General features: G+C 37.4%; 2 protein-coding genes and 2 long non-coding RNA genes across 8 annotated transcripts; 3 read left to right on the plus strand and 1 right to left on the minus strand.

Moving 5' to 3' along the window:
• Positions 1-7,539: 7,539 nt before the first annotated feature.
• Positions 7,540-145,523, minus strand: TBC1D22A (TBC1 domain family member 22A). 3 transcript variants are annotated; one of them, XM_053977549.1, is made up of 13 exons: positions 145,006-145,523; positions 142,612-142,668; positions 140,557-140,897; positions 139,638-139,817; positions 125,917-125,987; positions 121,658-121,786; positions 120,458-120,520; positions 114,794-114,908; positions 95,680-95,786; positions 85,908-85,983; positions 72,554-72,681; positions 38,038-38,133; positions 7,540-10,768 (listed from the first exon to the last, which is right to left on the minus strand). In XM_053977549.1, the coding sequence occupies exons 1-13, from the start codon at positions 145,065-145,067 to the stop codon at positions 10,640-10,642; spliced, it is 1,554 nt and encodes a 517-aa protein (XP_053833524.1). In that variant the 5' UTR covers positions 145,068-145,523; the 3' UTR covers positions 7,540-10,639. The 3 variants fall into 3 exon arrangements, with proteins under 3 accessions (XP_053833524.1, XP_053833522.1, XP_053833525.1); XM_053977547.1 differs by having other exon boundaries at positions 95,680-95,789; XM_053977550.1 differs by lacking the exon at positions 7,540-10,768 and adding an exon at positions 32,608-32,688 and having other exon boundaries at positions 95,680-95,789.
• Positions 145,524-161,828: 16,305 nt separating this feature from the next.
• LOC128807574 (uncharacterized) lies at positions 161,829-166,429 on the plus strand. The gene is made up of 3 exons (XR_008437201.1): positions 161,829-162,013; positions 162,429-162,576; positions 166,168-166,429. It is a non-coding gene; the product is annotated as an uncharacterized LOC128807574 (long non-coding RNA).
• Positions 166,430-168,355: 1,926 nt separating this feature from the next.
• Positions 168,356-171,729, plus strand: LOC128807575 (uncharacterized). Its single transcript, XR_008437202.1, has 3 exons — positions 168,356-168,599; positions 170,046-170,105; positions 171,433-171,729. It is a non-coding gene; the product is annotated as an uncharacterized LOC128807575 (long non-coding RNA).
• Positions 171,730-172,684: 955 nt separating this feature from the next.
• Positions 172,685-216,525, plus strand: CERK (ceramide kinase). 3 transcript variants are annotated; one of them, XM_053978254.1, is made up of 13 exons: positions 172,685-173,136; positions 181,925-182,038; positions 183,197-183,319; positions 185,289-185,414; positions 185,927-185,990; positions 190,039-190,184; positions 198,927-199,001; positions 200,471-200,623; positions 201,426-201,531; positions 204,216-204,286; positions 209,981-210,186; positions 212,668-212,876; positions 213,804-216,525. In XM_053978254.1, the coding sequence occupies exons 1-13, from the start codon at positions 172,998-173,000 to the stop codon at positions 213,901-213,903; spliced, it is 1,632 nt and encodes a 543-aa protein (XP_053834229.1). In that variant the 5' UTR covers positions 172,685-172,997; the 3' UTR covers positions 213,904-216,525. The 3 variants fall into 3 exon arrangements, with proteins under 3 accessions (XP_053834229.1, XP_053834230.1, XP_053834231.1); XM_053978255.1 differs by lacking the exon at positions 172,685-173,136 and adding an exon at positions 174,328-174,388; XM_053978256.1 differs by lacking the exon at positions 172,685-173,136 and adding an exon at positions 175,123-175,198.
• The last annotated feature ends 71,833 nt before the right edge of the window (positions 216,526-288,358 follow it).

Genomic DNA, 288,358 nt, shown 5'->3' on the forward strand with positions numbered 1-288,358 from the left:
TGTATTTTTCAAGAGTCCACGTTTCTTCCTAAAGTATGAGAGAATATTAATAAATTGTAAGGTATCCACATTACAAAACTGTAACACCCAAATACCCAAGATAGGAAAAGGTGCTGAAGATAATTCTATTTCAAGTAGCAGAAGAGCTAAGTCAGATATTCATTGCCACAGCACATGTTGCAGTTGACATAGCCATGATACACAGAGAATCACCATACAACTCCAGAAAGCATTTATCCATGCAGAGTAACACTACACCACGTCAGAAGACTGCAAGCATAGTCCCTTCTTGTTCTTTAGCCCAGCCTTTTATACCCCTGATGTTCATGCACTGCACCTGTGTGCCCTCTGGTCCCTTTGGTGATTGGTCAGTGCACCTGGGCACTTCATGGCTCACTGCTCTCAATGCTGCTCACCTGCTTCTCACAGCTGTACCCACTGGGGGTGAGGCTCAGCTGCAGCCCCACTCCCAATTACCACAAACTGTGTGCCTACAATTCTTTATAGTTTCCTTCAGCAATGGGATGAAGTAGGAAAGGGAGGTATTCTTATTGCCCATTTTCATGTAGCTGACTAATCCATCTCAGTTCTTAGCACATGTCCTCAGTGACTGGGAGCAAGATAGAGGCTGGAGGCTGTCTCCATATCTTTGTCTCTTCATGGTCCCTGGAAGCAACTTAAAGAGATCCTCTGAGCAACACAGGCAGTAGACTGGCTGTTTAATGGCGGCAGTGTGAATAATACCTGTTGGGTGACAACATAGCTGCTTCAAAAATATACTTTGCCTTCCTTCTTTTTTTATCCTGCTATCCAAGACAATCAAATGGTCAGTATCTTTATTTGGTTAGAGATGTATTGGACTGTTTTCCTTTCAACAGATTATCCAGTCAGATTAAATCTTGTCTATTCTTTTTTCCTTTTTTCTTCTACAGAAAGGAGTGGTATTTCTGTCTTTGGATAATTTTCAGGCTATTTCTCTTCATCTGATATTGTAGTTAGGGAAATTCCAGATGTATTTTTCTTCTATTGATCTATTTTGCCTAGTCACCATAAATTTCAGTGTTCTTCCTCTGCTGCATTTGTTCCATCGGTTGTCTTAACTTGCAGTTTCTTTAATAGCCCTTGTTCACATATGAGATTTCCATACCTTTGAGCTACTTCATTTCTCTAGAGAGAAAATTAATTTGCACTTTAAACATAAGTAACACAGTCCTCATTCAGGCTGCTCTTACACTGTGGGCTGCCTCAGATCTAACAGGTTTGTTGTTGGTTTTTTGCCTGAATTTGTTTCTTTCCTTTAATAAAAAATAATGTTGTAAGTGGAACCTGGTTTCAGGTCCTGAAATGACATTTTCTTTCACTCAGGGCAACCAAGAAAAGAAACCTACCAATTATCTCTGATGTTTAAATCACTTCCTTTTCAATAAACCAGAAGCTGATGCTGTATCATTTTCTCATTCTGTAGCTCCTGTTAGTGTGCCTTAAAAGCTGGTGGGAGAAAAAAAAAAAAAAAAAAAAAAAAAAAAAAAAAAAAAAAAAAAGCTTATAAAGATGATTATAAAAATGTAGAGATTGATGTTTGTGCCATTACTAAATTCTCAAATATATTTGATGCATACAATATAAAATTACCACATAATATGAAAGATTAGGAAAATTTTTTTACAGTTCTAACACCTATGGCCCAAAACTGGATTTGAGAAAAATTTCAAGAGTACACACAAATGTTTCGAAGAGTTGTTTTTTGAACTGAGTTTAAAACCTAGCTAGTAGTATTTACTAGTCTCCAAGAGGTTGTCCAAAATACATGCTGGCCCTCAGGGTCCCAAAACTATACTATATTGGTTTGAAACCAATTTCTATTTGTTGGGGCTGTACCAATCCATAGATATAATTTACAGGTAGCTTGCATGAGTTCCATGATATGTGACCAATTATGGCAACTATGTCCTTTAGTCACCATTTTCCTCTAATTATTTCTGCTATCTCCGAAGTTAGAGGAAAGTTGATTTGTCCTGCCAGTTAGAAAGAAGTCTAAAAAAATCTACATCAAGAGCCCAGAGCAATTCAAGGAACTGAAGCAATAATTCAGAATGAAAAGAGGCATCTTCACAATGTTCCTGCTCAATAGAACTTCATGTATTTTTCCCTAGCTCTACTTGATAATTTGAAATTAAGAGAGTACCTGTGCTGTCTTACAGAAGCTTTCAACATCAATAGTTTACAAGAGCATCATATAAAATAAAATCAGTGCATGCAAGTAACAAGATAAAAGATGTATGCTACTAATTTAGTTGAGGAACAACAATTTAAAGTGGACTGGTTGGGCTCTGATACAGAGATGGGTTTCTAAACTAAGGAGAGGACTACATGGAAACTTAGCATTTCTGAAGCCCTCTGTATCAAAATTTGCCTTTTCTCCAGATGTGGTAAAAAAACCTGACCCCATTCATAAAGATGAATTCAAGGTCTAAAAGAGCTCTGAGAACTAGTTTAACCTCTAATATGCAGACACTGTGTGTCACTTATCACATGCAGATACTTCTCAGATAGCTGTTGGATTCATTCTAAACTTCAGCAATAGCCTCCAATTTTTCCATTGCTAATACTGCTGCTTGATATCATTGCACTTCAACAATGGTCTCACAACACTGAAGTTACTTTGTTTATCCCATGGATTGATAATATACTACAGGTGAGTTACTAATTTGGGGAGGTTGTTTATTTGTTTTACTAAAGAACGCGTTCAGTCAGGACACAATCAGACCATTTTGTTGCTAACATACTGTGTTCCCAAGAAACATGCAGGTATATGAAGTGAATGTATTTTGCACTAATTTGTGGATTGGAAATCTGGTCAGCTAAGCAGGGCCTCCTCTGGACATTTGTCAAGTCCTCGGTCCCTGTCAGATATCACCGTCCCAGCCAACACTCCCTGTAGTGCTCTCCACATTCCATTCTGTGAGGTAGGATCTTTATCTTCCTTACTGTCTGGAAAATAGATGATACAGTTTGGATGCTACTTAAATAGGAAGAGTAAACCCAACCATTACTATTACTTTTGGTTAGACTGAATGGGAATTTGTGTCCTATACATTTTAGTTAGCAGCCTATAACATTTATTTACATAACAGGCGGTAGGAGGAAGATCACAGTGCAAAGATTCCATTTTAAAATGAAGTAATTTGTCAACATTTGTTTTTCCACTCATTTCAATTTGCATGCAAGGATACTAAGTTTTATCTCTGGTTGTGCTAAGGGCTATAGTTTATTCACAGCAGGAGAGAGCAAATATAAACAGCAAGCTAATGGGCTGAGCCACCATCTAGCAGGAACTGAAGCTTACCTTCAGTTGATGTCACAGAACAGTAGCTGCAGCAAACAAGTTGATGTGAGCTGCAGATTATAACTTATTTGGGCCATGAGAATGAATATAAGATTTGAAATTCAAGTGTGCATTTTAAGAATGTATCTGAGACAGCTTGTGATTCTTTCTAATTTATGTACAGGAATGCTGTTTCAAACTGCAACTGTAGCAGCCACTTCAAAATACCAAACTGGCAATGTTGACACCTATCTATAGATGTCCACTATTTGTCCTCTGAGCTCCTTTAGAGCCAGTGGAGAGACAGAAAACTTTTTGGGTGTCACTCAGAATCACAGAATCATAGAATGGTTTGGGATGGAAGGGACCTTCAAGATCATCTAGTTCCAAGCCCTCTGCCATGGGCAGGGACACCTTCCACTAGACCAGGTTTCTCAATGCCCCATTCAACCTGGCCGTGTGCACTTCCAAGGAGGAGACCTCCAGAGCTTCTCTGACCAAACTGAGGTTCCAGTGCCTCACCAGCTTTACAGTAAAGCATTTCTTCCATAAATCTAACCTAAATTTCCCCTATTTCAGTTTGAACCCATTACTCTTTGTCCTGTCTTACAGTTCCTGATGAAAAGATACCTTCAGATACTGGAAGGTTGCTATGAGGTCTCCACACAACCTTCTCCATGCTGAACAGCCCCAGCTCTCTTAGTCTGTCTTCATAGTGGAGGTGCTCTAGTACCCTTATAAATTTCATGTTCCTCCTCTGGATTTGCTCCAAAAGTTCCATGTTCTTCATCTGTTGGGGGCACCAGGCTCTGGCACTTGGCACAGTGCAGGGGTGTACTCAGAGGCAGGGGCGATGGCACCTTGAAGGGCCTGAGATCAGCTCAGCTGGCTGGAGCCTGGTGCAAACACCAAGGTTGTGGATGCAGTCCTGAGTAAGTCATTCATGTTAAGAGCAAGACTTCAAGATCCTTGTGGGTCCCTTCCAAGTCAGAATATTCTGTGGTTTGGAAATAAAGACCTGATTCTCTCTCCTGGCTATGAAAGCAGCGTGACAAAGGCTCAGATGTAGACGTCTCTCCATTTCTGACATACTGTAAGACTGGGGAGATAGTAACTTGCATGAATAAACAAACTTGCTACTTATCCAACACTAAATCTTTTGTCCATTGACATACCCCTGTCAAGACAAGTATTTTGTGACTACATTTCATGGGAAATGCTTGTTGGATTTGGGAATCCTTTGCTGGCTACAAGCATCAATTTAACTTAAATTGCAATGAAAATTGAATAATATTATATATGCATATTATATATAAAATATATTCTTTTCAGAGCATTTCCATAATGAATACAAGTTTTCAAAACTGAACAGGTGTCCTTGGATGAGGAAAGATGGACTTTTTCATATTATTCTTTCATAGATAACAGAGACAATATTATCCAGTATGATTTGAATTATTTGGATTAACTATTACAACCCAGAGGATGACTGCACACGCAACAACAGGCTGGCCCTTACCACCAAAACATTCACATAAAGTTTCTTTAATGAGAATGTGATGGCTGCTTCACCTGAATCTGAAGAAGTCTGATGCCCTGTATTTGATGACAGTGATGGAGAGAAAAGTACTCCTCTTTAAAATTTATAGAGAATTTTTCACTGATGCAATAATAGTAAAATATCAGGGGAAAAATATAACAGTGAAAATTGTCTTTACTGATATGCCAACTTTATTCATTTCTGCATGCAAAAGATGAATTATTTATTTGCATGAGGCAGTTCATTCTATACAGTTGCAGCAAATACTTGTTGATGTCTTAGGAAAAGTTTTTACTTGACCACATAAGTATAGGACTAAATTTCTTTCTCTAGATATATAGTTTATTGTTAGCTACAGTCTGAAAGTGCTTGTACAAACATAGCTTTGAGCTGGAGCTAGAGACTTCTTTTTTTGACCACAAGAGATGAAAAATTACCAAGTCTCTTTGCTGTTTGAATGAAATTTTATAAGTGAGAAAGCCATCTAAGTATTGATAAGCCTGGGTATCTCATTGCCTCCTGTGTGCTGTTATGACAGATATGTATTTTGTATTTCTGCTGCTGCTAAAAGAGTGAACAGAATTGATCAAATGGGCTGGTAGCAGGAACTGTTCACTGGAAATCTCATATCTTTCTGGAGGAAGATGGAAATATACGAAAATACATAAGCTGAATTTCAAAAAAGATCTATGTGAGAGATTGCATCCTGAATTTAAGGATGAAGTTGTCTAAATACCCCAAGAGGTACATTTTCTCCTTTCTGGAAATCAGAAATTATTGGGAATAAAACTCCTCTATTGTCTGTTTGGTATTGTTGCATTTGGGTTTTTTTTTTCTTCTACTGCTGTAAATTTCAGAATGCTCTTCTTCCCATGAGGAGGATCTCTGAGAAGGCACAAGTAAATGATGGTTGGATGAGGAATTTCTGTAGTAAAGAGGATTGGATCCCCAAATCCAGACCTCACAGAAATGAGATCTCAGTTCTGAAGGATACATAACAGGAAAATCAGAGACGTATGTATACTAGATCTTGATTGATTTGATAACAAAGACTGAGCACCTCTGTCCATACTGGTTGCGATTTCAAGCTTTAATTTTCTCTGATGTGGAAGCTTGATTGCAAGAACAAACATGGAAGTCCAGTTCAAACAACCATGTACTGTGCCCATTAATTCTCCTTTGGAGAAGCTTTGGAAGTTTGTAGGAAATTCTTGTGGCCAGAAAAAGCCCAATTTTCAGAGCACCTGTCTCTCAGAGACTTTCTCTAGCATCACATCTCTCAGCCTCTCATTTCTGACACATGCATTGACTGTCCTGTGGGCTCCACACAGAAGACTTTAAACTGTTAAAAGAGTCTCTGATATAGTGCCACAGCAATTTAATTATTTTCTCCCGTGCTGCCTCAGCTACATTAAGCTTAAGGAATTAGATGGGATGCGAGATTTTAGCTTTAACTTATAAAAATGCAAATGATCTGGAATTAAATTGCTCAGGAACTTGACTCTCCGTCATACAGCGATAAGAAGCGCTTGAGCTGCAGTTCCTTCCCACGGCACAGAATTCTGCCTGTGTGATCGCCGGACTGGGAGCCTTTCCACCTCACCTCCTCTTCCTAGCTCCAAAGAATTTAATGTGCTACAAAGTACTTATCTTCCACTCCACTCTGTTTTCAAGGAAGAACTGACCTGAAGTATAGATCAGATTTTCAGAAAGTCCTTTCTGTTGTACTTCACATTTATATCCTCCATCTGCCCAGACAGTTTTCTAGGACTCCTTTTGCACAACAAAAATCAACAAATACCAGCACATACCTTGTGACCCTTTGGGCTTTACTCCACCTTTTTGATTTCTTCTGCTTTTGAAAAAACTATTTGAAAGATCTCACATTGCTATTTTATGCAGAATCTTTAGAGGATTATAGCAGATAAAGAAACACAAGTTTTACTGAAGGTGAGAAACCAGCATGATTACAATTCATTGTCATTCAAGCACATAACAGACAGACTGCCTCTGCATCCCTGTCTCTTTTCCCCTGAATGTGGTGTGGAGTTTTAAGAGAGAAGTTACTGTCTTTGCCTTCCTTGCATATTTTCTCACCAGATACACTGGATTATTGGAAGTGTTCCAGTAGCTTTCTTGACATAAGGGACTTGAGCTACATATACATATACATATACATATATGACATCTCTCCCTGATATTTAATCTGCTTAAATCATCTTAGTTTCCAGATTTTATTGACCCTATCACCTGTTTACTGTTTCCTCACTATGAGCTGGTTTCCCCTTCTCCTTTACCCCTAGAGCCATACAGAATTCTGTGCTTCTTCTGTGTGCCTTGCTCTGATTTGCTTCACCTTCTCTTCAATTTAATTCTGCGTGGCGGCAAATCTATCTTCATCTACTTTTTCTAGAAAATGCTCCATACGCTGTATGCACATGGTCTATGCACAGACACACCCTTGGAAGCTGCTTGTATTACCAGCTTGCAAAACCTACAAGATACCTGGGCAGAGAGTGGAAGAAATGTAACTGAGAACTGAGGTTCTGTTAACCCATCTCCTCTTATGATAAAGGCTTTTGAGGCTGTAAAACAGAAACACACCGAATCCATGCTTTGGCATAGGGTGCAATGTGTTTGAAGAAAACAATAAACACGAGCTTTCCACTCTATATAGCACTTCATAAATACATGTTTATTTCCTCATCTTTCACCAGTTTTACAGTTTTAACCAGTGCCTCAGTGGTAATGTTTGTCAGAAGCATACAATGGAACTTCAGATAGTTCTATTCTGTAGTTAGGAATTTAAAAAAAAAAATTAACAGGCCTTTCCATACGGAACTGCACCAAATAATAATGAAACTATATTTTTATAACATATTACAGAGTTACCTAAGATTTCAACTTACATTTCTATCTTACTCCATGTACTGTATTTACACAGTTAACTAATTTATTATTTACATTTTTCAAATTCTGTAGTCATAAATCTTTTTATATTGTACATTCTAGTTTAAAGTTTTATTACAGAAATTATTTAACACACATTTCAGACACTGCAATTTAAATATTTCACATGAGTTCTAGGAAATGACTGCCTGGTTTCACTAGTGATGTGTCAAGATGCCTCCTTCATAAGAAAATACATATTACAAAGAAATTTTATAATATTCAGAATCTTGAAATCTGAAAAAACTAAGTACATGGGATGTAATAATGATAATGCTATTTCCTTTTCTATGCAATACTTTTTTTGGAATGACATTTTACCTGAGATGTAAAATTGTTAAATGTGTGGGGTTTTGATAAAAATTTGAAATTTTACATAAATGTTGGCCTTCTATTTACTGAGAACTACTTCTATCTGCATAGATATATAAATGTTATTTATATATCTATATTTTCCAAAAAAGTCTATATCTACATAAATAAACATTGGTATTACATTAGGAAACTTTCCACTATCCTTAAAAAGCAATGTGCTCAAGTACAATATTCAACTTCTGACACAGACACAATAGTAAATGTGACCTCTAATGCAAATACTTCCTTCCAAGGGAAGTAAGAGGTACCTGTTGAATTTGGAAGACATGACAGACAACTTATGTGGACCCAATGAAGGAAATTTTATATATCCAGACCCAAAAATGTTATGCAAGAGCATCTGACACAGCAGACAACTTTGGATCAATTTTCCATGTTACATGTAACTACCTAAATAAACTCTTAATAGAAAAAAGTTAATTATAGAAAACCCTTATACCACGTAATGCTGTGTTGACTTCTCTCATTACAATAATATGCATTTCTATTAATAAATGATTGCAAATACCAAGGTTAAAGCAAATGGTCATAAATTTCATGTTTCTTTTATTCTGTTATTGGTAGACACTGTTAGGCACAATATGACATTCTTTGTAAACATAAATTTTGATACATTAGACCACGAACTGAAGTTACAGAAAGCAGTACACAAACGTGTAAGAAGCACAGATCCACTACACATTCCAGGCACAGATGCAGCCATCTGGGAGGCCTGACCCTGTATCCATCACAACTGAAACACCCAGCTGACACCAGTGGAAAAGAAATGCATCCTAGTTGCCAAACTAAGTTTCTGAAATAATTCTCATTTTAGCTTCTACCAAAGATTTCATATACTTTTAAAATATAGATGGTCTCATAATCACATGGTGGTAAAATGTATTTTACTTTGTTTACCCTGAAACACCTAATTATTACAAAGTCTGTGTGAAGAACTAAGGCCCCTAAAGCAAGTAATGTAACTAATACATTTAGAAAGCTCTCTTCAAAATATGTATCTACATATTTTTAAGAAGTTGTAAATAATCTTTCAATAACAATTCATAAGAAAAAATCTCTTGAAGGTTTTTTATTTCCCAAACTTAAAAGTGCACTACACTTTCTGTGCAATGCTGTGCAACTCAAGAACCAAACTGAGGAATAGTAAGTCTGAACTTTTAAGTGTATTGCTAATTGCAACTCCCATCCTTCATGACCCGCACGTGTATGGTAGGCACAAATTAATATGAGTTATTTACATCCAACAGAGCAAAATTAGAATTCTTATCAGAAAATATTTATTTAAAAAAACCAGTGCACTTTAATTATGTAAGTTTTAAGAAATTATTCAGTATGCCATGGTTATATGAAGAAACATTAATTTTAGTCTATAAACTCATGGAGGATTTTTGTTCTGCTAATGACCCACAAGCAATCTGAGTATACAGTTACTGTTATTGTTATTGGGAGCTAGCTCTCTTTCTCTGAATAATCAGGAAAAGGGTATTAAATTATTTAACAAAAAAGCTTTGGAAAGATATATTAATTTTCCTTTTCTAATCGCTAGAAATGGAGAATAAGGCAACAACTGAGATAAAAATATATCTTGCTTAGTAAACCAAGCTTCTTAATACATTTCTTAAAAGTGAAATTTCATGCTGAAAAATTGCAAGGCCTTAAAAGAGAAACTTTAATTACTTTGACAAGACTATGCCTTCTGTTTAATTCACAATTTTAAAGCACTCCAGACTATATTGAGAGGGATTTACTTCAGTGTAATAGATGAGTCTTCAGCTTTAAGTAACTCCTTTTTATGGCTAAAAAGCTTCTATAGCATCCTTCAAGACTGAATAATGTTTAGAAAAATGCCACCAATTTCCATTACAACCTTCTATATTCTTATATTATGGAAGTAATCTAACCTAATTCCATGGAAAAACAACAAATGGTGTGCTAATATCAGTGTCTTTTGAGTTATAACCAGACCTCAAAACACAGGCATTGCTGTCTCCTATAGTCTGTATGATCAAGGAAAAGTTATTTTTTGCCACTCAAAGTAGATAGATTTCACTGACCAAAAGTGGCTGATAAAGTCATGGCAGGTGACACTGAAGTAATGACAAAATCATTCCATAAGTAGTTTTAAGCCTAAAGCACATAGAAAAACTGCTCAACATAAATAAGAGAGACAACAATTCTATTTAGAGAAGGGGAGAAAAGAAGAAAATTATAAGACTTCTGAACTCATTTTTCATGCTGAGCAAAAAAATTCACTTTTAAGTTCACTCGCTGCTCGATATCCTGCTTTGTCCACTTCTTTGGTATTCTGTTCTCATTCTGCAAATTCTAACAGAATTTTAATGATCATCTTACTTCAAATGAAAGAGCAATGAGCTGAAAGCATAACCAGAACAACAGATGCCATAATACTGCAGAACACGTTACTTCTAATGATTCCTGTCTCTTTATATTCACTTCTTGTAATGATTGGGGGCGTCCGCAAATGCAAACTTCAGTCTGTAGGCCTCTGCTAGGAGTACACTGATGTCTTCATTTCCCCAGTGTACTGTGGGCAAATTCTGTAAAAATATCAGTAACTCCTAATTGAAAAGAAAGAACAAAAAAAAGTAGTAAATATATTTTTTTCAAATAGCAATGTAATAACTATGTATTACTTATACAATGATCATTTAAAAGCAACCACTCACGTAGCACCTCAGTCTCCCAAACAAACCTGAGATCCAATTAGGTTTAGTGATTTTTACATAGATACTTGCTATTCAAACTTTCAGTTCAGAAACCTGCTATTAATTGTAGCTGAAATATGGTTATTTGATAGGTAATTTTTTTTGAGAAAAATAATCTGTGTTGTTGCCTATCCAAATTATTTTTATGCTTCAGGGCATTAACTTATACAATTGGATACATACATTTTCAAAATTATGGATGATTGCTAAGTCTGGGATTCTCTCACACCAATGCAAAGATAAGTTACTTCTCTACTTATACGTGAAGAATCATGAAATAAATTATTATTTCAGTCAGTAGCAGCCAACTCCCACATCGATTCTTAGCCCAGGTTTCCCACTCCCTTTGATCCCAAAATATTTTCCTGTGGGTCAGCTTCTCCTCTCTCTCATATTAGGTTTAGGCAAAATTCACTTCTAAGAAGCCTAAGCCCAGAAACAGAGGTACCAAGAAGCTCATTGGGACAGTGCCTCTATGTTCAGTTCTGATGAACATGCATCAAAGTCAGCCATGATCTTCAGCAGCACAAAGCCTCAAATCCTCATCTGTAGGCTGAAACCTGCCAGCTCTGAGGGGACTCTTTGGAAGATCAGGAACTACTCTTTGGAACTACCACAAATTGTCTCCTGGCTTCATGCAAATGACATTTTTTTATAAGGCTCCTAATTTTACTAAACTCAGGAAGTTAGCCTGCTCTTTAAAAAAAAAAAAAAAAAAAAAAAAAAAAAAAAATGGTGGTCTATAAGGTCAGAAACCCTCAAATGTGATGCAAAAGCCACCCTAGGCCAAATTTTGAAGTTCATGTTTGAAAATTTCCATAGAGCAGATCACCTGTCTGTTTTGTTTTGATAAACTGTGGCAAAACAGCAAAAGATAAGTTTTGGATGAGTCACAACAAAATGAATGTGGATTTTTATGATGGGAGGTATAAGGCAAACTCAGGAATAAGTGAAGTTGTTAAGCCTGCTCGTATCTTCTAGGTGCTCTATTTTTGCAGAAAAAATGCAGACAATTTGTGCACGACTGTATACATGCATATGTATTTGCGAGGATGTGTATAAGTATAGTTTTGTGTAGTACGTCTGTTCAGGTTTATTCTAAAGATCAGAAATAAGTGAATGGAATGCAATTAAAACCACAGCCATTATCTTGTTATAAATTAGCATCCTGCAGTATCATGTATAAGTACCCAGAGAAATTCTTCTTCTTCATTAGAGTCTTATTTTCCTTGTTCCCCCTTCTCCCTCCTCTGCACCTTCTTTCATATAAGATGGCTGTAGAAGCCCTTAGCAAGGATTCCGTGATTTTAGGAAACAGCCAGGAGCAAAAATTAACATTAAATTATTTCTTTGTGTTTTTGAGAAAATTATTTTGATTTCATCTATTTCACGGTCTTGCTGTACTGGTTCTTGTAATATGAAAAGAGAAAGGATAGAAGTTGAGCAGTACTGTATATTTAATTATGAATAATAAGTAGTAATATAACAGAGATAGCATGAGAATGTCTCTATTACACTTGAGAGAACACATTTTTAATAAAGTATTGTACAATTGTCAAAATTCCAGTCTTTAAAAAAAATTGCTATGTACTTATTTGACAGTTATGTTGATAACTATAATTAATAAATTAGCAGTAGAGTGTAGGAGGGTTGTGTGGAGGGATCAGAAATGCCAACCTCCATGAAAGTTCTTTTCTCCTTTTACAGAAGTAACTTTCAAGCAGCCCTAAGACATAGCAATTAATTCAGTGAGCTTTGTGAAATTACCTCTTTTATTCTTTGTAGTCTCAAGACTGTTCTGGGTCAGACTTCTGGTGCAAATGATTCATATTGCTGGAGCAGTGTTTTGGTTTTCTTTTGGGCTTTGGTTTTCTTTGGCCTTTGGAACACCCAAAGACTACAGCTTCGACATCCATCTATATGGCATTTAACATATAGCTCAAATCTGAAATAGGACTATTAGTGATGAACTAGTTTAATACTTCTACCATTAATTTCAAATTTGATAATGATTTTCATGAATTAAATATATAAATAAATGGCAGAGTAATGCATTTACTGTCTCCAAGTCTACTTCTGTTTGAGTGGGCATTTTGCCACTGTTACCAAGGGAGAATACCAAAATCTAAGACTGATACTGACTGGTTAATATGTGTTATAAATCCATGTAAAGTAACTGGCCAAAGACATACTACTTGTATGACTGTCTAAAGATAAGGCTTATCTTCTTGTGATCTATTACAGAGCTTCAACACTTGCTCAGATAGAAATAAAGCTTACATCTTTTGAAAAATAAAGTTGGCAAAAACCTCACTAAATAAAATGTTATTTTCTTTAAATAAGATTTTTTTTTTTAACTGCTAACGAAAATCATACTGCCTTTATTGCTCCATATGGAGCATTCTTTGGAAATAAAGAAACTACTATAAAGAAATAATCAAAAACTCCCAAAGAAAGTCTTTGAATTTGAAGAATTGTACAAACACACTACTTAATATTAAAAAGACCACATGACAAGTTTGTCTAAAACTGTTCAATTCAGCATTTTACAGTTAAAAAAAAAGACCAAGAATTACTACAAATGACTCAAGCTTACTAATTTATTTTTAATTAACATTATTTTTTTGACAACAGATAAACAGGAACTACTAAGCAGCATGTATATATAAGGCATGCATATATATAAGGCATGCACTAACTTCTTAGATTCATTTTCCTATCCACAACAGTATTAAAATATGAGGCACTCTGAAATATGATGAATCATAATGTGAATTAATATTTACCATTAAAAACTTGTAGGTGATAAACTGCCTGGTCCATTTCAGAAGAAAACTGAGTCTAAAAATCAATTTTTGTAAAATATTCCTGGAACAGTTTTGTTTTCTGCTTAATTTAAATGGTATTGTGATGACACCTGGCTGAAGAATCAGGGCAGCCAGTGGATCATCATCATCAGAGCTGGGGTTTCTAAAATCCCAGTCCAATATTTGTTTATATTTTGGTTGTATCAACAACAAATATGCTCAAAATTATGTCCTTTGAATCTGGCAAATAGAGTCCCCTGGTTTCCTGGACTCCTACTAAGAGGAACAGCCATATTAATCCCTTGAACTGGGGCCCATCTGCATGGCCCAGCCTGCCAGCTCAGCTTCAGCTCTATTTGTGGTGTCTGCCCTCTCACGCCACACCACGGAAAGGCATCTCCATCCTCCCTCCCTCCTTGCCAGCCAGGCAGAGAAGGATGAAGATACCACTTGTATTTGCTCCTTCCCCTCATCAAGCACAAAAAGTGAAGAGATTTTACTCACACTGTTAGTCCCATAGTTAGGGGGCTGCAGCTGATGCCACCCAGGACAGTGTGACTAAACTGGCATTTGTTAGCGGAGAGTAGAGAAGGCTAAGGCAGGATCTAAGAGCAGCTCTACACAGAGGGGGTTGGAAAGAAGAAAAGAGGTGCCAAGAGGCAATAGTAACAAGCTGAAGCTAACTTGTCACGGGAAGCTAACTTGTCATAAGAAAACAATCCTTTGCAACGAGGGCGCTTGAGCAGCTTGCCAGGGAAACTGTAAATCTCTCCACTGGGATTTTCACAGCTCGCCTGGCACACCCCTGAACAGGCTGCTCAAGCTCCAATGCTAGCCTGGCTTGCAGCAGCAACTTACACTATAGACCTCCCTTCCACAGTGAAATTTTCCAGTGTTTATTTTTTAAAGGACCTGGGCTTAAATAGAAAAGAAATCCAAAAGTGCAACAACAAAAAAAAAAGTTAAACATCCCTTTGGATCATCTCAAGAAACAATAAAGGTATGTTTCCTGACAAGTATGTATTTTTCATCTGTAATTAAAGGGTTTAGGGGCCTGGTGTAGCAGAGTTTCTGGGTCAGACTATGAATAAATTACAAATCTATAAATCAAACTGACTTTTAAGTATGGCAAAATATCTGAATCTAAACTATATACTAGCCTTTGTAAGAGATTTCTGGTTTACGCTGACATATTTAACCCACAATTCTGAAATAATTCTTCAGTACATTTGAAATTCAACATTTTTGTTACCAAACAAAAACCTTATATTTTATAGAATTTCACTCATCATACTTCCACAACTTTAACTACATTTGGATTTACATGATACTTTATGTGTGTTTTTAAAATATGCTGAAACGCTTTATATATAGCATCCTCAACTATGCTGATATATATAACGTATTTTAAACACTTAGAAGCAGCTATATAGTGTGCAATTTTAAAGTAAATGTACTTTCAAAATCTAATCTTTCTCAGATAATTAACATGTATTCTAGAACTATTCTCTTCACCTTGTAGTCGAGACAAGACAGTGGTAAATATACTGGAAGTGCTGTGGTATAAAAGCACCTCTAGATGTATGAAGAGTAAAAGTATGAGGTTTATGTTTTACACACCACAACAGTAAGAGTAATACTGAAGGTTAAGCAATGGCTGTTGTCAGACACAAAATTATTCTTGAGGGGAAAAAATGTTATCCCAGAAGATCCAATACACATATCTACAATAAACTACCAGATTACCAGATAGACAGCTCAAAAAGGTGATTTCCAAAGCCTTTATTCTGCAGTTTCCTCTAAAATCAAAAAGGTCAAGGTCTGCTCCTTGTAGACTAAATCAAAACTGAATATTAATAAGACTTCACAAAATATATTTATACTAATTATTACAAAGTTATCAGACTCTTTCTCCTCATTGAGATTTTAACTCAGTGAAACCTCAGCATATTAAAACAATCTTTAAAAATCCCAAACCCAGAGCAAAGAAAGCAAATTTTATCGTGTTTTGGAATCTGGTTCATTACCAAACCTCTTTACAGTATGACATCTGCCATAATCCTGTTAGAAATACAATTTTTAGGGTAAGATTGGCCAGTAATACTGGTTATTTGGCAGTGACTATCTGTAGTTGTTATGCTATTTACTATCACCCCTACTCTAACTTCATATGTGGATCTTGAAGGAAGGAACATCAAAACCAGTTACAGAAAACATGTTGATAGTTTATAAAACATAAAAATGTTATTCTAATGAGTAGAACACTAAGGTGCTAATCAAAGCAGTATATTTAATTTGAAAATACAGAGGTTTTGTCTGTGTGAATTATTGACAAAGCTCAATTGCAAGGGTTTTTTTTGTTTTTTTTTTTAAGAGAAGAAACTTAACAGGACATAAAAACCAGGAATAGTGTTTCCATTTTAGATAATATGAAATGGCAGCAACTAAAGTTAAAATCAAACGTGAACATACTGAGGACATTAACAGAGTTAGCTTTTAGTGTCAAAAGTGAGAACTGATCTATTAATTTAACAAATAAAGGCACTCCTAAAATGCAGTACTTTTCTATGAGAGCTGTTAATCCTTCCTGCTGTTAACTGCAATGGAATTAGAGTCTGAGTACTCCTGGTCCACCACAGCTCTATTTTATACTGATAAGCAGAACCTACAATCTTACTACACTTTATGATCATAAACTTTACAATATTATACCTTAGGACTGTATAGAAGTAACTTAAAGGTAAATTAAATATATATATAATCTCCAATGATTTGATAAGAAAATGCTAACAACTATAATTTTAATAAGAGCTGTATGTATTACACATTATGAACACATATAAAACACTGCAAAATTTATGCTGGCAATTTGATTAAATGGCCCCTTTATTTGTACTTCCCAAAGTTGTACTTGAAATCCCAGAACACAGCACCTACTTTGAAAGAACTACTAAATTCTACTAAAAATTTATTTAGAGTAATTATTGAGACAATATAAGGAGGAAACCAATTATTGCCAGGAAAAAAAAAAAAAAAAGGCTCATTTATCTTTTTAGGTAATAGAAAAAAAAAATAAAGCTTATGCATGCATTAAAAGAAATCTAAATTTTTTTATGGTTTTATGGGAAATTGCATAATGTTGGACTACAGATAAAGCTGGACGATGATTCTTACATTTGTTTGCAACCAGATGTAATTACTATACAGGCAAAAAAATCCTTAACATAGGGATTATTTAATTCCTGTTTCCTTTACAACATTCTTTCTCACTTGATTGCATCTGGGTTTGTCAAGCATGAAAGGAAAGGATGGCTAGTGCCAAGTGGGCATCCCCTCTGTGGCCTCGGTCCCCCTTCCCTGCACTGTGGAGCAGACAGACAGATGTGCCAGAGCTGCAGTGCCTCACACCCTGTAAGAGCTGCAGTACCCAGGCTGGAACGGTGCTGTGCCATGTTAACCTCTAATCCTCTTCCCAGATATTTAGGATAAAGGATACCTGCTGCTTTGGGACTCAGCCAAGCTCACAACAGATCCTCCCCTGCCAGCCTGCTATCAAAGCAGTAACTGCAGTGCCTAGTGACATGAAAGCACAGGTCCAGCACACACTGCAGAGCCTGGATGACCTTGTTCAGCTGCCTCAGTGCCACCTTCCCCTTCTCTCTGCCCCTTGCTGTTGATATGATAGTGCACCAAATGAATACGGCTCTAGCTCTGAGACAAGTTCTCTTTTCTTTCTTGAGTACTGTTTCTTGCAATATGCTCAGCAATATTCCCTATGCTGCTGCCACTTCTTCCTTCTCCAGATGTCCTAACCTGCTACACAGAGTTGCAAATAATGAGCTCTATTTCTGGAGTGCTGTGCCACTTATTAATTACCTGTGTCTTGGAGTTAGAGAAAACATTTCTTTCCTGTTAGGCCCAGCTGGAATTGAGAATACTAAGATTTCAAAATCTAATATTAAAGAGATAGTAGGAATAAGTCACCTACTGCAGCTTAAGAAATATTTGATGCAGATATGTGTTAAATAAAAGGCATAAGTGGACCTGGATCCTTCAGTGGTACAGCTGAGTGCCTGTGCTGCTTCCTGAGCATGGAAAGCACACGGCAGCAATGGCACAGAACAGTCCCTTTTGGATCCTGGATGCAAAAATGCCTTCCTGGTTCCTGTAACTTCAAAGACTATGGATGAACCAAAACTTTGATAAGCACAAGATGGGGCAAGACTAGTTTATCTTTGCTACGTGGTGGAGCACTGAAGTCTGCACTCAACACAATCTGAGAGATTTAAGACATATAATCTTGGCCAGTCATAAACCAGTGTCATTCAAAAACTTCCACCTGGAATGTGAAAGTTTAGAGGAAAGAAACAAGAATCAAAAAACCCGACTCTAATATTTGCTGAAATACTGTAACATTGAACTTCCTAAATTCAATGCTAAATTTGATCTTTTGTTGTACATTCCTTTATTGTCCATTACTTACATTATGCTCCTAGAATTCCTTGAAATTAACATTAATTCTTTCAGTCATACATCTTAGTTTTGACCTTTTTCTCACACACCATGACATCTCAATCAACAGACCACAGCACAGAGAGCTCAAAACAGTAGAATCTAACCACAGAGAAAAAGTTATATTCAGAATTCCAACTAGACTTGTTGCATCCTAAAATGAATATTTTTTTAAAAATCTAAATATTTTAAAGGTTAATTTCTTCTGCTACCAGCTTACATTCAGAACCTCAAGGACAGCACTTCTCAACAAGGATATATTTGTTTTATCCCTTGATTCAAGTACGGTATAAATATATATACATAAATATATATATATTCTTTGATTCAAATATACATTTTAATTCTTCATTTCAACTGATCAATCTGCCATTAATCTTATGAAAACATAAAGAAGTATGCTATTCTTATAATTAATTTCATATTCCTAATAATAATTTCACAGAAATATACCTTAACATCCTGAAAATGAAAGCTTATGGAAATTTGATGTTTTTTTCATTTCCCTTTTGTATTTTTCTTTTCATGACTACTGAAGAAGATTCCAGTACTCAGCATATTAAACTAGCAATTAAAGTCTTGTTTCATCTGGTATGGATCTCTTACACAAGTCATTAGCAACCTTAATCACCAATCATAAAATATGTGGTTCTAAAGGACTATGTCAGAGAAGCTGTGCTTAGCTTCAGCTCACTTAGCTGAAGAGATTTACATCTTCATTTCCAAGAGTATTGGTTAAAAAGTACATTAAAGGACCACATCTCAGCTGGTATTATAGGTAGTCTTACTACCTTGGTCCCAAATAAAAACCAAACCCACAAGTAATCTCCATCCCTAAAACAAGAAACAAATTTGCATGCTAGATCTTTTTCTCAGCTGAACTTACTATCCACACATTACTATCTCAAGTCTATAAGACAAGTTTAAGGAGGTAGAATCAAGCAAGCATTGCCACAGAACCTAAAGGATTTAAGGTCCCTTTCATCCCCAAACCTTCTTTGATTCTATGATACTCGAACACAGATTTAAATTCAAACCTAAATTGAACAGTCAAACAAAAACATTGCTAGTTTCTTTCTCACATTTAAACTAGAGAAAACAGAACTTCCATTTTACATATCTCATATGGAAATTGAGTATCTCGAAGCTTCACACTTGTATCCAGGAAATAGAGCTGACAGTTCCAATTGCTAGAGCTCAGAACAGAACAGTCCTGAACCACTCTGATTTATACTTTTTGCCATATTGTTCTATGAAATATTGCCATATTGATGTTATTTGGAGATATGTTTACTTCTTATATACCAAAATACAAATAATAACAAATAAATAATAAAAAGCCCAAGTATGTCATTTACCACTAGTTCCATCCAAATCACAACAAATGAAGGAGAACAGATGCAAATACCCAGAATATAAAAAGTCATGAGATCAGTAGTCATTCCATAAAAAGAAAATCCAAACAAAATCCATCCAAACACAGAATGTACTGTACCAATTAAGGCTGCAGCAGTTATGGCAGAATTTAATTTCTGAAATTACTTACCAATAAGTTACTACACTCTATCTATTTTTTTCTGTAGTCAAGCAAGATCAAAATATTTCTATAGCAGATTCCAAGAGAAAATTTACAATTCCACCTTTCCATGAAGTCCATATGCTAACCACTCTTCTTGGTTTGGCTTTCCTGACCATAATTTGGCGATGCATTTTAAGTGGGACAATTCTACAGCTGTGGCCACTTTCTACAAATTTACACATATTACATTTCCTTATCTACAATGACTCAGATTTTAACACTGTAGTATGTATAGCTAAAAACTCAGCCAAAAAAAAGGAAAGATAATCATAAAATACCAACTGAATATAATGAAGCACAGGAGAAAAGTGTATAAAAATTGTATGTATTTCTAACCTAAAGTAATTATTATGTTTTGATAAAATGCTGTAAATTATTCTGAAAAAAATCGCATCTTGTTTTAGAGAAAATATATATTAAGGATGGCTGATGAAAAATTACTTGTTTTCTATAACTTAAATAGTATTGACTGAGATATCTAACTTCTACATCCAATAAATATGTCACAGTGCAGAGCCTACTTAAACTAGTGTATTTTTAGACGTAAAACAAGTAGTTCTAAACACAGTTCAAATGGAATATTGTCAGTATCCTATGGGATATAGGACTGAAAGGCCAGTTCCATTACATCACTCAATCACCACCAAATGAAGCCACATTTTGGTGTTTTGTTCTGAATAACAATCATTCCCCACTTGCCATGTCAAAGCCCATAAAGTATTTGTGCACCTCTAAGAGACTTAAGGACAGCAGTACAGATAACCAATGATTTGGCAGTGGAAGAGACCTTCATGAAGATATCACTGTTAAAGGAAACAACCTGCCCCATCTGATAACTGAAAATTTCCTAGTTAACTTGAGAAGCCTCACAAAAAATCAATAAGATGTAATCCGAAAATCCCTTCATCTCTGAGGAAAATGCCACTGTTCAAATTAAGAAATCAATTAAGCTTCCTTGGCGAGCATAGCACACAGGCACAAGAACACAAGACAGGATCACCCAAGCTGCACAGGTTTTCCCAACGTACAAAAACAACATCCCCTCAAATTTCTATACATTCCTTGATGCCTTAAGAAAAAAGATATATAATATAGAATGCTTCAGTCAGAAATTCCAAAAGTGCATCCACAGATGACAGACTGAAGCATCAATTCAAATTAACACAATGTAATCCAATTGTAAACTATAACCTAAAGAATTAAAATATCCTAAACTGATAAATACTTCATAAGAAACATAATTAATAACTGAGACTGAATATGAGCAGTATTTTGCTGTATTTCTCCCAGGTGTTGGGTTCTTACACCCACTTGGTTTTATAAAAATTCCAATTACATTAAGAAGAAGGTTGTGGCCTTCAGACTTTCAAAGAAAAGCCTCCAAAAATCTATCTGAAATGGTTATCCAAAGAATCAAAACCACACATAAATCAAATAGGTTTTAACAACGACACTATACCTAAATTCTATTTCTTTGGATAACTGGACTTGTGGCAACATTATTTCTTTTACAAAACCATACCTTGTGAATAAAATGTCATTTTGTTGAAATAAATAAACATGACCAAAAAGTGTTTCAGGGTCTGGCAAAAAACATACTAACAGTTCCAACGGAAAAACATTTCAGTGATGCATTGTGTAGCATAAAAAGTTTGATGGGCTGGTCACCGACAGTAATGCATCTCTCATCTGCTTCTCCTTCTTTAGCAGGCAGATGAGAGGAGGAATTCCTGTATTTATCACAATAATCTCCTAAAAAGGACACTATAGAACAGCTTGGAAGATGTGACCTTTTCTCACAGAAGAGAATAAAGACGTCAACTACATGAAATATAACTTTCAGAGGTATATTTCTGCTGGCAATTTCGGGTTGCTTTAATAGGCTTGCCTGCAAGCTGGCACTGCTACAGCAGTTCTGTGCTTTTCTCAGGGGTGGCAATATTTAAGAAAGCTGTTGGTAGAGAACAACAGCTATTAAGGATTTCAGATGCCCCTTTTTAACCTGCTGACCTATGGGGATCAGCACCTGAAACTAAGCAAGATGTGTGAGACTTGCGAAGAAAAAAAATTAACACAAAGCTTTAGTGAATCAGCTCCCAAGGACTGGATGGAACCATTACTATTCATTCAGCTAACAGCAAGCAAATCCTACTCTGAAGAAAACAAATTAAGATGGGATAAATGAGGGCTTTTTGTATATTTGAAAAGGGATGTCTAACGCAAAAAACACTACAGAGAGCAAACAAGTTGTGCAAAGATTTTACTCTTTAAGGCAGCTGAAAGATCTAACCAGGAGGCTATGATAGTAATAGTAAATCTGCTATAATGACATTTCTGAAAAAAATCTAATTCTGATTTGTTTACAAGGATGACAAAAAAAAAATAGGCTTTTCAGTTCTGGTTATTTTTACTGTCTTGCAGTTGCAAAGAGACAATTTTGTTGTAAGACAGCAAAATCTACACGCACTAGCATTTAGGAAACCATAGGAGAGAACAGAAAATTGAAAGAAAGAAAATTAATCCTCCTCCATCTTCTTGTCTCAAAGAAAGGCATATGTCACTTCATCCTATTACTAAGCTCATACTCCAAAAGCTTCTGGTTTCTCTTTGTTCTCTTATCAGTAGTTTTGATTGAGTTTGGTTGTCAAGTGTCAGGCTCCTGTGATTTTAGTCTTCTCCAGGGTTACACACTGATAAGGCCAATAATTGACATTGTTATGCAGCAGGTTCTGCTGAACAAATAAACATGGAAAGAAAACAGTTTTCTTTGTAGAGAGATGTCTCCAGTGACAGCTGTGAATTACTAACTAAATGGAAGTCCTGCCAGTGCATTTAGTTTAGCAGGTCACTTAAACTGCTCAGGATAAACAGGAGTTCTTCCTTTGTTCAAGAAAAATCCTTTTTATATTGAAATTGAGAAAATGCAGAGATCCCTTTGTGGTATTTACTGAAAGTAAATTTTAAAAAAAAATTGGTGAGAGAAATATGGGATACAGGAATCAGAAAGTGGTTTTTCTAGAAACTTACAGTGTAGTAAAATCAGATTTTCATTGTGTGGAAGATTTGATTTAAAACTTGGACAGTAACAGCAACACAGTGAAGTAGAAGCCATAAAGCAAGACTTACTGGAAATCCCTTCAGATTATACACACCTAGCATCACATCTTTCCTTTCCTATAGCAGGAATCAGACCAAACACAACTCTTGCCAACATGTGCAGATGAAGGGGACCCCTGTTCTGGATCCCAGCCTCCAAACCACACTGCTCAATCCCTAAGGAGTTTAGTCCCAGCATCCTTAGAGGCGTAGAGGTCTGAACAGAAAATATATATATATTCCTTCTTATTTCATGTAGCCTTCCAGGACAAGGAAGGACACAACTTAGAAGCAGAACAAAATCAACTTGCTTCTAGAGTTCAATAATGTTATTGGATACAGTGACAAAAATTAAAAACAATAAGGAAAAAAAACAGTGATTACTTAACAATTATTGAACCTTTTTTAATCCAAAATAGTGCTTTTCCTCTGCAACTAGGCTTTACAGAGAATCACAATTTTAGACATATTTACCACTGCAATGTGGTTCTAACACTGTGTGCTCTCAGTTGGTAAAGATAACTAAAAATTACTAGAGTCCAAAATGTTTAGAAGGTATTTGTTTGTAGACAAAAACATTATACATGTTTTAGAAATGGTGACTGACAATTCAAAATTATACTCTAAGGCCAGTTCATTAGCTAACTGTTTCAACAACCGTGAGATCTTCAGATGCTTTTTGTACCTACACATGCTAGCAACCATGTATGTCAGTGGGAGTATTACTTGACAGGTACACAACATAAATTTGGGGCTGGTTCCTAGAGTCATAGATGATACTGCCACAGAAGACCATTGTTTATCCTGGTGTGGATAATAGGAATTAAACCTAAACATATGGTTAGTGGTTTTTTTTAAATTTCAGGAAAAACATCAATTTGAAATCTTTAAGAGCTACAGAAATTCATTACTAGTTAATGTCTTGGGGTTTTTTCCATATCAGATTTCTCATATATGAATCAATTCACCTATTGATTTTCTTTCTGACAAATTAAGTATGTCAAATACTTCAGTCATGCTCTCTGAGCAGTCTCTCTGTCTTTGACCTAAGACATCAGAACTGGATGTATTATTGACAAAGAAAGAAACCACCAAAAGGCAAAACAAGCTCTTAGGTTCATTAATTCAAGGATCCAAACACTCCCATGTGCTACAGCATCATTCTGGGCGTTCATTAGGAGAGATGTAGGCATCACCCACCCTTTTGAAGCCACACATCACAGGGTACAGTTTCACACTCCAGAGGTATGACCTATTCTTACAAACTTTATTTGCAATTTTTTTCATTTGACTGTATCAAACTACAGCTCGCCTGAAGAGTTTAACTGAACAAGTGATTCAAGATTTGCTTATGTAACTGCTCTTTTCTCCTCACTTTGTCAGACTGGTAAACCTGTGTCATCTGCAGATTTCTATTATCAGTTATTTTATTAATGGAAATGCTGAATAGCCTCATACTGACTCCCACTAAAGAAGCCTCCTCTTGTAGATGGTTAACAAAAAAAAGTATTTAGGATGCTGTATTATATTTTTGTTGATACCGTTAAATGCTATTTAAGTGTACAGAATAAAGTAGACCATGTGAAATTATTATATTGCAAATTTGCATTCACCAATGTAGATTCACTTTTCAGAATTAAAGAAAAGTGAAGAAATGAAGCTGTTAAGAATGACATGGGGGAAAAAACATTTCATTTGTTCTTCTTAGCTGATAGTAAGAAAACTAGCTAAATAAATACTAATAAATAATAATTATTAGAGAGATAATAAATAAAGATGATAGAATTTAATACTTGTAATCAAAACTATGTCTTTATTATCTTCCTGATCATAGTATTTTCTTCCCACTGTGCCTTCTGAGATAGATAAAAATTGCCACATATACAGGAAGCACTTACATGTTACAAGATTTCCATTAAAATCCATAAAGGTAAATGAATATATATCTCTTTTTGCAGACAATATTAATAACTCATTACTATTGTTAGCTGGACACACTGTGGTCACTGGAAAACCAATCTCATCACAGTATTATCCTCTGATATTTTGGAGTTTCCCTATTTGCAGTCTTCCTGAAAATTACGAAAAGCTTTGGATAGCCTACTGGGAAAGTGAACAAGCCCATCAACTGGAAGAGTTCTGATACCTGTGTAGATATATTAACAAAAACTGATTGAGTATTCAAAATCTATATGGAGGCAAAAATAAATTTCCAAAACTACCCAAATAGATAAGAATATCTAAACCAATTGTAATTTCTTTCTGAAAAGTAAACATAAATAAAGGTAATAAAATGGCAAATTGTTTCATTGCAGTTCCACATTCATGACCTAGAGTCATGAGCTTATTGGTGAGTGATCATGTTGCCACAAGGGAAATGATAACACACTCAGCAAGCCTGAAATAGGACTGAAGTATGAAATAGCATCCTTGCAGCCCCAGCAAAGCACAAAGTCAGACTGCTTATGGTGACTGGAACCATTCCAAGCCTAAAGCTACCTCATTTATTTTCCAACACTGTGTTGAGATAGCAAAATTGCAGTACAGATTTGGAAAGTCCCAACAGTCCACTGCTGATTCATGCAGTTAAATCATGCTGTTACTACATTGTATTTATGCTGTTATCACACTACTTTATGATGGGAGACTTCATTATGGTCAGAGCCAGAGCAAATGAAGAACTGCACATTAAGAGGAAACATCAGTTGCTTGTGTGCATTAAAATACATAGTCTGAATATTAGGTGAAATTAATTCCAGTGATTAAGAACCATTCCCAGTTACAGATATAGTCACACAGAACCTTACTTCAATGATTATACAAACATACAGCCATGTTTTGCCAAATGAAAGATTTAGCTGTTTAATTACATGACAACAGCTTATTTACATTGAGACTTTAACATGAGTTTTTATTTTTCTTTGATCCAAAGAGTCTTTCTTTAGCTGTGTGTTCTTTGTATCTTCAGGAATAATGTGGTTTGGATTTTCCAGGGTTTCTTTTAGTGCATCTTCATCAATTCTATTTTGCAACTATAACAAATAACTTGAACAAAATTCCTGGGAACCCAAACAGCAAGAAAACCCCCTGGCTTACTGACAAGATTTTATCTGAAAAATCAGATTTGGAAAGCACTATAGAAATACCGCAATGTGGGTATTCTCAGCTCAGTCAGAGAGAAAGAGAAAGGTTTTCTAACCAGGCGACAGCCTGGGAAACAGTTGGGAAAGAATGTAAATAATTCTCTAATCTAGCTTGTTATTCACATTGTTTATAGATATGTTCTGCTGCTGTGCGTCATTCACTGCCCACCAATGGTGTGACATGTTTTCACTCTAAGACCAATGAAATTAGTCTTCTCAATGTTCTCTATATATACAGTGGTACATTTGAAATAAATCAGAGCTCATTTTCTTAGCCTTCTGATCTGGAGTTCTCTGTTCCCATCTTGCTCAACAGCATCACTGCAACCTCCAATCAAAAATTCACCTTTTAATTTCTAATTTCTTTGATCAAATCTTTAAATAAGTTCAATCATTCCATTGGATTATAATTTTGGGTACTGAGTTTCTTTTGCTGAATACCTGAACTTTGTTTGCTATGAAATAAACTGGAATATTTTTTCAATTTTATGATATTAATTTAATTACTTAAAATATTTTTAGATATTTTCATCTTTCTGTAAGTAAAATCTGTATTTATTCTGTTTCTAATTCTCTCCCCAACAAGATTGTAGAAATGGGCATTATATAAAATAAATGGTAAACCATCTTCCAATTTTTATGCTTCCAGCATTGATCAGTTTGTTGTGGTCAACTTTCTCAATTCTGTTGATCTTTACCACAGCAATTTTGGTTGAATTAACTTCAGTATAATTTGTTGACACACTTGACAGTCTGGCATTGCTTTTCTACAGCAAGTATCCACTATTATGTAAATATTTTTATCCTAAGGCTCAAATTGTTAAGACAGGCAACTTTACTGAAGTTAAAATATGATAATTCCACAATTACGATGAACCCAGTGTTTCATCTGAGAAAGAATAAGCAATTATGATGAAACCATTCAAGATACAGCATGACTGTAATATAGCAAAAATGAAATCTGGACTGACAAGAACATCCAGTGGAATTTAGAAGAATCAAAAATCCCCTCAGGTGCCCAGAAGTGTACTATTCTGTCAGGTGAAAATTCAAACATCACGGAAAGTTACACATTATGTGCTGTTCCAATGCACAAATCATAGTTGTAATGTATATAAATGAACCCATAAAAAAGTACAGTTGGTTTTTTACCAGATAGCATAGACAGCCTCTTCTGGTTTGGATGGGCTTGTGGGGGCTTCTTTCTTCATTTGCTTGTTTTTTTTTAACATAAAGGGACATCCAATACCTTTGAGGTTTTGCCAGACTGAAAATTTCTGGCAATAATTTTATTTTCTATTCGTAGAAGGCCTTCTCTGGTCTTGGTACTTAAAATTGGCTAACAACAGCATGTCCAGAATAAAACAGCACTTTTTTAAAACATCAGAATATGGATGCAAAAACCTCAGCTCAGCTTTTCCATAAGATTTTCTGTCAGGATTTTATGTAGTATTAACAATGATATGTGTAAGTCTTAACCATAAAACAGAAAGACTAAAACCTTTGCATCTTGGTAAAATGCTCTGCAAATTATATTTGAATTGCTCTGCATATTTGCAAAACACTTTTTGTTTTGAAGCCTATTTACTGAACTTATATTCTATTGATTCTCAATGTGCCCAAGTGAATATGCTTTGAAAAGAGGTATGATTGTATTTATGTAGCAGCAGCGTGCCTCTGGATCCCTGAGAGCCTACTCAAAATACTCAAAATGCTATGCCCTTTTTTTTGCTCTGTGATTGATTTAACTCTTCAACAGCAGCATTTAGTAAAAATGGTGAATTCAATTTGTAAAATAACTCAACTGAAGCCAAAATCAAATTATTATTCTGGTTCACTTAAAGCCATCCAAAGACCTAGAGGGTTATCAAGAAACTCCTTTATGGATAAGAGAACAAAAATCAATCTGTATTCTTGCATCCTTTTCAAAGGGTTATTAGCTCAGCAATATTCACCACCCGTTCATTCTGTGTGAATACTTGTAACCATATTCTTTTTCCTTGAATAAGCAAAATAGAATCCTGTTTTAATTATGACATGTACAGTGCAATTTTTTGATGTAATCACAACTACTTAACCTAAAAGTTATTCGAAAATTGTGCCAAAGCCATAAATATTTAGAAAAAGTTATTTATATAAACTTACTGAAAAAAGGCCACATCTGTGGGAGACTGTCAAGAGTCCTCTGTCCCTAAACAGGTATTTTCCTTCTTCATATATAATTGTCTTTTAAAGAGTTGGAGGAGAAAAAAGTTTCCTACCAACTTAATTTTAACCTACAGATTTATGGATTCTAGGATAATATTACATTTTCATAAATCTGAATTCACTGTGCTCTTTGCACATTAGAAGCATTAATGATAAGTGTCCTTCTGAACAGTATAGATTTGCTACAGCTTTTCAACCTCTATCTTCTGCAGCTGAATATAACAAAACTGTGGTTCCCCTGTATCACAGAAAAAAAAATGTATTTGGGCAGTTTGTGTAAGACTACGTTACAGGTTAATTTAAAAAAAAAACCCAACCAACAATAAAATATACAATCCACATTATAAACAGCATTGCAAAATCATTTTCGCATCTTGCAGTGTCCAAGTACTGTTCAAGTACTTGCACAGTAAAATCCACAGTAGAAAATCCAAACTGCAGTATTCCTGAAGATACAAAGAATACACACAGCTAAAGAAGGACTCTTTGGATCAAAGGAAAATAAAAACTCATGTTAAAGTCTCAATGTAAATAAGCTGTTTTCATATAATTAACAGCTAAATCTTTCAATTGGAAAGACATGGCTGTATAGTTCTATAATCATTGAAATAGGGTTCTGCATGACTATATCTGAAACTTGTAATGGTTCTTAATCACTATAATTAATTTCACCTGATATTTATTTTCTTCATGTATTTTAATGCAGGCAAGCAAGTGTGAAACTCCAAGTACTGCTCTTCAGCTCAGGAAAAAATTGTTATCCATCATGAAATATCTTATGTATGAATGCTTTATGACCCCATCAGAGTATTTGAATCCAAACACTGGTTTCTGTAACACTGTTCATAAAGAAACCTCCTTTAAAATAGCAATGATTATGCTACCTTCTGTCCAGACCAGTCTCATTCACTCTAAAAGCTGCATTTGCTATTCATTTTTGTTGCTACATCTGGGCCTATTTATTAGGTGGCAGTTAATTCTGAGGGGACAACCTTCAAGAAAAACAATTGCATAAGGGACATAAAGCCATATTAACATTTTCCTACAATTAAAAACAGCATTAACAAAAACAATAACGAAAAAAGCACTTAATCTAGCACAAAATTCACTAAGCATTTCCATTAAAAAAATGATAATTAATTCCTGAGGAAAACAAGAAAAGCTGACCAATTACATTATAAGGTTAATGGGATTAATCTAATCACATTCAAAATATGCAATTTTCAGGGAGTAAAATAAAATAAAGATTTTGGTAAACTGCAGAACTTTGAAGACACTATGTAGTCAGCTTCACAAGATTAAAGAGCTGAGATCCTAGAGCTTTTATGACACCCAGAGTTCGAGACAGAAATTATTACTATGCCATTGTTACTGCAATGATCTCTGAAGTTCTCCATCCAGGAAAATCTCCAAGTCCTCTATTTATTTTAATCCTTTACATTTCCTTCTTCAAGAAACTCTGATTCTGAAAGACTGGCAGATAGTCAAGGATCAAGTGATATGTTGGTAATATTCTTTTTTAGGTTGCTCTGGTAATTAGTTGCTATGCAAAATGGGTAGTAATGTAAAGGTTTAAACCCAATCAATAAAATACAATAAATCAATTATTGGCAAGAATAACTAAAAAGTAAAATAAAATTTAATTCCAGAGCTCACTCAGTGTCAGTAAAAGATAAGATCCCTTACTAAACAAAGAGTTCAAGCTATTTTCCTATTATAAGGATATAATTATAAGGATATTTCCTATTATAAGGGAAATGCAAGGATGTATTTCCCACAAGAAAAGCCCAAGTTGCATTCAAATCTGTAACACTAAATTCTTTAAATTCAAATAATAAGAATAGGGGTGCACACAAAGGCAAGGGATCAGGTGTCTCTGAAGAGTCAGGTAATTTTGTCTGAAGAAGGAATGCCTGCTAAAGAAACAGATACATTTTCCATGAAAATATGCAGAATGTAAAGGGATCTTCCAAGCAATATGAATTGTATAAACACTACACCTACAGTTTTTCTCCACAAAACAGCAAGTTTTAGAGGAATTACATTCAATATGTCTTTCCCTCTATCAAGCAGTCTCTACTGGATTTGCTCCTGGATGCTTCCTAGCTTCCATCCCTCTTCTTTACTGGCAACATCTCTGGTAAAAACCAGTACAGGAAACAACATTTGGGCTTGCAAAGAGACATTCACATCCTCAAGCAAATCTTCACAGAGTATTTAATATTCAGACCATTAAATGCAGGATTTAAGAGATGAATTCTAATTTCTGTCAATTTTCCACCATATTCCTTCATAAATAATATAGTGACATAAATATTTGCACAGGATAGGGTGAGATCAGAATTCATACATGTCTTTCCACTGACTACAACTGTAATTTAAAAGTGACTTTATTTCTAATCTAGACCTGAGTTACAGGATTCACTTTCTTTCACGAAACCTTAATCCAAAGTACATAATGTAACACATTTTCAATCTAACTGGTCTCTGAAACATGAATCATATCTTCATATAATATTTGTACTGAACTATGCAGCTCGTTATCATCTTTGTTACTTAAAAGATTAATATTTGAAAAATAAGGATGACATTAGCTAATATCACACATAATTGATTTAGAAAATAGAAATAATGGCTCACTTTGTCATGTAGTTCTTAAGGGTTTTGTTGAAGAACACAGAAACACTAGAGTAAGAATTCTGTCATACTAATATATGGTATAATGAGCTGAGCTATCAAATACACTACAGCTGTTGTTAAAGATTTTGCTCTGTATGAAAGAAAGGTTAGAAGTTAATGAATTGCAGTATGTCACACATGAAATCCATCAGAAATCTGCACTTTCAGTGCTTACGTTTGAACTTTTTAATTTGATGCATCATCTAAAATTGCAACACATCTCGACTTTCAGAAAAGCAAACTATTCAAATAACAACTTAATTTGAAACTAACTGTAGAAAAAAAACTGATGAAATGCAATTTTTCAAATGACATGAACATTTACATGGAAGAAAATACAGACTATTCCGGACTATAAATTACTTTATCCCTTTTGGTATCTTTTTAAAAATAGTAAGCAAATGTGGAAGTATTACAAACTGACACTTGTGGGTAATGAGTCAAAATATATCTCCAAACTGTTCTAGTAAGAGGCATAAGTTCTTAAGACCTTGGCTCTTCAAGCATCTACTTGCAAGAAAAAGTAGCTGGCCATCACTTCAAAACCATTCTCTGTGCTCTTCTTACATCTTACACATTTCCTCTAGAAAGAGCCACTGCAGCTTTTACAGTGAAGTACCTAATTCCCTTTTAGATGCTCTCAACTGGTGTGCTAGGGAAGAAGGTACTTGTTACTATCTCCCAGTACCTTGATTTTCAGATTTGTTAAACTCCTGAGAAATAAGTGACTTTGTAAAAGCCATGTGCCTTGGAATTACACTTAAAACACATGAGGATAAAAATGAAGTTACTAAATCTCAATACTCTGTAGAAAGATTACAGTTAGAAATATTTATAAAGTATTAAGATCTTTAAAAAAAATTTAAAATATTATTCTACTTATATCAATATCCAAAGCTGAAGATCCTTGTCCTGTTTCTTATAAGCAAGGTTTCAGTTTTCCACATTTCATGCTGCATCCCAAATAAAATTTCTACCAATACAGTATGCTGGCCCTGTGGAACTAGTCTCCTTCAGCAGGGATTTTGAAAATTTCCTCATTCTTCCTCAAGTGCTTTGGAAAGCAGGGCTTAGTCTCACTGACTACTGTGATTTATCTGATAATATTAGACTAGATCATATCACAGAATAACTTCTGAGTTTCAGTAGCAAATACATATATTTAAGCTACTTGTAATTCAAAATCATTGTACTATAGCTAGTAATTTTACTATGTGCCACTGTTCCAAATATCTTGAGAAGGAAGGGGGACTTCTGGGAAAGAGCTAGATGGAAGGAGGGCAACAGAAATGGGCAGATTTCAAATTCAGACATTACAAAATTTACCTGTAGTACTGGTGGTATATTAAATATTATTTTTAACATGCCAGGCATGACTAATATATTATTCCTATAGGCTCTTGGCTTGCAAACTCAAGCAAAACAAAGAAAAATAGGTGAATTTAGGAGTGAAAATGCACACATTCCTAGCTATCTAAGATATAAATCAAAAGTGGGGTTTGTTTGTTTGTTTGTTTTAAAAACTATTTTCATTCTCCACTTTGCACATTTGAAGCCAAACTTTGGGGGAGAACAATGTATAACTTAGGCCTACAGTATAATCAAAAGAAAATGGAAAACCATACAGCAAGTGAGGGTAGCATTACAAGTTTTATTTCCTTTTTCATGCTTATTAAGCCATTTTTAGTGTACCATATAAATTGGTCAGAATCTTCCAGCAGCTCTCCAGACAGAGGGCAAGTTCTCCTCCTAGTACGAGACAAGTACCAGTATTAAAAGAAGGATGACCTACAGTCTATCTGTTACATTTCAGTTCAATATTAAAATTTTGCAATAGTAATTTCTGTGGGACAAAATCTGTACTTCTAAGACTGAATGTTAAAACATATTTGCACCGTTCTGTTTAATTTACAATACACTCCCACATGGAGACCAAGTCAAGATATTCATGACAATCAAAATATGCAGAAGCTTTTGACAAAGTTGAACAGGGTTGATAACAGAGCACTTAAACTATTACCACTCACATCATTCTCTGTTCATTAAGCTCTGCATGCAAAAATGAAGTCAGCAATGTTATTATTACAAATTGGCTCTTCTGAACATAAATGATTCAAGAGTGTTGAATCCCAGCTGTCTGCTACCAGTACCCAGAGATTAAGAAGTGATCTCACATTAGGTTGCCAGCTATGACTTCAGAAGTCTAAAACAGCAGAGCTTCCAGTTTCTTGAAACACATTACAATGTACTGAACATCTTCCAAAAGTGCTCTCAGCAGGGAATAAAATCACAGCAGTGTTAGTAGTCAGGCTCTTTACAGTTAGAAAGATTTCCATGTTCACAGTTTTTAATTCGTTACAAGTTTTGGAACATCCACAGGAAAGACCCCCTTAGCTTCCATACACAGAAGAATGAGGGCATAAAATCATCTAATCATAGAGCTTAGAGAGAAGGAGGGCAAACATTCCTCTGTTAAAAAAACTAATCCTTTCAGAAATACAATTTTTTTCTTTAAATGAAAAAAAAAAAAATTCTTTTACTGCAGGAGCAATGGAAACTAATTTTTTAGCACAGTACATACCAAGAAGCTAAATTAAACTAGATTTATTAGTTACACCTCATATGATATGAAGTAAGCACTCCTATATTTTCAGGCAGAAAAAGTGACTTTTAAAAATTTAAATCATAAACTATGTAAAGATCACAAAAGACTAATGAAATCTCTATTACTGTGGTTGAGTGTAAAAAGATAGTATGAAATTACATTTCTGATATCTGACATGTTTCTACAGTAAATCATTTCTAGGAAAGATATTAATATAAAACTTTTTAAACTAAAGCCCATTACTTATATAGGTAGCAGACATGAATTTGTCTTCTAAGCATCTTGTTATTCAGCATTTATCTAAATTCTAATACAACATACAATTGTGCATGCATTCATTTTGGTAAACAAGTCAATAAGACTTACTTCCTATATATAAAATAATAATTAAATAATAATTATTTAAAATATTATCTAAATAAGAATAAAGCACAGTCACTAATCCTGAAGATTTTATGGTGCAAGTGTAAAGTAAAAGAGACAATAAATTCAAAGAAAAGTAAAAAGAAGCAACACAAAACTCATCAATGTGTGTCTAAGTGCTACTAACAGACTCAAGCCAACCTGTGAAATCTATTCTGGGCACAGCAAAAAACCAGAACTTAGAATGACTTAGAGCAAAGTAGCTGAATATCTGCATCAGATGCTGCATTTAAGTAAGGTGGCAAAGTGGGAGATAGCACTGCTGCTTTCTTGGAGTGCAGGTGGGTGATGAAGCTGTCATCACAGGCTGATAGACTGCAGTCAGCATCTCACTGCTGAATCTCAGATGCCATGTAAGGTGTCAGTATTAGTCCATTAAAGGCCTCAAAAGAGAAAGTGTCTAAGTTTTCCTTGGTGCTCTAAAAAAGAGATGGGAGATGCAGAGCAAGAAAGCAAGAAGAAATGATGGACTGAAAAATTATCTTTACAGCTTCTCTGCAGTCTGGGTGAATATAATTGGAGCAAAAATGCATTTGTCAATGACAAAGAAAAGGACAATGCAGTAATAAAGATGTGAGTTGGTGACAGCATGGGCAAAAATGTCTTTTAGACAGACAGAAAGTCTGTATCTTAAAATCATGAATAAGAAAAGATCTGCAAAACAGATTCCTTACCACAACATACTGAATATATTTTTGTAGCTATGTCAACAAAACGATAACTTCCTTAAAGCAGAAATGTCAGAAACCAAGAATTACCTGTTTGAGTCTATAAAATATCACACTGGTTACAAGGGAAAAATCTAAGGCAGGATTAAAATTTCTGCCATTTGCTGCCTAGCCCTGCTCCCCCACATGTGAAGTATAAACTGCTAATCTGACCTGAATAGAGTAACAGAGCTATCCAAACTCCTCTCTGTACCTGGGTTTGTGCGGCACCCTATCTAGAGGACTCTCTAGAAGTGAGAACCAAGAGAGAATAATAAGCTGTAATACAAACTAAAAAAACCCTCACTCTTTTCCATAATATTAATCTTTGTATTATACATGGGCATGAAATATTTAAAATATCTCCCTGAAAAAATGTCAGTTTAATTTCACTGCTATCAAAAAGTGACTCTGGGGAATTTGAAAATTGCTGAATGTAATAATTTTTGACCTCTTTACATAGCATTGTATCACACAGCTCATTGCATTAAACAGCAAATTTGAAAATGGGTTTATAGCTTACTAGAAAGATTACTGAATCTAGAACAAAATATTATCAGATTTAAACTCCTAGGAAAATAAAACCATCTGATATTGTGTACTTAACCAAATAAATGGCAGTGAGAGCAATATCTTGCTCAAATGATTCAAAAGAGGACAACTATCATCATGATTTGATTCTCATCTTACAAAAAAAAAATCATCTTACAAAAAATTATTTCATTATGTTATTTGAAACATGAAAAATATGGCAGAGTATCCACACAGTTTTATATGCGCATCTTCCAAGTCTATATACACCTGATGAGGTGTATATATATGTACATATAATATATACACAAGAACATTTGAACATTTGGAGGCCTGAGTTGAAACCTTTATTTCTTCCACCCTTCCCTTATCAAAACTTACTTCTCTTTATTTCTTAATATTTAATTCTACAGATGTAAACCAAATGTCAAGCAATTTTCAGGTTGTATCACTCTATAGTATGAGTCCAGCCTAACTTCTTTCATTTCAAAATTTATTTCCCTGCTACATGACAATACACAAAACAAGTCCCCAAAACTAAAGTCACACACGTTGTGTGTCTGCAATAAGGAAATATTGAGGGATGAACATTTGGTATCCAAGTCAATTAATCTGTTCATATCAGGAAGAATAAAAATCATACTTTTACTAATTGCTTGGTTTCAGACATACTTTAAAGAATGAAAACAAGTATCTTAAGAGCAAAGACTATTTTCTATCTTCATCCTGTCTGTAATATTACTGATAATATACTTCATCAAATAATAAGAATAAAAGTATTGCAAAACCAATTCCTTTAAAACGGGACTTTCATTCAAAATCTGTTCAGTGTCTCTTCTGGCACAGTGCCACATCTGATGTTCTTGGGAAATTATTCCAGCTTAAAATTCCTGTGAGGTCTGTATTTCTACTGAAAGAGGTCAAACAGACATGTAAAAGAAGAGCAGGAGTTTTCATAGCTAGTAGAAAAGAACCAGGCCCTCTGACTGACAGTTAGGAGAGACTTCCCTTATTCCTGTCATATGCAGAAAAACAGATTCAGCAGACGCTATGTGCAAGAGAAATGACTGAATGCATGTGATTCTTGATACAGTTTATGGAACAAAAAACTTCTGTACAAATTGTACTATGGCTGTGACTTCTCAATAATGTGAATTCAATGCAATCAGAGTACTCCAAACAGCATATACTGAACTCCCCAATTTTCCAATGTAGTTTAAGTGCTTATTACTTTGAAGACTAGGCACTGATCTACAGCTATTATTAACAAAGCAGAAGAATAATGGATATTATTCTTGCCTGTGGGACAGAAGTATCATTTAGAGAATTGATAATACTTTAGTTCAGCCATTTTAAAAGGTCATGTTACACAATAAAGAAGGCCAAGGCTTTTAGTGATAACATATGACGGTGATAAAACTAGCATGGATCTACAGATCCTCAAAATTACCAATTGCGTTTCTATGTTGTAAGCAATCCAAAGCAGCGTGATAAATGCATTCCAGTGTGTTCCTGATTTCTGTACTTTATATTCTAGTTCACATGGCCTATAAAGAAATTAAACCATACATAAATACCTTAATTATTAAATAAGTAAACAAATCTGAATGTGTGTAAGGAGAACAAAACCAGCCTTCATAGTACTATAGCATGGTATTATTTACTTGAAGCATAGTTGTAATAGATTTGGTAGAGAGAGGAAAATGACCCTCTTTGGTGTGGGAAATTAACATGAAAAATTTAATGGGGAGGATTAACAGTGAACAATTGTAATCGAGAGGTATGGATACCAACATTAGAGATGATTTTGACAAAGTACCATAAATTGAGAAAATCTGACAGTGTTAGCAGGTAGTAGAAATTAAAGCTGTTATGTTGTGCCCTTAGGGATTTATTCATTTCAAAGACAGGCAACGACAGCTCTGAATAAATCCTTTCATGAAGATAAAACAGATTGAAGTGATACACAAATTTGCACAATGGTTCATTTGTAGAGGGCCACAGAGTTCAGTCAGCTGGAGAGAAAATAAGCTGGTAATGGGCCATTTCCCTGGGTAAAGCAATGGTGGGTGCTTTCCAGCACAAGCTATTCATATTCAGCCTTCAAAGGAGATTTTAAAGCCTTTTAGGCATTCAGTGTGTATCATAGGGTAAAATTCAATATAAATATTTCCATGAAAGTGAACTGTCACCAGTTTACAAAAATAATTGGACTTCTATGGATGTATGTAAATGATCTGCCTATCTACCATATTCTTACAAACAACTTCCTGACATGCTTTCAACATATCTTCTCAATGTATCTTCTTACAAACAACTTCCTGATATGCTTTTTGCCGGAAAAAGGTAAAGTTTTGAAACACATGGGCCTGAAGTCCTTTTACTTCCTAATGCAAAACAGGCTCCTTATTTTAAAAGACTGTTTGCCCAGCTGTTTTGAAAGAATTAACATGACCTTGCTAGACAATGCTGTATTATACAGATGAGAAATTACAAATAAATTCTTCAGCGATGCATTTAAGATTAAAAAAATTTACCTTTTCAGTAATCTCTGCAAAATATCAAGGTAACAGCATCCCCAGAAATTATCTTCTCAAAGTCTGCCTCGGTTAAAACAGCTTTTTTTTTCCCCAGAGTAGACAAAGAAAACACATCTCCTACTGCTTATAGTCCATCACTTCAGGTCTAACAGTTTTTGGAGCAACTCTAACTAACAGTAAGATATCATCAGTCTTGCTGTCCTATTTTGTCTTAAAATCATCCCCAAGTAATATTAGGAAGGTAAATCTAAGAAATGCCATCCTGTGCTTGAAAAGTATCTTCTTCACTTACTTGAAAATCTTTCTCCTCCAGGATCTCTTTCCTCCACCTGACAAGGAAGGCAGCACAGACGTACAAGTGGAAGTGAGAAAAACCCTCTGGTTCAGACTAGAAAAAATAAAAAGAGATCATCCTTTCAATACACAAATAATAATACTTTTGATCACCATATACCCCAAGTGTATTTTTATGACATTTACTTCTAACTACAAATGTCAGCCACATCTGTCTCTCTTTGTACAAACATGCTTGCATTCAATCTATGCCAAACCTATTCATTGCTATTATCTGTAACAGGGACAGAGGTGAGGTAGCTTCCACTTCTCATATATAAATTCATCCTTTACTGATGTGTTTTCCATTTCTGGTGTTATCCATTAGCTCATATCTGGTATAAAATACTGTACTGTCCAGCTCAACACTGTGGTGTGAATATATGTTTCATCTCCATTATTAAGTCAACTCTTCTACTAGCAGTAGCTTTTGAAGTATAAATTTTGATATAGGAAATTATTAAGCATTGTAAAGATAAAAATAACTTGTATTATATTGAACTGAATTAGATGCTTTCACTATAGGAAGAAAACTTACTCATAAGATGAAACATTTACAGGTTAGTTTTGTATTCAGATCTGCAGCTTTCTGTTCTGGTTCAAGTCAGCAGATTCCATCCCTTTATAAAACTCCCCTAGAAATTAGTATTTTATAATTTCACATAAGAGTTGAGAAAATTTTGTGATGAGGTCTTTAAAAGACATCACTAAGTTTCTCATATTCTCAGATTTTATTTTCTATACCACTAAGAACTGAAAAAATAGTTATGATATTAAATAATCAATGTTATGACTGTGAACTAATGCTATGTAAAATTTCATTAAAATAAAATTTAAAAATAATAATTATAAAATTAAACTACATCATCTGGCAAATTGAGGTATATTTAAATGCTGATATCTATATAATTTACAAGATCTAATTATAGTACTTTAAAAATATAGCAAGTTTTTTCATATTCTTTGCTGGTCATTTCAAAACTGAAGTTTACTTTTTAGAAAAATATAGTGTTCTGCTCAAGCATAGTGAACTGAAACAATTTCTTACATAAGTATAACATAAAATACCTATTTTATTCCTATTTAACCTAGAACAACATGGTATTTAAAATTTGTGCAATAAATTATCTTCCCAGCTACAACAAGTGACAAAGGAAAAATATTCTCCTACTACTACTTTTCCTTCTCCTCAATCCTTGACTGATAAAAGAGCAGTGTGTGCTACAAGAGGTTTGTAAAACACCTTGTTAAGAGCTACAGAAACTACAGACCATCTGGTCCACCAAATAAGTATGGTTCCAGAAAAGAGACAATACCAATTATTTGGAGGGAAGCTTTTAAGTTTAAAAGTGTACTTGGAACTGAAAATAAGAATAAGCTAATTTTGGAAATACTTTTAAGGAATTGTAGAAAAATTATCTGGACGTGTATAAAAACTTGTACTTTGTCTTGTGATTTTTCTTGTGGGTTTTTTTCACCAATAAAAGTTTCTTCAAAATGAAGCTCTTTTAAATGAAACAAAATAGGTTTAAAAATGCAATTCATTAAAGAAAAAATGCATATCCCCTTCAGATTTAAAAATTCATCATGCTTCGGAGATAAGTCTAGGTACAAAGTATTTTCAATGGATAGTTTTAGACAGTTTTAGAAATTGAGTAAAACAGCTAATGCATAATTGCCTTTTCTAACACCTGATACCTATTATACTTTTCCATTTGCAGCTTTTGAGGTTACAAACAGTTTGATCTCTAAATGTACAGAAATGCAGACTACCAGCTAAAAGCTATTTAAAATCAAGTATAAACAATGACCTTGATTTAAATATTTCAGAAAAAAATCTCAAGGCAGATGTACAACCTTCCAGAAGACTTATTCTGAACATATTACAGATGACTCTGAGCAAATTATCTAAGACCCATCTGTCATTATCAATAAAAATCGTTTAGATTGTTAACATCACAAATATCTCATTGCCCTGCAAATGCTGGATCTTCTCTGCAGCTGAAATGAAAGGCATACTTTGAACTGCACTCCCCAAACTTCTTGAATTAGACAACCATCAAAAGAATACAAATTTTGTTGTATGACTAGACTAATTAGTGTCTTGTCAATGATTAGTCTAAGCAGCCTTCCACCCTGGATACTTCAACATTTAGGGAGTGTAATACCTCATGCTATTATATTTGTATTTTTATACAAGTTTTATTGTATATTTGTATTTATAGAGGTATAACAAGATTATTGTTTAAGTACTCAGAATAATTAAAGCTATGAAATTTTGTCAGGGTTAGGTATTAAACCATATTTCACACTCAAGTAATACCTCATACATAAGGACTTCCAAACACTCAATAATTACACATGAATAAAGCAACCTTAAGCAACTCCATTTCTACCACATTACAAAGAGCAGATAGTTTAGGTGAAAAGAGATTTAAATAATTTTTGCCAAAATATCCAAGCAATCTACATTAGAAAAAGAGAAAGAAGCCAACACAGGAGTGCAAGATATAGCAGTACCTCCCCAGAATACTCCAAGTTTCAAAAATTTCATGTTCAGAGATGTCCTAAGAGAAGCTGCAGAATATGTCCATTTAATAGGAGTTAATGGATTTGTCTTAACTTCCTAAATCTTTTTGCAACTGTAAGCTTTTTGGTAAATCACCAAGTCCTGGAACAAAGAAAACCAAAACACAATTGCATGCCATATAGTATGTCTGGTTTAAACCTGCTAGTTTCATTCAAAGTAGTTCAGATATTTGCAGTGAAAGAGTATGAATCACTTCCTGTTCACTTTCTGCAATCCATTCGTATTTCCTTCTCTTTTGCAGACTATTCCACTGTTTCTCATGTACCAGTTCCACCCCCATTGCTCACCCTTCTTAATCATCCTTTCCTGTAGTTTCCTCATTTTGAAATAGGGCTTGAACTATGTATAACATGTAAGTTGCAGAAAGAATATAACTCTCACAGTGCTCATAATGATATTTTGTTCTCCCTACCTTTCCAGTTATTCCAAATCTTTGTGGGTTTTTTGTTTTGGTTTTTTTGTTTGGTTTTTTTTTTGTTTGGTTTTTTTTTGTTTGTTTGGTTTTTTTTCATTATTATTTTTCTATTCTTGACTGCTATTGAGCTTGTATTTTCCTCTTGTGCTTGACTGTAGGAAGCTACCTTGAGGCCCACAGTTATACCAGTAAAGCTAGGATTGGTCCAAACACACAATATCACTTTACTGCACTTTATTTAGTCCACACCAAATTTAACCTGTTATTTATGCCAGGCTAACATGTTTAACAGAAACATGAAGTCCTGTGACTCTTTGCTGTCCACCTCTTACCTTTACTACCCTTAGTAACATGGTATTGTCAGCAAACTTTGCTGCCTCATTTGCTCTTCTATCCCTTTTTTATCTCTTCAGCCGAAAGAGCTTAAGCCTCATGACAAATCGCAAAAGAATTACAGGTTATTTCCTTTAATTTTGAAGCTTGCCTGCTTGTTCTTAACATTTGTTTTCTATCTTTCAGGCAGTTATTGATATTAATACAAAGGCATTCCCTTGAATTCCATAGCTGTGTTTCTTCTTTAATAACCTCAAGTGAAGAATCCTCTTCAATGTTTTCAATATTCTACGTTAACATGGCACATGTGTTCACTGGCTCTAAAGATGAGAGTCTGATGTGTGAGGTGTGATTTTCCCCTACAAAAATCATGTCAACACTTTCTCAAAATGACATAATTAGTCATGATGAAAGAGTATTACAATCAAGTTTAGAGAACACTGATATAAGTCACCTTAATCTTGGCATTCTAAAAGATACTGGAATACTTTGCAGACTGCCACCATTTTTATTGCACACAGCAGCCCACCAGCTCATGTGGGATCATAACTTGCTCTGCGTGCCAGTTTTCCAGTTAGTTGTAAAATGAAATTTCAATTATTCCAAAAGTGCTAGAAATTTTATTCATTATACATATTATTTTTTTACAGTTATATGCAAAAAATATCTACTAACAATACTTCTGCTGCTTTTGCACATTCTGGATTGTCTTGTGTCATTGTTTTTGCTTCATTATGTCTATTCCCAAGAGGATGATCCTAAAAGTGACCAAGAGCACTTGTCTAAGCTGAATCTATTCTCACCATAAATGCAGCAACAAAGTTGGATCTTTTATGCTTTAAAAAAAAAAAAAAGAAACAAACAAAACATAACATATAGGTAAGGCCTACAAGCAGCTGTTTCTAATGTGAACATCCATCAATTACTATGAAAATTTTTGGGCAGGTTTGATCTTTGCATAAAAGAAAATCTGATTCAAACACACTTCATAGCATTTCAAAATCTTAAATGGAAAGTAACATTACCAGGTCTTAACATCAAACCAGAAATATCTGTCACAGCCAAAAAACTATGCAAATGTCTCAACCCTTAGAGTTCATTAAATCCCTTATAGAAGAGGTATTTTTAAAAAAATGTTACAAGAACTGTGTTTGCATTCCCCATTTTTGCTAGGCATGTTCAAAAAATTACTTATCATAAAATCTTCCATTAGATTTGGCAAATTTATGCTGAAAACGAGGGGAAGATCAGTTTTCACAACAATTTAGTCACTGGCCTCTCTGATCTAGTCACCAACAACATGGCAACAATTCCTAAAATATGACTTGTGATATAAACCTCTGCTGTGAAATCCTGGCCACAAAGAACACAGACCACTGCTGGAATTTTTTTGGATCAATACCTTGCCCTGTTGGAATGCTTGATATGGCATGCAAAATTCATGTTAAGACTATGAATCAATGCCAAATATAAATGCATGCTAGTGATAATTACTATTTGCCCAATTTATGCACTCTTGAACTAATAATTTAGTTTTATTAAGCATCTTTCATATAAATTTCCACATGACCTTGTATTTTCAGAATGGAGTTTAAATTACTGCCCTCTTCACTTGCTAACATGCTCAATTCAAATAGATTAGAAAAATAACTAACAAAGTGTGTATTTGACTTTTTTCTCCTAGCTTTTCCAGAATAAACTGTGGTGGAAAGCAAAAATCAATGTTTCTCATTTGGTTCTTTTAAAGAATTCACCATGAAGTTTTTAAAGAGTTCGGTCATGACTAGGATGTCAAGTGGATTCTCACTCAATGAAATGCTTTCACATCCAACACTGAACTGTCATCTTTTACAGCTATTTTTCCTCCTCTTGTGTGGTGGTTTATTACCTTTGCACACAGGAGTGTTGCTAGATCTTAGCAAAGGAATTGAGCTTCTTATGCAGCTCCCTTAAAGCCTTTTCTTGCTGAATTGCATATTGACAAAAGAAAGTGGAGGAAAGAAGTTTTCTTGAAAAATGCCTTGGATACAAATGCAAGATGCTGAACTCTACACAAGGGGAACACTTTGCAATACTTATTGCTAACATTATTTTGAAAAGAACCTAGAGAGACACAGAAGCATTAAGGATAGTGAGACTATCAGAAAACATAATTTGTTTTCCCTAATTTCCCATGTTAATAAGCCTCTTGTTATCTGTAGTGAAGAGTGACCATGAGCTGTTCTTTGTACTTGCTGGAAAAACTATTACTAATCTTCTACTTTGAATTTCTACAATTTGAAAAGCCAAACAACCTCCATTTTACCTAGCAGTTATAATTACATAGAACAGAGCAAAACAGAGATGTGGCAATGTGAGCATGAATTCTGCCAGTGACAGATCAACCACTGTTAGATAACAATAGTGAGGGCTGTATATAAAACCCCAATGTAATATACATATTTTACATTTTGTTTCTCTAGTAGGAACAAAAAATTACTTTCTGTAAGTAATTTGTTTGTCAATGAGAACAGAAGAACCAGCAGCAAGAACTAATGAAACTCCTCCAGGATGGTTTCAGTGCAGTAACAAGTAGGAGCCACATAGCATTATAAGCCCACATTAATAACAATAGATAATTTACACTGTTTATGTTTTAGAGAGCAGTTGATTACTTACAGCTATATTTTCTTTGTTCACCATATTTGATGTATTAAAAAACAAACTATTTAGGTTAGAGCCATTAATATGGTTCCTAATTATCTTACCAAACCATGACATAGTGTAATGACTCAAAGTAGCGAATCTCTGTGTTATTAACACCGAACACCACTACATCATTTACTTTCTCTAACAGCATGAAATACAAGCATACAATTAATTCTGTTTCTTATGTATATAAAGGTGAAGCATATGCTTCCCTACACACCTTAGTCCTGAGTCTTTTCCTCAGAAAAGGCTTAGGCAGACAGATCACATAAGCTCTAAGAGTGTATGAGAAGACAAGACTACCAACAGTCTTTCCAAAAACTTCTACATGCTTGAAAAATCTAACTCTCTAGCTATTTCCCAGAAAATTCACTTTGCATTTTTAATTTGCTGAGATTGCCCCACCTGAATTTAAAATCCCTCTTGCAGGTATGAAATTATGGAAGTACTGAGTTGTTATGGAAAGTCTGAGGAGCAATAAGATAAGGATAAACCCAAAAGTGACTAACTAGCTGCCTCCCCAGCACAGGTGAAGTTGCAGAAAAAAACTTTCTAAAACCTGCAGGCTATTTCTTTTTTAATAGCATGGCAGTTATGACTAAAAACATCCAGACAAAATATTTTCAAAGGCATGTACATTTGGGACACCAAAATTTAGATTTCATCTTTGTTTCACCATTCAATGATAAAAAGAATATATACAAAAACTTCTTATATTTTAACCTAGGCTGAAAGCTGGGCTTCAATTATTTAGACATGACTGTCTGGCTGGAAATAAATTTGTTTTGAAGTTTCCTTCTAATTAAAACCCCATTCATTCTCTCTGAAATCACTAATTTAATTTGTACTTAAACATCCAAATTCTGTCTCAAGTCAAGACTTGATACCAATTAGCTGGCCAAAAATGCGTTGGGAAAAAAAAGCAAAGCTGTGTCACACTAAAATCAACACTGCTTTTAGTCACAGAATTCCATTTAAAAGTATGATTTAATTTAAAAAGTACAAGCTAAATCCAGATCGTTAGTAAATATGATCAGCTGCAACTGATTTAATTCTGAAGTACTTTGCTGCAAGGCAAAATATCTTTACATAAATGCCAACCTGCTTTAAGCAAACTACTGATGTGATATAGGAACAAGCACAACTGCACAAACACAATCAAAAAAGAATATGGCAACTTTTCCACCTGTGAGAACTTCAGCAGATCACATGAACCAAAACCTTCCACACTTCCAACCTGCTTTTAAAAGGCAAATGAGCACAAATAAACAGTGTGACTAATATTTACTAAACTAATTCCCTATTTCACCTTTTGAATTTCAGAATTATTTACCTCATGTATAATTTTAATTATTTTTACAGTTCATTCCCAGAGAACCACGATACTGGGAAATTAATTAATGGGCACAATAGAAGAACTGTCAGCATTGTTTAAATATAATTTCTGCAGTAGCTTCATTTACATGTATCCCTTTATTCTAAACAGAGATACTTCTGAATTTTTGGTATGAAATTGTTAGTTCATTAAAAAGAGCACAATGATATCCTTTTCTGCAGATATTCATGGGTTATCAAATCTACTGAAATATATGCTTGAGACAATCATTAGAGCTTTTAGTCCATGGATTTCAAAGACACTGAAATAGCTGTATAATAGCTGTATCATTGTTTAATTAATTTGCTTTAGCTTTATCATATTATTAGCTTTCATAAAAGTTATCCAATTAATATTTCAAGGCGCTAGTCTACCATTTCACAACTGAAAAAAGTAGTGAGAATACCTCTACACATACATATCACATATTTATATTGAATGACTAAAGCAAAATCCAAGTAACAGTATTAAAAAATAATGGTTGCTTATTCCAACTTCTCATCAAATAACAAGAAAGTGCTTACTGACACACTGCCAACAAGTAATTCAAAGAAATCCTCTCCTGAAGTATGTTTTAGGCTACATATGTAATTTCCAGATAACGAGGTTCTCATGTGCCTTTCTGGACAAAGTTGGTGGTTAGATTAGAATGAACTCCTAAATTAAATACTACAGGTCATTTGAGAAAAGCATATAAAACAATCCAACAAAGATATTGCTGAATTCTTGTTCAGTAAATAAAAACTCTATAATCCCCAAATTCCTACTTCTGTAAATTGAGGGATGATTACATCAATGTAATGTAAAAGTTTTGTGAAGATTTCTGATTAGATTGACATTTATACCAGAACCTTGTCTGTTCTTAGAATAACCTATTTTCTTCTTAATAATAACAACAAATAAATTTTCAAGCAAACTATTTCCAAAGCTTTTGCCTTCTATCAAGGAACACACCATAAGAGCTGAGAATGAACACATGTGACATGAAATATGTCACATGTTCAGTGTTTTGTAATAGGTGGTCTTGTTTTAACTAAGATGATAAGTAGAAATACCAAAAATATATTTAGTAATAAGCATGAGATATTACCTTCCTTCCCTGTTTTCCAAGCTAACAAGTTTAGGCATGTCATAACACAGCATCAAGAACGTCATCCAAACTTTTAACACAACCATTACCAAGATACTCAAGACACATCACTGGCTGCTTCCCCTTCTCCCATCATTAAACCACATTCTACAAAACAAGGAACAAGCAACAAAATCCTTAATTTCTGATCACCATTATTCCTATTAGAGGCTAGGAAATAGCTGGGACTGGTATTTTCCTTCATTTGCTGTCCTGCAAAAATCTTATTCATGAAAACACTTTCATTGCACAGCAACACTGTCTGAATCAGTCTCTACTTAGTGATGGCAATTTGCCTGAATGTTCAATCTTGCTTTGTGATGATGATTTAATTATACCAAGCTTTCTGTGACCATATGACTGCTTACAACATTCCTTGGTCTGCATGCTTCACATTTCATTCAGCTTCCATTAAAACAAACTAATAATGTCATTGAAACTAAAGTAGGCAGTTGCAGAATGCAGCAACATCTTGTCTGATTAAAGAAAAGCACAACATCTGAAAACATTACTCAACAGCTCTTCAGCTACATCCAGCACAGAGGCTCTATAGTCATGATGGTGCTAAACTGCAGGTTTATAAAAGGGCTTATGTGAAAAGCAGCTGAAAAGCCAACACCATTACTCATTCCAAGTATCTGAAAATTGCTAGTCACTCAATATCACAGCTGGAAATGTTAATAATGCATGAATTTTAATTAAATTCATTAAATACTTGATAGCTATAAACCAGGAGTTTGATCTTGTTGGGATGAATAAGACTAGCTGCTTCTTTTGTTAATACAAAAGACTCACCAAGCTAATCCAAAAACTACTCTTCAGACCACTTCTATTCCCACCCGCCAACTCCTTAGCACACAAAGAATTAATAGTGATGATCAGGTGCAGCTTTGCTGAACTCTGATGAGAATGAGAGACCACATCTACTAAATAGGACTGCCTTTATTAGATTGAGCAAAAATATTTCCTGAGAATAACACTACAGTTCTGAGGATGCTAAATGACTCCATAGATGCCACACCCTGCTCAGAACTTAAGTATCTTTCAGGATACTGAACCAAGGTAAGATCTTTGATTTAAATCTTCTTCTTTGATTTAAATCTTCTTCTGCTGACAATCAACTGCAGATCAAGATAAAGTCTGCTTTAATAATAAGTCTTCACACGAGACCACTGATTGAAGACAGCAGCATAAAGCAGAAGACTCATTGGGAATGTCAAGACCTGCAGAGTTGTTGTAATCTGTTTTATCAAGGTTCTCTGGAGGTTATCTCTGATGCTACTATTCTTATCTCTGAAAAACAAAATTTTTACATTGACCCTAAAGAGCCCTGAGCAATTACGAGATTATTACAACAGCAACACTTTTATACTTTTCTCCATCTCAGGTGTATCAGACACTAACCATCAATGCTTTCCTAGCAGCCACTTCCTTAGAAAAGCTCCTACAAGAATATCCAGTAGCAGTGTAAATGAAGAAAAAAGCGGCAAAAAGTGAGGCATATTTCAAGGTATTATCCCCTACATGCAACTTTATTAATTCTAATATTACCAATAATGCATTGGGGTTTTTTTCTAGAAAACCTTACTCCATCACAAATACAACACAAGGGCTTAAAATGCTCTTGCTCTTCAACAGCTTTTCCAATACTGAAAGCCTGGCATAACCTGCACAGCTTCATGTTTTTCCTGTTTGACATGACAACACCAGACTGTGAAGTTTAAGTTACTCAAATCTCTTACTGTTGTCAATAAACATGACTTGCTGTTTTCTTTCCATCAGCTTTTGTGAGCAACACTCCACTAATCCATGCTGACATTGAAAGGACTGAGTCTTCAGTACCAGGAGCTTGAGACTCTTCCAACAGAAGACAAAGCAAACAAGAGTGCCCTAAGCACTACCCCTACCCTTAAGCAGCTCAAAATAGGAGGACAGCTTTGATCCAAAGAAAAGCTTTCTGGCTGTTTTTTTTGACCAAACACAGAATCTTCAGCTGAAATTCACAGTATAACATTTAGTATAGTAGTTCTGCAAATTCCTTTCAATCAAAAAATATTGACCAAATACATTTAAAAGGACAATACTAGTCCCACTGAAACAGCCTGGACACTGCATTAGATTCCCAAGCATCTCTCCAAATTTTCAGAAGCATTTTACTTATTTATTTTATTTAACACTTTAAAAGAGTACATAGTGAGGTTATAAATGGCACTTTCTGGATTTATTTTCTACTATCATAAAAGAAAAAAATTACATACCATTTTCTGTAAATCTCTCTTATTAAGTTGTAACAGGCAACAAAAAAAAAACAATCATAAAAAAATTAGGCTGCCAGGCTTCAAGATAAATTTTATCAACAAAATGAATGTGATAAAAACAAACAAATATGCTCCACAGTAACAACTCGGCCTCTAGAAAATTAAAACAGAAACTAAACAAAATATTATCTACCCAAGGTGTGAACTAAAATATTTACTTATTAAAGGATGTAGCATCAAAATGTAATTGTTAACTGTATCTCTCCTTCAGCTTTATAATATTTTTTTAATTATTCAAACTGATTTTTCTCACTTGATTTTGCTTATAGCAATGAAGGCTGAAGACTTTGAACTTTTAGACTTTAAAATCTGACCAACATATCCCAAAATGCTGGAAAGAAGGACATAAAGCTGTATGTTCAAGCATAAATTTAAGTTAATGTCACTGTTTTCATATCTCACAAATAATGTAAACTGCAAATATAACTCAGTACATAGCTACAAGATTCTTAACATCACTTACTCTGCTACTTTGTGTATATAGTGATTTCTTGATTCCAAAGCACCTTAAATCAATATCACGATAGCAAAGGATATAAAAAAATAAGTAAAAAATAAACTATATTTAATGCAATTAGATACCTTACCAAAAAAAAAAAAAAAAAAAAAAAAAGGAAAAAAGGCACAGATTTTATGATAATCAATACCAATCATCCAATACCAATACCATTTTGGAAAACTTTTCTGTACAACTTGTTTTTCAGGATAGCATTAAAAACTTACTGGTATAAAATCTCTGCCATTACAGAATGGCTCTATGGAAAGATGAAGCTCACCACACACTGACAACATCTGTAGCTCATTCCAGCCAAAACAAAAGCAGCACAGTGTGCATAGCTGGAAGAAACATGTTTGAAACAAGCAATGTGCAAAATGAGCTGCAAAACAAAGCTATCAGCTCATACAAAGTTATACTGAGAATTTATACACTGAAGAGACTCCCAGAGCCATGCACCTGGGCACAGTGACAGAAACAGAGGTGGCAAACTACTAACTCATTCCAGAAGTTTTACAATTCTTAGGACTAGTGATGAGCTACTGAAGATGGATCCTGGCCATCTTTCAAGAATCTGCATTTGCCTCATAACTTTCAGACAGCAAGGATTGTATCAAGAACATTCCAAGGGCTGTTTATTTTCCATGTTATCCACTAAAGCTTGGCTAGCCTTTGAAGGCTGTGAAAATTCACTGCATCCCTGGGCACTTAAACAATAAACCAAATTAATAATCACTTCTCAAAAACAACAAGGTGCTGCTACTATGGAAACAGCTGGGGAGCAAAGGTTGTCAGCACTGCTCAGTGGGAACCTACAGGGAACCAAACAGAGCTCTGTTTCCATATTGGGTATTGAACCAGAGAGAAAGAGAATTTAAAACAAAAAGAAAAATAAGGAAAAAATAAGTCATAGCCCAGATAGAATAAAAACCATAAAGAGTGCATGTGTAATGAAATGAGACTCAATACGAAAGAGGAAGAGAATCTACAAGTCAGAAAAACAAAAATCTCTTTACCATACACCTAATTTACATAGCATATTAATCATCATAATAAGATGATCACAATAAATCATCATAAATCATCATAATAAGATCATATTAATAATCAGACTTAAAACTTGAAAAAAAATACACTGCAATCATACAAACATTTAGTCTGGACTTAAATACTTAACTGCAAAAGTCATACAGTATCATGACACAAACATTTCAAATTATATCTTCTAGAAATGTGAACAAAATTAGTATTTTTAATTATGAAAATGCTTTACTAAAAAGCAGGTGTTTGTTTGTTCCAAGACAAACCAAAAGCACATAACCACCAGAAAATATTTTTTCTGAAATATTAAAATGAAGACAAAACATACTTAAGAGGCAACTTTTCTCTGTCTGCAACCTAAGCTTTAAAAAAGTATCACTGATGGAAGTTGTTTATACTTCTCAGAAAAGACAGATTGATTTGTTCTCCCATTAAGACACTGATTTTCCACAGTCTTGATAAATTACTATTAACAAGGAAAGAATCCCATTAGAAAGAAGAAAACCTGTTTATTAACAAACAGGAAGATCATCACTTTTTAATGGCTCAATCATGAAAATGCTACTATTAGTTTTGTGGACCTTTTTGAGCACAATGTACAAGACTTTTTTTCAGCAACAAGAGAATTTATTAAAGGATAATCAGAAGATACAGTCTTTGCTGAGCTGATTCGTATTTAACAATTTATATAAAATTTTCACAAAGTCTGTTCTTTTACAGAAAGGAAACAGTAGGCAATGTTATCTGGAAATTTTCATCCACAACTTTTTGCAAGAAAGAAAGAAAAACTGACTGTATTTAAATGAAAAAGCAAGAAAGCATAGGTATTTCAACTGTTATCTCTATTGCCCTGTCTACTAGACCATGTTTCCTCTCCAAAATATTAATTTCTACCTAGAATGCAAAAAACCTGCTGTATAGCTATTTGTACCCATTTAGCTTATTCAAGGTATTATTACTATTTCCTAAGTCACTACATAAAACTTGCATTTTCAATACTATTTATTGTGTTTCATAAAAGTTCCATTTGAAACAAATTCAGAGCAAATAGAAGTTGGAGGCATAATTTCCATTTATTACTTTTCACAATATCTTCTTCATTCAGACCTATCAATATAATCTAAGGAATTTCTGCTATTGTTCTCAAAGACAGATAAAGGACAAAAAATAATCACAGCATGCAATTGTTCTAATCTACCAAAAGCAATGGAATATGTATTAAAGGTTATGTGATCCAATGTACAGCAATCCTGTGGATATTTATGATTATGCAATTGAAGAGTATTATAAAAGATTATTATTTGCTTTCAGTTTGTGGGGGTTGTATTCCTTTTCAAAAACAGACACAGGAGGTCAGAATGATGTTTCCAGAGGAAAAGTGAGATGCCTTAGGAGCTTCCCTTCAGATGAATTGAAAATTCCAGGGGTGACACTGAACACCAGGTGAAAAATTACAGCAAAGAACACCAACCAGAGCCATAAAGACTGATGAGAGGATCAGGTGGTAAACAGAGTCGGATGAAAAGAATCCTGTAGAGGCCTCTGAGGAGTTCTGTAGGATTCAGAAAGTCATTTCTGAATGACACACCCACTGTGGTTTGGTCTGGAGTGCAAACATTGTTTTGAAACACATTCTCACATACAGTCATGGACTGAACCACAGCTAAGGCCAACCTCAGGTTTTATAGAGCATCCAGGGTCTTGTCAGAGCTAGTACATGTAGTTATGAACTATTCTCTTGCACATGAAAGTCTTCTTGCAAAGTTTTATTTATCTCCTATTCCTTCATTACTTAAAAGCATAACAGAAAAAATAAGTCAGACTGGGAATTTCATGTAATGTTTTCCTGTACACCCCCTCTCTGCAGGGAAAAACAATCAGACAAACTATCTTAGTTTCAAAAACATTCAGCCAAACTAGACCACAGAAGAGCCTTTGATTTTATCTCAGTCATCTGTTTTGTTTATAAGCAAAGACTGTTCCATGTACTGCAATAAATTCAAAGCTTTCAATCTGTATCCTGTCATAAGAAAAACGAGAATGTTGTAGTGTGAAAGATGGGAAAAACTATGCATTTCCATTAATATCTGAAGTGGCCAAACACCTTTTGACTCCAGACTAAAGCAGAATATCAAATTTCCTGTATTCTGATATTCAAAAATAGAGAACTAATACAGCCACAACTCAAATTACCACTTAAAATTAATTTCTCAGAACTTGGCAAACATTTATGACATAATTCTTAGTACTCTTAAGTCAAATGGACAGCCCCATCTTCCCTCTAGGAAAGGAAAGTATAGATAATTCAGAATTATTACCACATGCTCTCTTTCATTATTCAATCTCTTTAAGAAAGCATGGACATGCACAATTGCTAGTCCAACCTCCAGCAGTAATGGTATTCATCAGTAATCTTCTTGTGAGCCTTTACAATGGCTCTACTACTTGACTTCAATCAGCTGTAAAGCTCTTTTATTCTGTTATCACATCAGTGTGAGGGAATGAATGCCAAGGATTGAATGCCCTCCTAAAGGAGCACAGTCATGCTGCTAGAATAGCAATGAGCTTCATCTGACACTGCTCAACACCTTCTTTCACACTCCCTCACTCTCACAGAGAAACACAGGCATGACAAAAATAAATGTCTGCTGAGTGGGAATGCTAAGAAACAAATCTACAGAATAATATACTAAATAGAGCATATCACAGTTTAATAGAAAGAGTTGGAAGCTGATAAAAAGGATGCAATTAATAGACAACTGGCAGCAGTTGTGTTCCATTTGTCAGAGGAAAAGGATGAGTGGAATAATTATGCTACTAGCGAGAGAGACTCAGAATTTTCTACACAGAATGTCTCATCTATTAATATTCAGTTCTTAAGCATATTTTATTTTTGCTGATGTAAGGACCTAAGCACAAACTTGTTCTTAATCATTTGATTAAAGTGATGAAAACTAGAGGTCAGATCAAAAAATGTACAATTGTTGATATTCTAAAGTAGAATCTTTTGGTAGCTCAGGCTGTCTCCTCCCTGCCCTGTTTGGAGTTGTGTACATGGCTTTAGCCAAAAGAAGCAGATAAGCCTGATGTGAAATCTCTGCAAATATGCCTCCAGAATCTAGACTGCCATATTGACAAAGCTATCAGACAACTCAGGAAAGCAACTGAATTGCCATTTATAACTTAATATTGCTCTATGGACAAAATCAGAGGTTTTATTTTTATTTTTGTAATTTGAAATACATCATCAAAACTCCACCATGAAAGCAAGCTATGCTTTATCAGGAAAAATAAAAAGTGCAGTAAAAAAAAAAAAAAAAGTGCATTTTTCTAGCTCATGTACATTAGTGATATTCAGTAATAAATACATTATAAAGTGCTTTCCAAAAAATTATATCTCAATAGTTAGTTATGATAAATTCCACATTCTAACCAACTATAAAGCAGTGTCTTTCCTCAAGAAAGCTTATTTCTACTAAATATTTTTAAAATATTTAAATCAAAACTTAATTTTCACAACGATATGGAAAAATCTACATAGTCTTGTAGATAAGGTAGAATGGCTGAAAGGAGGAAAAGCATCCGAAAGCTGGCAAAGAAAATGAATCAACTAAGCTAAGAAAACATAATTCTTTTTGTAGGACATTCTCTTCTAAATCAAAACTAAGTGGCAAGTCCATTAATTCTCTAAAACTTACACTTCATAATCACAAACCCAATGGGTTTATGCTCGTACTTCCTGACAGTCATTAAGATATTCTTTCTCCCTTCTTTTAAAATGTTTATATCAAAAATAAATAATCTTCCTTGCATGAGAGCTTATTTAAATTCCTGTGCTGCTCCGTAAAGGATGAAGGATGGTGCTGTAGACTGTGAAATGCCTTTGTGTTTGACCAGAAGCAGATTATTTCAATAGTGCACTATGCTCTACAGTCCATTTTAGAGTGAACAGGAAAACAGGGAAATCTCTCTGCTGTGAAGTATGCCAGCATCAACTCCAGCTTGGAGAAACAGAGAATTACTTTTGTGCCTCTTCTCAGGAATAAGGCATTGATGTGGCAAGTGAATGAGGCTTCTGAACACTGTTTTCAGAACATCAACTGACATCTCAGCACACCAGAGATGCAATAAAACTTAATGAGTGACTCAACTGATCAACATTTTCTTGAGAAACTACACTGCGTCAGTGACACAAGCAGCAACTATTCCAGTAGGAATGTGTTAAATAGTTTCCTGCACCTCTCAATCATGCTTGTAAAAAGATCAAAACTCAGGATGAAGCTCTACAAAACACCTTCTCCAGTGAAAGTATATAGCTAAAATTGTATCTGCAATGGTGCTAGACCTTAGCATAGAGTATTTTGGTGACACCCTTTCCTAGTAATGTAAGGAAGAGAAGACATCAACAGAAATCAGTAAAGGATTGATATTTTTCTTTTTTATTTAGTGTAGGTGAGCAACAAAAATTTATCATAATGTGGTCAGGCAGTTGGACTAGATGATCATTGTAGGTCCCTTTCAAATGAACTATTCTATTCAGTTATACTAATTACATCATAACAAACAACTGTTTGTTATTATTAGCACATGCAGTCAGTAAACCGACACATCTCAGAAATGGGCCAGAAATGACTGCTTCTAACATGGTCAGCCAGCCATTTCCTGCCTCCTCTCACAAAAGCATGATACAGAACTGCCCAGCTCTGCTGTGCCCTAAACTTAGTCATGTCTAATAAACAATAAATTAGAAAAGGATCCTCCTCATAGCCATGGGCAGAAGGAAAGAACTTGATGGCAGCTGAGATAGCCCAAGTTCAAACCCCTCTCTGACAGGAGAACAAGAAAGCACTCACAACTCACACCAGTTTCAGTAAATAGCATTATTCAAAAGAACGAGGCTGCACCAAAGGTAGATTGCAGGAAGATACATGCTTGATGAGTTAAGGACGGTTCTCAGGGTTGTTAACACACTGTTTTTACACAACATTAATGAACTCATGAGCATCAGTTCCAGGATTATGTGTGAGATTAAGCTTGTTTTAGCACAAGTATGCATGATTCCACATGTGTTCACCTCCACACTTCCAAGAAATCCTTCTAAATATGAAGAGTTTTCTGATTCAGGATTTATTTGCACTTCTAAAAGCAATGAAGCAGAATAAGTGCAAGAAGAAAACAAAACCAATTGTTTTGGTGAGTAAAAACATTTAATGAAGATTTAACTCTACAAAGTCTACTTCTCTCCTGATACTAGCAGAATTTTTGGAAATGACACTAGGGAAAAATATTTATAGCAACAAGCTGATTAATCTGAATAAAAGCTAAGGGGATAAAATGCACAGAGTAACTTAAATCATAAATTCAACTGCATCTAAAAGAAAACAGATAGTCATTACATTTTAATACCAAAATGAGTAATTGTTAAATTCCCCATTAAAAAGTACTTTACAAAACTTATTTACGACAATAAAAGTACCTGCAACATTACTCTGACTTTGCATAATTTTCTGTTAATTACTTAGACTTAGCAATATGATGGAAAACCTAATAATGTTTAGTACTTACATAAAGGGACAACCTGGAAGAAAACCAAATTCCAAATGGTTTTAAATTACCCAAAAGAAGAAAGAAATTTTTATCTTCCCTTCATTTTCTAAACACTTATTCGAGGGATCAAAGCATGTTAACACAATTGCTTTATTTAGAAATATTTAAAAAAAAGACGACTCATCTCTCCTACACTTTGTTCTCCCCACTTCCTCCCTGTTACTCTGCTGAAAGAATAACATTAGGTTTTGTTAATGCTGTTAAACAATATAAATGTCTTATCTGTAGTGGAAAACTATCATTATTAAAATTAAAGAAATATTTATTTCCAAATATATGCACTTCTGGCATTTAAACACATATAAAATCAAAATGCTTCTGCTATGAATAATGTGGAACTAAATAAGATATAAATTATTAAAAAGGGGATTACTGGAAACAGTGGAGGTCAAAATGGATGTTTGCTTGAGACCAGGAAAAGGAAGCAGTAAAGACAGCACACAAACAAAAAGCAGGTCTTAACTCTTTGAGCAATATTAACACCTAAAGGAAAACCACTTTGCAGTGTGAGTAATTTTATTAACAAGAAAAAGGTCTATCTATAATAATCCCATTACTTTGATGAATAATTATTTAAAGGTTTTCTTAATTAGAAGCAAAGATATAATTTTCCTATAATGCAAATCATATTCTATGTCAAATATTTGCATCCATTTTTTTTTCTTCACACTTTCCTCTGCTTATTTATTTTTCAGCAAACTGAAAAGCAACCTGCTGACCTGCAGTGAATGAAGAAGCCAGCTCTCCTCACAGCTCTCTTCATATATTTGAAGACCAAAAAAGGAAGTTAAATTTTCCTACTGTGTTATATTGCCAAGTGCTCAACTAAAATATACATGGAAGGAAGAGCAGGAAATATATTTGAAAAGTAAAAGAGGACACATTTAAGAATATTGCTTTAAAAAAAAAACAAATTTACATAGAAAACACAGATTTCAATATCTTGCAAAGCAAAATGTTGCATTTTTCTATTTAAATATTTAAATTAGTAGAAAAATTCAATATCAATATTGCAAGCTAAAAAATACCATGGACAAAGAAATGCTGCCTAATTTTGCACGTCAACTTTGCATTCCTTAGACCCTAGAGATAACATAAAACATTCCAACCATGATGTGGTTATAAAAAAATACAGTGCCTTGTGGAAGAAGAAAGAGTCTTGAATCACACGGAGTTTGTAAAAAAATTGTAAAAAAAATAGCATCTTCTTCAACCTTTCTAATGTAAAGATCTTTTTCTATGTGGAATATATGCACAGAGTTTCATATATCAACAAACAGTTTCAGAATATATCAACAGTTTCAGAGTCCAGTATGGCTACTCTAAAAGAATCTAGGTTGAGTGTCTTGTTTTTGAGTAAGGGAAAATCTAAGTAAGTGCAAACTTTAGATAACTTCTTCCCATCCACCAGCATCATAGCACAGAGGTATCTTGATCCAGATATTGGAATCTGCTTCAATTCCTAATGATAGATTTTTCTCTCACAAGTTTTCTCAGTCCCTTTTTGAATCCACATAACATTCAGGACCACAGAGTGTTGTGGTAAAGAGTTCAACAATTGAAATGCTGTGTAAAGAACTATCTTAGGCTTGGACCTGACACCAATTTTTAAATGTGACTAACCTTTCACCTATGTAACATGTACTTTGTACACCTATGTTACATTCTCCCCTCAACCATTTTTACCCACCCCAGCTAAGGAATCTTGAGCATGCCACTCTTCACTTTGATTTATTCTTGACTTCCCCCAACCTGTTCCATAGAAACACTGTAGATTTATATAATGGCAAAATTAGAGGCTCTTTTGTTCTTCGTGCTATCATTTTCCTAAAAGTATTCTGACCTCCAGTTCTTGTTCCTAGGTGGCAACACACAGTTCATGGTTAAAGATTATGTACCAGAATATAAATTCCTTTTTCAACCCAAATCTTTTCATGTCACTTTACATTTACATGAATGGTAATTTTAAGTGCCACTGTATTTTTATCACTCCATCTCAGTCTGCTTTTCTTGGTTTGTAAGCTCAGTTCTATGCTAATTCTGAATGAGTTTTTACCAACTGCAGGCTTTCCTATTCTGTTACTCACTTTTCTTTCCTGATCACTTGTGATGATACTGCACAACACATGTACAACTAGCACACATAGAAAAAGTACAGACATCTGTAGCATTTTCTGTTCATCAACTTAAAAATGTATTTTCATCTAAAAACTTTCAACTTGTTATGCTACCAGATACTACACTTTTGTTCAGATATGAAATAAAGGAGTATCTGTTTTGTTTCAACTTCATCTACTGAGCATTTCAAAGTAATTGAAAGTGACCTTTTTTAAATTTCTAATCAACAAAGTTCCTTCATAGTGAGAGAATAGTGATACACCAAAATACTTTTCCCTTAGTACTTCCCAGAGGCTCACACTGATAACTACTCAGCAACTTTATTATGGCAAAACTGATAACAAGAAAAGGTTCACCAAAGATACTTTAACTGCAAACTATGCTGAAATGTATTTAGTGGATATTTTTATCTGCTCCCCAACTGCTTCAGTAGTATTTCTGTGCACCTTTTCTCCGATTTGACATTTTAATAATAAATCAACACAGCAATTAATATTTCCTCTGTGTTCAGCCTCTGAAATAATGTGATAGAACAGAAAGTAATAACAGAGTTAAAATAACTAAATACATCTAAAGTATACGAGGATAAAATGACATGTAGACATGTCTTTTTAAACAGTAGGAAAAAAAATCACATCAAATTTAGAAATAAACCTCTTATAATGAATCCCTGTTATAAAATATGACTTAAAGTGCAGGTTGAAAGATTATCACACAGGAAGATAATGTGAGCTTTGTATGAATCACTACTAATCAGCTATCCTCAAAAAAGGAAAGTATCTGATTGAAATGCTATATTAAATAGTACAGAAAATATGTACCTTAGTTCTTTTTAAAGTATCGGCTGTAAGTTTACAAACTATATTTTAATGACTGTTGATGAGCATGATATAGGTTTTCCTGTTCATTACTCATAGTTGCATACCAGCTTGCCAGTTAAATCTTTTTAAATATTCTCATTTCTAAATGCTTTGAGTATGATCAGTGCTTGCTTTCTGCTAGGAAAAAGGCATAAAACACAAGTTCAAATGCTTACTGGGTTTATGAAGAAGAATACTGTAAGAAGGATTGCTTTGACGGTTTGATTAGATTAACACAATCCATCAGCTTGCACAACATACGTTCCTCTTCAAAATGCAGGTATCGCAACTTCCTTAGTGGATGCTAATTCATTTAAATTGAAAAGCACTGGTATCACATCTTTCCAATGCAAATTTCCATGGAAAATAAATTGAAATACACTGAATGGCATCTGATAATGGCATTTATAAACAGTCTTCTCACAAAAGAATAAGTTAAAAAAATGAAGCAGAAATATCTGTATGTTTTCTCATGAAGATGCAACTATATTTTAAAAATTTACATGGAATTTGTAACTATTTTACATACATGGAAAACTACATGACAAGTTCTGGAATTGTTGAGCTATACAGGTAAAAAAATACTACAACAGAAACTGAGAAATTTGCAAGATAGTATGGGTTTATGAAAAACAGGTCCTGCTTGACTAACCAGAGCTTTTTCTATGACAAGGTGACCTGCTGTGCTAGGTTCTGATTTATGGTTGCAAAAATAAATTATTAATTTTATCATGTAATCATGATACAGCAATGTCACCAAATCTAAATATATGACTAAAATGTGCACAGCTTTTCCATTTTTTTTCAGCAGATGTTGAAGATGCACAGAGTAACATTAGATACTGACTAAGAACCATTTAATAGACTGCACTGATTTCCATATAATAACAAAATGCACTACTGGCCTTGACATAATGTCTAATTAACCCAGGATTATGTAAGATGGATTGAATCGGGTTATCTGAAAGCTTACATCAGCATTCACATTAGCAAGTAACTGAAGGCAACAGGAAATGACAGGAAGATGAGAGCAGCCTGAGCTATCTCAGGATATTGCCTATAAACATCTACAAGTACGAACCCCATAATGAGCAGCATGGCTACTGGCACCACACTGTTCAACAACCTAGAAGTTTTCATTTCCATGGCTGTAAAAAATATATCTTTAAGACAACAACTTAGTGATACTGGAGAGAGAAAACATTTTTAATTTCCAAAAAACAAGGAAAATACAAAAGCTGCAATTGAAGGACCTGGAAACAAAGATAGAAAGGTTGGTGAATTGCCAGTGCTGCTTAAAACAGCGGAGAAATAAAAGCTAGCCTGTGTGAAATTAAAGCATTGTGAACCCCTGCAAATTAAAGCATTGTGAACCACTGCAAATGGAATGAACAGAAATCACAGTAATCAACTAAATACAACTGTGCTTTATTATTCTGATAAAGTGGGCTGAAGTATCCTTAGTGTAATAATATTCAACATTTCAAAATAATAGTAGCTGAATTCAGTATATAACCTACTATAAACATTAGAGAAAAGGGTATTGTTCAACTTCACAAATTACTAGAGGCACTTAAAAAAAAAAAGAGTATCGCTTTTTAAATTCATTTCATAAGTTACTTTCAAATGAAGTTTCCAAATCCATTTTTTGCAACTTCTGTCAGCAAACATGAATGAGAAACTTGTGCCATTTGCAAAACACAATTCAAATTCTATGTGATTGCATGAAATCAGTATTTCTCAAACATCAGGGTCAATACAAACTGAGAAAGCCATATAAAATACACTGTTCCTTCTCACAATTAACTTCTTTATTAAATAAAAATCAAGTTCTATTTTTCCATCCCTACTGTGGAAAAATACAGTTCCAGAATTTAACCCACATATCTCCAGCTTGAATCAAAACTTATCTTCCTTTAATTACCACCAGTCACAACTTTCAAAAAGTACAACAGCAGATGTGGAGTCACCATCTCTGAATGATGTTTCCCACAACAGCTATTTTCACTTTATAAACTCTTTCATTGTTTAAAAAGTCATGACAGTACTGCAACAAAGCAATGATGCTCAAGTTGTGATTCAGATATTACACTTAGTCTTGAGTGTTTTAAAGACACTGAATTTTATCTTCATTGAAAGATATCATTACCCTAAGGAACATTATTGAAGACAACTGAATTACATGAAATGAATCTTCCCCACCGACTCCCGTGTACAAGTTTGTTTATGGTTTACTGCACACAGTGAAAATGGATTAGGGTGTAGCCAAAAAGGTTGAACAGAGAAAAGAATGTTCATTCACTGAGATATGTTTTCAACAAGTAAATAGACTAGGCAAAATTTAAAAGATGGAAGCATCAAATTAACTCACTAATTTGAAATATGCAGTAATTATTAGTAAAACCTGATTTGTATAGTTAATCAGAATAACCAGTATATTAATTACATATTTCACCATGTGTACTTTCACAGTATATACTCTGTTCAGAGATCTGAATACTCAGAACAATTTTATTTCTGTATTAGTGCCCAACTGAAGATTTCCATGCTGAAGTTTTTTTGTTGTGTAGAAATGTATCTTAACAGCTAAAGATGGCAAAGATTTAGTGAAATAATGCTTACTAAAGACAGCCCAGAGGACTGCTAAAATCAGACTTAACTTGAAAACCACTTTGTCTACATTGTCCACTTTTGATGCCATGTTAGGTATCACTTTAGAACTTCTTCATATTCACCTACACACTGCAGCATTAGTAGCATTATTTCAGTTTCATACTACAAAAAAAAAATAATTCCAACTAAGCACAGAGCAGCCAAAATTTATCAGATTTATATACACTTTGAAATAGTTGGAGTTTTTTGATCAGTAGTTTCTGACCTACTGCTGAGAGAACAGAAACTAAATTGGGATAACCATATGAATACTTACAGAGAAAAATGTCAAGAAAATGAAGGAACTGAATGATGGAACATCTGAGTAATAACAGAAGAAGAAAATTACATATTCTATCTGATTTAAAGGTATTCATATTATTTGTATTAGATGGAAATTGAAAAAAAAAAGAATAGGAATTGGGCTTTTTGAAATTCTGTCAGGGGAAAGTACAGCACAGATTGTCTGGAAAATGTAAGAGAAAAATATGTTGAACAAAAAAAAATCATATGCAGAATCTACTAGAAAAAGTTATGAAATAAGAGAAGCAAGAGCTCTATTGAGAAAAAGAGGAATTCTTGGTATCAGTAACTGTCGTCAGCTATCTCAGGAGAACTGTCATTCAGACATTCTGAAACCTGTATCTTAACTAAGGAAGACAGGTCAGGAAAATAAAGTAGATATGCAAATCATCGGCATAAGCTGACAGTGAAGTTGTAAGAAAGCCTCAGATCACCCATGAGTAGGATGGAGGAGGAAGAGTGAAAAAGAACCAAGAACCCCTGTGAGACTGGAAGAAAGGGCAGAACAGCTCTCAAAATAGACAGCCAAGGACAATGCAAGTGGCAGAGCAAAGCACAAGACTGTCACGTATCAGGAATACAAGAAAGGACAGCATATTAAAGAAGATCACTACTAGGAGCTAAAGGAGAGACAAAAGAAGATAAGTTTTTATTATTTCATGTAGTTCCAATGAGGTTGTGCATACCAGAAACAAACAGTAATTATGCCAATTACATAAGCCCTTCACAAGGATCCATGCTGCTATATAGAAGCTATTTTTACTGAATTTTACTGGATTTGTCAAATATTAGTTCCTCCTTTCTCACCCACTCCCCCAAAGTTATGTTTGAAGTTAGGTATTATGTCTTACACAATGGCAAAGAGTTAAAATTATCTTTAACATTTAATAGATTTTCTGTGCAGGCTGCAGTAGCTAAGGATGTCTTAATAAATTTGAAACAAGTAACCAGAGAACTGCACAACATGTTAGGACCTTTGAACATTTGTTCAGGTTTTAGCAACAACAAGACATCAGAACAAAAAAGGGAAAAGTCAAATGGCAGTCACGGTTTAGTTGTTAGCGCTCACTTCTATAAACAATAATAACTGACACAACTAACTGGAACTTCAGAAAAGATAACTAAGGAGATTTAAAATACTAAGCTTGAAATTGTAGTCTAGTCTTAAATGTAATGTAGTCTTAAAACACATCAGTGAAGCTCAGTGAGGAAGGGCTCTATGGCAGGAAGGAGCATAACATTAAAGAACATATGGATGCAAGAAAGGCAATCTGCCTTTTTGTCTTCTTGTGTAGCAACACAACTCTTTTCCAGACTTTTATCTTTGAGAACAATATTAATTTTAATAAAGCCTTCTTCTAGAAACACTGGCTATTTCAAAGGAGCCAAGGAGCAAAACAAACTGTTTTCTAGACTGTATCTAACATTCTACAAGTATTCTATCCGCATTCATCAAGATCCTGATCAATAAAGCACTTGAGAGTACATGCTTAAATAAAAAAAATTCATGAGGTGTTCTGTTGAAGTCAATAGGATTATTCACATTCTTCAAGCTAAACTAAGCTAAGCATAAGAAAAAGTACTTTCTCTCTGCACTCACAATTAACTTTCATTTAGCCACAGAAAAATTAATATCTATTTCAAAAGTACTGGAAACTGCCTAAAGAACTTGAACCTAGAAAAACCTACCGACTTCTCTATGCGTATCACTGAGTTTTGATTTGCTGGTTTTTGCATGTCTAAATACCTTCCTCAGGGAAAAACATGGGTTCTCATCCTTTTCCTTCTTTTACTTTCCACACTGAATCTTCCCTGATGTCAATGAATGCCTCCAAAGAAAAACGGACAAAAATTAGCAATGCACAAACATATTTCCAATTCACACTTATATTAAAACAGTTGATCTAGTGGTCAAGAATTTCACATCTTAAGTCCTTTTCAATATTATGAAAAGAATTTCAAGTCACTTTTTGCAAAAATGCAGAGAGCTTCCATTTTGAGATGAAGAGTTTTAAATTTGAGTGCCTACCAGCATGCTGTGTACTTATGCCACAAAGTTAATGAAGATGGAGTCAATATGTCCAATGGAGCCTAAAAAGGCATTCAGCTGATGAGCCACTCTAAACCATAGATCTCATAAATCACTCTAAATCTCTCTCTAGGCTCCTGAATTTATTTACTGGGTGAAGCTGTTCACAGCAAGCCCACTAGTAGGAACTGGCCCCCAGACCAGGAACTTTGGAGTTCTGGATCTGACAGACCTCTAAACATGGAAATTCCCATGTATTGGCAAGTAATAGGCAAACCCATTCAAAGGCATGCATTTATGCCAGTTAACAACTTCAACTATCCTGGGGAATCATACAGAGAGGCTGCCACTGTCAGTTTTATATCTGCCCGTGCCAGTGTAGGTGAAACTGGCGATCACAGTTGGGAAGCTGAATGTGCATACTGCTATGTGATAGAATGTGATTCAGCAGAAAATCAGGACCCACTTAGTCTGCTTTCACCGAGAATTTGGAAACCCTCTCCACAAGAAACCACAAAATAAATAGGAAAAACTAACAAACTAGACTTGGATGATCAACAAAAGATACATACACACCATTATAATTCTACAAATACCATCTGGCTTTTTTCTATTATAGGAGAAAACCTGTGAGCTGTATTCATATATAAAACACTGTCATATATGAATGAGAGTGTTCTAAATTTACACTGAAAAGCTGAATTATTGTTTAAGAAATTTATTTTTTCTCCTCTGTGCACATAATCCTTAGGCATGTTAAAGACTGTACATAAAGTTGCACATATATATATACGGTTAAAGCAATGTGGTTCTTTTTTTAACTAACACTCTTACATGCTTTACTTTGAGTTTTCCATTATTTCAGATTGCACTTAAGACAAACAAGAAGAGGTTAGTGACTTCAGTAGTGCTGTACCACTGAAATATAATTGACTTCCACAATAAATTCCTAATGAGCACAACTCTTGCCAGTGGAAGGTTGCCATGGCAACAAAATTATTCCAGAAGGTAACTACGCATTTGGTAGAAGGTGATGACACTCAGTTGTCTGACAAAGATTTGAAAACTATAAAAACTTTTAAACAGCTCGAGTTCAACAGAAATTTGATGTACCAGGACTCTCTTGACACAAGAAAATACTGATTTGCTGAATACAAAGGGATTGAGAAACTTCCAAATGAATGCAGAGTCAAAAGAAGGACATCAGGTTAAAACAGGTACATGTTTGGATTGCCAGCCTTGCAATAAAAAGTTCTTCTCTCACCTGTTCATGTCTTCCTGTGGTTCCAAATAACTAAATACGATTTAAACCATACTTTTAAGTTTACTTTTAGAGAGAACAATGTGAAAAGGTTTTCCTGAATTATAATGGAAGTTGGCAAGATCAAGGCTGAGCTCAGTAGACAGTAGGATGGTGAATTCCAGCTCTGAGGTAGGGAGCTAAAAACATTCCCAAGGGAAAACAACAGGTGGCAAGATCAAAAGTAGAGGCATGACCTGAGTACAGCCTCCTGAAGACACTGATGCTTTTTAACCCAGGAGTTGTATTCTCTTATAGTCTACAGCATGTAGTGACAAGAAGAGTCACTACCAAGACACAGAGTATTTTTTACCTTTATTTCCTAAGAAAATTAAACTTTCATGTTTGCATTTTACATCTGGCAGGAAAGGTTATATCCCACTATGTCTGTCTCCCCTACTCCAGAACATTTAACCCACTAGCCAGTTTAAATTGACAAATGCCTAGAAATTTGAAAGACATGATACTACCCACATATAAGTAATTGGATATTAAATATTCATATGTCCAGACACTTCCTACGAGGTAACTAAGTCAGATTCTAAAATAAAGTTATTGTCAAATGAGAGAGAAAGTGTTCATAAATTAAAAGGACAACAATAACAGAATAGGATCTATGTTGTTCAATAAAATACTAAGTGGTCTTGAAAAATATTAGTTTGGTAGAGATGCAAAATTATTCCAAATAGCTTTTACTGGTAAAAAATAAAGTTGGCTTCAAAAAGTTTCAGAAAGCTGTTCTGCCACTGAATAATAAAATGACAAATGAAATGCAGTCTGGATATACACACAGAGGTAAAAACACTGCAAAGCATAAACATCTGATGTCATCCATGACATGAACCACTAAGACAGTCAAGTTGGACTAACCACGAACAATTACCTGATGTACTCACCTTTGAGAGGAGAAATGGATTCTCAGCACTTCTGGAAAATTGTACCAATATTATTTCTTAAAACTTAAGATTAGACGCCTACTTTTAAACAAAATCCCCTTAATCAAAACTTAGTAATGAGCTACATAAATGATACCAAGAAATAAACGGGAAACAAATACGTCTGTTACCATATTGGTCAATAAAGCATTAGGTCCATTACGAGATAGTGCTCATTCTTATATTCATGTAAGTCAAAGAAATAAAAAATACACTTCAGCCTTCCTTGAAGAAGAGAAGATATAAATGGTGGTCAAAAGATTTACATTTTCCAGAAAAAAATAGCGCTTATTTTGGGCAAAGAAAGTATCAGTCCCCTCAATTAAGAAAAAATAATAAAATTTCAAGCAGGAAAAAAATGTATTTTTCTAGATCCACCTGCAGGATTTCTGTAAGAAAGATACAATCTAGCAGGATCCACCAGCAACAGGTGCTCCCTACTGAAGTTCCTCTAAGGGATGCACCCTGAGAAATGTACTATCAACCAAGAAAGAAAATCTGCTTTGAAAATATGGCAAATAAGGAAAAGCAATAATTCTGAGCTAACACTAGGGCTGAAATCACAGTTCTTCTCTCTCATCCTCTCTCCCTTGCATCGGCTGTAGTACTCATCAGCCTCCTCACTTCCCTAATGTGAAGAAAACTAATAGATATTGCAAAGAAGCTGAGGGGAACTAAAACAGGAAGAAAAGCCTATTTCAGCAGTGAGATAGTAAATCAACTCACCGGTACTGTCAAATTCTATCGGTGTTATTATTTGCCCTTTTCTGTGTCTTTAGTTAATCTTTGTACCTGTTTTGCATTTTACATGGTAGGATTTTTTAAATTCTTTCATTTGTGCCTAATTTTACACAGCAAGCTTTAATTACTTTGGTAACAGTAAAGTTTTCCTCACACAAGAACAGGGCAATGCTACAAAGTAGGACAGCAGGGCACTGTAAAAAGAACCCACCTCATCTCCCTGGTTTTGTGTTTCCAAGGAGTCTGAGTGCATTATTCATGTCAACTGCATCATCTGCTTACTGGTGAGCTGGCAATACAACAGTCAGCTAAATGGTATGAAACAAAAATGCCTCCTGGCAGGTGAAAATATTAGGTTGTACACTTCAACTCTAAACATTCGTGCAGCATATGACAGCATGTATTTAGAACTGAAAACTAACATACATAGCTGCTACTTTATTTTCCTTTTCCGTTTTCTTTTTTTTGAGCAAGTTTTTAGCTATGAAACCAGTGTTGGTGTCTCTTCTGTGAATTATGTACTACTACTGTGGTGAGTTACACAGAGAAATCACTGCATAAAAGACAACACAAAAAGGTAATTTATGTGAGAACATCAGATCAGAAAGTAAGCACTTTAATGAAAAATACATCCACTCCACTCTACATGAAAAATAAATAAAATTAAGTACTTTTATGCCTATGAAAATTCTTATCCTATTTAAAACACCAGTCAGTATAACACCTTGTTATCTTGCATCCAGATAATTTGATGGCCTTGTTAGAGACTTCCAGCTGCAAACTGCCTACAAGTCAAATGCAGTTTTGAACTCCATATTTAAACAGTTAAAAAATACTGATATTCAAAACTAAACACTGTTCTGCTCTGAGTATTGGTATAAAAGCACTGACATTCAAGTCCTGTATTGCCATTTCTAGTCAAGGATGAAGAATTGGGAATGGCTGCCACCTCTGAAATGACATTGCTTCCTATCCCCAACACAGTACTACAGAGCTACATAAACACAGCGTATCTTACAAGTGCCTGAAGGACAACACACTTTTTAAGAATTTAAATAAATGAAAATAAAAACTTCAATGGAAACTGCCATCAAATGTCAAATGCCATCTGAAGAAAGGATACTTTCTGAGATTTGATGGTAAGCATATAAAATACTTATCTAGAGTAAGACAGCAGAGATGCTGAGCATTGAGGCATCTCTATCTTTTCTAATACAGTATGTTAAATCTTGAGTTAAAGTTAGAAGCCCACAGAAGTGAGTTTCAAATAGTAAAGCAATCTTTAAAATAGTGTCAAAGCATCCTTTTGTCAAGGACCAAATACAAAACTAACTTGTATTTTCTAAGTCCATGGAAATATGTTAAACACTTATATATACTGAATAATTCAGCCATTGTGCCACTTTGTTTTACCAATCCTTTGTGCCAAAAAAGATGATAACACATAAGACAAAAAGGCAAGATATAATAAAAGATATTATCAGGTGTTATATTACCCTATTTTGGTTTGTGGACATGAAAGTTCATATTAATTAGTTTCAGTTCTATGGATTTAAATTTTAAATGTCTTGGGTATAACTTAACAAGCAATTGGTATTTTGAAATAATTTAAAAGGTATTTACTGCATAAAAAAAAAAACAAAACAGAAAAACCAAACAAACAAACAAGCAAAAAACCACAAAGTGAAGAATTCACTCATCAAAATGCAATTCAGGTTAAATAATAAATCAAACTAAATACTTACAGCTAAAAAGCTTTCTCAACATATCCTTTGCAAGCAAAATTCATAATGTGTCTGTCTACTCTATCTACTCTTCTTCTTCAGAAGACAGTGATGTATTTTAGTGGATTTCATAGACACAGTTACAAAGTAACAGAGCATTTACTGATGTGAGGATTTGGGAGCCTTTCCAGATTTCTCTTCCCTTCAACTCTAACTAGTTCAAGTACAGGTATTTGGGATATGTTCAGTGATTTACTCCATAGACCCTAACAACTGACTGATGAATCCTAAATTAAACTAGACAGAGAAGATGACTCCAGCCAGAGTACTCTTACTACCATACGCTCCACCACAGAGGTGGACATCATTAAAGTGTCCAATTCTATTCTCACAAAAGTCACTGGAAGAACAGTAACAAATACCAAGAGGCAGAATGCAGTTCCAATACCTCCAGCCAACAGCAGTTATCTCTCACACTAGGAAATATACAATAGCAGACAATTTAAGTGTGTTGTTATTCCCCTGAAAACCCTCTGTTGCAGTTCATGAGAAACTGGGACCTACTGTGAAAATTACCAATCCAGAATTTAAGCTGGAAACAGCACAGTATTTATTTTTCCACTGAAACAGAGGAAAACAGGCAGCTTGGCAAAACAAGGCATGGTTTCAGCTTTAATGGGGAGACAGGAAGACAAAAGAGAGAAAAATGTTATTTTCCGTGAAAACAGTAGGATTAGTAGATCCTCTCTTTCAAAAGGTGCCACTGGTCTCTTCTTGTTGGATTTCTGCAGGAAACAGAGCCAGAATGCACTCCAAGTGCAGACATGAAGGGATCTGACAGTTTCACCTGCCTTCCTATTCCTTCCACATGAAGGAATCTGACTGTCCCACCCCTCCTGAACCCTCATCTGACGCTGCTTCTTTGCCATTCCCACATCATGACACACTTTGGGACTAGAGATGTCTGTAAACAGGGCCTTCAAAATGCCCCATCCCTTCCCAAGAGCCACAAGGCAGGTGGAGTCTGAGCAAAAGCCTGACATCAACAGTGTAGGCATGAAAGCCTGTAGTCCCTGCTGATGTTATGTAACAACATGATTAGTTCACCTTTCTGAACTTAAAGTGCAGGTAAAGCTAATTCTGTTTACAGTAGTTCAAGATTATCAGGGGGCAAAAGTCAGTACAGGCACATCCTAAGTACAGACTGAAATAGCAGACAGTAAAACTGTGTAAATCTAAGCAGAACTCTCATGTGTCCTTAATTTACTGCTTTAGGACACGTGAGGTAGCAAAAGCAAGCCTGATAACAGGATCATCAGCCTTTGAGTACAGGGAGAAAAGTAGTTAAACATCTATTCCCTCCTTACAATTATTAGTAGGATTGTTCCTCCCATCAGTATCTGGAAAGCTAATTGTATTTCTTGCCTTTACTCATTTTATGTCTCTCTTTCAAATCAAACATCACAGGCCCATCCATAGCTAAAACCTCTGAAAAACTTCTTTAATAATATATCTCTAAACGAGAGATATATTTTGGCCTACAGCAGGCTTTACAGTTCAAAATATGAAGCAGACAAGAAAACCAACTGAACAAATTCTGTCTCTGAAGTGTTTTCCATTTGGAAAGCAGCACTGCTAGTACAGCTGTAAACAGTTAACTCAGAAATGGCAGGCAACAGAATGGCTTAATGACAAGTTGGGTAAAAATCTGTAATGTTATTGCTTAATGCTTTAGCAAAAATTTTGCATGAACTTTACTGGCTCTTGCAGGTTCCCTGCATTTATTATCCATAGTATCAGGGTGAAAAGAACCATATTATAGGTTGATAATCAGTGTAATGCAAGAACAACTGAAATCTGATTAGCAACTTGAGGAGCTGCTTGAAGTTCTTTCAGAAAAATGTGTCTAAGATATCCTTATTGACTTTAAATATGCTATTAGACAAGGCGTGCATACAGAGCAGTCTACTAAATAATGAAACCTAGAAAACAGGACAAAACTGTTGCACCTGCTGAGTCAAAACACAGAATTACTTAACCTTAAGCTTGTTTAATACACAAAAATAGTCCCCTCTCTGCATATAAGAATTCCATTTAGATATTGGGATAAAAATACCTCAAAGAAACCATGATTTAAAAGATACCCTTGGAAATGTCATGCAAAGATTCAAGTATTAAGCTTTTAAATACTACTTTAAATACATCAGATTTTTTTTTAAATTATAATTAAATAATCAGAAGCACTTACTATGGATAAAGATTCCATTGAAGTGCAACTTGAGAGATGCCTATGGACTAGCAATGAGAAAGGGCTCCTTTCAGCATGCAATAGTTTGAGAAATTAATCCCAGACTTCATTTCCAAAGGAAAATTCTCAACATTATTATAAAATTATAGCTCAGAGATGAACTCAACTTGAAATTCTGTCAAAAACATATATTTTTGGGGTACATATTGGTAGTTAGCTGGATTAAAGAGGCTCTCGTATATTATTTTATCATATAGGTAAGGCTAATGATCAAGTACCAAGAGCAGTACTGGAGGTAGCATGGTAAAAAACCTTCAGGAGCTAAAAATACTGCAGCAACAGCAACAAAAATTATTCAAAAGGAGATAAATTAGTTACAGTAAAACATTTAAATAGCTCAGTCTTTCAAATTATCAGGAAGGTCTTATAAAGAATAAATTTTTTACACTGGAATAAAAGGCCAGGTAATAACAGATATCACAATGAGTAACAGATATTATAATGAAACAAAGAAGGCTAAAGAGCCTCAGATTAAAACAATAGCCATGTTCAATTCAGATATTTGTTGAAGATAAACTCTGCAAGGATACCACCTCTTAGACAAGATTAACAGTAGAACTGATAGATTCCTCATTTCTTAACATGTTTTTATCAGATCTGGATACCATCAGACATCACTTAAATGATTTACTGGATTCATTAAATGAAGAGCAAACAGTTCTTCATTCTCTGTTACAGGTCTGGATAGATGATCTAAGTAGACATTCTGGCATTAAAGTGTATGAAACTAACGTAACATTTCTACATAATGAGTAAATATAAAGACAATGATATTTAAACATACTACATAAATTATGAGTTAATCTCATATTTACTAACTAATACAATTGAAAATTCTTAAGGAATTTAAAATATTGTTATTTTTACCTCCCCCACTACCTTCAACAACAAAGTTGGTAGATAAGGATAGTTTAAACATATAGTCAAGAATTGCAACCAGAAGCTTCTGGAACACCAAGTAATAGAACTAAGAATGCGTAACCCCCTTTTCTCACACCTCAATTCTTTCTCCTGACAATAAGAAAAGAAATTATTGAGGAAAAATAGTTACCATAACAAGAGGTCAGCAACATCGAGTTTTGTCTGAATAAACAGTAAGACAGAAGACATGACAAAGGACAAAAGCTGAAGATTGAAAGCTAATATTGGATTGAGTAGTTAAGCAGATGGACAATAAGAAGCCTGGAACTCAGAATCTATGGAGGGCATTGATTAGGCACAATTCAATGTTTCTCTTCTCTGAAGAGACAGAAAGGAGTATTGACATTAACTTTGAGTGAATGTTCAGTTTAGTACTATAAACTATCATGACATCAAGTGCTTGGCTTTGAAGGGCAAGAAGACTGAAGACATTAAATATTTCTAAGTAATGGTGGTCATTAAAGGTTTTTTCTCTTATTATGGTGACTCTCTGATGACACTAAAGCAAAAGGTTCAAGAAAAACCACTCACAAAGGCACTGGCATGTTCAAAACACATTACCAGAGTTACGGAGATTTAAAAAAGTACTTACTTGGTATGTGTCCCATAACCTGATGGTACACCGTAAGGGGACTTCTCTCATCAGCAAGTTATTCATCCAACGGAAAGCAAATTGCAAGTATTTCACCTCATGCTGATCCAAGTGCCTATGAACTTGTTCTGAAGATAGAATAAACAGTTATTTTACTGCAGCTTTTCTGAAAGTATAAAGTGCACTGTCTAAAAAAATAAAATACTCCTTCAATCTCAAGGAAATAACTTGTGGTGGTGCATGCAAATTCTCACAACCAAATGAGAACACTCAAAATATAAATCAGTTAAACATTACACTGGACTGATTTTTCTGCCACTAGACAGATTAAATAATTGGTCTGAGTTGCACTATGTTAACAAAACATTAAGATCATAGTTTTACAATATACCACAAAAATATAGAAAGTTAAAATGTGAAATCATTAGGTACATATATCCTCACTAATGTCTTAGGCTACAAATGTTTTTGGGACAACACAACAAGAAATGTGGTTTCCAAATAACATAATGGCTTTCAAAAATAAAATTTTGGCAATCAGAAAAGAAAATTATTAAATTAAGAAGGTAAAGAAGTATAAGGAAAGGACATGTAAAGGTTGCATTCACTTGAAACAAGACAAAGTGAGATTAATATGTAGGAAATACAGTGAGAAAACTTAACTAATTTACAGCTTAAATAATTTCTTAGTATTACAAATAAATGCAGAGAAAACCAATACAAATCAGTGGTTTCTAAACCAGTACTCTCACACACTGTGTGTCTTGTAGAACACATACAATTTGAAAGCTGTGAGAATCACTTGCATGGGTTATTGCTAGAGCTAACAGAACTAATCTACTACATGGCTTGTCTATATTGAGAGAATTTTCTACAAAAAGGATCACAGGATTCTGTTAACAGGCTTTAGTTAACAGGCTCAAATATGACACTATCATGGTGTAGATGACAAATACTGCAGAAATGCTAATGGCTTATTTTGGACAAATTTATGACAAGAAGTCTTTGTTAAAGCCTAAGTAAGACATTCCTACTGTCTTTCTGTATACAAATACATTCTTTGGAGACTTTTGCTGCCCAGACCATCCCTTCATCCAAATTAACAGAGGTGTATTACCAGCTAAAACAATGAGTAAATGCTCATCTTCCAAACTTTACAAATCTAAGAAATATATAAAAAGGCACTAAACCAATAAATTAATTAAAAGAATAATAACAAGAATATGACAGCTCTATTACAGAAAACATTACCTAGAGATTAAGGTAATACAAGTTAAGTGATACTAAATTATAATAAAGACTAAATTATAATAAAGACTATTTTTTTTCCCTCAGGATGTATTTCTTGGCTATATGAATGCATCAGCCAATATAAAACAGTTGTTTCATTATGGAAGCTGGAAGTACAAATCTTTTAGATTTTAAAAACAATCAAAAATGAGGGCTTTAAAAAAAATACGACATCACAACACATTACTCCAAAGGTCCACTTATTACATCTTGTTTCCAATAATAACTGAAAAGAAATATCAATGAAAATGTATTAAGCGCTGGTATTTCTCTATAGCACTTGTCAGCCTCCATTTATCTGTGGCTAAAGACCTGGTATTTATGTTCCTAAAGTCACATCCTTCTACAATATAAATCTAAACAAATATAGATAAATTCTTAAATTGTAAGGCCACGAACTGCACACCATGCTAAAGGTGATGCTACACCAACACTGAACACAGTGGAATAATAAATAGTGGGATAATCAAGTCTTTTGACCAGCTGGAGATGCTGTGTTTGATGCACCCAGGATGGGATTTGCCCTCCTGGCCAGGACAAACCAGATCCCTTTCTTCAGGCTGTTCTCCAGCCCCTCCTCTCCCAGCCTGTGCTCAGAATTACTTCATAAAGGGTATAGAACTTGTGACTTGTTCTTGTTAAATTTTCAAATATTAAATAAATCATTGATGACTGCCCAATGCTCTAAGCTAACACGATGCCTCTCCAAGGCATCTTGTTCCTCAAGAGTCAACAGTACCCCCCAGTATAGTATCATCTGCAGACTTGGTAATGTTGCATTCAACTCCTGCATCCAGATCACTGCTAAAAATATTAAACAGAGCTAGCCTTAGACTTGAACATTTAAGGACATCACTGGTGAATGCTCACCTGCCAAATGTAGCCTCACTCACTACAACCCTTTGAGCCCTGTCCTCTGCCACCTCTCCACCCACTGCAGCATTACTAGATCACTTAGATTATTAGATTCACGTCAAATGCTGAATTGCTATTGTGTGTCTGCCTTTGCTTTAGAAAAATCTAGCTGCAAGTTAAATATACTGAAGTGAGATAATGGGTTAAATTTATTATTTGAATGCCACATTTGGATACCTACATTACAGACTACTATGATTCGATAATCTAGTACATCAAGCAGGATGTAAAAAAAAAGGCAGTTTTATTTCTAATCTAAGTTACTAACTCACAAAATTTTTGTTCTTCACACAGCAGAAACAATTTTCATTTGGTTGTTTGTAGCCATTAAAAGTAAGTAATGAAGAACAATAAATTGTGCCAGTTGTGATATTTCAACTGTGGTAGTAAACGGGCATAATGAATTTCTTGAAAGTTGCTTTCTAGTCTAAACAAGTTGAAAAATGGATTACTAAACTCTGTGTTTTATACCTAATTGATGCAAAAGTGGAATAGAAGATGCATTGAGTAAAGAAGCTAATTCTTCCTACTTTGTAAGTAATTGTAAGCAGAAGCTAATTTGCTGATAAAGGTAATTTGGACTGGCATAATCTAAATCTAAATTTTCCATTTCAATGAAAATAAGTATGTATGTGCAATGAACAAGAAGTTATATAATTACTGTCAGCTTTAGGACGTGAAGTATTTTATAAAAACTACTTCTACTGCAGTTTCTGATAGCATAATTATTTTACAGTTAAAAAAAATAGTTCTTTAATCAAAATTCAAAAGAAGTAAAAATCACATTTAGTAAGTTTCCCAACACTTTCAATAAATCTACACATAAAGTTTGGGTAAAGGAAGTCTTCTGATTAAAGACTAAAATATGTTACAAAGATGCATTCCAAAATAGCATACTGTCAAAAATAGGTAACCCGTAGACAAAAAACATAACTATTCATATTTTTATTAAATACGCTTATTGGTACATTATTTTGAATGATCACATTTAGCCATCTTAAACAGATGCTTCTCATACCAGACGGGTCTATACACATAAAATATTTATTCTTCGTGTTCATTGTCAGTAATTTGTTCTGTTTCACTGAATTCAAAATTAAAATCTGTATGATTACAGAATCGTGAACTGAACAATTAAGGACAGAAACAACCTGTCAAAACAACTCGACCTCTATTCTGAGAGGAAGATGGTGTTAGAATGAGTCCCCAGGCGAGCTTGCAAATAAGCAAAGAAAAACCACAAAATAATGTAAGATTATGCCTGAGCTGCCAAATTACTGTGGCACAGCATGTGTCACTACATCCACCTGTACAACTCAACATTTCAGAACATTAGCCTTTTGGCACTCACCTTTACTCCAAGATTCCTATCAATCCTAGCAATAGTTTCTGATGTTTGACCTAGTTTTGAAATTTTGAATATTACTTAAAGTTTATTTTTCAGTCATATTTCATACCCTGAACAGTTTGTTGCTAACTCTATTTTAACAATATTTTATATATATTCCATTGTAAATATAAAAAGCATTGTGTGTTCAAAATTATCTGAAATGCAGGTAAGCTAACAGTCTCTCATAAAGAGGCCTTTTAGTTCAACAAAAGGAAGAAAAGGGAGTATTTCTCATGAAAACCCACACATTTTTTCTTAAAAATTGCAAGAGTAACTGCTCTGATACCAAAGCAAAAGGAAAGTAAAATAATGAGCTAATCTTTGCCACAGGAGCTTACTGGCATTGCCCTTTGCATGCACAATGGTTTGTTTTTTTTTGGTTGATCCTTAATATACAAAAACATACTAGAGAAACATGTTAGTAACTCCTGTCTTCCATGGAACCATATAACATTTAGGCTGAAAAAGACCTGTAAGATCTTGATCCTAAACCATTAACCTAACACCATTAACCCCACCAATATACCATGTCCCTAAGGGCCCCATCTACACATCTTTTAAATACCTCCAAGGATGGTGACTCAAACACTTCCCTGGGAAACCTGTTCCAGTCCTTGATAATCCTTCTGGTGAAGAAATGTTTCCTGACATCCAATCTGAACCTCTCCTGCCACAATTTCCTCTTGTCATTTTCTCCTGTCCTGTCATTTGTTATTTGGGAGAACTGACCGACCCCCACCTGGCCACAGCCTCCTTTCAGGCAGTTGTAGACCACAATAAGGTCTCCCTTGACCCTCTTTTCCAGGCTGAATACCCACAGCTCCCTCAGCTGCCCCTCATCAGACTTGTGCTCCAGAGACTTGCCCAGCTCCATTGCCCTTCTCTGGATACACTCCAGCACCTCAATGTCCTTTTTGTTGAGAGGGACCCAGAACTGAACACAGGATTTCAGGTGTGGCCTCACCAGTGTTGAGAACAGGGATAATCAGTGCCCTGGTCCTGTTGGCCATGCTGTTTCTGATACAAGTCAGGATTACACTGGCCTTCTTGGCCACCTACATGCTGACTGATGATCATCCAGCTGTTGAGCAGCACTGCCAGGCCCTTTTCTGCAAGGCAGCTTTCCAGCCAATCTGCTCAGCCTGTAGTGCTGCAGCGGGGTGTTGTGACCAACGAGCAGGACCTGGCATTTGGCCTTGTTGAACCTCACAAAACTGGCCTTAACCCATTGATCCAGCCTGTCCAGATTCCCCTCCAGAATCTTCCAACCCTCCAGCAGATCAACACTCCCACCTGACTTGGTGCAAACTGACTGAGGGTACACCCCATCTCTATCTTATAGTTCCCACATACAGAACCTTGCAGTCCAAAAGAAAGGACTTTGTCACCAGTCAATGACTGCTTTCTTTTTTAGTACTCTATTTGTTGAAAGCTAATTTTTAATCTAATTGTCTCTCCTGAATAACTTCTCAAAGCCAGGATATTTATGGGATACAAAGGTAAGAGTTTGGAGTAAAATCTCAACACCAGATGTTGCCAGATGCAGAGGCAGAAAAGGCTTACAACCCCCAATATGAAATTCTGAACAAAAGTAATTCTGTCAAGAAGACAGCTTAGCAATGAGTTATTTGTAGTTATATATAGTAACTTCTATTAATATACATTAATTACAAAATAAGTTCCTGATGACTGAAGAAGGCACTCGAAAGATCATAAATGTGCACCTCAAGACAAGATCTCACCATGATACATAGTTCTACTTCAAGTAATAACAGAGATCCTAGTCAAATATTTGCATGCTGATTATATCTTGTTCCAGACTTAGTTTATTTTTTATAACTGGTTAAAATTGTCCACTGTGAAAAATTACAACAAAAACATTTTAAAAATACACTGAAAAGTCCTAAAAATTAAAATATGACTGGCAGAAACACAGACGTATTGCCAATTACATTCTCCTCATGACGTACAATTTAAAGATAACGGTCCATTTAAATTTAGCTCACTAAACGTATAGCTCATAGCTAGGCCTGAGAAACATCTTCATCATAACAAAAGATATGGTCCATATGCTAATACTGAAAAGCCCAAGACACTGATAACAAAGTAAAAGAAGAAAATACTAGAGGAGGGAAGGGAAGGCCTGGTTGCTTTTAATTTGCCATGAAAATAGTAAGGTTTGGCAATTTAAAAGTTAAAGTGCTTACATGCACTCAGGGATTTACAAATTATTTTACAGTCAGTCTCAACTCTTGCTAAGGTCTCTGAACTCTGTTATAGCATACAAATATAATCTCCACAGTAAAACATAAAAATATGATTTAAAATATATATCAATTAATTATAATGCCCAGTGAAGAGCACTTAAAAGTGGATTAAAGTATAATACAGCAATTACAACCATAAAATCAGATATAACTACGAGTGAGCTAAATAAAATAACTTTATTAAAATGAGAAAGAGCTTTGGAGTGCATATTAATTAAAACAATTCCGAAATGCTTACAAGATTTTCCATCACTTCAGCACCAAGCTGACATGGAAAGACGGACCAAGAAACAAGGTCCTTATTAATCACTCATTCTCAATAGCAGCAGTAAGGTCTAAAAAATTCCATGTCCATTTCCAATTCAAAATGCTTTCACATGGCTGAGAACACCAGTTTTGCAAATGCAAGCAATTAGAGGTCTTTTTTCCAGATACTTCAACACAATCCTAATTTAAAGTTATTGGTCTCTGCAAAATGTTTTATAATATAATTAAACATGAACATAATTTTGCACATATAATTATGCATTCTTCAACCATCAACCAAAAATCATTAGCATGATTGAATACATAACAAAGATAGATCAAATGTCATCTATTACCACAGTTTCATTATCAGTTCATTGTATGAACACCCAAGATTCAAATTAAAAACCAAATTAAGTAATCTATATCTATCACGTATATTGAACAGATAACTTGTTCTGTGAGTTCTGATTAAACAACATTAAATGGATTAATAAGAAAATTTATTAGTCTTGGTTGATATTTTGTCTTTCTAAGAGTCAGATTTTCCTAAAGAAAAAAGCAAAACTATTTTCTCGTCAGTTTAAAAAGTTCAATCAGCAGAGAAACTGAAAATCCTTTGGAAACTGTGGAAGCATTAAAACTACTCATGAGGTATTTCTACATATTTTTAGGCTTAACTCATCATATGAAATTCAGTCCTGAGCAGAATCGTGAAATGTTCGTGTTTGGAGCATTGGACAGTTCTATGGGAATAGGCACCTTTATCTCCTGGCATAAGAATCTGCTGAATGTAAAACAATTCAGACAAGACTTAAAGAAGAAACTGCAAGAATCCCAAGTGAAGTCTGGACATTTAAAACTTTGGCAGCCCATTAAAAACACACAGCTCTTAAATAAGCTAAGACCTTAGGAAGGATAATCCTACAAATACTAATCCTATTCTAATGAAGGATGTTTTATAAACTTCTCCAATTATATAAGAAAACATATTATAAATAAATATTAAGAGATTTATCAACCAAACTTTTAGACATTTCTACAGCAAATATTACAAAGCATGAGAAGTACAGAGAATGGTACAATTAAATAAGCCTTTCCACTGTGGTTAAACAAAAATGCATACAAAATGAAAAAGTTGTAACTGATTATATTTCATGAAGAACTTGATCTGCACATATTTACACATAACTATTTACAAGAGAGTTATATTTAAAAAATTTATGTGAATAGCAAAACTGTGTAAAATATGAATTTAAGGCCACAACATGAAAGTATTTTATTACAAATCCTTAGTTCTGGCATCATCTACAGAACTTCAGATAACGGGCCAACCAAGATATTTGTAACCCAAGAGAGAAATCAGTAAAGTATGATTAGTGGAGTCAAGATTAATTTGCTCAGAACATTAAGACAAGAGGCATTATCTAATTTATCTGTCATTTGGTGTGAATGAAAACACATATAAAACATGGCAGCAATAAGAAAAATAGGACTTGTAAGATTTATAATAGAAGATGGTTTTTAAAGGTGAAATATCAATTTAACTGCACATAGGAATAACAGTATTTCCTCAAACAATACTATTTAGTATTTATTAAAAGTCATTCTTTTAAGCAATACAAATATAACAACCTAAATTCTGCACTAAAAACACCTCTTAAATTTTTAAATTTTTTTACAACAATAAAATGCAAATAAACTAGAAATTGCCCCGATGAAAACATTATATGTAGGAATAGCTGTGGTGACTCTCCAAAACAGATGATCAGAAGATGCATTCACAGTGGAAACAGCAGAAATTCTGAAATGTTACTGAACCTTTGAAAAATGTAGCTGAATTCCAGAGAAATGGAATTCTTCCTTATGAGAAAATTAAAATGCAGAACTCTTTTTATGTTCCTAGGTATTTTTCCATGACTTCCATTTTCAAGGGAAGGGGAGGGAGTATATACAGCAACAGTAAGAGCTTTTTTAACTATTAGTTTTAATCATTTTCTGCATTTTTCCATCTCTTGTTATTAAAATTCAAGGCAAAGTTCTACAAAACAATTGGTGATTTTTGGTGAAACAATGTGAAACAGTAATAACAGAGAATTTCTTTATCTACAAAAAAAAAAAAAAAAAAAAAAAGATCTGTGCAGAACACAAATGCAAAACCTGGGTTGAGTTGTTCTAGAAAAGATGCAGAAAACAATATTTTCAAACTTTTCCCTGCACAAGAAACAGAATATTTATACTGCTGTCAATACTGGCTTTATAAATTTCTGTAATACTAATAAGAAGCCAACATATATAAAAAATACATTTAACATTATAATAGGCTCCATTTTTTTCCCTAGAACTGCCTTATTGCTAATTTGGAGAGAATGCTACATGAATGCTACATCTTTTATTAATGTTTATGGAATCCCCAGACTACTTTTGTCTAAAAATGCTCAGCCTTCTCCAAATGGCTACCTCAAACTCTCATGTAATTACCAGTTGTCTTACAGTAAATTGAAGAAGTTGAGGCTCTTCCAAGCATGACACGAGCCAAGTGCTAAGCACCTGTAAATTCCGGAAACAATTCCTGAATTAATTTGGGCATTCCTATACTATGTCTCTTTGATTTCAACCCTAAATGAAGTAAAAGTGGAAGACAGTGTGCCACGTGAGTATGACATTTTATAAACCATAAGAAATGGTTCATGATTTAGAGCAGAGAAGCTCTACTGGCATTACAGGAAACAGAAAAGATAATTATTTATAAGAGATTCCTTGTGTTATTGAGCTATCTATTGATCCTCCCTCTCAATTTTTTTGTATAATTCCGAGAAAAATCTGAATGATGGTGACAAGTAGACTATTGAGATTGAATAATGTTTTATCTTCAAACAGCATCTCATCTATAACAACGTTCCATTAACAGACCAAAAAATTCCATTAAACACAATTTATCAAAATTATTTTCTGGAGTTTAAGCAGAATGAGATTATGATTAAATTAAGAGAGTATTTTGGCTGTTTGAAGTCTTCTGCAATGTTCTGGAGTGTACACACAACGACAGTTACTTGAGGGGGGTTGTGATCCATAAGACTGGGTTAATGAAGGTTGCTTGAATCACTGACATAATGCACTAGCACTCTCCAAAGCACAAGCATCACCTTTCATACACTGGTAATCCATTACTATTAGCAAAAAAGCATTACAGGCTTCATCCACTCAAACAGCTACTTACTACATCAAGATTTGCTTCACTGTGCAGTTACCCAGCATCAAGAAATAATGTGACACAGTACCATCAGGAATATAATTTTCTTGCACAGTAACCTTAATGAGCACTTAGGTAAGTATAGCAAATACAGATTATGAGGGGCTTTTTTAAAAAGCAAATTCACTGAATTTATATCAGCCATACTATATCAGCCCTTTAACTGAAGTATAGCAAACCCAGAATAAAAAGACAAACGCAAAAAGGAAATTAAGAGTAAACCACAATATTCAATCATACTATGCATGATTCCACCAAAAACCCAGTAAATTCAGGATCCCTTAGCTGAGGCATCCAAAACATTATGACTGCAGTACACAACCACCATCGTCTAATTAACAACTCAAACTTTGTTTTAATCTTAGATATACTTTGGTGTGCTTTTCTTGCAAAAGAAAGTAACTGAATGGACAGTCTTCTAGACAAAAAGACACAGCCCAAAGAATAATGAAAACTGGGTATCTTTACTACACAAAACATTTAACTGGACCCCAGTATTATAAAGGTTGTGATCAGCAATACAAAGTCCAATTGACAACTAATTACTAATGATAACCCTCCAGAGACAGCACTGCGGCCAATATCTTTGTTAAAGACTAATGATAGCATAGAATAAACTCTGTGTTTGCAAATGATACCAGATTAGGAAGAATGCTTGACACACTGAAAGTGAGGGCTACTATTTAAGGAACATTGGCAAGCTAAAGGAATGGCTAAGAGAAATCTCCTACGGTTCAGGAGAGGCAAATGTCCTCTGTTTGGGATGGAAAAGTCTCATTCAAGAAGCACTGACTGGGCACAGCTTGATGGAAAGCTGCTCTGCCAAGAAGGACATGGGAATCCTGATGGACAACAGGCTATACCTAAGTTAAGAATGTCCTTGCAGCAAGAAAGGCCAAACATTTGTTAGGCTTTCTAAGCAAGAAAGACACCAACAGGTCAGAGGAAGTGATTCTTCCTCTGTATCCGCCACTTGGGAAAACATGTCTGCAGCATTACCTCCAATGCTGTGACACTGGCACACATGAGCAAGCCCAGTGGGGGACAGAGGAAGCTGAAGCACTTCACACATGAAAGGAGGCTGATAGAACTGGGTTTGCTCAGCCTTAAAAAGAAGTCTATGAATAGCTGCAACTACCTGAACATGGAGCCAAATTCTTCTCAGAGGTACACTGAGATAAAAGAAAAAGTGGTGGACATAAGCTCCATTTTAAAAAATAATTATTTATATAAAAAAATAAAATTACAGTGGAAGTAGTCAAACTTCCCAAACAGTCCTACCCAAAGAAGCTGCAGCATCTCCATCCTTGGAATCACTCAAAACTCAACAGGGATGTGCTGCCTCAACATCTCTTCACACTCAGAATCCATCCACACATGCATCCACAAGCTGAAGGAGCAAATAAAGGACTTAAAGGTGGAAAAATATCCAGATTGGATCAACAAACTTTTCGGACAGTGGGGTTTCACAGGATGGGTTGCATCTTTAGTCAAAGTAATTTTTTGGATTGTAATAATTGTTTTTATTGTGTTAGTCATGTTTCCCTGTCTAGTTAAGTGTATGCAGAAGTCCACTGGGGAGTTCTTCTTAGTAAGAAAAAAAGGGGGAGTTGTAGCATCCTATGAATTCTCCCGCCTCAGTCAATTCCCAAGTCCTCAGCCCTGGCTACAGCAGTAACTACTCACCATAGAGTCAGTCCTCCTGGGGGGAAAAGCAGTCTCCCATTTGGACTTCTGTGCCACAACTTTCCCTGTGTAACTTCCCCTGATTTCTCCTTTCCCTGTCCCCTCACTGGATTGGTATCCCTGGTGGCCACCTCCCTTTCCCTGGAGACCAAACCCCTCTGCCGGCCCTCAGCTCCACTCCCCACCCCTTCCCCTTCTTAAGCTCTCCTCCAGGTGGTCAGCCTCTTTTACTTTGCCAGGTTCCCTTCAACCACATGTGATATCCTTTGCTGGACTAGAACCCTGCAAAAAGAGCCTTCCTTGCCTCTATCGCTGAGCCAGCTGCAGTGAGTGTTGAGCGAGGGTCTGACTGCATTGCCTGAAGGTTAACTCAACTTGGCTTTTCTACAGGAGAGGCTTGTTTGGGACAGATTTCAGGCAGCAGCAACCACTACTCCAACACCCGCATTTTTAAGACTCCACGCAGCCTGCTCTAAATTGACCCTGTCCCATTAGACAGAGTCATCGAGGCAAGGGCAGAGGCTTGGAACACTGACTTTCAGAGGCCCCATATAACCTAAGCAGTTCTAAACGTCCATCAATATTTACTAGCAAACACTCACAATCTCTACTGAAAACTACAAAAAATTTATAAAGACCTCACAGCTTTATTTAAAATTAGATAAAAAACAGGAACCCACACTTTACTTTCAGTTGCAAAGACGATCAAAGTACAGTATAAGATGACACAACTATTTCTTACAACTGACTTATTTTTTTCAAGTGTGAAGCTTTAAAAATAATACTTCCTAAACCTAACAATTGAGAGAAATTATTTAAAGCACCGAAGGTACAAATAAGACTTCAGCATTTCTTTTTTCCTTAACCTAAACAATAATATATTGTATTATACTTAATATTTTTATTCAATCGAACAAAAAAGTTGACTATAAGAATGCTATTTCTAATTTTAAAAACTTGGTTAAACAATCTGTTTATATAAATGTTCATTGACCAAGTTAAGGAAGTCTACTTATAGGAATTTTAATTATACACTTCATTTAAAATATAATCATTTGCTTCTGAAATGTAAACATCAATTGATGAAAGACTGAAATTGCATATAAAAAATCACATTATGAGAAGTTAAGATTATTTTTTAAGTAACAAAATATCCTGATTTAACTATATTTTAATATAAATATTGAGCTACCCAATATACAGAAATATGCCATTATAATTTTCATATTCACTGGCATTTAAAAAAAGTATCTACAACAAAAATTTTTACATACATTTAAGCTTATAGTGTAATTTTACACAAACATTTTTCTCCTGCCTTTTGTTTTTGATGATTAAAAATACCTTAATATCCTAGAAAAGCACAAAGACCATTATGAAATATTAAGGGTGTACATACAAGCAGGCAAAATCTCCCATGACAAGCATGGGCACAAAAAAAACTTCACAATATATGTAACAAAACCAGCTAATTAATGTTTCCAAGAAGATTATCAAATATAAAGCTACACAAGAAATATTTTTTCTAAGTCATCACTGACATGCTAGTGTTGCAAATATATGCCCGGTTCTGCTTGGCAACATTTTGTTAATACTCTCTGTTCATTAATTTAACAAACTATCAAGAGATTATGTTTAGAATGGGCAAGCATTATCTCTTGCATTTCATTTAATTAAACTCTGTTCTAGCTATATGACAGTCAGCATTTCATGAAAGGAATTACTTTAAGGATGAAGGTAAAATATTTCAAAGTGCGCTGCTAAAACATGAAAGAACAATCTAAAATTACCCCTGCACATACTGTAATTTATCTATAAAATTAAAGATGTTATTTCCAGAGTTCATAATTAATTGGATTCCACAGAGAAATTATGCAGGCATTCCAGATAGCAAAATGATGCACAAAGGCACAAAACATAGTACCGAAGGACAACCATAAACAACCACTGTGACTTGCCTGCATTACAACAACCATTGAGGCTTAATGTGAAATGAATACTGGCTGCCTTTTGTATGTGGTCATTACTCTGCTGCAAAGAAATTGCCATTGAAATTTTATTATATTGCCTTAATAAAAAGTAATGAAAGAAGCTCATGCTCTAGTGGCTTTCTTTTAAATGATACATGACAGTGATCCGCAAAGGCCAGTGTGCCACAAACCAGTGATGACACCTCACCTGAGGAAGGCCACGTTACCGCACCACTGCAGGGGACTGCAGTGATGTTAGCAGCTTTTCTTGCAAACATTTTAACTAAACACTTTCAGTGTATCATCAGTTAGAAATTAGTTTGCCTTTGAGACTTACCATCAATCCGACTAACAAGTTCTTCCAACATCTTCACTTTCTTCTGGATTCCTGGCTGTGCAAACGTGTAGTTATCCTAAAGAAGAGACCACATACAAGTATTAGTTGCAGAAAAGCAAAAAAGGTTTCTTTCCTTTCAATTACTTTTCTAAATACATGTATTTTTCTCTGTTTTCTTATGGTGCTTCTGGTTTATAACTACATTTCCTAGATCTGCTTCTACAGTAAAATAGTAAATCATCACACTGTACAGTCTTCTGAGTACTCACCTCTAACGGTATATTCTGTATAGCTATTCCTGCATCAATTGCTCTCTACTTGCTAATCTAGTGAAGTTATTTTATTGTAGAAATCCAAGTGGCTTTAAAAGGCCCTCATTTTACATGCCAAAATGTGCCGTGCTAGACATTTTTAAGGTTATTTTTTTTCTCGGAAATTTACAATTCTACAAATAATGTAGGAAATATGAAAATTTCGCCTGTAATCAGAGGCAGGGAAAGAATTTGATCTTTTGAAGTACAGAGTAATAACTTCAAGCAGCATAAGAAATCAAAAGTCTGTTTTAATGTACTCATAACTGTCCTGAACCCAAGATTATAGTTAATATCATGAATCAAAATCTAGCACACAAGCAATGTAGCTAAAAGGGCATTATATTTGCATATATTTCTTTCAATGAATTAACTCTAAAAGGATTTTTAATTTGTGGATTGCAGCTCTATAATATAGACTTGAGTTTGAAATAATGAGAGCAAGAAAGATATCTCTGCTTGAAATACAAAGTGATCAATCTTTTTAAATAATGACATTATTTAAATATACAGGAATGTTTCTGAATATTTAATTGACAATCCCTCCATTCAGCTTATTTTGTTACACTTGTCTTCCTGTGGTTCTTGAGAGATTCAAGAAAAGGAAATTATACATACATATTTTAAAAGGAAGATGCTATGTAGTTTTTTTTGTGCAACCACCACACAGATAGAAAATCAGGGTAAAGGATGTTTTTTTTTGCATCAACTGCTATTGTTTGAGTAATTCCTTTATCAACTGGAGCTAAGTAACCCCAAAATATTAATTTTTCTTGACTTTATTTCAAATTTTAACTTGGTCTTAGAGTAAAAGAGATGATTATCAGTTCATTTTTAAGCATCCTGATGTTTTTCTATCTAAAACCAAAAAAAGTCTTTTTGACTCTCTTGACCTCATTTACATGGAGTTTTTTTTAGGTTTTATTTAACTTATGAAACTGAACTGCAATTTAATCTCCAAATTCTATATAACTGCTATAAAGTGTGAAGCCTAAAAGTTCACAAGGCAAAACGATATACTAATAATTCCGTAAATTAAAGTACTTCAGCCAACAAACTATTTACAGTATCAAAAAGTATCAAAAAGTATCTACTGAATGCTCTGATCACTTGTAACTGACCACAGCAGTAGCTATTTTAAAAATTTTAGCAAAATTTTCTACTAGTTTAGCAGTAGCCCTTTCACTGTAATTAATATTAGAACTCAGTGTATAAACTAAAACAGTATGGATGAGGGAGCAAGAATAATACCCTGAATTTTTTAATTTTCCACAATCACCAAATAAAATAGGCAACAATTTCAGCTAGTTGACATTATTTCACAAATAGAACATAAGCATCCTTTTTAATGCAATAAAGCCCAAAATGGAAAGAATGGAAAGACTCACACAGAATTCAGGCCTATTATAATCTCATTTCAAGAAGAAAGAAACTATCCCATGCACTGGAACACTGCCTTTTACACAAGTCTGACACACACCTATATTAGTCATGGATAATATCCAGGGCACAACATCTTTAGGAAATCATAATCACTTTCTTTACAGAACATACTCTAACAACAAAAATTGTATGCACTTTTTTTTTGTCCCAAAATGTTTATATACTGTTCTGCTTATTTATTTAAACAAAGTTAACTGGTGTTTCTAGTAGTGCTGCACTCAAAATATAGCAACATGGTATTTAATTATTTCCTCTGTAACAGATCCTCTGTAAAAGAATGCTCCTGTATGTAATACTGAAAGTCAACACAGAGTTAAAAGGTGCTTCGATCATTAGTCTCTCCCCAGGTAGTCCAACTCTTGACTGTGATCTATGAATCTGAAACTACTTTCTTTCTTTCTCAAAGCCTAATTTACTCCATACAAACCTGGAAATGCAACCCAAAACTGCCATCTTGATTTGAAAACAGGTAAATTTGTTTTTCACTACATTTGATATTTTCCCTATTTATTTTTCTGTTCATTATTTCAGCTGCAAATGAACACAGCTGGGGGTCACTCTTCTACTTGTGCTGACTCACCTAAACTGGAAAGATCTTTATTGGATTCCCCAGTAGTCTCTTCTAATTAAACTGTGTTGTACATATGCCCTCTTATGACACATGTAGTTGACTTCCTGGAGTTTGTGAAACTGAGAAAGACTTTGTAAATGTAAAAGGTATTCTGTTACCCACTATTCTTGCTCCTTTTGTGCTTACAGATGAAGGAAAAGTGGTAAAACAGAAAAGAAAAAACATGCCAAATTCACAAAATTAATGAATTATTGCTCAGGGCTGTTGAACCAAGACAATTATTTTCTCAATTACTTATGACTATTCCAGAGGTTGTCTTTTGCTCATTATTGATGGTCAAAGTTTCAAATGAGGAAATATAAAAAAAAAATCAGAATGAAAACTAGGAGTTCACATAAAATATCTCTTATTTCCGAACACTGTTCTTGACAGTAAGCATTCACATAAGACAAAGTATGTATGTATACCAGAACATCTGATAAACATAAAAATTCATGCACTGGTGTGCAATGAATATCTAAATTCCTTGATGTTCTACTCAGATAGGTTCCAACACATTTTCAGTGAACTATGCTAACCTACTTCACAGCTGAATGGTCATAATATCGAGTTCAGACTGACACATAATTACTTTCACCTTACAATACAGAAGGTTAGGACTTTGTAATGTCACAAGAGATCAAAACTTGCATCAGCTTCAAATCTTGGTGTTAGTAGTCTGTACTTATTCTGTAGAAACTGGTATAACACCCTACTTACCTGCAACTACAACTAGGTCTGGATTTCTCAAAACCTTGTTGTTATAATTTAAAATAAAATACTAAAATTATAGACTTCACGGAACATTTTAAAAACTATTACGCAATTCCTTACTTTTTTAAGGGTAGAGAAATTTTAAATGGAAGAAACTTGGAAAATTGCTCATAACAAATTTAACTGGGACTGTCCTCCCAGAGAGGGTGAGAGAGAGAGCGAGAGAGACTTCATAGGCACTAGCTGAAGAAAATCTCCCATCTTTTTCTCTTAATACATGATGAAGTGATAATTTTAAAAGAAGAAGCAGCGAGCTGAAGAGGAATGGAAAACAATCTTTCATGACATCATGAAGAAGAAACAGAGGCAGCCAAACTAAAAGAAAAAACACTGTCAGTAATTCAACGTAATGACTGCAGCCAAGCAGAAGTGTAAGCACAATGCTCCTCATCTTTTCAGGTCATACACAGTGTCCACCAACAGTGTACTGAAAAAAATATCAGAAACATTTCTAGAAGCAAATGCAAAGTTTTGATACAAAGTGTTCATGTGTTGTTTGCTCATGTTTTATCAATGAGATCAGAGTTTTTAAATATAGAGGATACGCTAAGCAATCCATATAAATCATACAGACACACAGACTTGGATGTCTATTTTCCCTATCGATGCATATTTAAGAATTGCTATGCACCAATTTAGTATGTTCAAATATAGTATCACATGAATAAATGACAACTGAAAGAAAAAAAGTTTTCTCGTCCTCATTATGTCACAAAGAGATCGCCGGAATTCTTCTTTTTTCCTCATTTAAGTACTTCATTCACATATTTCTGAATACTCTAAGCAAACTCCTATTAAAAATCTTGGTTCACCTTGCTCAGAAAGTTATGTAAAAAAAGTTATGTAAAAAGATAGGGGCAGGAGGGAGGGAAGCATGACACCAGATAATGATAGCCATGACGTATATTAACACTATCAATGGAAGCACAATTCAACCAAAATGTTTCTTGAAGATAGAGATTATAATGTAAATTCACTTCTGAATACAGCTCAGGATAGAGTGTGCATGCACAAGAACAAACACACAAATGTGCTGAACTATGCTGTTAGTACAGCCCATAGCATGTTCCATCATTACTCCAAGACACTTCCCTTAGAAGAAAAGGTCTGTCAATCATTACAACTATTAAGCCTGATTTTTCAAAATGCAAAATTTTCTAAGTAGTAGGAAAAATACTTACAAAGCATTGCAGCCCAAATTTTTTTACGTGCAAAATGGTATCTTACTTATTCCTACATAACAGGACAAAAAAAACCAGCAGGTTATTAAAATGTAGGTACTGAGTCTCATGTTAGAGTAGCATCCATAGAGTTAGAGACAAAGATCCAACCTTCTACTGGTCTGTGTAGTCAAACTTCAGTTTTACCCAAGTGCATGTATTATAAATTACAGAAACTGTTAAAGTAGCAATGACAAAAGTGCTCAGGGTATATTTTTGGATTACAGCATGGGCCAGGCAAGAGTTCAAGTCTGGATAAGAGTTAGAAATCATAAATACAAACATGTACAAATCGAAAAGCTGATGCTGCAAATTTTAGGTAGAGTATAAAATATTTTTATGCTGAAGTATACTGATAGCACAGTATATTTCATCTACTGATTACAAATCGATTTGTTGTCTTCCTGAAAATTTTACTCTCAGTGACAGGCTGGAAAAATGCATTATTATGCAGAAACTTGTGCAGGAGTTCAATGAAAAGGTACAAAGAAAGCTATATTTGACCTATTTTTCCCTTAAAATAAACCAGGAAGTTCCTCTGAAGAATTTTCAGAAGAGTTATTCTGCACATTCTTCTCAACAACTGAAATGCATGTTCATGTTATTTATTGGATCCAGCTTTCCAAGCACCCACCCTTCCTTCCTTCCTTTCATCCATCCATATGTAAGTAACAACTTTCCATAACCCAGGAGTGAGAAAGAACTCTGCAGAATTCCCTTTGAAGGTCATAAATCTTGCTATTTTATCAGACATAGAAATAGCTAATATGTACCTCAGCACACTCTAGTCCCTGGATATGAATTATCTCACTTTTGTTCTAAAAATTACCAGGCCCTGATAAATGATTATATTAATATTTTAGTGCTATTTTTAATACATCTGGTTAGATCATTATGCAATGCATGTATTTCCCCTTTGGTTATTTTATTACCAGTATACTCAAACTTAAAATTAAAAGTTATACTCTATTTTATACATGAACATTACATTTGCAGGTGGCACAGATCAATGTGAACTTTTTACTTGAATGTTAATGAGGCACTATTGAGGAAAGTGTTATAAAGGACGATTTAGTCATTAAAAAAAGTTAATAATCTGGATATATGGGAATGTCTACTTAATTACATGGAAAAAATACTCATGGGATAATTCTAGTTTTCCCATATGAACAGCCACAGATAAAAATACAAAAATGCTCATGCATCATCTACAGTTTAGAAGTGTTGTAAAGACAACCAGCTTTATCACACACATGGAAGATATATTTTGCATATGGCCACACACAGCCTCAGAACCAGGTGTTCATAAATCAGCATAAATCAGCACATCTTGCAAGAATATGGGCTGGAGATGAGTTCTGTGGCAAAGGACCTGAAATCTCAGCGGACAGAAAGCTCAGACTGAGCCACTGGTGAGCCCTGGCAGTAAAGCCAGCCAGCAGACTCCTGGCCCATGGAGGGAAGTAATTGGCTGCCCAAAGCCAAATCACCTACAGCAAGCTGCTCAAAGCCATGTGGACTCTGGGTTTGAACTTCCAGAATGATGATTCTACAACCTCTCTGACCAAACAGTTCCAGAGTTCAATCTTTACTATGTAGATTTTCCTTCAAATGTTTAAAAATAATTTCTTGTATTTCAAGACCATATCTAAAACACCACATCCAGTTTTAAGGACCCTGATACAAGAAAAAGGTAATAAACTTCAGAATAAACTGAAGCAAGAGCAAAAGGCCACAAAGATACTCAGAGATATGGAGCACATGCTCTTTGAGAGGCTGGGGAAATTGGGCCTGTTCAGCCTGAAGAAAAGACAGCTCCAGAAGTACCTAATCACAGCCTAATAAAACCCAAGTTATAGAGATGACAAACCTCCATTTTCAATAGTGGTCCCAGTGGGAAGATAAGAGACAAGCAGCATAAACAAAAAATGTTCCATCTGCCTACTGGGGAGAACCTTCAACAAAAGGATGTGGAAGCACTGTAATAGGCTAACCCCCAGAGACTGTTAAGTCTCTGTCCTTGGAGGGTTCAAGACCCAACTGGACAAGCCTTGAGAAACTCAGTCTGACCTCAGAGCCGGCCCTACATTGCACAGAATTATCCTATGTTCTTATGATTTCAGAAGATCTCATTTGTTCTCCTGAAATAAATAAGAAGCAATTGCAGTGGGGCATGGTCTTTCTGGAACAAAAACTAAAGAAAAAATTCAGAGCACAGACTCAGGAAGCACTGAAAAGGAAAACCATTACATACATCATCATCCAAAATTGACTGCTATAAGACAGCTACAGATTTCAAGATTAAATTATATTTTAGAGAAATAAATTTATATTTAAAAACTCCTAGTATTTGCTAGATCAATTTTTAAAACTTTAATCAAATTGTGATGTGACACATGCGCAGTCGCTTAGAAGCCTAAATTTAGAGACAACCAACAGAGAAAGAAGATGCAAAGTAATCTAAGAACAAAAACAGATTAAATTATCATGAAAGATTAAACATTAACTACTGGAAAAGTTCTGCAAACTCTCTAGCTAGAGCCAAAAACATACTTGCATAGGAACCTCCAGATGATAAAAAAACAGCACACAGGAATCGACTAAAGGTACAGATGATTTGAACAAGTTTTTATTTCTTCTCTCAGCTGAGAACTGTATGCATGTCAGGAAGTGACTGTCCTGCTGCCCAATGCCAACTCCTGTTCTTTATAGCACAGGTCTCTGTGGTTTAAAGATGCATTCTTATATTAAAAACACAGAGTCACATTAGCTATATAAGGGAGGGAGGTAAGATGAGTAAGGAATGAAGAAATAATAGCTACTATGTGTGGCAAAACTCCAGCAAGAAATGCATATGTCTTAATAACACCTTTGTCAATTCTAGAATCAAGAAAATGAGACCATCTGGATGGATTGGAAAAATAAATGAGTTTTCTGTTAAGAATAATAAAGGGGTACAAATACAATCATTCTTCCATTACACCCTACTGCACTGAAAAGACAAAACACTCAAAAAAATGTATCTAGCTCATATTAGCCAAAAATTTCACAAGATGACCCTAACAGTTATCAAAGTGCACTCTTTAAACTTATCCAATACTGGTAGGGCAACATGAAATGGAAACGTATATTGACAAATTAATGGAAACACTCTGCAGAGATCCTTTGATTGCAGTTATCATGTCATATATCCCTGTACAGTTTATTCAGACATCTCAGACAAAACCATCACATACATCATATTGGAGTCTTCTATGCCATATTTTCAGAGCGAAATGATTGTGCATCCAGAATGCAAGTCAGCCAGAACTATAGCATCACACAATGAATCCACTGGGAATCTTAAAAGTTCATCTAGTCCAAACCTCCTGCTGTGGGCAGGGACAGCTTCAGCTCAATCAGGCTGTTTAAAGCCACATCAGTCTTGACCTTGAACACTTCCAGGAAGAGAACTTCCACAACTTCTTTGATCTCCCTCATCATAGAAAATGTACTCCTTATGCCCAATCTAAATCTACTCTGAAATGTTGCCCTTTGTCCTATCACTACAGGCCCTGGCAAAAAGTCTCTCTCCAGCTTTCTTAGAAGCCCCCTTTAAGTAATGAAATGTTACAGTAACATCTCCCCAGAGCCGTCTCTTCTCCAAGCTGAAGAACCTCAATTTTCTCAGCCTTTCCTCATGGGAGAGATGCTGCAGCCCTCTGATCACCTTCATGGCCCTGCTCTGGACCCAATCCAACAGGTCCATGTCTGCCCAGTGCTGGGGATCCCTGAAATGGCTGCAGCACTCCAGATGGGGGTCTCACAAAAACATGATAGATGGGCAAAATCCCATTCCTCATCTTGCTGCCCGCCTGCCTTGCATGCAGCCCAGGACACAGCTGGCTTTCTGGGCTGCAAGTGCACATTGCCAGACACATCCACCAGTATCCCGAGTCCTTCTCTATGGGTTTAGCTCTTCCAACCAACTCAACCTGGAACTACATGACTGTTTTATCTGTTAAGTAAAGTGGTATCATCACAGAAAGAAAACAAAACAGGAGAATGGGAGAAGAAAAACAAGAAACTCTTTTACTTCAGCAGCACTGCAGTTGCACTGAATTAACTGTAACATCATTAGTCACACCACTAGCATAATCTTTCAAGCCTTCTTTTGATGGATGAGTGCATCCTTGAATACATCCAACACTATTCCTTTTACATAACATCTTAAATTTTCATCGATGCAGTTTAATTCCATTGTAATTAGTTTCCGTATTCTGCTTCTTAGTACCCGATAGTTTTGTATGAAAACAGAATTTTAAGGAGAAATCGCCTAATCCGTGAACTTCCTTTCCTAGAAAAAAATAAAGCAACAGGCTAGCGACAATGATGTTCCAGAAGTAGGTAAAACAATTGGAGGAGTTGGCATTTCTTTACCTGACTTTCTTCCTTTCCAGTAGATTCTAAGCTCTCACGTTTTTTCTTTATAACTTTTCAAATATTTTCACTATGTGGTCAAATGTTTTAAAATTTAGGAGGTCTGAGACACTGAAATAAGCAAACCAGCATTTGTTCCAGGAACTGACGAGAGAAAACGACCGTGCATTTCAAAAACGCTACTCAAAACACTGAGCTATTTGACCTTTAACCAGGAGAAATACACTTAAAATACCTTCAAATAAGTTAAAGCCTTTTGTCGCTGACTCAATCCTACAACTGTTTTGTCATAAATGAACTCCATTACAAGTTTCAATTCACAAAGCGCCTTAGCCAATGAAACATTGATATAAAAATATGTCATAGGAAAGAATGCTCTTAGAAGATTAGATACTTCTAATCTTCATAAACTTTTAAGCCCATGAACATTTGCACAAAAATCTACCATTATCAGACTCCAACTTGCTGCATGTAACAGAAAACTGTGCCTTCATTTACAGCTTTTGCACACAGAAAAAATTCAAACTCTCAGTGAAGTAGCATGAGTAGCAAGTTTTAAATGGGTATTTTAAAAATATTAAGATAATTTCAGGAACTATTAAGACAGCAATCACTTATAGGTTGCTATATTAACAACTCAAAAATTAATAAATAAGCCAGGTTTTTACCACCTCAGTGAGATTCTGAGTAACTATTCTTCATGCTTGGTAACAGATTTGCAAAACATGCATCTAGACCTGGAAGTTTCTGTTCTGCTCTAGAACATCACACAAAATGAAACACGCGGACATTTTGATGGAGAGAAGTTGCACAGGTTTTTTTTCCTTTTCCTTTCTTTCCTTTTCCATGCCAAAATTGCAGTGGAGCTCTCCAATGGGAAAACCAACTTCTCCCCTGTTTTTCATAGATGTACTCTTTTTCAGCTTTAAAGTAGTTCAAAGCCATGACATTAATCAGTTAACTCCACTACTTACTGACAGGAAAAATCAAATTACCTGAATGCCATCAAGCAACTTGCTCATGCACCAGTAACTGTCAGCTTCTATGTTCTGCAGCACTTCTTCAGGCAGACTGGAAACATCAAAATTTTCCACTTCTTCTTCTTCTGTTTCAGGAAAAGAGAGAGAAAGACAAGTCAATGAAGTGCACAGAATAAATAAAGCAAGAATGAGGAAAATAACTGAAAACAAAGACAGCCACCACTTATCTTCTAGTCAGAAACCAATGCACATTTACTTTAACAGGGCCTAAATGAATCATTTATTGCTTAACTGTGTCATCTAACGGTTTTAAATGTTAATGAACACTTAATTTCCCGCAGACTGTGAAAATCTCAAATCATGCCTGGTTAACCAAAATTAATATATAATAAATCACTTTATTCTAAACATTTCACACCTGAAAGAGAATCAGAAGCACTTTGAGAGCCCTCAAGCTATATACGAACAATCACTGAAGAAGATGACTATGTTTGCACCATGCACAGAATGTGCAAATATGTTGCCAGTCTTCACAGAAGAAAAAGCCCTGAAAAATACTTCTCAGAAAACCACTGAACTTTATTTAGAAAAGCAGACTATGGCTTGAATTTAGAAAAGAAAAACCTTTCCAAGTAGAAAAGAAAATTAACGATGTTTCCACTACAGCAGGAAACAAAACTTTGGTACATCTTACACATATTAACTCACAAAAAAATCTTATACAGTTTATTATATTTTCATAAACCAGTGTCCCAGTGGTAAAAAAAATTCGAGTTAATATTTTTAACTTTCATTTTAATATTTCAAATGGCAAAAAAAGAAGCAACCCATTCTCACTCTGCCTACAGAAAAAAACAGTAGATGTAAATGTTTCTTGTATTTATATAAAACACAAACATATACTGAAGTGTCTTCCCTTTGAATTAAGTCTTCAGACCCTCATCCACCAAACATTTGCTTGTAGAATGAGATTACAACTACTTTGACAATGTTCTCCTTTGCAAATTTTCTGCCTTGGAGCACCTTTTCTTTTCATGACACTGGTATCACATTTCCGAAAGAAAAGGTAGCTATAAACTATAGCACAACACATGTGGGTATGAAAACAAATGAAAAATACTTTTTATGTTCTCTTTCTCATCTTTCTTATCTTCACACTATATTCTCACATCAGGTTTTAAACCAACAAAAAAAGCTGAAGATCCATATAAACATCAAAGGTGGGCATCTTCACCCCCCTTCACAGTGAACAAAGAAGACCAAGAAGTGACAGAGTACTACCTGAATTGTTCTAAACTAGAAAGATAAATAAATCAAATGAATCAGATTTTTAAAAATTGCTTCTCAGTATTAGCTATAATTTGCTCTTAAAAGGATTGCCTCAGAATGCAGATCTTTAAACTGTGGAAGTCTAAACTAAGCTGAAATAAAGCTTTAAACACCCACCAAACAATCTGCTTCCTGTGACTGAACTACCTGCAAGCTGTAAGAAAACCAGGGCAGTTTGTAGGTAGGCTAAATGATGCAACTTGGACAGCAGCAACAGTCCAGCATTAATATTTTGGAAAAACTAGATTCTAATTGTTCTAATAAAGATGGATTATCAAATTAGAATGACCAATTTTTATTCGCCCCAGAAAATACACTATTGCTTTTAAGAAATAGCTTTCAGTGGTTCCAATTACTGTTCATCAGAGGTATGTTCCCCAAGCACAGAGAGGAAGCCAGGACAAGCCTTTCTGAAAAGAACAAAGGTCTGACACAAATTTACTACTCTAAGTAAAATTCTCATTATTCCACAGGGAACAACAACAGATACAGATAGCTTTTAGAAAAAAGAATTGGCAGTCCCCAATTATAATGTCACAGAACCACATGCTCAGCCATTACAGACATAAAAATAGCAGTTTTATTAAGTACTTGTCCAGCTGTCTTGTTTTGTCTCCACTCTAAAGATCTATCCAAGAACATTTTGCTTTTCTGTGGCTTAAAGACACTGATCTTTAGCATTTCCATAAGCCTCTTAAACACAAAATAATTATTCAAGATCTTTTATATGTTCTTTAAATATATAAGCTACTTCTAGACCAATTTTCAATCCCATTGTGCTTCCAAGGCACCACACTAAGTCATCTCTTCTTAAGTCAGATTATAAAGTTTTGAAATTAAAAAAATCTAATTAAGTGTTTCAGACAACTCATTTGTATTTCTATTGTACCCTAGCAGTATTTCCCCTGTATAAAGCAACTATGTCAAACTTTGGCTTAAAATTCTGCAAAAAATAAATCTAATTACTTGGAGCTATAATACAATAGAGTTTCATTAAATCAGCTAAGATATATATTTTTGGATATGTTATGTTAACTGGCACTTTTTGATTCAAATATGGTCTGTGATGAATAAGGAGCAACACTGTGGAAGCACCCAAGAACTCTTCCAATAGAGATAGCACAGCATCACAAAAGCAAAGTCTCAAACAAGCAAGTGCTCAGTGATGTCAATGGTTTCTGCTGCACCAATCTACCTTACCTTGCTACACTTTACCAAGGAAGTTCAAAACTCACACTGAATATCCAAAGGACCCTTTTCCAAAGTACAAATGAAATTTAAAAAGGCCATCCTTTTTGACACACACCAATTAAGAAACATTTAATTGGCAGAATGTTATGCAAAATCATAATCCACATATTTAGTATTTATTTATTTATTTGGGTATGCAAACAGTGCAAAATGCTTGTTTTTCCCTGCAGTTTTAAGGGGAAAAGCAGTCAAGCTCCATGTTGCTCTCTCTCTCTCTTTTTTTTTTTCCTTTTTTTTTTTTTCTTTTTCTTATTTGGATGAAGAAATAAACAAACTAGAAAAGTTTAGAAAGAAAGACCACAAGGGATTTCAGAAAAAACAGAAGCAAAAATAACAAAATAACCATCCCAAAAGTCCGTAAGGTATTATTTGTGCTTGAGAACATAATTGCAATTTCTGGTTTTAAATAACTTTAAATTTATTTTCAGTGAATGAAATCTGAATGAACAGTAACATAAAGACTGAATAAAAGAATGTGGACAGAAATAGCAGGCCAGTGTGTGCAATATCTGGGGGAGAAAAGATCACTGCCTAAAACTTCCCAGTTATGAAGTCTTACAGAAACATTTCTCATCTTCTTCAGTGTCCTGTGGAGATCTTTATCATCTTATCTATACAACTGTAAAAGACAGGAAAATGGTTGCCTGGAGGAGAACTGCTGTAGCATGGAGTCTGTGACATGCTGATCTGGATACATGCATTGCTGTAAGCATGGTATTAGCTCTTCTGTCCTCACTCCCAGGGTATGCTTCTAAAACTTCCCACCAGGCAAAAAGACTAACTTTTTCTAAACAGCTCTAACTGGATCCACTCACAAAGGCAGAGACATAAGGATAAAATCAAAATTTAAAAAAATACTGCTTACAACTACTTGCAGATTTAGTTTCCCAATGACAGCAGAAAGTAAACATGCTAAACAGCTTGCCTCCATTAAAAGTAGGTTTTAATTCAAGATTGAGCCTAATGGATGATTTTGACTGAAGTTGTTCAGAATGTTGACATTAAGTTCACAACTGATCTTTGTCTTTTAGTTGTAATAGACTTCTTCTAAAGAGTGCTGGAATTTTACCTTTTCAGTACAGGTCAGAGGTAAAAACACATGCAACCAACAAAAAGGTAGTTTGCATTCAGAACTTCTCTAAACCTGCTACTGCCACCAAAACTCAGTCATTATATAGTGTAAAAAAAAAATGAATATAACTTGATAGTTTTCAGACTCCATTACACCAAGCAAGTTCCTACAAAAGATATCTCTATGAAATACAGCACACATTGTCTCAAAGGATTTTTTTAATGAAACAAATGTTTAATTGTGTTATTAATGTTTTAACTGTAGCTTTTTATCTTGAAATTGTTTCTCAACACTCAGAATCAGCAAAACTCAGATGAATCCACTGGAGTGCAAGGAAGGGGACAAAATGGATGGCAGGGTAAAAAAGACCTAGTGCTGAAGCCCAAAACAGACTGCAATATCACCAATAAATTATGATTGCTCTTTACATACATACAATGTACAAAATAATACATTAAAACATTAGATCAGTTAATGAGGTGAGCATTTTAAAATTGAAGACTTTTTTAGCACTATTTTGTGTAAATGTACAAAAAGCATTACCATATACCTGAAGTCCAAATTATGTGTTTCTTGCAGCAGTGCAAAGGAACCATTCTGACCACAGATGCACAGGTGCTCTTCTGTATAAAGCTTACTGTGCTGCAATCTACTTCAGATGTTACATCTTCAGGCAGACCTAGCATAAAGGTTACCACCCAAGTATGCAAAGTACAAAAAAAATCAAACACACATGATTGCATGCAGAGGTGCACAGCAATATTTCCACAGCTAGATCTTACATATCCCACTCCACACTCAGTTTTCAAAAAGCCTTATGAAACACCTTTCAGTCACTGCTGCACTAAGGCAGTGTTTTTCTAAGAAGATCAGGACATAATAGAGCATTTAAATGTAAATTCTTTCAGTAACAATTGCTTAATTAAATATGTATATTACCATATCAATATCTCCCATTGAAAAAACTTAGTTACATATTAATCTTGACAGAAATATCTCTTGAGTTGTTAAGGATGAATCACCAAAGTAAAACCTTCCCTTTTCTTTGTGGTACTGCAGTCACAAAGGCAAAATTTTAAAAAAACTTTAGTCATCTCATCAGTCCAGGCTTAGGTAAACATGACCTTACTGCATTTCAAATATTCCCCTATAACCAGTCATGTTCTCACATACATGATATATTGACAACTTGTCTATTTTAACATTGCTAATAATCTTACATTTGTTTTCAACTGATAATCCACAATACCTTTCAAATGCAATAGGAAGCAAGACAAATATCTTTATACATCCATGTAAGAATGGTGTTTTGAACATTAATCATAATATTTTACTAATATGAATTCTCTAAGTAATTTTGCTGCATATGGTGACTGTTACAATCTTGTGTGACCTGGCGAGCAAGGTAAATCATCCTGCCCAAAAACACCGCAAACTTGATCACATGGACTGAACTTCTGTGCTCATCAAAATTGATGTATGACCCTGCAAGTACTCTCAATTTGCTCTATCACAAAAGAGTAGATACTTCACATACTTCTACTTTAATTCCAGATTCTGTATGAAAGTAATTAGTAAAACATTATGAGACTTCCTTTAGTGGGCCTACATTGCTTGCCAGTAAGACCTTTTCTACCCAGGCTTTTTCTTGGCTAAATTTTAATTATCTTTTTTTCCTCCACACTAAATAATCCAGAGTTTTCCCTTATTTCATATTCATAACCCACTCCACATATATACACAAAAACAGAACTGTTTTTAAGGATGGTTTCTATCTGAAAAATGGAAACTCTCAGGTCACATTGCAAATTAAACAAAAGACATCAGTTCCTCATAGGCTGCAGACTGAGATTACTGCTTCACAACTCAGACAGGAGGAAGGTTAAAAACTTTATGACCAAAACAGGGTACAAAGGAGAATTAAGTAAAACTGGTGGTGCCAAGAGGTCTTTGACTCAGAGAACTTGCATAATGCCAAACACAGGACTGAGAACCTCTTCCACACAGGTGAGAAATCAGCCAGTAAATGCAGTTTGAAATCAGAAGAGTATAAGCCACATCCTTGGGCATGACATTATTATGAAACAGAAGCCTTCAAAGCTTGTAAGATGGCAGCTCTTCCTAAAAATGGATGTCAGCAACAATGAACACAATTATCACAACAAATTCTTCTCATAGTATTCACTTCAACAGGTTTGCTACTGTCAACCAAAACAGCCTGCCAGGGAGAAGCTGTGCATGTGACACCAAATTAAGGGACTCATAATTACCAACCAGCATGCATGGCGAGCACAGGACGCTAATGAGTACTTTCTTAGAATGCCATAAAAGGGAATTCCCTGAGAAATCCAAAAGGTGCTTGAAGAAGAGGAAATGAAAGATTAAAGATTGAACATGTCTTCCACATTGCATTTTTAATTAAATAGTTTGTGCTTTATCATTTAATTTTTTAAAGCATCAACATGCATATCCACAAAAACACAGAGACAAAACACCAAGTGTGGGACAAGAGCAGACCGTAGAGTGGTCACAAAAGTTTAAAGCAAACCTCAGGAACATAGGCCTTCCCCGTGTTCAGGTATGGGATTGATTAGAGAGTTATTTCAGAACTATCACTCTAGCACTGGAAAAGTCTTCAAAGAGAATCTATAAATTAATGTAGTTTTGAAAAAGAACTATTTATTTGAGATGGAAAAAAATCAATTGCAATAAAAGCTACAATATATTTAAAAGATAAAGCAACCAGCATATGTATCTGCATATGCAGGGGTGAATTTTAAAAGTACTGAAAATTAATACTTCTTTACTGAAAATATTAAAAAAAAAAAAGAAAAGTCAAAAAAAGAAATTGTATTGCATGTAATTACTTAATAATAGAAGGCTGGCAAAGAGAACTCGTTTGAACAATTTCATAAACAGCAAAATGTTTAATACATTTCCTGGACAACTTAAAAAGCTCAAAGGTTCAACTCTAACTTGGGTAAATATTAAAGTAATACAAATTATCCAAGAACTTGTACATAAATATAAAAACTTCTAAACATTCAGAGATGTAATTTTTTCCTGTAACTGAAGACTGAAAAATTTGCATCTGTCACATAAGCTCATCAACCATTTACATATGACCATAACTCTGTGTAAGTATAACTTTGCTCACTCATGAAGCAATTTTTATTTTAACCCATTAATGTCATTTGAATGGCATAACAAAATAAGTTCTCAAAGAAAAATGGATGGCAGAGGAACCAACTGTACCTCAGTGACAACATCCCCACATGTCTATGACAGTGGCAGTTTGCTGCAACCCACACTGTGCAATATCCAATATTCAACTGGATATATATCAATTTCCTTAACCAAAATTACATGCTTCCGTGTTTTGTAATCTCCCACAACCTTCACAGCTAATAAGAAATCCACCTAACAGACTTCTTGCCGTATTTACAACAGAAATTAAGTAACATCCATTATTTCTGCTTTTTAGCACAAACTGCAAATACTGAATTTGAAGAAGCATATTTGAGGAGAATGCACTCTGCAGGTAAAACTACTTCTTCCATTGCTTAATTGCATTCCTTAACTACCTTAATCTGCTGTGATTTACACTTTCCTAATGAAACTGCTACGTATGCTTCTGAGGCAAAAAAGCCACAAGGCTTGCTCTTTTAACAAAATTCAAACATATTTTTACATATTGTATAGGTATTTATTGTCAAGATAAAGAAATAATCAAACCTCTAGGAAAAAAAAGCCCACTCTGACTGTTCAAAAATAATAGTATGATCTCTAATTTTCTTCAACAATGTTACTGTAAGAAAGGTAGTTGTCCTTAAACTTCAGTCATACCACGGTAAATTTTTATGTCATAATTAACTAAAGATGGATCACATAAATCAGTTCACAAATGTTTTTGATGAGAACACAATTGATAAGCCAATTTTTTTTAAGTACTGGAGTTTGTCAAAATGAATGTCTTATAAAAGCATAAAGTACTTTCTGCTTCTATGAAATAATGCAATGAAAGCCTACAGAAGTAAAACTGTTTTGCAAAAAAACTTTTTTCCCTTTTTTTTCATTACTGTGCTCAAGTACATAATTTTTTACTTCTGCTTTAAAAATTTGTTTTCCACAGCTTAAAGTAAAAATTTAAAGTATCATATTTCTCAAATAAGAAACCAGCAAAATATCCTCATGCTAACAAATAACCCCGTGACTTCATTACTAAGATTGAAAAAGGTTTGCATTTAAATTACAAGCAAAGCCAACTCAAAGTTTCAGCACACAAACTTCTGACAAATCTATCTGTATTGGTTTGACATCTATAAATTATTAACTAACCATGTATCTCATCGAAAATAAGACAAAATTTTTTTCTTACAATTCTTTTTAAAGCAGTGATCCACAGAATTTGAAAATCTTTTCTTAGATCTGCAGCTACTACTGATCTATGCAACAGGATTGGAATGTTACACTTCTGGCATTTGTAAAACATGTTGTCATTGCTTAAGCATTGCTGTTTCTCTTTTAGCTTTTCTTCCCACAAGTTACTTCATAACAAACACAGAAAGCTGTGATATTTGGATGTCAAAAGCTACTTTTAATGGCATAAAAGCCATTAAAGTAATTTCCCAGTCTGTTGGAAAGCATTCTTGAGAAGGCTTAGATCTGGAAGTATAAGCACTTCTGTGCCGCTTCACTAAAGAGAGATGATCGCTAATTATAACTATATGGAGACCATGGGGAGAGCAGAAATAGGAATGCAGAAGCCAAAACTAAAATATGCTGCTCCCTTTGGAATACATCTCTCTCCCATAGCTATATTTATTGCAATTAAATTCCTTCTTAACAATTCTTCCATTTTTTTATACCTGAAGAAATTTTTTGGTTTCTCTTCAATTTTAGTTTACTGCTTCTACCACTATTCAAGATATATTTTTTCCATTTATTCCCATGACCCAACATTTCCAGTCTGTAGTTTCAAACAGAATACCCTTCACTAATGTCTCATTACTCCTCATAGTATGAGTCTATTAGTTTCTTAATTGCCTTCAAAAATGAGACAATATAAACCACAAAATGTATTTCAAACTTGAAAAATGCACTGTTTTTTACATTAGCATTAATATTATAAAATTAATTTCATTTTTAATATACTGGGAGTGTGCACTAAGCATCATGAAATAGCACATCTTCTTTAGACAGATACATTTGAAAATTTAGAAAAACACACATATAGATGCAAAACAAACTCTAAAAGCAGATAATTTAAATCCACATCATCCTATACAGTAAAAGAGGCCTTTCATTGACAGACTTGTTTTTATATATATGGGGAAGAAAAATTCTTTTTTCTCAAATTCTTTTTAGTATACATCAGAGAAAGAAAAAAAAAAAAAAAACTTGAATGATACAAAAAGAATTATATAAAAGACAAATCTGAGCTAGCTGAAAACATCAAACACTTCAAATCAATAGAAAGTCTAGACCTTACTTATTTATTCTGAATACTTACGACAGAAGTTTGAGTAGTCCCTTTTGACCTAAGAATTTTTCTTATTAATTTAGAGATTTCTTCTATACATCTCTTTTAGCAAAAAATTGAAATGAACGCCTCTTATTTTGTCCATAAGACAGGGTTTGGAAAGTTTCCTCACAAGAAATATCTAAGCAAAAAATCCACACAATCTCCTGCTATGAGATGGTATTATATCTGATAGGTTCCATCAGATCTCTTTCAGACTCTTTGCCTCTTTGATAGACTTCCTGGCACTGATATGATTCAAGAAATTTTTATTAGTAACTTTCAAGTTCCTACTTGGCTTTTCCTCTAAAGTGTAAAAACTGACAGTCATCTAAAAGATGGGCTTTACACGGGCTAGAACTCCCCAGTTGCTTTTCAAAAAAGTATCCACTTTAGATCACAGCTTTACCACAAAAGATAAACGGAGGGTGGGCCATACACCATAGTATGCTGATCAGTATTTTCAAGACACACTTTTTTGGTATGACATGGAAGCATGCAATAAATATTTAAAACAAACAAACAAACAAAATAAAGGCTAACCCAAAACATTGAATTCCACCTACAGATGCCACCACTCACAAGAATGGAAAGACCCGTACAACAAGTAACAAGAGGCTGTAAGTTTAAGGAAATATAATCCAACTATTTTTGCTCTAACATTAATAAGAAAACATAGTAATGTTAGGAAGAGTAGGAAGATGATTGTAATCTTACACCTACAGATGTAGTCAAAAACATTTTTATGAAATGGGCAATTGCCAATTTTTCCATTCCTGTCTTATGCCACCAAAGACTAAAAATTTTAATGTAATTCCCTACTTCACAGGACAGCCAGTCTTATACATCTTTAATAAAAAAACATTTAATTTAAACACTGGTACACTGAAGCTATTACTACCAGCCATCAAAAATCACTAGGTCTGAAAAATCCTGTCCAATTACTGATTGTAATCTTGGAGAAAGCGTTTGCTTCTTCAGAGCTGCTCTTTAAGCTTTTCTCTACAGTCAACCTTTCTTAATCAATTTAGATACATTTTTTTAAAGCTTGTAAGTCAAACACAGATGAAAAAATGCAACAACTGTTGCTACACATTCAATGAAAATATGATAATTAGGTATGAGTCTGTTTTGAAAGATTTATTTACGTAGGGTAAAGTGACAGGTTTCAGACTCAGAGCACAGCGACTTTGTATGTAAATAACATTCTGAAGAAAAGTTATATAGATTGTCCTTTCTTTAAAAATCACTTAAAATTTTTAAAAAATTTAAATACTAATAGACCATAAAATTTCAGGCATTAAGGGAGGTTGGGATGTTTTTTGTCTTGTTTTAAACAGACACTCATAAGAGACTATGAGCAATTGATACCATTACTCAAAATACTGATTTTCTCTTACATACAAAGCTAAAAATAACAGGCAATTAAGCAGTTGGATATACTTAAGATAATATTAATGTCTCTTTTTCACTTCTGACAGCTATTATTAACAACAGCCAGAGAATTCTAACTTTAATTAGGCTTACTCCACTGTAAATAGATAGAAGCCTCTTTTAAGATTATCCACAAAAACAGTTTGAGTTGAATTACAATAATTTTTTCTGAAAGATAGTGAAGCTGAGGTACATCCGACTTTGTCAACTAATACATCCGTATGATTTAAGTATCCAGGACTATTACTACTCCATATCTGTAATCAAACTGAAGAAGGTATTTTATCACAGCCCACGGTTTATTCAAGCAACAATATGTGCCAGTTCATATAAACAAGAATTTACATTTCAGAGTTGACTGGTTAACTGAACAGATTTTCAAGAAATTAATTTTGTTTCAGTCAGGAAGTCATGAAGATTTACTTCCATGGAGTTACTTTCTCCATTGCATCAATATGATATGATTTTAAACACTTTGATTGCTAAGAACTACAAATATACTTGAAAAAAAAAAAGTAAGATTATAGAAAATGTGACAAAAAGTCTACATATGAGGAGCAAAGGAAGGGGGCAAAGCCCAAGTCTATTGGATGCAACAATGCATCTAACATTTCAGATGAACTGTTCTAATTAGCTCAGAAATCTAACAGTACATTAGAGAGTGAAATAAAAATTGAAATAGAGACAAAAACCAATTTTGTAAAACTGCATTGTCTACAGTAAATCAAGGTCATTCAAGACAGTACTAGGAAGGAAAATAATAGCATGTTGCCATATCCCATATCTGTTTATGTTCCCTAACCTGCTAAGCAAAAAGTGTAATTTACAAATCCTTATCATGAGCATGTGTTCATTACACAGCTAAAGCAGTCTCAGTGCTACCTGGCACTAAATAGACCTTTGCTTCTCCCTTCCTCTCTGACCTGCTCTTATCCCCACATCAGCACTCATATTCTTCTCTAATTCTCAAGATGAGTGCAGAAAGTTAAATAATTCAGTTTATTATAGGTCTAGTTTCCAGCCAGTTTAACTGTGCCCAAGGAAAGCCAATGCGGACCAAAAAGAGAAGACAGGAATGCATATTTTGGGCTGGAAAAGAAAAAGCAAAGCCACCTGTTTTGACAGCTGAAAGCCCTGCTTCAGCTGTGTCATCTAAGTACATAGCAAGCAAACCTTTTTCTGTTTGCTTGCTGTGTACTTAGATGACACAGCTGAATCAAAAGCCCCCACAGGGAATCAAATACATTCATGAGTAAAACACATGCAGCAATATACTACTACCCAACTACACTATACAGTTGCTTGTAGATATATGCTCAGCTGCTTATTATTGACACCTTCTCTCAATGTTACTATATTGTAAAATATGCCAAAATTAGGTTGGTGCAATTAGCCAAAACTCCACTAACTAAAGAAGTAAATCATCTCATTTTATCAAAGCCTGTAGAGAGCACTTACACCAACACATCCACTCATACAGTTGATACTAAATGCCACCACAAACTTCCAGTAGGTTAAGCAACTAGGCAAAAACAGTAGGGAATAAACTCTAGCACTTGCAAGTCACACACAAATTGCATATCTGAGTAAAGCTTAACTACGTTCATTAGGACATTTTAAATAATTCTTTAAATTTAATAGTTTTATAACTCTAAGCCAGAACAAAATGCCCACTACAAGAGTAAGTCCACTGCAACTAAAAACGTAATATTCCAACAAGTCATGCTAAACGATAAAGATTAATTTGTCCAGGTAAATAACTAAAATAAAGATTCAAACACAAAATAAAAGGATCAAAAGAGAAATAGTAATTTATAGTTCACTGGTTCCTATCAATCAATTCTCTCCATTATATAAGTTCTGCCAACATATTTGCCCTTCTTCATGCTGCCTTATTCCCTAACCCTTCACAAACTAAGTATGAGATGTCCTCTTAACATCCTACCCTGTTTTCCTTAGCTCTGTTTGGAATGCCTCCAAATATCTTGCTTTATGAACCAACCTAGACAGAACAATATATCATGGCAAGCACTGCTGGCTGACAAACAATTCAAAGAATTCAGTACTAGTTATTTTCACATGGATTCTCCTACTTGTTTAAAGTGAATAAAAGGATGTAAAATAGTAAGGTTTCTTCATCCAATTAGGCCTGAAAAACAACATTATATATTAATAAAGACAATTGCTCAGAGATTGTGAATAATTCAGTTGTTCTTGAGTGAGACATATATAAAAACAAATTAACAATTTAAAAGTATAATCTGTCCATGTGCTTCAAAAGCATGCTTTTTAAAGCACTAAAATTCAGGTCTATATTTTTACTGTCTTTGTTTCCAGGTAATTCACCTGAAGGAACTTTTTTTCAAAAACTACAACTCAAAAATATTTAAATTAATGGAAAAATTTCTAACTGTTCTCCCACTGCTATCAAAATCAGTCCTGCTTCACAGCATAGAAGTAACCAAGTCCTCTGTGTGTGGGCTCAACAAAGGTTTCTGCTTATTCTGGACCTTTTCCATGGTACAAAGCAGGAGTCATCAATTTGTAAAACCAAATTCAAATACTGTCTATCTTATTCATTACTGTTCTCCCTCTCTTCAGCTACCCTGCAGCAAGCACAAAATACTTTCACTGACAATAGATTGGCCCAGCAATAGCGGGAGAGTGGGGCAACATATTCCTAGAAATTGAAAAGGTGAACAATGGATAACTCAAAGCAAGCTAAGATAATACTGAACAACTTCTATGCCATGCTATAGTTATAAATATATATGTACACATATATATGTATATCCAGGTGTACATGCACTAAGTGTTCAATAAGACATGAAAGCAAAGAGTGCAGCAAAGAAAAGTGATGGGTAAGTAAAAAGATTCAGGTCACCGAGCGGCTCAGCTTTTTCAGAGGAATGCTTCTGATGTTTTCTAGACTTACGTAGAAGATGTAATTGGCTTAACAGTACTTTCAAGCCTTGGATTCAACAGTTTTGTGTAAGATTTCTTCATTCTTTGCTCACCAAAATCACACAGATAACAATACTCCATTTAATTATCAAAGACTATTTCATGGAGCACTGCTCATGTTTATAACTTGAGTCAACTTACCTGATGCCATTAGTATTACTATAATATTATGGAAATATTAAGAAACAGCACTGAAACATACCTTTGTATACAGAAACTACATTACTAGCAATTTGCATTAAGGAGAAAAAAATCAATGTAATTAAATAGAACTTGTGCTACAGAATTTACATTTGACAGAAAAGTGATTTAAATTATTTTGAATAGTTTTTCATAAAATTTTACAGGGGTTAAAAAAAACACTTATTTTCTTAATATTTTTACAACTTGAAGGAAAACATTAAAATATTAATTATGCTTCATGTCTCTGCTTTTATGCAAATTCAGTTTGTGTTTCATAAAACATTTCACAAATGTGTAAATAAAAACATTTTAACACAATATTGAGCAAAACCATTTATTTAAACAAAGAAAAGCATGAAAACAGTAGATGTTTATTCCAAACTTTAATGCCAAAATTAAAAGAAAAGTTGAAGAGCATACTACAATTGCAAATAAAATCTTTGTGACTCTCTTAAACTGAAGAAACCCCTCATATTCCTGAACTTCAGTCCTGACAAGTCTTCCAGAATTTCTCTCCTATTAAATCAGAAGATAGAGAAACTTGAAGGCCCTGGGAGAAGGAGAAGCATCCAGTTATAACTCTTTGTTCTAGTTTATAAAAACTATTTGTTATCCTTCAGTTTTAGTCAGTCTCTTCTAAATAACTACAAATACATTACATCTTTTCTACTTTCTCTCCTCAAAACTTCAGTGTACAAGTCCTATTCATAATTCTGCAAGGACTAGTGAATTGGTGGAACTGAATAATAACAGTCTAAATATTTAGGCAGAAGGATAAATTATCTCAAATTAATTTATATACTATAGCAATCAAGGCTTCAGCTTGGCCTTGTACAGGAAATAATGAATGCTGAACAAAATTTTACCTTATAACCCTGTAGGTATGAAGAAAAGCAGTTCTCTAAAGTCAGTGGGTTAATACTCTTTGCTCTCTGGCTTGCTTTCTCATCATTCAGAAATTCAGTTTTATGTACATTCTGAACAGATTTATTTATCCCGCAAAAATTACAACTCACCTGAAAAAACAATCTCTGCTTAACCAACAAATTTTCATATTTTATAAACAAACACTGAGGAATTACCTCAGATACATCCATGATAAAATGCTCCAAAACTTTACTCCAATTATACAATGAAAAAAACCATTTTTGATACATTATTCAAACTGTGGGGAAAAAAAAAACCCCAAAATTACTATTTAAAAGAGTGAAAGGAAGACAAAAATAAGACTGCATACCAGTTATAAGGACAGGAAGACTTCCTGTAACATATGAGAGGGAATGGAAAAAGCAGTAAACAAGGGAGTTACAGACAGATGAAGGCATTTTCAGGACCAAAGAACGTTTCCTTATTCATAGTCAAAGTAGTCTGGGAATAAATCCTATCCCATTTCCACTAGGATTTGGGCCTAGATTAATTATTCCATAAAGTCATAGCAGTATCAAGTCAAAAAACACTAGGTAACAGAAGTTTCATTTAATGCCATCTACAAAAGGATTTAAGATGACAAGAAAAAATACTTACAAGGGTAAGATCACTCTTCTCAAAGTTTTCAGTTCATGAGTTCTTGTAAGCATCATCAACTCGTCTCAGGCTCCTTTCTTTCAAGAGGATTGCAGACAATATCTCATTTGCCATTCCAGTCTTCAGCAGACTCATTTTTCTTGTCATTCTTTATCCAACATAAAATGACCAAATGCTACAGCAGTGTTCATTTTCTGCCCTTGACTTCCTACTAACTGCTGATTTTCCCTTGAGCCAATACTCCTAGACATCTTAAAATTATTTCATACAACTATTCCACTTAGCAACAATCTGACATGCATCCTTATCATGGTGGTACTTCTCTGAAACTTTCATCTCTCTGGATGGTGAATAAATCCAGATCTTCTTTGGGGTTTTAGATACACACACAAGCCCAGTGAACGATTATGTACTGGAATGTCAGATAAAGTGAAGTGTACGTGAGTGAGAGACCACAAGTAATTGTACAGCATAACTTAACACTAGGAAACAGTATAGCTCTAGAGGAACTCAGGGCAAGAGGAAGGTGTACCAAGAGCACATGTGTGGCAACTTGGAATAAAGATGACTTGCAATCCAGTGCAAAATTTCCTTGTCCACATTAAGTCTACAAATAGTGAGCAGTCACATGGTATATCTTATTAACAAAAAACCCTCTGGTGCATCTGCAGGGATGAGATTCATTTGACACAAACTAATATGCTACAAACACAGAGGGCTTTCAGGAAAACTGCCCTGACAGTCATTTGCATTTGTTCTGACAGCACATGTTACAACACTACTATGTCATGCAGGAGGTTAGAACTAAGCCGAGAATCATTTTCCCACACCTCCAGAGTTTGGATTTCTAAAGAGGCTGTTACAATATGACAAAATATGATTAAATACCTCCAGCATTTTTCATGAGGAGGAAAAATTTTTAAAAAACTGTTGAGAATAACATACACAATCATCTGGTATAAGAAACCTAAGGTTTCTTACCATCCTCCTCCTAATTTAGACCAGAAAATCAAAACTGAAATGACTGTATTCCAGCAGGGGCTGGAATTTACCCCCTCTGAAATTTTCTTTAATTATGGTTTTCCCTCTCCTGGCTTGGTTTGACAATTAAGTTTTCTCTTGCTGAAAATGTTACAGGATTCTGTTTTTATTGCAAACTGGAAACTAATGAGACATTACCAGATTACACTTTCAGCATACTGGTGGAACATTTGAAAGAATATCCTGAACATTTAACACACTCAATTCCTATATATATTCTAAATGTGTGAATCTATGTGCTAAAATTAGATACCTCAATCCATATTAATCCATCAAAATATCTATGACTCCAGCACTTATATACACACACCCAAAAACCTACTTTATGGCATTCAGATTTGAATGAGAGTAAATTAGCATTTTCACCCATGTCATTTTTATCTTCAGAAGTTCCTTAACAACACTTCTCCAAACAGCTTGCTGATGTCCCTAGCAGAGCAAAAAGACTCCCATCACTAGAATAACTATGTCACACACTTGTTATGCAAGATTAAGGGCTCTCTCAGTTGTCGTAAAGCTAAAATAAACATGGCTTTCCTCCCACCAAAATATTTGACAAAACTGCAAATGTTTTGTCAATTACCAGGATGCATAATCAGATGACCTAGTCAGCACAGATTTATTATTAAAGGCATTGTCAATCACAAGAATTTATTATTAATATTCAATAATTCTTTAGGACTTTTTTAACTACAGAAAGAAAGTATTATTACTTCCAACTGTTTAATTTAAGATCCAAGTGACTTAGAACTGCAGCAAAAAAGATTTCAGTTAAATTAAGAAAAATACAAAAATCAATAGTGAAAATATTGCAATAAATAAAGCTGTTTAATGTACAAACCAATATTCATGTAAAACGAAGAAATGAGATCTAGAGTAAAAGTCTGAAGTAAATACAGAATGCTACTGAAGTAAATATAAATGTAGTAACAGTGTAAGCATTTTTTATAGGAAAATTCTGCAATTGTGTGTTTATTTCTATATAGATTACTAAAGCCCAATTCATAGTGTTAGTTTTGAATCCTGTAATTTTATTACAGGATTTTTGACGTACTTCATAAATGCAATGTCCCCATTTCATTGATTCATTCCAACTTGAGTGCATCACTCAGTGTAACTTGAACATATTAGAAAGATTCAAATCAAAAAGCTATTTCAAGAAAAATCTTTGAAAGTTTTCGTATGTCTCTGAGGGAAATAACTGCTGTTAGCACTTAGCCATGACCACCACTATAGTGAAAGAAAAACAAACCTTCATTTTGCTGTTTTTCTTATGATATAGATACAAGTTTTTAGATGAGCTTTCACAATACAGTTTTCTGAGCTTCATACATTTCCCCCAACTATCTTCTAAGGCTGAAAGTTTTCACGATTTGTCTTTCTTCACCAAATACTCACAGGAACAGCTATGCTCTCCAATATGACAATCCTGACAACGTGGCAAATACATTAACAATCATCAGTCTCCAGATATAAGTTAGTGGTAAAGACAAACTTATTTACCATATTAATTAAATGGCCTATTTAACACGGAATATCAATTCTCTAATCACATCTCATTTGAACTTCTTATTTCAATTAGCAACCCTAAAGTCTACTAGAGACCCTACTGTTCTAGGATCATTAAGAACATTTTCATGATCTGTCAAATGAGGGAGTAAAAGGCAGAAACTGCAAATACTCTCAGGAGTAGGCCTCTACCCTACTTAGGAGATGATTAGGGAGAAAGCAGCAGTACTTCTCATTAGTTGCTTAGCAGTGAAACGTCCCCCTATGAAACAAGAAATGAACAAAGCAACAGAGGTGTTGCCATGCAAATGAGTAAATGGATAATCTATCATCCACTCAAGGATAACCTGTCCTTCATTAAAACTAATCAATCTGGATAAATACACTTATGGATATCTTGCATAGACAAGGTAGGAAGAATCCACTGTAGGTAGCCCCAATACATTGCTCTAGTCTACATACACAACACTTAAAAGTCTCACTGTATGTGTGTACGATAAACACAAGTACAAGAAAAACATTTTTAATGCAAACCAGATTAACATTATCATTTTTACTGTTAAACTTTACCTTTTATATCCATAGTTATTTATGACTTATTGTTAACAGTCAGTCATTCTCTTAATGCTTACAACTTATATACAAATCTGTAAATTTAAGATTTAACCCACATCTAAGTTGTTTATTTTTTCAAAAGTATATTCACACATAAAGCCACAAACTAAACACAAATGGACTTGTTGACACTACCATTGTTACCAATGTTGTAAGTCTCAGAAGAGCAGAGTTCTTAACCAGAAAAATTTGATTACTGTTGTCTTAATTTTCAGACCCTAATTCCAGGATGCCATTATTACAGCCACAGATGCAGTTTAATAGGTTCCCTTTATTTCAATTTCCCCACAACTGATTTAAAAATATCCATGTTTCATGGGTTACTTTTTTTGTTTCAGTGGTTTTTTTTTCCTGCGGGGCAGGCATCTTTTGTTTTGATGCTGTTACTTGGTTCAAATGTTCAATATAAAGTTTTCAAAAAAAAACATGAATTAAAAGAGAAAGGGAAAAAAAAACAGTTTCTTAAGCAGAAATCAAGATGATTCCTGAACTTCATTGACTACCCAAAATCTGGTTGCTTCTCAGTATATATTTAAAGCAATACAGATTTATAATTACAAACATTTATGATAAAATTAATGTATCAAATTATGCTTTGATTAGCTCATCCAAATAGTTAGATGAAAATGAAAATTATGTTTCAAAATCAATACTAATTCATAATTCAGTATTAAGACAAATCTTACCTATGTATTCACAAATGAAGACTACAAAAAAAGGAGTAACAAGATCATTTATGCCCTGAACATATCCACTGGCTGGATGACGTATTGCCCAGATAAACAAAATCCTTTCAAAGATCTGAAAAAGAGTTAAAGAAACCATCAGTTTAATTTAACAAGTGATAAGCACATTTTAAACAAAACACTTGTAAATTATCATAACCTCATAGAATTACAGAATATCCTGAGTTGAAAGGGACCCATCAGGACCACCGAGTCTAACTCCTGGCCCTGTATAGGACACCCCAGGAATCACTCCATGTGCCTGAGAGTGCTGTCCAAACACTTTTTGAACTCTGTCAGGCTGGTCTTGTGACTATTTCCCTGGGGAGCCTGTTCCAGTGTTCAACCACTCTTAGAGTGAAAAACCTCTTCTTGATATCCAACCTAAACCTCCCCAGCTCAGCTTTGTGCCATTTCTTTGAGTCTTGTCCCTGGTCATAAGAGTGAAGAGATCAGTACCTGCCCATCTGCTTCCTCTCATAAGGATATTTAAAACATCCTTGCAGATAAACTTAATATCATGGAGTTAAAGTAGTATAAAATCCATGTATACAAAAGCATAAATGAACACTGGTATTCATAACCAACTCCCAATGCTATGCAAGCTTCTCAGTTCTTCAAAAGGAAGCATTTTCAGGGTATTAGCACATGTTAAAACCAGCCTAGTATATAATTCAGTTACAGTAGTTAATACAAAGTAGCTCTTATTCACTGCAGCTTTTCCAGTAATATAAAATGCCTCTTTTCTCAAGGGAAAGAAATATGAAATTATCCTCCCATAATTTTTCATCTCTTTGAAAAAAGTATTCTACTAAATATTCTATTTATCCCTAAGTAACAGAAAAAAGGACTTGATATAGTTTAGATTTTTTAATAACATGCCCATAAAAAGAGATTCCACGAAAGTTAAGCTTGCCTAATACTCCAGTGTGGAGTCTTACACTCCAGGCATCCGCATACTAGATAATGAAAAACGTGAAACAATCAGGAAATGTAGAAATAAGGCAACTGCCTGCCATATCACAGAACTTCACCCTCTCAACTCTGTAAACTGAAGCTTAGGTATCTGTAACTGAAGTTTAGGATCTGCAAAAACTCATGAGGCCAAACTATATCTCAGCATGAGAAGAGAGCATGGAAATCAGAGAACTTTTTTCTGACTCCATTTAGGTCTGTGTCAGGCTGTATCTTGTCTCAGTTATTTGCTTCTGAAGATACTACGTGCCTTTGAAAGACTGCAAATAAGCAGCAGAGTGAAAGTGGCTACATGCTTTGTCCTAACTACAGGCATGTAATCAGGGATATAAAATCTTCTGATTTTATAACAAAAGAATGTTTGCTCATTCATGAGAAACAAAAGAATGTTTGTTCATTCATGAGAGCACAAACTATATTGGTCTTCAGATCTGGCCTCAATACTAAAAGGAGGAGACATTTTAGAAGGACCGAAAGGATTCTATGGTTTGCTGCAACTCCAGAAGTCAACAAATGCTCAGGCTTCAAAAAAGCCAGTGAAATACCTGTCCTGAAAGGATGCAATAGGTGTTTATTTGTGAAGTCAGGATTATTTATACTCAATCTTACTTTAAGTTTTTGTTAGACTAATAAACTGACTGTTTTAATTCAATATTAAATAAAGACTTATTATTTAATTTAAAAGTCCTCTTGCAGTCATTTTTAAGTAAGGAAAGGTCTCGACATAAAGGACTCGCATCCTGGCGCTTGAAATTCCCATCACAGGCTTCCACATAAGTTTTCTGAAGCTGAAATATATTTGCACCTTCTGCTTTGAAAACAAGTCTCAAATACCAACACCTATCCTTCTCCTACAGGCTTTCTTTTGAGAGTCAACTGTCCTCCAGGCTTTATGTTTCCCTGGCTGAAAATTCACGGAACAGGGGAGACAATCAACAACAGTAAGTACAAAAAGTTTTGGTGGGCACTGAAAAACAAACCTCAGGACAGCTCACATCTGGTCCATTACAACACCAACTGAGTTTCAGTTTGTGTGCAGTGTGAGTTCAGAGATTAGGCAAAAAAAAATCATTAGCAAATCTTCCATAGAAGCCTCTTGTTTCCATTAGCCAAGATGCTTATTCCTTTAGATACAAATTCTTGGTACTAGTTCTGCCCTTTAAGCAATAGCCCATGGTGTTTCACTGTCTATCAATAACTGTATAAAGATTTTACACTCAGCCATTTACAACATGCTTTTACATTTTACATAATCATACCCTGATGAAATTACACTTATTTATGTAATATTTTTAGTATTACTGGAAAACTGCCAATATAGCAAGGTTAGTTTGCTCACAGCCACTCTGCCTCCTTCTGTCCATTGCCACTTCTACTTTCAGTAACAACTAGCTTCTCACTATTATCAGAGTTATAGTTCTGTGCTTCACTTCTGGAAAAGGACATGTTTAACATACTGCAAATACAAACAACTTTCTCAAAAAACAAATATCAGAACGATATGTTGACTAGAGAAACCTACTAAAGTAGCAATTGCAGAATGTAGAATAGGGTTATGCACTAGGCTAAATAAAAAACCCATGGTGTGATGCAAAATATGCACAGTCAACAACCAATCAAATTCAGTAAGAACAATCAATCAAAATACCCACTGCAGAAACTATAAAACAGTGTTTTCTCACGAAGGCATGTCTGAAGTCAAACAATTCACAAATTTGTACCACCAACTTTTCATTTCCACAGAACCTGGTAACATACAGTTTGCACTGCAAATTGAGAAGCCTATGGATTTTAAAATGTTTTTAAAATCCAGGTATAAGGGGAGTGGTGTTTGGATTTTTTGGGGAGGGTGTTATATTCTTGAGCAGGAAGCACCATTCAGTGATGGCACATCAGCTTTAATATCCCCAAATGATTCCTATCAGAAATTCTGTAATACACACTGAAATAGCATTTTCAATTTCCTACCCATTTTCATAAAGTTTCATTTACTGTTCTGAATCAATAAAAATGAGCACTGAAAACCTGAACAGCCGGCTGATTTAAGTTTCTATACAACACTCATGACTGTATTCAAATAGGACTCATTAAAAAGGTCACTTTCCCAAAAGGATCCCTTCTTGATTTCCAAACCAGCAACAAAAACTAGAATTATTTTTCTACTGTGAACTACTACATCTCATGAGATGTCATTACCAATCTATTATTCTCTTTTGAATTTGACTCTCATTCATAATTACAGCAAGAATTATATTCATATACATAAAGAAAAGAATCCATCAGCTTAAATGAAGGTTTGAATTACTTGTGGGTTTTCCCACCTCAGAGGAACTTCAAAACCTCCAAAGCCTTAATTCAAAAGCTTTTGAAAATTTGCTTTTTGTTTTCTAAGTAGAGGAGGGAAAGGAAAAAAAAAAGAGAAGGAGAACAAAATTTAAACTATTTTAAACTGTGAAGTTTTCTTGAAATTATTATGTATAATATGCAAGCATAGATGGGAAGTACACAGCCATGTGCTTTCCCTTTCCCTAGTTAAAGGAAGAAAAGATAATAAATTAGATCAGTCCATGTTGGCTAATCAAATTTATTACAACTAAATAATAAGTAGTCTTTAAAATAACTCGAATGCACTATATGAAAGACCACCTCCCACTCTTTTGTTCGCCTTTTTCAGGGACACTATTAAGTCACTTTTAGTCCTTTAAATCCTTGCTCCAACATTACCTCCTCCTCACTCAGGATCCATATAACTCACATAAAAAACAAACACTATAAACTGATACAAACACATAATAATGAGTTATTTCCGCACATCATATTCAAAACATCTTTTTCTAAACTGCAACATTTTGTTACAGAAACAAAATTCTGAGATAAGAAATTAAAACAGCCTTATTACCTCCAATTAAAAGTTCTTCGGCAACAGAGACTGATACCACCAAGAACAGCAAAAATCTTGCAACAGCAGCATTTGAAAATTTAAGTCAGGAGACTGTGAGGTTTATGCACATGCTGTCTTTCTGAAGCTTTAACCAGTGCTTTTGTCCAGTTCCATCAACTACAGTCTGTTAGTCTCATTCTATGGGAGATTCTTCCCAGTAGTGGTATCATTAATCTAAATCTTTACAGCATCAGAAGTACATACAAAACTCACCATAATATCCACAACAACGGTTTTGCACAGAGTGTCATCCTTTAAATCTGTCTTTGACCCTTACTCTGATTCCCTTCTCCTCTTTATAGCCCTTGCAATCTCACCTTAAAAAGGGGGGAGTGACTGTTGCTCACCAGAGACCAGCACCACCTTCTCTCGCTCTAGAAGAGTCAGCTCTGGGAACAACACACCCTATCTGCAAGAGCCTTTGAGATTAGGGAAGGATCGCTGTGGGGCTGAGGGATTCGGTGGTGCTGTGATAGGTCTCCAGAAACTCAGAAAGCAAGAGAAAGCAACACTGGAGAAATTGGGTCATATGACCGTTTCAGCATGTTTTTTACAATAGCATTAAGCAAGTAGAATTTGGTTAAGATCATAGAGGGAGTAGAAGACAGATGCAAGCCTATTCTCCCGGTAGCCCACAGATCTAATTAATTTCTTTAATAGTTTATTTCTTACCAGTATTGCTTCATTCTTGCCCCTTGATTGTACTTATACTACTCCTCAATTCATCCCTAGAACAGCGCAGGTAAAACACCACTGTGCAGAAAGCAGGTGGAAAGCCCTATATTTAGAGGTTTTTCTTTTGAAACACTGTACTGGGCTATTTCTTCAAACCAATTCTCCAACATGTGGAAGCACACTGCCATTAAACAAATAATTGGAACAATGGAAAATCAAATGAAAGCTAGTTCTGCATTTAAGTTCTCATAATGAACCAGATAATGTTCTATTTGGATCTATAATTGTATGAACAGAAGCTACATGGCAATACATTTGAAGGTCTAACTAGAACCATTAGAAAAGAGAGTAAGTTGAAGAATTAAACTAAATAATTAAAAGAGGATAATCCACACCATCTATGCTATGTATGACCTATATACTTCAAAATGAAAAGTCCCAAAGAGATTCAATTCCCCAACAATATAGGCCATTTTGACTAATATATTTACCATTAATCACATTATTATATATTTACATTAATTATCTAGTTACAACAGTAGTAAAACAATTTAAATAGTGTACTCAACATACAAAACTTACAAGGTTGCGAGATCAGATAAGGCATTCAAACCAGTTGTGCTACAAATTCAAAGAGAAATTCCCAAGTGGAACACTCTAAGAACTTCCAGACCTTAAATGCTTTTGACAAATACATGGAACCACAGGACTATGCTCTGGATTACTTAAGAAACACAGTATTAACAAAATACATAAAAAGGAAAAAAAGGGGGAAAAAGCCAAGGGCACAAGACCACAATAAAAACTGACAGATTCAATACAGGAAATTAATGAGGTGCCTTTGCTTTTATTACTCATACTTACACTGTTATTCTTAGCCTCTACTTATATATCTTCTTTTTTTTTTTTAACTTTTTAAGCTCGTTCTAAAGTCAAAATAGCAAGTGTAATCAAAATAATTAATAATCAAACTGTAATATCAGACTCATTAATAAAATGTTGTCTCTAACAAGAAGAAAATATATCATTCTTACCTCTGTTACTTTGGGCTGAAGTCTTAAAACTTCAGGACTCATGCGTGGTATATCTATGTGGATCTAATTAGACAAAGAAGACTACTGTAAAAGGAACCAATAGCACATTTTCTAAGCAGCATAATACTTAAAATAATTCTATTGGCTTACACTATTAGTTGTAATCCCATTGTACCATTACTTTTGGGATAACATGGATTTTTACTGTATTTCAAAACATACAGTGAAATCTTTAAGTTAATCTTTCAGTGAAGCAAAACTTAAAAACACATATATTTGTATTCACATTCTAGGATCCTTACATCACATTTTAACTATTTGGAAATTACAATCATATTGGCAATACTCATTACCTCAGAGTGATTATGAGTAAATACATACTACTACTTCTGTAAAGTCATATTCAACTGCCACTATCATAGAATCATTGCAGTTGGAAAAGACCTGTAAGATCATCAAGTCCAAATGTGCAAAGGTAAAAGAAGATTTTAGCAGCCATTTTAATGTATTTGACAATCAAGAAGAGAGTATGAAAATACCAGTATTACTAAAATTTTTGTTCCAAACTTCACAAAGGAGTTTTATGCAACAGAGTGCTTAAGTGATGATTTTGGGTTCTATTCACAAGCCTTATCTTAGTAATGCTATATACTTCTTGCTACTAAAGATTAGTCTTGAAACTGAAAGGAAGATCTCAGTTTCTTCTGTCCCAAGGAAGGCAAAAGTATCATTACTTAGTGTTACAAACTACTCATTTCAATACAAAACAAGAAAAGTTGTCTGCTTATCTGAGTTATCATTAAAGTTTGACACCCTTATGTTTATTGCACATCATATACAGTTTCAACTTCTTATGCAGAAGTTCGGAGCCAGTAAGAAACAGTCACTGTTGTACTTTCCCTGTCCATCTTCACTTATTTGAGAGAGGGTTTGAGCAGGAGATGAAAGATTTGAAAATGCAACTATTTTTAAACAGAAAACCATGGCAACAGTAATGCTAACATTAAAAGTATTCCACTATTTTGAATTTCAGATCAAAATTATTTCATATTTTTAATTCTAAAATTTAGGAAAATTATTAGAGGGCTGGCTATCTGATAAGATTAAAGAAACAGAAAAAAACAGCAGCAAAGTTCAAAAATCCTTAAGTCCTTTAGCAAGTGTTCTGTAGATAAAAGTCAATTCAATAAGGTGTTCTACCTGTCTGTAGGTGTCTTGGTGGTTTTCATCATTTCTGGAATCATAGTATTGTTCAACAAATGCAAAATACTCTTTGCGTTTTCTTTGTAAAGTGCTTTCTCTTCGGTCCACGTTTGCAGGAAGATAGCCCTGAAAAAAGAATGAAATTATAAAGATATTACTCTTGGCCTTACAAAAGGCACTGCTGGCATTTGATTACATGTGACAGGAGATCTAACAAACTGACGCAGTGCCATGTACTCCCACACAAATCTAAATAATCCTTTACTAAACTATTTTTTCTAATCCCTCCAACTCATATAAAAGTTCAGATATAAACACCTTAGAAAAACAGCTGCTTTTTTTTGCCTTTTTTTTCTACAAAATGCAATTTCTTATCAAAAATACTAAGATGGTGTTGATTTTTGAGGAGAAAAGCTTAAATAAATAAGTTCAGGTAAATTTAATAACATGAGTTATTAATATTAATAACATGAGTTCCTTAATTTCTATATGGCGAGTATTGGAGCAATTTTATTAAATTTTTAAACACTGTGTATTAACTCAATTGCCTTTAAGTTGGAATTATATACATTAGCAAGGGATGCTTGGATTCAATATTAGGAAAAACTTCTTCATGGAAATTATTATTAAGCACTGGAACAGGCTGTCTGAGGAAGCGGCTGAGTCACCATCCCTGGAGGTAGTTAAAAGATGTGCAGATGTGGCCCTTAGGGACATGGTTTAGTGGTGGATTTGGCAATGCTGAGTTTATGGTTGGACTACACAACCTTAAAGGTCCTTTCCAACCTATACAATTTTATGATTCTATACTAAAATAATTAAAAATGTTATTCCTGTACACTTTAATTATTTAGTTTATAATGACAACACAATAAGTACAAGCCATATTACATTCCAGATACCTTAAGAGGTAATTTCTTTGGCAAAATGAATTCCTTTAAGATATACAGACTTGTGTTTGATTCCAAGTACTTTAAATCCCACCAGCTTCACTTTTGCCTAAAGACTTTGTCTGACATTTAATATCCTGTCCCAGTGTTTTGTGTTAAATATTGAATTTATTCAATAAATTCATTGAATAAAATTCATTTATTCTCAACAGTAGTGTTCCCATTTATTCTCAACAGCAGTGGTTTCTTCCCTGTAGGATATCTTAGTTGGTTGCTTTAGAAAATAATTTATTTTTGAAATAAAATGTGATTGTTTGAAGCACACCGATACTTTCTCAGCAAGTCTTTTTGCCATTATTCAGTTTCAAAGACTGAACTAATCTTTCAATTCAACATGTCATGTTTGCTGTTCACTTTACAAATTAGGTTTCATTTTTAAAAGTTGGGAAGGCTTGCAACATATCAGCAGTGAATAAATTGGTGGAGAGTTTAATCTGTTTATTCATTAATTTCCTCCAAAGGCTTTTGCAAACATATCTTTAGTTTTGTTATTCAAAAGAGAAGAGAGCCTGTATAGTTCTTCTTGCTGTTTATATACAATGTACTTAACATTTTTGCTATATTTTAAAAATAAATAATGTCTTTTTTTCATATATATTGTTACCAGTAGACATGCATAACATCAACAGAGTATTATATTGAAAAATTGTCTTCATCAAACACTTGTTAACATTATTAACATGCTGACTATGTAACAAATATCTCAACTGATCAATTTCTTAAATCAGATTTTTAGAATTCCAATTTCTATGCAGTTTTACAAACGAGACAATCATCATCTGCCTCAGATACCACCAAGTATACTCCGTTCCCTGAAAAAAATTAAGTTTGGAATTTTTAAATAAGACTTCTGAATAATTTTGAAACAAACATATACGACTAAAACCTGAACTATACTTTGGTTTCTTCAGTTTTCTGGTTTTTATTTTAGTATTGCAATGCATCTTTAATCAAAATATCACTTGATTTTTAGGAACACATTTCCCCAGGAGCTCCTGGTGACTGTATAGAATCATAAAATGGTTTGTGTTGGAAAGGACCTTAAAGATCATCTAGTTCCAACCCCCCTTCCACTTGACCAGGTTGCTCAGAACTCCATCCAACCTGGCTTTAAACACTCCCAGGGATTACCATTATTACTCCCCCTTACCTGGGACATTAATAGTAGGCTCCTGTTAGGTTGCCACCAGAAAAAAGCATGGTGGAGCTTATGAAGACAAAAACTGAAAGCACTTTTCTTTCCCATTTGGGAAAGAAGATGAAAGAAAATGCTGCCTTACAGTATAGAAAAGTAATGATTACTAAAAGACTCGTCTTTGAGTTTCCAAAACATACTAAATGAGGACCACATATAGATAAGAAATCATGGAAGGACTAACCTAAGAAAAGCTAAGAATTTTCAAAATATTGCCATTTGGAGGTAGAAAACAAACAAACAAACAAACAAAAAAAGCCCGAGTTTTTTGAATCTCTTACTCAAAAAAAATCCACTTAATTGCTAAAGTACAAAAAGTGTAATCTGAAAGCAGGTTTTTGCAGAGGTATGGCAAGATGAAGTTGCAAACTGAACTGAAATAGGTCCTGGAGTTGTTAAAGTAACAGAACAAGAGAACTCTACACTTAGGCATTTTTCTAGACCAGGAATACTAAATTAAAATCAACTTCTGGATTTAAGTTAAAGCTCCTGGAAAGCCTATGCTCTTACAAGAAAGCAAGAGGAGTCAGCTCATGTTATATTTTTATAATTTGCATAATTCCAACTCTCTAAACCCCTGTGTCAGTCTTCTGATTCAGAACTTTAAAAATGATTATGCTTTAGTTTACTATGTTTCAAAGTCAACTTTGAGATAGCCATAATTTTTCATACTTTTAGTATTTTAAAACAGACATCCTAAACTTGAAGAGAAAAAAAATTGTCTTTTTTACAACCAAAATCACATATAACTTTGGGAACAGAAGTAAGATAAATTGTAAGCTCCATGCTTAATTTCAATTACAGCAGAATATTTGAATATCCACCATTAAACTGCATCTGCATTTAGCATTAGAAGGAACTAAGCTGCAAATTTAGTAGACCTCATCAACAAGAAAGACTCTTTCAGTCACTGGAAATCAGTGTCAATCTGAAGTAAATACTTTGCATTCCCTACAGAATTATTCTATAAAAAGCAAAGCTATTTAAGCCTACTCTATGAAAAATTCGATAGTGCTAAACTGGTGTGTGTATATAATTCAGAATTTTAAACAGTTCTTAAATGCACACGGATTTGCTGAGGAAGTGTCTTTCACAGCCTCTGGAGAGTAGGCATCACGAGAGTTCTGTTTCTTTTTAATACAAACATCCTCATAAACTTTCTCCCAACCACAGGCAGACAAACAACAGCTAAAATGCTTAACTAGTTGTCGTCACAAGCATTATAGCTGAAAAGATAGGACATGAAAAATACCTCTATGAAGAATAAACTGTACTTTTGCAGAAGAACCTTTTTAAACATAGCAAACACCAAGATGAAAAAAATCCTGTTCTGTAACACCAAACCCAGTGAATCATATATTTCCACAAGCTTCTGCCATATGCCCAACTGAAACACCTCCATGGTACTTCAGTCAACCTACTCCCAAACTACAGCCATTGCAAAATCCTCTGGTCATAGGGAGAAGATCAGTGCTCAGCCAGCCAAAAACTCGCACTATACAAAAGTGATTAGCTTTTTAATGAGGTTGTCTCTGAACTGCCTCACAAGTCTGAGCCAATGCCACAACTCAGTTGACACAGTGGTTCAAAGTTGTTCATCTTAAAGCACTATAGAAGAATCAGCCAAAAAAACCCTATACATCCTAACACTTCTTTTCCTCACTACAGTGTTAATCCTTTCTTGCAGTTACTTTAATATGAAGTCAGAATTAAGCCTTTCGTAGGACGCTGACAGTCTTTGCTTCCCCTATTGTGTGTCTATTTTCAAGAAAACTGTTAAGAATGTACTTGTCTTTGAACTCTCCACCATTCCATCAAAACTGGTTGAAAGAAGCCACTGTTGTCACAAGCCCTTCTTTCATAGAAAGCCAGGCTGAAAAATAAAGATACACAGCTGGCATGATTTACTACTACTTCTCATTCCCCTTCTTTCAATTTGATAGATTAATCTTGAAATTGAGTAAAAGAACATAACTTCCATTACAATTCAGCACCAGACACATTTCCAACCATCACTGATGGATTACAATTCATACAAAATCATTTGCAATGCTTGAAAAAGCTATTAGTACTAAATGCAGAGGAAGAATAAAAAAAAAAATACAACTTACTGAAAGAAGCTTCCATGCAATTGGACGAACCCGTTTGGGAATGCCAGACCAACTCAATTTTCGCAATTCATCTATTAAAACACAATGGTTTTATGAGAAGCAAGGAAATTACTACCAATTTACATACACAGATACATTCAAATTAACACAAAGGCATTCACAACAATGGTCTCCTTAGAAAATCCAGTGAATACAGAAATATAGGGCAATCCTAATGAATCAATAAAATACTGGATAATTGCTATCCATAGGGACACCTATGGTAATAGGCACTGAGTGTGATAAGGCAACTCTCTGGAGTATTTATCAGCATTACTTTTTGGTATACATGTCTTATATTGTCACATAAATGTATTATTCTTCCAAGTATTTTGAGATACATATGAAAGGAATACAGTGCATCAAAGCAGGTAAAGCAGTTGCAGTATTATTAAAGTCTACACAAAATAAGGAGCAGCAGCATATGCTTTCAAAAAGCATTAAGAAGTTCACAGTACTTCTGCACACTAAATATGCATGGATAGAGGAAGCATGAAAGCATGCTTATACACATAAACCCAAGAAACTTCACAGTTCACAATAAATTTCCCTCTTATCCTTCATCTCAAGGAGTTGAGAGGCATTGAAAGAATAAAAAAAAAAAAATGACCAAAGGATCAGTAACATTAGAAAAATATGACACTTACTAGAGTTCAGTGTGAACCAAAATCTCAAACAAATGTGAAAGCAGAACTTGTACAGACTATAAACACAGATTAAGAGATAAATTCAAAAAGTCACAGGCTGGCACAACAAATACACTTTATTATCAGTATGCTGTCACTGCAAACAGAAGGATTCAATGAAGAAAAGATGCAATACACAACTGAAACAAGCTTAATATGTTGTTATACTCCAGCTGTGATCATCACATACAAGCTGCCCAACAAGAACCCCAGACAGCAGCTGGTCAAATCCCTTTACCCTGTTTCCCATTTCTTGATCTTCTTTTTCCAACATGCTTCTAGTTCCTTTTCTATGCCCCATTTAACAAACCACTCCAATTATTTCTTCCCTTCATGGTCTCAGTTTTGCTACTGCTATACCCAAATGTGGCATTTCTGAAATGATTATCAGGCACTGTAAGTCTTGTAACACTGCACTTCCCAAAGTGATCTCTCAGTGCTTCTCTCCATGCAATGGCACTGTTTGGGCACCTCTCACACAATTCCCCCTTGACTACTTGTGAAATACAGGCATACCATAGGGTGCTATCTACGACTTGTGTTAGCTTCTCACACTGTGGTTTGTTACATACAGCAATTTCTCACATCACCTACAGTAGTTCTCCACACCCCAGGGAGTTTGCTCAGCCTCCAAGCAGATTTAGTATTGGCTTGCAGCCCCTACCACTTCTGCAATTCCACCCATGATCTGATTCCAAGTAAATCCCCACCACACCAAGCACTACAGCATAAGTAACAGTATCACTGGTTATATTCTTCTAAAAGCCAGAAAGGCAGGAACTGGTCAGAAGATGTAAAGGCAAAGCAAACATATAATATGAACAAGAGTAGAAAAGCAGTATTTTATATAGTTTATGAACAAAAACAATTAAAAAGATAATATCTGCCTTAACTAAACAATCTACAAATTACATATGTATTTCCCTTCCACCCCAAAGCATGACAGTTAGCTCCAGTCATTTTAATACCAATGAAAGTCCCAAGTCTTCAAAAGCAAAATCTCCAATTGTGCATCTTCCTGCCCTAATCCTCCTTGTGCAGTATTTATGAACAAATATGCTTTACTAGGTCTAATCTATTTGTGTCCAGGCTGAATGGAAACCAATCTTGTGTATTAGTTTATTAATTCCTTACACAATCATTTTGTTCAAGTTTCAAGTTTTGGCTATCTTTACGCACAGCCATAGCATTTACAAACTATGTAATTAGTATATGAAAAAAACAGAAAATAAATTGTAATTGAGCAACTACTTTTATTATTTTCTAGTAACACAACGGTCCATTCTCAACCCTATACCCACCAAACTCACTCTAATCTTTCACCTTTCCATATTTTTGCTCCACCCTTAACTTGACTCAATAGGAATTCATGCCCAAACATGGGCACCAACCTCTGAAAACAGCACATGTAAAGTAAGAAAAAGTATAAAAGAGGAAAATATGCAGATCTACTGTCACAATCAGAAATGTGAACCATATGATTTGAGTGACAGATCATCCCAAATCACCCAGTACAAAAATTCCACTTACTTTTAAGTAAATCATTTAAGGCCAGAGATAGGAAATACACAAGCACATTGGAACACAGCTTATTTTCCCTCCCTTCTCTCCTGATGCTATTCTACAATGAACATACATTTCCTTTAGTTTGGGATAGCTTGGGCTATCACGTAATTCCAAACAGTAACACACACTATGGGAGTGGGTTCAAAAGGACTACTCTTTCTGGAAGGAAATCTCAGCACTGGACATGGAAGTGAAAACCAGACACAAACTATGGGTTTTTTTATAATATAACACTTACTTGAAACAGATTCTCTATTTATCCATCATGTAGCACTTAGAAGTGAATACATCCCTACATTCTTCTATGCTGAACACAAATAATTATTTATGTTGCTTTGCCACTGCCTTATCCTCCTCCTTTTTACACCTAGATTGTCTGCTGGGCCTACAAAATCTTTGGTGATGTGCCTTCTCCCAATATATCTGAGAAAAACCATTTAAAGCTAGTTTTTATATGTTTCTAAGTTCTTCCCCAAACTTTCTTTTAAAATTCTTCCATTCATTTAGCCTGACAGGATTCATATTCTGCTCTGCTCTCCTTATTTGACACAGAACTTTACCTCTTGGATTGTATTTAATAACCTTCTATTGTATTTAATAACCTCCTCTGGTCTGTTGTCATGCCATCCTTCTGAACTTTCTCAAGGCTTTTCTTTCTGGTTTTGCTTTCATAAGTGGTACTGTAATTGCTTTCAGGACAGAGGACTGTTAGACAGATGATTGCACAACTGAGAGTTAAGTCAATTCCATTACAAACCATTAGCCCTGGGTATGTGATAGTTATATTTCTTCACACTGACTGCTGTCCTATATCATAGTCTTCTGAAATTCCAGGATCTCAGACTAATCAAAAAAAAACATAGAATTCTGGCCCTAACTTTTCACTACAGTGAGTTCAACTACTATTTTGCCAGTGACAAAGAGCACACAGTAAAAGTCACAGGGGCTATGCAAGAATTCTTATCAGGTGCAGTAGCAAACCCCAAAAGCACACAGTCTGACCCTTGCATGACACTATTGCTAAAGTATCAATTCACATTACGCTTTCCTCTGATGAATCATCACCAAAACAAGAGGAAAGAAAACAAAGGACCCTGCCTTTTCCAGCAGCAATTACAACAGCAGGACCAAAGTTGCTCCTGGAAGACTTAGTCTAACTCTACTATAACATAAAATAAAAATGCTTCTGGTGATGAGAAAAAAAAATTGAAGCATATACACAAGAGTACCATTTTAGACATACATAAAAGACTGTCAGTGAAGCTAAATTCTAATACTGCTGTTAAAATACATTAATTTACATGTGCATTTTATTAGACAAACACAACTAAATTTTTCAGCAAATGTCTCTACTACAGTCTTTAAGATGGGCTTTATTCTTACAAATGACTCTACAGGTGGGTTCCTAAAAATCAGATAACAACATGTAATTTAAATACTCACATTCCAGTTCTCAGGTTAGTGTGAGACACTAGAGACTTAATTTTCTTTTTTAAAAAGTGGCCCCTGGAGACTACTGACTGGTCAGCCTCACTTTTGTGCCTGGGAAGATAATGGAACAGAAGACCTTCCTAGAAACTCTGTGAAGGCACATGCAGGACAGTGATGTGATTTGAGACAGCCAGCATAGCTGACCAGAACAAGTCCTGCCTGAGCAGTATTTTGGCCTTCTACAATGGAGTGACTAATCAGTGGACAAGGAAAGGCTTTACAGGTGTCACCTACTTAGACTTCTGTAAAGCCTTTGACATGGTCCTCTACAAAACCCTTCTCTATATTGGAGACAGAAGTGGATTTGATGGGTAGACTCTTTGGTGAATGAAGAATTGCTTGAATGGCCACATCCAGGGAGAAATGGTCACTGGCTCCATGTTGAGATGGAGATCAGTGGTGAGCAGTGTCCCTCAGGAGTTCATACTGAGCCCAGTGTTATTCTGTGTTGGTGACAGATACTGTGGGATCACGTGTACCCTCAGCAAATTTGCAGATAACACTGAGCTGAGTGGTGTGGGTGACAGCCCTGAGAGCTGGGATGACATTCAGAGGTTTTTGGACAAGTTGGAGAAGTAGAATCATGGGAATGTCATCAGCTTTAACAAGAACAAGGGAAAGGTCCTGAACCTGGGTTGGGGCAACCAACCAGTATCAATACAGGCCAGGGGATGGAGGGATTAGGGCAATAAACATGGGAGGAGGACTGGCAGGTACTAGTGGATGAGAGGCTGGACAGGTGAAAAAGCCAAACATGTCCTGGGCTACATCAAAAGCAGCATGGCCAGCAGGTCAAGGGAGGTAATTCTTCCCCCTCTACTACACTTTGGTGAGATCTCCAAGTGGGCATGGAGTACTGCATACAGCTCTAGAGTCCTCAGTAAGAGAAAGACATGAACCTTTCGGAGTGAGTCTGGAGAGCCATGAAGATGATTGGTGGCTGTAATGCCAAACAGGTTTTTGGGTTTTATACATTTTCCATATATTTGTAGACTACGGTTATATAGTTATATAGCTCCTTAACTAACTATAGTACTTTTCCTACCCCATTACCTAAATTTTAGAACAATAAGCTAACCTTCCTGGAATCTTATTTAGTCTTGCCTCTATAGTGAACCACTATTTTTTCACTATATATTGTAGACATAACAAATGTGGGGTTAGAAGCTAGAGGCAGCTTCAGTGTGGGGCAGAGCCAAAAGGGGGGATTACTTAATTAACTGTTCCTCTAATTGGATGATTTCTATTAAGTAAGCTAATTTGTTAAACTAATAAAATTGTCACACTGTATTATGTGTGCATCTTGCCGTATTTGCACCATGAAGAACTTTCATTAAAGGGAACCACTTTTTATCAACTTAATGTTGTTTGGCTTGTAGCATCAGGCATCAGCTGGACCACCTCTCCTAAAAAGACAGGCTGAAAGAGTTGGAGTTGTTCAGCCTGGAAAAGAGAAGGCTCTGGGCAGACATTGCTGTGGCCTTTCAATACTTAAAGAGAGCTTATAAGAAAAATGGGGACAGATTTTTTCTAAGAGTCTGTTTTGATATGACAAGGGGTAATGGTTTTAATCTGAAAGACAGTGGCTTCAAACTAGACATAAGGAAGAAATTTTTTACAGTGAAGATGGTAAAACACTGGAACAGATTGCCAAGAGAAGTTGTGAATGTCCCATCTCTGGGTGAGGGTCTCAGAAACATCTGATCTAGTCGAATATGCAGAGGTGTTGAATTAGATGGCTTAAAGGTCCCTTCCAACCCAAATTCCAACCCCTATTTTATGAACTTAGTATTTTAATTAATTATTAAACTATTTGTCATTGGCTGAAATGTTACATTCTCCCTAGTCAAAGCATAACCTCACTGAATTGTCATTAGAGCAACTCCTTCCCCTTGTAGATTTCCCAAGGAATTAGACATCCTAGTTTTGAGTCACCTAGCATATTCCCAAGCACAGACTTTATACAATGTGGTATGAAAATGGTTTCAATTAATATGATTAATTTAATTTTGGAAAAAAATTGTTTTATCTGGCTTACTATAATACATGTACAGATATATTTTCTCTCAGAGGAAGAAAAAGTTTAAAGCAATTCTTTTAACAGAAATCTTAGGACTATCCTTTTACTGCATTTAGATTTAAAGACTTCTCATATTCCATAAATATTTCATGGGGAATTTTATAAAGAAAACATGCCATTAGTTTGCCAGCTTTCAACTGTACAAGCAATTACTGGAGTTATTACCCACTATACCTAAAATACATGAGGGCAAACAGCCAAGTCTACAAGTATTTTTCTTGGAACTAAAAGCTAATCATTCTACCTATTACAAATATATTAAAAATAAGAAATATTAAAGGAGTTCCAAATTTCTCTGTATGTATTACTCATTTTTGATACAGCTGTTACTTCATTGAGATTACTATAAATGGCTACATGAAGTGATGGCCTGCATGAGCAACTCCATGATAGATATGATAAACTAGATTTACATGTTTTATGTTCCTACAACGTAAATTCCTTGGATATTTTAGCTAGACAAAGCTGGAAAATTCTTTCAAAAGCATAGATGCACAGACCTGCAGCTCCCCCAACAGCACGTTATAATACAGGCAGTACATATAGAAAATAACTTTAATACAGGGCTTGTTATTACTATGGCAACCACAGCAACTGGTTTTCAAAATGAATAATAGCTCTGTTAGGCACTTCATTAATTTTTTTTTTTTTTAATCAAACACTGCCCTTAATCTTCTCAATGGAACAAAGAGTTATTCTGAATGCTGCAGAAACAGGAAATAAAGTCCAATCCACCTTTGTAAATACAGGGAATGATCCTTTTCAGAGCCTTTGCTAGAAAAGAGTAGGAAAGTACATCTTGTCTGCTACTTCACATAAAAAGTCAGAAGCAGAAGCAGATGAGGTTGGTGTTACAAGGCACAAGAAAGCAAGTGATTAGGAAAACTAAGGCAAAAAGATTATTGAAATTGCTAAGACCTGCAACACATGAAGCCTGCGAGGAAAATGATGATAAGTAATGGAGAACAACTGTGCCAGCAGCAGACAATATTTTTCACAGTTCTCCCAAAACACGCAATTTCTGTGCACTATCAACTGTTTTTATTTTTACATTAATGCCATTGAAACAGTTTCTAAATTTTCATGTACAGCTAAGGGAAAACCTTTTAAACCTTATTCTGAATGTTTAAAAAAAAAAAAAAAAGCAGCTCTTACTGATTTAATTATGAATCTTTACTTCAGTGGTTGCACTGGAAGTATTATTTTACTTTAGCTTTATTTTAGGTTCTATTATATCAAATTCCTGTCTAAGGCTAGCCCTTAACCTCTAATCCATGTAAGTTTTTCTCAGTTAACTGCAAACACATATTGCATCCAGAGCAGCTGTCCATTGTGGCTAAAACACACGTGAGAACACACCTAACCAATAATATGCATCAGGGAGGCAGCATAGCACAGACATACACAGTGAAACTTGCTCCCCTGTGTTTACCTTCCCAGACAAGTTTTATGTACTTCTTCCAGTTCTGGGCATGCTGCTAATGAAGTAATAATGACTTATGTTCCAACTTTATTAACAGTGAAAGAGATGCTGGTAAGAAAATGTAAAGGATTAATTATACTTCTTTGAGCCTTCATAAACTGATTTACAAGCTGTATGTGCCACTCATTACAATATGTATATTGCTAATCTTGATGTTCAAAAGCTTCAGGACACAAAGCATGTTCAGAGTTTGCAGTAGTCTTGTTGTGGACATTCCTGGTAAGTCCCTCTCATGCTACAAAGTCTGCAAGAAGTCATGGGAAGAGGCAAAGCTGCTCCCTCAGTCTATGACTTCAAGAGAGAACACTGAACCTCTCACCCATCTATTTTACTGGATAATACAGATTTCACAAAGTATAAGTTCAGCTTTCATGATGCCCTCAGGTAAGGAAGGGAGATGGCAAACCAAAACAAATAAACAAACAGCCATACAAACACAAAAACACTTCATCATGTAGTACTTCTCTTTCTCCCAGTTCATCCAGACTAAAATATCCCTCTTTACTATACTGTTCACCACATGGCTAAGACTCACTGACTGTTTTTGAACACCTGATCAAAAATCAGTGCAATGATCTCCTAAAAATTCTGCTAAAACTTTAACAGACAAAAAAAACCTTTTAATTAATCAGTCTTGCAATCTGGAGTAGAATGCTAACTCTTTTCTTTTTTAATGATAAGTTAGTTCTAACTACCAAGGCAATTTTGCATGTACACAGAAATTTGAATGATAATTTAGTGATTTTTTTAACAGTAACCCCTTCTCATCAGCTGAACTTCAGGGTCCCACTGTAATGCTCTACATCCAAATCCACTTGGAAAAAGACATAGTACAGAACCCCACTCTGTTAATGGAGCCATAAGCACAACATGGGAGTTTTAAGGACTGTGTTAAGAGCACACTTCTTTTTGGGCAGATCAGTGGTTTTAACCTGAAATGTTCTCTGTGGACATCCACACAAAAAGAAACAGCTTAGTCTCTAAGCTAGTCTGATACTACGAAAAATCACATAGATCTTCTATTTATAGGCAAGAAGTCCAGAACCACAGAACTAGGCTCATCTGTGTAGTTCACAACACCTCTTACCCATTTATTGAGTTATACTTGAATACCAAAACTCTTGACAAAAAAAAAAAAAAAACCCACAACAGGGAAAACTCAGGTTATAGCCTCCTTTTCCAGAACTGATAAAAGGGAAATATTGTCTTGTTTGTTAATAGGAGCTGCAGCTGTTCAGTCTTACTCTTTTTTCCCCCTCAATAAAAACTTAATTCAATGATAGGTGGCATTTAGAACACATAAGAATAAGGAGTCTTCACTCAAGTCAAAATTAACAAATGCTTCTTAAAAGATAACAATATTAACCTACAATTAAACTACAGCTCTTCTGTAAAGCCTTTGAAACAGTTCCCCACAACATCCTTGCCCTAAAACTGGAGAGATTTGTTTGAAGGATGAGCTGTTAGATATGGACATTCAGTCAGCTCCCTATCCAAAGAGCTACAGTCAATAGCCCAGCTCCAAGTGGAAGCCAGTAACAAGTGGTGTCCGACAAAGGTCCGCACTGGGGCCGATACCATTTCGTATCTTCCTCGATGACAGTGACAGAGGGACCGAGTGCACACTCAGTAAGCTGGCAGATGACACCAAGCTGTGACACAGTGGATTTGCTGGAAGGAGTGCATCCCACCCAGGGAGACCTGGACGGGCTTAAGAGGTGGGCTGAGGCAAACCCCATCAAGTTCTACAAGGGCAAGTGTAGGGTCCCTGCACCGAAACTGGAGCAATCACTAGAATCAGCACACGTCTGGAACCACTATGTCAATCTAGCATCTTAACAAAGGAAGAGAAATGCGTCCTGAAGAAACAAACTATGCAAAATCTTCTCAAAATTGTTTTAAGACTCTATTATCATCTAGTTACAATGAAAAATCATAAATTAATACCTTCACATTGAAATATTCCACTGGAGCAGTAATCAGAATAAATGCTTACTATTAAATGCAAATACAAGTTATGAGACCAATCCACAGAAAACAGGAAGACAAAATACTAATCCTGCAACAAGTAACTAAAAAAGGAATAAATAATGGATATTTAGCATTTATTTTTATTAATTCAGAGTCTTCTGAAAGAAAAGATGTTACAAAGTCTACTGGTACAATACTGCCTGGTTAATAATCTTTTTTTATTAGCTAAATAGGAAAGCGTGTTTTGTAGATAAAAAGCTAACTAGAACAGAACAAGAATCAGAGATGACACCTTTTGGTGATAATTTGAAAAGACAGATATGACTAATGGCACATCACACGAAGCAGCAGTAGGACACATGTTACCTTTATATCAACAAACTGAAAGAAGAATAGGCACTCACATGATCAACTACAAGTAATTCACAGCTACAGGGGGCATTAAAATTCTAAATGACATGGATGTACTAGGAGCACAGAGATAAATTGCTGTGTAGCTTAGTACAGATAAATTAATGAAGCTGGGAACAAAATTAATCAAGTTCATTTCAATTAATGCATTTTGTAAAGTTATTGAAACTTTTCAATACCACCAGTTTGGCAAGCAATTTTATAGGACATAACAGACTGCTGTTACAGAATACTAGATTTATGAGCCATAAGTGACAGAAAAGGTAATTACTATGTTAGATCAGGTTTAATATAAATCTACAATGGATGTGACCACGAATAGGAAAATCCTATTTCAAGTTGCTGCAACAATACAGAAGACCACTGTGATGGGAAAAAGAGACATCTAACATGTTTTCTTTCTGAATTTAATCTCTAGAGAACCACTCTTGAATTCTTTTATTGTAGCACACAGAGACAACCAGCTATTGTTATGAAATCATATGAGATTACAGCATTTTAACTCCTGTAAAACTATGTAATTAGTTTTTGCCACCATCAGATAAATCAAAATTTCAGCTAGTCTTTACAAGTTCTGTAAGACTTCACAACATTATCCATTATTTCCATAGTAAAAGACTAGCTAAGAGACAGCACCCAACTCAGCAGCTTGTAGTACTCTCTGAAAAGGTTTCTTTTTTGAGATTTGGTCAGAAGGAGGAAGAAAAATAAGATGATTTTTTTTAAAAGTACAATGGAAAGTGCTCTTGAATGTGTACAGCAGCTGCAGTAAATTTAAGATGGGAATACTTCACAATTTTCATGGGTGCTTTTAAGGGACCTTCTATTACTTTTATCAAGGTAGTATGCTAAAACTTCGACATATTTTATTCAGTTTGGGATTTGTTATGACTAAGTAGGAAAAAAAGTGACCCTAACATGCAAAATAATTTTACAACTTAAGAAATTAGTTAAAATAGTAGAAATAATGCATATGTGTTATGTTGCATAACAGTAGCATTACAATGTTTTGAAGCTTTATTAAATCAAGAGAACACAGTCAAGTTTACCATTGGTTGTTATTTTACTTATTAAAAACTTATAAATAAACATGTTTCTCACATCCAATTACATACTCATTAGCCATCTATGAGTAAAAAAACAGAAAAATGGTTGATTTGGAGATAAAGGAATTAAGGAAATGCTTTAATCAGTTAATTTTTAAATTTATATTAGTAATCCATCATACACCTGCTGTGCAGAAGTTGCAAATATGCAATAACTTGTTTGTTGCTTTGTCAGATTTTATCAACATTGTGTTTGCACAGTAAAAAGCTCCTTAAATTTTACAGGATTACTAAAAAACACAAGTTTAATAAAACCAATTAAACTTTAATTGGAAACCTGATAGACATAGCAGTACTGTTCCTCTAATATGTACAAAGTGGTCTGTGAAGGAAAGAAAAATTTCTTCTCAGAAATACTCCCCCCACAGTGCTTTGTTAAAGTTCTGTTCCCTCCTCTTAAAGCAAGCAACTGCAAAAAATTTGCAAAAAGTCTGCAAGCCCATCTTCACTTAGTAATACAAGGTCCATTACAAGGAAAGACAAGACCTGAAATTCAGTAAGTCTACAGCAAACTGACTGCAAGTCAAACATAAACACAGGTTGATTGCACAAAACTATTGTGAATTATTCCTACTGAATAACCTGGCATGCACTACCAGGAGTGGGGAGCTATGCAGTCAAATAGACCCTAAAGTCTACTCCTCAGCTGTCTCCTGAACTCAGCTATCCTACCAACAGTCCCACTCTGCTTCCTGAACCTGTACCCATGCACCTCACTACAATCTAATTAACAGGGGTCAGTCCTCAAGTCCCCGTCCAACCAAACTGCTTCTTACAATAGGCTCCCTTCTACCAGCCCACATTTCTTGCAGTTACTACCTATTTCCACAAGCTCAAACTAGCCAGCCTGTGGACCAAACCCAACTCCAAAATCTGTTAGTGGTTTCCAATGACTAAAGTAATCTTCACTTCCAGATTTATACACATAATTCATCTTTTAGAGATTTTTCTAGTTAAAGAACACACTCTTTCACACCTCTAGTTGGCATACACAACTAAAATAGCATTTTACACTGTCTTTATAGGATAATGATTATTCAAGTGTGACTGAAAGGATTTCAAGGTCATTTGCATTACTTTGTATTCATAGTCAGTGTTGATTTCTCTCATTATTATAAGAGAATACGTGCATGACATGGCTACAGTTCCACAAATTAGCTTTTATTTTGCTTTGAAAGGACTTGTTACATAATCTATTTCAACACTATGCAAAACTATACCAAGAAAACAAACACAATAGAAATACTTCTGTACTTCTACTTCCAAGCAAAACCAAGCCTAATACTTTCAGAAATGAAGAGAAATATTTACAAAAATGTGTCCATGTCTGACTAATTTAATTCATTGTGACAAACAAAGCCCAACTATTTGTGGCTCTAATACAAAAGAGACTCACACATATCACATCACTCCACACACACAGACAGAATAAGCCATCTGCAACAAAACAGCCACCTATCCCTATATTACCCACCACAAACTTTAGCTTGGAGCCTATTGCCTAGTTCAATAAAAGTTCAGTAGGAAAAAAAAATATAGTTTGCTTAAATAGCATTGACTAAGTTCACCACAGACAGGGTGACTGCTCTCCTAGTAAGAGTGGAAATTTTCTTCCAAAATTATTTCACTTTAATACATAAATCTGATTTACTGGTAAAGTATTCTAAACTAATTAGACAGCAAAAGTGAAATGGATAGGTTTAAACTGAATTCTGTCTTTCCTCTGATTTTGCAACCTTATGTAACAAAGATTTCTACTATCAAAACGTTCTTAAGCTATGAGTCTTCATGTCAGTCACAATCACAAAGGTCATAACATCTGTTAGATCAAAAGGCTAAAAAGCAATATTTGATTACCATTTTCAAATTTATGTTTTAACACCTCCCTTTATTCACAGTTGCATTTCAAAAGAATGTCCTATAACTCAGTGAATGCCCAATCTCATGCAGTTATTATAGTTTCCATAATTGTACTTTCCCAGCATCAATCTGACAATAAGACACAGCATGGGAAAAAAAAAAATAAATAAAAGCTACACCTTGGACTGTATTATATTGAAGAAGCCTCACGATAATGACCAGGCAGGAGAGCATCAATTCAAGAACTGCTAACATGCAATTTCTATTTCTTTCTGTAAGTTTCCTGGAGATACCTTCCAGAATGGTCTACCTCAAAGACATTTTCTTTATTCATTATTTTACCCTCAACTCCTAATCACCAAGTTCTCCAAATTGAGTGTACTAATCCTGCTTCAGATTTTCACTTGGGTTACAAAGCCATTTGATTCTGTGATACCCTCTTGGCACTTGTATTGACTATTCAGCAGTTAAAATCCAGTAAACAAAGGGAACAGTCAAGTTATCTGACAATACATTTGTTTTCCCATTGACTTGTTGTCAGCATTCACAGATGAGACACAGAACTACTGTATCAGCCTGTGAACATGAAGAAGGCTCACGGAGTAGACAAGCAGTAATACTTACGCACCTCATCATTTTTCACACCTATTTATTTCCAAGCATGAAAATCACACTTATATACCATGCTGTTCCATTATCAGGCATCAACAATAAACACAGCTAATTATACTTTGTTTTCTTTTTCTACAGAGATTCGTCTGGTTGGAAGAAATAATGTTAGAAAGAACAAGAACCTATCGAACACCCTACATATATTAGTAGGGTATATGCAAATCACTTATTAAAAGCAGGAGTACTACAAACTTTCAATTTTATTCTTTCTTTTGTAAGATCAGTTTTCAATGTTGAAAGGATTAGATCCTAACCAAACCATATGGCAGGATAGTACATCAAACAGGAAAATTCTATAGAATAATTCTATAAGAATAATTTAGATGTAATTCGTAGGTCCTAAGAGAAACACTCACCAAGATCTGTATTTGGGCCAGCAAGTAGCTGGTTAAATTTGTCTAGTCGAGACGCTTCTCTCTCAGTTAATGCAGGAGTAACTGAGGTGTTGTAGTCTGCCATTCCACTTGTCAAGGGAGGTATGGAAGTTTGTGGAAGTGACTGTGATCTCTGTATGGAAGAATTTTCACTAGCATTATCTGAAGGGAAAAAGAAGTATAGCAGTTAGGCTCAGCTAGTGAGAAGGCTACTAATCAGTTGCTTATAATTTGTAAATTTAAAACAGAATTCCATTTTTGAAAAATGCAAACTCAAGTATAGTAGAAGTCTGGACTTCAATTTACTTGGATTTAGCAGAAGGAGCATTTCTCTTTTAAGCAGTATTCCACAATTAAAATACATCAATAGCAAGATCATATTAATAGCAAGGCTCATGGATTTCTAAAATTTGTGTTACTAAAAGCTGTTTTCATTCTTCCTTACATTCTAAAAAAAAAAAAAAAAAAAAAGCAAGCAAATAAAAAAAACAACCACTGAGAAATCTTGAAATTACTGCAATTGAAAGCTTATATAAAACCATGGAAAAGATCACATGAGGGTGAATCTCCCAGTCCACTGGCATGATTTTCTCCAGCTTTTCAATATATTTTAATTATATTCATATTTTAATTACAATTTATTTATAATTTTTCACAATAGTGGAAAACAAATAACAAAAACAAATAGTGAAAACACAAAAAGTTTTGTTATTCTTCCCTGACACAAGCATTACAATTTCATAAGGCATTTATTTATCTTCCTCTCAAATAAATCACTAGTAATAAACAGTACTTTCCTGCAATATTAAAAAAGGGTTGGGAAGGGTTTACTGTCTTACAGGGGCAAATATGGTAGCTCTCATCCTTTAACTTCCAACATCTTTTTCACTTTTCAACATACCTAATGAACTCGATGTATGACCTTCACTGACTGATTTAACAAGCCTATTATCACCACATGCAATGGAAGTCAGCTGTGCAAATTCCTCTTGTTTTTCTTCCTGTAGATGTTCTTCCTGAAATTTATGCTGTTCTTGTAGCTTGCTGTGATTCTGAATTACTTTGTGAGCTGTTTCCATGACCACTTCTGTATTTAAGTTTTCAGCAGCTATTGCTAAGAGTTCATCATCATCATCTCCAAGATCCCAAGCATCACTTGTGTTACTTTCAAATTCCTGGAAGGTGCTAACTTTCTTCAATTTCACTGGAGTTGTAGGTGGTTTTGAACCTGGTTTTATCAAGCTGTTCAAAAACAAATGAACACTATTTAGAAAACTAGTAAAGAAGCAAAACACTCTGGGTAGGACCAAACCCCAAAAGTTCATAGTTGACACTACACAGAGACAGCAAATATTTCTCACTCTCCACTCATGTTGCCACTACATCCACCCACTGTAACATACAGCTGAAGAAATCTGAGAACAAGGGCTGTAAAAACTGACACTTGGTTGCTTTGAATAGAAGCTAAACAAATCTTTCCTTCCCTTTTCTTAAGAAAACAAATCCCGAACAAAAAAAAAAAAAAAAAAAAAAAAAGACCAACCCCAAAATCACATGAAAGGATTGCTACTAGAATAGCTTATAAAACAGGGCATATTCCACTGCTCTTGCTTCATCCATTTCTGTAGATTTCAGCCCTTTCAATGCAATTCCTGCATAACAGCACAGGAGCTGCAATCAAGCCATGGTCCACTCCTAAATCATCATAAGCACTCATGCAACACAATCACTATCATAAACAAACCAAGTCTCAGCTTAAAACTCAGTAAATCTATCATTCCTCTCCATCAGGAATGCCAGCATGGATTTCCTTCAGAACTTTGCTCTTCTCAGAGGAAAGATATATCTTCTAGTTACTAGTCTAAGTGGACCCTGATCAGCTCCCAACCTTTTGCCCCTCTGTCAACATGCATTATGAGATATAAACCAAGTATCCCTCCCTAGCCTGGAACTTGTTCTCACTTACAGTAATGCAGAGCAATCACATCTCCCTTCAGAAGTGAGCTGAATGAAGTATAAAGTTGAGAGGGTTTCTTATTCTGTTCCCAAAAAATAAAGAAGTTACTGCTATTAATTTAATTGTGCTTTCACAGAATGGGTAAGATGAGAAGGGATCGCCAAGGGTCATCTGGCCCAAACTCCCTGCTCAAGCAGGGTCATCTTGCACAGAATTGCATCAAGATGGTTCTTGAGTTCGTTTCTGACCTCCCTGTCTCTCCACCTGGGCTAGTTTTTTTTTTTTTTTTTTCTATGAAGACAAGGCAGGCAGAACTGCAAATCAGAGAAAGTTCTTACTCAGTTTTCATATAGTATCAGTTATGCTTCTGTTATGTCTTACAGGGAGTATCTTCCCTAACAGATGCTACAACACTTACACTTTCACCTGACTTGTCATCACGCTCTAAAACAGCCAGGTCTTTCTCTAGTTCTGTCACTTCAAGCAATAAACTTCCAGTTTTTGTTACTGGGTTTCTATACCTCTGTACTTTGAACGAATTACTCTCATTTCTTTTATTTCCACCCTCAGGATGACACATTTCAATTGCCTCCAACTCTGTATCATCTTAAAATTAATTAGAATGTTTACTTCTTGTACTATGTGAAAACAACCCTTGAAAAAATTCAGTAGAAGCATGACGTCCTTCCAACCAAATCCTTGTCTTTGTAACACTATTTTTTTACTTTACTACAATTTCCCATATATAAGGCAGTAAAAATAAATAATAACAGTTGGCAATCTATGTCAGTTAAGATCTGAAAGAGCGGATTTGTTCGTGCAAATATGGTAACTGTCAGGAAGTCACAAAGGAGAAGTCAAAACAGAGAAGTCAAGATTATGACAAAAATTGAAAAAGGAAGATTAACAATAAACTTTATAGCCAACAGGGAAAAAGAAAACAGAGAAGACAGAGGAGACACAAAATACTTGGAATATTTAAATATTAAGTTAACTCACGTTCCATGCAATAATGGGTCAAAAGGTGGATGCTGAGCTCCATACACATGTTGAATACTAAAGGAAAACAAAGAGAGTTATCACAAAAATAATAAATATTTGGAGAGTTTCTGTGTATTAAAACATTTCAGTTCTGTTTATTATTGACTAATAATAAACAGAACTGAAATGTTCCAACAGTCATCTGTTTCAAAAACTAAAAATAATGAAGCTGCAATTGACATGCATACTAAGTAGTAATTTAATAAAAATCATAGATTTACTAAAAAGGAACTCTGTGAGACCTAAGCTAAGGCTATTTTAGGCTATTTTATTTTTATAACCAGGAATTAAAATAAGAAATAAGTTAGACACTGCAGTAAAAATCTACAAAAATTCTCTTCTCCGATTTATCAATTCTTCATCTCTTGCAAAAAATTAAAAATTCTCAAAGAAATATCTACAGAGATTTAGTCTTCTACATACCCTTGTCACCCAAAACCCAACCAGACAGTCCTTAACCATTACTAAAGTACAAGGATGACAAAGCTACAGAAAAATGCAGAAGGTGACAGGTTAGAGAATAAAAGCCAAAGGAGTGTTAAAAGAATGCTTTGAAACAAGCTTCTGAATACTGACTTATTCAGTAGCCTCTAACATTACAAAATAGCATGTTATTGTGTGAAAACCAAAATTCTCTACAAACTAAAAGTTCATTACCTCCCAGTTATTGGGTATAAAACTATTTTGTAAGTAAAAAAATGCCACAGAAGACACATCAATATTTACATGTGGCTTCATATTAGAAATTATTACAACAGAACTCTCTAATTGTAAGAGAAATAAATCATATGCAATATTAACAACTAGCCAAACCTGTAATAAAAATCACATAGAACAAACATGTCCTCCTGACATACCAAAAACAATCCAGACCATAAGGATAAGTAAGTCCAACCTTAGTAAACCTGAGATAGAACCAAGCCAAAAAGACTGCAGTCAAAACAGATTTTAAGAGAGGACTGAAAATGGTGGTTTATCCAAACTCTTAATGATTTTTATGTGATTCTATGGAAATCAATTCCCCACCAGCCTTCCTCAGAACCATATGCCATTCTCTCCCTGCTCTACGCTCACATGAGGGTCAGGTGTCACTGTCTATTTCCATGCACACGGAAGGTGCCTTTTCCTGACACCACTCTGTGAATAACTGCAATGCAAATCCACTCAAACAGAAAGCAACAACAGTCCTTTCCATGCCATTAAAAAAAAGAATAAAAATGAAAAGCACATTCTCCACAGTGTCCTTGTCTTTCCACAAGCCTGCAGCTGCCTGCAAATTAACTGCAACTATTTATAGATCCTGTGCAAGAGAGGAAGGCCAGAAGTGTTTCACCCTCAAGAAATTCAGCAAAGTTACAAAGAAAACACATTAGAATAAGGATATCAGTTGGACTGAAAAAGTTAGTTTGTAACTAAAGAAACAAAACCACTCCCAGTTAGTGCTTATGGGTAACTGAAAATGTAAGAAGGTAAATGATGAGCAGGACTATGCTGCTGAATTCACATAAAGGGTATAAAATACAGAGTTACTGTTCTCTGAGAACCACAAGTACACATCATTCTTACAAAAAAAAATATAGAAAACTGTACTGTGAAAACAATTTAAGGATAAGACCAGAGAATGTTATTGGTAAATAATAATTTGAACATGTATTTCCACCCTGATGTAACAGTCAAAAGAGTTAATGGGACTTTGGGGATCTATTCCCTGGAAAATCTTGAATGGGAGAATGTGCTTGTAGCTCTTTGCACTAACACAACTGCTCTGATGTTCACACCTCAGAAGAAAGTTGAGAAATTGACAATGTTTTGAAATACCTAGCAGAAACTAAAACATGTCTCTATGCCTAGAAAATACAGTTTCCTACAAAGTATTTCAAAAATATCATAACTTGTATCAAGTTTCAAAACACCCTAACTTGGTCCTGCTGAGAGCTACAAACATTCTCCCACTCACAGTTTCCCGGCGAACACATTCCAAGATCACGTTAACTTCTCTAACCACGATGTCAGGCTGGGAAGGCACATTCCGATAATTATTTAACAACCTTTCTAATACAAGTTACACCCAACTCTAACTGACCACCAGTGATCTCCGCCACACAACTGGAGGCGCCGAGCGCCGGAAGGCTCCGAGCGCTGAGCTAACAAGGGACCCGGGTCCGAGCAGGGACCGAGCGGACACGGTCCCTGCGGCGGAGACTCGGGGACCCGCCAGGTCCCGTTGGGCTGGGCGGCCGAGGGGACAGGAACGCGGTGCTGGGGTCACAGCGAAGCCGGACGGGCAGAGACCCGCGCCCGGCCCGCACCGTCCAGGGGCCGGCGACACCGACCTTCCGCGGCTCCTCTCACCTGCCCGGCACCTTCGCGCCGCTCCGCTTCCAGAACTGCTTCCTGCCCCCGTCGCTCGCCATAGCGGCGTCACCTCATCCCCCTCCGCGCTCGCGGCCCCGGCCCGCTCCTTCAGGCTTCACTCCCCGCCATTCCCTTCCACAGAAGCACCACTGAGCGCCGCCATCTTGGGACCGGAAAACAACCCCGCGCCTTATTGGCTCCCCGAAGCGGCCCGGAAGTTTGAGCCAACCAGAAGTGAGATTGCTGCCGAGCGGGCCCGGTCAGGCCAGTGGCAGCGAGGGGATGCTGGGGCCGGGCGGCCCGGTGCCCCGGGCCGGCTGTTCCGGGGGTGTTCCCCGGCCCAAGCGCTCCTGGAGCTCCCGAATTGCTTCGCGGAACGCCGTGTGACGTTCTCAGACTTTAATCCTTTTTGATTCAACCGTACAGAGCAATGCCTCAGAGTACTCCTTAGAAGTGCAAAACTTGCCTTGTAAAGGGATGGATAGATTAATTGAAGATCGGCGGGCGTCGGTTTATAACAAAATCCATCACATTTTTTCTACTTTTATCTTTTTACATTTCCAATTATTAACCCAGTTAATAGTGGGGATGGGGGGGAGTGGAGTGGGGGGGACTTTAAGCTGTCTCTGAAAGTTCTCCACTCATTGTACCCACTTCATTTATGGCTTTGAGATGGTACAAGAATGAGGGGGGTTATTTGTATCTGTAGGTTTCCCAGCAATACATCACTTCACAAGGATACATCACTTCTGCCAAAAAAATAAGTATGGTTTTATGTTATTCTTTCAAGTATGGCTCCTGAAAAAACAGTGCTGAGTTACAGGATTTTTTGCTGCATCTCAGTGCAATTTAGCATATAATTTTACATGTCAACAATTGTTCAGGGAACATCCTGCCACAATTAAGCCAAAAAACTGGCATATAGTACAAGACCTGAACTGCAGTGCAGTGTTTGTTCTTTAATATGCATTTCATGGGTAAGTTATTTCTTTAAAATTGAAAAAAAAAATTCTTTCTGCTTTGGGATATACTTCAGCAGTTGCCTTCTAAAAAGTGACAAAAATGAAATGTTTCACAGATCTTGCTAGATCACCATCCACAGGTGAAAGCTGTCATTTCAATGCCTTTTATAGATATGTATGCTGTAGGAAGTATCACCGTCTCCATTTGTGTCCTTTAAGTAGGATTTGTCTTACAGATTCTGGACCTTGAGTGTCATCAGCATTGATGAATACACAAGAAAAATAATATGATCTATGTCTGTTAGCTAAAGTGAAATGAAACCTGCAAAGTCATGACTGGAACTTTGTGTGGTCATAGCTAGATAAATTTAAATTATACTTGTTGCTGCTAAAATACAAAAATGAGGTGTTTCTCTTGTGACAGTTAAAAAAGTGATAAATCCATAAAACATCCATTCCATCATTAGCATTAAGATAGATGTTAAAACTGTGTTTCGGTTATTTTTATTTGTTCATTGTTGATATTTATCAAAGAGAAACAAAGACTCAGCCTAGATAGCCCAAGCCATCTGTGATCCTTATGACAGTTGACCTGAATCCTGAAGTGACACCGTTTATTTAATTTTTGTGTCAGTCTGGTGCAGCCATGTGAAACTTCTGGATCATTTTAACAGTGGAGGTTTTGCTGAGTTACATAATCAAGTCAGCACAAGGTTAACTGTATTATTAATATTTCATTATTTTTAGTGTATGTTACCTTGTGCCTAAGTTTCTAATGTAGTTCAGAATTTTGTGCTGGAAACAATTGGCTGTTGCATGGATTGTTCCATTAATAAATCTGACTTGCAGATGGAGCTACATTTGTATCAAGAACTGCAAGTACCCTCCTCTGCTACTGTGAAGGGCTGCTGCCAGTTTTAGACCTGTGGACTGAAGTCCTACAGAGCTGGCTGCTGTTGACTTTCAAGAAGGCAAGGATACTGGTTTTTTTTTTTTTCTTTTCCCATTAATTTTTATATTTTCTCCTTATCCTGAGTTTTGTTTTATCCCTGACACAAACCTGTGTTGCCAAGGTTCTGGAGATGCAAAGGATTTGGAAGGAAGACCCTTTCAAGACCTCATCAGGTAAGTTAGGTGCAATTCTTCATGCCCACCACTCAAGCTGATCTGGCCACAAAGAGTGCGTCCTTGAAGAGAACTTATCAAAGGGTACAAATTGAGTACCACAAGAAGGTAAGTTCACAGCTATGTAAGGAGAATTTCGTCTGAGCATGTATTTTAGGAGTGTTACACTTCACTTTACAGAAATGTGACATGGACAGCTGAGGGTGTGCACAGGTTCCACTGCCAGTCTCTACATTTGAGAACTGCCAGTGTCCAGGTGCTGACATTCAGGGAGTGCAACAACACTGCAGTCACTGCTGGGACTGCAGCTGGAGAGCACAGTCCTCAAGAGCATCCAAACAGCTAAACCAGCTATTTCAAATCTGCACAGGTGTATTAACTAGGCTTTGCCTCATGGGGACTGCAGTAATATTTCAGCTACAATTTCTATAGGAATTTCTCTTATTTCAGAATAATAAAAAATATTAAAATATCTGCTGTAGTATTTGTTTTGTTTCATGAAAAGTTGTATGCAAGAATTTATAGTTATGGAGTGGTCTGTTGTCAGTATGGTCAAATAATGTATTGAGCTACAGGGTGTTTTGTAGACTTCTTTCTTTTTCCTTTTCTCCCTGTTACTGAGGGTGCTTGGGAAGTTTCTGTGTATTCTGGAATCTACACATGTAGCCATTCTCTTGGCTGACCAAAATTAGGAGCGTTGTAGCTTGCACTAGCAGTGTTTTGAACAAAGTAGGCGCTGAGATGTGTATTTAGTGTGATAGCTGGTGAGCTGTGCATCCAGGTGGACATTCAGTTTGGGTTTTAGCTCACGTGCTCTGGAAAGCTGCTGCTGTGCTGGTGTGGTTACACAGGTAGACTTCTCTGTGGAGGGGCAGCGGTGTCTTGGGAAAACAAGTTTTTCTGACAACAAATGTGAGAGTATAGATTGGTGCTAAACATAGTTAGCTAAGCTGACAACAGCACTCCTCTGCTAACTTAGCTGCACTCAGACCAGGAGGATTTGCAGATAAAGTTGCATAAGCTGGGAAGTGCTTTTTCATGCTGATCCTTACACCGCTGTGTCAGGAACATGCTGCAACTGTGAGGTGGAGCTTAAACTCACTCTACAAGCTGATAAGGCCATGTGTCTCATGCATTTTTTTCTGTTTACTTTAGTCAATAAGGAACAAAAATTAAAGTGAATTCAAATGAGACACTTCCATGCTGAAGCATTATTTTATGCACTTTTTTACTGCTCCAACAAACTAGTGAAAGTTCTTCTGAAGCACACATGACTTTTTATGGTTGCTGATCACTCTTTTGTCTGGTCCATGGACATGTCTTTCTACCAAGCCATTGTCTCCATGTGCTTTATTGTGAATATCATGGAAGAAACAGTTATTGAAAGTAAAATTGAGCAAGTGGAGTGAAGTTACCAAGCAAAATCAGAATTCAGGTAGAATCAGAGAGAGAAAGACAAGAGTTATTCTTGGGTAGAAAACAATACCAGAGAGTACAGGACTTGGTACAAAAATATACGAGGCAAGGTAAGATAAAAGGAACAAGCAATCATGTAGAACCAAGGAAGAAAGAAAACAGGGATGTTAAAGAAGAGGGATAAGCAATAGCTACATTCAAAGAGATTTGACATGGTCCAGCAAATCACATAGTCGCAAGACCTCTGTCAGGGCAGTGTAATTTTTCTCCAGAAAATTGGAGAGGAAACGAGAGAGAAGGAATCAACATGAGAGAGTAATGGCCAGGAGGAGTCATCATTGAAGACAAGCCATCACTGTAGTATTTTGTAACTTTTGCTCTGCAAGTGCCTTTCCTATTACACATGAATTGAAAAATATTTTGAAAATTATAGCAAATTTGCAGAAATACATTTACATTGGTAATGCACATGTATGGAATCATGCATACTCACACTCTACTCAATATCAGTGAAAGAAGGCTGTGAGACAGAAAAATAAATAAGTATGTGCTGGTTTGGAGTAAATGTCTTTGTCTTGTTTCTCCGTCTAGAAGAGTGATTGATTTGGGTAGTTTTCAAAAGTTGTCATTCACTAAAATATTAGTGGCAACGCTCATGTTAACATTTCATGCATTTTAGATGAAGGTTTTTTGCTTTATTTTTGTTTGTGTCCACACATCAACTGACACAGCCTGCTGGGTGTAGCCTGGCACTGCACTCTGTGTCCAAGGACTGCTGCTCACTGGCAGCCCAGTGGATGGAAATGCTCTTTCCTGAAGTCTCACACAATATGCAGTTAAGTCTTAAATGACTCAGAGAAAGAAGAATGCTTTGTAAGTGGATGTACTGGGTGGAAGACAGAGAAGTTTGCAAAAACAACAGGTCCTCTTTCAAATGTATTTCTAGTTCCTTGAAATTCCACCTAATTGTGCCTCCTCTGCATACAGTGAGTGTTTATACATAGCATTACAGCATGACAGAACTTCAAGCCCAGAGTAATAAATCAATGTATATTTGTCTCTGAGTCACGATAATTTTTGCATTCATTGTTTAGAGAAACTTATTTTCTTTAAAGTATTTGGTTCATATTGGTTTCTGACTTTCATGTTCAACTTACTATCAGAACAAGGTGAAAAGCAAAATCATTGGAGCATTAGTTTATGTTTCTTGAAATTAAAAGGTCTTGAGATACTGGGATATTGGGAGAGCTTTAGAGATGCCAGGAGACCTGCTTCGTACTGTGATTTGATGAGATTGTCAATACCATTTCTCTAAGATCAGTAGGAGAAGGCAGGCAGCTCCTTGGAACAGACACAGAACCTCTTTTTTTTTTTTTTTTTTTTTTTTTTTTTTTTTTTTTTTTTTAATGCCAAATCATAACAAATAGCAAAGCTATTGCTTTAGGCTAAAAACTGGGCATGTATGAGAACAATGTAAAAGATGTGTGCCTGGAGCTTTTCTGAATCTAAAAATTGGTTTGTTTTTTTTCCTTAGGAATCATCTGTAATGTACTTGAGTGCAAAACAAGATTTGGGCATGTAATATGAGAGTGAGAAGGGCTCTTGGATCCCTTAGGTTTCTGTTTTAAACAGCCATACCCATCTTACTATGTGCCTCACTTTTTTTCTTCTTTTCACAGTTTGTATTATAGAAATTTTTTTGAGGAAGTACCAGAAACAAAGTGTCTTGTAACTTTAAGAAGGAATTCAACAGCAAGTTTAGGTGCTTTGGTTCAACCACTCTGTTTTGGTAATTTTTCTTCTAATAGACAACTTAATCTGAAATTTCAGGAAAAACACTAGACACAGACAGAAGTATTTATCAGCATTATTTACTTTTTCATTATTTCAGTTCGTTCTCTGGACAGTCTGTCTTTCTTTTTGTATTTAGTCCATTGTTCCCAGATGTATTCAGCGTGGAGGCATTGCATTTGGCATGCCAGTTGCATCAGTCATGTCCTTGGTCCCTTTCTTGTTTTGGTCCAAAAAAGCTCTTTAGAAATAAATCTTTAACTCCTCACATATATCTAAGAAGAGTGGAGACATGATGATAGACAGAAATTTCAATGGATTATCTTCAGCAGATATTTTCAGGTGTTAGAATGCATCAAGCTGTGTGTTAATTGACATCTACCATTTATATTGAGAGCATACATTTGTTATCTCACAATATTTATGACTGACAGCTGCAAGATTTGGGATTTGGGGCTTGGGGATTTTTTTTCTCTTGTCTTGTCTTTGAGCTTCATCACCAGTCCTTTTATGGTTTTTTCTTGGACCTCTGTATCTAATTCTACCACTGACATCTCTTTTCATGTCTCAAAGCCCCTGTTAGTGCATTTTTTCATATCATTTGTGTCTATGGGAGGGGTTCATTTTTGTTGGTGTTTCTTGAAGATAGCAAAGCCTTTACCATGCTATTTGACCCTATTTATCTCTCAATTAATTTCTCTTTGATCCAAATATGTATTAGAAGGTAATTAAGTTTCACTATTTGCTTTTTAAACCCATTTCAGGGTTTCTCTGCATAGTACTTGAAATGTACACTTGAACTGAAAAGAGTCTTATTCCTTTCTTTCTTAGTGTTCCACATATTTTCAGCATTAAAATCCTATTAATGCAATTTCTGTAAAAAAGGATTAGTGGTAGAGTAAGTTCAAGTAGTGTAAGGTGAATGAAAAATACCAGATAAAATAAAAAATTACAGCTGGCCTTACAGTGTATTGCATAGATATAATTCCCAGAAGTATCTCCAGCGTAATACATTATAGTTGTTATTCAATTCAAGTGAGTTGTATCAAAGCCATGATTTTTTCTTCTGAAAGAGGAATAGACTTTGCTGCTTAAGAGGTAAGTCTGTATCAGGTCTCATGAACTGACTGTTATTGAATATTTATTGCAGGTCTTATGGTTTGTGTATGCTTTTGCTGGAGAGCAGATATAAACATGAGCAACGAGTATAATGAAGATAATGCAGTTGGAGTCCCAGTAACAGAGTCTTTCCAGCATGATTTTCAGTAGAAAAGAGTTACTGAGTGCTCCTGGGGTAATGCTGTTGGCTGAGCTGCCCATTTTACTAGTGAGAGTGTTGGCAAGGCTTAGGGTTTAGTAGCAGAGAGGTTGAGAGTTTGGTGAAAGAGACATAATCAAAATTATGGTGAGAGTTTGGTAAAAGAGACATAATCATAATTATGGTGCAAAGAAAATGGGAGTAGCTACAGATTTTTGGGTGAAAATATATGATAAAGGTAACAAAGTATTTTACACATTTGCTTTTAGGTGTTGCTGCTCCTTATCCAAGAGGTATATTCTGTTAGTGAGCTGGATTTGCAAAGTAGTCTTTAGTTGATTATAAATGTTTTCCCATATTTAATACTGTTGGGGGAATTTGAAAAAAAAATCAAAACCTGTATTTTTTTTCTTTTTAGCTCTTGTTACTTTTGGGACGTGGGTAGGAATAGTAGGTAGACTAAGTGAAAAAAGAAAACCAGACTAAAAAGCAAGATTTAAGAATTTTTCTGTTCTGATCACCTTCTGGTATAACACAGCATGTAGCATCATGTTGAAAAGTAATAAAAGAGAACAGCTTAGTTTCTAAACCTTGAAATGAAAATCTGCAATTTTGCTTGAACAGTCTTGATACTTGTTTCAGGACTGGCAATCTTAATGCAAGAAATGAACTGAAATTACTGATGTAAAACCATCAGAGAGTCCCTAAGTTTTGAAGAGAAATTGATAAGGTAATCACAGAAAGCTCTCAGAAATTAAAGCCATTTTAAATTGAAAGACCTCAAAGGTTTAATCTCTTCTACTGAAATCTTGATGTATAGTGGTAATAATTCTAGTACGCATGATCGTTAAAATAAGATTTCACAAGTAACCAGAGCAAACAAATATGTTAAATGTGTAATTTTTCAAAGATCTCTCCAACACTGAAACTCAGCCACAGCCTGTAGAACAGGAACAATATTCAAATACTAATGAAGTCTGAAAACTTCTGTGTTTTTTGCTTCTTGATTTTGTTTTGTGAGAGGAAAGACTTGATTAAGGAGACTGTGTCTTACACTGTACTAATTAATGTAGCCAAGGGAAGAACAAAGATTTCTACCAGACAAAGCTTTGTCTATTCTTTTACAAACCCTAAAAGAAAAAAAAAGCTCCTGTCATACTGTATTTTTGTTCCCATATTAATAAAATTATTATTAATATAGGAACAAAATTATTATTTTTAATTATAATTACTATCTGCAATTACTATTACTATCTATCTGAGCCCATACCATCTTTGTTGCCTATGACTTATATAAATCTGTGTGTGACACTCTTCTCTTAGTACCAATTCTCAGTCAATGCTAGCCAACATTTTTACTAATGCTTTAAAAATTCAAAATCGCTCATGGCAAAAATTAAAAGTTTCAGGTAATGATAATGGCAATCACTACTCCAGAATGTAGCAGAGCCATAACATGAATTAGTTGTTGGAAATTAATTCTAGGGACAGTGTTATTAGTTTTAGTTATATTACTGAAAACTCTGCTATGTTTTAGCTATAATTCATCGGTCCTGACTGAGATTTTTACTGTGTGAAAAATCTATGTTCTTTGTGCAGACAATCAGAGGAGATGATCATAAACATCCCTTGAGCTGCACAACCTATGCATTCCTCTCAATGCTGTTCCGTTTTTAATTTCTTGGTATTATTCAACTCTTTTTGGCTGAATTAAACTCTCGACAGTATTATATTGGTTTAGATATGGCATAGGTATATATATGAATGCATATTAGATACAGATGCTTACTCTTATTTAGAAATCAAATTAAAACATGATTTTGTTAGAGTATTACCAAGAATAGTGGACTTTTCATCTTTCTGGCAAAAGGAAATTTAATGGAACAAACTCATTTAAATTTCTGTGTCTAAAGTCTCAAAATGAACTTTCCTGTGTTTGTGTAGTGAAGAAAGGAGGTCACATGGCTCTGCATAGGTTTTAGTCCAACTAAAATCGAAACTTTTGTCTGGAAATTTGCTCTGTCTCTCCTCACTGAGAAATCAGGAAAGTTGGCACCATCTCTAACATGGCTTATGGGAGGGGGGTCTGTCTTGGAACCTTTTCCTTTGGAAAGAGTAACAGGCAATTTCTTTGTAATTCTTAAATAATTACACAGTTGAAGTGTGAATGTATGGGAACAGCAAAGGAATAAATCACCACAGCAGCAGCTATATGCATTTTTTATAGTATCCCAATTTTCTCTCTTTCACACTGCACAATAGAAGAAAATGTCCACTTTATTTCATTGCTAATAGTTGGCAGTATGCTGAAAAACAGTAAAGTTAATGAGAAAATTATTATGGCAGAGAAATACCGGTCAGTTTTCATCTAGTTTTTAGAAATTATGGATCTAGGATAAAACTGCTTTTAGTAGGCTTTGAATTTGGTGATGATGTTTTTCCTAACCCTTGCTGTTCTGTAACCTTTCAGTATCTAACGTAGCTTTGGAAATTTTCTGTTGTATTTATAACAGAATTTTCTGTTGTATTTATAAGGTTGAAGCTTATACTTTTGTTTTCACCCATGTCAAAATGGGAAACAAACATATATGTTAATAAATCCTTGTTTGCATTCAAGTTTTCCTTTCTTGAAGGCAAAGAGCTATTCATCACTGCATCTCTGATGTTGATGCAATCTGAGCAATGAGATGTATCACTGCATCTCATTGCTCTTTTCAGTGTGCTCAAGCATGTCTGTAGAGGGGCTGAGGTGCCCTTGGCTCTACTGGAAACATTATGTCATCATCTAAACAAGACGTTGTTATGCCAGAAAAGGATCAATACTTTGATGAGTAGCTGCTGGCTCAAAACTGTATTGTTATTTTGTAAAGGACCACTTGGAATACATTCCAAAGCATTTCCCATGGTATGAAGCTCTAGGGATTTGATTTGTCTCTCTGCCCAGGAAAATGAGTTGATTCATCTCTAAATACATGTCTGCCAACCTAAGATAACAAGAAAAAATGCATCTTTTGCCCACATTAGGCTTCAGCCTTTCAGCCATTTAAATAGTATACTCTCTTTGAGAAGGAAGTACTTCACATACCAAGAATTAATTCAGTGAGGAAGAGAGGAAAAACTTTTAGCCTTTTTCCTGCTGCTGAGACCAGATGAGCATACCCTTGGGTCTGTGTGACCACACAGCCCTGGCAGTGCTTCAGTGGGTGGGGTGCAAGGGCTGGCAGCCCCCAGAGGCTTAACGTCAAGAGGGTGCAGTGCTGCAGTCCTGGAGAAGGTGCAGTGCTGCAGTCCTGGAGAGGATGCAGTGCTGCAGTCCCGGAGAGGGTGCCATGCTGCAAACCTTGAGAAGGTGCAGTGCTGCAGTCCTGGAGAGGTTGCAGTGCTGCAGTCCTGGAGAGGTTGCAGTGCTGCAGTCCTGGAGAGGATGCAATGCTGCAGTCCTGGAGAAGGTGCAGAGCTGCAGTCCTGGAGAAGGTGCAGTGCTGCAGTCCTGGAGAGGGTGCAGTGCTGCAGTCCCGGAGAGGGTGCAGCGCTGCAGACCTTGAGAGGGTGCAGTGCTGCAGTCCTGGAGATGGTGCAGTGCTGCAGTCCTGGAGAGTGTGCAGTGCTGCAGTCCTGGAGAGGGTGCAGCACTGCAGACCTTGAGAGGGTGCAGTGCAGCAGTCCTGGAGAGTGTGCAGTGTTGCAGTCCTGGAGAGTGTGCAGTGCTGCAGTCCTGGAGAGGGTGCAGCACTGCAGACCTTGAGAGGGTGCAGTGCTGCAGACCTTACCCCTGACCACCTCAGTCAGCTCCCCAGCCAGGCTGCAGTGCCAGTACTGACATCTGTGTCTGCCTCGGGACCTGCAGCTGAGACAAACCAGAGCCACAAGCGTCTGGGCCAGTGCACTGGGAAAGGCAGGACTGATACTGCTGAAGGGCTCTCTGCTGGAACAAGCTCATCTCTCTGCTGAGAAACAAGTCTTGCAAGTGATTAGTGCTGTTCAGAGTGCTAAACTAGCATCGCTTTGGATAATGTCACTAGTATACAACAACCAAGGATTACGTAACTGGTTAGCAAAATGGATTAAAAAACCTTTTTGGGGTCTTCTTGTATCCTTTTCATGCAGTCAGCAGTGGCTTTAGCAAAAAAGGCTGTATGGAAGTCCTGTAGCTCCTTATGAACAGCCTGTGATCTGAGGGGAAAACACTACCTTGCTAGATATCAAAGCATCATTTAACCCTCCTGTGGACTCTTTTAATTCTTGGCTCAAGTCCCAAGTAATCCAATTTGAGGATTTAAATGCATAAAGACATGTAATTATTTTGTGAAGGTCTTTTTCCTTTTATACTGATGAGGAAAGTAATGACTCAAATAATCTTAATATGGGAGAGGAAAAAAAGGAGAATTCAAACTCTTTCCATTATATATATTTTTTTCCTTATTCTTTTTGTATTAATTTTCAGTTTATACTAAGCTTGATAGAGATTCAGTACCTAGTAGAGTTTTGAATTAATTTGACTCATCTAATAGAAGGAAGTTGCTCATTGGTGTTATCAGAGTAAACAGATATATTTACCTTGACAGAAGGCATTCTTAACAATGCCTACTCAATTCTACTTGTTCAGGCCTAATTTGTCAAAAATGCTCCCCGGTTCTTCCTTGTGTTCTGGGGTGCTGAAAATATTGAATAATTCCTTTTCATTCTAGCTCAATTTAACTATTAAAACCCACCATCAAAACACTGATTGTAACATTAGGCTTGCAAGAGCTTCAGAATTATTGACAAAAGCAATGGTTATTGTCTGGAAATCTAACCAATGCAGAACCTGCTTTTCATACAGAAACAATGTAATTCACTGCATCTGGAAGGCAAGGTCAGCCTGAATACTTATTTCACCTTAAAAGAATTCCTCACTATTTGTTTGCTGTTTTGTTTCTTTCAACAGTGAAGCCATATGATATTTCAGCTGAAGAAACAGGCAAGGGATTTTATCAGTGCTCTTGTGAAAAGCCTTTCATAGCATCCGTCAGCTCCTGAAAACTTCAGTGGGATTGTTCATCCCTTTGATACCAAGGAAAAAGGATCAATATCTGAGAGATCTATTGTAAGTTTAGGAGTCCTGAAGAAATCAGCCAGCAATAGGCATCTATGGTTCTTTGAATGTTTATTCTTTCATGCAGTCTTTTTTTTCTTTTGCCACCTGCACATCTAACCTGCATTGTTATTGATTTTTATCTGGCAGATAGGCTTCAATATACACATATACGATGCCTGGGAGAAACTGAGCCTAGGTGGAAAGGTTTCACACTGCCCTAAGAAACACTGATTTTTCTAAAAAGATCAGATACAGATATTATGAATTCTAAGAACAGTAACCTTGAACAAAGACTTTTTTTCCCAGAAAATATCTGAGAACTTTTTAACAGACACAAGAAAGAAGAGCCTTGTGTGCTTTTGAGATGACTCAAAACTTGGTCCCTCCTGTTAGAATTAGTTTACTTCATTTGTTCTCTATTATGCAACAAACTAAACTTGTAGCATCACTGTATAAGTAGCTCTCACTATCCTTTCACACAGGATCAATTTAGGCAGGCAAAAATAAAAATCTGTCTTATTATTTCTCATATAAAAGTATCATCAAAGCCCATTGTCTTAGTTTCAGTTCTCTGTTGATCAAGTATTGGACTTTAAATGTTCAGTTTTTCCTATTGAAAGAAGGACATAGCTCAGGAGCATCTTCCCACTTGCAGAGGAGTAGCTGGGGAGCACCTTCCTTGCTACCAGTGTTTCCATCCTGTACACTACTGTAAATGGAGTTTCGCATTTACTGATGATTCCTTTCTGAGAAAAAGCAAGCAGTTTTCTCTGAGGTTGCTATTAATATCTCATTATGAGATTATGATAAGAGATCTCCCTGGAGTCTGCCAGCAAAACAGTGTTGATACTGCTCAGTGCTGTAATGTTTTGGTAATCTCAGTCTTGAAGATAAAGTCAGGCATCATTTGCAGCATGTCCAGGTGTCAGTCAGCTGCAGACCAAGAAGTTCAAGAATGATGTTTGAACCTGGCCTTTGTCATGTCAGCATGACCACGGGGTTGCTAATCTGCATTTTTGGAACCTACCTACTTTGATAATTAATGTATTAGGAAACAAAGTGTCTTTCTTAGAATAACTGCAACATTGACAACATGAAGATTGTGATGGAAATATCTTAATACAGGAAAGGAGAAAGAGAGTCCTTCCTGAATTTTGAAGAGCACATCCTACTTAATCCCACACTTGGAAGTGTTGTCCTTCTACACAGAAGAATGATTGGAGGGTGATTTCTGCTTGAGACAAGTAAAAATTCCTTCATGTTTCTTTATCTATTTTTAAGGTGGGTTTTCAGTCAATTCATACTTTCCCTATGCAAAATTCCCAGAGATCTGGCAAAAAATTATTGATTTAGAAAAGAATTCTTCTTAATTCCACTGCTATGATAGTTGTGCAAACTCATACAAAAGCTGCTTGAGCAGCAGTAGTAAAAACTGTGCCAATACATTCAGCTGTTTACTTTCAAGCTAGGAAGTGCTACAGGGATCTTGGCATATGGCCCCCACTATTTGAAATCTGAGGAAATTCCCACCGGGTCTGAGACCAAACACTTTCTTGCAGCCATTTGGTGTGCTTTTACTACTGTGGTGTTTTAAAAGCTGTGATGGTTAGCAGCCTCTCACTGCTCAGGAATCCAGCTGAGCTGCCCTACAGAGTGCTGTTCAGTTTGCCATGGTTGCAAGCACAATTCAGCCACTCCCAGCTGTGTTCTGCCTACTTATAGCAATGATTAGTTTCTTCCCAAGACTTCAATATAAAAGTCATCTGAACTGCATGATGTGCAGTGCTTCATTCTTCTTTGCTATGTTTTTTAATATCAAAGCTGTGAATGATTGTTTTTTCACATTAGAATTTTCAGAAAAAAACATCCCTTACATTCCTGGTTTTATTCTAGTGGCCCTAGATAAGCAGGCTGAAAACAAACCAGTAACTGAAAATTAGGGTTTTTTTATGTAACAGGCAGGATTAAAAATCTCTTTAAACAGTACTTCCTACTTATTGATTAATACAGAATTCATGCATATTAATAAAAATAGTGTTGGTAAAAGTGGCAAACCCTCTTTCCTTTCTCATCCTTCATTTTTCACCAGTTTGATGTTTCTAATGTGCGTTTTATGCTGAGAATGAATCAGGACATTATGGGGGTTAACTCATGATAATGACAGTAAAGGGTAGAAAAGTTGATTGTACACTGCAAAGTTAGTAGGCCCAACATTTTCTACATTTGATCAAAGTAATTATGGGTTCCAAAGCCATCCCCATGGCTTCTTGTCACAGCTTCACTGCTGCAGTTCAGACTGGTGCCTAGCTATGGGAGGTCAGCTTCACTGCAGTATGAGAAAAGAAGGGTAACCATTAAAACCAATTTGTGTTCATTGTCCTAGAGCATTGTAATAAAGTGTTTGTAATTGGAATTTTTTCCAACAAGCCTTGAAACTATTCTTAAAGTTGCCTCATTTTGCATCAAAGAGAAAAATGTTATAATTTGTTGAACAACCACTGATTTGATGAAAGTTTTTGCCCACTCATAAATGAATTTTAAAGCACAATGGAAGAACCTGACTGTCTGAGAGAGCTTCCCATGGGCCTTATAAAGGTCAACCAAATTCCAAGCCAACCATTTTCCCTACAACAAATATTACCAATTGAGATTGCATCTTAGGGACTGTAATGCTTGTTATTTTGTGCATTTGAGCTATGCCCTGCCCTCAAATAATGAAGAACATTTACTCCTGGGCTATTCCATACTACAAAATCTCATTCAGGATTTGATCATTTATTAGTAGCTTGCTCTAAACATGATGATTTGTTTATAGGCTGATTTTCTGCTTCTATTATGAATTTTCAAATATTGATATCTCCAAAGAAAATAAAAGATTGTTTGCTAAAGAGGAAAATGCATTATGCCTTCTAAATTAATTGGTAGGAATAAACTTGAAACTTGACTGCTTGTGTGGTTTAGTTAGTGCATCAGCTTGAAGCACCTTCTTCACCAAATTAAAGAGACACAGCCCTTCTGTGCTGACTATGCTCCTGTATGAGTCAGAGATTTCCATAGAAAGTGTATCCACCTGTGGATCTCTGATCAATGGAACATTCTGTGTACCTGTTCTTAAGAAAATTATACTATGCCTTTTTGGGTTTAGCTGGATTGATTGAATCTTTATTGAGTCATTTATAAAAACATCCCAGCAGCACTGGGTAGTATGTGTGGTTTGGGTAGACTATATGAAAGTGACTAATTCCATACAGCCAACTGGAATATGTGAAAAGGAGGATGGATGGATGGTATGATAATACCCCAAAGATACTCTAGAAGCAGGTTTGACTGAACATACCCCGCCAGCTAGTGCTTCTGGACTCCTAAACCAAAAACAGGAGTCTTCTACATGGTGTTCGAAGTAGCTACAAGTGTGTTAGCACTTGCTGCCTTACAGCAACAGCATCTTTGAGACCATGATAATGATGAACATGGTTGTGATTTCACAGAGTTGCCATTTTACTAGCTGTCAATTACATCTTTCAATAAAAAATAGATATGAAAGGAATCAGACATTCTATACTGTCGCACTACAACACGAAATAACTCACACATTCAGCCTAGATGCAAAAGAGGGAAAAAAGAGGAAGTTTATTTCTGACCCTGCAATATATAGAATTCTAAAAGTGACAGTGGATTGGAGGATGGAATTGCTACCTCTCCAACCACACTGGTTAAACCAACAGTCCATGAATTCTCTCCTCCTACAAAGAAGAATGCAAAACAATCATTATTTACATGACAATGCATGAGAAACTCTAGTAGAAATATGTAAATATCAGAAGGCATAGAAAACTTTTAAAAGAACTTTAAAACTTTTAAAAGAACAGGGCGACACTATATTATTTATTTAAGGCGTGATAGATCACTTGTATCAGTGGACAAATAAGCACTATGTATTGTATTATTGGTAGATTGGGGAAGAGGAAATAATGAGGTGAGCTACTCAGCCAAATACTGATTTTGTAGAGCGTGTCTCTTTAGATTCAATTCCAGATGGGTGAATACCAGATTTGCTTCAGCCTGATAATAACTTCACCCTTACAAAATTGTTTAAAACCAGGCCATTTTAGTCTGATGGTCACCAAAACGTTTCTACATTAGCTGCTGTCTCTTGAAGTTACTGAGATATCAGCTTGAGGTTATTATAACTCAGCCATTACTTTTCCTTAAAACCTGTTCGGCTTTTTGAATACTTGAACTGTAGCTGGAATTTGAAACGCATTAAACTATGGAAGATCAGGTAGTGGCCATCAACTCTGAGTTGTCCTAACTCATTTTTTGCCAGGTGCCCATGACAATTTGGAGCCTTGGGTGACATACAAAGGCCAGTAAAGGCGGGAGAGGTGCATTTTTTTAAAAAGATTATGTTTTCTAAACCATGGAAACTATTACACCAAAAAATGAAGCTGATAAAACCATATAAAAGGTCTGGTCTTGTGGCCCTCGGCTAAGTCTAAGTTTTGAATTAGCACTGTAACCTGATCTAGCTTAGCAATATGGTTCAGAGCAATAATGCAGTTTTGAAGCAAATACTTCATTTATTGTCTGTTTGTTAAGTTCTGAGGACGGCTGTGGTACCTATGAAACAGATTATGTTTGGAAGAAAACCAAATCAGGTGCTGCAGTGCTTTTCAATAACATTCCTGATTTGGTTGTGGAATATGCCACCAAAAGGTGCTCCAGTTTGTGCCTATCATTTTTCCTTGAGCTTTGGATGCAATGGAGATGTCTTAATTGGGAAATCAGCTCACATATAAACAAGGGGGAGCCTCCCAACCCTCTTATAATGGATATGTAAGATGTCTTAGCATGACACACTTTCATCTGACTGCGCTTCTAGTAGAGGACAAAATGAGTATAATTAGAAGTTCTCTTAGCTAATACACTAATCCTGGGATTTAGGTGATAAAACTCTTGAGGTCTCCCTGACAGGGAGTCATCAGCCATGAGGCATGATATTCTGCTGCTCAGACCTAGGCATTCAGTGCTGTTATAGATGTTGAGTAGCTGTAGGGTACCCCCCAGCCACCAGCTACTGCTACAGAGCATGTGGGTCTTTTCTGAGACTTTGTGTCATAATCCGCCTGTTCCAGACAGGTATCTTGGCTATCCAGAGGCCTCTCAATTAGCATTGGGCTCTTTGCTTTAGGCAGCTGGATCACAGTTGGGTTCAGCTCCCAAATATATGCTAAATAAAACCAAAAAAAATCTGAAAAAACCTGAAGTTGTGAACAATGTCAGAAGAGATTAGAAATCCAAAGGCTTCCATCGCTTGGATCCAAATTCAGAGTTTTGGTGTCTGTCTGGGAAGTGGAAGAGGTATAGGAAGTGAGGGTGAGGACTTGCATTTTAAGTCTGCTTTATCCACATATGTTTATGCCTTTCCATAATTCATACCTTCAAAAGTAATTTAGGAGACAACACTAACACTCATTAGGCTGTATCTCACTTTCTGGGAAGAAAGAATGATTTATTCTCACATATCACACTCTCTGAACAGCTAAGTAGATTACCAGAGAGTTGAACACAGAAAGGAGAAACTTTTAGGATTTTTAGGTGTTAACATCATTATTGTGATGATGTGATAAAGTGAATTTGGAGGTTCAGGTAAATGTTTTTCCATCTGGCTGTACATGCACACATGCACCCATAGCTACATGTTTTGCAGTGTCTTCAGAGAATGAAAGGAATTAACACCTTTCTTCAGTTTTGTCTTTACTCGTGTTGCTTTTTATCTGATTGTTTCTAGAGAGCCACATTGTCATTGATTCAAATAAGTAGGAGCAGTTTGTCTGTTTTAACCCAACCTCATGCTGTGTTGCTGTTGCCACTGCTATGCATGTTTCTCTAATCAGCCACATGACGCATTCATTGTCTGTCTTCTGAAACACTGCATCGTGAGTACAGGGGTTTGTGCTGGTTAAAAAGGGAAGGTGTGGGGGTTTATCTCCTTCTGCTTATCCTGTTTGTTGTTGGGTACTATCAGCTTCTGTAAGTGTAGAGCTGCATTTCTGGTTTTTACTGAGGCGATCTGTAGCACACTTCTCCATTTCTCTCTCCCCACTTCATGTTCTATCCCACAGTGTTCATAATGCTTCCATGCAAGACCAGAACGATTTGTGATGTTGAGATTATTAACCATATGGTACAGGCAGTAAGTCACACATGCTTTCTCAGTAGCCAGGGATCACTGGCTGTGAAAGACACGTATAGCATTACATTAGCTTCTGTCCTAAGAATTCTAGTCACAGCCTCATAATTTTGTAAAAAAAAAAAAAAAAAAAAAAAAAAAAAAAAAAGCAAGAGGAATGAAATGTTGTACAAGTTTAATTAGACTGAATATTTATTTTAACTCATTACTACTTCCCTGGTTTCTATTATAGTCACTGTTCTGTCCCTTTATGGGCTCATGCCCATCCTACTGTGACAGAGGAGGAAGTTTTTCACAGCTAAATCTAGTACAAATGTTTTATTAGTTCAAGTCTCATTATTGCATTTTCTTTTCTAATCAAGACAAAGAATCTGCCATTAAGAATATAATCTTTGTTACCACTTATAGCTACAACCATAAAAGCAATTGGTTCAAATCATTCTTTTGCACTTAAGGTTCTTTTTTGAAACATTGATTACTCCTAATTGTCATTTCTCATCCATAATGATTTAAAATTGTGTCTTTCAGAGTCATGATTTTTGCAAAACAGTTCACATGACACTGTCTGGAGATAGTTTTGAGGTGATTGATTTTTCAAAGCATTGCACTGAAATCTGATTCATAGTTCTGACTAAATTAGCTGATTGACTAAAACCCTGTGCAATCTTTTAAAAACTATATAACTTTCATCAAAAGCTACAATTTGTATAAATTGCATTTCAAATTATATGTAGACTAATCATCTCTAAATATGTTTCCCATTAAATGGTGTGCTCCAAATTAGTTAGCCATTGCCACCTGGTAAGACAAACAGCTTATAAATGTGTATTACGTTACTGTTCAGTCTTTGAATTTTCTTTTCAGTACACTCATAACTATCCCCAAAATTACTGTCATCCCTTTGATCAACTATGAAGTTGGGTACAGCAAAGTTCCTTAAATATATTTGTTTACTAGAAAAAAAAATTTAACTTCAGTTATGAGCTGGACCTCTTTCTTCAGCATTGCCCTCTTTTTTACTGTGCCTCTATTTTACTGTGTCTTCTGCTTTTAGCTTTCCATTTAAATATAATACCAGAAAATCAAAAAGAGAGTATGTCAATTCAAGTCAACATGCATGCTGAGATGTCAAAAGGCATATGCATAAATATCTCTGCTTTGCGGATTTTATGCAAAGTATTGGCATGTATTTGTATTCTAGTATCACTGATTCAGACAACTTCATACCAGCTGTCATCATCTCCACTACAATAGCGATCTGAAAAACAATCAAAGTGAAAATTACTCTATTCAGACAAACTGCTTCAATCCATCTTTTATCTTACCATTCAGAACCTTGGTCTGAAAAAGAAAATTTCACCTACATTTCTAAGCATTTATTTAGGTTTGTATTGTATTTTTAAAATATTGGACTAACCACAGAAAGCAATGTTGTTAATTAAATCACATGAATTAGCTAAACTTGTGCCTAGGAGAAAATTCACTCTTATTAAAAGAAAAAAAATCTTCCTTCATTTACCTTAAATCTGAAAATGCAACTCTGAAGGAATCTACAAACAGGATCTTTGTCTTTACAAAGGTAGGTAGTTACGAAAATATAAATTTGTGCACCTGCGAACTTTCCAATTATATAATGAATCAATAACACGACTGATGAAACTGTGTCCCAAAACTAATAAGATGGAGAAAATAAATATTATTTTTTATTTCTTAGACTCCTATCTTTTCTGAATAACTTTGTTCTCCTAAAGGTATTGTGTAGGTTTGCTTTTTCCTGATGAAATCAAAATGGTGGAATAATTTAAATGAAAATATGAAAATATAAATCGTGATTATAAATAATTTTTCAGAGTGGACTTTCAGCAAAGTTAACTCTGTGCTATTCCATTTTAAAATGACAGTATTCACAAGAAAGAGCTTAATCCATGAAATATTTTTAGTTTTGTCAAATGTCTTTGCCCTTCTGAGCATCCTTCCTCCTCATATAGTAACTCTGCTGTCTTGTAAATAGTGTCTGTGTCTTAGAACCTCTCTTGCTCCTGTAAGAAGATGGAATTCAAGATCCACCTTTAACCAACTATACACGGTCACGTAGACAGAATGAAAGACACACGAGCCTGTGAATATCAGTCAAAATGTCTTCCAAGAAGGCTGGTGTGAATGTTTGTGTTTCATAGTATATTTGATAGGTGATAAGTTCAAAAGGAGAAAAATTGATGAAAGTGTTGAAGAACCTTCCAAATGTCAAATAGGAAGTAGGAGGATTTTTTGGTAACTGGTCATTAGGCATTTCACTAGCTCCTGAGTGAGCTCAATCTACCTATGTTCACAGAAATGATTGCAGCTTTAGTTAGAAATAATACATCAGTGTCATTTCCTTGGTGATAAGGAAAAAATGAAAATTATTTAACATAATAATATGAATTAGGTTTATGTTTCATCTGATTCAGTCTGTATCAGGTCAATTTTTAATCCTGGCACCTATATAGAATCAAGAACTTTTTTTAAGAATGTAGATTCTTTGCATAAACATTCTGATGTCTTTGGTGTTTGTTTTGGGGTTTTTTTTGTTTTTGTTTTTGTTTTGGTTTTTTTTTAATTTATTAACATTGGGAAGCTACAGATATTTCCACTAATACTTTGAAATGAATAATTGGTTTGATTGTCATGGATGACATTGCTGTTCATATGTTTTTTTAATTTTATTTTTATTTTATCATAGTAAGACAATCATGGGTATTTATATAGTATTTATATATTACTATAGTAAGATCATGGGTGGTGCCTACAGAGATGCTTCCATGGTTGCCTAAGTACTAGATAGTTTATCTGGTTTTATTTGCTAGACTAATTAGTCCAACTAAGGATATCTTAGGTAATATTTGGTCTGAAGTGTCACAATAAATAATGGGGCAGTGCTTCTTTGCTAGTGTTGATAATCTGATTATCTGTATACTAAATAGAACTAAATAGAAATTTAGTTCCTGTGTTGTTAATGAGGCTATCCAGAACTGAAGGAAGTATATAATATTTTTCATAGTGAAATCATTTTATTTAAAAATATTTCACTAGTTGGTTATTTTAAGTCTTATAAATATACTCCCCAGATTTTTCTTTTCTGCTTCAGAGAAATAGAAACTGGCTTGGTTTATATCCTCTTTGGAAAGGGGTTGTTTCTACTGCCTCCAAAGTCTGTGTGATTTTTTTTCTCCCCTGTTCTTTCCTATTATTTTACTTGCAGTCTTAATTAGTAGTTTCACAGTGTGTTCTTCTAAAAGCGGCATAAAAATAAGTCTCTCCATCTTAAGTGTAAGAATAATTTTCCTTTATTTTTTAGTTTATGAATGGCATGCTGCCTGGTGCAAGTTTGAAGAGCCCTGATATGGATTAGAACCCTGCCTGCTGAAGCAAAGCAATTTGAGAAGTACTCTGAGAATAAAAGATCCGGTTAAGATGGCTCCACTTAGAGGTCTAAAAATGAGTTGGGAGAAAAATTGTTGCTTCGATGGTGGTAGGAATTTTAATGTTAACAATACTTTCATCCTGAAGCTGTTTTATTGCATAGATTGGAGCCCACACTTGAAATTTGTCAATCGTGTCATGCTGGTGGCACACACATGCTCTGTAATAGTGTAAAAAACCCTTTAGGCAGTAACAAACCATAAAAAAAATCCTACTGTTTTTATACTCAGAATGTATAAAAGTTAGTATATACAAGGGAGGTTGCTACTGAACATGATACATACTTTGATAATATTTCAATATCAGAACTATAAAAAATTATCTGCCTGCCCAGAGTTATAGCTTCTTAGAGCTCTTCTCGAGAACTGGTCCCTACACGTGGTCCTGTAAAAAAGCACCTGGACATGCTCCAGGCAAGGTCTGCATGGGACTGGTTTTGAGGGACTGGAAGTATCAGCAAAGCATACCTTGTAGAGAAAAATAGACTCTTACTATACAGTTGAGGGGTGGACAGAAGAGAGAAACTTTTTGATGTTTCTTTTTTTTTCATAGACTGACAGAACCATAGAGTGATTTGGGTTAGAAGGGACCTCAAATATCTCATTCCAACCCCTCTGCCTTGGGCAGAGACACCTTTCACTAGACCAGGTTGCTCAGGGCCCCATCCAACCTGGCCTTGAACACTTCCAGGGAGGAGACATTCATAGCTTCTCTGGGCAACCCATGCCAGTGCCTCACCACCCTCACAGTAGAGAATTTCTTCCTAGTATCCAATCTAAACCTAGCATTTTTCAGTTTAAAACCATTCCCTATATTCATATCACTCCATGCCACTGTAAAAAGTCCCTCCCCAGCCTTCTCGTAGGACTCCTCTAGGTACTGGAAGGTTGGTCTGACACTGACAAAGAACATCATCATTCTGGCAGATAGGGACCTTTAGATGTCATTGTTTTTTAAAAGGATGCAGTAAGTTGAGGGGGAGGGGGCGGTCTTACATCTCCTCTGGGACTTTGGTTGACACTAATAATTAAAATAGAAATAAGGAACTTAACAAAGAAACACAAATCAATATTTCTGTGTATATCTGTAGGTGGGAGCCACAGCTACAGCAGCTTGAAACAAATAATATTTAGTATTTCTCACACTGATAAGCAGTTTATACAGAGAATATACAGGAAGATTGGAGCTTTGGAAGAAAGGAAGGATTCTGTAAATTTCCATGTTTCAGGAACAGCATGTAACATTTCCCTTTGTAAGAAAACAAAGTACCTTCTGGATCTCTTCCCACATCCTGCTGTATATCAACAACTTTCTCTCAATTACCTTTTGGCTCAAGTGAATAAAGGGCTGCAATCATCCTTTTTAACAAGCCTTTAAAATTGCTCTTTTTTTTTCCAGATCATTTCCAACAATAAATGCAATTTAAACTTTTATGATAAAAGTATGGAAGAGCTTTAAAATAGCTCAGGTATTTTTCTAGAGAAGGTGATGTCATTCTTTCCATCAGCAGAAATGCAGAACTCATGCTTTAGTCTTTGTTTGCTGATAAGTACAAAAGGAATTAGAATATTAGTCAGGATTTTGATATTTAAAATGAATTATTTTCCTCTGTTTTATTATCCTTGTCAGCTAGTTCTCATTTTCCAAAAGTATTTCAATTGCCAAATTTGACCTCTAGGTGTATCTACACTGTTCTAATGTGACTTATGTGTATAATTGAGAATAGAATTTGATTTATGTGTAAGTACTTCAATTTGCCTGACATGAACTGAGATAAAATTTTTTTATTACTCCCAAGCAGCCTTTTAAAAACTTTCTTGGGGTATTTTTCTTTGGAAGAAAATAAACACCTCATAGTTACTTGTGGGCAGTAAAAAATATATATATGAAAAAGTAAAATCCTTACTGATTTTGGTTCCAGTTTTAAATTCTTGAGCAATGAGATTAATGTTTCACTTCTGCACTAGTTCTCATTTGGACAAGACCACAGCTGACTCTCACATACATATTCAAGGAACAATATTAGCAACAACTTCACTGATGTTGAACTTCCTTCTCTTCCTTCAGCAGGACTGAGCATAATTGCAGACATTCCTTGGGACATGGAGGAGTCCTTGTGCCTGCAACCATCTCCCTGGAAGCACTGGGCATAGCAGCTGAAGGGCTCCCTCACATGTCTGTGACTAGCTGTGTTTTTCAGAGCTCCTGCCACAAATCTGTGATTCCCTCTAGAATTCCAACACATAACTGAGTAGAGTGGCCAATTATGGTGGAATATGATTCTTCTTTGTTCTTCAGCATATTTATGTGAGCATTATCCAACTTTCACTGTAGTTAAGATCTTTTTCACTTTAGACTCACGCTCTCAGATAAGATTGGATGCACAGTACTTTTTACCTGTGCCAAAATAATACAAGGGCATGCTTGATTTTCACTATGGAAAATAAATTAGTTGCAGGATCCTAATGAAGAAACACACATGCAAGAGATTTGGAAGAATGATAGCTGGAGTTTGTAATGATTTAAATCAATATTTTGGTAATGCAGCTCATGCTGAAGAATATGTCTGTGCTGCTATTGATTAAATAGATGTACCTGCTTAGAAGAGTTCCTTAATTGACTGCCTGCATTCTCATGTAATGCTCCTGTTCAGTATAACAGAGTTCCTGGAGTTAAGTACTTTTTATAGAGATCTCAGAGTCATAGAATGATTTCCTGCTATGGGCAGGGACACCTTCCACTTCATCAGGATGCTCAAAGCCCCATCCAACTTGGCCTAAAACACTTCTAGGGGTGGAGCATCCCCAACTACTCTGAGCAATCTGTTTCAGTGTCTCACCACTCCAGGTGGGTCTCACAAGAGCAGAGTAAAGGGGGAGAAATGTCTTCCAGGGTGAGGCAGGCTGGCCACATTTCTTTTGATTTAGCCCAGGATACATTTGGCATTCTGGGCTGCAAGAACACATTGCTAGGTCATGTTCAATTTTTCATCCACCAGCACCACCAAGTCCTTCTCCTCAGGGCTGCTCTCAATGCTTTCATCTCCCATCCTGTATTGGTGATTACCCTGACCCAGATGTGGGACCTTGCACTTTTCCATGGTGAACTTACTGAGGTTTGAAAGGGCCCACTCTTCAAGGCTGTCAAGATCCCTCTGGATGGCACCCCTTCCCTCAGGACTAACAGCTGCACCACTTAACTTGGCGTCATTTGAGATGAATTACCTACTCTTAACTCAGACACTAAGAAGAGAAATTTGGCTTTAAACACTGTGTTGTTTTCTAGATAGGTAGTAAATGGATCATAGCAATAAACTTTGTAAGTTGTGTTACCTTCCTACATTCTTCCCATTTGACATTGTGAATTGTACTCATTACATAATGTATTATTATTCCCAAGTTAACTACAATTGCAACCTTTCCTGTGGCCTCTCTAGACCTGTGAATAAAGTTCGGTGTTTTTACAACTATGCCATTTCTCAGGGTGTAGCCCTGTGATGGGATATCTTTACCACCAAGGCAATAAATCCTGCAATTTACTGGCATCACTGCATCCATGGTAATGTCCCCTCAGTGGTAATTACAGGCTTAGGTAATAAGTAGTAAAACAATAATTGATGTGTGTGCTTTAGTCTACTAAATCCGTCGTCCTTTAGAAATTATTTCTCTGTTACAATCAGGGAAGAAAAACATAAAGTAATAAAACAGATTGAAAATTAAAATGTGTTGGCTCAAATTTGACCTTTACTTTTAGAGACAGATGCACATTCAGGGATCTACGAGAGAGTACCAGAGCAGACTCAACAAAGCAAAAGTAAGAATTCCTACAAGACATCCCTGTGGCAGCATGAAGTATCCCAAATCTTGGGCTCCTCAACACAAGAGAGACATGTTGCTCCTGAAGCAGGCCAAGTGGAGGGCAACAAAGATGATTAAGGGACTGGAGAATCTCTCTTATGAGGAAAGGCTGAGGAAGGACTTTTCAGTCTGGAGAAGACAAGAATAAGAGCAGACCTCATTGATGTATATAAGTATCTGAAGGGAAGGTGTCAAGAAGATGGAGCCAGGCTCTGCTCAGTGATGCCAAGCAATAGGACAAGAGACAACAGCCAGAAACTTATGCAAAGAAGTTCCACCTTAACATGAGGAAGAACTTCTTTACTGTCAAGCTGACCATGGACTGGAACAGGTTGCCCAGAGAGGTTGTGGAGCCTCCCTCACCAGAGATTTTCAAGAACCATCTTGGTGCAATTCTGTGCAATGTGCTCTAGGATGGCCCTGACTGAGTAGGAAGGTTGAACCAGATGACCACTATCATCCCTTCCAATCCTATCCATTCTGTCATTCTGTGAACAAAACACTAAACAGTGTGCAAAGAAGAAAGAAGTGGCTTCTTCTTATCTAAACAAGTAAGAAATGTGGATGCCATTCCTGCTAGTGGTGCTAGTACACTTTAGTAGGCTTCTAACAGACCAGAGAATATTTAATCAGTTCTGTATTTTACAGTTCAAGGCTTTAGCCTTAAGTAAAAACAAAAAAAAAAAAGGATTTTTCAAATTAATAAGAATAAAAGGAAACCATCATAGGCAGGAATGGTAAAAAGAATGAACTTTTTATTTCTTCAGCTAACATGGATCACAGTATAAGAATATTGATTCTGTGACTGTAGGCTATAAAAGATTAAATCTACTTTGCCCACTGGAGAAATGATAAATAAGTACCTCTATGTAGTATTCTTAAGATAACAGCTTTGTATTAGTGATCCATTCAATTTTTGAGCGTGTCTGAAGCGTTCAACAGTAAAAGCCTCCTGTGGGAGGGAGGCCATGTTGGAGCAGGGGAAAGACTCCTCTCCCTGCAGTGGCAGAAGCATTGTGTGATGGACTGAGTGAGTAACCCCCATGCCCCATTTCCCTGCCTCTGCAGGGGAAGGAGGTAGAACTGGGAAGGAGGGAGGGGTGGAGCACAGTGTTTTTAAGGTCTTAATTTATTTCGCATTATCCTGCTCTAATCTTCTTAGTAATAAATTCAATTATTGTCTCTAATTTGAGTGTTTTGCCTGTGACAGTATTTGGTGAGTGATCTCTCTATGTCCTTATCTCAGTCATGAACACTTTGTTACATTTTCTCTCCATTTCCAGCTACAGAGAGGAGCAATAGGCTTTTGTGAATGCCTGGCATCCAAACAGGGTCAACCCACAACACCACCCAAGTGCAAGATGGATGATAAGAGATGACATAGGTGGCAAAATACAATGAACCAATGAGATATTAATGACTGTTCAGAACTGCACTTGGCAGAATATTGTTCACAATGGATTTTTGCAATAAACTTTAAGTCTTAGTATAAAGAGCTCTACATGTGTTTGTGGAGAGACAGATTAAAAAATGTGAAGAACAAAACAACTAACAAAGTATTCCTTTAAATTGTGGAAGTGGGGCATACCTAGGTTTGTTCACTAATAAAGGTAATATCATGTCTTTTAAGGCCAGAGGAAAGACTAAGACTGTGATAGATGACTAGTATTTGTTGTACAGGAAGACTATCTTCACACGTAACTTGGATGACAGTGCCTAGCTCATTTGTTTTCAGAAGATGAAATCATAGAATCACAGAATGGAATAGGTTGGGCGGGACCTTAAAGATCATCTATTTTCAACCCCCCTGTCATGGGCAGGGACACCTTTCACTAGATGGGGTTATTCAGTGCCCCATCCAACCTGGCCTTGAATACTTCCAGGAATGGGGCATCCACAGCTTCTCTGGGCAACCTGTTGCAATGTCTCACCATCCCCACAATAAGGAATTTCTTTCTAATACCTAATCTAAACCTACCATCTTTCAATTTAAAGTTATTCCCCCTTGCTCCATTCACCCTTGTAAATGTGTAAAGTCATTTCCTCTTGTAAAACGTAAGTGCAATGTGCGTATATTATAAGGTTCAGAGCAGAGCTGAAGTGCAGAAGCTTTTTCAGCCTGAGCAAAGCCAGCTGGAGTGCTGGCCCTGGGCTGGACCCAGGTAAGAGCAAGACCGGAGACATTTTCTACTAAAGTCTGTAGGAAGCACTCAGATTTGGAGGAAGGTTGGAGGTGGGTGCTGCTGCTCTGTCTGGCCTGTATTTTGGTAGGATGCTGATGGTTATACACTTCAGCAACACCAAGGAGGGAAAGCAGCAAAGAATTAAGAGCTCAATTATAGTGAATTACTCTCTCTATATTTAAGGCAAACCCAAAACGTTTTCATGTAAACGGAGGTGAAGTTAGATGGAGAGGTTTGTATCACCAGATATTTCTATGTACTCATTGCATTTTCACGGTCTAAAGGGAAAAAGGGAAGAATCCATCGTCACTGACATAGGGGCTTCGTCGTCCCGCAAAAAAAAACCCATAAAAGCAATCTAAACCCGTTACGGTGTCAGCCCTGGGGTCTCTGCCCGGAGCTGGGGGCTTGGGCCGGGCGCGCCTCTGCCACGGGCCGAGAAGACAATGCGATCCCTGTCGCCCCGGTCACGGCCCCGATCCGGGAGCCGCGGCCCCGCCCCGCAGCGCTGGCGTAGCGCTGACGCCGGGCCCGCCCCGCCCGGGCCAGCCGGGGTAGCGGCGGGCCGGGGGCGCCGTTAGCAGCTGCTGGGTTCGCCCCGCGGCGCCCGCCCGCTCCGCCGGGCCATGCGGTAGCGGCTGCGGCGGGCCGGGCTCTCGGCGGCCATGGAGCGGCTCCCCGGCGGCCGCCGGCCCCGGCTCGTGTCCTCGCTGGGGCTGGGGCGGCGCTCCTGGGAGGTCACCTTAGACGAGGAGCGGGGGCGGCTGGCCTGGCGCGACCCCCGCCCGCCGCGCCGCGCCGGCGGTGAGTGGGGCGGGCGGGGGCCGGGGCGCACCTGCCGCGGCCTGGGGTGGGCCGGGGCCGCCCGAGAGGCGCCTGCCCTCGGCGGCGGGGGAAGGGCGTCCGCGGCGTCCGCCGTCCCCGGTTCCGCGGCGCGGGTGCCGGCGGGGGTAGCTTGCGGCCAGCGCAGCCCCGGCGCCCGCGGCGGCGTCTCCGCGCGCGGGGCTCGTTGAGCATCCGGAGAGCTCCGTCTGCGTGAGCGCTTCCTGCCCTCGGGCGCCTGTGCGGCGCCTCCGGGGTTCAGAGTCCGACGGGCGGAGGGTGGCCCGATCCCACGCGGGGCCGGGCAGGGCTCTCGGAGCGGGGAGATGCAGGCGGGACGGTGCTCGGCAGCCGCCGGCTGTGCCGAGCGCTGATCGGGCTGTGCCTTCCGAAACAAAGCCGAGAGCTGCTCTCGCTGAGCCGCAACCCCTGCGAGCGAGCGCAGCGCGTCCGCGTGTGGCGGAGCAGCCCGGCCGAGCGCCTGTGCCGAGCGTGCCGCTGATGGCACGGGGGACACCTGTCCCCGCAGCTGGCCGGGCGAAACACAGATTTGTTAGCTGAACCCCATTGTTTCTTGGCGCCGCGAGTACGGAGAAGCGTGTAGTTTGTAATGTATTTTAAGTAATCGTACCAGTACATAAAAGACTTATAAAACCTTAAAAGTAGTTTTGGTTTTTTTAGTTGGAACAAGACTTGTGGTTAGAAACACTTTCATACTGAGGCAGTGTCTCAGGCAATGACTACTTTTGTTGTTTGGGTTGGGTTTTTTTTTGAGCTTTTTAAAAAACTCTTAGCTTTCTCAGGGGCTTAGTGGAAAATTTACAAAGAAAGTTTAACTTTTGAGATTTACTGGTTTGGAAATATTTAATATAGGCTACTAGTTTGCAATGTGGCAACAAAGATTTCTATAGTTTCCCTTTTGTGCAGTTAGCATAATGTAAATATACAAAACTGCCAGTCTGAGAAGTCACTGATGAAAATACTTGAAAAAAATCAGATTAACTTGTGAGGATGTTTGCATATCAAACTTTCTACTGTACTTTTGAGAGGTATCTTTTCAGTCAAAGTCTTTGACTTTGGTGGTTTTATATAGTAATTGTTCTCATTATTAATGTAGCCCTATTAACATGGCATATGAACATTTGAAAATGTGTAATGTCCTTTTTTCACAGCAGCTGCTGTAGAGTTGAAAACTGCTGTCATCCCCATTTTAGAGGTTGCAAGATCTGAGACAGTGAGTCACTAATAATAGAAAGGCTGACTATAAGTTTCATCTGAGGAAGGTTTGAATAGAGATGTTTCTAATCCCTGGCAAGTCCCCAAACTTAAATAGTTAAATACTTCTTCCATTCTTACCTTTGTTAAATATTTTTCAGATTTTATCATAATATCTTATTGGCCTGAGGCTTTTTTCAAGAAGGTGAGGGAAAAAGGAGAAAGAGAACTCAAGAATTGCAAGAATTTGGTGTGACAGTTTACATAACTGAGATTTGGTTATGTTTTAAGTACAGCCGCTCTTATTCATAATATAAAAATAGCGTTTGTTATCCTTCCCTTGCTATTGTGCAAGTAGTTTGACATAATCTAGTGTTTATCAACAGTACTGATGAGAAAATAATCAAATATTCCTGAACTTTTCTCAGTTAAAGGAACTTTAGAGTTAAATGACAAATTGATTGTTTAATTCTGCTGAACTTAAAACATTGTTGTGAAAAATAGGCTGTGTACTTTTCAAAATGAAATAAAATTAGTCTAGATAAAGGTACCTGGATCTTAAATTTAAAATAGGAAGTTTCAAGACTTTTTGGGATAATTGCTCCCACTAAGTAACATAGCTCTTACTTGGGAGATAATTTGGTTGAATTGTGTAAAATTCTTCTAAAAATGCCTTTGCAGAGTCACTAGGAGACTGATGTGTTGCCTAGAGCAAGTTCAAGGGGAGTGCCATTCTCCTGTCTGATGGATTCCTTTAGACCAAGCATGAGTGCCACAGATTCACACACAGCTTTCTCATGAGCACGCTAAAGTTTGCAGCTGCTTGCAGGTGTGAATTTTTACTACTTTTTAAGTTGTAAGTTTTCTTGACTTGCTCCTGGTAGACAAAACGGTGTATGCACCTGCTCTGAAGCATATTCCCAATGTCAGATTTCTGGAAGTGGTGGAAGGAGAGTGGGACACAGTAAATTAGAGTTACATATGAGGCAGTTTCTGGAGTAGTACCCAGCTGGAGATGCCTTGAGAGGCAAGTGTGGTTACAGAGTGCAGCCACTGTCTTGTAGCACAGATATTCACAATATTTTGGAAAACATGATGTGAAATTGTAAGAGAAAATAGAAGAAAAAGAAACGCCTAAGCGTTCTAGAGGCACAGGTATAATTTATGTAGGGATCAGTACAATAGGTAATGTTCCTTCTCTTCTTAACACGCTCGTTAATTCATATGTTCCCTGCACTCGAGCTTTAATTTCATCACAGATTTGTATTATTGCTGCTCTGTTGTCTTCAAGCTCTTTTTAAGACCTGTGATGATTCATGTTCTCTACAATTATTTTGGAAATATGAGCAGCATACATGACAATATATAAATAAACTTAATAATATGGAAGGTGGTTAGTTAGAAGCATATAATTTCAGAAGAGTTGCTTGACCAAGATTGGTATCTTTCTGCCATTTAGCTTTGACTACATGACTACATTGTGTCTAAATACAGACTAAATTATGCAGTATAAAAGTGCTACATTTCTTGTTTAGTAGGTAGCTATTACAGTGAAGCAGTTGTCTTTAAACTGTAAAAACTCAGGCTACTTATTTTCAGAGCATTTATTGCTGTCTTGAATTTAGGTATATAAATAAAAATTGTTTGGTATATGTTTTTTAAAGGTTTTCAAACTTTGACATGTACAGAACTAGAGCTATAGCTAGATGTATTGTAGAAGTGTTGAAATGTTTACCTTTCCCTGTTGCATCCAAAATCAGGAACAGATGGGAAACAACACAGACTTTGTCCTGTTGTCCAGGAAAGTACAGTTTTAGAGAGTACGGGGAGAGTCTTCTGTTTTCTCATCTCTGTACAGTGATATTTATATGCATACATGTATGTATTTATATATTTAAATCCTATTCTGCCAAAATGCAGAAGTAGTATTAATTCAGGAGAATTCTTTGTAATGCTGTTATTTGGAAGCTACCAACAAGAACAAACCATCAAATGTTTGTTCAAGTCATGGTGTATTTTTAAAGTCTGAAATACAATTTCCTACTGTTAGACTTTGTTTAACAACATCATAGTTTCAAGTTCTCTCTTCAATGTAACCAGGTTCCTGTTTCCTGTTCTTTGATGGTTAGACATGTTTGAACTTATATGGAAAACTTTTACCTGTAAATTTTTGTGTGTTTCTCTGTTACTTTCAGCTATTTCATCTTAAATTTTTCTGATGAACATTATTTTTCAACCTTGTTACATTTTTCAATGGGATTCAGTCATTAATCATAAATAGCATATGCAAAGCTGGTCAGCTAAATTGTTTTATTATTTCCCTCACGCTGATGGCACAGTCAGGTTTTTCTCAAGTAACACATGATAAAACTTTTTGTACCAAATTCATAGCAGAGTGTATATTGTACGTGTATACGTAGAAGTGTTTCAGAAGCATTGGCTAAGGTTTTATTGTGCCTGGTACTGACACATTACAAATGCAGAATGAGATTCTCCTGTCATTTTTCTAGGATTTTTTTTTTTTTCCAAAGTACAAACATGAAGGTGATGACCAAACTAGACCCTCATCTCTGTGCATTGACTTATGGTGTGTGCTTTCTTTTAGCCTTTGTATTTCAGAATTCTCTTCCATGTGTCCTTTCCAAAACAACCGCCTGAGGAAGCCTCAGTACTAGTGTTCACAACGCTACTGTCATTCTGGTGGATTCTAAAGAAAGCTCAGTTTGATAAACAGGGTACTTAGCAGAGGGTGGGCCAGCTTGCCAACAAGGTCTGTCCAGCACCTGATGCTTGCAGAGTGTTGGCACATCCTTGGTCAAGGTCATTTGTCATCAGTCATTCCCATCTGGCAGTGGGCGTGTGCAGAAATGTGAGCCATGATTCTCTATAGGCAATGCCACAACTCCATTACACAGGTAGGATGTGGGGAGCAATTGCTGCAGCAGGCATTGCCTCCTTGGAATGTGTTGTCTTCTGGAAGATACATTATGCAAATAGAGTTGCACACTCCATTAAACAATACATGTTCTTTAGCATACACCTTTTTGCTGGGTTGTTCCCCCCCCCTTAAGGTGAATAAGTGCATCTTACTCCCTGCTTTATCATTGAAGTATTCGTAGTTGAACAGGAAAGATTTTATTTGGAAATGCAGAAGAAACAATGGGAAGACATTCAATAGTATGATTTAAATATTCAAGTTGACCCAAGTTCAAATTGCTGTGCTTTGATTCAGATTCATGTGATGTGAAGTAGCAGTGTGGTCATAGTAGAAACTGGTCTGTTGGTTTACAAAGTACTTAAGATTTACTTTAAAACAAAAGAAGGAAATTTCCTTATACATGGCTATGCATGGTGAAATCATGGTCTTTGGATGTTTGTGACTCCTCCACAGGATTTAAATCAATTGTGATACCTTTTTTCCTTCCCCCTTCTTTAGGATGTGAATTGTCAGTAGTTCTGCTCTATATCCTAACTTCTCTTACTCCAGTGTTTATTAAACACAGCTTTCTATAGTGCATGATTGGTATAGTACCACGTACCTTCTGATAGAAAGTACTCCTCTTGCTTTTAGGTGAAGGCAAATCTTAAACTTGAAAGCTTGACCCTTTATGTGGGCTCTAACAGCAAGTTAGTTTTCAAAGTGACTGAAAATACAATTTTTCTTTATAACCTATATCCCAGCTTTTTACTTGTTGAGATTTTTAATCATGAGAATATGCTAGTAGTTTAAATTAATTCAAATGCCACTGCATCCGTGGGCCCCAGCTGAATTTTAAGAATAAACCAAATGCTGTGATCAGCAGTGTTTTTGTGCTTGTGCATGTGTCTAGGTTGGTTTGGGCTAAAATATTTGTGAGGGGGAAGTTTGGTCTGTAGGATACGAAGCTTGCAGTGATGAATGAACAAGTCTTGACTGGAGTTCTGAGTGAGTGCTCATAAACTCAGGAAGTGTTTTGTGGGAGTGGCAGACAGCAATGACACACCAAAAATCTTTTCTTAACATAGAAAAACACACTTCCCAAATACTGGCTGCATTTTGCACAAAGAAGCCCACTGTTAATGTGCTTACCTTGGTTTTGTTTCTGTGGGTTTGTTTTTTTTTTTTTTTTTTCCTCTCTCCCACTTGCTTAATGTGGGAAAAGTCATGTACATCTAATTCAGTGTTCTGCCGATTTATCAGTTTGCTTTTAGGAAGAATATTAAGATTAAGAGCACTGTGACCTAGAATGAGCAATGACTGGCACAGCCACAGTGCTAAGAAGACTGTCACCTGTTTACTGTGTGTTTTGTTTGGCTTTTTAACTTCTTACTTTTTTTTTTTTGCCATGTCCTTTCATCCACCTTCTCTGGATGGTCAGCTCTTTGTCTCTAATATGCTAACCATTGACCATGGTGAAAATTTTGTCTAGAAGCTGTTGTGTGCTACTAGGTTCAATAGATTGGACTGAGCCAAGTAAAGTTCTTTCTTTGATATTTTCTGAGCCCATATTTCAACCTTTTTTCATTAATGTTGATCTTGTAGTACTGGTGTAAGCAACTTTTTTTTTGTGTATGTTTGTTTTGTTAATGTGGCAATAAGATTTTCCATGTTTTGGGAGAAACATAAAGGTGAAGGCCTTTGAGTGAACACCTTTATGCTATGTCAGTGAAATAAATGTCTCATGCTACTTCATAATAGGGTAAATGCTACTAAAGTAGCTGTGGGAAAGGACTATAATTAGTACGTATGTGAAGCTTCAAGAGAGGCTGGGTTAGTACTATTTTTTGTGGGGCAGGTTTTGGTGACTAAATGGCAGATGAGAGCATTGTGTTCATAGGAACAGGACTGTTGTGCTTATACTGAAGGTCTCTGCTTCACATTGAAAGCTTCCTCCTTCTGGGGAAAAGGGGGAGGGGTGGGACTAAGTAGTTGGTTTGCAATGTGATTAAACAATATTCTGTGTAGCACTAAGTCAAATAGTGATAGAAATATTTGGACTGATAGAAATTCTTGAGTTCTATTCAAGCACATTAGAATTTGTTGTTATAAGCAGTAGGGAATGTTCTGAATAACATATGTTATTTGAGACAGCTTTGCATCTTTCTGGCCATCTGCAGTTACTGGGTTCAGTAGTGTGTGATTTTTGACTGCCCTAAGATTGGAGTATGCTGTCAGGACAGTGGATTTGCTTGGTGCTTTTATGGTGCTATGAAGTACTGAGGGGTGTAATCAGCAGAGTTGATATTCCCAGAACAGAAACTCTTCAGACTTTCACCAAAGCCAAAGATTTGCAGATGGAAGATCTGTTCCTCACTTTTGTTTTTTTCCCCTTCCATTTTTCAGGAATCTGTTTTTCAGATTTGTAACTCTGGAGCCATAAGATAAAAAAAATATACATATAAACCAAAAATATTTACTTTTTGTTTTTTTTTGCCATATCTTTGAAGATTTGCTGGAAAATCAAAACAGTCATGCAATTGTCAGAGGGGGAGCACAGAATTAGGAGAGCTTATAAGTGGTTTCAAGGTTAATAGAAGCTGTGTAATGTGTGCTGAAGTATATACTCCAAAGAAATGCTTTCAGTGATACAGATTTGGAAGTACTTTAAAATCGATTAGCTATCTGTACAGTTGGACACCTTTATTATATAAAAAATGCCTAATAAGACAATTACTTCAGTTGCTGCTCCCAGCACACATGCTAATAAGTATGCACTATGTACAACTATTTCAAAAAATGTTATTTAGAGCACTGTCATTTAAATTTTGATCTAAATGTAGTTTCTAAGTTTTATAGCATATCTTTGAGGTGTAACAAAATAAATTACCATTTAAGTGCAATCTTCATAGATGCAACAAACTTTCTTTCATATTTTGACATATGGATCAGTGGCAGAGCCAGTAGAAAAATAAGTAAAAGCAGTTTTGGGAAAGAAAGATTAAAGAATGTTCTTCCTTTCCTTTATTGTTCCATCTCTGTTCTGTATTTCTTTTTCCTTGGATAAATGTATAGGTTAATCATTTTGAGATGCCTTAGCAGATCTTGTATCTGTTAGGAAAACCAAATAACTGTTAGTGTCTAGTACTAGGTATAGTCTTATATGTGTGTATGTACAGTAAGTGCATACAGTGTCATACATCTTAGAGTTTATCTCTGCTCTTGGATCTTTATAACAACATTATGTGACTGCTACACTTCCCTGTCGTGCCTTGAGTATAGTAAATACAATTATTATAAGCTGTGAAATTAGTTTTTAAGTTGAAACATTCAAATATAGCCATATTCCTAAATGACCTCAGAGTAAAGTTTGAAGGCTACATTTCTTTTGAATCAAAATGAGTATAAATCACGTCAAATACCAAAACCCCTTGAGTGAGTAGTCTACAAATTGTCAATACATGTGATGATATCGACTAAACCAATTAAATAGGATGGGAAAAAATAATAAAAGTGAATTCATGGCAAATGGATTGTAGTCATCACTGTGAAGAGGTCAGGGAAACTTTTCACTCATTTTACATTCCTCACCACTACCATTGTACCACTGCAAAATAGTGAGGAAAATGAGATGTAGAATAAACCTCAGTAACAATGGTATTATTGTCTGTATTTTATGTGTCAAATATCTCAATATCTTGATATCACTCCCTTTGTATATGTGAGAGAAGCAAGTATGTTATAATTCTTACTATATAAGAGATAATTTACATGAGACTATATTATTATAAGTATAAATCTTTTATACATGGGTATGTATACAGAGTGCACTTGCTTGTACATAAATATAAAGCATGCATTTTAAGTTTCATTTTTTTGAGATAAAGTAAGAACAGAGCAGTGTTGAAATCAGTAATGAAAATGAGACAAAAGTCTTCAATTTGACAGGCATTAAGAAGTCTCCTATAGTTTAGGAACTATAGGAGAAAAGAGAATGAGGTTGAGGAAATTATTTCATAGTCTGGGAACAAGAGGCCTTTAATTCTGAAAAACAGTAGTTTTGAAGTTGATACGAGGAAAATATTTCACAGTACATAAACATAACATCTAGAATTCTCTTCTTAAGAGATACTAAACTTTAAAACCTTAGTGGGATTTAAAATCTTAAGAATTCATATGAATGCCCTTCTTTCATAAGCCAGATACTTACTTGAGACTAACAAACAGCCTTTGTAGTCTGTGTACTAAATTTAGTTGCACATTCCTTGAAATAGCTTGTGCTATTCACTGTGAAGTATCTAGACTAGGCCTCATAGAAGGGCAGTTTAATTACTCTGAAATCAATGTTGCTGAATTTTGACTTCATGCAAAAATATTTTTATACATGAAATACCTTATTTTCTGAGAAATCATAGACATTTAAAATACTGTTTTGAGTAGTTTGTAGGTGGTTATGGATTATGTGCTTTGACTAAAGAGAAAAGAAAATTGAAAATATTCAGAAAATTTCTAGTTATGCTCTTGATTGTGCTTATTGAGCAACTGCTCTAATCATATGTCTGTATCATTTTAGGTATAGAAATAATCATTCAGGTGATATTTGAAGATTCTAACATGTAAGATCTTGTGTTCATACAGAAAACTGTTCTGTACCAATCTCCGAGATCATTGCTGTAGAAGAAACTGAGTTTAACAAGAAACAACGTAACCTTGGTAGATGGCAAAAAATGGCAAAGCTACATGCTTTCACAGGTAAGGCAAGTCTCTGGGTGCTTGTGCTTGTTATTCTGTGAAGGTAGTTTAAGGCAGACCCAATGGAATTGTCAAAGTTTTTAGGGTTTTTTTAACAGAAATAATGTGTTTTAAAAAACTCCACCTCCAAAAAAGCAACCATCCAAAAAACAAAAAAATCCAACTAAACAAAACCAACAACAAAAAAACACCAAAAAAGACACCCCCCAAAAAAACACCCCACCAAAATCCCACACTGAAATTAACCCAAACAAAAGTCCCACAAAAAACAAACAAAAGAAACTCCACCAAAAATCTGTTTGTTTATATTTAAAGACCCTTATGTGGAAAATAAAACTCTTCCTTTAAGATAACATGCTGTGTATAGTTATTTTTAATGAAGTTCAAACTAATGTCTGAGTGTTCACCCTTGTGTCTTTTTGTTGTTGAATGACTCTGCTGCAGGACAACTGCTTTCTATTTCTTGACTAGAAAATCGAGAGAGGCTGAAAGAATGAGTCCTCAGTGTTTTTGATTACTCCTAGCCATCAGGATGTATGCATGAAAGTTACTTTGCATTATTGACTACATTCTTAAAACAAAGTGCCAGAAATAAGTGTCTGGTTTTGGAAAAGTGCGATGACTTCTGTGCTAAAAAGATGCCATGCCAGAATTTATGTTGTAGAGTATTTTCCTCACCTTTACTCCTCCAGTAAGAATGATTTGAGATACTGTATATGAAGTGTAGGTATGAGGTCTTAATCCATAACAAAACGTTTTTTTCTCAAATTTCAGCTTTATAGGATGAAATTCACCCTATTGGTTGCACGATCGTTGATGTCAGTATGGCTTATCTTCTTAAGCTTGTGGCTTTTTATGTAGATATTGCAGACTTTGATACAAATAATATGTAAGCTCAGTGAACTTTGTTCACAAGTATGTCTATAATAAGTTGATGAGACATGGCAGGTGTCTGCTTGTTAGCAAGTGTTTTCATTTGGACTCTACAAATGTGCTGGTCATACTCTGAATGCTTCTGTCATTTGTAGAAGTGTGTAGTAGAGGTTAATTACAGGTCAGTATTTTGGAGATCTTTCTGAAGTGCAATTTTCATTTCACAGAACCATCTCATTATGGTTTTGTTTTTTGTTGTCTTTTTTTTTTTTTTAATTTAAATAGTGTATTATGTGAAGAAAGCCCGAAATCACCGCTGGCGGTGCAGTGACGTGACGTTTTGGTGTGTAGATGAGCACTTATGTAATCAGTGGACACAGGCACTGAAGGAATTACTTGAAATGCAGAGTAAGTTTGAATAAACTATGAACATTTGCACCATCGTTTTGTAGGCTTGTACATCAATCAATCAATGTTATTTTAATATATCTGATTTTTTGAACTCTTAAGAGCAGCTTATGCTCAAAAATTGAGGGAACCAGGAGTTGAAGCGATTCCTTTTCACTACTTTATCTTACATATTCACTAAGTTGTACTGAGTGCTTTAATCAGTCAGGACTGTTGGTCATACAATTTTGCCCAGATATAAATTATTTTCACAAAATAGAGACACATTGGAAGCTTAGCAGAGGTTTTAAATGACTGTAGCTTTGGAAGAAGTAATGGGCAGATGTAAGCTCAGGGATTTAAGGTACTCTAGAAATTTGAGGTCAAGGACTGTAGCAATTGGAAGATTTATGTGTGTGTTTCACCTTTCCAGACTCTGTCATCAACAAAATGTATCTTATGTAGTAATAGTTCCCATTAATCATTGCTGAGGCTCTTGGACATCTACTTCATGGGAGGTTAAAAGTAATTTTGAAGGAGTTATTCCTGAAAGAGATACCTTGATAGATGTCAGGAAGCAGCAGGAGCAGAGTGAGTGACAGAAAGGAGGTCAAGGGTGATCATAGCAGAGGCAGTGCCTTGCTGACCAGGGTCCCACTGTACCTGAGCAGGGTGGGCAAAGCAGGGATGGGGATAGATACAGGTCCAATTTACAGTCCAGGTGAGATATAGTAATTGGATCCATCCAGGGAGGCTGGAGCAGAACAGTTGGAGCTGGAGACAGGACTAGGGATGAGCTCCCTACAGTATAGGTCTGAGGCCCTTCTGAGATACAGAGCTGCAGAAGGGGATTGGATACAAGTACACCTACAGTGGGACTTAAGCAAATACTTAAGGCTTACAGAATAAAAATGAGTATTTTAGAAAAACTGGTCTCAACAGGCATTGAAAGCATTCTTAATATTTTTGTTTTATATACATTACAAAAGGTACATCTCTCTTTTTCAAAAAAATGGGGTTTGTACACCTGTGAGAACTGTGGCCTGAGCAGTCAATTCATTTGAATGAAGTTGTTCATTTTATTAGTAACAAATTCCTTCAGCAAAGGGAATATGTTCTCAGATGGGGTGAATAGTGCTTTGAGTGTACAGCAGATTTAAACCACTCAGTCTGTCTAGACTGGGTGGATTTGTTGTAAAACTGTGCTGATGTAATAAGTCTGATATTTTTTCCTTTTAAGCTAAAAATCTAGAATGCCATTTGAGGAAGTACAGATGTTAACGTTTTTGTCTGTTCCATAAAAAAGGAGATCTAGGTGCAGCAAGCATTAGTGTTTTGTATCTCTGTTAATACAGAGGTGTAATAATTGTTTTAATTGACACTACTAGTGTAAATCTATAACCGTTTGGACAAATTTGAGCTAGTAGTATCAAAGGTGCTTTTGGAGGGGGGAAGGGGTAACACTTTAGGGCAACTAACAATGTAGGACAAGCATTTGCTGTGCAGCGTGTAGTTTTGTGAGGCATTCTTAGTGTGACTTGATCACAGAAAGGAAATGGATTTCCTTAAATATTATTAAAGAAAGAAGAAAGTTTAAATAAATTTATGTAAAAGTATTTTTATGTATGCTTCACTTACAAGTGGCTTTGCTACTGCTGCCCTTTTCGTCTTCTGTGCCTGTAATACTCATGTAATTATAGTAACTTGAGTAGTGGGAAGGTACTGCAAGAATGACAAGTAACAATGTGAGCTAGGGAGTCAAAAGAAATAATTCTGAATTTCATCTGCTGTCTTATTAGCAATTTGTTCAATACTGTTGATACCAGTATAATAAAGAGAGCAGATGTAGCCGGCTCTTATAGTTCTTTGTTAAAGAGTTACAGGTCTATTATGCTGTGTTTGCTTTGATGTTAATAGGTTTGGTTCTGTATGGCTTAATTAATTTTTTGATGTGTACAAAAGCAGTATACTATGGCTTTCCTTACTGCAGAGTCTAGACCAAAGCAGCTGCTTGTGTACATTAATCCCTATGGAGGAAAAAGACAAGGGAAGAGGATTTATGAACAGAAAGTTGCTCCACTCTTCAGTCTGGCTTCTATATCCACTGATGTTGTTAGTGAGTAATGAGTGCTTTAATTTCTTAGTAAACACAATATGAACTCTTTAAAACAATCCTGAGTAGCTGAAGTTCTTTCTGTTAGTTACCTTTTCTTATTAGGGAAATGAAAGAAGGCAGAGGAGAATGTTTTCTAAATAAAGCATAGGTAGCCAGATAAATAGCAACCTTCTATCAGCTTCCTGCTTACTAAAGTAAAACTTCTTGTGCTCCTGTGCTATTTGAGCTCTAAATAAAAGATGCTGCCTTTCTTCTCTTTTTCAGTTTCACTGTTAAATCTAATTGATCATTTGCACAATTTTTACTGAAATATTTTTTTCTGTATGTACGGTGTATGTCTCCTTTAATTCTTTCCCTGGCAAACATCTTTTGAGACACATCTTATGGACAGGCTGTTTTATAGTCATATTGGTAATAGAATCATCGTTATTAATTATTTTTATAATTCTATATTATATACAGCTTTATAGTAGTTTTTAATAATAAATTTTAATGTGTTTATTTCTTCACAGTAACCGAACACGCTAACCATGCTAAGGACAACTTATTTGAAGTTAATATTTATAAATATGATGGGTAAGTAACTTTACTTGCCTTTTTTATTATTTTTGAGCCAATATATTATGTAATTGGTCTGTTCTTGTCTCTATTTTAAAAGGGTAGCCTTCATTACTAATACATGTATTGCAACAACTGAAAGTCTTGGGGCATGTTCATTTTTGTAGGAGATCCACATTTAGGTATATAAAAAGAAAAGTAAACTGTTTTAGTAAATTAGTTCAACACAATATATTCAAGCATAGTATAACAATATTTGTGTGAGATTTCTGTTCAAAAGATGGATGTAAAATTAATTCTGCTCAGTTGAGCATTCTATTATAGCTCAAAAGCTACCCAGAAATGTTTTATGGTCTTGACATACATAAGTTCAGAACACTGCACCAGTAGCATTCGGCCTGTGTGTAAAAACATGGACTGTTCAGAAATATTTCAGGCGGCTCCTCTTGCTATATATGACTGTTCAATAGTGGCTACATCGTTTCGCTTTATTTGCATTTCTTCTGTTTTGAAGTTACTGCTTTAAAAGAAGGCCTGACTGAATGGTGATCTTGTGTTCCATTATTAAGTCTGCTGTAGAAGCAGAATATTTTAATAAAAATGCTAGTAATTTCAGTTTCCTGTTCATGACATGAAACAAGTTACAAGTCTGAAGAAACATGAAAATGTATGCAGATAAACTCTCATACCTACAGTATTTTAAAGTTGTATTTTGTGCCTGTTGACAGGTACGTTTAAACTGGTAATTTGCAAAAAGAAAACACATAAACACATTGAGTCTTTTCACAGTATGTTTGCTGAAGTACTTGCTATTTTCATTGTCTCTGTTGAGTAAGGGCATGTTGTTGGGAAATGGTTTTAGTAAGAAATGACATTCATAGGCTGAGTTCCCAGACTTCACCTGCTTTGAAATGACTTGCCTTCAAATAAACGGTTTTGTCTATGCTGTGATTTTTCTTAATTTTTCAGAAGTTCAAGGAAGGAAAACATTGATCCTAGAAAAACCTAATTAGTTGTTATTTTTCCTTTTCATTTGAAATAAGTGTAATGATGGTTGGTGAAATTTTTTTACAGCAAGTGGCAGTGACCAATTGTGGTAATATCTGAAGTGGTTTTGGCAGGTTCAAAGTCTTGTATTGTAGAATTTTTTTCACTTTGCTTTTTTTTTTCTTTGTTTTGGTTTTTTGGGGTTTTTTTGGGTTTTTTGGGTTTTTTGGGTTTTTTTTTTTTTTTTTTTTAGTCTCTCTAACATTCCAAGATGAACGATAAGCCAGAGAACTGCATCTTTTTAGACTCATAGGATTCTTCTGTTCCTGAGCTGGGCCTGGATGTCAATTTGTTTGGGATCTGTAGCCTGTCTTTCCAAGCCTAACTTTTGTCCATCATGTACAACTCTTTTTCTGTGGTCAACAGTGATGTTAGGAAGGACTTCCTGAATTAAAACTACTTTTTAAATAACAGATTAAGTGGTTATCTGGAAAATTTTAAAAATGGTTGAACCACATAAATGTGTGTTTCTTCAGGTTTGACTTTCCTCACACAGAGTTAAAGGTTCTTTGGATTCCTGCATCTAATTGTTGTTCAGCTGTCCCCAAAGACTGGTTCTGATGTTTGGCTTTCCCTTAATTCAGTGATGCATTTCTTCATTTCATCTCCAGATTCCCTATTTGGCAAAGCATTACATGGAATTCTGCAAGTAGATACAGGATTCTTAATGATAATTGCTTTACTTCTTTTCAAATGTTTTACTTTAGACAGATAATTTAAATCTCTTATGTGTGTTTCCTGTTTGTTCTTCCTATTCTACCTTATAAGAATTTCTTACAGTGAATGTAGTCACCTAATAGCTCAGTGATAAAACAGCTTTTATTTAAGCAGTTACTTAAAATACTCATTTGGTTACAATATAGCAGGGTTTTATGCATGACTGTGCAGAACAATTAGAACATGCTGAAATATCATGCAGGTAATAGCCATGTTTGGAAGCAGTGACACATCACTGTGGTTTCTTAGGCATATGTTTGTTGCACAAGCCTTTGTAAAATTGTTTCCTACTTTTTGAGTTAGTTCACAGAATGGCTGAGATTAGAAGGGACTGTAATTTTTCAAAAACTCTTTCAAAAAATGTACTTGTGGATTAGCTTCTGAAGTCCTCTAGCAGATGTTGTTTGCTGTTGTCATCTATCTTAAAAGGGAAATGCTCTCCCTCTAGTAAAATCAAGCCAATGAGTAGCAATCACTCTAAGATGCTTCTTTCAGACATTCTTCACCAGGGGCCTTCACATGTGTAGAATATGTCTGACTTGTACATTGGTCTTCTGTTATTTGCTGTGAATTTGGTTGTGCTGTTACTGCATATGTGAAGTTCTTTATTGTATTTACCTTTGATAGGTATAGACCTTCATATAACTGTCCCCTCTGAGTCTGGATACAGTGTTTGTTATAGATGATCAAAGGGCTGGAGCACCTCTCCTCTGAAGACAGATTGGGAGAGCTGAGCTTGTTCAGCCTGAAGAGACTTTAGAGCATGTTTCAGTACCTCAAGGGGGCTTAAAAGGAGGCTGGAGAGGGACATTTTACAAGGGCATATAACAGGACAAGAGGGAACAGTTTTAAAATGAAAGAGGAAAGGTTTAGATTAGGTTTAAGGAAGAATTCTTTGCTGTGAGAGTGGAGAAGCACTGGAACAGACTGCTTAGAGAAGTCATGAATACCCTATCCCTGGAAGTGTTAAAGGCCAGGCTGCATGGAGCTTTGAGCAAGCCAATACTGAGACAACGCTGACCTTGAACTGACGTGGAAATTTTTGTTTCTTTAGCTCATTTTTTGAGTCTGCAGAGAAAGAGAAGGCTAAAATTCAGGAATAGTGTAGTTAAACTATTGGAAGAGAAAAAAAAAATACAAAACTTGAAAACAAGTATCCTTTTATTTTTCTCTCTGTCTCCTAGGTCTTAACTTAGAGTTGAAGAGTTCACGTCTTTAACACTGTCCTCACTATTCACGGGAAAAAACTACTGTTTTTTTCAAGGTTTCCATCTGCTGAAAATGCAATAATAACTAAATTTTAATCATCTATACTTAAAAATTAGATTAATTTGTCTTGTGAAATAAGTGCTTATTCTGCAGTATCTGTTGCTGATGATGTGAAAGAGTATTAGTTTATGAGTTAGAAATTATTGCTGTAGATAACAGTACACATTCCTAGACTTGTGTGCTAGGAACTACATATGTAACTCTGGATTTCTCATGTGTTCCTTTAAAGTATATTTGAATTAGTTTGTTTAGTTAAAGAATGTTTATGCTTACTGAGTGCATTTGACTTGTTGTTCATAAAATGTATCCTGCTGTAAAAGAGTCTTTTTACTTCCTAGTATTTGCTTGGCTGTGGACTCTCTGCTGAGCTTTAACATACTCAGGATCTGTATAGCTGCTGTACCAGCTCTGACCTGAATTAAATTTGTGAAACAAAGTTTTTCATCTGGTAACATTTAGAACTCTGTCTCATTATGAATGGTTATGTAGCTATAAATGACTTCTGTCAATTTGATAGAATCTGAGCATGTTCAAAAGAAGATGCAGGCATGCACTTCTCTGGATTTTGATTTTCATCTACTGTATGTTCCTATTAAATAGTGTAAAATATACTTCTGCTTGAAGTGGCAAATGTTAACTTTTTCCTTTTTAGTAAAGGTACCTTATTTCCATTTTGTGTACTTCAAAAGCTGTATGTACAGTCCCGTTCAGTGTTTTATTTGTATAGTGAATTTCCACTAATATTTGTCTGTCTGCACACAGTAGCAGAGGATAGAGATTTTTGCAGGTTGCATTCCAAATTTTTTTCCTAATGTTACAGATATGTCTAGGTGCATTTGCAGTTTTGTAGCTTGAAATTTTTTTCCTGCATTTTGTTATTTGCCGAGTTGACTGTGGGCTACTATATTCTGTAAAAATGAAGGAAGATAATAGAACAACTATTTTTGGTGTGCCCAGTGCATGCCCTAAGTAGAACACTTGCCGTGTTGTTTATTGACTGTTAGTGTGCATTCTAATTTGTGTTTCCTGGCAGTGTTGTTTGTGTTGGTGGGGACGGCATGTTCAGTGAAGTGATGCATGGTCTCATTGGAAGAATGCAGAAGGACTCTGGCATAGACCAAAATAATCCCAAAGCATCGTTAGTCCAGTGCAATATAAGGATTGGCATAATTCCTGCTGGTAAGAAAGGGCTATCTTTCAGTTTAATTTATTCATTCATTCTTGAAATTTTTTCCTATTCATAACTTGATGAATTTAGGCCTAAGTGTAAGATCTGAGCAATGATTTCTATCAAGACACCCAATTAAAAACGTTTGTATCCATATAAAATTATTTATCACATGCAATTTAATTTAAGAAGAATATTTTGTAAAGGAAATCAAATCTTAATGTATAACTTCAGAATTTAATTACTTTTTTTTGTGTCTTACTGTGTGATAATATGAGATAAGATGCTGACAGTAATACCCTTCTAAATGCATTAAGAAGTGGAATTTACTAAACAGAAATGTACCTGATAATTTTTTTTCCAGTTCCAAATCCGCCACTAATTTAGTTAGAATTATAATGAGAACTTTCCAGTGGTCTGTCAAACTCCAAACAAATGCTAAGATTCCTGGACTCTCCTTTCTTCCATTTGTTCTCGCAGCAAGTACAGGGCATCTACAACTGAGGAACGGTTCTCATTTTCCAGACCACACTGCAGTTTCTGCCCTTGTTAGAGGTGCTACACATTCACAGTTGTCAATGTCAGCCACTTTTTCAGGCAGTCCTGACTGCTGTCATTTGAGAGAACTCATTCTTCAAACTGAGGTCTTTCTTGATACGATTATTGTTATTATTATTGACCATAAAGGCATTCTTTAGATCAGCCTTACTATTTTCAGTCTGGTGTCCCAGCTGTTACCTCATCCTGCCCATTTGGTCCTTGAAGATTCCTTCAAAAGCAGATAAACAAGTTTGCTTTCTCTTACAGGACAGAATTAACTGCTGCAACTCTTTAACAGAATCAGTAATTTTGAGGTCTCTGTAGGAATACAGGGAGACAGCCCAGTATCCTTTCAATGCTGTTCACTTTTCTTGTCTGATGCTTGAGCTTTGAATTGAAGAACTGGACATGAAATAAACATTGTGAGCTTCTGGTTAGAATTAAAATAAAGGCTTCTGAGAAAATTTAGTTCAGGTTGTAAAACTATACCGAGTGAAGTACAATGTTTGTACTCTCAAGCTATGGGTGACTAATTTTATACTCCTTACATCTTTGTGAAAAATGTATCCAGACCCAAATGTTCTGAATTGTTGCTTGTAAGAAGCTTAACCTTTTCTGCTTGCAGTATAATAAATGTTTGGTATCTAAAAATTACAATGTGAATATCCCCTTAGGGATTTTCACCCTCCTATTACATTTAAGTACATTCTGATTTTATTTGTTAAAGCTTTGTATTAAAGTCAGTATGTATAATGAACTTCACAAGAGTAGAACTTGAAGTGTTCTTCTTCTCCTCCTTTTTCTTACTTGGGCAAATTTCTTGAACTAAAGATTTTTCACTTGCATGACTGGTTTCAGAAGATTTTGCCTACTATCACCTATTTGGTGATATGTGACTGTAAGAAAATACAATTGAAAAACCAGAACCTCAATATTAAGAGCTATTTCTTTGTCCTCAGGAAAGATTAACCTTGCTTTTTCAACATTATCTTAATGTGTTTTTTCCAATTACACCCAAAAAGTATTATCTTCATTGATATTTTAATTTTGTTAACATTTATCAAGTCACTTCTCTTACATATTTTAATGTTTTGTTGTGTTTTGTCCTCTGTATCCTTTTGCTATTTGAATGTATACTGTATGTTCTATTCCTAGAACTGATGCGAGGTACAGCCTTGTAATCAGTGCTATAGTTCAAATATTTTCTCCAAGTCATTATTCAAATCCCTCAAAAATTATTTATAATGATGTGTGAGTAAGCTGACCTTAAAGTTCTATTAAGTGTTTAGAAATAGAGAGGATAATATATATCCTGATCTGTTTGTATATTGTACAGTATTTAAAATGATCCATTACTGTATATATGTGAAAGTGCTTATTTACTGAAAAAGGTAGTCAAGTCACTGAACAAATATTGACACATCTAGTCATTACAGTGACCTTAAATTGAGTATGAAATAACATAACCCTCCCTCTAGGCAGCAAGATTTGGGGTTTTGTTCTGGTGTGTATTTTTCCAGCCCATGGTGAAGCTGTTCTCTATTTATCTTTGCTTGATATAATGGAGTTCTGGCCATGTATTGACCCCAACAGATATTCTAGCTATATCACTACTGCAAGAAATACGTGAAATTCTTAAGACTTCTTTTTTTTTTTTTAACTAAACCAATAGTCCTGAAATAAAAGTCAAAAGTAATAATGAAATAATAATCATACATCTAATAAAACTTCATCCATTGTGTTCTACTTCTTTATAACCAACCTTCTTTAAAATAGCCTGAGAACTCATTAATAGATACTGAAAACAAAGACTACTCCCAGTTTAGAGATGAAGATCTAAAGCTCTGTGTGTCTTCTGATGCATAGAGATGGTTTACTCAGTGATGACAGGAGCATGGGGTAAGGTGACAGTGGATCAGTGTTTTCACCTTCTTTATCACTTAGTTCCTGAAATCAGGTTGTGTTAAGAGAAACTTGGCAGATTGTGGTTTGTGGTTGTGATTAAACAGTTTCTATATTGAAACAAACACTAAATTCAGCAGATAGTTTTTGCTCAGAGACTGACAATGTAATTGTACAAAGGTTCGAAATTACAAATGAAAGAGATTTAATGCTAAAACACTCTAAATGACTGGGTTTCAATGATAAGCTTTATTTCATAGCGGAATTCGATTGTGCAGGCTCTTTTTTTTAATGTTGAATACTGTTTGTAAATCATGATTCTGACTTTCTGGAGCAAGTCCCTGCTTGGATCTTTTGTTTGGTTGGTTGTTTTTTTTTTTTCTTGAACAGTTGTGTCAGTTTCCCAATGGCCTCTTTCCTTAGTGTATCTTATTGTTGAAAAATATAATTTTTTTCTTATGCATTATGGAACATTTCTATGAAATAACTTGTAGTTTTGTTGACCTGGATAAAAGACTTATACTCAAATGGCAGTTTTAGCTTCTGAATTTATCTTAGTTGCAGCCATTCTTCAAATCTGCCAGTGGAAATTGACTCTTTGTCATTGTAAATGGATTTACTGTTAAGAGTACTTAGAAGCTGTAGTGTATCTCTGAAAACCTCTTTTTAGTTATTTTTTCCTCTAGGCTTTAAAAGCCAGTTTTTTCTTACTAGCCTTAAAAGCACTTTCAGCTATGTGGTCTCACTGCATTCAGACTAGTAATATATCTCCATAGAACTTAAAGAGAGAGAATGATTCCTGCTATGGCTTGGACACTGAGGTTTCATCCACATGTTTTAGTATTAAAATTACACCCTCTGGAGTGAGCCAAAGTAATTTGCTGTTCTTATTACATAGAATAGAATGCTCTTCTTGGCACAGAATAGGAGGACAAAGCTGTCAACTGCTGTTCTTTTTTTAGTTTAAAAGAACTTACTAGATTAAACATTCTTAATGATCTTAGCAGATAGGAAAAAACAAACCCACTTCACTCTGTTGTTGTACTGTGTTGTACTGCATTCATTGCAAAAATCAAGTCTAAAACCCACTGTGGGGGAAAATCTAAGCACTTGGGAATATTGAGTAAAGTATAGACACAAACTTAATAGTGATAGTGATTTTTAGGCTTCTAGTGTATCTAGATTACTCTGGGTTCTGGTGGTCAGCTCTTTAATGTTTAAGCTTGAAGGACACAATATGATTATAATCAGAATGTTGATGTGTCACTGTAGAAGTTAAGAATGCCAAAGACAGTACAGGCTTCCTGTATGAATGTAATACAGGAAGAAGATGGGGGGTTCATTCACAAACTTAAAAAATAGATTCAAGTCAAGTTGTGAAGTGTGACTGGACTCATACCGCAATTATTTAGAGTGTAAAAATTATCTTTAAAATGTGTTAAAGCATAGCAATAAAAGCTATCTTTCTTGTTTAATTACTCCAAGTCATCTCTTCTCAGTTTCAAAGATTGTAATATTTAATGATCTTTGCCATTTAGTTAGCATCTCATTTCAAAGTTCACTATATCCACTTTGAAATCTGAAGTGCATGTTTTATGCTCCTCCTTCAGTACTTTAAATCCATTAAACTTCTTGAAATGACAGTCTTAGGGATAAGTACTGCATTTAATATAGTAGGCCTGCCATCTAGACAAGTAAGTCAATATTACTTACTCCTGTGATGTTAATTTCATCTCTAAAATCTGCCATTATTAGATTAATCCACTTTTGTTGTCTTGTGTTACTGAGCTTACGCTGAAGTAATTATCTACCAAAAAAATCCTACACCAAAGTCTTTCTGGACTGTTTCTCTTTAAGCCAGTCTGTTGTTCTGCAGATGTTAAACTTTTCTTCTGGTTTCTGTATGTGTAAAGGAAGATATACAAAACTTTGAGTAGGTACATGGGTGTAAGCCCAGATCCTTCATCTCTCCCTGTAGCAGTAGCTTCTCCCCTTACTTTTGTATGGTTCACCTCCTTCTCATTTAATAAGCACTTCTCAGAAAAGTAGTTTCGTGGAATTTTTCAAAATATTAAATGCTGTTTGGTCCAAAACATGCAGTTACTCTGTCATTAGGACAGCTTACCTGACATTTAATCTATATGATTTCTGCATGGATTATGGATTCACAAAAACTCTGCCCAAATATGAGACCCCCACTGACGTTGCTGTTCTACCTTTTTTCACTACAAATACTCTTCTTATACTAATTTGTCTGAGGATTCTGTAAGTGCCATGGGAGCACTTGCCTCTGTCAAGAGTATATCATATAGAGCAATACTCATGAGCTCTAAAAGTATTTCTATTTTTTTATTAAATTCACTGTTTTCCATAGGATCAGCATCTAGCTGACTTGCTTCTGTCACCTGCTTAGTTTTGTACTTCAATTGGTTGTAATTTGTTTAGTTTTCCATCAATAAAAGCACAAAAATAAATATTTGTACCCCACACTGTGTGTGTTTTGGTTTAAGAACCCTTAGTTGTAAGTTAGTAGTCTAATAATGATTCAGATTACTAAGTCTAGCACTTTGTCTGTATGTTGTTGGTCCACCAATCAATGGCATGAACTCGTCCATACAGCCAGCAAATTATCTGATTTTTGCTTAGCCACTTTGGTAGTTCTATTACCAATTTAAACTTGTGAAGTGGTGTCTGAGTGTACCTGTCTGCATGACTTGTCTACTCACAAATATCTAGCAATGTTCACATGCAAAGGGGAAATCTGGTGATTTAGCTGTAGTTCATTCTGTGTAATGCAGTCCCTCACTTCGCTTTCTTTAATATTGCTTTAGCAAAACATACTTATGCAGAGTATGTGGTCTTTCATCCGTGAATAAATATATTAATCATTCTTCCTTGTGATTAAAATGAAGGATTTCCTTAATTTTTATATTATGAAATGTATTTCTATAAAAGATTGCATTTTTCATACTTGCGGAGGAAAAGAACACAGAAGAACTTGCCTGTATAACAGCCACGTGGATGTATGAGACCTCCTAATAAAAAACAGACTTTGGGGAAAATAAGTGATGTATGGTAAAGATACAAAGTAATTATACCTGCTTTAACAAGAACATATTGTGCCCTCTACATAATTCATGTTTTCAGTGAGGTCTTAATATCAAAGTGTCGGGGATGAAAGCTTTCTTTAGCTGGGAGAATTCAGACATTCACCATCTACCTATGGTATGGTGGTGTAGTGCCACCATCGTTGAAATGTACTGGCCCTATGCAAGATGATTCTAGTACTGGAGTAGGAGTTGGAGGATAAGCAGAATCATCTGCAGCACTGGTGGTTGGTGGTATTTTAGATAAAATAATTAATATCTTTAAGGTAAGTTTCCGTTTGAAACTGACACTCAAATTTTCATGCTTACATTTGGTGTCTGCAAGTGAGATGGTCATCTAAACTTACAGCAGGGGGCATCTGGTCAATAGGATCAGCAGAGCCTGTTGATCTTCTGTTGCATCTGCTTGTCACATGCAGATGTCTTGCTTCCCAAGGCCTTCCACTGAGGCCTGTGTGTTAGTACCTTGACTCAAGCTGGAGCTGCCATCAGCTATTCCTGACAAGATGTCCTTGACCATAACAGAAGCTTTGGCATATTGTCTACAGTGTGGCATGCACACATACAGCTGTGTGTGTCTTAACCTGAAACTTAATCATTGCTTTGCATGCTGATTTTCTTCTCTAACAAACCAATGCAATAATTAGTTTCTGTATTAAATAGGTTTCTGTCCTTTTTTTTTAAGGGAATTAGGACCCAGTTAACAAGCAGTCTAGCTACTGTCTTCACATTTGCATATAGTTCTCTGGAACCCATAAAAACCTCTTTTATGTTCCTTCACTCAGGCTATTGCCCTTAAAAATCCCCAAAGAAAATCTGGCAGAGTGTGTATATAGTTTTTCTGTGGGTTTAGCCAGAGTGTACAATACTCACCACTTAACATTAGTCAAGAGTCATGCTCTATGAGAAGCTTCTTGCCCGAACTGAGTGCTCTGGCAATCCTAAGATAATAATCATGTGATATTATTCAAGCTATATTTACATTCTAATCCTTCATTTCCTATTAGACTTGTACTGATGACATAACCCAGATTTTGATGGGTTTGTGTGTCCATCTGTTCAGAGTGCTGTTTCAGCAGTTGTAGAGTCCACATCCAGTGAAGATCCACCTAAAGATCTAGAAGTCTTGTTTGGTTAAGTATTCAAAAGAATTCAAACCCTTAGTCATCATGAACATTTTTGTGACCTTTAAACATGTATTATTAGTGTGCTTAGTGTGGTGTATGGCAAGTTACATTCTCTTTTTATATGTCAGGAATGCCATAATAGTTATATCCATGTAAATGGGTTACTGGTTTTGTTACACCATACTACCAGCTCCAAGAGGAAAAAAAACAACAGTATTTTACTTTTGGTATGTCTCCCATTTTAGAATCTCAGAATTAATTTCAGACTTCAGTTTTAATTTTAGCCCTTCCTTACTAGTTAATGAATAGAAATGTAAATAAGTTCTGTGTAATTGCCAGACAGATGAATCAGTTTTTAATTGAATATAGAAGATCATAGGGAAATGGGCCTCTGGTGTTGAAAAGTAGCTTGCATGAATTCCCCTCTTCTCCTCCCATCTGTAGTGTAAAACCACTTGGAAGCTCTGTTTACGTCAAGACAAATGTAATTGAGGTAATTGTAGGAGCAGAATGCACACAGATGTGGAAGAAATGAGAAATGTTGGATGAAGTGTTAGGCTTGTACATTTAGCAGTAGAAGTTTAGGTCAGATCTCTCAGTGATTGTTTTTCTTTTCAAAAGTAGTCAGAATTTTCTGTTCATGAGCATAGGAGACAATATGAAACTTGACAGTAAATTATAGCTTCAGCTTCAGAAGTCCACTTAATATTTTATTTTATAGAACTTTAAATGTGACATGAGATCATCATCTGTGTACCTCATCTGTTGTGATACTGAGGGAAATTGGAATACTCTGTCTTGCAATGGCATATGCCTGTAATGGTGCACTGGCACCATCTTGAACCTTAGTCTTGTAGGGAGAGTTTAGTCACACTGTTTATTTTCTCCTGCAGTCCTGTTACATTCTCTTTAACTGGCTCCTGGAGCTGCTGCTTGTTTGCTGTGGCAGGTTTCTGCATAGCGTTTACTTGGTAAAAGCTTCTGTCGTGCCATTCACAGGCAGAGGAAGCGGTGTCAATCTTCTGAAAAGGAAAGGATTTTCTTTGCTCCTATTATTAACTGCTAATGCCCTGACTATTTCCAAAATGAAAAAGAACTAAAAGTGGTTTTTAAATAATGGTTGCTCATTCCTCCATTATTCGTTTCTATTTCAATTTGATAAGTCCTCAGACATCAAGTACACTGTATTTGAGCTGCTCTTCCACCTAATGTATTGGTAGGAAATCTGAGAACATGTATGTGGACACAGTTTATCTTTTCAGGCATCTACCTTTGACTTTGAAGGAATTCAGTTTCATGGAAGGGATGGGAGAAACTGTAAGATAAATTAGGAGTTAGGTGCTGCAACAAATGCACTTCTGTATGTCTGGATTTGAGTTCCAAGTCCCTGCTGCAGAGCAGAAACCAGATCCCTATGTTAGGCTCTTGTTTTCTATAGGAAATGGGGAGAGTTGTCCATTTCTAAACAGCATATAGGTGAAACCTAAAGCTTCCCCACTTTCTTCTTGTAGGTATTTTGCATCAAGTCTGTAAAGGTACATCTCTGTCCATTTTGTTACTCTATCTAGAAACTAATTCCTGAAAGCAAGTATTTTTACTAATTTTCAAATAATGGAACAGAGCAGAAGTTTCTGGTATGATATCCTGAAATTTAGATCAGTACCACAAAAAACAGCCGACCAGTCAATTTCTCTTCTTTTCATAAGATCTCAATGAGCAAGAAATCTTAAACAGAGGAGAATCAATGTATGCCTGCCTCATTTGATAAAAAAGCTATAATGTAATAGTGAAATTTTCCATGTAAGTTAACTTACTTCCCTTCATAACTGCTACATATTTATTGCTTATATTGTGAAATTTTTGTACTTTGTATGGAGAGCAATAATTTGTTTTCATGGGGGGATGGGATATTATAGTTTAAATAACAAAAATAATAATACAGTATTCCTGTATTTATTTTGTTCCATAAAATAGAAACGAACAAACCAAAGGAACATAATGCTTTTATTTGGAGGACTGTGCCAGTAATACTTGTTTTGCAAAGATACAAATTTATGCCTAGTTTTTTATTTTTCAGGATCAACAGATTGCATATGCTATTCAACTGTTGGCATTTCTGATCCAGTAACTTCAGCTCTTCATATTATTGTAGGTGGGTGGTCGCAGATTGCTGTGTTGTTACTAAAATGATGGAAGTAGCCCAAAATACTATTTTCATTTAGTTCTTTCTTTATGTCTGTGAAATGTAATCTGAACATAATGGCTGAGTTGAAATACAGTTTTTTTCTGGGATTTAAGTCTCTGATTTGAAATACAGGAGGTTAAAAACTACTTGCATTCTCTAGCAGTAATTAATTGTTTTCAAGGGATCATAATATTTCAAAAATGTTGTGCTAAAGTTTTCATGAATTCTGTCATTCTTTTGAAAGTAGTAAAATGCAATAAGCGGCATCAGTTGTTGGACTATATCTCTATATATAAGTATATCTATCTTAGAGAAAGCTTTGAGAAATGCATGTACATTTGAATAATAGTATTTCGTGCCAGTTGTCCAATTTTCCTGGGCAATTCAATATTTCCTTGCCAAGTTAGAGTTACGATACCTTCTGGTATCATTACTGAGTAACAGCTGCAGTTTTAGGATCTGGTGTTGCAAAGATTTGCACACGTGCTTCTCTTACAAACCTATGGTTTACTCTGTTCAGCATCTGTGCAGTTAAAGCCTTTGGACTAGGATTGGAAAGATGTGGCTTTATATATCATAGTATTTTAGCTGTGTCGTTAAGTCCCAGAATTACAGAATGGGTCAGGTTGGAAGAGACCACAGTGGATCATCTGGTCCAACCTCCCTGTGAAACAGAAAAAAACCCAAACTCCAAAATACCAAACAAAGCAAAAAAACCCACCCCCACTACTCCTCACTTGCATGAGGAGGACATCAGAGAAGTGGTGTATTCTTTGTTCTTAAGGATTTTCAGGACTCAACTGGATAAGCCCTGAGTAACCTGATGGGTCCTCATAGCTGAACTTGGTCTGAGTGGAAGGTTTGATGAGAAACCCCCCAGAGGCTCCTTCCAGCTTGACATATCCTCTGATAGTATGACAGATAGGTTTAAGTACTACCCAGGAGATGTACAGGAGATACTGCATGGATCTGCTTAGGAAAAGGGGCTGTCAAGCATTGACACAGGGTGCCAATACTTAGAAGACATGTAGATGTGGCACTTAGGGACATGGTTTAGTAGTGGCCTTGAGAGGGCTGGGTTAACATTTGGACTTGATGATCCCAAAGGCCTTTTCCAATCTAAATAGTTCCTCAACTCTATCCCCTCCTACTGCTACAGGGTGAAGGACTGTAAATTCTTCATTACACGTTTTTAGCATACTGAACCCTTTCTTCTCACTTAGTGTTTAGAGCTTTTAAAGTATGAGATTAAATTGGTATTAAAAATTATATGTCCTTTATGTGTAAGAAGTATATGCATTTATGACATATATATTGACATAAATGCAATATGTATTTTTTATTTTTAATGACTTTGCAGTGTTGAAGTTACTATCATGCTTGCAGCTGCAAATAAAATAAGGCTTGACAGACCCTTGCACTTCTGATCTTCATAGGTGACTGTCAGCCTCTGGATGTCTCTTCTGTACATCACAACAACACATTTTTGAAATACTCCGTGTCCTTGCTGGGTTATGGTTTTTATGGAGATATATTAAAAGATAGTGAGAAGAAGCGGTGGATGGGTCCAATGAGATATGACTACTCAGGTAATTTGTTTTAATTACTACATTATTTTGTTAGCATGTAAGCATATTGGACTAGTTGGTTTACTCTCTCCAAACCAACCTTCTTTGAAGCTTGTAAACATAGAAATAGATTGAGCCTGATTTTAAACTCTTTATTCTACCAAGTATATTGGATCGCATTATGTAAAGCTCTGTAACTTTGAGGTTAAGACAGAGAGTGGGCTTAATAAAGTTGGGTTGAACATGTGCCGCCTATTAAAAATGGCCTAAAAAAAGTAACTTCTCTGTACTAATAATTTTGACTTTCTTTTTAATCACTTAAAGAGAGAGATGGGCACTCCTCCATCTTGAACATTCAGTTGATGGAATGAATTGTTAATTTTGCCCTTATAGAGAAAGACAAGTGATTTAGTCTTGTTACCCAATATTTGAATAAATCCTATGCTAGTGGAAAGTGTCTTTTGCCTTGTTTGATTTATGTTGTGTTAGGGAAAGAAGATGCATGAGGAGAGTTTTAGTGCAGGCAAATTCTAAGATTCAGCAGTGATATATAACTAAATTTTTTTTGTTGTTTTTTAAAGCTGTCAAGTGAAATAATGGCACTTCTGACAAACGTTAAAATATTGGAATGGTGCTGTGGTATTCTCTTGTTCCTTAGAGTCTCAACCATTGTAAGAAAAAGACTTCTGAGTTCAAGGAGAGCTACTATTGTTTTGCAATCCTTAGACAAGGAAAGAGATGAAAAATCAAGGAATGTATGCAGAGATGTTTGCCATGTGGATTTATAATGACATAATGCTGCGTAATGCCTTTTTTAATGTAGGCTTCAAGACTTTTCTTTCTCATCACTATTATGAAGGAACAATTGCTTATCAACCAGCAAAACACACACACGGATCTCCACGAGATAAAGAGAGCTGCAGAACGGGGTAGGCTAAAGTTTATCTCTGGATATTTGGTGTGAACTATTTAAAAACATAAACAGAGGTTACAGAACTATTGGTTTTAATATCAAAACACTTACTCTAAAAGAGATAAGCTTGTAAAAACAATTATTGACTCATTAAAAAGAACACCTCATTTTATCAGATCATTAAACAAAAATCTAATAAAATTTTGTTAGCTGGTTCTCCTCCTCCCTCAATTTTAAGTGAAGCAAAATATAACAGCACAGGACCCAGTTACAAGAGCTGAGATTACTATGCTGTGTTGATACTAAGAAATCAAAAATCTTCATGCCTTGTAGCTTCTACAAATGGAAATAATAATTCAGAAATTCTAAAGTGTTCACATTGTAACTGCATCTAAAAATTTTAGTAGTTGTTTTAGTGCCATAACAGCAGCTGGCATGCCTTGTCCTGAGGACAAGTCCTCTCAGGAATCAGCCTATTTAACCTGTTTCTCTGTATACTGCTATGATGCTGTTTGAATTCTGTGTAATATTCTTCACTTGTTTCTTTAGTCAGGGGGTCTGCCTTAATCTCCCATTGCTCCTTCCTTTCTCTTTGCTTTTCACCTGCTTGAAGTTATGCACTAGTATTTTTTATTCCTCTTCATATATGGCTTTAGCTATCAGACATAAAGTACTTGTCACAGCACCAAACAGCACAGCAGGATACAGAGGAGCCACAAACTTTGCCCAGAAATAAAGAGACTGCTGTACTGATGCTGTGACACACTAGAAATCAGACTCCAGCATCAGCTGGAGCAGCTATCCCGACCCATCAGGTGCCCTCATGCAGGGGAGGCTCCAGAGGGAGAAAGCTGTCATCCAGGAATGGAGTAAGGAATGCCTGGTTTCTCACAGGGGACTTTTTACTTCCTGATAACTGCTGGAAGGGCAATAGGGCCAGGCACAAGAAATTTAGGAGAATCATGGAGTGTGGTAATGAGATTGATCATGCAGATGATTGACAGGCTGGCTAGAACAGCTGCTCTGCCTGTCTTGTTACAGAAGATAAAAAGTGGGGATGTAGTGGTTGAGGGCAGTTTTGGCAGTGGTGACTGTGAGGTTACAGAGTTTTAACTTCTGAGAGAAGAAAATGAGGCAAAAAGTAGAATTGCAACCTTGGACTTTAGTTGGTTTATTTGGGTATCTTGGCAAGATTCCATGGGAGACTGTCCTGGAGTACAAAGAGGCATAGGAGAGTTAGTTGGTACCTCCTCAGTGTTCAAGAATAATCCATTCTGATACTCAGAAACTTGAAAAACCAGGATAGAAAAGCAGTTTGGGTGAGCAAGGAACTGAGTAGTAAAGACAAAGTGAAAGTGGAATGCGTTACTTTGGAAGAACACCAAAGACATTGCTTAAATATGCAGGAATGAAATTGAGAAAGCCAAAGCTCAGGCAGAGTTGAAATCAGTGAGGGATGTGAAGGGTGTTGCTTCTTATGAAGGGATTATTTAAATATATTGGTCATAACAAAAGGCTGAAGGAACTTGTTGCTTAGCAGCATGGGGAGCACAGTGATAAGACATATCGAAAAGGCTGCAAAGTTACTCCTTTACCCCATTTTTCACTAATGTAGTCTCATCCCAGGCCATACAGGTCCCCATGCTCCTGGGTGAAGGGGAAACAATGGATATTACATACCTCGACTTTAGCAGGACCTTTGGTCCTGTTTGCTGTAGTATTCTTAAAACTGAGTTGATGAGATATGGACTAGGTAAGTGGGTGGGTGAGAAACTGGCTGGACTGCAAGAAAAGTTGTGAATGCCAACTCTGCCTGGCAGCCAATTACTAGTGGTGCCCTCTTGGGAATATTGGGCCTAATACTGTGCAATGTCCTTATTAATGACTGGGACAGTCTCAGAAAGTGTGCTCTCAGCAGTTTTATGGATGATACCAGATTGGAAATGTGGTTTATCTTGAAAGTCAGGGCTGCTATTCAGAGGGATCTTTGTGGGGTGGGCTGAAGAAATGGCTGATAGGAATCTCCTGAAGTTCAGAAGATGTAGATGTCCTGTACCTGGGGTGGAATTGTTCCATGCAAGTGTGTAGACTGGGCACTGACTGGATAGAAGGCAGCTCTGCCAAAAATATCTTCAGGATCCTAGTGAGCAACAGCTGTACCTGAGTTAGCAGTATGTCCTTGCAGCAAGGAAAGCCTACCTTATAGTGAGTTTTCTAAGCAGGAGGGAAGTCAACAGGAATGATTCTTCCCCTGCACTCAGCACTTGTGAGATGGACTGTCTCCAGTATGTCAGTGTCTTCCACTGTTAGAGCAGTCAAATGTTGGAACGGGGTGCCCAGAGGTCTGTGGACTTTACCCTCACAGATCCTCAAAACTTGACTAAGACACTGAGCATCCTGATCCTGTAAGACCAACTTTGATCTCTCCTGTGAGACCAGCTTTGATCAGAGATCCCTTCCAACCTGTGTGATCTTGTGGCTCTCTGCTGCTGTTATCTCTGACATCCAGTAATCTTTAGAACTGTACTTACATAACTGCACTGCCTGCAGGGCTATGATGATTCATGGCACATGAGGATTGTCAGTGCTGTGGTGCATCTCGTGGTGGGGGAAGATCTTGTAATGACTGGGTAAAATAAAAAAGTTGAAATGAATAATAGTGGAGGTCTTTCAGGAATTGAATGGTATTTTTGTTTTCAGATGTTACATTTGCAAGCAAAGTGAGAAAGAGCTGGCAGAGCAGAACAAGGAACATGGATTAAAACATGAAGGTAATTTATCAAAAGAAAGTAAAATGTGATAGTATTACACAAAATATTCTTTTTCAGAAGATAGCAGCTCAAGTATGCATGTATTTTGGTTTTTTAAACATTGAGTTACTTGATAATCCATTGTTTCTTTCAGTTTACAGAGAACACCTGTAAGTGTCATCGCCCCCATGTACTCAGCACTAGTGAGGGCACACCTTGAATCCTATGTCAGTTCTGGGCCCCTCACTTTAAGAAGGACATTGAGGTGCTGAAACATGTCCAGAGAAGGGCAATAGAGCTGGTGAAGGGTCTAGAGTACAAGTCCTGTTGAGGAGCAGCTGAGGGAGTTGGGGGTGTGTCATGGTTGGACACTGGCGCAATGCCAGCGTCTCTATGAAAATGTACTTTTTTTAAATAAATGTTGTGAGATGTTATCAGGAACAGAGCAGAGCAGGCTTAAGCTTAATAACGAAGGAAAAAAACTTTATTAAACTACTACTAATACAGAAAACATATAAACTAAATCTAGGATGAAGACCTTTTAAGTCACCCCTCCTCCTCCTAATTCTAAAAACACTTAGCATGAAACATTACCCGGGATTCTTGATCAAATTACCACCCTTCAGATAATCAATACTCAAACTATCAAGGGAGAGAGAAGTCTCTCTTGTACCACAGACCCCCCAGGAAACACAGCTGCTCCCTTGTGTTTTCCTGTCACACATGGCAACCGCCCGGGAAAAATCTGCCAGTGTGACACTCTCTATTCTATGTCACAGTGTTCTTAATACCATGCATGGACAGACTGCTCATAGGGCTCTTTTAAGGATGCTTTGCTACAGACCCAAAGATACAACAGTTCAGTTTCTCATCCTGGGACTACAGTCCCCCCCATTTTCCCCTGGGGCTGAGGGGTCCAAACAGGACTCATCTTCTTCCTGAAGACAGAGGGTATCACCATTCCCTCTTTAGCTTTCTTCGTTTCTCGCCATTCTTGTGCTGTTCGAAGCTGAAACAGGTCTCCCTGGGTCACCACTGCATCCTCCTAAAATGCAGTCTCTATTGCAGGAGATTTTGGTTCAGTCTATGGCTAACAAGAAAAGTCCAGCCAAAAGCTACTTCATCATCTCTTCCCACTTAAATATTTCTTCTTCTAACATCTCAGTTCTCGGACTATCTCTCTTCTATTACAAATTAAGGAGGAGTAATACTTTTAAAAAGCCCTCATTTCCTGGAAAGGGTTAAACGTTCAGACTCCTTGGACGGCTGATATCTCGGTCCGGTGTTCTGCCTCCCACGCTGGCCATCCCCCCCCCCCCCCCCCCCCGCCTTCTCTTTCTCTTCTGCCGGCAAATTTCCAGGTGCCACCAGGCTCTCTGTCTCTTTCCCTCTTAGGGGGGGGGGGAGGCAAAGGCATCTCCACTTCTTTCCACCCTTCTGTCCACAGGAGCTGGCTCGGTTCCAGACCCTCAGCCCCCCTCGGCCTACCTGGACAAGGCCGCGTGGCTTCCCCTCCCCCACCCAGCCCGTGGCTGGGTGGGGGAGCGTCTGCACTCTCTGACGACCGGAACTAAAAGAGACAGTTCCCTTGGGAGTTCTTGCTTTTAACCCCCTGTGTTCTCAGAGGCGTGTCTATACTTTCAGTTGTCACTCTAGGTGCCAATATCCAAACCTGACCACTGATTGGTTTGACCCAACTTCCTGGAAAAAATTCACTTCTATGTCAAACTACGACAGGGTGTTTAGCCTGGAGAAAAGGAAGCTCAGGAGAGACCTCATCACGCTCTGCAACTGCCTGAAAGGAGGTTGTAGCCTTGTGGGTTTCCCTCTCTTCTTCCAGGTTATGAGGAAATGACCTCAAATTATGTCAGGAAAGGTTTCGTTTGGATATTAGGAAAAATCTCTTCACAGAAAGGGTAGTCAAGCATTGGAAAAGGCTGACCATGGAAGTGGTGTCCTGGAAGGGTTCACATATGGATGTGGCACTTGGGCAGATATGGTTTAGTGGTGTTAATAGTAGCTAATCTAGTGGACGTCAGTATTTCTGTACAACATCCCACCAATACTCACTATAAATGATAAATGAGATTTCTGTCCTCTTTCTCTATTTATGCTATCCTTATTCTCTCGTTCATCCCCATTCTAACCTCTATGCACGCTTGTGTGGGTTTTTTTTCTAATGGGCTTAACTTTTCTTTCCTCTCGTTTAAACAAGTGTTAATGAATTCTCTTCAGTCATTCCCCTCATTGGATCTTTTTATGGCTGGCTGCTACATCCTAATGGGAGGAAGTACTGGTATTGCTACACTTGTGGCCTTGCTAGAGAAAGACAACGTAGATTCACTTGAGTTTTGCCTCCAGCTTTGGTTCGTCATCTTGGATAAACCCCTTTTAAAGAGCAGGCAGGCTTCCTATGGGTGCTTCTTTCTGCTCTGTTTTTATTTCTTATTGTAGATCCCAGTGCATACAGTTGTAATTTTCTTGGCGAGCATTTGGTCCTTATTACCTACATTATCTTAAAATTGCAGTATTTTTGCAGTATCACTGTGCCAGGTTCTAGGCATTTGTTAGCAAAAAGATTATCATACTGTGGAGACTCACTGGTAGCATAAAGATTTCTGTGCAACTTGAATTCCCATTACACTTGTTCAGTGCTTTCATCCTAGCTGCTGCTTTCAGATCTTTGATATAGTCAAGAGATGGTCAAATCAGAATATTTATTGGATTATTTTAATCTATGCCAAGATTCAGCTGAAGAATTTTTTTTTAGAGTATAACGAATGCATAGAAATAATATAAATATGACAGTAGGTTTTTTTGGTAAGAAAAAAAATTTGTCTTTCTGAGAAATTATTGTAGCTATAAATTGCCAACCTTTTTTCTTTTGTTTGTCAGAGGGTTTATGTGCATTTTTTCATGTTCATGTTTGGTTTTTTTGTTGGTTAGTTGGTTTGGTTTTTAAATCTGCCTTTTTATTACCTTTAACCTAGCAAAGGAGCTACTAGAAAGCTACAGCTTAGTTAGTAATCAAGACAGTTGTAGCCAACATTGCAGAAGACATTAAGCAGCTGATTATGTAGGATATTGTTTACTTTATTCCATTCTACTTCTGGTAGCTGGCTTTCTTTGCAGTCCAGTCTCTTATCCATGCAGTACTGGTAAGGAAACAATACAATCAGCTACTTTTGATTCACAATAGAAAGGATTTTAAGTCTCCACTTCAGATAAGCTTTTCACTCAGCAGGATGTCTTGGCTGACTCTTTCATTGTGCCTACCAGGTTTGTGTATAATTCAGATAAGTTTAGAACGATGCTTGATTGATTGTTGCTGAACATATTTCTTTGTATTGTGCAGGAGTCTCTGTGCATGTGCTGAGTAAACGTTGAGTGTTAGCACTTTATGCTGATTTCAGCAACTTGCAGTGTGTGTACACAATAGGCCACTGATGAGTGTCACTTATGCACTCCCTGCTTATGACTGCCCTACTGTAGGATATTTTGAGCAAATAATTTGTGCTGTTACAGTGATACACACTGCAAAATGGTTATGAAAACAGTTGTTCATTTAAAATGTTCATTGATACCCTGACTTCGTTCTTACTTTGAACAGTGAAGGTGTTCATGGGTAACATGCTGAGATTTATACCAGATGAAAACCATCTATTACAGTAACATAAAGAAGCATTTTACCTTAAGCAAACTTAAAATGTTGATACATATCTAGACACACTGATGACTGAATTACTAATGCTTCTCAGAGAAACAGCAAAAGAATTTATCAGTAAAGGGAGATGTTTGCATTTCGTTGTTTGTGTCAGAAAATGCCTGTTGTTTCCAGTTCCAGTAGTTTATATTCTGTTCAGTTACCTTCATCTCAGAGCAGGGTCTTGTCATTTGCCTGCAGCCTGAACAGTCATTCTGTAGTCTGACATTTAGGCATGTCTCATCTCTCTTAAGATGCATATTTTGAAGCTGATTTAAATTACTTCTTTCAGTAATGTCATGTTTGAAAGCAACATAAAAAGATCAACAGTAAAGCAAGCAATATTAAAAAGCACTCTGGCAAATTAAGCAAAAATTTTGAATTGAATTGGTTTTTTCTTGCTATTTCTGATTTGTTTCTCAGGAGGTAGAGAGGATCTTCTAGATGGAAAAATTATAATAAAGTTTTTTGTTTTCCTTAAGTCTTTTGTCACATTATAAGCTTATATGTTTTTTCCTGGAAAACTGTTTTTCTTGGTTCTGTTACTAGAGAGTGGATAGTAAGAAGTTTCAATGAATTCCAGGAAACAAGAGAAGTTCAAAGAGTAGTTGAAGAGCAACTACAAAATACTTTGGGAACAATTATTTTCTTTTTATTTTACCTGATATATAGAGTCTGGAACATGTAGATTCAAAATGAATGCAACATAGACTCCAGGTTCAAAATAACCTAGACAATTGTAATAGTGATTCTCTAAAGTAAATCTGAAGTTTCTAGAACTGAGACAGTAAGGAATATCAGAATTTCAGGACATGTAATATATAGCATAAACATCGTCTATAATCCCATCAGAAAAGCACTTTGAAAATCACTGCAAGTTAACCAAAATGTGGGGAACTGAATCATGTTAGATGTTTGAGTCCATACCAGTTAACATTCCTCAAAATCTCTACCTTGTTTACATAAACAAACTTAAGCATTTTTTGTTCACTCCTTAATTTTACCCCTAATGGCACTTCACTCTTCACCATCTTAGAACAACATGTATGTCCATTGTCTGTTCTGCACTCATTACTTCTGTGGAATTGTTCATTTGAAATGAGTCCACTTTTACTGGTAGGAGAAAAATAATGAGAAAAATGGCTGCTTTTTGGCTTTTTCTTATTGTGATAAGGAAGACAATTATGTGTAATCTAAAAATAAAAAAGGCATTTTTCATATATTTTTATACATATTCAAGAAAATACAGTTTAGGCAACAACTCTGCATTGCCTCCCAATGCTTCTTTGTTCTAGAAAATTCCTCTGCTTCCTGGTAGTATCAATGCCACCACACACTTAAGCTCAGTCTACATGTAATCTCCAACAGAGTTTCATGGTATTGAAAAGAGGCTTTGTGTTGTTTTCCAGAAATCCCTGAAGATTTGCACTCAGGAGCATTCAACTCTGTTAATAGTTCTAATCTTGGCACATTTGGGGCTAGAGTGGAAGCTGCCTGCTGGTCCTTGCTGCACCCTGAGGCATCCCTTCCATTTGACATTTTAAAAACATTAAGTTGCTACATAGAGGCAGAAGAATACTGCTTCAGAAGCCAAATACTAAACTACAGTCCTTGCATCATTGTTTATTTAAGATGAACAAGTTGAAGAGCAAAAACAGAATTTTAAAAAGTTAATCCCTCTGAACTTTCACACTACAAGAGTTGTAAATTGCCTGTCTTTTCCCTTCCTATGGCTTTGCAGGTTTTCCCAAATAGCACTTATCCTGAATTTGGCATGCATATGCCAGAGAAGGCAAGCAGTTATGGGAGATAGTCACAGTGAGAAGGGTGTTAGTGTATGAAAAAACAGATACTTTAAATATTATTTTTAAATGTAGTTAATTTTAGATATTTATTGACAGTACATGAATGTGGCCAGGGAAGAATTTTAAGTTGCCATTGATTGCTTTTTAGTGTTCTTTTGAGTAGATCAAATGATTACCTATCTCCACGTCTTTATTGATGTGTTTCAGAAGGTGAAGAAGAATGGAAGGTTATAAAAGGGAAATTTCTAGCCATCAATGCAGTAAGTATGAGCTGTGCCTGTCCACGAAGTCCAAAAGGCCTTTCACCAGCAGCTCATTTGGCAGATGGTTCAGCAGACCTCATTCTAGTTCGGAAATGCTCCAGATTTGATTTTCTACGGTATCTTGTCAGACACACAAACCAAGATGATCAGGTGTGTATTCCTTTTGACAGTGTCTATCAAAGGTGTAAATACTGGTATTTTTACAGGACAGAAATGATATCTATAAAGCAGGTTTGTTTGGTTTTTTTAAATTTATACATTTTGGATGATGCAATCTCAGCATGTGCATCATGGAAAAAAAAAGCGGCTTAAAACATTTTACCAAAGTCAACTCCTTGGCCATAGCATTTTAACAAAATTCCACTTTTGCCAACTGAATTCAGTTTTATAACATTTTCCGTGTATTTGCTGTTTGAACAATACTTGAAGTTGTTTTATCACAACTGTGCCCTCATGTAGTTGTCATGAAAAACTGCTCATGGCACAAAAAACTACTCACAGCATGAATAGCTGAGGGAGATGTGGTGAAGAATAATAAATCACTTTTGGAAACTGTATAAAAATGTGGTTTAGAATTAAGTTACCAGAACTGCAATTTGATTGTAAACTGCAGGCCTTTAGCAGTATTTTACTACATATTAGTGACCAGGATGAGCTTTATGCATTCAGCTTGAAAATTATTTCTTGCATGTGTTGTAGCTGTCAGGCAGGAAGATTCATCACTGCTTTGGATCATAATATCTCTTGAAACTGAGCTATGACTCTGACTACTAATATGTGACTACACATATTTAATATTTGTCGCAACCTGATATTATTAACATCTTCTGGAAATTACCTGAACAATGGAGTAATATCATATCTAGTGCATAAAAGCAATAAAAAATCTCACAAGTTTATGATGCTAGGCTTCTTCCACTGTGAAAGAATTAGTATAGATTCTTCTTCCTTTATTTCCAACTTATGAATGTGTCCATATTTGTCCTTCCCACTGTTCTCAATCTCCTCTTCCCTTCACTCCTTCTCATTCACTGTTCCCTTGATATTTTCGGTCAATTAAAGCCATCCCTGGCTACCTTTCAAATTGGCAGTAACATTTACCAAGGGACAGCATTCTGCTAAGGCTTGAGACATGAGAGCTCAGGTGCTCTCTGCATAGACACAGGTGACAATGCAGCACCAGCATTTGCCCCTCAGCAGTTTGGACCAGCACACTGTTTAGCGAGCCCCTTTGGGTCCAGGAGCCACTGCTTCCAAGCACAGAGTTTGATGAATTCACAGTTCATTTATGGTTAAAAGCTGAGGGAACTTAAGACTTCATAGGTCTCTCCATGTTTGCTTTTTCTCTGTCATTATGGCCATTTCCTTTCCAATGCTTCCCATTTCTCTCTGGGATATGCTGGTTTTGCAGTGGAGATAAAATGCAAGTTTGTACACACGTCCTTATCTCAGGTTAGTGTCCACCATAAAAACCCTTCTTGGGAAGCCCTTCTTGAAAACTTCAGGAAATGTGAGATAAAAAAAAAAGGGTGACTGTACATCAGTACAGATTGGTTTTCACATTTGCTTCCCTGTCATCCCTTTCCTGCAGACACAGACAGACATACTCCATGGCCTTTGCTAAATGACCTGTCTGTATTCCATACAGATTGCTGAATAGTTAGCTCTGTATGTGTTAAATTGCTTTCAGGGCTGATGGGGGCATCCCTTAATTTATTTTCCCTTCAATTAATGATGCCTGTTTTAAAGCATTTGTTCAATATTGTAGTGTAAATCTGCAGCCTTGGTTTTAAGAGCAGTCTTCTAACTGACCTGCTTTTTCTAGCTGAATTAACTAGTTAAAATTATTTTATTTTTTTGGAATGTAATGGGAAGGGCAGGTGGGAACACCCAGGTGCATCCCCCAAAGGGGGCAGGTTTGACACTGTTCCCTGTAAGACTGTGGATCTGTTGCATCATTTTTGCATCATGTACAGTGCTCTGGTGCAGGGTCTGGGGACCCCTTTGAGGGTGGCCTTTCATGGGCCATGATACCCCCTCTGCTGTCCCTCATGTGGATGTCCCTTGGATGTGCCTTTCCTGGGGTGAAGGGCCCCTGGAGCTCCTCTGCATAGCAGAGGGTGGGCATTCAATGATTCTGACCAGAGGCTTTTTCACCACACACCCAGATTCTCTCCTCCTCCCCAGTTTGATGTGTGGGTCTGTTGGAGCCTGGCAGCTGATAGCCCAGGGCTGTGGTGTCCAACCCGAAGATGCTGGGTTTAATCCTCCTGTGAAGGTATTCTACCCCAGCCCAGACCTGAGTCTCTTATCTCCATCAGCTTGCAGTCCAGGGCCTCAGTCAGGAGGCAAATTCAGGGTGGGATGGTCTTCCATGCAGCTGTTGTTATACAATTTTGCTATAATGGGCACTATACAGTGACCATTGAGAAGTAAAGTTTCATTTTGACTTTATTTTTTTTGACTTGTGCAGTTTTTCGAAAGCAAATATCACTTTACACCTCAGGTGAGCTTCTCTAGAAAATTGGAGTGGACAGACTTTCCTGGTGTACAAAATGCTGCATACTGAGTAGCTTTACACATCAAATTATTTAATTATAATTGCCTTTTTTTTTTTTTTTTTTTTTTTAGTTTGATTTTCCATTTGTAGACGTTTATCGGGTTAAGTGTTTTCAATTTGCATCAAAGCTTTCAGAAGACAACGAAAGCAATGTCATAGACATTGGAAAAAAACGTTTTGGCCAGTTCTGCAGAGATCATCCAGCCTGTTGCTGTAATATTGTTAATAGCACCTGGAATTGTGATGGAGAAACTCTGGATAGTTCAGCAGTTGAAGTGAGGTAAGCTTCGATTTTTCTGTCTATATAGCAGAACACATGAAGCCTTCTCATTGATTTTAAAGATGCTTATAAAGACAACCCAAAAAGATGCCTGTGCATAGCAAATTGGAGTCTTCTGATAATAAACCTAAATATTTTTGTTACCATTTTGAATCCTTTCCAGAGAATTCTGCAGTTATGTATGTTGTAAATGATCGCTCTGAGTGAAATGGATGGCTCTATCTTTGAAGTCATACTTACTTCTTAGAAACTGTTATTATGTATTTAAAGTGCAGAAAGTGAAGATGGTTTTGAAAGGATTCTTTTTAAATGTGTGGAATGCCTCATTACTCTGAGCAATAGCTTTTCCTATTTGCTTAAGTAAACATCTTTGCTTCACAGAAATACTGAGTATGTCCCATACTTTGTGGTTTTTTTGCACACAGCACAGTCTTATCTCCAGTCTCCATATATGGAGAAAGGATTTTGCAGTTGTGCAAATAATCAAATTAGAAAAAAAGTTTGTGAAATTTGAAAGGGTTTTTTGGTTAGTTTTTGTTATTGTTGTTGTTGTTTGGATTAGTTTTGGTTCCTTGTTTTGTTTGTTGTTTTTAGAACAAAGGGAACCAGACCCATAATGTTTACATACAAGTGTGTTGCATTAAAATATAATCCCTTAGCAGTCTAAAGGTGAGTTTTATAAATGCTGTATATTGTACAAGAATGACTCATCTAGGTGCCCATAGAACTTCTTGTGTGGACAAGGGGCATAAAAGAGGATACATGAAAGCCTCCAGCTCTCTTGGCAGGGAAGGATTTTATCTAAAATGAGGGTGTGGTTTCTGTAGTCAGGAGTAAGAAACTTTGTCCAGCTGTTTGAAATTAATGGATTATTAGAATTAAATATGTGGTACCCATTTATTTCTTACTAATTTCCATATTTTTCAGGGTTCACTGCCAGTTATTGAAACTGTTTGCAAGGGGAATTGAGGAAGACTCTAAAGATGAAGCTGCCCACAGCCAGAGTAGCATTGAACAATTACTATAGACATTGTTCCTCCAATGGGGAGAAGAAAAAATAAAAGCTCAAGGAAATTGAGTAAATATGCATTTTAGTCAAATTGACGAGTATTTTAAACTTCTAGATTTTTTTATGGCTTCACTATAATTTTAGACATCTTACTGCATTGTGTCATTAAAAAAAAAAACATTGTAATCATTAAAATATATATTGGAGCAATGTAATCTGTTAGAAAAGATGGGCTTGGCCTATATCTGTGTATTCATGATGACTGATAAATTCTCTTTGCTTTTCTAGAGAGCTAATTTAGTTGTGTTGCAATAATATCTAAATGTTATGAAACATTGGACTTCCCACTGGCACCAAGATAAGACATTTTCAGTGTCTGAGAAGATGTATTCTGCTGGGAGTGTTATGTAATTGTGTGTGGCTTAAATGCAGGACAACAGTGTTGTCATTTGCTTTTTTTTTTCTTTTTTTGTTTAATTAAAATCTTTCATTTTGTAATTCTGACAATACCTTGCAACTTATCAATGCAATTCAAACACACATTCCTGGCTTTAAGTAATAACAATAATAGTGTACAGATATTTGAAAAATAAAAGCACAACTATATACAGGTCACACCTCATCCTATATATTCTGTCTTTGAAGGTTTCCTTGCATCATGCTTTTTGGGATTATAAAATGTTTTATGACTGTTTGGGTAATACCAAATATCACACAGTGCAACTGAAAAGTCTTACAAGCCGATTTCAGGAGTACTTGTATAATATCAGGAAGGCACAAGAAAAGAAAATATAAATAAGTTCTCAAACACCAGCAAGTTTCAGTTTTTAAAAATATCTGATAACATATTAAAAGCTTCCCTCTTCACAATTCTCTGGACATTCTACTCCATATGTTAAAATGTCTTTGCAAAATAAGATGTTGAAGTGTTAAGTGTAGAAATGTGATTTGATGATTGAAAATCCTCAAAATAATTTAACTAAATATGAAACAAAATCATTTGCTTTGTGAAGCCAAGGGAAGAAACTGGCATCTGACAAATCATGAATTCACTGTGCTGATTGGTTTTTATAACAAAAAAACATTAGACTCTCATATAGAGCTATGGAGTGATTATTTAAGTTGTATATAGTTTTGTATATTGTGGCAAATACATGTTTTGTGTCCAGGGCTGGGGCTAACTTTTGCTCTTCTTGTACAGGCTTATTCCTGTTTGAAGACAGAAGTTAGCCCCTGTTCTGTCTTTTTTTAAGTGTTTCTTTAAGTTTAAAATTATCTTTAAAACTAACTTCATCTGAGGTTTTTTTTGCGTCCAAACAGCTGATGATTCTGTATTCATGTCTATTTATTGGTACTTCTGTCATCCAGTTTGTGTTAGTTTCATGTCTCTTATATGTGGTCAGTGTAAGCCATGGTGATTGGTCATTTCATTACTGAAGCACTTGAATATTGTTAGAAATGGCAGGTTATTTTTTTTCCTTTAAAGTTATTTACATTCCAGTTTTGTGTATTATAAAAATTGTGTTCTAATATCTTTGCTACAAAGTATTACTCATATTGCTCTATATGGAAAAAAAAACACTTGCAAATTATATTTGCCTCAAGTACAATCATACAATGTTTAGGAACTTTATTTTGTTATATAGTATTTCAGGAAAATACTTGAATACTTTTTCCAAAACTACTGCTCTTTGCTTTCCTTATTAATGCAATGAGTTGAAATGTTGATTCATCCAATGTTTTTCTGACACTTCTACCACAGGTGTTACATATACTGTATTTTTAAAGCCATGTTTAATAAGTGAAATAGTACTTTTGAACTAACATTCAGTTGAAAATGAAATTATGCAGTTCTTCAAATGTGAATATTTTTTGAAAATGTCATTTGTTTAAAAATGTCTCTGATTATTGTGGTTAATCCATTAATATTGTGAGAGTACCACAATACTCTTCAAAGTTACAGTAATTCTTGTGCAGGAGGTAATGGTGCACACTCAGCTTACCAACAGTTTGAGGCATTGCAGCTATCCAGAGCACATTCTCATCAGTGAGAACTGGAATAAATACTAACCAGCTCTTTCCATTAATTTACTAGCAAGTCATGAGAGACCCCTACTTGAAAAAATCTCATAGTGAATGTATATTGAAATGCTTTGAATATTTGAGTATCTGCAACTGAGTGCTTGATGTTTCCAAAGAAAGCCACAGGTCTCCTTTATGAAAAAAGCCACCAGAAAAGGATGAAAGATCATGGTATAGTATGGTAAGGAAGTGTGAAGTAAATAATAAAGGTATTGCAACATAATAAAATGTAAAGGTCATAGGTAATAGAAAAGCTGCATAGTTGCATTTGAATAATTATATTTATAGCATATTAAACTAGTAAAGCACCATATGTGAGTTGTATGACATGTCCAGTTTATTTTTAAGAGAGCTGTGTAAGTAATGTCTTCTTACATTTTAATTCTAGGGATTTTTTTTTTCTCCAAATATAATCTTAGTATGGAAATTATGTATAGGAAAACTAGCTTTGATTTTTCTTTTTTCCCAATCTTGCTGGCTTCAAGATTAGAAAATGTGTTCTGTTTTATGATGCTAGGGCATTTCATTAAAGAAATAAAACTGCATTGTACAACAGCACATTGTTTTTCTTCTTTTCACAACTTGATTTGAAAAAAAAATCTCACTTTGATAGAAATCTGGCAGTAGTATGCTTAATGTAACCACTGTGAGCAGATCAAACAAAATGAAGGCCAAACACAGTAAAGCAATTCATAACCTTCCAGTTGGGTTGACAACAGCTTTGTGGCAAGTGTGAGTGTGAACACTGAGAGTGGAGGAAAGCAACTAGTGAAGCTGGACTTAGGCTAATACTAAGCATCTCTAAAAGGGTAAACTGAACATAAAACTTACTATAATGCAGGTATTTAGTTGTAATTATTGTGGAAGTAAAAGAAACTGCTGTTCTAAGAAGCGTAACTATGTATTATAGTATAAATAGTGTGGTAAATAGATGAGGGATCTTAGAGTTTTGTTGCAATAATTGCTACAGATGGAAGTACGTATTCTAAGAAGTAAAAATGTTCATTGTGTATAAGCAATGGGCATAGAAGGAGAACATGCTTTTCAGCACTGCAGACACTTCTGCTTTTGAAGTGTATTGTTTTTGTGTGGCAAGGGTTTGGTAGCTGGGGGGCTGCAGGGGTGACTTCTGGATGAAGGCAGCAGAGGATGCCCCCGTGTCAGACAGTCTTTTCCCCAGCCAGCTCCAAGATGGACCTGCCAAAGCTGAGCTCATGAGATGGCATTGCTAAGAACTGCTGTGATAAATAAGGAAGGGTAAAAAGTGCTGCTCAACAGCTGTGAAAGGAGTGGAAAATAAACATCCGGTAGACACTTAAAGTCAGTGAAGAAGGGGGAGGAGGTGCTCCAGGCACTAGATGAGATTGCCCTGCAGCCTGTGGAGGACCTCACACTGGAGCAGGTAGATGTGCCCCCAGGAAAGCTGCAACTCGTGGAGAGCCCATGCTGAAGCAAGTTTCCTGGCAGGGGCTGCAGCCATGGAGAGGAGCACATACATGAGTGGGTATTTTTCACAGGAACTGTGGCCTGTGGGGCATGCTTCCCTCCTCAGGAGGGAGAAAGAAGTAGGGGAGAGGAAGTGTTGAACTCACTAGAACCCCCACTTCTCCATCCCCCGGCACTGCTCAAGGCAGGGGGAATGAGGAAGAAGGGTCAGATGTAAAGTTGAGCATAGGAATGAGGCAGAGAGGGAGGAGAGGAGGTGGTGCACTTAGATTTGGGTTTATTTCTGTCTTACTCCGGTATTGATTGGCAATAAATTATATTAATATTCCCCAAGATTACTTCATTTTGCCCCTGACTGTAATTGCTGAGAGGGCTCCCTGTCCTTAGCTTGACCCCTGAGCTATTCAATCATTCTTTACCCTGTCCTGGCAAGGATAACCTAGAATCAAAAATTTCTCCAAACATGTGTCTTGCAATTCAAGTATTAGAATAATAGAATCTTAGAACCATTTAGGTTGGAAAAGACCTTTAATATCATAAAGCCCAATCCTTAAACCAGCACTGCCAAGACCATGTCCCTGAGGGCCACATCTACACGTCTTTTAACTACCTACTTTTAACTGTCCAGGGATGCTGTCTCAGCCACTTCCCTGGACAGCTTGTTCCAATGCTTGATAATCCTTTCCATGAAAAAGTTTTTCCTAATACTGAGTCTAAGCCTCCTCTGACACAGCTTCATAGGAGCTTGGATTGGAAGGGACTTTAAAGATCAACTTGACTCTAAAGCTATTTCCTCTTGTGCTATTGCTTTTATGCAGAAAAGGAGACTGACCTCCACCTGGCTACAAGCTCTTTTCAGGTAGTTGTAGAGTGCAATAAGGTTCCCCTGAGCCTCCTTTTCTCCAGAATAAACAACCCCATCTCCCTCAGCAGCTCCTTACCAGACTTGAGCTCCAGACACGTCCCCCAGCTCTGTTGCTGTTCTCTGGACATGATCCAGCACTTCTTCTAATGAGGGGCTCAGAACTGAACACAGAATTCATTTCCCTAGAACTACTGCCTTAATCTCCATGAAGTAGATGAGTAATAGGAGTTCATCACTTTTGTTCTCATTAGTGACATTGTTCTTATTTCGACTTTCAACAGGAGAGTTAAGTAATTTAATAGCTTCTAACCAGTGTTTAAGTTGCAGTAAATTAGTTCTGTCCATAATGAAGGAACAGTCTTCCCAGACTTCTCTTACCCACTTTCATGTACATGATCTACATCTCACAAAAGCTTATGCATGTTCTTAATTAATACATGACTAGTCCAATTAAATAGAATGGGGTGGGGCATTCATTCTTCAGTCATGCCTTTCAAATACTTTGCAATGAGAGAATTAACTATTTTTCTTAGTCAATTTCCTGCTGTTGAGAAATTTTTCCTAATATGTACCTACCAAAATTGCCAATGAGGTTGTCTTCAAAAAATGTTAGCTCCTTTGTGACTCTTGCATGTCTAAAAAGATGATTTGCTCTTGTTGGTAGCTGTTTTACCTAAGGTGCAATTTTCTGGCTTATTTTATAGAAATCCTCCAGCAACAAATAAAATTAACAGTTTTTAATTTTTTTTTTCAATATTTCAATAGTATAGGACAGGAAAAATATAAGTGGAAAAATAATTATTTATAAAGGAAAACTACTGAACAAATAACAGAAGAGATGCAAATTAAAAAATCCATGAAGACTAAATTCTGGAAAGGATGAAAGAGAACAACTGCAAAACAAATATTGAAGAAAAAAAATAAGAAAACAAAATACAGATTTTCTTTTTCCATTTTTTCTGCTGGAAAGCTTTGCCTGGGTACATGTACTGTAACTGCACAGTAAAGCTAGCACTAAAGGTTTGAGTAGATTGCTAGAAGTTTGACTATTTACAACTGGTAGAGAGAATAAAAGCTTCATCACTGTTATGAAGACATATTTCTTAAAAAATGCTGTGTCACCCTCTGTATTTCTACTCACAAACTTTACCATAACAGCAGCCTAGCTAGAAGAGCTGCTAAAGGAGAACTGTAAAAGCAGCTTCATGGTTTCCTGTAGCAATATGAAACATTCTGAAATGACTGTTCAATTTAATCTCCCAAATATTGTTTTTCATGTTAATATTTAGCAGCTGTATTTTAGGAAAGGGGAGACTGGACAACTAGAAGAAATGCTGGGTTAGTGTTTCAATGCTGCTGAGGTCAAGATGGTGGGATAGCAACTCACCCCAGCCAAGGGTCTGTCCCAAAAATCTTGTAACATCAGGAGAAGTCCCCACAGAAAATGCTTCCCTGCAGAAATACCTGTGCAGTTCCTAGAACATGTTTGTGTAATCTGTTCTTCTGAGCTTTCAGTGATGGATATTCAGCAAAGCAGATTAGCTATCAAAACAGATTTCTTAAAGGTTTTTAGTTAGAAAGTCTTGGTCACTCAGCTGAATCTCCGTTGCTGTATTTACACATGGGCACAGAGAGCAGATTGTTGCCTTTGGGGAATTCACTCCCTGGGCTATTCTGTTGCCTCTCAGTCTCCTGTTCTCTGCCTAAACAGTGTTCCTATTCAGACAGAGAAGGAAAAACCCTACAATAGTCAAGTACTTATTGATATGAAAACCCACTTGAAGCAGATTTTTGTTTACTACCAAAGGGGCTCTGTAGAAGAGAGCTGGTACTGACAGGGTTGCTTTAGAATGAGTAGCTGCATAAAGTCTTCAATCAAATCAGATACTGTTTCCTACCTAGATACCATGTTTTCACAGAATGCTGTTTAAAGCTCTGATGGATGCATTTAAGGTAGACATTTCCCCTCAGCAATACCTATCAGATAAACAACTGCTCTGGGGATTACTCTGCTGGTAGATGCTGCCCTGCCCCTAGACCAAAGAACAACCCCATAAGTTGGAGTCTCCCATTTCCATTGTGTCTCACAGTATTTGAATTTTCTATAGAAAACAGGCAAAACCGGAACACTTGGGTGTTGCCCTGATTGTAATTTTCTAGTAAAGACTTTCAGAAAATCCTCAACACCTTGGTGGTTGGGTTGGGAAAGAGTAAACATAGGCATATTCTTTCACCAGAACAGCAGATAGTATATTTGTTCTCCTCTGTGTGCAGGCAAAGCTTTGAGCCAACAGAAGAATTTGTAATTTTTCCTGCATTAAAGAGTTTACAGACTCAGTGGAGGAAGGTGAGGTGGGGAAGAAGCACAAGGTTGCTACTTCCTGTGCTCAGGGAGTCCATGCTGAAGCTTTTGTGGTGGGAACACCAGGCACTAATGCATGGACCAGTGCAGAAGAGGGATGCAGTGAGCAGGAATATCCAAAGATCACTGGCTATGCAGACTTGGCAGTCCAAACTCACCCACCCAGTAAATAAAGCATTGCACCATAGCTGTGTCAATTGCTCAGGCTTGGGACTGAAGGCCATTGCTGTCTGCCCTGCCTTCATTTGTTGGAGGAAATTTCACTAGTTTGGGATAAATCTGTGCTGTAACACTGCTATCAGAAAGCACAGCAGGAATTTATTAGCAAAAGTGACTGTGTTCAGTGTTTTCACTGGAGCTAAAACAGAGGAAAAAGGAGGCCAAGAGAGGGTTGTTGATTCACACTGCCCTTACACAATACAATACACTGCACTTGCCCACACAAAACCTCACATTGCACATGCAAGGGGAATTGGAGGCTATGGCTGCTTGCACTGGTTTCTACCAGGAGTTCTGGTTTCTACCTTCCAGCAAAGCTACTGAGATACCAGAACTCTGTTCTCTAATTGGCATGGGCAGTGGCTAAGGAGTGAATGTTAATCCCATTTAAAAGCACAAATAGCTGCTTTTGAATTCTCTTCAGTTCCAGGACACCACATGCATCCTACAGTAGTGACAGCCAGAGCTTCCAGTGGAGTGGAAAATGCCTTCCTATGCAGTTAATTCAAGGTATCAGTGGAAGGAACTACAGTTACTGCAGTTTTAGTGTTTTTCCTGAAGCCACTCAGGTGGGAATGCATCTCTGCTATATTCAGAAAGATTGGGCAACTCACATTGGGCTATAATGACCCCTGCTGTGCCCTTTCTACTGACATCAGCTGGTGCCTTAGACAATACCAACAGGCTGTGGGCCATGTGAAGGTGTAACTGGCTGACATCCATCAGGAAATGAGGTGGCCATAATCTTTGAGCTGGGGCCTCAGACATTTTATCAGAAGAGTGCATATTGTTGATGACTATACAGTTGTTGTCTTTCATACACATTGAAATGTGTGCTGGGAACCCAGGAGGAAGAGGTGGGTATCTCCATGGCTGGGCAGCTACTATGGGTGAGCAGGGGTGACATGTGGCCCTCAGGAGCACCAATGTTGAGCATGCCTGGCGAAGGACCTCGTGTCAGGATGTGCGCAGCGTTGATGGCTCTGACACAAGCCATGCTCTGCCTCTAGAATGCAGACGTGACACTGGGAGCAGACAGAACAGCTCCTACAAAACAGAGGAGAGGGCAGAGATGGTGTTAACAATGTCTGTAATGGACTTGGTGACTGTGCACTGAGCTGCAGGGGCTGAGCACAGCCAGCTCACTGAAAGCAATGAGGCCTGGAAGCCAGTACTCTGGCAAATCAGGTCTTGATCTAAAAATAAAGCATTTGTAGGTGGGTATGTTGTACTAGAAAGGCTGAAAGGTCCTGATGCAAGTCCCAGATCACTAAGACATAGCAAGCCTGATCTCATGAGCGGTGGCCTCCAGCAAGTTACTCATGCTCCATTTTAATGGCTTGGGCAGCATGGCTTCTGAGATGCTCTGGGGCACAGCATGGTGGCTTTTCTACCTACCTAAAGCTCTCTCCAAGCTCCTGTTTGCTAATTTGCCTTTCTCTTCTCGCAGCCAACTAGGCCTTGAGGAGAAGCCATATGAAGAATGGCTGAGGTCACTTGGTCTGTTCAACCTGGAGGAAACTGAGGGAGACCTCACTGCATTACAACTTCCTCATGAGGGGAAGAGGAGGAGCAGACACTGATCTCCTCTCTGCAGTGACCTGAGGGAGTGGCCTGAAGCTGTGTCAGGGGAGGTTTAGGTTGAATATTAGAAAGAGGTTCTTCACCCAGAGGGTGGTTGGGCACAGGAACAGGTTCCCCAGGGCAGTGGTCACAGCACCAGCCTGACAGAGTTCTAGAAGTGTTTGGACAATGCACATGGGGTGACTCGCAGGGATGGTGCTGTGCAGGGCCAAGTGCTAGACTTGATGATCTTTGTGAGTCCCTTCCAACCCAGCATATTCTGTGATTCTGTGAATACCAGCCTGTTAAAACTTCTAAATGAGCAGGAAGAATACTGAAGGTTGATGCTGGAAGGTGGTTGCATCATGACCTTTTATACAGCACGGCAGGGCCTATGGGATGCATAAGAATTCAGGTGGAAGAGCCTTGTCATTTGTGTTTGTGTCACATGCCAGGTGACGTGGCTGTGTCATGGAGAGGACTGGTGCAGTGAATTGAGTGACTGAAGAGCAGCCCTACTGCTGCTGCTTCTGTGGCACAGCATATTTTTGACTGTGAATATTTGGGAGCAATTTGACATGATGAAATAATTGTGACAAAGGTATATTTATTTTTGAGGCCTCTTCATGCAGGTCCACTGAAAGACATGCCTGCATTCTTGGATGTAGTCCAAGACTTGTAAATAACATCAAATATTTTGCTGTAACCTCATTTTACTCTGTCCAAGAACCTGTCAAGATCTTGTTTTTCCATCTTGGCTGACACTGCCGACATAGTGGTGTCAGCACAAAGAAGGCTTCCCAGCCTGAGCAATGCTAAACATCTGTGAGCAGCACAGTGCTCAGATGTCATTGCCTGGCCTGCCTTGGTACAGACGTGTCAGGGGAAAAAGGCTCAGCGTGTGCTGAGTCTAAAGGATAGCCCTTGAAAATGACATATCCACAGAAAATTGCACTCAAGTTTTGCCTTTGGGTAGAAGCAGATTATTTTGCATACAAATATGAGTGGATGGAGACAGCACAGAGAACTCTGCTTATGGCTCTCCTATGTGCACTGATTGAATCTCTGAACTTGCAGTCTACAGTTATTGTATCAGAAAAATTGCCACTATCTTTCAATAAGGGAAGAAATATTGCTTTGTTTTGCCTTTGGAGTCTTTGTATTACAAATCAGTGCCTATAATCCAGGAAAACAGATTATTTTTCAGTAAAACATTGAACAATGCTATTACATGCAGTTATATACGTCACTTATTTTTCCACACCCTAAGATGCAGTGGAGAGTTCTAAAGTTTAAATAATTTTATGATAAAAAAATCTTCTGGTACTGTTTAATAATTCTACATGTTAACATACTTTTAAATCTACCTTGCTGCAGTGACTGGTATTCAGAGTTCTAAGTCTGACCTGATCCTGCAGCTCCCTCTACTGAAAATTAGTTCTCTTGAAAAGAACTCCACATTTCAAAATACAGCAGTCATTTTTAAGGTAGTCTGGCAACTCCATTTCCTATGGCTCCCTACAGATGAGATTTGCAGTAACGTATTTCAGTTCAAATTGCATGTCACTTCACACCAGTGATTTCTACTTTTAATTTTCTTTACAGGATTCAATGTGATCAAACAATGATAGATGCTATGTAGTTGCTTTTTGTCTCAAAGAACTGAACAATTTGAACAATGTCTTCCTTAAAAAGGGATAGAAACATGTCGAGCAGGGGAAAAGTACAATCATAAATTTTAGCATCTGGGACCCTTGTTCATATACTAACTTTCTCAACTCAGCTGAATTTGCCTGTGCTGCAAGTGTCTTGGGCACACTATTAAAGATGGCTTAAATATTTGTTTCCACCAGGTCTCAGGTAGTTCTAGTTCTAGTTCTCACTTTGCTCTGCCCTAAGCAAGTGTGGACAAATGTCATAAATAGAGAAAATCAGCTGCCACATCTGTTAGGCAGAGAGCCTGCAAGGACAGACCAGATGATCTGTCACTTTCAGTCAGTGCCACGAGGTGTATGGGAGGTGGGAACAAACCTGATTAGATCTGGTGTGATTTTTCTTTCCCTGCCAGCTCCTGGCTCTTGGATGCAGCCCTGTTTTTTCCTTTTATGGCCATAGCAGTATTTCTGAGCATTCCTGGTCTCCCCCAGCTTTTCCACTTCCTCATTGCTGTCCTGACTTTCCACTATTCCCATTACTTTGTTTCACTGGCCCTTTCTGGAATTCAAGTATGTTACCTGTATAATACTGCTCTCTGTTCCTTTGGTGTCCTTTTTTCCACCTTTGCACTCCCTCAGTCTGGCTGCATGCTACTCCAGCACACGGGCTATCAAGATCTTCTCTATGTTGTTTTTTTTCTGGAACTTTTCTGTTTGGTTTTGTGATGCAGACATACATCTGAAACAAGGGACTCACTTACTTATACATCTCTGAGAAAAGATGTTTGACATCTGGACATGTCTTTGGGTACCAAAGGGTTTTTTACCTTATGGTATATCCAAGCCATACTGATCACCTTTGGGTTTGTGGCTCTTTGAGTGTTTTTCTGCCTGAGCATTTGAAAATTCTCCAAAACTTTTTATCAAGGGGAAATATTGATGTATAATAAATGAATAAAAATAGCAATAGGGAATTATTATTTGTTATGTATCGTTCAATTGCAAATAAGTGCATGTTCCCCATGGGAGCATTTAAAAACCAAGTATCATTGATATGAGTCTACATAATGTCACCATTGGGGTAAGGCACTGTCATGTTCATACTTCTTTTCTGTCTAAAACACTAGGTAAAAGAAGCACATTGCTGTGAACCGTGAGCTTTTCTTATTTATTTCTACATGAAAACATATCTCCAAGGAAACAGAACTACTGTGAGGCACTGCTAAGGTGTTTGTTCCCTCTCTTAACTTTCCAACAGCTGTCTTTATTGAAAGCCTTTAAAAAAAATAATGATTTCTTTAGCATGTACAAGTATGAACAATATAAATGTCAATATTTGTGCTCTAAATATTTTCTTCTCTATAGCAGAGCAATGATATATGTGTAAGAGCAATTTTGCAGAAAATAGGGTGGAGTGATTTCAGGGTAAATGTTCCTTGCATTTCTTACTATGAGCTGGCTTGTTTACAATGGGATCCATAATCCACACAACACTCGATTGGAGTGCATCCATCCTAATGCTTGTAACTGGCTTTCATCAGAAGCCATAAGCTGGAAAATGGCTGTTCCTGTGGCCAAAAGGGCTGTGTCGTCTGTGTTTCTGTGGGCACCTTTTAATTCAGGAGTATTGAGATCTCTGGGGCCTGCAGTGGAAAATGATAAGACAGAACACAAATCTACTGAAAAGGTAGCAGGAGAAGCACCAATCCCTGGAGGGAGCAGTGGAGGAATAAATAATACAGAGCAGAGCAAACTACAAGCTGAAGCCAGACCTCTGCAAGTTGAAGTTGATGTATCCCAGGTCAGGTTACTGGCTGAGCCCAAGTCTCAGCCAGTGGCATGCTGATTACAAAATCCAAACCAACTGTGCTTTGGAGCCTTTGGCATGTGACCATTCCTCTTCAATAGCCTTACATAAATGTTTTGAAATTCAGGTGTTCCTCAACAGAGCCTTTGGCCATCAGTACCTTGCTGAATGCCAGAGGGTTTCCTCCTCCTCTGAAGGGCAAAGGGACAAGACATGAATGGCAGGTCAGCAATGTCCTCAGCTGATGGAAATCTCCTTTGACCTCTAATCGAGCCACATCAGTTTACCACTGAAAATCTGCTGCTCTGCCTAGCTGATATATATGTTAAATCAAGGCACATATCAGGAAGTATTGCACTGAAAATCTGAACAGACTTTGCACCCAGGGTATGACCTCTGAAATTGTGTTCTGTCAGCTCTAGCAATGAAGTAACTTTTTATTCTAATTCAGTGTACTCTGAACCAGACTAGAAGTCTGAACTAGACTAATAGGAGTGTTAGGTTTATTTCCAGATGAGTTTTGAGTAAGGCAAATTTGCATTTTCTATTGAATACACACGGCCCTCTAAACAGAGGAGAGGAGAAGACAGTCTATTGACATTATGTAAAGGCGGCATATCAGTTTAAAGGGTTCTGTTTGCCTAGAAGAGTGTGAAGGAGACTTTTTAATTACCTGTCTAGGGTTGACAAAGATAAACACCCTGTTATTATTCTATGTATTTGCTTGTAACTCAATTAAGGATGTGTACTTAATTGTATCACCAATATAAAGAAATAAGTGTTAAGGTGTTTGAAAGCTAGAGGAAATGAAATGTCCCTCAAGAAACATGAAAGGTCAGGGAGTAGAGAAAGCAAGGAAGCATAAAATTATGGCATTGGTATTCAACTAAGATCAGAAGTGAAGGGCTGTGTTATCTGAATTCCCAATTGTAAGGTTGAATTGTGGAGTTAGCAGAAAAAGCAGAGCAACACGGCACAGCAGAATGAACTAAATCAAACACGTCTAGCTATTCTGACAGTGGTAAGGAGAGCTTATGTTCTCAAGTTATTTCAGTAACATTGAATCATCCCTGACATATATACAATATTTGCCGTCTTCTGTGTACAACAGTCTTGAATGATAGCATTTAACGCATGGCACTGAGTGATCAGCTTGTTTCATTTTTCTGTTTCCCCATATTAATTTTTCCATTAAAAATACAGAAACACCCAAAGGGATGAGTTTAGGGTTTTTTTTCCTCAAATTTAAGATTAATACACAGGGCTGTCTGATCATTTTCATACGTGTCCCTTCTAATGTGCTTGCTCTTTACCATGGATTATGACAGCATATACCATATAAATGAAACTGGTTTAGCCCTGCCTTCACCTGGTGAACATTAACCCTATCATTTTTCACAGCAAGCATAGAGGAGCAGGATGAATTTCCCCACAGTGGTGCATTCTCTGGAATTGTGGCCCTCAGAAACTTGCTGTTCCTGGCAGCATCAGCACAGAGGCATGGTCCTAGCCAGCCATCACCAAGGTGGTGAGAGGAGGGGTGATACAATACCACAGCAAAGCACAGCCACAGGTTGGCCCTGGTGTGTGGCCCCACAGCAGCACAGGCAGTGCCAGACCATGACCCCATAATTGCACACCAAGCTGTTGTTTTAGGAGCCGGCTCAGAAGAGTAAGTCATTGGGTGACTTCTTGCTGTTTCTGACTCTTTCTGTGGAATCAAGTCTTCTCATTGGTGAAAGTTTAAGGAGGGCAGAAGGTAGTCAGGGGACATCACTTGGCCGTGTTGGGTGGGATATGGCACTTCTGGGATGCTCCAACAGCAGAGAACTGAGAGAAACAATTTTCCCTTCTTCTCCCCTGTCAGTAAAATATCTCCGTCTAATCTTCCTTTTGACACAGCTGACAATATAAACACATTCTTTGTAACCCCAGGAGGCTTTTCCAGCTGCAATTTATCATTGAAATAGTTTGATTAAACTAATTTTGCTCTTTAAATTTTTTTTCTTAAATTACCTCATCACTTTCAGAGGAAAATGTGGGGGTTTTTAATCAATCTGACAGCTGATTGTTTTGAAGGTTTTTTTACAGCATCTGACACAGCTGACACCACTGTTTTTATTATAAATATCTGCCACATTAGTTTAAAATGGTGATTAAAGCTGCTCCACATGCTGCTGGCAAGGCAGCTGGACCTGTACGAATTACAATAATAACCAGAGAAGCTCCTTCCTGAGAAGAGTGCTGTTTCTGTAGTCGTGTCAGACAAGTGCTGCCTTTTAAGAATGATTGCTCTGCTCTAAATGACATTTTTGGCTTTCTCTTAGAAAAGTAAGTTATTTATTTTGCTGTGATTTTAACTAAAGAACACTATGATCCCTAGAGAACAATTTTGGTTTTCAGCACTGGAGCAATTACTTTCAGCTGTATCAAGTGCCTGAAGTATAAAAGTCTGTGGTTTCATGGGTTTGAAAAATGCCTGCTCTTAAGGACTCCTAAGCTGGATTCTCCATGGCCCTTACCAGACCCACAGTCTCAGAAGAAGATAGCTTGTGGTCAGCGCTCCCTTACCATTTGCCATTTGTGAGGAAGTTCATACAAAGCTAGGACATGGTTATACTCAGAGCTGGAACAGGAGATGGATGTAGGCTTATGATGCCACCATTAAGATAGCAGAACTCTGGAAAAACAGTTTTCATACAAGGCAATAACCACAGAGACATAGAACTGCACAGGCTTTCAGGGACCTCAAAAGACCATCTGGTCCACTTTTTGTGAGAGAATGAGCCTAGGTGACATGATCTGGCATCCTAACCAACTGCATCTTGAAAGTCTCTGACAGCAGGGACTTCACCACATCTTTGGGGGTTTTTTTTCAGGGAATGAGTGTTCTCACTGCAAAAAAAATTCTTTCTTATGTTGAGATAAAAGCTCTCCTGGTGCAACTTTTACCTATTACCTCTGGTCTACTCCACGAGCTACCTTGTAAAGAGAAAGGGACATCCATCCTCTTTGTAGCCACCCTTTTAGTACTAGAATACTTAATGAGGTCCACACTGAGCCTTCTCTTCCCTGGGGATTAAAAACATAACTCCTTCAGTCATTCCTCAAAGGGCAGGTTCTCCAGTTCTTTGCTCATCTTCATAGCCTTCCTTGGGACCTTTCTGTGTCTTTCTTGAATTATTGGGACAGAAGTGAACATGGTACTTCAGGCATGGCTGACAAGTGCTTAGGGCATTCACAGACCTGACAGGAAAGCAGTACATGGGGAAATGACAAACTCAGAAGGAACTAGAGAACTTCTGCTGTGTACAGGGGCGAGACACCACTGACTGCCGCAGCTTGCATCTCTCAGAGACATCTCCCATCTCCCCCCTCTGCCAAATTTCTACCAGCCATGCACTTGGGTAGACTGCACCTATAACAATGCTGGCAGGACTCTGGCATGTCTTGGAGTGTCCCTGCATCTTCTGAGCAGAGAGTGATGGCACGAGCTGCCCTCCCAGCAGCTGACATGGAGCATGAGCTGTAGTGCTGCCCCACCCAGAGCAAGGAGGTAAGTAACTTTGGTGACCAAGTTGTGTATGGCTATGCCCACTGCCTAGGTATCACATATATATATGTTTTTGAATTAGGTTAGTCCCTGATGTTGGAGCAAGGAGAACAGAACCACAGAGCTGAAGGCTCTATGCCTTGTCAATGGCAGAGTGTGTACCCCTGTGCTGATAGTTGATTACTGGCATGAATCAGGATCATATTGATGAATGATTCACTGAGGGAAAGTCTTAAAAATGCAACTTAAAAGAGTAAAACATATAAATACAGATCAATCTGTAGTTCATGATGACCAGAGGCATTTTTACGCTCAGTTCTTTCCCTATTGAATAATTAATATATTCTTTATGCTAGAATCCACGAAATGGTATTAAATGCATAAGACCATGCTATTGCCATCTACTCATGCCAACATATGGGGCGGGGGGGAAGCAACAACTCCCGAAACCAGAATGGTAAGCGATAACGAAACAAAAAATAATGATACTTGTAGTAATCTGGGTCGTTCTCAGTTCTTACAGGTTTAAGACAAAACACATGGTCACCAGCTAGAGCCAACATTCTTGGCTTGTGTTCTGCTAAAAATCCATTTGTTGCTGTGTCCTCCGATCCTTTAATGGCATCACACTCCAGCATGAGCCTCCCAGTGTCACAGAGCCCGCTCAGACCCAGATGAGAGCATCAGCACTGGGATTCACAGCTCTTTCCAGAGCAGCTGCTTTGTTTGAGTCTTGTACTCAGCAAAAATCTCAGTCATCATTGTCTCAGTTTGTTTATGTCACTGGGGTTAGAAAGTATTTGAGATAAAAATAACAGCAAATATTTTTGGCAAATAAAATAAATTAGATTGGTGTAAATAAGCTGGTTGACTGTGCTGCCAGGGATCCATTGCACTGGGGAAAGCACTATGGCTGTGGGGCAGGACGATGGTTTATGGTCTGGTGGGGCTGGCCAGGAAAGGGTGGTGACCTGGGCTGGGGAGCAGGAGAGGTTGTACCTGGAGGCACACACAGGTCCTGAATGCAAGCTACCATACTTGGCCTGGTGTATTTACCACTAGTTCCTGCTCAGAGGACCTACAGGAGCAGACTTGGGCATTGCAGGAGGCTCTTTGGTGGTTAAATCCTATGACTTTCATCTACAATCCCGTTTTCAGGTCTCATGGACAAGGTCTGCATCAAAAATCTTAGGTCAAGTAGGGCATGTGCATTATGCAGTGCCTTTGCAATGGCCTTTAGACAGGCTGTCAGCAGAACTGCTGTCACCACCTCTCCTGAGATGTCTGTGAAACCTACTGGAACTATTCTGGCCTCTGGCTCTTTTCTATGCATGCCCAGGCTGATGACTAGTACTGGTTAGTGCGTGGTCTCGGAGGGAATTTGTGAACGTGTCCTGCAAGTACATCAAGAAACGAATTTGTTAGCATACCCTCTAGTATGAGGCCAAAATTAGACCTTGAGTTCCTTCCCATCCCATTAACCTGAGGCTGTGGGGTGAAAAGAATTGGTGAGCCAGCCCATGGTGCTATGGACACTATGACAGCACTGGCCAGCTGCAGTGACTGGTGGTAGTGCACACACACCCCTCAAATTTCTGTTCATGACTCCTGTCCTGTGGCAGTCAGTCACAGCCCACTGTCACTGATTTAGTCTGAGTGACAACTGTGACTGCTTCTCCTCCATCAGCCCCTTCCACATAAATTCTCTCTGTCCTTGGCTCCTCACCTCCTCCAGACTCTCTGACATGGCTCTCACTGCTTTCTGGGAATGCATGCAGGCAAGACTAGCCAACCATCTCCCACAGCTTCTGTCCTGGAGGGATCCCCTATCTGTGTGGGTGGCTTGTTTGTGTGTCTTGGAAGGTGAATGCATGGGAACTTCTGCCAAACAGGGAAAAAGGCCCAGTGTGGTCTGTAATGGCAGAACATTTAATGATATAACATAGTGGGGGAAGGCTTGTGAGTCATGCATGTGGGTTGGTCTATGAAGCTCCTGTGTGACTCTGATGCATTTGAGGATGCTTCCAAAGAGGATTTCTGCCTCTCTGCGTTCTTCTGTGGTGAGTATGTGTGAGGAGTGGGAAGCTGAGTATGGGAAACTCTTTATTTCCTTCATAATCACCAAATATCCTCCATATTTTTCTCCTTGTCTTGTCCCCAAGAGAGTTAAAGGGAGAGTTATTACCTTACAACTCTCCTCATTCCAGGAGAATTAAAGTTCACAGTGTGCACATGCCTTCATCAAAAAATATGGGAAGCCTTAAAACATGGAAATTATAACATGGCTACTGGACAGGATCCCAGTAACCCAGGCTGGGTTGTGCACTAGGGACTGCTCGCCTCTCCAGAGACTTGTGCTGGAGTAGCACTTGTGGCTGGGGAAGGCAGCTTGTCAGGCAGCCCCATCCCTTAATCAGGCTTTCCAAGAGATGGATAACTGTGGCATGGCTCTCAGGCGTGTGGCCAGCCCCTGTCCTGGCCAAGCTGGGTGCCTTCAGTACAGCACGAGGGAGCAGGACTATGCATCCCTCTGGGAAAGGCAGGGGATGAGCGTGCTGGGTGATGGATGGCACATCTTGCAGTCACCTCTCGGGCATGAGGGTATGAGCTAGCAAATGAACCTAAATGGGGCTGAGTGGCTCGAAATAGTGTCTGGACATCTGGGGTGTTATTAGCAATCCAGGGGAATTAGATCTGCTGTCTGGGGCAATTGCATCATTACTCAGTGTAAGTTCATACCCAGAGGGGGAAATTCACTCTTTGAGAGCCCTAACTAGGGCAAATGAAACTCAGTCACTGGGTTTATAGATAATTAATAATGCTCTCAATACATTTAGGCCATTTTTCTCTTTGTCTTTTATTCCAAAAGAGACAACCTTTATTATTTTATTAATTTGCGTGTATTACTTAAAAAGTAATTCACGTACAGAGCAGATTGCTTGTGATATTTCTTCACTGCCAATACACTTGACAAAATGGCTATGAAAGCTTGCCCATAGCTCAGAGATCGAGAGCCTGAACAATGGTGCTGCCAGCCCAGCCGACCATATGAAGATGCCAGCATCCACCTGGCTTTTACCTAGCCTGGGGACAAATCTGCCCTTTGGAGGAACACAGCAGAAATATATTCTCTCAAAAATATTACAATTATCATGGGCTTTCATTGATTCTGTGAGCTTGTATAAATTGGGCAAATAATTCTATTTCCTGTACATTCTACCATGTCTTGAGGGAACTGCACCATTTGAAGGTAAAAGGGTCAGGACTTTACTCCTTGGTTTGGGCTATATTATGTTATTTTAGCTCATCAATTTTCATGACTTTGTTTCCGTTCTTAAAAAAAACATTTCATGTGGATGTTTTGACCTCACAAACCAGCAGTCAGTATTACTCCCTGAAGTGTCTTGAGAGGGGTGGAGGGCTGCTGTTTTCTGTGATTTTTATGGGAGTTTATTACTTGACTACAGTTCATGCCTGGCTAATACATATTTTCTCCACAGCCATCACTTTTATAACATCTTTTTCATTTGTTCCCCTTCCTTAAAACCTGTGCTCAGAGGTTTCTATTTATGCTTTCCATCTCCCACTGACTGTATAGGATAGTCCCCAAGATAAAGTCAAACTCCTAACTGGACATAGACTGCACTGGTCATACAGGTGTCCAGCTGTGGGCTGGTTTGTGTAAGAACTAGCCAAGAAAACACAAAAATGCATCATCATTTTTTTTTAATTTTTAAATACTTTCAGGTGACAGGAACAAAGCAATTATATTATGACACTATTATAATAACAAAGTAACAAATACTTGTAATTAATTAAAAGTACGGAAGGAAAGATTAGAATCTAAAACAAGAGCTGAGGTGCTGTTTGCAGCAGCTGGATGGTGTGCATTGCTCCTCTCCCAGCATGAGACCCTCAGAGTGTGCTGGGGTGTGGATTGCGAGTGCCCCTCTGTGCTGCACTCCAGGAAGAGGAAATTAAATATGTTGTCAGACACAATTAAAAATAAGAAATGCTTATCCTTCTTAATTAGACTGTAGAACACTTATCGCCAGCCTCCCCCAAAGCTTTGTTGAAAGCAAATTATTTTGAGAGCATTTTTATGTAATGGTTTTACAACTTGCTGAAATCTTTACCTTTTCTTTAATAAGGCTGGTGTCTTGAGACTGACCAATCAAGCTCAGCCATGGAAGAAGGCTCACATAGAATTTAAGCTAGAAAACTAGCAAAAGCATTTCAAAGAAAGCAATGGCCTTGGCTTCAACCTACACATTCCTTCTTGGTAACTGGGAACTTCTCCCATTGTGGTAGTGAGCATATTAGAGAATGGTAATAGGTAATCACATTCAAACTCTGATTGAACTGTTGCTATATTTTGGTAAATGTAATTTACATTTGTATTATGTTTTCAGTATATTTTATATCACTCTGCTAAATCAGAAATCCTATATAAAATCTTCAAATGGGTAATTTTGACATTAAGCCTCTCACCCTTCACCCATGGCATATCCAAAAGAAGCTGCTCAGAGAGTATTGAACTCCAACATGACTGTTTAATAATAAGACCATTTTGGTACTATGCTTACTATGTTTGGTACTATAAGTTTACATGGTTTTGAATTTTCTCAGATAGTTTCTCATCAGAGAAACTTATTCAAGTAAGCACTAGCAGCAATGACAACTGGCAACTCTAATTACACTTGATAGAGTACAAGACAATCTTTTTTCTTCCTACCAGATGCTTCCACTGCTGTGTGCTCCCTCATCTACTAATTCCTGCCCCTGGTAGAACTTATTAAGACACGCGCCTGTCATTTGGTATATCACAAATTCTGGCAAGACATGTGGAATGCAGCAATGTGCAGCAGGAGTGCCAGTGCAAACAGCCTCCCTCTGTCACAGAAGACTACCTCCAGAAGTGAGGAATGACGTGGGATAGATGCTTGTCACCAAGGCGAAGCGATGGATCTGCAGCAGAGGCAGTCAAGGGTTTGCATCCAAAAAATGGTATCAGGGTGTATCCCTGCCCACATACTGTTGGGCTGATGTGCTCCTGTGATTCCCCACACAGTCGTGTCTGTGCCTTCACCACTCGAGTGTTCTCTCAGACTCATGCTTGATTAAGTAGCAGAGGCAGACAGGATGATCTGATGACTGCTGTGGTATGACACCACAAGGTAAACTGGCTTGATATTTCTGTTCCAGATAAATCACAGCATAACATTCTGTCGGCATGTACAGATATTTTCTCCCATTTTTCTTCATCTGTGTATGAATTTTTGTTTAATGTCACATTAGTTTGCCTTCAATGTATAGAATACAGTGACCTAATTTTTGCTGCCAGGCACAAGGAGGGCAGAGCAATAATGGTGTTCTGCTGGGGAAGGAAGCATATCATATTTCAAAGATCCTGGAACAACATTCCTGAAGTGGAGCAAGGCGATAAGAACAAGAAATGGCCTCACACTGATAAGGAGGTCGGTAGTGAAACCTTGCCAAGTTGAAATGTCACGTCATTGGGAAAATGCCCAAGCAATGCCTCATCAGCTAATTGTGAAATATTTTCCATTTGTCCCAGCTGCTACCTACTGCAAATGCTTACTAATGAATTCTGGGAAACATTGAGATATGCAGATCTACAGATCACATTTGCCCAGTTTTGTGTGAATACAAATCCACTGTTGTCTATCTGGGTAAGAGACACATGTGCTGGTGCTGATGGAGAGGCAAAATTCCCTTACCTTTATTCCTTCTTCCTAGTAAGCCTATGCCAAACCATATTCAAAATGCAAAAAATTAAATTGGAATTTAGAACATTATGAGCTGCTGATTGTTCTTTGTCGGAGTCTCCCCCAGATTGGGGTGACTCCGGGTGGTGGTAAAGTCTCTCCTCCAACCCGTGCCTTCAAAGAAAGCCTCAGTAGTCTTCAGTTGTCTGGTCTCAAGGCAGTTTATTGCATGTTATCTCAAGGCACACAGACTTCCTGACATTCTCCCTGACTCCTTCTCCCTCTGCGTCTCTCTCCATCTCCCTTCGTCTTTGTCTCCCCCGCCCAAGGGGCTGGTGCCATCTTTTATATCACACATTACGTATTAAATGTTTATAGTTTTTCCCCAATGCCTATTACCTATATTGAACAGTGGCTTTCTACTCTAAACAATCTGTGAGTGCCAACATCACCAAGAATATGGGGAATAGGAAGGAGAAAGAAGGAGGACAGGGCACGCCCAAATCCCTCCATCTTAGAACCTCTGACCCCCATGTACAAAACTCAGACCCCTCTGTACAAGGCCTAAAACCCCCCTGTACAGCACTCAAAAATCCTACCTTTTACTTTGTGATTACTTCTATTATAATATCTAAACTTTTGTGATTTCTTGTTCTTCCTGCAAAGTTGGTAAATTGTTCCATGGGTCAAACTCAAAACCACAGGGGTTTCTGGCTGCCTGCCAGGGTCTCAGAGGCTTCTGCCCTGGACCCGGAACATCCAAGAGTGTCTGAGGGACACCTTGGGTTCCGACAGTTCTTCTTTATACAGAATAAGAATTTGGGAAGTCTAGTGGAGCTATTTCGTGCCTTCTGGAGAAGGAACAGAATGTCCTCTTATTTATGTGCTGCAGATAAAAATTAGGATGTTCCTGATAATTGTGAGAATTAACCCAGTCCATGAGCTTGTTACAGAGAAACAACTAATCAACTAGAAAACAAAATTTAAACAACCTACTTACAAAGTTTAGGAGAAATCTTGGTAGTCTAGAAGGTATATTTTTCATATCTTCCAATCTCAAGAGCCAAGAGCTTTTATGATTACTAGTCCAGATATTGTGAGCTAAGAATTAGCTGTAACATTTCAAAAATGGGTTTTTATATGCTAGAAAATAATTCATACTTTAAGGGTCAGATATTTTGAAGTCTTCTAGAATTGGGAGACTGGGAATTTTTCCTTTCGATTGGCATAAAGGTTTCTATTTCTAGCCATATACAATGTAGTATATATGGGACATTAAAGCTCTGACATTCCAAGGCAAAGAAAATTTGTCACTGTCATAGCACTGATTCTTACCTTTCTAATAGCTCACACAGGTATCATTTTATGATAAATTCTGTGTCTGAAATAAAAAAAAAAAGAGGAAATATTAGCTAAATAGAGTTGTTCCTATTTGGGGGCTGTTGAAGTAAAAGCTAGGTGATCAGATTTGAGAAGCAGATAAAGTGGTTGAAAGTGTATGACAAATTCAAATATAAGATATCTCTGTAGGTCAACTCCCTATCTCAAAATGTGCCACTATATATCATTGATGAGATTTGTGTGTGAGCTCCGTTGATTGAGTATCGAGGGACTGAGAAGCAGCAAATACAAAACTCAACAGTTTTGGTCTAGTGCAGTTGAGTGGTAGGTCCATCTTCCCTGTGTCCATGTCCCCACCCTGGAAAGGAACCCGTGGCCCCAGAAAGGAACCCATGTCCCCAGGCCTCACTCCATGGTACTGAACTCATGGGGTTCAGAACTCATGGGGGTCGGGCCGTGCTTTGCCTGTCCTGTTAGCACACCAGTCTCTGGGAACTCAGCAAAAAACCAGGCTGGAGTTCCACAAGACCCACGTTCTTCCTCCAGCCCCTTTGCTAATTTTTACTAATAGCCTCATCGGTCAGGAAGAGTTTGAGGAACCATTAACAGCTGTGTCAAAATGGTCTCCCTGGGTCAAGACTGTGTGAGACTGTACAACACTATCTCTGCCCCAAATCACACCCAAGAGAGCTCAGCTGCTGTATTGATTAGTTGTTTACTCTGCTACTACATGCTTCCACTGGGGAAGGGAAGGCAGAAAATGCATATGGGCTTTCTTAGCATCGGCTGATGCAGATTCCCTGTGACAGTCAGGGTGAAATGGGAGAAATTATTTTGTTGTGCTAGCTTTTGAGTGCTAAATGCATACAGAATGCACCCAGGTTTTTAACTTTGTATAATTAGACTACTAAGTTGCTATGATACCAGGAAAGTAAGCATGTAGAAAGTAAGTATATGATATTTAAATAGTCCTGTCTCCAGACTTTTTTCACATATAAATACATCACAGCCTCCACAGCCTTTACTTTATCTGCATGAACATACTGCTTTTGATAGTAATGTACTCCCTAGTTTGTTCTTCCACTGGTTTACATTTCCTATAGCTAATTTTTCAAACAGGTAACAGCACTGTAGTGCTTAGGCAATTTTTTCCAGTGTCTGGGCCTATTTATCAAGTGGAATCAAGTATTGATCATCTGTAGAGACGATCTCAGCATTCCTTCATATTTTCCAGCTGGCCAGCTGGAGGGGAAGTTCATTCTTAACAGTGAATTGAAAGCTGGGTTTGTATTCCTGTTTTTAGACAAAATTCATCAGGCTCTGTGGTAGCAGGTTTGTAACAAAACTCAGTCATGCTGCCTGCTTTTCACAATGGCTGCCGTTGATTTATTTGCCTTTCTGTTTCAAATTTGGCACATCATGTTTTTGTCATATTTAGATCAAAAGAGTTAGTGTGAAAGGAGATAACTGCTCTGTATGACAAAAATTATTTTAAGATTCTAAGACTAAGTACTTAATACATTTTCTGTTCTTTTCTTTTTTAGCTGCATGTCAGCTAATTCAGTCAGAACAAATTTCTGTCACCTAAACATCTCTTGCCAGGAATATTCTGCTACTTTCAGGGATGAAGATTTCCTTCCCAGCATGATTCACAGGCCCAGCATCACACCAGTACTACTGACCAGTGCTGCCTCTGCTCTCCAGCCTTTGCTGCTGAGGTCCTTATTGGCAGAGGCTTTTAAAGAATTTTGAATTCTAACGAACTGTGGCTTGCGTCACTCTAATACAGCAAATGTTTTACTATCTCTGCTTTATAAATGAAAAAACAAAGCTGGAGGGAAATAGGAAATTTACCTTACTGGATAACCTGTGTGGAAGCCATAAGTCTGTCTCGTGGTCTCCTTACTCTGTGTCTTAACCATAGGTCCATCATTACCATTCATTTCAAGGATGCATTAATTACTACTGCTGCTAATACCACTGTTTCTGCAATTCAATCTCCAATTTTTCTCTTTCTGTCCTCTATATTGCAGTGCAAAGGACTTTTTGGATGAAAAAAACTATCTGAGAACAGGTGTAACAAACTTCTCAGGCCTTTCACAAGGACAAACCTGCATTTCTATACTATGCATTCCATGCGATAATTCATCACATATTTTCATTGAGAAACCTCCTGTGCAGCAGACTTTTGCATGAATGGACCATAAAATGCATTAACACAGAGAATTCACAGAAAAATGACATTTTTATACTGATTTCCTCACATGTGTTGTTTGTTTTGTGCATATGTAATGCCACATTCATAAGAATGGGGGAGTTCATAAGAAACCAGAAGCCACAACAGGGCAGCTCACAGCTGGGAAGAGTCTCTCAGCCACAGAGTGGGTGGTGAACCAGCTCCTCAGCACCTCTTGGGCACTAATCCTCATGGAAGTACAAGGGCTGTGCTGCCACCACTCAGTCTTGGCCAAGGCACACAGTTTACCCTTGCAGACAATTTACCATATTCACTCAATTACCTAATATTTAAGCAACAAGGTCATCCTTTTTGACCATTAGATGGTTGTGTCTTCCTTTCCCAGCTGGAGGATCAGGGTGTTGCACAGGAGCAGTGGAGAGTGCTGCTCCTGAAGCACAGCAGCAGCAAGGAGGGCAGTCAGACTGGTCACAGACAGATTGTTCATTGCCTAAACCAAAAGTTGGAATTATACTGTGAGCGTTTCTCTATTCTCCATCCATTACCTTATCACGTGATGTGTCCAGTCTGCTTTTAAATCATTTCAGAGATGTGACTTCTAACACTTTTTCTAGGGAAGCTATTTCACAGTCGATTACACTTCCTTGTTAAAATTTTGGCTGGATAGTCAACTCAAATCTCCATTTGCTCACTTTCTTGCCTTTAAATGCAATTATACCCCTGAGAAGTGCTCTAAACAATCTCCTAATGCCTCCTTGTTTGTATCTTTCAAGCACATGTGAACACTTACAGCAGTTTTGGATACCATGTGAGGCATCTTAAAATCTTTAGTTCGTAGGTGCTTTCTCCATGGATCATCCCCTCTAGCCCTTATCTTAGGCATTTTATCCTTCTTAAAGTTCTTTATAATTACTCATCATCTTCCTTGGAAGACTGGTGCCCAGGCCTGCATGCAAGCTGCAATTTGTGCAACAAAGATTTCATATTCATAATACTTCTAGGCTGCACATAGTTTTCAATTATGCTCAGTGTCCTACTTTCACCAGTAATTGTATCTCTTTTTCCCTAACCTTATACAGAAAGAGAAGTGAGCAGCTTTTCAGTTTAATTAGTTTGGTTTCTGACAGCCTAAATGGGCAGTGCTGTAAAGAGCTGCAAGGTTAAAAGATTTTCCTGGGGTGTACAGCACTGCAAAGAAAAATACACACATTTTGCTTATAAAATAGAAGCAATATTATAAGGGATAATAAAATATTTTCCTTCCTTAAAGCACACAACCACTTTAGGAACATGTGTTTGTCATCCTCATTCCTAAAATAAACTGCACATAAACATATTCCTAGTACCATCCAGAAATTTTTCACGACTACATGACAGTCAGATGTGACAGACAAGATGCTCTCTGTTGGGACTCAGAACATTCAGTGTCTCTGCGTGGTAGGAGCTCTTTCTGCATAACAAAATGAGTAAGATCTCCATAGAAGCTACTTGTAATGTTTTGATAGAAAAATTCTTTCTGGGAATCAATAAATGCATTTTTTATCAGGAAAAAAAATGTGCATGAATTTATACCAGTATCTGATTTCAGTTTCTTAATAGGCCTATGTGAGAAACCCTATGAAAACTTTGGACATTGTGGTAAAAATGAGCACACCAATACCCTATGGACTTCAGTGTGGTTTAGAGCAGTCAGGATAAAAATAACCTGGGATGATTCTGTGTAATTTTTAATTAGAAAAACTTTCATGAATATATAGAATATTACTATTATTACAAATAGTAATAATTTGAACTAAATTATGCAAAAACTTAAATTAGGACCTGAACTCTAAAAAAATACAAGATCATTCTCATGTACTTATCACAGGATCACCTGGACTCTCCAATTGTTCTCAAAAAAGGAGAGTTGTTTTTTCCCTTCAGGTGAGCAGCCTTTTTGAAGTACTCTAAGCACAGCTGGTATCATATCATATCCATCTTCTTGCCTCATTCAGTACTGTGAGATAAAAAATATGAACAAGCATGTGAGGAAAAAATATATGAAAACCAAAGATTAGATCTTTTCATTAATGGCATGGTAAAATCCAACTTTTGAAAGACATTAACTTTTAACTTGAAAGACATTAACTTATTAACTTTTCCTACTGTACTTTCACTTGACGATATTTCCACCTCAGACCTTTTCAGTGAAATTTTACTCTCCTCAATATTTATTTCCTGGCATCTGGTTTCCATCTAGCTGCTGATTGACACTCCAAAACATAAAACACTGCCTGCAAACTCCAGCTCAGTTAGAACTACTGATATGTGTTAGCCATCATCCCTCTTTCATCCGAGCTCTTCTCCATTAGAATGCTCAGGGTCAAGGCACCGAGGAGGGCTGAAGCTTTCTTCAGCAGTCCCGTAGATCAGCCATGTGCTCCACAATGGGAGCTGGAAGCAGGTCACCTTGTGGCCTGAGCTGCTTCTGCGAGACAGTGAATGGGGACTGCAATTTCAGGAGATGGTCTGATTAAAGCACGTATTTCATCTATTTTTGAATCCTTCTTCTAAGATTACAGTGCACTAGGCTGCCCTGGAAAGCATGTGGACAACACAGAACTAAGCACCTCTAAGGCAGGAGATCAAGATGAGTTTAAAGAAAAAAATAAAATTTCCATTTTTTTTATTCTCTCAAATGGATAAAAATAACCTTTAATTTTTATTTTATTTTACTTTTTTTTTTTTTTTTTTGAAAGGAGAGAGGGAAAATATTGACATGGGGCCATAACTCACAAGATAAAGAAGGGATTCACAGAGGCCATGCCTTCAAGATTTGATGCTAAACAAACCCAGTGACAACTCTGCCCTTTGCACGACTGTCCCACATGGGTCATGCCTGTTTACAAACTGCCAGAACCTGAATATGAGAAGACAAACACCTGAATGGGCCTCTTCTGAATGGGGTTTACCAGGAAGCTTTTTTCTGGATGTTTGAGTACTTTGGAATGCCAAAAGAAACTTATTAATGAGAATCACCCTCAATATGTAGCATCCATATGCAGAAAACTGCAGGCAACTCCTGATGTAGTGCTGGAAGCAACAGCAATGCAACACCACCATTTTTCGTAAGAGATGCAGTGTAGGGCTGGATTCTGGGAAGGTCTGATGTTCTTTGAAACTTGGGCTGGCTAATTTGAATTGGATAAAAATTCAACCATTTCTACAAATAAAAGATATTGAAGTGTTTTTTTCTTTATGTCATATTTGAGTGAATTTACTTTGGCAGAATTCCCTCGTCCTTGTGCTTTCTGTTAACTTTCCAGTTACTAAATCTGGTGCAGGTGTTCAGAGAGGGTACATTTCAATGCCAGTTTTGTTCTATATCAGGTCTTATATCTTACTTTACAGTATCATACTCAAAAGCTTTCTTTCTCAGAGTGCATGAACTAACCTGATGAGTATCTACCTGTCACATTTGCTGTGTCCAGAGATAGGTGTCAGCAGAGCAGCCCATGATGCTGCTGCACACACAACATACCCCCACCACTGATGGGGTGTGCTGTGGCTGGCAGTGACAACTGCTGGGCAGGGCCCAGGGAATGGGTGCCCCTTCCCCACCCATTGGGAAGAAGAGACCTTCTGTCAGCACCTCAACTCTTCATTTCCACTGAATCTTAGATACTACCAGCTAACACCAACATTCTGATAAACAGATTTACACACTAGAGGGATCAGAAAAAGCATTGTGGTCATCAGTACAAATACTTCACGATAGTGCATTAATTACATCTCGAAACTGCCTATAATGAACATTGAAAATGTTCAAATACTTGAAATAGGAGGAAATGTCCTCCTCTGAAAAGTCTGAGTGTTTGACTGCTTGCATTTTGTGTAAGGTTGGAATGAAAGAAACATGAATATTGTGTTAAGTTGGGAAAAAGGTGAATGTGCAGGTGAGAACTAAAATGAAACTGCTCTACTGTGAAGATCTTGTCTAATATGCAATTTATATTCTTTCCAATACTGCTTACTTCCTAATCTTTACCATAGAAAAATTAGCAGTAGAGAAAAGCCTCATAATCCGTTGAGATGGACACTCAGAAAATAATAAGCATTAATTCAGAAAATGAATAAACCTGTAATTCATCATAACTTCTCAAATCTAGATTAAGATTAAATTAATTTAAGAGAACTCTGTACTCTCAGTCTCTCTCTTCCCCCCTCCCCCTTTTTTTTCTCTTTTTTTGTTTTTATTAAAGTCACTTCTATTTCCCTTTTAAAACTTCAGATTGTGTTTAGCAAGGAGAATGCTTTGTTTATAGGGCTCCTCAGGTAACCTGGAACTATCAGGAGCTTTCCTGTAATTAGCTCTGGTAGTCTGACTGTGCATTTTAATTTGAATGCTTGACTGATCTTCCTTTACTTCTGAGATGTGGCCTTCATTCACACTTGCAGATATGGAGACAAAAATAAATTTTAATTTCCTAACAGCATATTCTCTTTAACTTATTTTTTTGTTTGGGTTTTGTTTTGTTTTGTTTTGTTTTGTTTTGTTTTTGGGTTTTTTTGGAGTTTTTTTGTTTGTTTGTTTGTGGGGTTTTTTTGTTTTGTTTTGGTTTGGTTTGGTTTGGTTTGGTTTTTTTCTTTATTAAAACTGGCGACCAGGCTTCTAAGATTTCTCAAAATATTCTATGTTTGATTTCTAGTGTTCAACACTGCCATAAGGCCATGGAATGAATACACCAGGGAGCAAGCGAGCCCTCTTTGTGCCAGTTTTCCCAGTATAGATCAGTTTTCCATATTCTGTGAAGGGGCCATGCTGGTGACAGCCATTAACATGCACACACAGAATCACTGGTGTTGTTGCTGCTTGCCAGGTGTGCACTTCTCCATCAGCAAGCAGAGCACTGACAACCCTGAGAATGCCATGCTTCCCACCACACTCATGGGAGTCTGGAGCTGCTAGCAAGGAGCAAGGTCCAGATCTCATCAAATGCACCATATATTTCAAACATACACAACAGGCAAAGCTGCTGAGAGAAATCAGCATCAGTGGGTGTGAAATACCATACATTTTAATGTAAATTTACTCTTTCACTGAGTTTGTGGCAGTGATCAAGAAAGATGGGGTGGAACTAGATTGTGAGTAATCTATCATCCCAGCACCTAACATGAAGCTATCACATTTAAGCAGCTCCTCCTTCTGGAACTGCAGTTGCTTGTGGAGATAGGTACAAAAATGCCCAACAGATAATTCTGTCAACACTGGCAAGAAAAGCTGCCCTGAGCAGGGAGCAAAGTGCTGGAGTCAATAGTCCCTGTTGAAGTCATGGGATAAAGCCTAGATAGTCCGAGCTGTGCCTTACTGGTAGCTTAACTTTTTAAAAAGTGACCTCTTTGTGCTGCAGAAAGGTAGCTGCTGTGGGTTAAAGCACTCCCAGCCCCTGCAGAAGGGGTGATGGTGTCCCCCATGCAGTGAGAGCCAGACTGGATACTCACGGAGTGTGGAGCAGCCCATGTCACTGACCCAGCGCAGCCGGTGGGGTGGGGCAGCACAGGACAATACTTCCCAAGGCTTTGCCAAGCATCCTTCTCCGAATCCACCAGCCTGGGTCTAGCCCATGTTTGGCCTTAAGAATGCCACCTGGTGTCAGAGGAAGGGCAAGGAAGCCACTGTGGGTTTGGCCATCCTCTGAGAAACCAGACCTCTACACATGAAGTGTAAAATCTTCCTTACTTGGCCAGCTGCTGACTTGCTTGCAGAGCATCACAGGAGTGGGGACCAGGTGTCAGGTAGCTAATGGTGCCTAGTCCAGTAGCCTTTGGGCTCTCTTCAGTAGAGTACAGAGTCTCTCACCACTGTGGAATTCTAGTCCTCAAGCCTTTTGTCTCTGCTTAACCCTGATGTGCCATGTGCCCCCAAGTGCTTGGCAGCAGTGTGCACTGACTCCAGCTGTACTCTGCCCTGCAGGGCAACTAGTGTGATTTAGAAAACTGAGGTTCCTCTGCTGGGTCTGACATGTGGCAAAGCAATAAAGTATTCTCATTATTGACATCCCTGGGATTGTCTCACAGGTCCAGCCTACTACCTAATATATGTCTTTAAGTGCATGCAGACACAAACACCAGGAAAATATCTTTCAGCTCAGCCTGGATCCTCTCCCCAGGAATGTGATAATCCTGATTAGCTGATACTGTGGACAGACTTCACTTACTTCCCAAACAAGCTCTGCTGCTTAATGAAATGAATAAATCCACTGCCAACCTCAACAGGGATTTTAACTTCCTGTTTCTTTAAAGTCTGCACTGCCTCAAACTTTTACTGAAGTGTCAGCAGGTACATTCCAAAAATTACATATGTAGAAACAATGTCTTCCCCTCCTGCCATTCTCTGTTCATCCATGTGGAGTCTAATTCTAAAAAATAAAGTTATCTGCTAATAATAGTGATTGATTCTCTATTCTGAGATCTGACAATCTGTAGGACTGGGTCTAACAGCCTGGGTGAAGTGATTACCACTCAGCAATGTACCAAAACAAGGGGCAGATCCACACTTTGCCCAGCTATTTTGCTCCAGACTACTTATCAAATCAAAGTTTCATGCTGTGGTACTGTTCGGTTGCATAGCAAAAATCCTATATATTTTTTTCACAGCTATGTGAAAATTAGTTGCATAATGTGCTACATATCTCAAACCTGTCTTTATTTGAAGGTTCATGTCCACCTTCCAGTTTTTCTTACGTTCATGACAACTTAGTAATAATTACAGCAAACATCAGCTTTGGTCAGCAACTAAGCCACATACAGCTGCCCTCTCACTGCCCCTCCAGCAGGAATGGGAGAGAATGAAAAGAGTTAAAGTGAGAAAACTTGTGGATTGGGATAAAGATGGTTTAATGGGACAGAAAAAGAAAAAAAATTCAAATATACAAAACAAGTTATATCTAAGGCAATTGCTCACCATTTGCCAACTGGTGCCCAGCCAGTTCCTCAGCAGTGGCCCCCAGCCAGCTTCCCCCAGCTTCATATGCTGAGCATGCTGCCACATGGTATGGAACATCCCTTGGGTCACTTGGGGTCAACTGTCCCAGCTGTGTCATTTCACAACTCCTTGTGCCCCTCCAGTCTTCTCACTGGCAGGGCATGAGAAGATGAAAATCCTTGACTTGTACAAACACTACTCAGCAACAACTAAACTGTCAGTGTGATATCAGTATTAATTTCATGCTAAAACCAAAACACAGCCCTATACCAGCTACTAGCAAGAAAATGAACTCTATCCAGCCAAAAGCAAGACAGCATATTTCAGCCAGACCATTCATCTTTGGAATGTATTTCACCCCAATTAAATGTCACTTCATGTGGTTGCTGCAGGAGATGTCACTCTGAACTCCCTCAGCACTGCTCTGCCCCTCTCTTCTCAGAGAGGTTGCCATGCTGCTTTCCATGAGATTCTGTTAGAAATCTCTCAATAAAAACAAAAATTCCTCATCATGTTTGTTAAACAAGGAAAAGGGGTGATGAGCACACAGCTGTGGGAAGGTGTGCTGCATCCTTGCAACCTCCCAGCCCAGGATGTGCCTGGTGCTGGCTCTCCTGGCTACCCAAGATGCTGTGTCAGCACTCAGAGCTGTCTGCTGGCAGGGTCCCCTGAGCACCAGGACCATGGTTACTTCCTGAAGGGGCTGGAGTGGCAAAACCCTTTTCTGGAAACAGCACCAAGCTGCTCTGTCCTGCACAGGCTCCACTACTGGGAAAGGGATGAGAAGCTCATTTTTTAAGAGGTCAGATTTCTTTGTAGTTATGGGGTTTTTCTTTTCCATCAAATAAAAACTATATCTCCACTTGAAATGAAATGAAAACCCAGTGAACAGCTTTTTCTTGAATAAGTATAAATCTAGGTGCGATTTTTTGTATTTAGAGATTTCTGCACTGGAGTGTTTTCCAGCTGCATGCACATTTTGAGTCATAAATTTATTCAGTTTCTATTAAATTCTGCAATTATTTAGTAAGACAATCCAAAAATTTTTGGGAATTATGTCTATTTATATGTTTCTACTATCCATAAACCAATGATATGTGACAGTTAGTAAAAAGAAAATATAATTTCAATAGCTAAATTTTCTGAAGAAGTCTATATTACATTACTCCTGCATGACACCTTAAAACAGTTCTGAAGAGGGAAATTCACGATTATTTGAAAAGACTAAGATGTTGTATTGTAAGAAAGGTAAATTGACCTCTCTTTCAATTTGCTTAATGCTATGAAACTATATCTCTCCTCATTCCTGCCTTTAAAAATATCAGGCAGTAAGAAAAATGAGAAATAAATGTCTGCTGTTTAAGAAGTGATGACTTTGTTGAGGCTGTGATTCTCCCTGGGGGCTCAATGTGTAAAGCTGAAGTCGGTGGCTCCAGGATGGTCTTGGCCCCCAGTGGATCATCCTGCCAGCAGCAGACTGTGCTCCACACCAACACTGGCACCACCTGAGCTCAAAGGAAGGAGGCAGAGCCAGACCATGAACAGGTAAAGCCAAGAAGGATCTCTGGAGCAAAACCTGCTGCTGGAGAACTGCAGCACAGTTTGAGGCTGAGAACCAGTTGAGGCTGAGAGCACAAGTTGAGGCTGAGAGCACAAGAATCCTGCAAGTAGGTTGTCTGCCTGGTCAACCGCCATCTCACAAAATACAGCAGATCCAGACTGGAGGTATGGGGTCCTTTGGATACACAATGAAAGCCCCATCAGTACTGCAGAAGAAATTTACTGATGACATTTTATAGTGAAGTGCAGAAAATAAAAAACTGTTTCCTCCCTCCATTTCCTCCCTCCCTGTTTCAATCTCCCTTTGGTAGATATGGAACGCAGCTTGGATAAAATTTATCAGAGGGCTGAACTGCTTGGTGAAATTGAATATGCATACTTTTAAAGAAAAGTATATTGGGACTTTTATGGGGGTGATAGCTATTTGTATATGAAAAAATAGTACAGTAGCAAAATACAGTAATCTGGATGGATCACAGTTTCCTCTATATAGTGAGAATGTATCTGAGATTACTTGAAAAATCCATTAAAATTGCTTGGAGGTTGTGCTTTCATTAAATGCAGATTTTTTTCTTCATTGATTTGTGTTCATCATATTCTGAATAAGAAAGATTATGGAGTTTTTTGCTGATTTGTGTAATTCAAAATTTTAAATTCAAACCACACATACAAACTCATCTTCTTAAATAGAAGTTTTAACCAAAATCAGGCAATAAAGGGATCATCTCTTGGGACTGAATATATTAAAGTTATATCCATAGAAGCCATTATTATCCTCCTAGAGGTTAAGTACTATGTTGTGCTCATCCTTCTGTCACAGAATCATGGAGTGGTTGAGGTTGGAAGGGACCTTCTGATCAAGCTCCAGCAAAGTCACCTAGAGCTGGTTGTCCCGGCACATGGCCAGAGGACTTTTGAAAATGTTCAAGAATGGAGACTACACAACCTCCCTGGGCAGCCTGTGCCAGTGCTTGGTCATTTGCACAGTGAAAAGCTGTTTCCTGATGTTCAGAGGAAACCTCCTGAGTCTCAGTTTGTGCCCATTGCCTCTGGTCCTGTCACTGGTCACGGCTGAGAAGAGACTGGCTCTGTCCTCTCTGCACCTTCATTTATGTAAATGGATGAGATCCCCCTGAGCCTTCTTTTCTCCATGGTGAACAGTCACAACTTTCATCCTTTCCTCATAGCTAAGATGCTCCAGCCACTTCATCATTTTAATACTCTCTTTTACTGTGGGGACCAGAACTAGACATAGGACTCTAGATGTGGCCTCAATGGTGCTGAATAAAGCAGAATTCCCACCTTCAATCTCCTAACAATACTTTGCCAAATGCAGCCCGGATACCATTCACCTTCTTTGCAGTGAGGGCATGTTGCTGATTCATGTTGAGCTTGGTGTTCACCAAGACCCACAGGTCCTTTTCTGCCAAGCTGCTTTCCAGCTGGATAGTCCCAACATGAACTGGTGCCTGGGGTGGTTCCTCCTATGAACTGGTGCCTGGGGTCATTCCTCCTCAGGTCCAGGACTTTTAGCCTTCTTGCTGAGCTTCATGTACTTCATACCAGCCAATTTATCCAGCCTGTTGAGGCCTCTCTGGGTGGCAGTACATCCCTCTGGCATATCGGACACTTCTCTCAGTTTTGTGTCATCAGCAAATTTGCTGAGGGTACACTTTGTCCCATCATCCAAGTCATCAATGAAATTGTGAACAGGATGCATCACTGCTTCTGGGGTACCCCACAAGTGGCTGAGCTTCAGCTTCACTTCATGCCACTGACCACTACTCCCTGGGGATTTCCATGCAGCTGGTTTTCAACCCACCTCACTGCTCATCCAGCCCATACCTCATTAGGTACCCTTCTTTAGGACGATCTTGCAGCAGTGTTCAGTGACCCTCTGAAGTCCAGGCAGACATTATCCCACCATCTACCAGGACAAACATTTCATCACAGAAGTTTATCATATTGGCCAAGCATGATTTCTCTTGAAAAATCCAAGCTGACTGCTCCTGCTGTCATGGGAGATGTTTGTCTCACATTTACTCATGTGGGACTATGAATCTGGCAATTTCATCTTTGCCTATATTCTCATTTGCAACAGTACATAGCACTGATATGAAATTTTTTACAAGTCTTGTACTACTGATGATATTGTGCATTTCTTCTTATTTTCTTTATGTGGTCTTCATTTGTGGTGGCCTTTGCAGTTCCTAAGCATCATTTCTTGTACCTGTTTTATGTCCCCAGCTCCTTCAGAAAGAACACTGTATATATTCAGCATATTTAAGGCACTGCAGCAATGTATGCTGCAATAAAGACTAATCCAATTAATGAAATTGATCTTAGGTTGAATTACAACTGCCCAAGTATTAATGAATTTGTTGTACCGATACACAACAGGATGGGTACAGATCTCCTCTCTAACTACCTGCTTATGGGGCTGGCATTTACAACCAATGACAACTGCAGTTTATAAACTTATAACCAACACCCAGAGACTTAAATTTCACTACTGCTTTCCATGAATGTAGCTTGTGCATTTCTGATTTTGCTTTCATTGTTCCCTGCCCGTTCTTTTTTCCAGACTGAATCTCAATTTATTGCCAACTTATACCTCTAAATTCTGCAGGTCTCTTTTTATTATTTTGCCATCTATCCTGGGTTTTGCAACACCTTACAATTTAGTATGATCTGTAAATTTAATTACTGTCATGTTTGCAAAAGACCATAAAGACCCAAGTCAATTATATGGCCAAAAAAGAAAAAATGAAAACCTTTATTATGCAATAAATGCTCTGCTAAAAGTCCCACTCAAAAAAAAAAGCACTATGCATTTCTTGGAATTCATAGATGTAATTGCAAAGGGATCTAGATGACTTATCCACATCATTTCTGTAACATAAAAAAATTAAAATGTATTATTAGCAAAAGTAAATATTAAAGAGATTAAAATGGGATTTAATTCCTTTCTATGCAGATGAAATATACAGGACAGGGTAAGACAAGCATTCATATCCCATGCTTTCCTATGACATATAAATTAAACTTACCACAGTGTTACTGAAGCAGAATTGCCTCAAATTGGTTCACACATTAAGGGCAAATGCAAGACACCAATTAATAATTGATTTTATTTAATGTCTATTTTCTTTTTTATTTTTCTTTTTTAACATTTCCAACATGTGTTATGTGTATAGTACAATTGTGTAATTCTTAAGTCCAATCTGACAGCATTTGAGCAAAGTCTATAATTCTCTGTCATTATTATCTCTCAGCTATTAAAAAACTGGTAGGAATTAGAGCGGAGTAACCTTCATCATTCGACCAGGAACTACAGCAATTACAATTTGGTCTCTGACTGAGGTTAGAATAGATAAATTGAGCTAGATAATGATTACAATCTTTCAAATTCATCATTAGCTCTAACTGCATTTCTAATGGAGAAGACCAGATTATTGGGCCTGACCATGATGGCTGCTCCCAGCTTACGCTACAGCAACATCACTAAGCTCACTCCTCTTTAATCAGACCTCTTGTTCTTAAAGAGCACAACCTGAGATACACTAATAGGTATTAATTTTACAAAGCAATTCAAGACTTTGAAAACCTGTTTTCAGTGTTCAGCCTGAGTACAATTTTCAGGCAGAGCTGTTTTCCCCAGCAGAGAAAAGAAAATCCCCTTTCAAATAAAAGATATGCTGAAAGTCCTCTGGTTAATGAAAATACCTAAACTAGGATGAGCAATTTAGCAAGTTACAAATGTGCCTGAGTCCCACCAACATCCATGTCTTGCCCATAAATTCAGAGGGCATGCAAATTTCTCCATGGAAAAGTTAATTTTATATAGTTGGTTTAATTATAATTAGGATTTATTTCCTCAGCTGATTTTACTGTAACTCTGTTTCCGGTGTCTTATTGACAGAGGGATGCAAAGTGACAAATGCAAGAGAAGACCAGCCAAGTGTTATGGGCTGAGTGTGGTCAGGGCACTGGCCAGACATCTTGGAAGCCTGAGCCCCTGTATGTGCTGTCTGTCCATCAATGTCTGTCCATCCTGCAAGGACTCTCAGGCAAGATGTAAGGAAAACTGCCCCCATAATACCTAGCGTGTAAAATATGAGACTTTAATGCCTTGATTCTGTTGCCCAAACACAGGTACACAGTGCCATGTAAAAAACCCTGTGGTTTGGGGATCATTCACACAGGGCCCATGGGGATGACAGAAGATCCACTTTTCCTTACAGATTTTTGCTGATCTGTGGAAGCAGATAGATGGTCTGATATGGACACCCAAAGGCACCACAAAGGAGGTTTGATGGCTGCATGTAGAGCTTTCAGAGTGCTCCAGACATCACAGCGTCTGCAAAGATTCAGAGCACTCAGGCACATTAATTTTACACATTTGGTAAATGTTTTTATCCTATTTTTTTGGAAAGACATTGCTGACACAGACATAGAATTAGCAAATTGTCCTAATCGATATAAAGCGCCTACTATCAGCTTAAAAACCACTAGGTGTTGATTATGAGACACCACAAACACATCACTCAGGCAGCTCCTCAGCAGAAACTCTTGTGCTCCACTCAGCTCCCAGCCCACGCTCCCGCCTTCCCTCCCTCAACTTACCTCTCAGTCAGCAACATTTGCTTTTGTGAGACATTTATCATTTCACAGTTTCAAGTTTCTCACTTGAAGCTCTACCTTTCAAACTCTCAAATGTAGTGATGGCTAAATTCTGCTCTCACTCACCAGGGCAGTGCAAATGGTGCTCCTTACTACAAAAGTATTTGGAGAGATTTCTGCTGGACTTTGACTTGTGTATGTTTATTAGTCTCCCATGGAAGGCAGTACAGATGCTGAGCACTGATTAATGAGAGGTTACCTGGGATGTATGAGAGGGAAACTGTATAGAAAACTATAGTACAGTGGCCTCCAGGAGATATTTTGCAGGAAATATAAAGTGAAATGGTAGAGATGAAAGAGCGGGAGAGACAGTGAAACCCGTGAAAGATGTACTGACATCATCACACACTGTCTTTCTGCTATGGTAATAGGCAGGATGGTCAAGGTAGGTCAGAGAAAGCTGCAAACTAAACCCAGTCTTTCTGCTGGTGCAATCTGCTCTGGTGCATTCAGAGGTTTGAAGGGAACCCAGGGATAGGTGATGGCCAGAGGCTGGGTGAGACCTGGCACTTGTTTCTATCTAAACAGGCACAAGGCCTGAGAGTGACAATAGAAAATTTGGTGTGTTACAGTGGTCTGTTGAAAACATGGCAAATGTCACTCAAATGTCTCCTCTCTGCTCAGAGACCTGCTTGCTGTGGTCAGTGGTTGTGTTGTGACTCCCACAATGAGGGGGTCACAGGCAAAGTCCAGCATAAGCTGAATTCAATGTGTATTCAGAAATGAGCATTTAGGTGTAGCATCAGCAGAATCACATAAATATTCTGTGGCTTGCTCAGGTCTTCAACTCTGACATGTAGAATTTAGACTAGATCCTGAAAACCTCAGCCCTCTCTGTCACGCACTGAGAAAAAAAAAGATTGAAAATTATTTATGCATTGAGAGAATTGACTTGTTTGGTTTTATAGATAACAATATTTTAGCTATTCCAAATCAAAGTAGTAGTTAGGCAGCTGGACTAGATCAGTGTTGGAGTACAAACACCTGTTTATGTGTTTCCAGCTGTTCTCCACTGGAATTATTAACAAATATCTTGCATAAACATCTTTACAGGCATTTCAAGATTGCCACCATTTTCTTTCTCACTTCTGAAGAAAAGGCTGTACTCTAGAGCTTCCTAGAGAAATAAAGTGGGTGCCAGTGCAATGATGGCACTTGAGAAATCCCACCCTTTTATTCTTTTGTGTAGCCACTTTTCACACCTGAAGGAAACGTAACATGAAGAGGAGACAGAGGCAGCAGATAATGAAACAACAGCTTTATTCAAATGGATGAAGCAGTTTATTCATTTCTAAAAGAGAGAGGATGTCAAAAGTCTGCTGTAAATCTGAATGTCAAAATTGCTTAGGGCTCGGACTACCTCCACAGCAGCAGCAAGCTTTATATACAGCTTTCTGACACTTACAATGACATTCACAAATATTTCTAAGCAAAGGTTGCAGTCAGCTATTATTCTGTTTATTCCAGAAGTGTTCAGAGGCTGGCTGAAAGCAGAGCCCTGTTATGCCAGGCTTTGTACAAACAAAGCCATGGAGACAGCCGCTGCTGCACTGGCTTTGCCTGACTATTGTTTTGCTGAAGTGCAATTTAAAATGTGATGCAATTCTCCTGGCTATTAACAAGAGGAAAAAATATTGTGTCTTGATTTGTGTCGGGTTGTTAGATGGGTAATGCAAGGAAATAAAAAAGAACCTACATATTTTTACATATTGAGGACAAATGTTTAGTTAAATAACTGATGTGAGACTCTCAATTCATTTGAGGCTGGAAGCATTTATTTGGAGAGCTCCAATTGGAAAGCTGATAGGGTTGTTGAGGAGGTGTCACTCATTTAAACCCAGCTTGAAATGACATCCCATGCAGCCACTCCCCTCTGCTCACTGCCTCCTGTGAAGGGAGTCAAAGGCAGAGATTCCGAGTTGAGATAAGAACAATTTACTGGAAACAGCAATAAGATAAGAAAACAAACAGTAGCAACAGCACCACTAATAACAAACAGTGTATAACTGACCTAAACCACTGCCATGCCAAAGAGACAAAAAATGGCCCCTGGTGCCTCCCCACAAAGGTTTTTCTTCCCAGCCCCACACCTCCCCTATGAGAAAAGGCTGAGAGAATTGGGTTTGCTCAGCCTAGAAAAGAGAAGGCATAAGGGTGACCTAATTGTGGCCTTCCAGTAGCAGAAGGAAGCTGACAAGAAAGGTGGTGAGAGACTTTTTACAAGAGCATGTAGTGACAGGACAAGGGGAAATGGATTAAAACTGAAAGGGTAGTTTAAGATTAGATATTAGGAAAAAATAGTGACAATGATGAGGTATTATAACAAGTGGACCTGAGAAACTGTGGTTGCCCCATCCCTGGAAGTGTTCAAGGCAAGGCTGGATAGAGCTCTGAGAAATCTAGTTTAGTGGAAGGTGTCCCTGCCCATGGCCAGGGGGGTTGGAACGAGATCCCTTCCAACCCAAACCACTCCATGATTCTATGATCTACCTCACAACCAAAATGATTTTGCATCAGTGGCAAAGGAGGTGGGATAAAGGCACCTGGGCAGATCAACCTTTCCAAGATTCACACTCTAAGTGCTCTTGAACTGACTGTCACTTGGCACTGGGAGACCTGAGCTCAGAGGAGACCCTCCTGTGCCACCAACAAGCTCCTTTCTCAAAGGAAACCAGGATCCCACAGACAACAAACTCTGCTGGCAGTGTGGGGCTGGCAGAGGCCATCAGGAGCTCAGCTGAAGTGTCCTGACCTCAGAGACACGTTTTAAGAAGGAGGAATCCTTCTCAAAGGTTTACTGTTTTATTGAGGCAGAAGTTGCAGGGATAGAGATGCTGTGAAGGATGCTATTTTCCACATTGCTTTTTATTCCACTATTTATAGGTAAAGACTTTTCCTGCTCTTTGATTACATAGCATTTAAAATAAGAACATATTTCATTAACTGAGTGTAAAATTTGGGCTGGGGAAGGCATCCAAACGGTCTTTTTGTTATGCAGTTTCAGGCATAAGTGGGTGAGGGAGGCTCCAATGTCTCACTACCTGAATGTTGCATTTCTTTAATTTGCTGGAGAAATGAACCAAATATCCAGTCTCCAAATATCTTTTCCAATTAAAGTATTTTTCTTGCCTGTTTTCTTTTACTCACCATAGCCCATCATTTTTCATATTTGCCTTTCTGTTCACATTGAGGGGTGCCTGGCCCTAACCCTACACAAAACCCCAACCCTATGCCAGCAGGCACAGAGAAGCTGCAGCTGCAAGCATCAGCCCTGAGGACACGGATATGACGGTCACACCAGATGTGAAATCTCGTTACTGGCTGTGAACTTTTCTCTTGGGAGAGGTGCTAAGCATCCCTCCTTAAGCAATGTGGTGTGTCAAGATTTCATGACAGGTCATCTCAGAATCTGGGACTGCTTTGCTTTAAGCAAAACTGTTAGGACACACTGGCAGTGCTATACATTATCCATGGAAAACAGACCTTAAAACTAGATTCCTAGTTAATAGGAATCTAAACAAATTTGACTGAAGCACTCAAATGTCTGTCAAACTATAGGAAGAGAAACTAAAATAGTCTAACCATCTGGGGACACAGGTATTTACAGGACTCTGAGATGGACATAATGAACAGACATAATGTGAACGGACATAATTTTTAAATAGCTGGAGCCACTTCCCATTGGAACCTTCTGGCTAAACCAGTGCAAGGCACTAATTCTGGTGCCAATGCCAGGAAAGGAAGTTTCTCTTAGTCTGAAGGGCAGGACACAAGAAGGAATGGTCCAGAGTGAATGGTGTGTCTGTGCTGGCTCAGCCATAGCTGTTTCAAGCCATGAAGAAATCACTACTCTTCTCTGTGCCATAAGCAAGAGTGAGGCTTGAGATGACTGGATATTGGCCAGGACACTCCAGAAGAGGCAATTTTTAGGATGACAAAACTCATTCAAATGATCACTTTTCATTAATTCTTAAAATATCTGCCAATGACATGATACAGTGATACAGCTTCTTAAAATCTTCATCATACAAATCTTCTGGCACAATGGTGACCCTGGCAAGTTCTCAGACAGGAGGATTTTGTTCAATATATCTCTGCTGTGAATCAGTTTGTCGTGAAACGTTGAGCATGTGTTGTTTAATGTCATGCAGAAGCACAGCTTGGCTACTGCTTATGCTCCTTCACCATTTCCCTTCTCATCATAGCTTGCTCATTTCCCTGAGCAAGTGTTCGTTTCATTAGTGCTTGCAGTAAACACCAACCAAAATCTACCTATTCTAACAGGTAGAATCTACCTATTCTAACAGAGGTTCTAACCGAATCTCTCCGGAAAAAACAACAAAATTATACTTTTATGACTGATAAGTTTAAAAATACCCCAAGAGATGTTGCTGGCAACATCAAAAGCAAAACTGTGATGAATGATGACCTTCTGTTTACCTGCCTTTACAAAGAGTGTGGGATACATTCTCTAGCAGAAGTATCATCACCTTTGGGATTATGGAGGAGATCTGCTAAACACTCACTTCAGATTTAATAGAGATAGAAGCTTTTCCCATGTAGTGAGTCTTAGAGATATAGATAGATAGATAGATAGATAGATAGATAGATAGATAGATAGATAGATATAGTGCTTATCTGCAGCCAGAAAGCCAGAAGCAATGACTTCCATACTTATGATTGCTGTACGGTTTAATTTGTTCAGAATAAGGGAAAGTGAAAATGTTTGGACTTTGCAAGAATACAGGCATCTGTGACACTGGTGAAAGATGAGTTCTAAATATAATTCTCTCAGAACTAGAGACAGATAATCATGACAATCAAAGACTTTTTTTTTCTAATAACAAATGGCAGCTGGATTAAGACATCGGATCACCCATCCCCAGAATACTTACTCAAGTCTTTAATTTTCTAAAGTTTAACTGGCAGCAAGGTCCTCTGAATTATTTTGATGTCTTTGGTATTAATCCTTGTGGCACGAAGTAAATATTCTTTTTGAAAATGCAGTTCAAATTATTCATCCACCAAAAAATATTCAAACGACAGTTCTGAAAGTCTGCAAATTTTTGAAGTGACTTGGAGTCATTTGACAAATTATCTTCCAAAAACATCTGTGCTTAAATTCCCTGCTAAGGTAACACACACTGCTTCCTATCAACAACGTCTGCAAATTGCTTTCTTGCACTAAGAAACCAAACCAACAGAAATGCCAATTATTCTAAATCCAAAAGACATAGTGAAAACACATTTTGCAAAAATGACAACTAGGTAGTAGAGTTTTATTTATAATGGTGTAATAAATATCAGTTAATCAACACCAGGAGCACCAATTTCTATCCTCCATTTAGGTGAAATTTCAGCTGCATAACTCGTTACCAGCTTGCAGAAATGCCTGCTGATCTCTTGCAGTCACATTAGACAAAATACAATTCATCTGATATGGCAGTAATTAAATCATACTCTAGGGAAAAGATAGCGGTGAATTATAAGATATCTTAAGAAATTATAATAATTACTCCATAGGGGTTCTATTCTACTAGGGCTTAAATACTGCTAAGACTTTGTAGAAAACACTTACTTTGAAAACAAAAAAAAAAGCTGCTACAGATAAAAGTAAACAAAAACTAAATGCTGGTAATCTTATCCATCACTCACATTTCTGGCACTATTGCAGCTCTTTTGCTTAAACTTTATCCCCAGAGTGATTTAGCTTGTTTATGGAAGCCACTAGATTATTCAAGCAAATTCATAACTCTAATTGATTGTGGCTTGATAGCTCTTGTGTAGATGAGAAGGTTGGCCAAAGCCAAGAACACTGAGCCAAGGGAGAGGCTCCACCTGGGAGTGGAGTGAGGAGTTTCAGTATCTAGAAAGTTCAGTATCCGTATCTGCATCTAAAGTACAGAGAACAATAAGGAGCTAGGAAAATCCAGAGTTTGGGAGAATGAAGCAGAGGCCAAACCTAATGTTCCTAATAAAATTTAAGTTATTGTAATCTACAAAAATAATGAGACTTGTCTTGAGTCCCAGCTCTGTTGAACAGCACTGGACCTCTAAGTTCTGCACCTGCATTCAGGATGCCAGTAGGAATTATGGATCTCCTCCTGCTCTGTTAGTGCCAATTGTTTGGGGCTTTTATTTCCTCTTGATTTCTTTCAAAGCAACACTAAGTTCTTAAAGAAATCTGAAAATTAGATAAGACATTCCTACTCATGGAATATTTGCAGTGTTTTAATAAAAAGCAAATTCACTGGATTCATATTAGTATTTGGTGTTTTATTTAATGTGTAAAGCGAATGTGAAAGAAAAAAAGATGTGTCTTCTGTCAGTGTTTATTGGAATGAATTTGAGGAGCTCAGATCTTACCATGCTTCATTTGGTCTTTTTCATAGAATCCTTTTCTCATAAAGAAATCAGACTTGACTCTTTCTAAGACTTAGAGGCCTGAACACATTTCCCATCTTTTCTTTCTCTGCTACAATGGGCAGCTTGTGACAACTACCACACAACTCTTGGACAAGCACTTTGTGACCCTGGTGATTCACTACTACTAACTCTGTCAGTTTAGTTTAAAATCACTTCAATTAGCATTTCAATGTGAGATGATTCCTCTTCTAGTAAAGCCTGATGCAAATATCCATTTTGCTCTTCTGCTGTGTCATCACTTACCCTGACTGAATGCCCTTTTACACTTCGATTATCCATCAGACCCTCTAATGCTTTGGTTGTTCAAAGGTAAAAAAGGGTCAAAGCAAGTTAGCACAGATAGTCCAAAACTGTGTAAGAAGTGTTTCTCCAAGTGTTTGCTTTCCAGCTTTATGAAGTAATGTGTTTCTGTGGGACTCTTCTCACATAATTTAAGTGCATTTTCAACCTATAAAGAGCTGTTAGAACTCAAAACTATACTATTTCCTTATGAAAAATTGAACTTTTCTAACCCTCTTTTATGACAAATACAAATAGAGAGAAACTTAAAATGAAAGAAAATATAGTAGAGTTCAAACAGAGTTGAGTATTGGATATGAAATTAATAAAAATTCCATGCCATGACTTTTTTTTAAGAATATGAAAGAAATACAGCGCACTTTCTTCTGAGGCTCTCCTCAGGAGCCGAACGCTTTGCAAATCACATTCCCCTGACGATACAGGAGCATTTCACACTGCCAGCAGCTAGACTGGATCTGGCTTATTAATATGACATGATAATAGGTAAGTTCTAAAATAAGCACACCATTGCATAGGTGAAACTCTGCAATTTATCAGCACCTATAGTGTCTGAGAGATAGTACCAACTACACCATAGCACTGCATCACTAGCCAAATAATGGACATCCAACACGTCCAGGTAGATAAGAAACAGATATGGGGCAGCCGATGTGTCAGCCAAATGCTGTGCTACTTCCAGTGTCAGCGTTGTGATGCCGACTGCAGATCCATGTGCACTAGCACTGGGCTTCTTCTTAATTCTACAGCTCCACCAGGCAGTCTTCTGATAACTCCCAGGAGAGACACACATGTCTTACACTGCCAGGAATACACTTATGCTGGGTGCTGTGGACTCTCCAGGCATGTACTTCTCACAAAGGGTCTTCCATTGCCATCTAAAAAATATATATATTTTTTTTTTTTTAATTAATAGTTCTCTAGGCTGTTCTCTAGGCTGATGCATGATTCCAACTTCCTATAACTGTGCTAGATGGCAGGCCATCAAAGGATATTTTCACGCGGAGAGATGGTTATTGGTTGGCCTGCACAGTGAATAATGTAGTATTTTAAATTCTGAGGAGGTGATGAAAAATTTTTTTCATGCCTTAAATCCACATACAGGGAAAAAACAGGGAACGATGGGCATAGCAAACAGCGAATGGCTCATACACAGTATGCACAGATGCTGAGGTTTGTTCCTCACATTTCTTGGGCCTACTCATTTAATGACTGTTTAGAAGCACAAGTATCAAAATGCAGAGAGAAATCATTTGCTTCAATATTTTTGACTCAGAAAACTTCAAAAGAAACCCTGATCAAAGCAGCACAGATAAATGTCTGTAATATTACCCTGACTGATCTCCTTCTGAATTGCTAACATACACATTACGTGCTGAGTGCACCCTTCTACTTTGAGGAGATCTAATATATATTCATACATACTTTCAGATTGTCAAAGCTGATTTTTTCCCTAGTCTTTTCCTCCCAGCTGCTACTGAGTTGCATTCGCTGTTCTGGGAAGATCCCCAGACCATCAGGGCTAGTGACTGAAAGGAGTGTTGACTGCATTGCTCACAGCAGACTGCATTTGCCCTGGCGCCAAACTGCACACCCTACAGGAATGAGTTCACCACCCAATCATTTAATAACATCCTAGCTTGACTTGCTATTCAGGATCTTTATATTTTTAGGGGGTTGTGGATGACACATGCAATAACGCATCTATCTCTTTCTGGATATGGGCCTTCAGGTAGCAACACTGACATGAGGTGGATACGAATTTTCACTTGCAAATGAAGTCTCTGACATTTATTGCCAGTGACTTCATACTGCTGAGTCATGTTTTCCCGATTTTCAAATCTTCTTTTAATTTTTAAATGGCAGTCCAGCTCAATTCTCAGTACCAGTTCTGTACATCTGACTTGCCTATAAGCAGCTGACCACCATTAAGTCCTAGAAGTCAGTTGTCTATTTTGAAAAGACAGGTGTCTGCTAAGGAAGGCAGGAGCCTCTCTTGAAATGGAAAATGTAAACCTCCTCCCTCCAAATTAGTATAATTTTGAAACTAAGGGGGTCTCAGGCAAAGATATGGGAATAGGAATAACAGTTCTTTACTAGGAAAATTAAAATACAAATGCAATAGTAAAAAAAAAAAAAAAGCCCAAAAAATACTGACAGAGTCAGAACACGACCCTGACATTGGTCAGGGTGTTGGTAGCAGTCCAAATAAATGGTGGCTGCAATCCTCCTGGAGAGACAGATGTGGTTCTGTTGAAGCAGTGTGCACCTGGCTCTCAGCACCTGGCTCTCAGCGGCCACGGGATGGAGGTTGGCCAGCTCGCTGTCCCGCTTGTGGCCTCAGGGCAGACATGCGAGCAGCCACCCCCGGGTCTCTGCCGAGACTGCTGCGGGTGGCGGTGATTGCTGCGGCGTGGGCAGCACAGCAGAGGCACAGGGCACGAGGAAACTGAGGCAAAGGAATAAGGGAGGGACACTTGTCTGAATCTCCAAACGTTTAATGTTGAAGTCGGGGCAGAGCAAGTGAACCAAATCTGAACCTGAAGGGGCTCCTTTTATAGGGATGGGGGAACACAGGGAGGACACAACCTTTGACCAATAGGAGGGCATTAGGGGAGAGGTGCAGGGTAAGGGTTCCCCAGTAGAAGCCAACACGGGGAGAGAGCAAACCTTACAACCCAATTCTGCCCTGAGGAAGGGATGAAAGACAGGGAACACTCCAGAACCAAAGGAGTGTACAATCTTTGACAGACAGGGGTGAGACAAGGGAACAAGGGAGATATACAGGTGGATTGACATGTGGATTGATATACATTTTGGCAGGGAAAACTGTGGTAAACAACTCAGGACTGAACCATTAGGGAAGTCAAATGGGGTACAGAGACTGAGCCATTACAAACTTATAACAAGGAATATTAAAACATACTACAGCAGAACTAACTGTAAAATAACAGACTACCACAGCAGTGATCCTGTAGAAGAGTGTAGTTTTCCTTAGAAGGTCCAGTGGTGGTGTAGATGGGCCTGGTCTTCCTCTGGGCATCCAGTGGAAAAAGGCTGTGGTGTTTGAAATCTCAGATTATATCCAGGTAGGAATGCTTGGCTCCTCCCCCTGGGTGGAGCATTTCACAATGGGATGAGGTAATGTTATCAGCCATTCAGTGAGACTCAGTGGCCCATTAACAGAAGATACTTTCCAGAGAGAGGACTGGTTGTGGAAGATAGAAAAAAGCTGCCCTACCTGGTTTTAACAGGTGCCCCATTAACAGCAGAAAACTGCCCCACCTCTAATAGATGGAAATAGAACACACAGCCCCAGCCACACCTTGCATTTGCAAGCTCAGACAATTTCATATCAACTGTAGTAGCAGCCGTGGTTTGAAGCTGTAGTGGCTACTCAGCATGGGTGGGTGCTGGAGTGATAGACTCCAGCTCTGGCCCACAGCTCAGTGGGGAGCACAAGCTGCTTCACTTTTTCATCCCTCTGCAATGCTCTAATAAATAAACTTGGGCTTCCAAGTGGGAACCTCTGTGTGATATTTAGGGGCAGAAGAAAACCAAGCCTGGGCTGGGCATAAGCATGAACCACATCTGCTTTCATCCCAGTGATGGGCAGCAGGCTGCAGACTGCCAGGATGTACTCAGCAGATTTAGTGTTACACCAGAAAGCCGCAATTTAGCACACAGGGGGAAGCTCAGGTTTCTCCTTCATTAAGAGGGTCAGTCTTGGCTTTCCATACCCTTCTCCAGAGTGCATGGAACTGGCATCTATTCCCTCTCCTTCCCACAGCAAGGTGACAAAATCTGTCTCTTTGAATCCTAGTATCCCTTCTCACCAGACAAGCTGTGCAAACAAGTGTTGCTATCAGGGCTTCTTTGTGCCTGGGCAGCTTCCCCTGCAGGGCTTCCCCAGCATGTCTGGCGCTTTGGTGTGCCCCTTGAATCACAGATCCCTTTGAAAAGGGTCAGAAATTTCATTTGAGCCTTTGTTCTGCATGAAACACAAGCTTTATCCTCTATACTTCTTCCTGTACCCATATCCCTTCATCAAAAAGCAAAATAAGCATCACAGAAAATGCTCTTGGTGTTCATTTGGGTGGCCATACTAGCTGGTTCTGGGATGCATGGATTGTCAAAGGCTAACGAGGTTTGTTGGTGAAAACCTCTGGGCTAAATTTTCTGTTGCATGGCTGCAGCCCAGACTGATATGGCACTGGTTTTTCTGCCTGTTCAGCCTGGGAGATCAGGGACTGCACTTTTCTGCCAGGTCAGTGACAGGCAAGGCTCTGCCCCCTGCCATCCCCATCTCCAGAGGGGAGCCCTCCCTGTCAGGGAGTTCAGAGATTTCAAGTCCAGTCCTCAGCTGACCTCAGGGGTGTGCTGGACTATTCTTGCCAGCAGCAGCCTTGTTTTAATTAGAAGTTGAACATTAGACAAAAAGAAAACTTGAACACCCTATCTTCAAAGTCTCACCATTTACCTTAGGCTTAAATTTTGTGATTTAATTGACTCCAGGTGAGAAACCGAAATGTTAATAGTTAATGACTCAAAACAATTGCCCATTTGTGGAAGGGCAGAGTGCTTTGCTGTGGCAGAATTTGCACCCCTGCAAGGGGAGGAGATGGGATTTGGGTGTGCGGTGGCAAAATCTCTGATCCACAAGTCAGAATACAAGGCAGAGGGGTGAGCATCCACCCCCAGAGATTATGAAATGTACTTTGAATCAGATAAGAGGTAGATCCTGAGAGGTGGGATTGTGCTTTTCATCATACCAATTGTCTTCCCCTACCTCTCCCCCACTCCCAGGAAAGGTCATATTCACACGGGACATTCACATTCACATATAAGGCTACATTGACACTAGAGGCAGCTTTAATGTCTTAGAAGGTGTCATAAACCCTGAACTGTCCCCAGACTTATTTCTGAGACCTTCTACAAGAGTTCTGAAAGCTCCCCACCCTAGGAAGGTACCTGGGCATTCCTACCTAGACTGGAAGTATATAAACCCATTGAACTCTGTTTCACAGCCTCTCCCCACCCCTGACAGATCAAGGCTACAACTATCACTACAACAAGACTGTGAACATCACTTTGCAACAATCAAGTCTTGTCAGAGGATCTATGGCTGGTGATACCTTTTCTTTCTTTCTTTCTTTCTTTCTTTCTTTCTTTCTTTCTTTCTTTCTTTCTTTCTTTCTTTCTTTCTTTCTTTCTTTCTTTCTTTCTTTCTTTCTTTCTTTCTTTCTTTCTTTCTTTCTTTCTTTCTTTCTTTCTTTCTTTCTTTCTTTCTTTCTTTCTTTCTTTCTTTCTTTCTTTCTCTCTCTCTCTCTCTCTCTCTCTTCCTTCATTCCTTCCCCTCATACATTTCTGAGTGATATTTTTATGCTTTTATATTGCTATATTTCTATAGGTAGCAGCAACTAAAACAGCTACATACCCGCTTTCCATTGCAACCAAATTGTTCCAAAATAAACCTACAAATATTTATTCACAAACACTGATTGTTCAGTGCTGTCTCACTCTAATCCACCCCAAGGGATCTATTACCAAGAGCCTGGGCTACCTTTGCCTTCAGGGATGGGTGGTAGCATTCCCACACAGGAGAGTTTCATCCAGGCAGAAGCAGTAACTTTATTGCTGTTGCAAAGTTGCTGGAACACTTTCAGGATCTGGGAAGTTGTGACAGTCAGGGCTTGCTCCTGTGCATGGGTTAGCTGGGCAGGCAGCAGGTTGCTGTGGGAGCTGTGCAAAAAGACAAGCACGACTCCATGGCTGAGGCCAGGACGAGCCTGTACCCAAACCTGTTCAGCCTGTGGCCTGCATGTGACCCTGGGGATCTTTATCTTGCTATTCTGCAATGGAGGTTTCCCAGCCATAAAATGAGGATAAATTATATTTTTGCAGATGCCCAGCTACACATGCATAAACAGCAGTCAGCAAGCTCAGCTCTCCCCTGCACTCAATTAACACATATTTTAATGGCTGCATTAACCCTTGTTCACTGCCTCACTCCCACTCTCCAACGCCTCTGTGGACCATCTTCAGGACAAGATTGCTCAAATCACCTTTCCTCAAGAAAACTCCCTGCTTTGGGGAAGGTGTAGAAGGCTCGTGGGTTGCTGCAGTCGCTCCCATCCCCACATCCCCCATTCTTCATGCTGCCAACAGCTTGTTTGTATGGGGCCATACCGAGTGCATTTGTTCAAATCTACGCTCCCAGCAAGGGCTATTTATCAAGCCTACAAGATTCAAAACTGCAAGACCCTGACTTTCATAGTCATTTGCAGCGTCAGAAGCTGCTAATGGCCCATAAAATTTAGCAACTTCTCCATAAGCTGCTGGTTAATGAAAAATCGGTTAAATTGTTCACAGATCAGCTGGCACGGTGCCCTCTGATTCACAGGATGCTTTCCCTGGCAAAGGTTACATTAACTGTGCTGGGGAAGCAGGGAAAGAAGTTGGGGCATTTTGCTGGAGGCTGTGACTTTTCCTTGGTGGGATAAGGATAAAGAATCCCTGCACCAGCCATGCAGGATGGGATCCTCTCAGAGGTGCTAAGAGCACTCTCAGGCACTGCCCCAGTACAGGTGCCCAAACTGCCGCTGTTAGGTTTAAAGTCAGGCTTTGTGATAGGAGAGGAGTTCAATTCAGAGAGGCAGTTTTGTAGTGATGGATGCACATTCACTGAGTCCCTATTCTGATTTTGAACTGAAACCACAAAGCTGACTTTCCCCTTTCTGGGACAGCTACATGCTGAGTAATGGGGAGTCCCTGCCTGCACATTCCTGCAGTTCTTTGGGTTATGGAGGCTGAGCAAAAGGACATCACAGCACTTAGCCAGACTCCTGCAGAGCCTATTTTGCCTTGTGGTGTCCCTGCTGTTGCTGTTGCCTCCCACAGCAACTGCTTGCTGTACCAGTTTCATGACACACGCACACACTGTCCTGTGTTTGGGTGCAGGACTCTGGCTGCAGCAGAGAGCAAGGATTTGGCATCCATACCAAGGGAGCAGTCTGATGTCAGAACAAATTAATGCTGCTCACAGTCCTGACATTGCAAGGCCTCAGCTGTCAGTGCTGGCATTTATGATGCTGTGTATTTTAACTAATTAGGCACTCACAGCCCAGCCAGTGGAACTCATCCATCTTGCAAATGCTGGATGTTTTTGCACTGGCATATGCTACAATAATGAGAATCAATGTTACTAATGACTTTGCACAGCCCATTTTTCAGTCACCTTTGCAAATCCACATTATGCTGGGATTGCACCGAGGAGAAAACACTGGCCCTAAAATGCAAGTGATGTGTTTCTGCAGGACAAACCCCAGACCTCTGTTACCCTGGCATGTCCAGAGCATTGTGCAGAGCTGCTCCCACGAAAGCAGATATGAAACTCTGAGAAAGCAATTCCTATTGCAGGCACTAGAACAGATGAGATTTCTGAGGTTAGAGCCCTTAGAAATGTATCAGTGAATTTTCAGTCAGTCTTTCTTTTCCGTGGGTAAGATTTCATGTTTTCTCTGTTGATGAGTAGTGGCCTCTTTTTCTCACTCCAATCTACAAGTTAAATCTTTCCCTTTTCCCTGGTGGGTAAACAGACAAGGGGTCTGCCCATCAGGCAGTGAGGATGCTGGCTACCTTTCAGCATTAGGGGCTTGGAAAAGCAGGAGCTACCCGAAGCAGTCAAGAGAAGTGAATTCCTTCCATCACTTTCAAAAGTGCCATACCCTCCTCAAGAGGTTTACCAGATGTTCTGATTAAGGCAGTTCAATTGCAGTGTTTAAAAGCCTTTTCCACCTGCTCCCCGCAAGCTCCTCTCTGTGGGCAAGAGTAGCTCTAATTAAAAATTCCCTCCTGCTGCAAGGACTCCTCCCTCACCTTTCCAGAAACCAGCATTGTACAGACACCCCCTGGGACTGCTCTGCAGAGGCTAACTCCTCTCCCCTTTGTTTTTTCTCCCCTGCAGGGGAAATCAAAATTCAGAGGACTTGAAACCTGGGCAGTGCAGACAGGAGAGCACCTTCCCAAAGTCCTCTCTCCAGCACTGACCACCATTCAGAACCCCCTGCCCAGCCTTGGGTAGCACCTGTTCTAGATCTTTTCAGCAGTCACCACCCCCCCCCCCCCCGAAATGCTCTCAGTGTGTAGAGAGAAGCCTGGAGCCCCAAAACCCTTCCCCACCCAGAGTGCAGTCTGACTCACCAGAGTGGAGACATGGCAGTCCCCAGCTCACAGCAAAGCCCCACGCTCAGGTCAGGAGGGTCTTCAGAGCCCAGGATCTCACTCCAGCTGTCTCCTTAGGGGCTGATTCTGAGGGGAGGGACTGGCCCGCGTGGAAGGCACCAAAATCCAAGCAAGAGAGGCAGACAACCCAGATGCAAAATTTGCTGGAACAAAACATGGACTAATCTTGCACTCATAGGGGCTTCCTTACTCTGGCACTGTCAAAAAGAAAAGCTCTAGCACTTCCCTTCTGGGGAGCCCCACACTTCTGATTAACAGATAATCAGATAGAGAAAGCCCTACCCCTCTTTCTGAGATAAATGGGTATTTACTGTGAGCCAGAGCATGCAGGAAGAACACCCCACAAAGGCCTCCATGCCCATCACTCCCTTTTCTCTCATATTCCAACAAAAATCAGGCATGGGCTTGCTTTAGCGTGCCCTAGAGATTCTAGCTCTTTGCCTCTGAGGGTCCCCCTAGCATGGAGGGGTGTCTGGCAGGATCAGTAAAATGCCATCCTTGGCCTTGAGCCCCACCACCAACCCAAGCCACAGCCAGGCAGCCCCTCGCCTCCACACTTCTGCTTTCTCACTGTCTGAGCCTCCATTCTTATTTCTCTTCATGGGCAGACTTCCCTGAGCTGCCCACCAGCTGCTGGAGCAGCTTCACCCCTCCTTGAAAAGGCCAAGATAGAAAATCTTCTTAAGCAAATCCTCTGCTGATAAGTGCTATTCAGATGATGGGATTAATATTTTCCCTGTTTTGGAGGCACTCAAGCGTGCAGGTGAATATATGCCCATTTAGCATGTTTTTGAGCGGTAAATATGCTTTCCCCCTCCTGAAGGGCTCTCTGCCTTTTAACCCTCCCTGGACGACGAGATGCAAGCCTGGGGTTTTTCTGTCACAGAACTCAGCAGAGCCAATCCCCATAGTAACAGGGCATCCACGCATGAATCCAGGGCTGCAGCAGGTTCGAGTGCTGCAGTGTTCAGTCTGGGCACACAGTCAGCATCAGGGTGCACATGTGTATAAGTATATATCAAACTAATCTGTGCTTTCTCAGCCAATACAGATGTGCACAAGGCAGGTAATTGCTGGTAAGAACGTGACCTCCTTGATGTACTGAGCTTGTGCACGTGATGCACCCAGAAACTGTAAAAATGACTAAAGAATTGGACACTGCTCCATCAAAAGCGCCTATCACAGCCTTAAAATGATCAGAGGATGATTTCCCAAGTTGTGTTGTTCAAACAGTTTATATTTGCATATTTTCTTCAAAAAACATACTCCTTTAAAATGCGACCTGCTGTAGCCTTACCATTAATTTTCCTGGAAGGGCTACAAAACTGTGCAAATAGCACCACCAACTGGCAAAGCCACAGACACAGGCATTGAACAATTTTAGTTTGCAAGCTTCCTGCACAGAAATGCTGAGCACAAATCCTAGTGATGGTGTTTGAATAAAATAAACAAAGGTAGAACCTGAGTTCTCCTTCTCCACGCTGAAAAAGAAAAAAAAAAAAAAGGAAAAAAAAAAAAAGGAGAGGAAACTGAAATTCCTTGTTAAAACTACTACTACATAGCTTTGAGTAACTACAGTCCTTGCAACTACAGCCCTTGCAATAGACTTGTATTGTTTATAACTTGTTTATAACTCTCTTGCAATAGAGAGTTATAAACTTTGCCTCAATGCATTATATCTCTGCATGCTGATGACACATCTACTTTCAGTCCTACCTCTACAGCAATGGACAAAAATCAATGGCCAGTTTGGGAGCACATGAGGTGGGCCAGCATCTTTTATTTTGGTACTTCAAAGGGGTGATGTGTGTCATGCAGATGCATATGTTTATTTTATGTATTTGTGTCTCTGTTTGTGTTTATCTGCCAGAGACATGGATGGGCAACTGTGTCCATCATTTTTAAAACCCCAAGAACAAAGTATCCTGTTTTTAAAACTCCAAAGAAATCAGCCCCATTTTGAGACATTCTTCTCCCCTGAGCTCTTCCTCATGATTGATAAGCTGATGAGTGGCTTCACTGTCCTGCTTGTAGGGCAGCTGCCTTCTAAGCTATTGATGTTCATTTTATTGTGGCCAGCAGTTTCTCCTTCTTAACAGAGGACCTTTACAGCCATGCTCCAAGCTGTCTACTCCTTCAGTACCTGTGATTTATTTGGGAAACAAAGCATCAGTTCAGAGGCACTGCAGTGACTTCAACACAAAGGTCCCTTTACAGCACTTTGCTGCATGTCTGGCTTTGTTTCACAAACCCCTGTTCTTCGACCCCATGCTGTCTGAAAAACATGGTAATAGAAAGGAAAGAAGTTCAAGGTTCTGGAAAGCTTTTGCTTATGACAGAACGAAACTGCATTCTGTAATCTTTTAGGAAGCAGCTGTACATTTTGTTTTAGACCAACATCCATAAAGGTGGTCCACAGCCACCTGCTCTGCAGCCTGGCTGGACCCCTTCACCCTGATTGTTGCCACCCCACAGGGTATTAGTCATGATGCAGTGACATTATTTTTGTTCTCTAACAGGAATGTCCTTTTTGGTACCTGATCTGAAATGAATATGAAAAAGTCACATTTTAAAGTGTTGTCATTTAGAAGGATCATCTTGAAAAAGAAGATTCATTAATTAGTTACACTGGCAGTCTCTTTAATTAGTCGTTGCTGAGTATCTTCAGTCTTTGTGATCTTTAGCATTCCTAGCTTGTTATACTTTATTTACATATTTTTTTGGACACATACGTAATTCCTAATTAACACTGCAGACCCTACTCCAGTTATTTCAAGATGTCACGTACTGTAGATCTTCAGACATGCTTTCTGGATATCTGCTGAATATAAATTACTCCTCTAATCAGACCAGAAAACCTGCATCCTGCATCCTTTTATTTGGGTACAAGAACACCCACCAGAGGCATCCAGGGGAAGGTAATCCAGTTTCCAGGTTTCAGTATGGGAGCAAATGAAAGGCACTTACAAAATGAAACCTTTCAAAAGACATTTCTGTCAGGAATTTTAAAAAGAGAATTTGCCTGCAGGGAAATCCTCTGACAGCAGGCTGTCAAAGGCACATCCCACCAGGGTGGTCTGCGGGAGAGAGCCGAACAGCACAGATCGTGTTGGGATTTCAGGAGACTCAGGCAAGCACGGTGCTTCTTAAAGCAAGTGGAAGACAGAAGATAGGAGAGCAGGCATTTGTGTATCAGACATAAGCCACAGCCCTCCAACAACTAATCTTAGCAAAGCACTATGTGAGGAAATACAGGGTGCTTCTCTATTTTTTTGGCGTACCCCTGTATTGGATTAAGCAGCAATTTAAAGAAAAAAATCTTCTTTGCTTCAAGTTTGGCCAAATGCATTTTTGTTAATGCCTTGGCCCTGATATCCAGCTTCCATCTACTCAATTTCTATTTTTAGAGATAGCAGAGAGGATATTTTGCAGTGGACAATACTGTAAAGGACAGAGAACTTGTAGAGATGACAAGAATATTATGTATCCTCTCTGACTAGCTTATCTGATCCTACCAAAATTCTGTTTTAGCCTTGCTAGATTGCTCTGATCTTTTGACCCCAGTGTTATGCATCAGTGTAGTACTCTCTGATCTTTACACTTATTGGTAATGGTGATCAATATGCAATAATCCCAGCAGCTTCCTAAAATGTCTGTGCTCTCTATTTCTCAAGACTTGCTCCCACTGCTTTCTACAGATTTAACCTCTTCTTTAATAGGTATTTATCTCCCCCTGAGATAAAGCTTGAGCTTATACCTTAGAGTGGCTGGTTACTGCCCTTACACTAACAGATGATCATATAAATAAAACGGGTGCATATTTCAGTGTCACCTCCACAGCTTACACCACCCCAGATCCTAAGTCCATTATAAAGCCTGATGAATAGTCCCAGCAAAAGCACTTCCTCTTATCCTCAGAACTAGTTTAAGGAAAGAGAATGTGATTTAGGTGTGTAATTGATAAATCCTGCCCAGACATTCCTGCAGAACTGGTCTGAATTTGGTGATCTTCTCACTGCTGAAAGAAAAGAAGTCCTGGTTAGCACAGGGAGCTAAAAGAGAGTGTGACACCCTCCCTCCCCAGTACTTACTGGGATCAGTCAGTACCATGGAGGCTGACTCCACAATTAATCATGCTGAGGCTGTTCTCCCTCTGACTTGCTAGCCACAAAGTATAGCTCTTTTCTGCAGCAAATATTTTAATTTGTGTAAAAAAAAATTAAGCTCAGGCTTCTCACATATACACAGAGCTGCACCTGGCAGTTGCTTGGCAGAGGAGAAAACATTGGCTTAGTAAATGAGAGCTGTAGGGAAGGGGCCATTCTGTTATCTTTGTTTTTCTATAGTGTCCTGCATTGGAAAGCCTGGTCTGTGAGTGCAATGATAACATGAATATGTAAATAATGGTGACAGAAGCAATAAGGATATTTCTTTTCTCTGGTGCATGGAGACATGAGGTTTTGGCAGCTGACACTGCTGCCTGCAGTGGAAACTGCTTCTCCAGCTTGGTTTGGCACTGTGAAGCCAAAGCCAGGTCTTGTTTGAATCAGATACATCTCTTCTCAGAAACTGCAAAATCTGGACTGACAAAAAGTGAGTGTTTCAGTCGAGTGCTTGTGCTCAGAAATCGTCTGTTTCTAGGAAGAGATAGGTGCTGGTCTTGGCTTAAATTTCTTCATTGAGGTGAAAAGTTTTCACATCCTTAAAGCCTTTAGTTAAACAGGGTGGAAATTTGTCCCTCTGCATGTCCTTCCCAATGGAGAAGGGAATGCCACATCTTCTGTACTTTCTAGAGGCACACGTGATGTTCTGTAAGAGACTTCATCTGATCAAAGACAAAGACAGGGGAAGAGAAGGGCAGGTCACTGATGACTGACCTGACTGCCCCTGTGCTGCAGTGTGTAGCTCTGCAGTACGGGAGGACAGCCGGTGCTGATTTTAGCAGAGCTTTCACCATTCTGCACCATAGATGGCAACTTTGTAGCCAGGTAAGAAGGATATGGACTAGACAGATGGACCAGAAGGGACATCAAAATTGGCCTGACTATTAAACTTGAAGGACAGTGGCTTCTGTTTCACTGTCTACCCTGGTACCAGTGACAGGGGGTGCTCCCTGGGGATCGATCCTGGGGCTGGTATTTTGCGGTGCCTTCGTCAATGACCTGACTGCTGGGAGAGGATGTACTCTCAGCAAGGTAACACTGAATTAGGGGGTAGGTGGGTATGCAGCAGGACAGGGAGGACATCAGAGCAGCCCCAACAAGCTGGAAGAATATAAGCATGGACTAACTGGAAGAATTGCAGCTCAGGGCCACTGAGGGGGTTAAGGGCCAGGAGCACACGATATGTGAGAGAAGTCTGAAGAAACAGGCTTAGTTTAGCCTTGAGAAAAGTGGACTAAGAGGGACTGCACTGCTGTTCAACCCTGTCTGAAGTTCTAACTTCCAGTACCACAGAGAAGACAAATCCAGGCTCATACATAGACAACTAGGAAGCATTGCAGCGTGGGGAATGACAGATTGTCACAAGGAAAGAAAGATTTACAGTGAGAATGGTTACACACCAGAAAAGGATGCTCAAATTGGTTTGGAGTCTCCATTTGTGGTGATTTCCAACCTAAATCATTATGTGAGTCTATGTTTTTTATTAACCGATTTTCCCTTCCCATTAGAAATAAGTATTTAATCAAATGATAGGACCAGCCTGTTGCATCTCAATGTTGGATGTACTTCACAGGGCTAAAGGAATGCAGTGATTGTGCAGCCAACATTTCACACAACTTCATCTCATGGTAAAGAGAACCACTCTATCTTAGTCACCTGTAAGTGCCTCTAAACATAAACCTACATAAAAATAATATATGGCAGTGAATCTCAGAAGACAGCTTCTCCCTGTAAAATCTGCACATGATACATTGTCACAAGGGTTATACATGAAGATGATTGTAAGCATTTTTTCAGACTGGTAGGAAACACATTTTCAGCCAGTAGTCCTGAAGAGCTGGAGTATTCTTCAGTTGATTGTCAGCATTCTACTATCTTGGGAAAACTCAGCTGATACTAAATATGTCATACTGCAATATATAAAGCCCAGCTCCCTATCTTGTCTTTTCATTACAGTAAAGAAGGATTGTGAATGAATGAAGGAGAAGACCACTGGAAAAATTAACTGGCTGTATCAAGATGAGGCCCATTATATTAAGAGAGTTTCATATTTTAGAACACACTCTCTCTAACAGAGAATTGCTCAGTGAAAAGGCTTTTCTGATCTGAGGAGCCCAGGCTTCAGCAAGAAGCGTGGCTGCCCAGGTCCACACTAGTGACACTGGTCAATGACACAGCACTGCCTATTGGTTTTCCTTAAGGAAAATTAAGTCAAATTCCTTCAAGTGAAGATGTGGTTGAACTACATCTGTCCGCAGGAATCCCATTTCTCTGACATTTATTTTCTTAGAAGGGTTTCCCTTGATTACTTGTTCATCTGTAGTGAAAGAAGAGATGTCCCCAAAAAAATGTAGGTTCTCTAGGGGGAGTGGGTTTTCACCCCTCAAATCCTGATAAAGAGCAAATTTTTCACAACTCCAGAGACACCCATTTAAGGGTATTGCTCTACAGAAAGAAACCCGGTCCATCTTCCTCAAAGGGCAAGAGCCACTCTCACAGAGATTTGTTTAAGCTACCTGTAAAATAAACATGACTTTAAACTGTCAGCACCATAGGTACTAAATCAAGAAAGAGGACAGTTGTTGCTAGGAAAAGAGGTTTTACAGTCTATGAAAATATTGCCTGTAGCAGGAAACAGAATGTGTTGCTTAATTGCTGTGCTCTCGGCTCCCTGCTCATCCCCCTGCCAGCCGCCTGCTGCACACAGCACAGTGTCCTGTCCCTGCCCTGACCACGGTGCTCTTCCACCACAGCCTGAAACATCACCACACTTTGAAAATAGGATACAGCATGACAGTGTAGTTGGTCTTGTTCAAATCTTCCAGGATGGCTGTTGTCTGTGGTAGGAGAGGGGGTGAACCCAAGTGCAGTTGTTGCCACAAGGGCACAGTGATGAATTCCTGTACTGCCATAAACAACTCAGGCACCAGGGGCAACCGGGAAAGGTGGCTCCAAGGGGACGAATGCATTTGCTGTCTGAAATGCAGTATGAAGCAATATGGTCAAGAAGCTAGTGGGCTAATCACATTAGTGTGTGCTTGAGCTGCTGGGGGGTTATTTAAAATGACTTGAGATTGCAGCTGAGAAAAATAGCTCTGGCAGAGTAGCCTGGGGAAGAGACTGTGTCATGGCTGTCAACTTTCTTCTCTTATACCAGGTGAAAAAATAGAAAAAAACACCCTGAAATAAGCACAACTGCCAGGAGCAGGTCTCTGCAGGACAAATGTGACCTAGGTGCCACCACCAGTGTGGTGACCGGCCACCTTCACCCTCCACTGTGCTATTGGGACTCCAGGGCTGTGGGAGGCAGAGACTGGCAGGAGCTGCTGACAGCTGGAAACCCCCCAGCCTCCAAACCCTGGTGCCTGAACAATATGGATACAGAAGGGACAAGTCCCTGGGGAGCACTCTATCACATCATGGAAAAGGACCAGATTTTCCAGGTCCCAATCTAATATACCTGTGACCCAGAGCAGACTCTCAGAGGTTCCTCTGGGCCCAGGTTGCTCTGTCACCAGTAGAGGTGACAGTATTTTTGATATATGATGCTAAACTTCTATGTGAGTGTAACAGTTTGGAGATATTCAGATGGGAGGGGAAATAAATATGTTATTTTTACTAGACTTCAATTCCATTGTAACGACCTTAAAAAACAGGCACCAGGATAGTAAAACCAAGAATATTTGCTTTCTAGATCTTACCTTGCAAAGCAATTTTGCTTCCTACCTGTGCCAACACCTGTGAATGCGCGCTAGCCAAGGATGGCCAACTGGGAATGCCCTAAACTGGTCAGGAAATTTGGATTGCTCCTGCTTGTTCACTTGAGCATCTGAAGGCATATGCAAGCCTATATTTTTATTGGGACATGATAGAATTGGTAAACCGTGTGCAAATTATTTAGCTATTATTGTTTACTAGTAAAATTTCAGAGCTCCACACACAAAAGGAGGCGTAGCACCACCTCAGGTTGCTCTCTGGTGCTTAAATAACAACATGCAACTTAACAGAAGACTGAAACATCCTTTACCCTCCACCATTTAAAAAAGATTATACAATACTATACCAAAAAAATGTATATTAGCTTTCATGCTGCTATGACCTGCGAGGGCATCATGATGTTGCCCACCTGAGTGAGCAGGGGGCCCTGGGTTATGCCAGCATAATGTGGTATTTCTGGTAGAGCACATTTGTCTATTTTACAACCCTCTTAGTGCATAGCTTACTTCTTTCAGGCTCTGTAAATCCCTGATGGTTGTGAAAACAGAGATACTAAAATTATTTATACACAGAGACATTATTAGGACCAAAATTAATGAGAACAACACTATGGGTAGGAAAGATGAGACTGAAGGAGTACTTCCTGCCACAGGGACCTGATTTAACTGTTCCTCTTACCGAGTGACTCTCTCAATGTGTGCACTGGCAATTTCATCCCTCAAGACAACGAAAACTAAACCAGACAGTGAGAAATCATGAAAAATCAGACTGAAAACTGCCCGTTGGTTACTTCCCAAGAAAACTGTATTCCCCACAGGACCCCCAGTAGTTACTGCACACTTCTGAGATTGAATGGGCTTATTTCAATTCCAGTGCAATATTCGGGGCTGCTAGAAAACAGGATGAAACAGAGCATGAAGTACATTTTTCCTAGTAACTCAGTAATAATGATGAACTAGTTCAAGGTCTAGAGAATCCCAAAGTAAAGGCAACATGGAAAGCCTGACCATTGCTTTTCAGGGAAGTTCACACCTGGCTCCTGCACTGGGCACTGCTCCTCGCCAAGCAGGGATGTGGTGCCCTGCAGGGGACAGACATGTCACCTTGGCACGCTCTGCCAGGGCCAACCTGACATGACATGACATGACATGCAGAGCCTTTCATTTCTGAGTAGCATCATGTGCACACCATTGTTTACACTTTTAAGAAGACGCCATCAAATACTGGGAAGCACTTCTGCAGAGGGGTAATTGAATTCAGAGCAACCCACTCCTGAATGGAAAATTAATAACTTGGCAAGTTCAGACTTTACTTTTATTAACTCTTTCCCTAACACTCAAAAACAATGCTCTTAAATTTTATTAAATAAAAAAACCTCTTAAGACTGATAAGAATTATGTTACTTGTGCATCTTCCCAGTTCATATGCACATCACACTCACATCTATATTTCTACCTATAAAAATTTCTACCTATCTTATTTCATATCCAGCATGTTTGTCCTAAAACACCTACCTTTAAGACAAACAATGCCACTCACAGGGAGCACTGTTTGCAGAAAACACAGACACCATCCAACCTGGATAATTTCAGCATAGGCTGATCATATAGAAGTTCACACACTCACAAAAATTGTGAATTATGTTGCATTAATGGGTGAAGTGGGTTAATATGACTGGGTTGGCATTAACAGTGTAACTCTCTTGCCATTGCTCTCATTAATGCAGTAGTAGAGAAGTTGCTCTCCATCACAACATCTCATTGAGCCATGTGTATGAAAAAAAAAAAAAGCCAAAATCCTCACAGCTCTTACCTCAGAAGTAATTTCATGGAAACTTTCAAAGTTTTCTACTGTGTACAACTAGAGCTGGGTAGTAAAGGTACATGGCAAATAAGTAGAAATATGTATAAAGGTAGTAAAAAATAAATTGCTTGATTCACTCTCTTGGAATTTATTCCCAACATTTACAGCAAACTGAATAATCAAGTGAGTAAAGCTGTACTTCAGACTTAGTATAAATTCAGCACTAATCTGATTACAGAAATAATTCTTTTTCAGGGGGAGGTAATATGTTGACTGAGATATAAACCCTGAATATATTGGGAAACAGAAACCTAGCACAAGAAAGCATATATCTGTGCTGCAGATTAATTACAAGGAAGCACAATACACAAAAACAACAAAAAAAAAACCACTTTCCCTTTCTGAAAAAAAAAAAAAAAAAAAGAAAACCCAAACATGCAAACTGAGCATGAAATGGGAGTAATCCTGTTTGCTGAGAAGTATCACAGCAACTCCAGAGAAAGAGGTTGACATGGTTGTCTTCACAAAGTGATCACACAGCCAGGGATGCCTTGCAGCGCCCTGTGCATATCACCCCACTGTAGCAAGATTGCCCCTTATGGCTTCAGCAATGATAAAGGAGAACTGTTGAACAGTTTTTGTTTATAGGATTTCATCTCCTTTAGAGTTGGTATTTTTGATGGAATATTTTTTTTCCTGCTGTTTTGAGAATTCTTGGAAGTCATGCAAAATGCCTTCAGGACCATTGCTTTGGGGTGAAAACTCCACAGGGCAGCAGTCGGATAAGAAGTGTCACTTCTCTCAGCTGGGCAATTTCTGTCCTGGTGTGAATGGTGCCCTTTGGCTTCAGGCACAAAGTCAGACTCTGCTGGTGGCCCTCCACAGAGAGCTCAAAACCAGACCCTGTTGGATGCCTTTTCTGCAGATCCCACCCTGCCTTGTGGGCAAGCAGGTCCACATGCTCTGGAGGATGCCTGCCTTGAACTGCACATACATCCCTCCCAAATCTTCCAAATTGAGGGTCTTTTGTTCATTGCCTTGCACTTGGTCTCTGAACAGTTTTGGGCAGCAGCAGCACCCTCACAGTTTGAACTGCCATTGGCACAGACTGGGCAGTGAAAGAAGGGAACAGGAAAAATTTGAAAATGCCAACATGGGTGCACCATACCTTCTGGTCTGGTGGGCAAAAGAATGAGCCAGCTTCCTAGGACTCTTTAGTCAATGTTTTCTTCAATTTTATACTTACTGCGTTTTCTATAAATTTCAGCATATATATATAGAAATACTGTGCTTACCTTTAATCAAAGTTATTTTCAGTTCCTCTGGTGCTGTGGATCAAAAAGCCCTGTTTTTGGGCTAGAAATTGCTACAATGGTGTGGGGATGTATAAGAAAAGTCCTGTCCAGGATAGCTCTGCAAGGTCTGATGAGGCTCATACTCCTGACTCAAGCATTGTTCAGAGTACAGCTCAGCTATGATATATGCTGGGAAACAGTCCTCAGACACCTACCAAGACTGCATCACAGACAAGACTGGGAAATGTGCAAATCAAATCAGAAAGAGGATAGCTCAGATCGCAGATCTGCCAGCTGATGGGAAGGCAGCCGAGCTGATGGCAACATACAAGTTAAAGCCTCAACCCAGTTAGATGTTGATAGACATGGAGCAATCTCCAGAGAAACTGAAATGGTTGAATGGATGTCAGCATCACTTTGAGAGTCCCAGTCTCACTACTGATTTTTTTTTTTTTTGCAGCCCAGAAAAAGAAAAGAAAGTAATACAGTGAAGTAGAGGAGACTGCATTCATTAAAGCATTTCTATATCCGCTCTGCATTTTTCAGACCTCAAGGAAATCTCTGTCGGGGAAATCTGAGACTTTTGCAAAGTATATATCATATAATGTGGAAAAGAGCCTGCAATTTCACAGTAAGACAGGATCTGATAATCTTGTACTAAATATGATTTAACTTAAATTATCTCATTAAATGTTCTTCTTATTATTGCCCATTGTTGAGCAGCAATAGATATCTGGGGCACTGCTGTATGGTTCCCCACAAAAAACTCAGTGATGTGGAAAATCTCTGAATGTTTTTAGTGTAATATATTTTAATGACACTTTTACTGTGGTCCTTGAGTGTAGGATCACAGCACATGAACCAGGCTTGTTTGCCTGCTTGCTTGCTCCCTTCTTTCCATCTCATCCTGACGGGTTCATGCCAGCCTGAGGAATTGACTCTGGTTTCAGACCTTCTTTAAAAACATGATACACAGCTGTTGGGAATTTATATTACCAAAACTAAGCACCCCCAGCATGACTTTCCAAAGCATTTTTAAGACCTTTGCATACCAGTCAAGGAAGCAAACTGTAGTTTATCCTAAATTCAAATGCTCTCTAAAACTTTGAGAAGTCTTGACATTAAATACACATCCCTTGGGTTTCAATGACACCTAATTGACAGGATAGGAATCATTCATTGAACCCACTTGCAAAATGCTTTCCTATATATAACTGAATATCCTAAAGGCTATTTAGACTGTGCTTAATTAATTTCCAGTTTTGTTGATCTCCCCAATACAAAGGCAATGTCTGTTCATGACTAGAAACCATAATAGGGGCTTATTTTAAAGTCTCAGGGTTTTCTTATGTCTTTTGTATTACTCAGAATCTCTCTGTTGTGAGTGGAATTAAACTACACCTGAACTGTGCAAGAAAATACACTGCAATAAAAATAGTTAACAGTTCACTGCAAAAAAGTTTAAAACCCATTTGGAGCCAGATAGCATCTGCCAAGGCCCCAGTTTATTCTGCCTTTTACCTATTCACCCAAAGCACAGACAAGAAGAGCAAGCTGGGAAGCACTGAACAGCTGCAGCAGGGATGAGCCCCCCTCAGGAAGGGCAGGTGGGCCACCACACCTGCCTTCACAAGCTTCAATGCACAGCACATTGTGGTGAGTTTGCAGAGCACCTGCAGGAAGGATGCAGATGAAATTTGTGGTTTATATCTGCTGTCTTTAGTCCTGCTTGGGGCTGGCTCCCCAGGAAAATCCCTGTCCCAGGCCCAGCTCATCATCCCATTGGAGTGCTCAGCAAGGTGATGGCAGCACACATAGCCTTGATGTTTTGCAGGGCTCCCTGATGTGGTTTGCAGGGTGAGCAGGAGAGCACACAGGGCTGTGAAATCCAGGCTGGCATCTCTCTGAGTCAGCTCCCAAGGGAAATACAAAGGTGTCTCTTCCACTATTCTCCAAATGCAGTCACTAATTCAGAGTCAAAACCACACCTTGTCTCTAAGAGACATGAACTGTTTGAGCTTCAAAAATCACATGCTGGCAGGGACCAAAGAGGGAAAGTGAGCTGAGCCCTGCTGCATGTTGGAAAGGAAGCTTTGGTTCCTTGAAGGGTCCCGTCCCCCAGAATGAAAGCTTGCTGCATCTGTCCTACACAAGTGTTTCAAGTCCTTGTCAGAGCCCGGTGGGCAGCTCTTCTCCCAGGTAATTGTGCCCTCTCACCCATCAAGCCACCTCCCAAGCTCTGGAGTATGCAATAGATGCAAGTGTTCCCTTGATAGGATTATTTATATTTATGTTTCATTATAAACAAGTCAGAAAAGTGAAAAAAAATGACAGTTGCAAAAATCCCATGACAGTAAGGGAGCAAAGCAAAAAATCACATTATGTTTTTATATTTATACAGCTCTGCAACAGTATCACAAAGAGGAAAGCTAAAAAGCAGTTCACATAATTCACATATTAATAGCCCACATATTCCAGAAAGTGAAAAAAGAGGAAGGATAATATTGCCAGAGCACAGACATGAAAGGTCAAGGCAGATCAAGGTGTTGGCAGTCATCAAACACAAAAGAAACACCGTAGCAACTTGTATTTAAAGAAGAATAAAACAATAATAAAGAATTTGAATGAAAAGCAGGTAGGCATTTCATTTCACTGAATTAAAAGTTCTTTTCTAATGTGTTCATCTTCAGATATAAAGAAGAGAAAGAGTGCAAAGAAGCAATGTCTTTGCAAAACCCCAGCAGAGCTCAGACTGCAGTGCTGGCTCCTGGGATGGCCTCTGAAGTTAAGCACGACAGGGGGCTGAATTCTGCCTTCTTTCTCATCTTTGCCTGCACCTTTTGCTCACATTCTTTTTTTTTTTGTGTAAGTCCCAGGAAGCATCAGTGGAGAAAACCAGAAGGATGTAAACTTGCTGCTAAGTCATCAGGACAACCTCTGCTCGTCTCATCTTTGGCAACCTGATTTTGCAGGGCTGTGCCCAAACCGTGGTCATTGCTATTCATCTCACAGCTGCGCTTCAGAACTTTCACCTGCAAATGGGATTACAAACGCAATCATTAGTACAGATTCCCCAAGAAGCTTTCACAGTATTACAATTAGATTTCCCATTCTAGCAGCATCTAAATCAATATGATATGATTAGTTACTCTCGTGGATTACATGCTGCTGTACAAAACCTTCACACACAGAAATCTGAGTAATTTAATCAGGCAGTAATGGATTCTGGGAATGCTCCCACTGTCTAGAAACTTAAAATCATTCTGTCTCTATAATAATTTGCCATTATGCACCTGAAGCTAAATTGCCTGACATACCTGACAGTGGACAGCAGTGATTAAAACAGGTCACATCTCATCAGCCAAAGTGGCAACTCCCTCTGAATTCACTTAGAAAACTGAATTTGAGGGAGAAAAAAAACACCTTTAGTTGTTTTTCCTGGGTTATAACTTAGGTTTTAAGCTGTCTCTTTAAATATATCTATGTGTGTATTTGTTTGTGTGTGTGAGAGAGAGAGAAAGACAGTGTAAGTGATATACATTTCTCATCATTTTAGTCAAGGCGAGAGGAGTATATGAACTAATGCTCCTGGGGAAATGCTGCAGACCAAGGCAGAAATGAGCACATAATTTTATTTCTCTGAAGGTGCTCAGCACTGCTGAGCAAGATATTGGGAAGGAGGACCCTTTCTGGATGGGTCTTGAAAGAAAAGAGTCCTTGGCTGCCATTGTCAGCAATTCAGAGGAGGGAGCAATGCTGTGCAAAGGAACCTGAGCTGCTGATAGCTGCTGTTCAGGAAAGGATTTGCACCTCATGTTTCCCCAGCTTGGATAAACAGCTCAGCCCTGCACCTCTGAGCTGCAGCAGCTCTCCTCTGCAGCCATCCTGTGACTGCAAACAGCCCTGAAAAGCAAACCACCGTGCTCAGTGCTGCAAAGGCAGCTGACAGTGGCAAGGGAAAAACTCACAAACTTATGCATGGAGAAACAGCTACAGCTTCATTTGGAAAATTGGTCCTGTATTTTTCTAGGCAGAAAATACTGATAAAAGTGCTGCTGTTCCTCTCTTATCCTACCAATATGCAACAGCTTATGCCTAAGAAATACAAGTCATTATGTTACTGTTGAGGACATTCTTTTTTCTTACAGCACAGTTGCATTGAAACTGTCCTGACCCCTCGTGCCTGGGGACTCCTGCTTTTGAGGAGGATTTTTCCTATGGTAAATTGATATTTCAAAAAGCCAGTTGGCAAGAAAAGAAAGAAAAATAGCTATCCATGAAACTTTCCTAAGCAATAATTGCCAGTGAACTCTGCCCTCATTATAAAACTCTACATAGCCTGACATAAAAAAGCCCCATGATGCACATACACTTTTCACCTCTGCCTTCCCCATAATAGTCTCGGCTATGTCACTCTGTTCAGATATGCTGACCAGAGGAACATCGATACTCTGCACCTTTTTAAGGGTAACATGTGGTCTGTGTGCTGAGCCAGGTGTGGTGTGTGGGTGTGCCAGGGCTGCTCCATGCCCAGAGACATCACAGCACATTGTGGCACTGCCAAAACCCCACTGGCACTGCTGGGCATGTTAGTCCTCCTGGCAAGAAGCTGTTGGACAAATCTCTTCTTAATTCTTTCTTGGAGGAAATCTGTGGAGGCCATTAACCAAAGGACTTGGTGCCAGTGGCATTTGGGCAGGGGGAGGGGGGTGCTGCCAAGCCCCTGCTCATAGCCACTTGCCCACCCATGCCCTGCAGCCCACAGGCCACCACTGAAAGGAAGGGCTGACATTTACTTCAGGCTGGGGATTGGACCACTGCATTACCATTAATAAACAATAAAGCTATTAAGGCATATTAAAGCTTGGCAATGAACTTGTCAAAATGGATGATCTATAAATCAATATAAACAGCAATGACAGGCAGTAATTGAATTCCAGTGGTTCTTCATAACATGCTAAATATGAAGGGACATGACATGCTGAAAATAAAGTAAGAAAGCTGAAAAATTGATAGCATTAACATTCTCCTGGTGAAACGTGGCATCGCTTTAGCCCTTAATGGGGATCAAACTGTGAATACATATTGACTTCTTCTTTTAAAACAAGAAAATGGCCACATAAATGTGAGACTTCCCAATTTAGAAATGGCTGCTCAAAAAGTTCACAGCCGCGCTGGATGTCACTGCCACAGAGCAGCAGACAGAGCCCTCCTCCGATGGGTTCATTATCAGGACTTCTTGCTTTACTTGGGTAGGAAGAAGGACAGGTTTTGTACAATCCAGAAAGCCTCTGAAGTTGATTCATCCATTTTCATCTTCCATAAAGGACCAGCAAAAGCTCATTGGGCAGGAGAAGTTAATGCTAGCATGCTGCCAGGCTCGGGTGGCTACATATCTTTCAAATTCAAATATAACAAGCCAGGCCTCAAATATCAGCGGAGATCGAGACAATCAGAACGGAAAGAAATTGGTGAAGTCGCAGCAAGCCTTTTAATGTAGATTCAAGTGACAGCAAATAAATCATGACAGCTTCTGTAGATGGAACCAGGGCCTCATTCTTTATTTTCTCTTGATGTGCTCCACTTAGTGAAGCCTTTCTTAGACAATTTTTTCAATTGAGCCCTATGCCACTGGAGTTCAGAAAATGCTGAAAAGGGAGGGTTCGGACATCTTACTGAGAATCATTTTCTCTGTGCCACCTCACTCATGGGCAGAGAGCACTTGTATTCGAAAATCATGGGAGATATTTGCATTTCAAGGGTGTCTCTGGGCACAGAGAGGGAAAGCTGGAAAAGAATTACATAAATGAGTTCCCATGTGTGAGTGGTGGCCTGGTAATAAGGTCCTGAGTGGTTGAGAGCAGCAGAGATGGGACAGGGACTGGTCACCAGTGCAGAATCAGTGCAATAGCCAAAGAGCAGCGGGTGTGCCTGGCTTGGCTGCCACCACTGGGCTAAAACTGCTGCATGGATAAAGTGCATGTTTAACAAGTGCTAGAGCTTCATCAGGGCCACTCTGCACCATTGTGTCTTGAAAACAGCCTGTTTTTGGAAGAGAGACAGGTGCAGGGCAGGGCATTTTCTGAAAGTTACTCTGTTTTGACACAACATTTAAAATTAAAATGGAAACAAACTGTAAGAAACAGATCAAGGAGGCAGCATTTTTTCCTTTTAAATGTCATTTATTCTTTGGGGTCAGACAAGACTCATCTGACCTATCTGATGTACATTCTGTCTTCAGATTTGCTGAGCATGTAGTGATGTAACATGAAAGGTTAAGGAAACCATGATAAAAAGTTTAAAACCTTAAGAGACAATCTGTAGAAATATAAGATATGCATCATCCATACCTTGTGTGGACACTGGTGAAGCAGGTCTCAAATAAAACAATTTTGCCTGTGGGGATATTGAGGGTGCCAGTATCCAGCATCCCTGCCAACTCTTGCACACCATTTCCCTCCATCCCATCCTAAAATCCTCCATCAGGAGCTGTGTGTTACCTTCCTTTGCCTTTAAACCTACAGGAGCTGGGAAGGATGATGTACAATAATAGTACTGGCTTTAACCAACAGGACAGCTCGGACACATTGTCCACTGAAACAGATGAACTTGCCTTGACTTTTCCCTGCATCTGAATAATCCTTAATTTTTCTTATGTGGAGACTTTTTTGCTGTCATTTTAAAGATGAGAATTTAGTCCACTGAATGCAGTGCTGATTAGGGCAGTATTGTAATTGTGCTTCATGAACTCCTACTGCTTGTATGTTACAGCTCTCCAAATTCCCATTAAACTATTAATCTAGGTTTTATGATACTTCAGAACTGAAGCATCAAAAAAATGTGATGTAAGTGGAAGAAACCACAGAGGCAATTTACAAAAGAATCTGTATGAGTTATTATGAAAGCAACAAAAAAACAAAACAAGTGAGCCTGTTTGCAAAATACAGAGATTCTGCTGACCTGTGAGAAAAAGTGAAAACCAGATATGACATGGCAATAGTTGGCTTTTTAATACTGCCTACAGCATGTCACCATGTTGGGTTCAGGGCTATGTACTTGTTCTTCAGTGCCAATGCAAGAAATCCAGCCCTCTCCACTCAGATTTCCTTTCTGCAGTACCTGTGGGGGAAGAGAAGCAGCCTGTTATGATTGTGTTAATTCACTATTCACATTTCCATTTGTTGTTTTCTCAGTCAATATGCTCAGAGAAGGGTTTTGTACCATAAGAGAAACCTTTTGTTCTCCAGACACTTATGCCCCAGGGATATTACAACATAAGCATGTCAGTCATTGCTGTATTTGGAGTACAGTTCTTGTGTAGTGGAATTGTACTAGACCTGTTTTGCTCAAGCAAGGCAGGACACAAACCTAGTCTGCAAAGTCAGGGAGCAGAGAATTGCTCACCCACCTCTCACTGCTGTGCACAAGCTCCCTGTCCACGTGTCCTCTGCAGCAATCCACACCTGGAGCCAGGAAAGATGCACTGTAGAAAGAAAAATGGCTCAAAATAAAGTGACCAGTGCGCAAACGAAGGCTTATAAGGAAGTGTGATAAATCCGTTTGTGCTTCTTCTGTACTTGGAATAAAGCCAGGAAACAAGTTATTTTTTACGGGAATGCACTGCATCATTTGCTTATCTTATCATCTCCTTGCAGGGTACTAGAGAGGGATTTCTCTGGGGGAACTTGGTAGTGAGAAAGGCATTAGGAACTTTTCCAAAATCTGTAGTTCCCTAGGCAAAGCAAGAGCATTCCTCTTCTCAACCCCAACCCAAGTCCTAACCCATTAGTGACCCTTACTCTACATCTATCCCTAATCCTGACTCTTGCCTTGCCCTATTTCTACAGGAAAAGAAAGACTGTTGTTTTTTTTATTATTATTATTTTTATGTTTCTAATGTGAGTCTGGGAGAACTTACAGGGCTGAAAGAGAAATGCCAGTACACCAATACAAGTGAGACTGAAATGGGGTTGCAAAAGGGAAGCAGAGGCTTCAGAGATGGTAGCTGGGAGAAGTGTTTAGTATGGGTAGTATGGGCAATGGCCAGAGGAAAACTGCCAATGGTTCAGTTGCAGTTGGTTTAAAGTTAATACTAAGTTTAGGGTTAAGAGAAGAGTAAAGTTCAGAATTTTATTTGCAGTGAGGCTGGAAAAAAGCAGAAAAAGAGATCAAAGAATGCAGCAACAAAATATTTCAAGTTCATCTGTCACACTAATCCTCACCAGCTACTAGTGAGGTGGTGAGGAATGAGTGACACATTGCTTAGATGCACTTCTGAATCCTGTGATGCCTCCTGACAGAACAAAACACCTCCCAGGGGTCAGGTGCCCTTTCTCCAGCACTGGCCAACACAAAAGGACTGATATTAAGAAACAAAGGTAGTTTTCTTTCACTATTTTTTAAAGACTGATTATTTACAAAATGTATTCTCTGTAATTTCTGACCAATAGCCAGCGCTAGATCTGGCTCCTGAGTCAAACACACCATGTTCTTGAAAATATGATACCAAAAAAGATGTTTTGCTCAAAGTGCCTAAAATGAAGCCAGACAGAAGTCAAATAATGCTACCCAGACACAAACTGTCCTGAAACACAATTCTGGTTGCCCCTAGGTTAGTTATTTCTCCTTTGTTTAAGAATAGCTGTGTTTGGTGTCACTGGTCTTTGGAGGCTGCCAGCCACAGCTTCCTACTGCTTACCTGCCCAGATGCAGAGGAGTGGCACCAGGCTGCTTTCACTGTCTCCATGGCTGCTCCTGCATATCAAAGACCTACTGACAAAAGCAAGATATTTGACTCTTGCCAGCAGAAAGCACTTACAATCTTTTGTTCACTGGACATGAGGATAAATAGCTATTTACTGCAAACTGCAGACTCATGCAAGAATTAAATGCCTGTGGTGGTTATGAATGTAAATACATATCTTCTTAAGATGAGACTCACAGATTCCAGGAATTGCTTCCTACTTTACCTTTTGGGTGAGGAGTCAACTGTGAGCTTGAAAAACACACAGCTTAAAATGCATTCTTCCCTTCCTCTCCATGACTGCTAGGCAAGGGATGGGAAAAGCAGGCTGAGTCCAACTGTGTCAAAACCCTTAGGAGGATGTGCAAAGCCATTTTTTGATTATGTAATCCCCCTGCAAGCCTTTTCTCATTAAAATATGATTAAAAGCAGTGGCCAGGAGGAGTTCACCTTTAGAAAATGACACTCACAAGAAATCACTTCCTAAACTGATAGTTGCCTGAGTCCCTGAAATTAAGAGGTTTGATGGATAAGAAGGCAATATTAAAACGTCTCCTCACATAAGAAAACAGAATGAGAGCAATCATCAGAATTTATCAGCCTGAGAGGAGCAGAGTATTTTCTTGGCACTGAAGGAACCCAATACATAAATCAAAACCAGAGCATGGGCTCACAAAAGAAAGAGACAGATGTCTCTGCCATATAAATACCACATAAATGAACTTTCTGGAAAGGGGATCCTATTTAAGAACGCACCATAGTGACATCTGAGAAAGACATAACAAAACAAAGCAGAGCATGAAGCTGGTATCAGCTGGAGCTGCAGCCATTTTTGAAGGGTAATGACCCATCTGCCAACCATGCTTAGGGGTTATGGCTTTGTTATTTCAGATCTCCTTCTTTGCAAAGCCCCGATAATAAGCCCTCCTCTTAACACCCGAATCAACACCCATGTGTTTAAGAATCACCCATTCTTAATTCATTCTGGCCAAAATATGGTCCAGACTCATCAAAATCCTGCCTCCTAGGGCAAAAGGAGCTTCCTGTGAAAACAGGAGTGAGCTGTGGTTCAGGGTGAGCTGTGTCCCAGGAAGATACTGCTATATCCATGACACATCCCAATGCACAGCAGCACAGATATAACACTGCCACAGCTCCATAAAATGCTCAGAAAACCAGTGATGCCCTGAGAATGCCAGGCAGGACACCTCTCTTTTGATAATACACTAAATATAAAAGCACAACTACAAACTCTCTTTTATGAAGATAAATTGAGTCTTAAATCAAATCAGAATTGAGCCCAAACATGACTTTTACATGGCTGCCAAATGTAAAATATAAAACATGACTTCAGTCTCCTAATAGAGAGATACAATGTAAGTCTTCCTTGGATGTAGAGAGGCAGAAATGAAAAATGCAAAGACCAAGGTTTTGCAACACCAGCCTGGGTGAAATACACCTGGGAAGAATGGATTAGTAGCTCTTCATGTTAGACAAATACACTCTAAGAGCATGCAGGCATCACTGGAGGAGGTCAAATACAAACCTCTCCTTGGGAACGGGTGAGCTGACATCATAGCCATCTACGGTAACCCCTGGCACTGGTTAGCCTATTCCCCACTCCCCGGAAAAGCAGTCTGCAAATAGCATCAGGCCTGACCTACTTCTGCCTGCTTAGCTGCAAATTTCAGTGATTGGAGCTTTTCTGCGCTGGGTTTCTTCCAGGAAAATGTCAGACTTTTCTTTCTTGCCCTTCAGA

The sequence above is a fragment of the Vidua macroura genome, chromosome 5 (assembly GCF_024509145.1).
Source record: "Vidua macroura isolate BioBank_ID:100142 chromosome 5, ASM2450914v1, whole genome shotgun sequence".
Lineage (NCBI taxonomy): Eukaryota > Metazoa > Chordata > Aves > Passeriformes > Viduidae > Vidua > Vidua macroura.

Coding starts and splice junctions, on each gene's coding strand:
- TBC1D22A (XM_053977547.1), bottom strand. CDS start 145,067: ATGGCGAGCGACGGGGGCAGGAAGCAGTTCTGGAAGCGGAGCGGCGCG. Junction 120,521..121,657: donor ACCAAGACACCTACAGACAG/GTAGAACACCTT, acceptor TTGTCTAATTAG/ATCCACATAGATATACCACG. Junction 10,769..38,037: donor TGGAGGAGAAAGATTTTCAA/GTAAGTGAAGAA, acceptor CTTTTCAATTAG/GAGTTACTGATATTTTTACA.
- CERK (XM_053978254.1), top strand. CDS start 172,998: ATGGAGCGGCTCCCCGGCGGCCGCCGGCCCCGGCTCGTGTCCTCGCTG. Junction 204,287..209,980: donor ACATGGATTAAAACATGAAG/GTAATTTATCAA, acceptor GATGTGTTTCAG/AAGGTGAAGAAGAATGGAAG. Junction 210,187..212,667: donor ACACAAACCAAGATGATCAG/GTGTGTATTCCT, acceptor TTTTTTTTTTAG/TTTGATTTTCCATTTGTAGA.